The sequence below is a fragment of the Mustela nivalis genome (assembly GCF_964662115.1).
Source record: "Mustela nivalis genome assembly, chromosome: 18".
In the NCBI taxonomy this organism is placed as follows: Eukaryota; Metazoa; Chordata; class Mammalia; order Carnivora; family Mustelidae; genus Mustela; species Mustela nivalis.
Window position 1 is genome coordinate 46,413,641 of NC_139037.1, and position 277,651 is coordinate 46,691,291.

At 50.4% G+C, this 277,651-nt stretch overlaps 16 protein-coding genes and 5 long non-coding RNA genes across 82 annotated transcripts in view; 11 read left to right on the forward strand and 10 right to left on the reverse strand.

Moving 5' to 3' along the window:
• Window positions 1–3,738: 3,738 nt before the first annotated feature.
• UBE2M (ubiquitin conjugating enzyme E2 M) lies at window positions 3,739–7,027 on the forward strand. The gene is made up of 6 exons (XM_082709397.1): window positions 3,739–4,470; window positions 5,621–5,715; window positions 5,852–5,890; window positions 5,999–6,102; window positions 6,365–6,428; window positions 6,514–7,027. The coding sequence occupies exons 1-6, from the start codon at window positions 4,362–4,364 to the stop codon at window positions 6,652–6,654; spliced, it is 552 nt and encodes a 183-aa protein (XP_082565523.1). The 5' UTR covers window positions 3,739–4,361; the 3' UTR covers window positions 6,655–7,027.
• On the forward strand, window positions 7,027–10,884 carry CHMP2A (charged multivesicular body protein 2A). 9 transcript variants are annotated; one of them, XM_082709394.1, is made up of 6 exons: window positions 7,027–7,787; window positions 8,894–9,103; window positions 9,986–10,165; window positions 10,238–10,368; window positions 10,461–10,522; window positions 10,641–10,852. In XM_082709394.1, exons 2-6 carry the CDS (start codon window positions 8,936–8,938, stop codon window positions 10,766–10,768), a joined length of 669 nt encoding a protein of 222 aa, XP_082565520.1. In that variant the 5' UTR covers window positions 7,027–7,787; window positions 8,894–8,935; the 3' UTR covers window positions 10,769–10,852. The 9 variants fall into 9 exon arrangements, with proteins under 9 accessions (XP_082565520.1, XP_082565514.1, XP_082565517.1 ...); XM_082709388.1 differs by having other exon boundaries at window positions 7,150–7,787; window positions 10,595–10,884; XM_082709391.1 differs by having other exon boundaries at window positions 7,150–7,787; window positions 10,613–10,884.
• A 580-nt stretch (window positions 10,885–11,464) lies between these two features.
• TRIM28 (tripartite motif containing 28) lies at window positions 11,465–17,976 on the reverse strand. Its single transcript, XM_082709330.1, has 17 exons — window positions 17,323–17,976; window positions 16,862–16,974; window positions 16,529–16,661; window positions 14,831–14,966; window positions 14,637–14,753; window positions 14,441–14,555; window positions 13,908–14,054; window positions 13,693–13,807; window positions 13,502–13,608; window positions 13,368–13,404; window positions 13,245–13,290; window positions 12,913–13,165; window positions 12,509–12,828; window positions 12,305–12,428; window positions 12,135–12,221; window positions 11,919–12,056; window positions 11,465–11,826 (listed from the first exon to the last, which is right to left on the reverse strand). Exons 1-17 carry the CDS (start codon window positions 17,666–17,668, stop codon window positions 11,650–11,652), a joined length of 2,511 nt encoding a protein of 836 aa, XP_082565456.1. The 5' UTR covers window positions 17,669–17,976; the 3' UTR covers window positions 11,465–11,649.
• A 444-nt stretch (window positions 17,977–18,420) lies between these two features.
• Window positions 18,421–35,718, reverse strand: LOC309852649. Its single transcript, XR_014305299.1, has 2 exons — window positions 35,634–35,718; window positions 18,421–19,119 (listed from the first exon to the last, which is right to left on the reverse strand). It is a non-coding gene; the product is annotated as an uncharacterized lncRNA (long non-coding RNA).
• A 52-nt stretch (window positions 35,719–35,770) lies between these two features.
• ZBTB45 (zinc finger and BTB domain containing 45) lies at window positions 35,771–41,907 on the forward strand. 3 transcript variants are annotated; one of them, XM_082709604.1, is made up of 3 exons: window positions 35,771–36,035; window positions 38,119–39,400; window positions 41,125–41,907. In XM_082709604.1, the coding sequence occupies exons 2-3, from the start codon at window positions 38,119–38,121 to the stop codon at window positions 41,379–41,381; spliced, it is 1,539 nt and encodes a 512-aa protein (XP_082565730.1). In that variant the 5' UTR covers window positions 35,771–36,035; the 3' UTR covers window positions 41,382–41,907. The 3 variants fall into 3 exon arrangements, with proteins under 3 accessions (XP_082565730.1, XP_082565729.1, XP_082565731.1); XM_082709603.1 differs by lacking the exon at window positions 35,771–36,035 and adding an exon at window positions 36,134–36,519; XM_082709605.1 differs by lacking the exon at window positions 35,771–36,035 and adding an exon at window positions 36,544–37,659.
• Window positions 41,908–42,927: 1,020 nt separating this feature from the next.
• Window positions 42,928–50,531, forward strand: SLC27A5 (solute carrier family 27 member 5). The gene is made up of 10 exons (XM_082709523.1): window positions 42,928–43,667; window positions 44,436–44,645; window positions 45,030–45,188; window positions 47,045–47,169; window positions 47,965–48,159; window positions 48,244–48,334; window positions 48,865–49,063; window positions 49,379–49,476; window positions 49,661–49,791; window positions 49,874–50,531. Exons 1-10 carry the CDS (start codon window positions 42,989–42,991, stop codon window positions 50,048–50,050), a joined length of 2,064 nt encoding a protein of 687 aa, XP_082565649.1. The 5' UTR covers window positions 42,928–42,988; the 3' UTR covers window positions 50,051–50,531.
• Window positions 50,532–53,492: 2,961 nt separating this feature from the next.
• Window positions 53,493–101,236, reverse strand: LOC309852596 (zinc finger protein 446-like). 13 transcript variants are annotated; one of them, XM_082709564.1, is made up of 10 exons: window positions 68,463–68,899; window positions 66,844–66,970; window positions 66,404–66,520; window positions 65,788–65,901; window positions 58,674–59,054; window positions 58,395–58,596; window positions 58,035–58,129; window positions 55,871–55,955; window positions 55,558–55,647; window positions 53,493–55,417 (listed from the first exon to the last, which is right to left on the reverse strand). In XM_082709564.1, exons 3-10 carry the CDS (start codon window positions 66,425–66,427, stop codon window positions 54,897–54,899), a joined length of 1,512 nt encoding a protein of 503 aa, XP_082565690.1. In that variant the 5' UTR covers window positions 66,428–66,520; window positions 66,844–66,970; window positions 68,463–68,899; the 3' UTR covers window positions 53,493–54,896. The 13 variants fall into 13 exon arrangements, with proteins under 13 accessions (XP_082565690.1, XP_082565689.1, XP_082565687.1 ...); XM_082709563.1 differs by having other exon boundaries at window positions 55,558–55,650; window positions 68,463–68,898; XM_082709561.1 differs by lacking the exons at window positions 65,788–65,901; window positions 66,404–66,520; window positions 66,844–66,970; window positions 68,463–68,899 and adding an exon at window positions 60,352–60,551.
• Window positions 60,240–61,019, forward strand: LOC309852670. The gene is made up of 2 exons (XR_014305333.1): window positions 60,240–60,369; window positions 60,547–61,019. It is a non-coding gene; the product is annotated as an uncharacterized lncRNA (long non-coding RNA).
• LOC309852653 lies at window positions 84,901–91,191 on the forward strand. The gene is made up of 3 exons (XR_014305306.1): window positions 84,901–86,577; window positions 88,140–88,266; window positions 89,468–91,191. It is a non-coding gene; the product is annotated as an uncharacterized lncRNA (long non-coding RNA).
• A 97-nt stretch (window positions 101,237–101,333) lies between the features above and the next one.
• LOC309852657 lies at window positions 101,334–104,816 on the forward strand. Its single transcript, XR_014305312.1, has 3 exons — window positions 101,334–101,568; window positions 101,668–101,962; window positions 104,501–104,816. It is a non-coding gene; the product is annotated as an uncharacterized lncRNA (long non-coding RNA).
• On the reverse strand, window positions 102,816–123,281 carry LOC309852617 (uncharacterized protein). Of its 4 annotated transcripts, XR_014305283.1 has the most exons (5): window positions 122,800–123,279; window positions 121,758–121,884; window positions 115,525–115,647; window positions 112,949–114,484; window positions 102,816–104,890 (listed from the first exon to the last, which is right to left on the reverse strand). XR_014305283.1 is itself a non-coding variant. In XM_082709656.1 (4 exons), the coding sequence occupies exons 1-4, from the start codon at window positions 122,836–122,838 to the stop codon at window positions 113,478–113,480; spliced, it is 1,296 nt and encodes a 431-aa protein (XP_082565782.1). In that variant the 5' UTR covers window positions 122,839–123,279; the 3' UTR covers window positions 112,555–113,477. The 4 variants fall into 4 exon arrangements, 2 of the variants coding, with proteins under 2 accessions (XP_082565782.1, XP_082565783.1); XR_014305282.1 differs by lacking the exon at window positions 121,758–121,884 and having other exon boundaries at window positions 122,800–123,281; XM_082709656.1 differs by lacking the exon at window positions 102,816–104,890 and having other exon boundaries at window positions 112,555–114,484.
• Window positions 105,332–108,631, forward strand: LOC309853280 (uncharacterized protein; the record flags this gene model as incomplete). The annotated part of the gene is made up of 3 exons (XM_082711119.1): window positions 105,332–105,350; window positions 106,138–107,232; window positions 107,451–108,631. The coding sequence occupies 3 exons, from the start codon at window positions 105,332–105,334 to the stop codon at window positions 107,477–107,479; spliced, it is 1,143 nt and encodes a 380-aa protein (XP_082567245.1). The 3' UTR covers window positions 107,480–108,631.
• A 15,928-nt stretch (window positions 123,282–139,209) lies between the features above and the next one.
• Window positions 139,210–142,145, reverse strand: RNF225 (ring finger protein 225). The gene has a single exon (XM_082709686.1). The coding sequence runs from the start codon at window positions 142,121–142,123 to the stop codon at window positions 141,131–141,133; it is 993 nt and encodes a 330-aa protein (XP_082565812.1). The 5' UTR covers window positions 142,124–142,145; the 3' UTR covers window positions 139,210–141,130.
• A 1,692-nt stretch (window positions 142,146–143,837) lies between these two features.
• Window positions 143,838–149,305, reverse strand: RPS5 (ribosomal protein S5). The gene is made up of 6 exons (XM_082709704.1): window positions 149,179–149,305; window positions 148,096–148,204; window positions 145,056–145,265; window positions 144,772–144,900; window positions 144,038–144,136; window positions 143,838–143,957 (listed from the first exon to the last, which is right to left on the reverse strand). The coding sequence occupies exons 2-6, from the start codon at window positions 148,201–148,203 to the stop codon at window positions 143,889–143,891; spliced, it is 615 nt and encodes a 204-aa protein (XP_082565830.1). The 5' UTR covers window position 148,204; window positions 149,179–149,305; the 3' UTR covers window positions 143,838–143,888.
• Window positions 149,306–153,986: 4,681 nt separating this feature from the next.
• On the forward strand, window positions 153,987–173,529 carry A1BG (alpha-1-B glycoprotein). Of its 5 annotated transcripts, none has more exons than XM_082709610.1 (9): window positions 153,987–155,000; window positions 169,071–169,231; window positions 169,317–169,352; window positions 169,445–169,723; window positions 170,344–170,616; window positions 170,954–171,247; window positions 171,937–172,230; window positions 172,719–173,006; window positions 173,363–173,529. In XM_082709610.1, exons 2-9 carry the CDS (start codon window positions 169,198–169,200, stop codon window positions 173,368–173,370), a joined length of 1,506 nt encoding a protein of 501 aa, XP_082565736.1. In that variant the 5' UTR covers window positions 153,987–155,000; window positions 169,071–169,197; the 3' UTR covers window positions 173,371–173,529. The 5 variants fall into 5 exon arrangements, with proteins under 5 accessions (XP_082565736.1, XP_082565735.1, XP_082565738.1 ...); XM_082709609.1 differs by lacking the exon at window positions 153,987–155,000 and adding an exon at window positions 165,160–165,293; XM_082709612.1 differs by lacking the exon at window positions 153,987–155,000 and adding an exon at window positions 165,160–165,293 and having other exon boundaries at window positions 171,137–171,247.
• ZSCAN22 (zinc finger and SCAN domain containing 22) lies at window positions 156,018–197,099 on the reverse strand. 20 transcript variants are annotated; one of them, XR_014305290.1, is made up of 12 exons: window positions 196,824–197,099; window positions 189,671–189,781; window positions 170,371–170,447; window positions 169,598–169,734; window positions 167,706–167,761; window positions 167,453–167,563; window positions 164,214–164,276; window positions 163,122–163,241; window positions 161,503–161,650; window positions 159,651–159,868; window positions 159,217–159,436; window positions 156,018–158,082 (listed from the first exon to the last, which is right to left on the reverse strand). XR_014305290.1 is itself a non-coding variant. In XM_082709690.1 (4 exons), the coding sequence occupies exon 4, from the start codon at window positions 182,730–182,732 to the stop codon at window positions 181,842–181,844; it is 891 nt and encodes a 296-aa protein (XP_082565816.1). In that variant the 5' UTR covers window positions 182,733–182,917; window positions 185,855–186,277; window positions 189,671–189,781; window positions 196,824–197,099; the 3' UTR covers window positions 180,143–181,841. The 20 variants fall into 19 exon arrangements, 6 of the variants coding, with proteins under 6 accessions (XP_082565816.1, XP_082565820.1, XP_082565817.1 ...); XR_014305289.1 differs by lacking the exon at window positions 161,503–161,650; XR_014305291.1 differs by having other exon boundaries at window positions 159,217–159,324; window positions 161,503–163,241.
• Window positions 161,392–162,813, forward strand: ZNF837 (zinc finger protein 837; the record flags this gene model as incomplete). Its single annotated transcript, XM_082709655.1, has 2 exons — window positions 161,392–161,451; window positions 161,553–162,813. The coding sequence occupies exons 1-2, from the start codon at window positions 161,414–161,416 to the stop codon at window positions 162,811–162,813; spliced, it is 1,299 nt and encodes a 432-aa protein (XP_082565781.1). The 5' UTR covers window positions 161,392–161,413.
• Window positions 197,100–197,113: 14 nt separating the features above from the next.
• LOC309852664 lies at window positions 197,114–207,350 on the forward strand. The gene is made up of 3 exons (XR_014305326.1): window positions 197,114–197,222; window positions 199,851–199,988; window positions 206,801–207,350. It is a non-coding gene; the product is annotated as an uncharacterized lncRNA (long non-coding RNA).
• Window positions 207,351–219,371: 12,021 nt separating this feature from the next.
• ZNF8 (zinc finger protein 8) lies at window positions 219,372–230,504 on the reverse strand. Of its 5 annotated transcripts, none has more exons than XR_014305270.1 (5): window positions 230,267–230,502; window positions 226,341–226,467; window positions 225,951–226,046; window positions 221,470–224,395; window positions 219,372–220,053 (listed from the first exon to the last, which is right to left on the reverse strand). XR_014305270.1 is itself a non-coding variant. In XM_082709574.1 (4 exons), the coding sequence occupies exons 2-4, from the start codon at window positions 226,372–226,374 to the stop codon at window positions 222,996–222,998; spliced, it is 1,530 nt and encodes a 509-aa protein (XP_082565700.1). In that variant the 5' UTR covers window positions 226,375–226,467; window positions 230,218–230,504; the 3' UTR covers window positions 219,372–222,995. The 5 variants fall into 5 exon arrangements, 3 of the variants coding, with proteins under 3 accessions (XP_082565700.1, XP_082565698.1, XP_082565699.1); XR_014305271.1 differs by having other exon boundaries at window positions 220,544–224,395; XM_082709574.1 differs by having other exon boundaries at window positions 219,372–224,395; window positions 230,218–230,504.
• Window positions 230,505–244,569: 14,065 nt separating this feature from the next.
• Window positions 244,570–255,517, reverse strand: LOC309852643 (uncharacterized protein). Its single transcript, XM_082709714.1, has 5 exons — window positions 255,396–255,517; window positions 254,941–255,065; window positions 250,861–250,913; window positions 250,175–250,368; window positions 244,570–245,052 (listed from the first exon to the last, which is right to left on the reverse strand). Exons 2-4 carry the CDS (start codon window positions 255,039–255,041, stop codon window positions 250,208–250,210), a joined length of 315 nt encoding a protein of 104 aa, XP_082565840.1. The 5' UTR covers window positions 255,042–255,065; window positions 255,396–255,517; the 3' UTR covers window positions 244,570–245,052; window positions 250,175–250,207.
• Window positions 255,518–273,625: 18,108 nt separating this feature from the next.
• ZNF274 (zinc finger protein 274) overlaps window positions 273,626–277,651 on the reverse strand; it is a 24,810-nt gene continuing 20,784 nt past the window's right edge. For all 10 annotated transcript variants that reach the window (XM_082709525.1, XM_082709527.1, XM_082709528.1 and 7 more), the window contains 3 exons: window positions 276,683–276,783; window positions 275,392–275,518; window positions 273,626–274,926 (listed from right to left, as the gene is read on the reverse strand). In XM_082709525.1, coding sequence (XP_082565651.1) covers window positions 274,013–274,926; window positions 275,392–275,518; window positions 276,683–276,783 — 1,142 coding nt within the window. In that variant the 3' untranslated portion in view covers window positions 273,626–274,012. The remainder of the gene's footprint in view (window positions 274,927–275,391; window positions 275,519–276,682; window positions 276,784–277,651) is intronic.

Below are 277,651 nucleotides of genomic sequence, written 5' to 3' on the forward strand. Positions count from 1 at the left end.
TGCCAGCCAAGATCATCAAGAGCAGTACAAGTAGCAAACTGGTGCCCAGAAGGCCAGAGCTGGGGATCTGTCTATAAAACTTTAACCTTAGGAAGCTATTTCTTAGGCATAAAAGCTAGAAGGTTTTATCTGGAAATCTAGATTCTTTCATGCATGTTAACTACTATGCTGAGGTTAGGTTCCCCTTAGGATACCCCAGCCTGTCCAGAAATCAAAGTCCACTGGAGGTCCCAGGCCAGTTCTCTATCCCCCTAGTGATCATTCACATTCTGTGGGCCACAGCTGCCCCCAACCCTGGCCAGGTATGCAACCCCCAAGGGCTCCCCAACACTGGGTGGTGGTCCCTATGAAGAATGTGTTCAGCAGCAAGTCACAGGAAGCACAGCTGTCAGCAGCTTACATAAAAGTGTGGATGCTGCCAGTGCAGGTTCGGTGGCTTGCACACTGGGCTGGCATCTCTGGAACCTTCTGGACTTTTCACACGCCATTGCTTCTTGCCCTAATTGTCTTTCCCTTCCATCCAAATTGTGCAGACTCTTGACCTAGTGCACCCCCCACAAAACCCCAACCAGTTATGTCCCATGCATCGGGATCTGGCTTGGGACATAAACCCTACTCTGGGCAGGTGTCAGCCTGCCCTTGGAGGGGTTCTAAGAACAACCTTTTGAGGCTCATGTGTCTAAGCTTCTTCCAGGGATACAGCTGGACTTTGCTACAAGACTGGGGTCCTGAAATCAGGGAAAGAAGCCAGCCTCAGTCAGAAGCTTCTAGTAGCTATCCCAAAGAAGGTGTGTTCCCTACCTCTTTTCCTCCCCCACTCCACCCCTCTCTCTACCACCCCCCTGACCAACCCCCAGCCAGGACCAGGGCCACTCTGGCATCTACATCTGGCAAAGTCAACAACTCCCCATGTGGCACCGTTGGGAGGTGGGGGGAGTTGTTGACTTTGCGAGATGCCGCCTGGGCCCTAGGCCAATACTTCTGTCCTCTTAACCACAAACAGAACTCTTAAGGACCATGATCTGGGATATACTAATCAGAGGGGTAGAAAGCAGTCACTGGGTTCCTAGGTGGAGGCTAGGAGTCAGATTAAGGAAGGCGCACAAATACTGAGGTAGCTAGTGTTGTGAGGTTGAGTATTGCCGAACTTTATAAATCCTGTAACATGGATTTTTTTTTCAAGTCCTGTGTGAATTTTATAATCAGAAACAAAGAGGACAAGAAAGCTCACTCTCGTGTTTTGATCATCTTGGTGTTTGAAGAACATGAAGAAAATCTGCACACATGACTACTTAAGAACCTGAAATTACACACAAGAAAAATTATAACACACTTGAAAGGCATAGCGACAACAGGCCAGGGCCCAGTGCCCAAAGTCATAAGTCCACAGACACGCCTGCTGAGCCAGTCCTCTAAGAAAGAAACATGAAGTGATGGGAGAGTCCCCCATGAAGGGTCATTTCTGCAGTTGGCTGTGGACAGCCCTGCAAGTCAGGCTGGGGGTTGTGAACCCAAGTGCTACCATACTATCAGCAGGGCTGAGGGCTTGGACAGAATGACCAGTTGGCCTCACTCGGCCAGAACCACAGGAGGAAGGCAGGAGAGGAACCCCTAAGACAACGGGTCACCTGGGGAAGCTACAACAGTGCCCAACCAGCCTGTCCCTGGATCATCTGTACCTGAGCCCATACAATTTGCTCCCAAGCACACCCTCCCCATGCCACATCCATCCAGTTATTCTTACCCCCAACCCCAAGCTTCCCAAATCTGTCCAATTCTCTCCAACCCCCAGCACTGCTCTGATCTCAGCCACCCATCTCCAGCCTGGAGGCCCACAGCACTCAGCCTCCCTTCCCTGCCCACTCCTGCCACTCATTTCCAAAACAGACCCTTGCTTCTCAGTGACCGTTTCCAGAGGCTATGTTGACGCACCAGGTGCACTCGCACCCTCACTCTTCACCTGTCATATGCTGCCCAATTCCTCCAGGTGCCGTCCCAGCTTCCCTCTGGAACTTTGATATTCGGAGCCCTATGCTGTGTCCCAAGAGGATGCAGGCCCAAGGGGTACGGCACTCTCACCGCTCGACACCTGTACCATGAGAGTAACAAGGAAAACAAGGGTGCACCACTTCCAACCCAAAACCCTGTCTCAGCTCAGCCATCCCCTCCTCCCTGGCCCAGGCCCCATGGCTCTGCATTTTCTTGCATGGCTAAGTCTTCCCCCACTGATGGTGGGAAAGCCATGAGGTCAGAGACCACAAGAGTCTAGCTTTAACTAGTGGAGCAAGCACACCTCTCCAAGAAACCAATACCCTATCCTCAGATGGGCCTTCAACTGATGGCCTCAGAAACAGACCTGAGGATGGACACATGGTTTAGGCTGACCCACAGGCAACACCCTTGAGACTTTGGCTGCAAACTGAATGGTCATCAACCCTCACCTGGCGATGGTCCGTACAAGGGCAGGAAAACCAGAATGGCTGAGAAGAACAGGAAGGGATAGTGGAAGAGGAAGATGGGAGTCCGGAGGGGCCCCCCGAGTCCCATGACCAGCCATGTCTGGAGCCTAAGAACGCTGGGATGATTGCAACGTCAGCCCCAAACTTGGGCTGTTGGCTAAGCGTCCTTGTCCTTGTCCTGGCACCTCACCAGCAACTCGGCGCTCGAGCCAAGAAAGGATGCTGGGAATGTGAGGCTGGGATAACGGAACAACCAGAGGCACAAAGGGGTGTCTGGAATGGTGGTACTGAGAAGCGAAGGGCCTAAAGAGGGAGCAGTCCGAGGAGCCCAGGGACGTCCACGGTACCCGAAAACCCACAAGGCGGGAACTCTAAGGAAGGAGGCTGGGGCCAGCCCAAGACCCGAAAGGTGGAGGTGATGATAGGGGCCGAGATGGACACCAGGTCGGGTCTGAGGAGGCGCTGGGGGTGAGCGGGCATCAGGGCGACTCCCCTGAGGCGAAGCCGAGAGGAGCCCGGGAGGACCCCTGCTTGACGGGACCGCCAAGACTACTTCCCCAGGGCTCTGGGCGATGACGGCAGGTCGCCTCCGAGACCAAAGGGGACGCGCAGAGCGGACCGCACGCGGCGCAGCTCCGACCCAGAGTTCCCACCCACCCGGCCCCCAGCCGCGCAGCTCACCCACCCGACGGCTTCCGCGGCGACCGCCGGAAGTCCCCGCGCCGGCCCGCTCCGCTTCCTCCCGCCCTCCGAAGCCCGCTACGCGGGGTGTGATTGGAGCGGAGGCGGGCCGCACGGGCGGCGGAAGGTCGCAGGACGTCCCCGCGGGAACTCGGGCCCGGCTCCGAGAGGGCCCCCGCCCCACGTCCTAGCCAGTATCCACGCGTGTCAACCCCCGAAGTGCTTACCACTCTCTAGCACGATACACGTTTTATTTGCTAGTTTACCTTAGCCAGAATCTCCGCGCGTGCGTGGCGTTTGCGATGAGGCACCGAGGGCACCCGACCCCGCCCTCTGTGGGCAAAGCCTATGGCCTCGACCGAGCTCCGGCCCGCCGTGATCACCCTGCCACTGTGACCTCCTGGGGCAAGGCCTCGTAAGACCCACCTACGCTGCAGTCTGCACAAGCGGACTGCGAACCGAGGGACCTGCACTTGCCCTACTTAAAGATGGCGGCGGCACCGCCCATGCGTGGACCCGCGAGCGTCCCCGGAAATTACCGCGGGACGCCCTGCACGAACGGAAATACCCGAGCCCAGCCGAACAAGTCCGAATATCAAGACCTATCGCGGAGCAACGCTGGGCGGCGGTGGCGGCAGCGGTGGCAGCGGCGACGGCTGCGCAGGCGCACAGCGCAGGCCGGGCGAGAAGAGCCGAAGTGGGCAAGCGGCGGAAATATCCGAAGCGGTGGGGCGCCCGAGGCCGTTGCGGACCTCCGCGCCGAACCTGCTGCTGCCGCGGAAGCCGAGCCTCTTCCAGTACACGGCAGCCGCCACCGCGGCCGCCACCTCCTCCTTCCCCTCGAGCCGCACCCCCTCGCGGTGGGAGCGAGTAAACAGACAGGCGGCGCGGCCACAGCTGAGCCTCAGGGGACCTAAGCGGGCTACAGGGAGGAGGGAGCGGCCGGGTGGGGGCGGGGCCGAGGAAGCCCGAGAACAGCCGAGTCGGCCCGAGCGCCGCCGAGCGAGCCCGAGGCGCCGGGCCAGGCCGGAGCCGGACTACGGGAGCCGACGCGGGCCGCGCGGTGGGCGCGGAGCGGCGCGGCAGGCCGGGCGGGCGGCAGCAGCAGCGGAGGAGGCCGCGAAGGCGGGTTCGAGTGGCGGAGGCGGCGCGGGCGGCGGCAGGGGGCCGGGTGGCCGGGGTCCCGGGCCCCGCAGCGGCGGCAGCGGCGGCGGCGGCAGGATGATCAAGCTGTTCTCGCTGAAGCAGCAGAAGAAGGAGGAGGAGTCGGCGGGCGGCACCAAGGGCAGCAGCAAGAAGGCGTCGGCTGCGCAGCTGCGGATCCAGAAGGGTAGGGGGTCGGAGGATGGGGGTGGGGGTCGGAGGTCAGCGCCTGGGGTGAGGTGATGTAGGAGTCAGGAGTGGGTTAATGCAGTCACCGGGGGTCGGAGGTTAGGGTGGGTGTCGGTGTGATGGAAAATCAGGAGTAATGAAGTCACGGGGGAGGGGGATCAAAGATAGGGGCCGAATGTGGGGCACCCTGGGATACCTAGAAAGCCAGACGCCTTTCATTAGTTACCGAGAATCGGAGAGTTAGGCAGTGGAGAGCGTGCAGGAAGCTGGAGACTCCACAGAGTCTGGGGGTCAGACAGGAACATGGGTGATAGAGGAGATTGTATGGGAGACTGACGACTGGGGATAGGAATCGGAGAGGATTTAGTGAGGTATGTTGGGGTCTTGGGGACTCTGAAAGTGAGATGGAGTGTAATCAGTTTTGGGCACTGCGATTTGTGGGTCTTGGGGGGTCACATGGCAAGTTGGGGTTTGGAGTGACACGTGGAGGAAGGAAGAACAGTGTGTGCCAGGGATTGGAGATGGGAGTAGGATTGCATTTAGAGTATTATGCTGGAGGTGCTGGCAATCTTAGAGGCTGCTTAGAGGGGTACAGGAATGGGAACTCATGTGTCTGGGGGTCGGATGGGTCCCTGAATTTAGGGTGACAACCAGAGAAGAGGAGGATCAGTGGGGACAGGATTGGTGAGGAGATGATGGGGGGCAGGGTCCTTGAGTTTGAGTGGACAGGAGGGGACCAGCATTGTCCATTAGAAAATGGAGGTATGGCTGAAGATCTTGGTGTTTAGGGTAGTTGGAGGCTCTTGGGGGCCACACAGGGATGGGGGGCATTTGGAGCTGGGTACCCAGACGTTGGTGCTGAGACTTGAGACTATGGATTCAAAAGAGTTGGAACTTACTCTGGACCAAGAGATACAGCATAGCCACAGTTGAAAATGCATGTTTGAGGCGTGCTGTGGACCTAGAAGAGTCTGCCTGGAGACTAGGAAGCAGAAAGAGCAGGGAGAGGATTGGGGCTGTGGGGCACAGCCAGGACAGATCCTTGAAGATCCTAGAGGAGGCCTGGGTGCTATGCCGGCACCTGCACCTGCTCTGAGTGCTCTCCTCTCTCCCTCTCCTTGTTCTGCTTCTCTGCTTTGCAAACACAGACATAAACGAGCTGAACCTGCCCAAGACGTGTGACATCAGCTTCTCAGATCCAGACGATCTCCTCAACTTCAAGCTGGTTATCTGTCCTGATGAGGTAAGGCCACACTTAGCTAGACTCCTAGGCATGGGCCAGGGGCCTGGGCAGGGGAACACCTGGAATTAGGAGATCTGGTTTATGTGCCAGGCCCTGCAGGATGTTGTCCTAAGACTTTTTCTCTTTCCCCTCACAGGGCTTCTACAAGAGTGGGAAGTTTGTGTTCAGTTTTAAGGTGAGTCCCAGGTGTGCAGGGATAGAGGGATAGAGGCAACAGCTGAGGCTTGCCCCAGCCAGGCACTGCTAGGGCACCTCTCTATCTTGTCTCTCTTCTTGGAGCCAGGTGGGCCAGGGTTACCCACATGATCCCCCCAAGGTGAAGTGTGAAACAATGGTCTATCATCCCAACATTGACCTCGAGGGCAACGTCTGCCTCAACATCCTCAGGTGAGAGCCCTGACTTGAGACTGCACGGGTCTCTGTCCCTTCCCTCCCTCTTGTGGTTTGTGGTTTTCTATCTTTTCATCTCCACATTTTCTTCCTTAAGTCTCGACCTTAGCCTTCTCCCTGGCCTATCCTGCTCTGTGCTCTCCTCCTAGCTTCTCACATCTGCACCATCCTGTCCCCTGGGCCTGACCGGTTCAGTCCCAGCAGGCTCTGTGGTTGGCAATCCACTCACCAGCCCCTGACCCTGATTCTCTGTCCACAGAGAGGACTGGAAGCCAGTCCTTACGATAAACTCCATAATTTATGGCCTGCAGTATCTCTTCTTGGTGAGTAAGGGTGGGTGGGTGAGGCTGGGGAAGGTTGGCCCTCTCTGCTCTAGGGCCTGTTGACCCCCACCCATACCGGCCACAGGAGCCCAACCCTGAAGACCCACTGAACAAGGAGGCCGCTGAGGTCCTGCAGAACAACCGGCGGCTGTTTGAGCAGAACGTGCAGCGCTCCATGCGAGGTGGCTATATCGGCTCCACCTACTTCGAGCGCTGCCTGAAATAGGGTTGGCGCACACCCACCCCTGCCAGGGCCACCAGCCCCGGCGTCCCCTGCAAATATTTATTGGGGGCCACAGGTGGGGGGCATGGGGTGGCCGGTGGGGGAATCCCATGCCCTGGCCTTGCCTCCCCTCCCTGCCACCCGCTCCTAGTTATTATTTTTTAACCACCATGTGATTAAGGTCGGCGCTGCCTCCCCCGACCCGCTCAGCGATGGGAAATGAATTGGCTTGTCTAGCCCCCAGCTGGGTGCTGTCCAGCCCCCCACTCTGGGCTCTGGGGTGGGTGGCTAAGGGGACTGGGTGGCTGGGGCTCGGGCACTCCACCCCTCCACCACTGGAGGTCCCACCAGGCTATTAAAGGGGAATGTTACTGCATGGCCTCTGCCTCTTCCTTCTGTGGGGGTGGGAGGGGCAGGTGATGTCCACCAGAGCTCTTGCAGCAAGAGTGGTGGGAGATGTGTGGTTACAAGTGGTACTGGTGCACCCCTCAGCAAGCTCCCCAGTGCCTGAAACAGCCTGGGAGTAATGGGGGACAACATCCCAAGCCTCAGGCTGCGTGGGATGAATCCCAGTGTGTGACCAGCGAGTGGCAGAACCAGTAACCACTCACTTCGTGTTGGGTAAGGCAGTGTAGAAGAAAGTCCGTGCCATCTCCAGCTCTCCCCCTCCTGCCCTGAGTGGGCCCACCAAGAACCCTCCCTGGTGCTACCAGGTGCCTGAGACCCAGAAACATTAGGGAAACGGTGTCTGTCGGATGAGCTGGGCCCTCTAGTGGGTGCGGTGGTGGGATGTGGGACCTCTGGGGTGGCCGGACGGAAGGCGCCCAAAGATGCATCAACCCAGCGGGACTGGGGTTCCAGTACTGGGTCGGCTGGAACCTGTGGAACACCCTCAGGCGGGCCCGAGAGAAACGGAAGGTGGTGCGCATGCGCCTGGACGACGGCCTGCTTGCGCACGCGCGCTCTTATCCCCGCCCATCGTTCCGGGTGCCGGTGGAGCCTGTGACGTCAGACCGTTTCTTCCGGAAACGGCGGCGACGGCAGAAAGAACCGAGGGGGCTATCGTTGGTGGGTGCGCCTGAAAGCAGAGAGAGGAGCGTAACCCGGAAGCGGAAGCGGATTCCGTCCCGGCTCCGGTGAGTGGCCCCTGCCGGGCCGCGGGTCCCGGGTGGGTGCGTGGGCGACGGCATACGAGGGCCTAGACGCCGAGGTGTCGACTGCCTCGCCCATCCACGGGACCCTAGCCTCATCATCGAGGCACCTTGCTCTCGGTGTGCGGGCCTCCCAACGCCCCCCAGGTTCTATTCTGGATGAACAAGACGCCCCATCGCCCATTATCCCGTTCCAGGTGTACAGGGGTCCCTGAGGACCCGATTCTTCCAGATCCTTAGAGCTCCCCAGCATCCATCGTGTCCTTAGTGTACCGGGTGCTCCACTGCCCCACAACCATATTATTCGCACCCAGGTTGCCTCCCCACAATCCGAATGCTAATTCATACGTTGTCAGCTTCAGAACCCCTATATCCACTTTGTTCTTGGCACTCAGACCCTCCACCTACCTTGCCATCCCGTCGGCCCCTACATTTGCCCTATCCTTGCCATTCAGGTTCCACATGCCCCCAGTGCACCCTCACACAACCATTTCCATTCTTAGTCCATCAGACTCCAGGGCCTTACTATAGTCTAGAGAGGCTGAAGCCTTGAACCTCCTTTGGGACACTATGATGAAGGGCTGGGGTGGTGGATGACTTTCAAATTTTGCTGGCAGTGTTTGTTTGTTTGTTTGTTTTTCTTAAAGATTTTATTTATTTGACAGAGATCACCAGTAGGCAGAGAGGCAGGCAGAGAGAAAGAGAAGCAAGGTCCCTGTTTTGCAGAGAGCCCGATGTGGGGCTTCATCCCAGGACCCCAGGATCATGACTGGAGCCAAAGGCAGAGGCTTTAACCCACCGAGCCACCCAGGCGCCCCCACCCTTTTTTTAAAAGATTTTATTTACTTGACAGACAGAAATCACAAGTAGGCAGAGAGACAGGCAGAGAGAGAGGAAGGGGTGCTGGCCCCACTTTTACTTGTGGGGCTACTTTGTATTCCAGGCTAGGTTTGGGCTTACCATTAATCTTTCCTTTCTCTGCTTACCCCTTCGCATTTTGCAAGTTCCCCCTACTAACCCCTTAAATACACATTGTGATCTTGGCTCTGCTTCTTGCCCTTTTTGTGGGCCCCACACCACTTTGCACCTAGGCTTCACACTTGTCACAGGTCCACTGGTGGGCTCCTGCTACCATGGATTTGTTATTTGGGCGCCGGAAGACACCAGAGGAGTTGCTGAGGCAGAATCAGCGAGCCCTGAACCGTGCCATGCGAGAGCTGGACCGTGAGCGACAGAAGCTAGAGACCCAGGAGAAGAAAATCATCGCAGACATCAAGAAGATGGCCAAGCAGGGCCAGATGGTGAGCTCAGTTGGGCACAGGCTGGGACACAGGGTTAGGTGCTGTGTTTTGTCAGGTACCAGTATAACAATGGAACATGACCAGACACCAACAGGTGCTTTGAGAGAAATTAAGGGTGAACCGGTATTTTGGGTATCCAGAAAGGCTGCCTTCTAGGTGATATTAAGAGAATGGAGCCTGTGAAGATCTAAGCAACCAAAATGTCAAACAGATGAGGCAGCAAATGTTCCATAAGGGAGTGATAGTTGAGTTCAGACTACACAGTAGACCAGACCATTTGAAATCACAGGCTACAATGGGAGCTAAGTCAAAGGGTTTAATGCAAGAGAGATGTGGCCTGGAACTCACTGTGACATGGAAGTTAGTAAAAGAAATAGAGACAGCCTGAATCAGTAAGGAGCAGAGCCTGTGACAGGTGACAAGAGTTTGAATCTAAGGAGGTGGGTTGAAGAGGTTCCATTTCCCAGGATAGGCATGGCAAGAAGGAAGACATTTGGGTTCGTCAAAAGTTAAGCTGTGAATACATTTCTATTTGGAAAAAAGTGCTTGCAGTATGAGCCTGTTGAGGTAGAGGGAGAGACAAACTCTTCAGCCAGGATAGAAATTCAGGAATAGGTTCTGTAAGTCAAGGGAATCTAGATATATGGAAGGAAAAAGGTCCCTATATATAGTGAGTCCAGTGTTCCTTCAAGAGTCTGGGTGGTCCGAGAGGTAGTGTACAAAGGGCCCTGTGGAGTGATGACCCAAGAAGCATAAGTATGAGGTTGGGAGGAGGGAGGGGCCAGGGATCATATGTAAATGTCTGAGAGCATCAGCTGGAATGGTGCATTAGGAGCAAGCATCTTCCCTTGGCTCACTCCATCATCTTTGTCCACTCCTCAGGATGCTGTGCGTATCATGGCAAAAGACCTGGTGCGCACTCGGCGTTACGTGCGTAAATTTGTGTTGATGCGGGCCAACATCCAGGCTGTGTCCCTGAAGATCCAGACACTGAAGTCTAACAACTCAATGGCGCAAGCTATGAAGGGGGTCACCAAAGCCATGGGCACCATGAACAGACAGGTGCGCCTCTCCTAATCCCCCCTCTCCCCCACAACTAACACCCAACTAACCCTCCCCACACCCTACTTCCAGTTGAAGTTGCCTCAGATCCAAAAGATCATGATGGAATTTGAGCGACAGGCTGAAATCATGGACATGAAGGAGGAGATGATGAATGATGCCATTGATGATGCCATGGGTGATGAGGAAGATGAAGAAGAAAGGTTAGGGGGGACACCAGGTATGGGGAGAATGGGGACAGATGTCTGGTCTTCGCACATGCCTGGCCCTCATAAAGTTCTTCTCTCTTCCCAAGTGACGCTGTTGTGTCCCAGGTCCTGGACGAGTTGGGATTGAGCCTGACAGATGAGCTGTCAAGTGAGTGCACCAAACTTTGGGCCCCATCCCACCCAACAGTCCAGACACAACCCCTGACCCCCCTGCTCCCAGCATTATTCCTTTCTACAGGAGCTCTCCTAACCTCCACTCTCTGTAGACCTCCCCTCCACCGGAGGCTCACTCAGTGTGGCTGCCAGTGGGAAGAAAGCAGAGGCCGCAGCCTCAGCCCTAGTAGATGCCGATGCAGACCTGGAGGAGCGGCTCAAGAACCTGCGGAGGGACTGACCTATACCATCCTGGGTGGGAGGTGGGCAGTGGATGCCCAACAGTTTCATTGTATTTCTTCTGTAATAAAAGATTGGACACTAATTCCTAGGCCTGTGTGACTGGCCTGATTTGGGCCAGGCTGGGGTTCCCTTGGCACAGAGCTCACATACAGGGTTTGGTAAAAAGGCAATTGACAAGCATGGCAAAAGCCCAAATGCCAGATGCATTAGGGTGTATGATAAGGAATGCTGGATTGTTTCCCAGTTTGTGGCATTTAACAGGTCAAGTCTCTCTAATCCGGATGTTCAGGGTTTAGGAGCTTCATGGCCTCTAGAGCCTAACACCTCCAAGACACTGGGCTTCCCAAATATCCTGAAGTCTGGGCTTTTCTGCCAGGGATCCTCAGCCCACCCAGCTCTGTGGCGCGGATTGTGAGAAATGGTTACACCCTAGTCCAGGAAGCACTTAGGTAGACTGGCCACCACACAGCACATATCTGGGGCTACACCCTGCCTGCCCAGAGCAGCCTAAGCATTAACACCTACAGGGGCTCCCCAAACCCTCCAGCATGTGCCCCATGCAACCCCCTCACCCACCTGAGGCACACTCCACATTGGAAGGGCAAGGAGAGGCTCTCCCCTACTCCCTGGACACCAAAAAACGGCTGAAGAGGACTGCCCCAGGACCACTGCCCCCACCAACATAAGCGTGAGGAACTGGTGAAGTTTTTATTAAATCCACATAAGTAAAAACCATATCGTGAAGGGCTGAGGGATGGGGCCACCAAGAAGTAGGAGCCAGGCCACCAGAGGGGAAGGCTGGGGGCAGGGAGAGGGAGGTGCAGATTGGACAGGACAGAGGAACAGAGTCAGGCCGGGTTGGCCTGAGCAGCCACAGGTTCAGGGGCCATCACCAGGACCACTGGATAGCTCCTGGGCACTCAGGCCAGCACCAGGCAGGCTCAGCGGCGGGGGCTCCACCAGCACAGCTGAGAACTTGGTGTCACCAAAGGCCTCGTTCATGCGAGTTTCAAAGAAGCGCTGCAGGCCGATGATGGACTGCACGTCTGCCTTGTCCTAAACCGAGGCAGATTGCACGGGATGGGTCCAGCTCCCCCTCCTCCCACCTCCCCCCACCTTACCCCCAACCCCATTCTCCCCAAGCTCACCTCTGTCAGCTTATTGAATTGCTTAAACATGCGGCCCACATCCTGGGCAAATTCCTGGGGGGAACTATAGGGGGGTGACAACTTCTCCTGGAGACGGGCACGGATCAGGGTTAGGTCCAGGGTGCCACCAGGCTGATCCTGTAGACAAAAGCCACAAGCTAAAGGTGAGACCACAGTTACCCACCCCCGTACCCTCCCTTAAGTCCCAAGACTCACCAGGGAGAAAGTGGAGTCAGTAGCCAGCTGGTGCAGGGGCCGGCAGGGCTCATGACAGAACAGAGCCAGCAAGACACGCTCACACTTCTGTGGACAGGACAAGAGACATCAGAGCCACAGGCGGGTAGGGTTACTGAACAACTCCCAAGAGAGTAGGCCCCCACCCTCACCTGCTGGTTGGCTGGCGAAAGCTTGGCCACCACACCGGTGCTATCACCACCATCCAGGCTCAGGCTGCCATCTTCCTCTTTCAGATCGGGCAGCACATGGCACAGAGAGCAACTCCACTCCTCCCTGGATGGAAGGAGAATGAGGAGCTGCAAAGAACCTGGCCCAGCCCTCCACCCTGCACAGGCCCCACACCAGCCTCGCACCCTGGCACATCCTGCAGGGCAGGCAGGTGGCAGTCCAGGTGGAAGCAGAACTCGCACTGGTTGCACATGACCAGATCGCCTGGCTTCTGGCAGACACGGCAGATGGTGGCACTGTCGTCCAGGGCACCTGGGCCACCTGCTGGGGCTGAAGTGCCCTCTGGAGCCACCACTTCTAGACCTGAACTGGTGCTGCCACTGGGTGAGGCCAGGCGGGGGCCCTCAGCGCCGGGGCCCTCCGCCAGGGCCATCAGCACAGGCTTGGTCTCAGGGCCCTCAGTGGCAGTAGGCGGGGCTCCAATGGCAGCCTCTGTCTCTTCCTCCTGCAAGGAGGTAGTAAGAGGTGTTCGGCAGGGTGCAGACCTAGGTGTTCATCTCCCAGTCACAATCACTTGAGGCAGGCTCACCTTGACTATGGCCATGCCAGGTAGTGGCGGGGCTCCAGGGGCCCCAGGTGGAGCAGTCCCAGGCTGTCCAGCAGCAGCAGCTGCCGCTCCACGCTCAATAACAATGAGATTGTAATCCTCAGTGGTGCTGCCTGGGAAGACCTTGAAAACTGGTGGCTGACTATCAGCTGTGAGATCCAGGTCCAAGCGCTCGAGGCTTACCCGTGGCACCTTGCGCATGAGGCCACTCACCTCACCCTCACTTGAGCGGGACCTGTGGGTGCAGGTGCAGCACAGTGTTAGCACACCCATCCCTATGCCCACCTGGCTAAACCAAAGGACAGCCAACTCACCGCTTCACACCTGACACATGCGGCTCTGCACTTGAGTAAGGATCGTCTGCTCAGAAAAGAAAGATAGAGCAGATTAGGGACAGACCTAAAGCAATGAAGCTCTCCCACCTACAAGGTACTCACCTGAGCCAAAGCCATAGCCTTCCTGCACCTCCATGGGCTGTGGGCAAAGTAGGTAGACCTCAGTGGGCAGGTGTCCCATATGACCCCATGCCGCTCCCTCCCCTACCAGGATCCCCCACCCAACCCCAACTCACCTGGCTACTGCCAGAGCCCTGTTTGCTCAAGGGCCCTGGAGCCCTAGGGGGGGCCATGGATGTAGGGCCTGTTGAGTTGGTGCCAGGACGCTCAGCCACAATCTTCCCTGCAAAAATGAAATAAAATCAGCGTCAGAACACCCACCTTCTGGAATGGCACCAATATGCAAGAAGTTAACAAAAGAACACACCAAAAGCCTCTGCACTCTTGGTCCAGGCATTAAGGTCCCACTGGAACTTCATCTCGCCATGTGGCTCCACAGGGTCCACAATCATCTTGAGGGCCCGATGCAGCTGGAAGTAGATCTGCAGATGGGGCAGTGCATGAACACACAGCAAACACAGCTTCAGGGTGCTGGGTGGCACCTGCCTGGAACCCACCACCTGAGTGCCCACCAGCACACACCAGCTTCTTGGAGAGCAGCAAGGCCGTGTTGTTGTCACTCTCCAGAGCCCAGGAGGCAAAGCGCAGGATGTGTTCCTGGTGCTTCTGGATCTTGGTCATGGTCCAGTGTTGTCGCTCCAGGCGCTCCTGCTGCCCTTCAGTCACCTTCTGCAGGTAGAGAAGAGAAGCAGTGAAAAAGAGAAGACATCAAAAATGGCATTAACACGGGCACCTGGGGTGGCTCAGTGGTTTAGGCTGCTGCCTTTGGCTCGGGTCATGATCTCAGGGTCCTGGGATCGAGCCCCACATCGGGCTCCCTGCTCCGCAGGAAGCCTGCTTCCCTCTCTCTCTCTCTCTCTCTCTCTCTCTGCCTGCCTCTCTGCCTACTTGTGATCTATGTCTGTCAAATAAATAAATAAAATCTTTAAAAAAAAAAAAAAAATGGCATTAACAGCCAACGGAGATGACAGTCCCCAAGGCCCTCCCATCACAGATGCAGTCGGCAGCCAGCAGATGGGACCCAAAATCCCCTCCCCTGCTCAGACAGGGTGTACCTGGGCATCATTGACCAGCACACGGCCCCGCTTGTTCAGTTCCTTCATGATCTGCAAGATGGCCATCTTAACGTCCACCTGCACACGCTTCTGTACGTCAGACACTTGGCGGATCCTGGAGGGGGCAGGGTGAACCAGTTCAGGAAGATGCTCCCCCAGGCCTGCCCCCAACTGTGGTCCTGGCTTCCACACTTACGAGCTGCGAACCTCCTTGGTATTCTTCTGCAGCGTTGCATGCTTGTCCCCAAGGCGCTTCACCAGCGAGGCCAGGAGCTTGCGCTGGTTCCTCACTGCATCTTCCAGGAACTGGTATCTGAGAGCAGACAAAAGAGAGCCTGGGTGCTGAACATAAAAGAACAAGCAGCACCCACCAGCATTCCCAGTACTCACTGGTGGTCCTTATGGGCATTGAGCTGGCAGTCCCGGCAAGTGAGGGTGTCACAGCTCTCACAGAACAACACAAGGGGCTCGTGCTTGTGCACGTTGCAATATACTGTGCGCTCACCGTCCCGTGACTTGGCTGGCCCTGGGGAATAGAAACCATGACGCTGAACCTCATCCTCAGCTATTGCCATCTTAAACAGTAAACAAAACTTAAGGCCTCACTTCCTGCCTGTCCTGCAACCCTGGGCTGCCTTTGGGAAAACTCAAGGGCCCTGTAGCAGTGGCCAGAGAAAAGCACAGGCCTATAGGCCCAAATCCTTCCTCTCAAAGCACTCTGCCCCAAGTCTGACCTGGAGAACAACTCCCTCCTCCCAGCTTCTGACCTGGACATCAAAGTCTGAAGACTGGCAGGGACCTCCCACTCGCTATTCTGGCTACTAGAACCTTCCCCAAGTGGACACACTAGAGAGCTCCTCCACCTTGAAAATCCCCACTGGGCTCAATTCCTCCCCCACCTGCAGCACGTTCTGTCTGGCAGAAAAGGGAATTCTGGCTATAAGCACAGGAGACAATGTTTGCTTGATGGCACAGACAGAAAGCAAATCAGGCACTAGAAACACAGTTCAAGTACAGCTCCCTTAAAAACTATGCTTTGGTGACTTCCCCTCTAAGTCCACAGACCTCTTATAACCCAAAGGTCTACAAAGGATCCAGGGCTTGCAAAGCCTTCTCAGGACAGGAGAGCTGAAATGTCAGACCAAAATCCTCACAAAGGCATCGGGTCCCCTCTGCGGGGAGAGTCCTGGTACACACCACCCCACCCCCCAACCTGTCACCATTACAAAGCTGCTTGAGAGCATCTATCCCTCTTTCCTACTCAATCCCAATTACACCCTGGCTATACCATCCCTGCCCAAGATATATGACTGAGACACAAATCAGCCAGACCATGGGTCCTTCAACAATGCCACTTCCTGTACTCTGTCCTTTGCCTGAATCCAGGACCTCCTACAAATTCCTGCCCTTCGTTCCTGATTCCTCACACCCCCACAGCTACCCTCTCCATCCTTACCATCCAGCCTATGCTATCCTCTAGAACTGGGAAGCAAAAACCTAACTACCAAAAAGCTACTCACAGAAAGTTCTGGAACTAAGAGTAGGATAAACTCAGAAAACTCCTAAGCCCTTTTCTGTCCCAACCCCAGCACTTAGAGGAAACTGCGCAAATACGTTCCTCAGCTAAACTTTTAGACCTGTGGGACCCAAAATTAAAACACTTCTCAGACTCACTCTCCGTGATGGTCTTGAGGGCCCTTGCAACCAGAGGCTTCGTTTCCCCTGGAGTCTGAACGGAAGTTGCCAGGGAGGCCAGGCCCACCCCTCCACTACATACATACACATACAGGAGCTCCTTCACATACAGGGGCCTTATCCTCTGTAAGTCTGCAGGCGGGGAGGTGTCCATGATGAGCTTGCCTGAACCCTCAGTGCACCCCTGCCCTGCGGCCTTTTCCCTTCCCCTTGCACCCAGAGACAGTGCACACCTGAGCCCCAGACTCCCCATTTCTGAGTTCTGCCCTCAGACCCTTCAAGTGGTACCCTCCAAAAAACCTCCCCAAGACCCATCCATCCTTGATAACCAGCACCATAAACAGCTGAGAACAAACGTAAGATAACCAAGGCTTTCCCCTCTGCCTTGCATACCAGTGGAGCGCACGGTATGGTCCTTGGTGTACTTCACCCGCTGGTGTGCCTCCACACACGTCTCACACAGCGGCTCAGAGCACTCCACACAGTAGCTGGTGGCAGGAGCATTATCCTCACAGCTAGTGCAGCACTGATGGGCAAAGGCAAAACAAGAGACAAAACCTCCGAACATATCCACAACTGCACCCCAAATAACACAACCTTAAAGCAAAGTGCAGCCTTTACCTAGCCTACACGAGTCTGCCCAAAGCCTTGTAGCAAGAGAATACAGTCTGGAATGTACTGGTACCATGTCCCGAGGCCTCTTTAGGGTTTCTGGGCAGGACATACCTGATTTGCGTCCTGCGAGTCTGCGGCAGCCTTACTGCCACTATCACGCATAAAGTAGTTCTCCACAATGTCTTTGGAGAAGCACTGCTGCTTGCAAACAGGACAGTCCACCACTGCCAAAAACAAACAAAGAGAGACTGTTCCAAGTTCACCCACAAGCTATAACACATCCCCTAACTGGGCCCAACCTGCATCCCAAAGAGGACCAGATCCTCTCCTTGGGAAGTAGGAACCCAACCACTTCTTCCATCGCACTTGAAGCAGACACCCCATCCCTGCGCCCAACCCAGAACCCACTGCCCGTACCCGATCCGGCCACGCACTATCCGGGTCCCTATCCCTCTCGCTCAGTTGATCCCCCGCCATCGCCATGCTGCGAACGGACCCCCAGTGCCCACGCCGAGTCAGGATCAAAGCCTGCGGGGTGGGGGGATGGGCCGCCGCGGCCCGACCGTACTCACCGGCGCCGTCGCCCGCCGCACCGCCATCCCCGGAGCTGTTTGCGGCAGCGGGCGCCGGGGGCCCGAGGCAGGCACTGCAAGCCGAGTGCAGGCAGGGCAACAAGCGAGGCTCCCTCTCCGGGCGCAGGCGCTCCCGGCACACACCGCAGTGCTCCAGCAGCTCCAGAGCCTCGCCGCCGCCCCCCGCGGGTGACGACGCCGAGGCCGAGGCCGAGGCCGCGGCCGCAGACGTGGCCGACGAGGCGGCGGCGCGCTTTTCGCCGCCAGCCGAGCCCTCGCCTGGGCCTGGGCTGCCGGAGGCGGCCGCCGCCGCCGCCGCCGAGGCCGCCGCCGCCGAGGCCGCCATTCACACGCCGCCGGGGGCGCCCAGGGGGGAAGAGGGGCGCGGAGCTCGCCGCGCAGGCGCAGACGCGCTGGCCGCCAACGGATGGGCCGCCGCCGCCGCGAGGCCGAGCGCCGCCACGCGCCGCCTGGGCTACCGCCCGCCGCGCGCGGGGCGCTCTGGAAGCCCCGCGGGCCGCCGCCTGCTACCCTCCCGCCGCCGACGACCGCGCTTCTCCTCAAAGGCCGCCCAGACACAGCGCCACGCGCCACACGTACAACCGCTCGCCCGCGCGCCCGCTCGCAGAAAGAGCCGCGGCCGGGGGGCGGGACAGAAATAACTGGCGCCGACGCCGCCGCGCAGGCGCGCTGGGCGTCTTGCGCCCAGGGGCGGGGCCCAGGCCGGCTGCCCCGGGCGAGACCGCGAGTACGCACGCGCCTGAGCCGGGTCTTCCTACCTCCGCCCACGCTGCCCAGCACCGCCTGTGCGGCAGGGGTGGGGCTAGTGACGCCACTGCCGCAACCTCGTACACGGGCGGGGCGCGCGCACCTTTACGCGCTCTGGCGCCCCCTCCAGCCCTAGCCCCTGGCCGCGGTACTGCGCATGCGATTTGGCCGTCTCCGCCGCCACCTCAGTTCCCGCCCCTTAGGCCAAGGCCGGAGAAGTCTCCTGTCTCCGCGCCCAGCCATGCTGGGGAGAGAGACGGGGTTGAGAGCGAAGGGGGCGGCGGGGTCCCCGTCCCAGGAGAAAGTCCCCTTCTGAGCCAAGTGGATGACTTTTGGGTTTTAACCATTTTATTGTTTAACATGGCAAGCACTGAAACCTGCCCAAAGCGGAGATTCCAAGGGGTCCAGAGCAGCGAATCCCGCGGCTCCACAAACGACCCCTTCCCATCTTTTAGGTAGCCGCTTTTCCAGGAGGACGAACAGAATGAACCCCCCACAGCGGGGCGATTCTACGGCACGAAGCGGGATCAGGGCGAGGGGTGCGGAGCGGGACGAGGAATCCCGCAGGAGGGGAAAGCAGAGTCTGGGTGGGGAGGGTCCTATCCGAGGGAGGAGTCGGGCCTCCCCCGGACACAGGATCGGGACAGGGGCGGAGAGGTTCAGGCTGAATGTCGCGGGAGAATTCCGTCCGACGCGGAGAGCGAGGCCTGTGAGCTGTGGACTGTAATCCTGTCAGATAAACAGCCTCGTCGCGGGAATCCCGAGGAGGACGCAGAGTCTGGGGCGAGCATAACGGGGGCCAGGCAGGGGCGACGAGAGATGTACGGTCTGAGCCGGTAGGCGCGGCCTACGGTGCAGGCGGAGAGCTCCTGTTCGATCCTGTCTGAGGCGGGAGCAGAGTCAGGGCGGGGAGCTTGTCTAACGACGCCGGGCCCGAAGGAGGCTCGAGGGGTGCGTGCGTCGGAACCGGTCCAGCGGTGGGCCTAGGCCCCCTATGCGGGGCTCCTCGATGCAGAGTTTAGGATGAGGCTAAAGGAGACGATGGGGAGGAAGGGGGAGGTCAGCTTTTGAGAGGATGCTTAAAGCATGCTGGCCGGCCCCAAGTCTGGCCCCAAGTCCTCCTCCTTGTCTCTGGGTTCAAACGTAAAACCTGTGGGCCGAGCTGCGCGCCCACGCGTGCTGGCGGGGGAGGGATGTCTGGCCCGGCTGGGCGGGGTGTGGCCTTTGTTCCTAAAGGGGGCTGGGTGTCGGTGGGGCTTTGTCTCTGCGCCTGCCTTTGTTCCCGTCCCAACGCAACCCCCAAATCCGGGGCCCGCCCCGCCCCTGAGCTGAGTGGTAGCGGGCCTCTCTCCCACCCGGTCCGCGGGGCCACGCCCCACCATGGAGTGGCCCGCCCCCTCCGTGCTGCTCCCCCAAGGCCCTGGCCTCAGATCCTTGCTTCCCTTCTCTGATAAGTGGGAAGGAAAGTTGGCTAGTGTGTGGGGAGAGGTGTGGCAAATAGTAGCGATACTTGCTAAGCATTTTCCACGACCCCACCCCTCCCTGCGCCCCAAGATCACCGATAAGGGGGCATAGGAACTACCCATACAGACCCAAACTTCTGGGGCAGGAACCAAGGTGTCAGGGCCAGTCAAAAATAAGAAGTGGTGGTAGGGCACCTGGGTGGCTCAGTGAGTTAAGCCTCTGCCTTTGGCTCAGGTCATGATCTCAGGGTTGTGCGATCAATCAAGCCCCACATCAGGCTCTCTGCTCAGCAGGGAGCCTGCTTCCTCCTCTCTCTGCCTGCCTCTCTGCCTACTTGTGATATCTCTCTCTCTCTCTCTCTCTCTCTCTCTGTGTCAAATAAATAAAAAATAATAAGAAGAAGAAGTGGTGGTAAAGACTGTAGGAGTGGACTCTCCTAGGGGACTACCTCCAAACACCTGTGGGAAGGACGGGTTCCCCAAGGGAAACAACTGTGGGGGTCCTGACAAGGCACTGAGAGAGCAGTGAAGGAGTGGTCAGAGACAGTTGGAGGGAGCCTAGAGGTTGGCTGAACTGGGGGGGGGGGGGTCCTCTCAATTGCTCCTAGTATGGGCCCCGCCATAAACTATAGCAACAGGCCCTGCGGTTTCAGTAGCTCATGCTTTTCTCTCTAAACAGGACCTCCTTCCTCCTGGGCCCAGTACTTTCCTTCCCAGTACATGGCAGTCACACAATCAGGGTATAATCAGGTGCCAGCAGCAAGCAGGCCTTGAAGATTCCCTCTATGGTCTTATCAGGTACCAGGCCACTACAGCTCCATTCACCACATGCACAAACCAAGTCTTCTGAAGTGCCAGGACAATCCTGGGGGAGGGGGAATCAACTGGGAACCAGGCTCAGGCAGAGTAAGAGAAGCACAAGGGGGCACCCCAGGGTAGGTGGAGGCAGAGGAGGCATACAGGTGGGCAAGACCAAGGCAGAGGTCCAGATGTATATGGCAGGAAATGGGTACATCTTTGCCCTGTACCCTTAGTAGGCCAGACCAAGTAGTCAGTGGTACCTTATACTCTCATTCTCTGTGCTCATTGCTCACCCTTTCCGCATCTCACCCTTCCCAGTCCTGGAATACTGGAAACTGTCTACAGACAGTCTGTAGACAGTTTCCTGCAGACAGAAATCAAGGGATAAAACAAAGTGTAAGAGTCACCCAGATTGGGTGCCTGGGTGGCTCAGTGGGTTAAGCCTCTGCCTTCTGCTCAGGTCATGATCCCCTGGTCCTGGGATCGAGACCCGCATCGGGCTCTCTGCGCAGCGGGGAGCCTGCTTCCTCTCTCTCTCTCTCTGCCTGCCTCTCTGCCTACTTGTGATCTCTCTCTGTCAAATAAATAAATAAATAAAATTTATTAAAAAAAAAAAAAAAAAAGAGTCACCCAGATTGCATCCAGACCAACCACTGCTTCTTTTGAGCACCTAGCTGCAGGCAGCCCTCTCTCTTCCCCCCAGACTCCATACCTGCACCTGGCTCTCCCTGTAAACTTCAGGTGTCACCGCCAAAGCCACTTCCTGGGGAGGTCTGGTAGCTGCATCACTTTAGTCTCTCTCCATCTTCACAGATTTCATTTGGGACTACACAGCCATGAAACTTGCACAACATCAGGAATGTACTTAATGCCACTGAATTATATTTTTGTTCTCTTTTTTTGGGTTGTTTTTGTTTCTTGTTTGTTTGCTTGCTTGTTTTAGAGAGAAAGAGCTTAGGCGGAGAGGGGCAGAGGGAAAAGAAGAGAGAAATCCTAAGCAGGCTTCACGCTCAGCACGGAGCCTGATTCAGGGCCTATACCACAACCCTGAGACCATGACCCAAGCCAGAATCAAGAGTCAGATGCTCACTCAGTCAGATGCTTAACCGGCTGACCACCCAGGAGCCGCTGACCCTTGGGGCACCTGTCTGGCTCAGTTGGTAGAGCATGCTACTCATACCCCCGGGTTGTGAGTTGGAGCCCCAAGCTGGGTATAGAGAATATTTAAAATCTTTATAGGGGCGCTGTGTGGTTCAGTGAGTTAAGTGTCTGCCGTCTACTCAGTTCATGATCCCAGAGTTCTTGGATGGAGCCCCGCCTTAGGCTCCCTGCTCAGCAGGGAGTCAGCTTCTCCCTCTCCTTCTGCCCCTCCCACCAGCTCTTGCGCACGCATGCGCTCTCTCACTCTCTCAAAAGTAAATCAATCTTTTAAAAAAGAGGTCTTGGGGCACCTGAGTGGCTCAGTGGGTTAAGGCTCTGCTTTCGGCTCAGGTCATGATCTCAGGGTACTGGATTCGAGCCCCACATAGGGCTCTCTGCTCAACAGGGAGCCTGCTTCCCCGCATCCCTCTGCCTGCTGTTCTGCCTACTTGTGATCTGTCAAATGAATAAATAAAATATTAAAAAAAAAAAAAAGAGGGCTTATTAAAAAAATAATAAATCTTCAAAAAAATAAAGAAAAATAAGAAAGGACAAATGAATGCATGGAAATGATGACTATCTCGACCCTGCCGGTTTTGTGAGCTACAAGATGAGATTAGGGTTATCTTATTTATTATTTTAAGAAGGCTCCCTGCCGAACATGGGGCTTGACCTCATGACCCCAAGATCAAGAGTCACATGCTCCTTTTTTTTTTTTTTTTTTTTTTTATTTGACAGAGAGACAGCGAGAGAGGGAATACAATGCAAGGGGAGTCGGAGAGGGAGAAGCAGGCCTCTCACTGAGCAGGGACATGGATGCAGGGCTCGATCCCATGACCCACCTAAGCCGAAGGCAGATGCCTTAGGACCAAGCCATCCAGGTGCCCAAGAGTCACATGTTCTGATTGAATCAGCCATGCACCCCTGAGTTATCTTACTTTTTATTTTTATTTTTATTTATTTATTTTTTAAGATTTTATTTATTTATTTGACAGAGAGAGAGATCACAAATAGGTAGAGAGACAGACAGAGAGAGAGATGAGGAGAAGCAGGCTCCCTGCTGAGCAGAGAGCCCAATGTGGGGCTCGATCCCATGACGCTGGGATCATGACCTGAGCTGAAGGCAGAGGCTTTAACCGACTGAGCCACCCAGGCACCCCATCTTACTTTTTAAAATCTTTTTAAAAACTGAGTTAAAATCCGTGTAACATCAAATTTATTATTTTTAGCTATATTAATGTATACATTCATGGTGCACCTGGGTGGCTCAGTTGGTCAAGTGTATGACTTGATTTCAGCTCAGGTCATGATCTCATGGGTGGTGAGGTTAAGCCCAGTATTGGGCTTCTTGCTCAGCAGGGAGTCTGCCTAAATATTCTCGCCCTCAGCCCCTCCCTACACTGGTGCGCATAGACACGGAGGTGCTCTCTCTTTCTCTCTCAAATAAATAAATCTCTCTCGTTTTTTTTTTAAGATTTTATTTATTTATTTGACGGAGGAAGAGCACAAGTAGGGGGAACACCAGGCAGAGGGAGAAGCAGACTCCGTGCTGAGCGGGTAGCCAAACGCAGGACCGATCCCAGGACTCCAGGATTGTGACCTGAGCCAAAGGCAGACCCTTAACCGACTGAGCCACTAGGCATCCCGAAATAAATAGATCTTTAAAAATAAAGTGCACAGGGGTGCCTGGGTGGCTCAGTAGGTTAAAGCCTCTGCCTTCTGCTCAGGTCATGATCCCAGCATCCTGGGATGGAGCCCCTCATCAGGCTCTCTGCTCAGCAGGGAGCCTGCTTCCTCCTCTCTCTCTGCCTACTTGTGATCTCTGTCAAATAAATATTCTTAAAAAATAAAAAAATAAAGTGCACAGGGGCGCCTGAGTGGCTCAGTCAGTTAAGTGTCTACCTTTGGCTCAGGTCATGATCCAGGGTCCTGGGGTGGAGTCCACATTGGGCTCCCTGACCCTCTCCCTACTCGAACTCATTTGCTTTCTCTTGCAAAAATGAATAAATAAAACCTTAAAAAAAAAAAGTACATTCAGTGGCATTTGATACATTCACAATATTGTACAACCATCACCTCTATCTAGTCCTAGAACATGTTTATCACCTGAAAATGAAACCTGGGTGGGGCCACCTGGGCTGCTCAGTTGGTTAAGCGTTTGCGCCACATCGGGCTCTCTGATTAGCAGGGAGCCTTGCTTCTCCTTTTTCCTCTGCCTGTGCAATACCTGCCCCCCCACCCCTGCCCCCGTGAAATAAATAAATAAATAATCCTTTAAAAAAAAAAAAAGGAAACCCAGAATCTATTAGCACTCACTCCCCATTCACTCTCCCACCAGCTTCTGGCAACCACTAATCCACTTTCTGTTTCTATGAACTGTTTAACCTTTTGATGAAGGCTTGTAATTAGAGAGAAAAGCATACACATCATACCTCCAGTGAGCACCATGAGTCTCATAGCAAAAACTGGAATGTGTCGGGCTCCCAGAAGTCCTCTGTGTCTCCCAAGCAGCCACTGCCATCTTGACTGCCACCACAGATGAGTTTTGGTGGTTGTATGTAGAACCACACAGGGTTTGCATGTCAGTGTCTTGCTTCTTTTTCTGAGTGCACATCTGTGTGGTTCTATATGGCCTTGGTTCCTTGCATGCCCTTGTTGTGTAGGGCCTTACTACACAAATACCGTACAGTCTGTTTACACATTCTCTTTTTGACTACACTTCGGTCTCCCTCCTGTTTGTGCTGTCATAAACACAGACGTTGCCCCATACATGTTTTGTGACCACACGATGATTTTGCAGCCTCCCACAAATCAAGAGAAAAGGCCTAAGAATGACACCTACTTTGCCAGCACCTTTATCTTGGACTTAGCCTCCATAGCTGTGAGAAGCCAATTTTGGGTGTTTAAGCCACCTAACAACAGTACTTTGTAATGGCAGCTTGAGCCAACTAAGTGTCAGGTTTCCCTCTGCCTCACCCTCATAAGGGTTCACGTGACTTTATAATTGGAGCCCACCCCAATAATTCAGGATAATTTCCCCATTTCAAGATCTTTAATTACAACTGGAAAGATCCTTTTTCTTTTTCTTTAAAGATTTTATTTATTTATTTGACAGAGAGACACAGCGAGAGAGGGAACACAAGCGGGGGAGTAGGAGAGAGAGAAGTAGGCTTCCTGCTGAGCAGGGAGCCTGATGTGGGCTCAATCCCAGGACCCTGGGATCAGGACCTGAGCCCAAGGCAGATGCTTAACTACCCCTGATCCTTTTTCTTAATAAGGTAACATGTCAAGGAGCCAGGGATTAGGATGTATACATCTTTGCGAGTCATATTTCAGCCTACTGAAGTCTACATTTCACAGATGGGAAAATCAGTCAACAGAGAACAGAAGTTGTCCACAGCCCCACAGTCTGTAGGAGTCCAACCCAGTCCTGTGCTCAGGGGGTGCCCTCACCCTTTCCATCTGCTTTCTTCCCAAGGGAATCTGCAGCTCCCAGGGAGGGCAAGGAGGGAAAGGACAGGAGACCCACAGCCCAGAATTTCATCCCTTTTTCTTCAGAGAGGAACCAGGGCTCCTGGGAGAAAAGACTGATTCCAAGGCTAAACAGGGAGGGTCCCGTGAGCCTGAAACATCTTGTTATGCCACAAAATAAGTGCCCAAAAAATGACAGGAACATGTTAAAAGTACACAGAAACTAAACCTGATGATACAATTCAAGCATCAGAAAAAATTGCAACTGTCAATTGTTCTCAAAAAGGAGAGACAGGAAAATAAGCCCATCTGTCACCATTTGATGTCACTTTTAAGCTGACCCCTCATTCTGGGAATTCAGCACTGATCCTGCCTTCCCAAAGGGAACACATGGCCCCAGTGCTTGCTTAGATCATTAAATTCTAGAATTCAGAAAATATCATTTCCCAACCCATAATGAGATTCCTGAGGTCAGGATTATCAGTTGTATACACTCCGAGGGTACTAGCGGGTGAAGTGTGAATATGATCATTTAGGAGGGGGCACGTGAGTGGGGAGCAGCCAGTCAGCCTGTCATTGCCCCCACATTAGAGTCAGCAACACAGAGACTCTTCAGGAGACAAAACAGGACCCATCCACCACTCTGTGAGAGGTTCCAACCAGTGTTTGGCCAGAAACCCAACAAGCCTTTAGAGCTCATTTCTCATCCACAGGAGCTAAAGGAAATACTAGAGGGAGGGAAAGAAGTAGCCAGTGGGCCCATCCAGAAGTGGGGGATGTCCCACCAGAAACTAAGGTCTACTGTCCTTCAACTGTCTTCACAGAAGGGGCTGTATATTTATAGCCAGACACGAGATCAGTGACTCCTAGGGTAAGGCAGGGATGGATACAAACTGTGCAAAGGAAATTTTAAGGGGAAGGATAATGTTCTAAAACTGGATTGTGGTGGGGTGCCTGAATTCCTGGGTACAGCATGCCACTCTTGACTTCGGGGTTGTGAGTTCGAGCCCCATGTTGGGTGTACATTAATTAAAAATAAAAATTAAAAACCTTCTAATAAAAATAAATTTTAAAAAATTAATTAGTTAGGGGCGTCTGGGTGGCTCAGTGGGTTAAGCCTCTGCCTTCATGATCTTGGGGTCCTGGTATCCAACTCCATGTCGGGCTCTTTGCTCAGCAGGGAGCCTGCTCCCCACCCCCCGCCTCTCTGCCTACTTGAGATCTCTGTCAAATAAAAAAACAAAAATTTAAAAAATTAATTAAACTGGATTGTGGTGATAGCTGCACAATGATGAATATGAATTTGCTAAGAATCCTTGAAGGCTACCTGCAAGGGGTGTATTTTGTGGCATATACACTAACCCTTAATAATTTGATTTTAGGGTTTGTATTTTTAGATTTTATTTTTTTAACATTGTATTTATTTATTTGAGAGCAAGCAAGCAAGCACAGAAAAGCAGAATCCCCACTGAGCAGGGAGCCTGTTGCAGGGCTCAGTCCCAGGACCCTGGGATCATGACCTGAGCCGAAGGCAAATACTTAACTGATTGAGCCACCCAGGCACCCATTAATACAACTTTTATACAATATGGCCCGGATAATAAGACCATAAAGAGACATTCCACTTCATTAGTCATGAGGGAACTGCACATCAAACCACTACCTACCAATTCACACCCACTCAGGGGTGCCTGGTTGGCTCAGTCAGTAGTGTGTGCAACTCTTGATCTCAGGGTTGTGAGCTCAAGCCCCATGTCCGATTCCGAGCATGGAGAGTCTGCTCTCCCTCTCAAAAATTTCAAAAAAAATTACTTAATTAATAATCTTTATTTTTTAATAGCTTTGGTTTTTTGTTTGTAATTTTTTAAACCCAGATATTAGGAAGGTTTAAATTCCTTGATGTTGTTCACATATTTCCATTGGACAGCACTGTTTTTGTTGTTGTTGTTTTTTAAAGATTAAATTTATTTATTTGACAGAGAGAGTGGGGGGGAACACGACCAGGGAGAGTAGGAAGGGGAGAAGCAGGCTTCCCCTGAGCAGGGAGTCTGATATGGGACTCGATCCTAGAACCTGAGATCATGACCTGAGCCGAAGGCAGACGCTTAACGACTGACCCACCCAGGCGTCCCAACTTTGTTTGTTTGTTTTTGTTTTTTTTAAGATTTTTGTATATTTGACAGACCACAAGTAGGCAGAGAGAGAGAGGAGGAAGCAGGCTTCCCACTGAGCAGAGAGCCCGATGTGGGGCTCGATCCCAGGACCCTGAGATCATGACCTGAGCCAAAGGCAGAGGCTTTAACCCACTGAGCCACCCAGGTGCCCCTAATAATTTTTTAAGAAAAGGACAATAGCAAATGTTGGTAGGAGTGTGGAGAAATTGGAACCTTCCTTCATTGCTGGTGAGAATGTAAAATAATGCAGCCACTGATTAAAAAACAGTTTGGCTATTCCTCAAACAGCTACACATAGATTTACCATATGACCCAGCAGTTAACTTATAGGTATGTACTGGGTGCCTGGGTAACTCAGCTAAGTGTAGGACTCTTGGTTTTGTTTTGTTTTGTTTGTTTGTTTGTTTGCTTTTTAAACATTTTATTTATTTATTTGAGAGAGAGAGACAGTGGGAGAGAGTATGAACGAGGAGAAGGTCAGAGGGAGAAGCAGACTCCCTGTGGAGCTGGGAGCCCGATGTGGGACTCGATCCTGAGACTCCAAGATCATGACCTGAGCTGAAAGCAGTCGCCCAACCAACTGAGTCACCCAGGTGCCCCTTGTTTTGTTTTTTTAAATATTTTATTTATTTATTTGACAGAGAGAGAGAGATCACATGCAGGTAGAGAGACAGAGAGAAGGGGAAGCAGGGTCCCCGATGAGCAGAGTCCGATGTGGGGCTTGATCCCAGGACCCTGAGATCATGACCTGAGCCAAAGGCAGAGGCTTTAACCCACTGAGCCACCCAGGCACCCCTGACTCTTGGTTTTGACTCAGGTCATGATTTCCAAGTTATGGGATCGAGCCATGTTTCAGGCTCTGTGCTCAGCATGGAGTCTTCTTGAGATTCTCTCCCTCTCCTTCTGCCCCTCCCCCATTCTCTCTCTCAAGTAAAAGAAATAAAATCCTTTTTAAAAATAAGGAGTGCCGGGGTGGCTCAGTGGGTTAAGCCTCTGCCTTCGGCTCAGGTCATAATCTCAGGGTCCTGGGATCGAGCCCTGCATAGGGCTCTCTGCTCAGCGGGAGGCCTGCCCCTCTGCCTACTAGTGATCTCGCTCTCTGTCAAATAAATAAATAAAACCTTAAAAAAAAAAATAAAAAGTGTAGGTATATATCCTATTGAAAATAAGTATTCAAACAAATCCTTGTACAGGAACTTATAGCAATACTATTCACAGTAGCCAAAGGTGGAAACAACCCAAAGTCCATTAATTGATGACTAGATAAATAAATGTGGTATTTCCATACAATGGAGTCTTATTCAGCCATAAAAAGAAATGAACTGATACATAGTACAACATAGATGAACCCTGAAAATATTACACCAGCTGAAAGAAATCAGACACAAAAGACCGTATATGGTATGATTCCATTTATATGAAATATCCAAAACATGCAAACTCATAGAGACAGAAAGTAGATTAGTGGTTGCCAGGGGCTGGGGGAAGAAGGAAATGAGGAATTACTGCCAACGGGTACACACTGTTTTTTGTTTTAAGATTTTATTTATTTGACAGAGAGAGCACAAGCAAGTGGAGTGGCAAGAAGGAGGAAAGGGAGGGGGAGAAGCAGGCTCCATTAAGCTCCCCTGCTAAGCAGGGCTCAATCTCAGGACCCTAGGATCATGACCCAAGCCGAAGGCAGATGCTTAACTAAGCCACCCAGGCGTCTCCAAGTTTTTATTTTGGATTAAGCAAAATGTTTCTGGATTTGATTGAGTTGGTGGTTACACAACATGGGATCATACTAAAATCCACTGACTTGTTCACTTTACTTTTTAAAAGATTTTATTTATTTATCTATTTTTTTGAGAGAGGGAGGGAGGGGGAGAGGGAGAGGGAAAGAGAATCACAAGCAGAGGGATTGAGAGCAGAGCCTGATTCGGGGCTTGATCCCACAATGCTGAGATCATTACTTGAACTGAAATCAGGAGCTGGATGCCCAACTGGAGAAGCCACCCAGGTGTGCCTGAATTTAAAATGGTGAATTCTGTTTTATCTGACTTTTACCTTAATTTAAAAAGGGTGAGTGCTACTTCTGGATCAACAGGGAGCGAGGAACCTGGGCAGCTCTGAAAGGGTTCCTGGCAGAGACAAATCAGCAGTCAGGGCCCACTTGTGGATAGCTGGTGACCTGGGAACGGGGACCGGTTATGCTAAGGAGGAGCTTCCGAAGACAGGTAACTAGGAAATCATCCTTGGTTTTTTGGGTTTTTGTCTTGGGTGTGGAGCCCAACATGGGGTTCAAACCCACAACCCTGAGATCGAGGCCTGAGCTGAGATCAAGAGTTGGATGCTTAAGTGACTGAGCCACCCACCCAGGTGCCCCATCCTTATTGTTTTCAAAGATCTCTTTATTTGTTTTACAGAGAGCACACAAGCAGGGGGAGGGGCAGAGGAAGAGGGAATCTCAAGCAGACTCCCCACTGAGCACAAGAGCCCAACATGGGGCTCCATCACAACCCTGAGACCATGACCTGAGCAGAAATCAAGAGTCAGACCTCAACCGACTGAGCCACCCAGGCACCCCCATCCTTGCTTTTATTTATTTTTTAAGATTTTATTTATTTAACGGAGAGAGAAATCACAAATAGGCAGAGAGAAAGGAGGAAGCAGGCTCCCTGATGAGCAGAGTCAGATGCAGGGCTCGATCCCAGGACCCTGAGATCATGAACTGAGCCGAAGGCAGAGGCTTTAACCCACTGAGCCATCCAGGTGCCCACCATCCTTGCTTTTAAAAGATGCATTCTGGTGTTAAAAGAGGAGAGCTGAACAGTGTATCAAGCACAAAGAGGGCAGGGTAGAGAACAGACCATGTCATGAAGGAGGGCCGGAGTCCAGCAGGACAGCTGGTAAAGGCAGGATTGGAGAGGCTTCTGCCTCAGTTGCCCACAATGGCAAGGAAATACTTTTTGGAACAGAAGCCATGGGCATAGCACCTGAAGAGAAAACAATGAACAATGTAAACGAATTTAACATCTGGGGCGGTGGCACAGAAGCCTAAGCCAAAGTGACCCAGACCTCATATTGTGTGACTCAATTCAGGTGAAATGTCCAGAAAAGGCTAATCTATAGTGACATTAGATTAGTGGTCTCTGGGGCGCCTGGGTGGCTCAGTGGGTTAAGCATCTGCCTTTGGCTCAGGTCATGATCTCAGGGTCCTGGAATCCAGCCCTACCTGCATGGGGCTCTCTGCTCTTCAGGGAGCCTGCTTCCGCCCTCCCCCACCCACCTCTGCCTGCCTCTCTGCCTACTTGTCATCTCTCTTTCTTTTTTTTTTTTTAAGATTTTATTTATTATTTATTTGAGAGAGAGACAGTGAGAGAGAGCATGAGCAAGGAGAAAGTCAGAGGGAGAAGCAGACTCCCCGTGGAGCTGGGAGCCCGATGCGGGACTCGATCCCGGAACTCCAGGATCATGACCTGAGCCGAAGGCAGTCGTCCAACCAACTGAGCCACCCAGGAATCCCTTACTTGTCATCTCTTGTCTGTCAAATAAGTAAATAAAATCTTTCAAAAAATAAAAAATAAATAAAACAGAGAGGCATCTGGGTGGCTCAGCCGGTTAAGCATCTGACTCTTGACACTTGATTTTGGCTCAGGTCATGTTATCAGCTTAGGTCATGATCTCAAGGTTGTGAGACTGAACTCCATGTTGCCTCTGCACTCAGTGGGGAAGTCTGCTTAAGATTCTCCCTCGCCCTCTGACCCTCCCCCATCCCCTCTCTCCCTAATAAAAAATTTGAAAAATAAAAAACTTTAAATACAAACATATGGCGCAGCTGGCTGGCTCCGTCAGAGGAACATAGGACTCTTCCTCTCAGGGTGGTGAGTTCGAGCCTCAGGATGGGTGTAGAAATTATTTTAAAAAATTAGTAAACTTTAGGGGTGCCTGGGTGGCTCAGTGGGTTAAGCCGCTGCCTTCGGCTCAGGTCATGATCTCAGGGTCCTGGGATTGAGTCCCACATCGGGCTCTCTGCTCAGCGGGGAGCCTGCTTCCCTCTCTCCCTCTTTCCATCTACTTGTGATTTCTCTCTGTCAAATAAATAAATAAAATCTTTAAAAAAAAATTAGTAAACCTTAAATTTAAAAAAATTATTATATGTGAAAAAAAAAAAAAAGACAAAACCAGAAACATACATCTGGCTTTAGAAGAACTGTTAAACCAGGGTAGGACCAAGAAGCCTTGAAGGTACAGAAGTACGCAGGTGTGCCACCTCCCTCCCGGGGCTTTCTCTTTCGCCTACAAGCTTTGCTTAAAAAAAATTAAAAAATAATAACTTTGTGTGTGTGTGTGTGTGTGTGTACTAAAAGCAGGACAAAGAAAAAAAGGACAGGGAGGCTGGAAGGATCTGTGGGTTAAACCTCTGCCTTTGGCTCAGGTCATGGTCTCAGGGTGCTGGGATCCAGCCCCACATCAGGCTCTCTGCTTGGAAGGGAGCCTGCTTCCCCCACACCCCCTGTCTGTCTGCCTACTTGTGATCTCTGTCAAATAAATAAATAAAATCTCTAAAAAAAAATAAGTGTCTGACTCGACATGAGATTGAGCCCCACGTCTGGCTCCACACTCACTGAGAAGTCCACTGGACATTCACTCCATCTACTCCTATCCTGGTTTGTGCACTCACTATCGCAAATAAATAAATCTTTCAAGGGGAAAAAAAATGGACAAAAGAAGAACATTTGGTAATTTGGGGATGTGAGCACTCCAGTGTGTGCTATATTGCACTTCGTGTTTCTTGGGGGTTTTTTCACTTTTCAAAATTAAATCATGAGCCCCATGTAGGACCTGGTGCAGGGACCCAGGAGAAGTGACCATGGTAGTTGTGTTATGGTTATTTCAGTTTAGGTCTCTTACTTCCCTGATGTCCCCACCTCTCTGTCCACAGACTAGCAGATGCTCTTGTCTTTTACATATGAAAGCAAATTAAACCTTTTCTCTCTATGTTGCAAATACTCCTCACCCATTTCCACCCCCATCCCAACAGTCCCTGAGGTTTCTGTTTTGCTAAGTCCCGTAGGTACCTTGCTTTATCTGACCCACTACTCCTACCACCTTTATGCACTCCCCCTGGGGCTGGGCCTGGGTTCCCTCCAGCCCTTGCCCCAGCTTCCTAACCCTCATCGATACAGAAATGGAACCTATTACTGCCCTTCCCCCACCCCAAAGGGATCCTCATTGCTTCTGTCTTCTCGGGAGAACCAAACTTTCCACTGCCATAGCTGCCTTGGCTGGGACCTCCCTCAGTCCCTCCCCTATCTGCCTTGTATCGGGAAGCACTCTTCCAGAGAGGTGCTTTGTACCTAACCCCTGGGCCAAGGGGAAGCTCCTGGCTGCCTGAGGTGAGTACTTGAATCTTGGAACCTGTACCCTACACTTGGCACTATCCAGCCCCAGGAAGGTAGCGCTAGGCTGGGAGACAGTGGGACCTGATCGATACTTTATCCGTGGGCAGTGGCAGCCACAGGAGACCCTGTTTGAGAAGCTGGCTAGAGAGGGAGGTTAGGAACAGACTGGGCGGGAAGCAGGACTGAGTCTTCTGACCTAAGCTGTGCCTCTGGTTGTGAGGGGTGTGGGGGTGTCGGGTACAGTGCTGAGGTCCTGTCGGGTCCTACTGCTGAGGAGGCCCAGTCAATGAGTAGTTTAATTTCTTCTCCTTTCACGTGTCTGTGACCATTGCAACCTCACAGGTTCTTCCCTGGATGGTCCGTCAGCTGGTGCCATCTGCCTCTTACCACCCTGCCTCTAAGACTCTAGGACCTGGCCCAGAAGGTCTGGTATTTGCAGGCCACATTGACCCCCTCCTTGGCTTATTAAACCTGTATCCTTGGATATACTATTTATTCCTCAAAATGCACAACCCACAACCCCTGTGATAAGGTCTTTAGAAGGGAAAGTAAAATCCATGTCTCCTCCAGGCTTGTGACACGGGAGGCTGCAGCTCCCACTGCCACTGCTGCTGAACTGCACCTCTCCCTCCTGCCTCCCACTGGGTCAGGTCCTCCACCTCATCCTCATCCATGAAGACCTTCTCTTAAGCCACCCACGTCCTCCCCTTCCTGTTGAGGTATGAGCTGCCGTTGCTGCCTTTTAGGCCCCCTGTGTTTGCTGCCCCACAAGACCCACCACCCATGGGTCCTTAAAACATGCAGTTGGGACTGTGGTCCTCCCCCTCTCCTCCCACAGCTCCACAATCCCCATAGCAGCTCAGCCCACAATTCACTCACTTTCCTCACTTTAGGGAGGGCCACCCGCCCTCCTCAAAGCCCTCATGCATGCCTTTCCACCTGCCTGATGTTACAGCCATGTGTCTGGATCATTCCCTCTCTTTCTCACTCCCGAGTCCCTCCGCTTATAGCACAGTGTAATGAGACCACCAACGTCACTGATAAAGCCTTGTAAAGCAGAAACAAAGCAGCACTCAGCAAGGGAGAGGCAAGGAGAAGGAATCTGTCAGATGGGAAACAGCAGCGTTTAGCAGAAACGCACTGCGTGCAGGCCCTGACCCTCTGGCAGCTAGATTCGTTCCCTGTTGTTACTTAACAAAGTACCACAAACTCAGTAGCTTAACACAACACTATCTATTAGCTCCCTGTTTTACCTGTCAGAAACCCAGGCATCGTCCTCTGCTCCAGGTCTCACGAAGGCTGCAATCAAGTTCTGGGCAGGGCTTGGGGCTCTTCTGGGAAGCTCTGCGGGAACATCTGCTTCCCAGCCCCTTCAGGTCATCAGCAGATTCCAGTTCCATGTGTTTGTAGACTGAAGGCCCTATTTCCTCGCTGGATGTCATGTGGGCCTCGTAGACTCTTGACTCCCCCCTGTATTTCTTATCACATGGGCTCTTCCAGCTTCAAAGCCGGTGGAATCCCTCTACTTCTACTTCTCTCTGCTTTCCTCCTCTGTTTTTGTTTTTTTTTTTTTAAGATTTTATTTATTTATTTGACAGACAGAGATCACAAGTAGGCAGAGAGGCAGGCAGAGAGAGGGGGGCAATAGGCTCCCCGCCGAGCATAGAGCCCAATGTGGGGCTCAATCCCAGGACCCTGAGACCATGACCCAAGCCCAAGGCAGAGGCTTAACCCACTGAGTCCCCCCGCACCCCTCCTCGTCTGCTTTTAAACAACCTATGATGACCTCTGGCCGAGCCAAGCAATCAAGGATCATCTCATCTCCAGGCCAGCGGGCTGTCAACCTTAATTATATCTGCCAGGTACTGTAACTATACGTAAGTCCTGCACGCAGAATCTTGGAGGGGGGCATTTTTAGAATTCTGCCTCCCTCCAGGAGATGACTTACAATGTCTCAGAATCCTGTGGAATCAGGCCCCCAACAGGATGACGCTGCTGTTAGCTTCTCTCTTTCTGCTGAGGTAGTAGCAGTTGTCTGTCAAGGTGAGGGACACAGACGACCCCCACCTCTACAGGTCCTGGGACGGAAGACAGGGAGGCCCTGAAGTCAGGGAGAGTCCCTAGAGGCATGGACAGGGCCAATCCATGTGAGCAAGTGCTACAAAAAGAGGGAACAGCACAGGTCACCCTCAAGGTAGGCAGAACCACAGACCTGAGGAATGAGGAGTGATAGGACCGGAGAGCGGCCACTGAGGTTGACTGGAGAAGACCCACGGGGCAGGGCAGGCCATTCTGAGGGGCCCAGATTCTGAAGAAGGGCACTGAGGTCATTAGACTTGGGGTTTAACAAGGTTCCTCGGGGCATGGGCCACAGGATTGGCTGCCAGTGGGGACAGTGGTTCCCCTCCTGACCTTCAACGCGTCTACAGCACAGGTGATCAAGGCGGGAGGCTGGTACACGGATCTTGCCCTCATCCCGGAGGCTGAGTCCGCAACCCTAGCCCCATGCTGGATTCCACACGCGCTGCAGGAGGCACGGGGTCCACCGAGGTCTCCGGGAATCTTCCGACCCTTCTGTCCTCCCGACTGCCTCTAGCCCCCACGAGCAAAGTATAAAGCGAGGCCAGCCCACCACTCCAGCCCCCGGCCTGGCTCACTGTGTCCTGGATAGCCAGCCCCATCTCAAGGTCCTCGAAAACCATGGCTGTTTCCTCCGCCCGCAGACTGTCTCCGAAAGAGACTGCTAGAGCCCCCCGTCCTGGCAGACGCACCACCCATCTCTCCCCTGCCCTCCCCTTACTCTGACGCGTGTCCCAAGTGCTGCGTGCCGAAGGGAACCTTCGTTCACCGCTCGCCCTGGGGCGGATGCGCCCAGTGTGTGTGGGACGGGGCAGGGGCACAGAGACCGGCCGCCTCCACCGTCCACCAGTGACCCAGGCTCGGGGGCGGACGATGGGAGCCGGAGCCTGGGGGTGGTGTCTGCCCCTAGCTCCGCTGCTCTCCCCGCAGGGCTGGAGTCCGGGGTACCTACGGCTGGTTCCACTCTTGCTACGGGCAGAAGGCCGTCCCCTGGGGTCGCAGTGCAGTCGAAGCCGGCTGAGACCTACCTGGGGCTCCGGGCCGCCTTCCCGACCTCCGCGGCCGCACCCCAGTGCCAGCCCCGCGGGGAGCTCGCGGGAGCGCGGCCCAGAGATTGACAGCGCAGGCCCCGCCTCATCCCCGCACCTCGGGCCACGCCGGAAGCGTGCTCGGGCTCCGACCTCCCTCACTGCCCCGCCGCCCGAGCCTAGGCGACTTTAGTTCCCCCTCCGGCTAGAGCCGGAAGAGCGGCCTGGCCGCGGCGGCCGATCGCCATAGAAACACCGGAAACGTGCTCTGACCGAGCGCTCCCCGGCCCCACGGCGGCCGCAGACTTGAGTTCCGTCGGCGTCGCACCCCGAAAGTGCGGCCTTGTCGGTGCTGAGCGGGAGAAAGCCACGTCCAGGCCGAGCGCCGCGGAGGAGCCGAAGGTGCGGGGTGGCGGGCATCCGCCGCCGCAGGGCCGGCGGGCGGGCCGGGGGAGGGGCGACGGCGCTGGGCGTGGCGCGCAAGCGGCGGCCGTGAGGGGGCGCTGCTGATGGGGGCCTGGCTCCGGCGATCGTGCGGAGGCGGGAAATCCGGGCTGGCCGGGGTCCGCCACTGGCGCCGCCGGGGCGTGTGCGAGGGGACCCCCCCGCGTTCGGGCTGGGGCGCGGGCAGCCGAGCCGAGCATGGGGGAAGGTGCTCCGAGCGCGGCGCACGGCAAGGGCTGCGGCGCGGCAGCCCCCACGCGGCGCCACACCCGGGAGGGCGGGCCTTTGTTCTGCGGCACGGAGAAGGCCCTGCTGCGCCAGGGCTGAGCCGAGGCCGGGAGCCGGGCGGCGGAGGGCCGGAGGCGGCCGGCGGCGCGGGTGCGGGCGCGGGTCGGTGCGCAGGCCCCCGCCGCCCGCGCGCGGATCTGAAGGTCTCTGGACGGTGCGTGAATAGAGACGGGAAAGGGGCTGGGGCACAGGTAACGCACGCGCACACACCGGGCGCGTTTGAAGAAGCGCCAGGAATTTTGTTGTGGCCGTGGAGGGCGCGGAGTCCGGGAGGGTCCCTAGCTGTCGGGTCTGCTCAGGCTCCCTCTGCCTGTGGCGCGGGGAATAGGTTGGGAGGCGGGGAACCCAAGGGGAAGACTCCATCGGCCTGGGGAGTGCAGGTGTGCGAAGTGGTCCGTGATGGAGTGAGATGTGGAGCTTGCAAGGGGCGAAGGGCTGACCCGCAAAGAGGAAAGGGGACCTGGGGGTGAGGAACCGGAGGGGGGTGAGTCCGAGACCCCGTTAGACCCGGAAGGTTAAGAGAGGCTGCACTCCAGGGCTATGGGACCCGGACTGCGCCGGACTGATGGAGAGGGGGTGAGTGTCAGGGTGCGTCCTGTGTCCCAGCCGTTCTCTGATGGGGTGCGCGGGGCTGGGTGCAAGATGAGCCAGGTATCCCATCTTTGTTTGATAGACGGAAGACTGAGCCCTACTCAGCATGGGACCTGCTTGACCCGTGAAGTAGCAGAGCTTCTCAGATTTCTGGGGTTTCCTGGGGAATAGTGTCCCTTCCCCCTTCCAGTGTCTGACGGTGGGCAAATCAGGTAGAATTAGGAGGCCACAGTTTTGACAAGAATTATCCTGATCTGGAGGCCGCTGCTGCACCACCTTTGCCCTCCCAACCACACACCCTGCACAGTCCACACAAGCCCCTGCTCTATGCCACCCCCACACCTGTGCCCTGCAAGCCATATCAAGAGTCCAAGAACCAGGCCGCAAGAGGTTCCTCCCTACCTGCTGTGGGGGTTGGCAGAGACCATGTATTTTTCTCTTATACGGCACTTGTCAGGCTGATGCCCAACTTACTCTCAATCCTCTGTGACTCTGCATACCCTCAATTGCTTAGCCCAGGACCCAGGTCATGCCACCCCACCCGTGAGAAGACCTCTGTATACCCTAGTTAATATAACCTAATTCCAAGCCAACAGACTTGGGTCTCCACAGGGCCTTGGATGCTCCAAGGAGGGGGGATGTGGCAAAGGAAGATCAAAAAGCTGCTTGGGGAGGAATCACAGCCGGCCAGGAAGGGGAGTGGGTAAGGTGTGGCAGCCAGTTCTGTGTAGGGGCCCCTGTGGTCTCCTCCACAGAGCTGTGCCATTGGAGGGGGACTTTGGGAAGGTTTATGGATTTGGAGTTAGGGGAAGGGTGGGTGGACCAATATAGGGGAATTTGAGCTCTTGGACCCTTCTCTGAGAAGCAAGCAAGACTGGGAGGGAGGCAGATCTGGGGTATTCCCAGCCTTCCTGCAGGGGATGTGCTGGGTGCTTCCAAGGAAGAGCTGCGGAGGCCATAGACTGCGGGGTGGGGTTAGGTGAGGCCGGTGTGGTGTCTGTGGGACAGAACTGTCATGCCTTTTTGGGAGGGCTGAGGTTCACAAAGCCTGGGGTTGTGGTGTGCCTGTGGGCCTTGTCCTGCAATAAGAGCTTGAGGGACAGGGACAGTTGGGGGGGTGTCCCCCACTGACCTCTCTCCCCCATCCCCTCATGCGGTGCAGATGGCGGCGGCAGAGGCAGTGCACCACATACACCTGCAGAACTTCTCCCGCTCGCTACTTGAGACACTCAATGGGCAGCGGCTGGGCGGTCACTTCTGTGACGTAACCGTGAGGATCCGCGAGGCTTCGCTGCGTGCACACCGCTGTGTCTTGGCTGCTGGCTCGCCCTTCTTCCAGGACAAGCTGCTTCTCGGCCACTCCGAGATCCGCGTGCCACCGGTGGTGCCGGCGCAGACTGTGCGCCAGCTCGTCGAGTTCCTCTACAGCGGCTCGCTCGTGGTGGCACAGGGCGAAGCCCTGCAGGTGCTCACGGCGGCGTCGGTGCTGCGCATCCAGACGGTCATAGACGAATGCACGCAGATCATTGCCCGCGCCCGCGCCCCGGTCCCAGGTGCACCCGCGCCCCTCCCCACACCCGTGCCCCCACCTCTTGCACCTGCGCAGCTACGCCACCGTCTGCGCCACTTGCTTGCGGCGCGCCCTCCGGGCCACCCAGGCGCGGCACATAGCCGCAAGCAGCGCCAGCCAGCGCGCCTGCAGCTGCCCGCGCCCACTGTGCCCACCAAGGCCGAGGGGTCAGAGGACCCCGCCCTGCCAGCGGCCCCAGAAGACGGCGGCGGCGACTGCGACGAGGAGACCGACGATGAAACTGACGGTGAGGACGGTGAAGGCGGCGGCCCGGGAGAGGGCCAGGCGCCCCCTTCCTTCCCTGACTGCGCCGCCGGCTTCCTCACCGCTGCCCCTGACAGCGCGTGCGAGGAGCCGCCCGCACCCGCCGGCCTCTCGGACTACAGCGGCGCCGGGAGGGACTTCCTTAGGGGGGCCTCGGCGGCCGAGGACGTGTTCCCGGAGAGTTACGTGTCCGCTTGGCAAGATGAGGATGGCACTGCCGCGGAAGCCTGCCCCCCGGATACCCCGGCTCCGCCTGACTGCGTCCTGTCCGGATCCCGCGTCCCCAGCGTGAAGACCCCGGGCCCCCCAGTCTCGATTTTCCCTTTTCATCTGGGCGCTCCTGGGCCGCCTGCGCAGCCTTCTCCCGCACCCTCCGGGCCGGCTCCTGCACTCTCCTCCGCCTTCTACCCAGCGCTCCAGCCAGATGTGGCCCCAAGTGCGCCTCCGGGGGAGGCACCGGCCCCACCGCCTGCTGCTCCTGCTGCGGCCCCCTCGGGCACCCCTGCCCGAGCCCCAGGTGCTGCCGAGTCACCTGCCTATGAATGCAGTCACTGCCGCAAGACGTTCAGCTCACGGAAAAACTACACCAAGCACATGTTCATCCACTCCGGTGAGCCAGGATGGATCTCTGAGCCCCTTGGTCATTAGAGATTCAAGCCTGAGAGAGGATTGGGCACTGGGCAAGCGGGTGGAGGCACTCATGCTGTTTTGATGCTCTTTCGTGACCCCAGGGGAGCCTGGAAATTGAGCCCCAAGTGTGACATGTAGGGGGGAGGGGAAGCCCCTCCACTGGAGAAGGAGGAGCTCCTGCAAGTCCCCTACCTCGACTTATTGGTGCAGGAGGAATCCTAAGGCTGGGTAAAGGAGCAAGAACTTGCCCAGAGCTTTTGGAAAGCTGGCAGTGAAGCCTTTACTCACCGTGATCTGGGCTGATCTGGAGGAACAGAACCTTGGCAGGGATAAATAACCAGGCTGGGAAGCAGTGCTGCAGGGAGCCTCCTGGGTCTTCTGGCTGTCCCTGGGTTCATTGACAGACTGGATGGAGAGAGGATGAGTTCGCTGGCCTAGGGAAAGCATGCAGAGTAGGCAGAGAGGTGCCCTGATCAAGGCTGGGGGTGGCAGATGGGGCTGCATTGTGGGGACGCTACAGCTGCAGAGGGAGGAAAGGGAAGCTCCTTGAAGACCATGGGGCGGTCCCCTAAAACCTCAGCTCATCTGGGAGGTGCTCTGCAGTGGCTGGGGGAGAGACAGGGAGTATGCTAGGGTGAGCAAGTGGAGACTGTGGCACTAGAGGCTGAGGTGGTGGCTGGCAAGTCCTGGGTGTGTCCCCCCCCCCCCAAGGGGGGATTCTCTAGGGGCTCAGGTGGAGGACAGGGGTATGGAGAGTCAAAGACTGCCTGCGGGGCTGAACTGGATGTTAGGAAAAGCAAAGATTTGGCTGGGAGTCCTGTGGGAGTGGAGTGGGGAGTTCTGCAGGGCCGGGAATTTGGGATTTCACTGTGAATGGATGGGAGGGCATCAGTGTTCTGAGGTAAGTAGTGACTGAGATGTGGTTTACACCATCATCCCCACCTGGCTGTCTTGAGATGAAGGGGAGAGGATACAGATATAGGTATTCAGCCTGTGGAGAGCTGCCAGGGGCCCCAAGGTAGTGCCAGCCAAGATTTGGAGCTTTGTGTCGCCTTAGCCAGGTGCCAGGCCTGGTTTGTCTGGGGGAACCCCCTACCCAGGCACTGCCCTGCAGTCCCTCTGCCACTGAGATGGGTTTTTTATTAATACCTGATGATTTAAGAGCTAACACCGTCTGCGCCACCCCAGGAACATTATAGCTGCCAGCAGACAAAGGTTCTGGGCAACAGGGGCTTCCAGTAGGGGTGGGGGGCAGGTATGCCTGCGTCTCTCCCAGTGTAAGCCTACTGGGCCTTGCAAGACTGTCCTCAGAATGGTGGCCAGCAAGCAGAGTACAGAATGCTCCATGGGCATAGCAGGAGTGGGGGGAGGGGAAGTCCCTAGAGGTGGGGGACTAGTGATCAGTCACGAGGGGCAGCGTTATCTCAGACCAGCAGGAGTCCCTGTTTGGAGGGTACCTGTTAGAGTTGGGGGCCCCTGACAGTGGTATCCCGGTATGATGGTAAGGGTCTGGGAAAGAGGTGTCCCCGCTGAGTGGGGAGACATACTGGGTCATGTTGGGGGAGGGTCCCTGTTGAGCTGGAAGGTCCGGGGGATGAGGGGGGTGAGGGGTGGTCCCGGGAGGGAGTTTCCCTAACGGGAGAGGGGGATTCTGGGAGGAAAGGGGAGAGCCCCTTCCCAGCTGACATACCCTGTCGCCCATAGGGGAGAAGCCCCACCAGTGCGCCGTGTGCTGGCGATCTTTCTCGCTGCGCGACTACCTGCTGAAGCACATGGTCACGCACACAGGCGTGCGTGCCTTCCAGTGCGCGGTCTGCGCCAAGCGCTTCACGCAGAAGAGCTCGCTCAACGTGCACATGCGCACGCACCGGCCGGAGCGCGCGCCCTGCCCCGCCTGTGGCAAGGTCTTCTCCCACCGCGCACTGCTCGAGCGCCACCTGGCCGCGCACCCGGCGCCCTGATCCGGTTCCAGGCCGCCCTTGGCCGGGATGGGGACCTCCGTTGGAACTAGGCCACAGCCGCTGCGGGACCGGTTCATACCTGCCTAGATGCCTGGACCACGCTCCCACCGTCAAACCGCACTTTCCCCAGAGCACAGGCCTTCCCTCTCCTTCCACCCTTCTCCCCAGACCTGACGGGGGTCCAGCCTGCCTGGGGAGGAGAGGTCCTCCCTCCTCCTTAGACCCTTCTGATCGTGGCGGGCTGGGATTGGTCAGGGACCGGCCATCCCTGAGAACTAAATCACCTCTGGCCTAAACTCGAACTGGCTGCCCAGACCCTTGGGCCAGGCCCAAGGTTTGTGGCTTGATTGGGGTGGATTCTGGAGTTGCTCCTCTGTCCCAGTGTAAAGCTGGGCATGATCCTGAACTACCCCTCCCTCAGTATAGCGTCTAGGGGGCTCAGGTGGACCCATTGTGGACTGGGACAGGGCCTCAGGACCCCCGCTCTCTAATAAAGTACTGTGGGCCATGGGTTCCAAACTCGGAAGCTGTGAACTCCCAGACCCGTGCATTTCTCACCATCACAGACTGGTTGTGGGCGTCGGGGCTCAGTGCCCCTGTCCCTGGGCAGCTGACCCTAATCTCCCAGGCTCCTTGGGCGGAGACAGGACCGCACGCTTGGCCACTCATGCTTCTGTTCTCCGGGTGGGAATGGGATGCTTATATGACTGGCACTTGGCTCTTATAGAGCCAGCCCTGAGGTGCACTTCGAAGGGGGAAGCCATATGTGGAAAAGACGCAGATTTTGAGGCCTTTCCCACCAGAACTTTAAAGCCCTTTGGACTTTAGGCTCCCCTCCCCCATTCTCTTGGGCACAATGGTTGAGCACCTTCCTTGCGGGGGGGGGGGGGGGCAGGGGAACACGCATCCAGGGAGTCTTTGAGGCCAGGCAGCCAGGTGGGCATCTGAGCCCCAGGATGCCTACCCTGACCCGTAGGTTCTGAAATGCAGGGGAAGGGGGGCTGAAGGGGAGGGGCAGCCAGAACCCTGGGCTGCTAACCTGGTGACCAAAGATACTGATCCCTAGTATCAAACCAGTGTCATGAGACCCTGTATCACATCGGCTGTCCGCCCAGAAAGTAGCTTCAGAACATGGGGGCGCCTGACCCTGGGCATCCTGTCTTAAGACTTGTGGAGCAGGTGGAGAGGGATTTGAACTAAAGATGTGCAGGCTCCCAGTTCAATGACAGCACCTCTCTGAGCTCCCCCTCTGTGATTGCCTCCAAGAGATGAAGGGCTAAGGGCTTCTGGGGAAGTTTAGCCTCCTGAACCTCAAGGATAGTCCCCATGGATGCCTGGGGGTGGGGATATAAGAACGGGGTTTGAATTTAGGCACTGAATTTCAGTGCCAGTCACATACCTGGCTAGAGGCAGGCACAGTGAGAGTCTGGTTTAAAAAAAAAAAAAAAAAAAAAAAGGCTGGTGGGTGGAGCCCTGAGGCCAGAAGCATTGCTGTCAACACCTCTGGGGTCGGGGGTGGGACTAAGGGGTCAGAGATCTAGGCCAGGCAACCCCTGGCAAATTTTCTAGGATTCTGTGGACACTTCTCTGAGAAGGGAGCAGGTGCAATGAGCATCTGGCTGCGACTCACTTTTTTACTGTTGCTGCCGCAAGCCTTGGGGCAGCCCTCATGGCCTGCTGCAGCAGCCCTGGCCCTGCGCTGGCTCCTGGGAGACTGGATCTTCTGTGTGCTGCTTGGCCTGGCCATGCTGGCACAGCCCTGGCTCTACATCTGGGTGCCCCACTGGCTGAGTCTGGCAGCTGCGGCGCTCACGCTGGCTCTGCTGCCTCCACAGCCACCCCCAGGGCTGCGCTGGCTGCCTGCGGATATGGCCTATATCCTCAAGATCCTTCACCTGGGCCTGGTGGTCAGATCGCGCATGAGACGCCACCCGCCTGACACCTTTGTGGATACCTTCGAGCGACGAGCACGAGCACAGCCGGGCCACACACCCTTGGTGTGGAAGGGGCCAGGGGGCCGCTCAGTCACCTTCAGGGAGCTGGACGAGAGGGCATGCCAGGCAGTGTGGGCCCTGAAGGCCGAGCTGGGCGGCCTCACAGACTTGCTTGGCGGGGAGTCGGCTGCCCTCCTGGTGCTGGAGTCCCAGACCATTCCAGCCTTGGGTTTGTGGCTGGGGCTGGCCAAGCTGGGCTGCCCAGTTGCTTGGATCAATCCGCATGGCCGGGGAGCACCCCTGTTGCACTCCGTGCTGAGCTCTGGGGCTCGGCTGCTGGTGGTGGACCCAGGTGAGGACCCCAGAGGCTAGCAGAGGACGGAGGGTAAGGTAGCAGGGGACATACATGGAGGACTGCTGTTCAGAGGGTCCTGATGAGGGAGCTGGGCAAGGAGCTCCTTGCTTCCTACCTACCCTCACAGGCAATTAGAGTCAAAACTTAATTGCTAAAAAGTAATTTTGGGGTTACCAGAGGTTATTTTTTAAAAGATTTATTTATGTTTGTTTGTTTATTTATTTTAGGGGTGCCATGGTGGCTCAGTTGGTTAAGCCTCTGCCTTCGGCTCAGGTCATGATCCCAGAGTCCTGGGACTGAGCCCCGCATTGGGCTCTCTGCTCAGAGAGCCTGTTTCACCCTCTGCCCCTCCCCTGCCTCCCCCTGCCTGTGCTCTGCCAAATAAATCTTTTTTAAAAAAGATTTATTTATTTTAGAAAGAGTGAATGGGGGAGGGGCAGAGGAAGACGGAGAGAGAATCCTTGAGCTGACTCCCTGCTGAGCGCAGAGCCCCATGCAGTGCTGTCATGTTCCAATCCAAGGACACTGAGACCATGACCTGAGCTGGCTCAGTATAACCGCCTGAGACCCCCGGGTGCCGTGTTTTTGCCAACAAATACTAATTATGGGGCTCTTTACAGAAGAATGTCTAAGTTTTTCTCTGCCAGCTGCTTCCCGTTTTGCTTGCAGTAGGCTCTTCTCCCCTATACTTGGGTCTCAGGTCTCACCCCTCCTGACCTCATCTATGGGCTTTTCCCCAATTTCTCTTCTGACCCATCCCTGCAGAACTCCGGGAGAACCTGGAAGAGGTCCTTCCCAAGCTGCAGGCAGAGAACATCCGATGCTTCTACCTCAGCCAGTCCTCCCCAACACCAGGAGTGGGGGCCCTGGGGGCTGCTCTCGATGTTGCACCCACCGACCCGGTGCCCACTGACCTACGTGCTTGGATCACACCACAAAGTCCTGCCCTGTTTATCTACACCTCTGGGACCACTGGTGAGGGTGCCCAGCAACCCTAGCCCTGACCTCTGAACCCTAACACTGCCCTAACCCCAAGCTGGACATGTGCCTCAAACTTGACCTCTGAAACCCATCCTACCCTTTGATTGTGACACCTGGCCTGAACTCTGATCCCCAATGTGTTTTGACTGGTCAGTGCCAGAATCCTGCCTCTGCCCAGTAAACAGCCACTGAAACCCTAACCAAGCTTTGGAATTTACCCTCTGAGCCCCAAATCCAATTTTTTTTCCCCTGAGCCCACCCAGAAATTCCCATACTTGACCACTAAGAGCCTCAAGCCCCTCACTGCAGACCTGACCACGGTGACCCACTTCTACCGGCTGTCCTCTCACCACCCACCCTGCCCACTCCATTCCCAAGGGCTCCCAAAGCCGGCCATTGTCACACATGCGCGACTGCTGCAGATGTGCAAGATGCTGTCTCTGGCTGGGATCACAGCTGATGACGTGGTCTACACCGTCTTGCCTCTGTACCACGTGATGGGGTTTATCCTTGGGGTCCTCGGCTGCCTGGAGCTCGGTAAGCCCTTTTCTGAAGACCCCTCCAATCCATGGGACCTCCAGACTCAATGTCAGGGTGGTACTTTCAGGGTAACAAGGCCCTACACGTTACCCAGCACCGAAGTTTTACTCTTGACAAGGGACACACAGCAGCAGGCCCCAAGGCTACTTGAGCAGAGACTTGGTCACTTAGACAGTCCCTAATGGTTTTGCTGTTGTCAGAAGGAGACAGGCTGGTATGAGTGTTGAGATCGTCAGTGACGGTTAGGTGTGCACCAAGCATTCCACTGGGCTTTCTTCCTGGACACCTGACAAGCAATTCTGACTGGGAACTCTCCAGTGTTTTCTTTCTGAGTTTTTATTTAAAAAAGTTTTGAAACACGTACAAATTTCTAAATATTTCTACGTAAATCCTCATGTGCCCACCACCCAGCTTCAGCTACCACCAGTACTTTGCTTTCAAACATACACAGTAAAAGTAGAGAAGAGTTTGATGTCTCACATATCTTCACCCACCCTTGACAATTGTTAACATGTTGCCAATTTTTCTTCATGTTTTCCTCTATTTCTCAATTATTTTATAACAAATCCTAGACACTGTATCTTTTTGTTTGTAAGTTTTCAGTATGTATCTCTAACATATAAGGACTTAAGAACTGTCACCATAGTGATATCACACCTGACAAAATTAACAGTAACTCTAATATCATCTGATGCACAGCACAGGTCACGTTCAGATTCCCCCAATGACACGTCTGTGTTACAGCTGAAGTCCCCTCACTGCAGCTGTTTGTTTGGCTTTGCTCCTCTTTCTCCTGCATTTCTGGTCAGACTGGAAACTTCCTCTAGAGATGTTAGATTGAAGTCAGTTATTGATGGCAAGAACCTTGGTGGAATCCCCTGTACTTCCTAAATCATTACACTGAAGGCAGCTCGTAACTGTTACCCTACCTTAGAGAGGCTGAGATGAACTGGGGAGCTGTTACGGGTGTTATCTGTGTATGTATGTATGTATAGCTGACACAGTTACATTAGCTTCAGGTGCACAATGTAGCAATTAGAGAAATCTATACTGCGGGGGAGGGCTTTAATTGGAAAACTCCCCATCAACCTTCCCCCTGTGGTTTTTCCAGCTCTTGAAGACCTTTCCTGAATCAGGCATTTCATTACAGGTTGCAGAGTTGTCACTTTCAAGACCAGCATCCATTTTCACACAGAAGGCACTATATTTTACCTCCCTGCCAAAAATACAGCCACACTTGCTACCTTCCCAGGCACACGAGCAGTTGTCCCTTTGGGTGCCAGGATGATAACATTTAGCTCGCAGGGTTTTGTTGAGGATTAGGGTTGAGGTAGGGAGTGCCTTCCACAAAGCCAGCTGCAGAGGAGGTGAGCAGCTAAGAAAGGATCACCTTCCTGGAGTGATAAGTAGTGGCCTGTAAAATTTATTAATCCATGTGTCCATCCTCCGAAACATCCTTCCACCATCTACTAACGCATCCATCTAACGTACCTCCTCACCCAACACCCATCCATCTGTGCCACCACCTATCCATCTGCCCACCCATCCCCCCACCTATCTGTCTGCCCAGCTAGACATTCATAAAACATTTATCATAATCAATGATTAACATTCATAGCCCTTATTTTGCAGTGCTCACTTTGTACCAAGTATTGAGCTTAGTATGCATCCTGAAGACAGAATTCAAACCCATGTCCACCTACGCTCTTCTCATGTAGGCAGTCCTTGCTGGGTCAGGGACACACAGTTGAGCTCCAAATCCTGTGCTTCAGAGGGCCACAGTTAGGTAACCAAAGCAGCTTATCACAGTGGCATGGAAGCATGACCTAAAACCCTTTCCTCTCCCTGCTCAGGAGCAACCTGTGTCCTGGCCCCCAAGTTCTCTGCTTCCCGCTTCTGGGATGACTGTTGCCAGCACAGTGTGACTGTGATCCTGTATGTTGGCGAGGTCCTGCGGTACCTGTGTAACACTCCACAGGTGAGGGGCTGAGATTAGGGCTCCATGGCGAACACCTCAGGTGTGATCCTAGATGTCATCTCAGGTTTCAGAGAGATTCAGGTACAGGACTCAAGCAAGATCCCTTAGGTAAAACACCTCAGGCAACAGCCACAGATAATGCAGCCCACACCATCATAGCTCCTGTGATGGTCAGCAGTGCTGCTTTGGGCAGGTGACTTCACCTCTCTCAGCCTCAGTGTCCTCATTTGGAAATCGAGGATAGTAACTCAAAGGGGGTATTTGTGAGAATAAAACACATATAAAGTGCCTAGAACAAAGGATGGCTCGGGGTAAACTCACTAGATGTAAACTTACACAGCAATAAAATATGGATCCCAGGTAAAATGCTTCAGATAACTACCTCCAGGTAAGGCCCCCAGGTGTCTCCCTGCAAGTCACTCCCTGATTTACCTCCAGGTAAGGGCTCCTAAGTAAACCCTCCAGGTAACCTCTCTCCAGGTAAAAGTTCCAGGTACTACCCCTATATAAGATCCCAGATATTTCCCCTAGGTAAGCCCTGGATAAGCCTTCCAGTCACCCCTAGGTAAGCCTTTTAGGTAACTTCCCCCCCAAGGGAACCTCTGCAGATAACCCTCCAAGTACAGACTCCACATAACTACTCTCAAGTAAGAACCTTTGGTAGACTACTAGGTATAGATGCCCCTGCCCCCATCACCTCCCAGGTAAGTCCTCAGGTAAGGACCAAGAGATAGCCTTCATAGGTAAGGGTCCTAGGGCACACTCCTCTTCACCCTTCTTGGGATGTCCCCACAGCGACCAGAAGACCGGACACATACAGTCCGCTTGGCAATGGGCAATGGACTCCGGGCAGATGTGTGGAGGTCCTTCCAGCAGCGCTTTGGCCCCATTCGGATCTTGGAAAGCTATGGCTCCACGGAAGGCAACATTGGCTTCGTCAACTATCCAGGGCGCTGTGGGGCCCTGGGCAAGATGAGCTGCTTGCTTCGAGTGAGTGGGTTGGGTGGGACAGGGGCCCTGATGGAGGCTGAGCCCACAGGACCTCTACTGACACTTCCCCACCCCCCGACTCAGATGCTGTCCCCCTTTGAGCTTGTACAGTTCGACACCGAGGCCGAAGAGCCTGTCAGGGACAATCGGGGATTCTGTGTCCCTGTGAGGCCAGGTACGTTCCCTGGGTGTGGGAAGGGCGGGGGCCATCTGCTCCTTGGCTGGAACAAGCTTTGAGGTCAGTGCCCAGTGGTGGTGTCTGCTGCCCTCACCTGTGTGACCACTGCTTGGGCCCTCTGCCTCTCAGCTACTCAGCTCTGCCTGACTCCTCTGCCTCAATCCCTTGCTCTGCTGGGTCTCTGAGGGTTCATCTGTGGAAGTCATGTCCTCCCAGGCATCAGTCTCTGGTCCAGTACCTTCTCCTAGGGTCTTCTCTCCTGGTGCCATGCGTGGTCTTGGCCATATCTTTCTTACTACCGCCGTCTGTCTCTGTCCCTTGTCCTTCCCTTGTTATCCTATTTCTAGTGAGCTCCCCAATATCTCCTGTCTCCCCCCCAACTTTCTCTCCAGGTCTCCCTCTGTCTCCTCTTTGGCAGGCTCTCGGGGATGAAGAGTCTACCACAGCTGGGAACCTCCGGCCGGGGGCTGGTGGGCTGTGCGGTTCCTGGCCAGGGATAAGGCCCTAATTCCAACTCCTACCCCCAGGGGAAGCGGGGCTTCTGCTGACCCAGGTCTCGGGCCACCAACCTTTCGTGGGCTACCGCGGGGCGCGAGAGCTGTCGGAACGCAAGCTGGTGCGGGATGTGCGACGCAGGGGCGACGTCTACTTCAACACCGGTGACGTGCTGGCCATGGACGAAGAAGGCTTCCTTTACTTTCGCGACCGCCTTGGAGACACTTTCCGGTCAGGGTCTCGGACGGGACTGTGAGGGCGGGTGGCCAGGACTTCCGGGTCCTTTGGAAGAGCCAGGCTGAGAGGGCGGGACTTCCGGGCCCGAGGGGCGTGGCTCCCGATCCCCCCGAGGGGCGTGACTCCCGACCCCCCTCTCCTTGAGGGGCGTGTCTCCCCGATTCTCGAGGGGCGTGTCTCCCCGATCCCGAGGGGCGCGGAGCTGGGCAGAACCAGCTCCCGGATGCCGCAGGAGGAGGGGCTTGGTGGGCAAGAGGGCGCCTCGGCTTTGCCAGGGCTGCTGTCTCTAGCACTGGTCCAACCCCACAGATGGAAAGGGGAGAACGTGTCCACGCGGGAGGTGGAGAGCGTTCTGTCACTCGTGGACTTCCTGCAGGAGGTGAACGTCTACGGCGTGTCGGTGCCAGGTGCGGAGGGCTTGTCTCCTTTTAAACCGCCAACAGCTTTGTGGGCGGAGGGGTGTTATCCAGAGTTCACGGGGTGAGGGGGAGCTGCTGGAGCAGAGCCAGTGAGCAGAGAAGGGCCACGTGAGATGGTCAGCCATGGGCGCAATGAGGTGGGTGACCCCGGAATGACTGGTGTGTTCCCCAGGTTGTGAGGGCAAGGTGGGCATGGCTGCTGTGCGGCTGGTTCCCGGCCAGACCTTCGATGGTGAGAGGATGTACCAGCATGTCCACACTTGGCTCCCTGCCTATGCTGCACCCCATTTCATCCGTATCCAGGTGAGCTCTGGGTGGCAGAAGCAGGTGGAGGGGAGGTCTCCGCCGGGCGCTCACAGTCGGGTTATGCTTACTGCCCCTGCAGGACACCCTGGCGATCACAAGCACATTCAAACTGGTGAAAACCCGTTTGGCACGCGAGGGCTTCAATGTAGGCATCATTGCTGACCCCTTGTTCGTGTTGGACAACCAGGCCAAGGCCTTCCGGCCCCTGACGCCAGACATGTACCAGGCTGTGTGCAATGGAACCTGGAGACTCTGATCATTTAGCCAATCCAGAGGACCTCTGAAGTGGTAGTGCCCAGTGCTGACTACCACTCCCATTTGCAGGGTCACCTCCCCCCACCCAAACCTGCTGAGGGTCATCATGAATCCTAGCCTGGCCAGAGAGTGAGATGATGCTAGGCCCAGTAGCAGAGTGAGAATGAACTTGGATGTGTACACAGATGTCTACTACAGATGTAGGGGCCAAGGGCAGGTGGGCCACGTCGGCAAAAAGGTTATTTTGTGTTAAAAGCAATAAAAAACTAGGAGATTCAGGGGTGCCTGGGTGCAGTGGGTTAAAGCCTCTGCCTTCATCTCAGGTCATGGTCCTGGGGTCCTGGGATCGAGCCCCTCATCCGGCTCTCTGCTCAGCAGCTAGCCTGCTTTCCGCACCGCCTCCCACACCGCCTGCCTCTCTGCCTACTTGTGATCTCTGTCAAGTAAATAAATAAAATCTTGAAAAACAACAACAAAAAAAACCCTAACAGATTCAGAAGCTCTTTATCTCCCCCACAAATAACTACATTGTGACAGGGAACCTAGCAAGGCCTCTTTGATCAAATTCCTGTGTCCTCTTGTTCCTGAATGGTCCAAAGACCACTTGTTTACCAAGTATTTACTCTTTCGTCTTCCTTTAAGTTACATTCTTCCCTACTGAATTCCCGGACCTCTATACCTTTCTCAGTTCAGTATGACATGTATACCTCATTTTGCCTGTCTTTGGAATTTTATGGCTGTATGTATTCCACATACGTACCAATTTAATTTGATTTATTCCTGTTAACATGTCTCATGTCCATCTGATTCTTAGTCAAGCCAGAAAGTCCTGGAACGACAGAAGAAATTCTTCCTCTCCAACAGTGGATGGAGATACAGGCAAGGACTTCAGGGCCTAGTGTACTCCAGAGATCTTACTTCAGGGTTCCCCCCACCTACCATCACCCTGCCATGGACCTTGGCAAGTCTCAGGGAAAACCTCTCTCTAGACAATGCCACCAATGTGGGAGGAGCCAGCAGCCTCAGAGTCATTCCAGGGTTAAGACATAAGACTCACTCTAACTGTAGATCTTTTTGTGGCCTCTGATGGGCTGACTCCAGGCTGGCAGATGTGGTATGGTCTGGAGGGTTTAAGAAGTGCTATCATGGTGATACGACAATGACATCGGGCCAAGCCCAGAAGGATGAGCAACAAGTAACTGGGGAAAGAGTGTCCTTGGCAGAGTGCACCTGCAAAAGCCCTGACGCAAGTCCTGCGGGGAGGGGTGTGGAGCAGATCAAGCCCTCTAGAAGATGAAATCAATGTCCTAGGGTCCAAAAGAGCCTGCTGGGCACTGTGTGTACTGTAGGCAGGATCATGTTTTTGCTGGTTTCAGAAAAGTGTAGTACACACTATCTCAGGGGCTTTAAATGTTAGTTGATCATTACCTAACTACATAGTCTGTGGGCCAAGGAAAAGTGAGTGCCAAAGCCTTGGGAAGTATAGTCCTCAATGTCTCAAGAACCAAAAATGCTTCCTTGGGAATTAGGATAAATACAGATAGGAATTTCAGGGCACTGAACCCCTGGGAAGTAAAATCCACCCCATGTCAAGGGCTTTAGGTGCTGCCTAAATGTGGATATGGGAGGAGGGGAGATCTGCAGGGTGTGTTTAGTGCTGGGGAAGGGGACAGGCATAGCTGACGACACTGCACGGCGGGACAAGATGGGTGTGGCCTTCACTGCGTGGGAAGCAGGATGGAGCACATACACATGGCCAGACACTTGTTCAGATAGTGTTGATATTGCCGAGACCCTGGAAAACATAGGTCTCCTGTGAAAGTGCACTGCCTCCTTGAGCACCCATGTGCCATTAGGAAAGGGTTCTACCCTTAGGCATCTGCCATTGTGGGAGGAGGCTGTGGCCTGTGCGGACCCCAGAAAAGCCCCTGCTTCCCCAAAAGATGATGCCAAGCTCTGTCCCTCCCTTCCATTTGTGTCTGAGTCAGCAGCATTGGCGTAGCGGTCACCTGTTTGTGAGCATCGCTGTGGGCACAGTACTTCACCACATGCACAGCTGGTGTAAGTGTCCACACTGCTGCCGGTGGGTGTACCAGCGAGTGCCCAGGCAGGAGGCAGAAGCCGTACAGTAATTTGAACAGGGTAGATTTGATACATAAAGCTATTAATTACAGGGGCACGTGCGTGGCTCAGACTGTTGATATTAGCTCAGGTCATGGTCTTAGGGCTGTGTGATAGAGCCCCACATCTGACTTTGTGCTCAGCCAAAAAGATTTAGAAATAGTTTTTTTTTAATTAACTATAAGGATGCCTGGGTGGCTCAGTGAGTTAAGCATCTGCCTTTGGCTCTGGTCATGATCCCAGGGTCCTGGGATCGAGTTCCACATCAGGCTCCCTGCTCAGCGGGGAGCCTGCTTCTCCCTCTGCCTGCTGCTCCCCCTGCTTGTGTGCTCTCTAACAAATAAAATCTTAAAAATAAGTTATACAGTTATTAACTATAACAGAGAACTAACTTAAAATTCTTCAGCTGAGAGAATGCCCAATGTAAGAATAAATTTTCGAGTGGGAGCCCTCTCCTCAAGGTTGGAGTTCAGACGTTGTTGGGGAAGATGTGTTTGCAACACACCAGGAGGCAGAGAGATTCTCTGGGTTGCCCAAGCCAAGCCAAAAACACCTTGATATGGTGGTGGGCCAAAGCGATAAGCAGGCATGCAGATGACTTAAGGTGCCACTGCAGGTACAAGGCCTACAGCATGAGGTATCTGCTGGGAGAGGCACCGGGAAGCCGCTTGCTAGCAGGGTACCTTGGGGTGCATGATATCCATATCAGAAGGGCTGTGGTGAGGTGGCGACTGGGCCAGGCCAAGGCTCTGAGCTTGCCAAAAGAAGGCCTGCTTTGGGCAGAGTCTCCACATGTACCACTGCTGTGGTGGCAGGAAGAAGAGAAATAACTTGTGGTTCTCTCCAGTGCCCTCTACGACTGACCAAGCTCAACAACGTGCTGACTGTGGAGGAGAACGGGCTGCAGGGCCCAGCCCACCAGAGCGGACAGGCACCAGTATGAAGCAGAGAGGCGATACGCTGGTAACTGCAGTGGGCTTGGGCTGTTTTCTGATCTTTTTGCTTTCACAGATAGTTGCTCTGTTTCTGTACCTGTCTTTTGGTGCTCATAAGCATTCATATATTTTTTTTAAAGATTGTATTTATTTGTGTGAGAGACAAAGAGATGGGGTGAGCGGGAGGAGGAGCAGAGGGAGAAGGACAAGCAGACTCTGTGCTGGGCAAGGAGCCAGACTCGGGGCTCGACCTCACAACCCTGAGATCATGACCTGAGCCAAAACAAGAATTCATTTGTGGGGTGCATAGCCAGGAGTGGAATTGCTGAGTAAGAGTATACATAGGTTCAGCTGTAATACATACAGGCAAGTTTTCCAAAGTCATTATTTGTTTTTTTTCAATTCTTATTAATACTTTTATTGAAAAATACAATCACCATTTTATTTCATACCCCATTCATCCCTGGATGCAGGCCAGTTTTGTATTTTTGGCCACAAGGAGCACTAAACCCGTTAACAATACGTGGTTGCATTACATTTTCTGTGTGCTACTTTAAAAACTGCCACAAATTTAGTGGCTTAAAACAACATCCATTGATTAGCTCACCGTTCTGCAGCTCAGAAGTCTGGGAGGCACTGGCGGGGTTGTCTGCTCAGAGTATCACAAAGCTGAAATACAACAGCTGGGGAGGCTCTTATCTGAAGACCTTGGAGTTATCTACTTCCACACCCATTCAAGTTGTTGGCAGACTGCAAAGCCTTGTGGTGGTAGAACTGAGGTCTCTATTTCTTTGTCAACTGTCAGCAAGGGTTTGTTCTGACCTTCCAGAGGTCACAGTGGGACTCCCTCTATCTTACAAGCCAGCAGTGGTGAGTCAAATCCTTCTCAGGCTTCCGATTTTTTTTTTTTTTAAGATTTTATGTCATTTATTTGAGATGGTGGTGAGGGGGGCAAGGTGGAGAGTGGCAGAGGGAGAAGCAGACTCCACTGAGCAGAGAGGCCAATGCAGGACTCCATCCCAGGACCCTGGGATCATGACCAGAGCCAAACGCAGATGTTTAACTAATTGAGCCACCCAGGTACCTCATGCTTCGAGTCCTTTGGACTTCCTTTTCTGTCACCAGCCAGAGAAAACTCCATGCTTTAAAAGGGTTCACGTGGGGTAACTAAGCCTGGGTGGCTTAGTCGTTCAGTGGCACTGCCAATATTCTGACCCGTGGAAAGCAGAGATCAGGATTCTTACACAGAAACTTTCCATTATGAAAGTGAAATTTCTAAAAAATCTCAAACGTGGATGGGCACTAGTTTTCTATCTGCCTGCAAACAGAGGCAAGGAATATTCTCCTGGGCTGTCTGCACCTTCCACACCAAGACATGGGGCCCGGAAGCTTCAGGAAGGGTGGAAAGGGGCAGTTTCTGAGTAGCCACCTGGGGCCACTGAGGTCCCAGGGGTAGGGGGAGTCCTTGGCCTGTCAGCCTGCATTGGGTCACAGCTGGGGTCTCAGAGCCGGGAAGTCACCAGGCTTAGGCAGCAGATTCTAACTCGGGCCTCACGGGGTGGTGGAAGGAGGAGCAGCTTCTTTCTACTTACGCCCAGGTGGCTGTTTGGGGGAGACTGAACTGGGACAGGGGAACCTCCTGGGAACTCTGATTCACCAGTGTCCTCTGCTGCCCCCAAGAATCATAGAGGCTGAGCAGCCCCGGGGAAGGCTGGAACCAGAGTGCCGGGAACTGTGTCCAGGCCCTGGAAGCTCCCAAGCCCGCAGGATGAGGACACCTTCTCGGGCCCTTCATGGGGCTTCGGGTCGGTGGCTCTTCCTATGGATGACCAGTTGGGACTTCCAATCAAAGCCACGGCCGCAATCCCCACAGAGGTGGCGCCGCTGGCCCACGTGGCCCTTGCGGTGGATGACCAGCTGTGACTTCCAGCTGAAGCTGCGCCCACAGTCCTCACACACATAGCTCCGAGGGCCTGGGAGCATGCGCCGGGGGGGCCGGGGTGTGCCCAGCTCCCGGGAACCCAGAGGCAGTTTCTGAGCACCCCCGATGCCCAGGGCCTGTGGACCCTGCCCTTCCGCATGGGTCCGGTGGTGGATGACGAAGACTGATTTCCAGTCAAAGCCTCGGCCACACAGCTCACAGGTATAAGGCTTCCTTCGCAGGGCACCGGCCTCCAGCCCTGTTCCCAGCATTGCCCTGGCAGACACAGAGGCCCCAGACGGGCCCTCCCAGGTGACAGATCCTGGGCCCTGGGGTGGCTGGGCCTCTGGGCACTGGGGTGGACCCTCGCAGTGGCTCTCACTTTCATCTCCTGGGGGAAGGAGAGGTGGCAGTCCCAGTAGCCCAGTACCCTTGACATTGGCCCACCCTCTCCCATCAGGTGTGTGGGGGTGGACAAGCTCCCACCCCAGCAGAGAACAGATGGTTCGGGTCACATGGAGAAGAACTCACCCGGGTGGAGGCTTCTTCGACCCTCTGTCCCGGTACGCAGTGCCCCAGGCTCCAACTCCACCCGTGCCTCCGGCTGGGGGGCTGGTATTCCTGCTGGGGTGAGGGACAGTCAGGTAGCAGTCATGGCCTAGGGGTGGGTGAGGGCTCTTACATATTGGCGGGGGTGGGGGCCCTGGTGGGTGACAAGGTGCCCTCAGGTAATGAGCAGGAACTCAGGTAAGCGCTGGGAGATGTACACAGGACAGGGCTGGGCAGAGTGCCCTATGGTTAGGGCTATGCAGATACTGAAGGAGGGGTGATGGCTGCTCCTCACCCAGGGAGACCACCGTGCCATACTTCTCCAGCATTGCGTCCCAGTACAGTTCCTTCTGTGACGGGTCCAGTAGCCCCCACTCCTCCTGTGGGGATACGGCCCATTACCCTTGGTACCTGTCCACCCCCCAACCTCTGCCTCGCCTGCAGTGCACTCTGCCCATGTCCCCTGGTCATGACCTTACTCATTACCTGAAGTAGCGGGCAGGCTACCTAAGGCTCTTTTGCTCGCTAAGGGTGAAGCTGAAAAGGGTGTGTGAAGGTTGGGAAATAGGGCAGAGAGGAGCTGTCCTTCAGCTCACTGGGGGGATGCTGCTAGCACCTGTTCCCCTCAGAAGCCCCATTCCATACTCTAGCCAAAGAGAGTAAAGCTGAGAACCCCTTAATGGGTTCTGGAAGAAGCTGAGGTGGGCACAGATATGACTGTCCCCACCTCCGTGCCTTGAACAGTGTGCTGCATTGAGAACAAAAGGCCTGGGGACCCAAGGGAATCCAGCCACCTCTCCCCAAGCCTCTGATTACAAAAGTAACATAGATCCTCTTTGGGGGAGCTGCTGAGGGCCGTCAGCATTCCTAGATGTGGGTGCCTAGCTTTGGGGAGGTTTAGAGCGGAGAACTCACATTAGGAAGTGCAGCCAAGCATCTCCGTGCTCAGAGTGGAGTGTGGGTGGGGTGGTGGGCTGTGTCTGGCCTGCTGCCAAAGGGTGAACTCTGGTGGTTGGAGCACAACCGTGTGGTGGACCCTTGTGGACTATACCAGGGCATGCACTCTCTGCCCCTGCTTCTGCTCTCCTTGCCTCCCCAAATCCCCATCTTTGCTGGGGTGGGAAAAGTAATCCTGCCAGGCAAACGCCTGCAGGTCCAGGGACAGGGAGGAGACAGCCCCACGAAGCCACAGCCAGAATGCGGCTGGCTGGAGCTAAGCGGCTTTGGAGGGTGTGGCCTGCCCACCCAGCTTTCGGGCACTGTGCCATCAGACTGTGGAGAGAGCCTGGAGGAACTTTTCAGCCTCCAAGCACATCCCAACCAGCTCTTCCACTGGGAACGCTCCCCAGTGGAGTGGCTTAGGAGCAAAGCTGCTGGGAAAGGACAGGACCCCTGCTGTTTACACTCAGGAACCAAGCAACCAAACTCTCCAGGTAGCAAGGGCCTCCGTGGGACTTCCACGCCTAGCTGGCCGCAGCCCAGGGCTGGCTGGCCAGCCTTCAAAGAAAGCCTCAAGAAAGAGGTGGCTGCAGGTTATTTCCTAGAGGAAAGCCACCTGTTGTGTGGAGGGGGAGGGGAAACCAAAAGGGAAGGCCAAACTGCTGTGTGGTGCTCAGGCTTTCTTGTCAAAGTTCACCATCTTGACCCACGTGCCCATGAGGGTTCAGGCCCCCGAGTACCAGTTTAAGACTGCTAGGTGCTGGGGTGCCTAGGTGGCTCGGTCGTTAAGTGTCTGCCTTCAGCTCAAGTCAAGATCCCAGAGTCATGGGATCGAGACCTGCATTGGGTGAGCTCCCCACTCAGCGGGAAGCTAAGCCTGCTTCTCCCTCTCCCACTCCTCCTGTTCCTGTTCCCTTTCTCACTGTCTCTCTCTCTCTGTCAAATAAATAAATAAAAACCTAAAACGAAAACAAAACAACAAAAAATTTACTTAAAAAAAAAAAGACTGGGGCACCTGGGTGGCTCAGTGGGTTAAAGCCTCTGCCTTCGGCTCGGGTCATGATCCCAGGGTCCTGAGATCGAGCCCCGCATCGGGCTGTCTGCTCCGCAGAGAGCCTGCTTCCTCCTCTCTCTCTGTCTGCCCGCCTCTCTGCCTACTTGTGATCTCTGTCTGTCAAATAAATAAATAAAATCTTTAAAAAAAAACAAAAAAAGACTGCTAAGTGCTTCAAAATCCCTGATTTCTCTGTAAATGAAGAAACCAACCCTTTCAAGTGTCAGTCGCTCTAAACCAGATTCTGTGGCCTAAGGCCCAAATTCTTCCCAATTTTAGAGAGACCACCAGCCTGCCCCTGTCCCTGAGGATCTGCAGAAGGGACCCTGATACCAACTCCATTTCTGGGCAGCAAAGAGCACAAAAGCTGCTAGCCAAGAAGCCTGAAAAACTGGCAAGGCAGAGTGGCCACCAAGGACACGCTCCTCCTTCTGGGTGCCTGTACCTTCCACCTGGGGCTGCTTACCTGAATCCTGGGGGGGTGGAAGGACGCGGAAGCTGGTTCCTGGTGTCCAGGGTGCCCCTCGTGGCACTGGGCTGGAACTGGGGGACTGGAAGATGCTAGGAAATGAGGCAGATGAGGGTCAGGGGCTGGTCATGTGAGCCATAGCAGGTGACCTGGTGTTGGTGCTGCAGCCTTGGCCTTCCTCTGCTAGGAGCCAGGAGGCTACTATGTGTGCCATTCACATGGCAGGCAGCCTGCCAGTCCTTTCCTCCTGCCTCCTGGGGAACCAGCTCTGCAGTCCTTCTGGAGTCCTCATCCCATCTGGGGACATTCACCTTCCTTTCAGGAGCCCCCCAGACCTCGCGCAGCTCCCACTCTCACCCATCTCCTGCCCATCAGCATCTGGCTCCTCCTTCACACGGCAGCTAAGCTGGGCAGACCTCTCCATCTGGGTGTCCTGGGATCCCTCCCGAGAGGTGGCCCCGAGAAGTTCCACTGTCCCTGAAGGGTGGGATCTCCCCAGGGACTCCTCTGTCTTCTGTGCTGCTGGGAACACCACTTGCTTCAGGACACGGGCTGTGATCTGAGGGGGAAGAGGAAAGTCACAAGGGCTCTCATGTGGCTCTGTCCCTCAGAGAAGCCAACGATGGCCACACTCACCCAGCCCAGTAGCTGCCCAGGGTTATGCTGCAGGCCCTCCACCAGGGCTACAGCCTCCTCAGGGCTGCCTGGTCGCTGGCCCCGCACCCAGGCCTGGATCTCGGGGGGCAGTGTGCTCAGAAACTGCTCCAGCACCAGCAGCTCCAGCATCTGCTCCTTGGAGCATGCCTCCGGCCGCAGCCACTGGCGGCACAGCTCTCGAAGCCGGGCCAGGGCCTCACGGGGACCTGCCACCTCCTGGTAGCAGAATCCTCGGAAGCGCAGGCGTGCTGCCTCAGGCTCCTCCAGGATGGCCACAGCGTCCACAGAGGGCAGGCGTGGGGGACCCAGTGGGGATAGCATTGTTGTACTGGGTGTCTTCTTGTAGCCAACAAGAGGGACCTGCAGGAAAGGAGGGGTCAGGGTGCGGGCTAAGAGGCCATGGCAAGGGTAGGGCGGACAGGCCCAGTTCAGGCGGCTGAGGCTGGTTGAGGAAGGGCTCTGGCCCAGGGATGCATGAGGCTGGGAACGCTCGGTGGAGGGAGGGATCACAGAAGCTGGCTGCCGACGGAACTGAAGGCAGAAGGAAGCCTTTCGGCTGGACGCTCTGGAGGCAAGCTGTCCAATGGAGCTTCCAGGAAACTGCAGGAGACGATGAAGAGGAGGCGAAAGGAGTCAACACGATCTCCACGGTCTCACTCAGAAGCTGAGTAAAGTGACAGGCAGGAGGAGGAGGGGCAGGCAGCCAGGGACTGGGTGAGGGAGAGCAGTGACGGTGGAAAGAGGCCGCAGCAGGACACAGGGCCGTGCTGGGCTGTGGCGGAGTGTGTGTCCCCACGATCTCCAGATCTCTGGGACATGGGGACATGCTGACGAAAGTGGGCCCCCCTGCGGGGCCGGCTAGGAGGAGGAGGGACGTCTGCGTCACGGGGCGAGCCAGAGGCTGTGTGGACTCCAACACACCGCGCTGGCTGACCCCAGGGGACTGGGAACGGCTCGCGTCGCCCGAAGCAAGCGTGTGACAATCACAACAAAGCAAAGCTACGAGGAGCGTGGGGTCCTCAGTGGACACTGTGTCCCGGCCGTCAAGAGGGTCTGGGATGAACTAAAGCCACTTGGGGGGCCCGTCAGACCAGCTAGACCAGGTCTGACCCCCCCCGGAGAACGGCCCCCAAAAGGGAGGGGTAAGAAAAGGTCCTGCCGGAGGAGGGGGAACGCCGTTCCGGGTGGGAGGAAGGGCCCGGGCCGAGGTGGGAGATGGGGCGCGCGGGGCGCGTCGGGAGGTAAGCGGGCGCTCCGAAGTGCGGGCACCGCGGCACCGCCGCGTCTCCCCGGGATGCAAAGAGCCGCGGCCCTCCAGGCCCCGTCGGCGCTCACCTCCGCCGCGGCGCCGGCGCCAGAAAGCCGCCTCTGAGAGGCTCCGCCCACCGCCCCCGCGCGTTGCCATGGCGACCCCGCCCTGGCCAACCACGCGCCTGCTCGGCAGGTCTTGCCCTCCCCCCCTTCGGACTACGTTTCCCGTGAGACTCAGCAAGCGAGAACGGGCGCGGCCTCCGCCAGCGGATGCTCATTGCCAAAGGCCTCTCACAACTGAGAAGAGCTCTCTTCCTCTCAGAGAAATGCGAAGAGTCGCAGACTGTGGGGGCCCCCTTCCCGCTCTGGCGGCCGCTCTTCCTTTGCGTCCGCGCCCTGGACTCACCAACTGCCGCGACGGACCGTACGATAGACTTCTGCGCGTGCGCACAGTAGCTCCGGCGCCTATTGGCAAGCGAGGGGGGGTGGGAGGAGCGTGGCCTCACGGCGGTCCTGAACTAGCGCCCCACCTAGGCCGCGTTCTAGTCGCGAAGCAGTCCTCTTGGTGACCGCTAGAGGACACCCCCTCCCTGTTTCCAAGGCAACGGCCAGAGCGTCGCTGGGTCCTCCCCGGAGGCCGGAAGTGACTGCGGGAACAGTGCAGTTCGGCCGAGACTCGCCTCCAGGTGGTCCCCGGAGGAAGCAGAGGCCGGCCCTATCTGTGGACTTTCTCCGCCAACCCCGGGAAGGACTCCAGCGGGGATGGTGCTGGGGTCCTTATTCGACCTCTGCTGGGTGCCCTGCGGACATCGAGAACAAGAACCAGGGTGGACACATATTTACAGAAAATACTGTTCCATGATTTATACTCTCAGGGTCTCAGACACGTTTTCAGATGTCAGTACTGCAAAGTGAGGGACGAAGGTTTTTGCCCAGCTTATGGGACGCCGCTAACCTTTTACATGGGGTACCAGAACGAGTAAAAGTACCTTCAGTTGATCTCAGTAGCCAAGAACCACACTGTGGAAAGGGGTGCTCTGCTTTCAGAAACCAAGTATTCCGTACTAAATTGCATATGCCTGTTTTGATTTCTTGGGATACTTAGTAATCCCTAGCTGCTAGCACTCAGTGAAGAGCAGTGGTCATACACACTGGATGCTCTGAGCATCTGCATGGGTGGGGCCTGTCAACTCTTCCACGCATCATCGGACTGAGCTGTTTTGGGTGGGGATGGGGGACTTAGATTGTTTCTCTGGAACTGTATGGATTCCCCAGAAATGTCTTTTCCACCATGGTGAGAGCTAGTGCTCTAATAGCTACTAAGCTGTCCCCAGTCACCTTTGCTTTAGGTCCCTTCTCCCAGGGGGCTGCTGCTTTACCGGCTTTCTGGAGTTATGCACTATAAGCCTGGTGGAACTTCTGCCCACTTCCCCCAGGGCCAAATCAATATTTCGCTTTCTCTAAATCAGAGATAGATTCCACATCTGCTTCTAGTTCCAGAATGCCATTGCTTCTAGTTTCACCATCCTCGTTCTTGTGGGTTCATATTTTTAAATACTCTCATCTCTGTAGCTCCAGTGGGTTTCTGAACCAAGTGAAATGCATGTGTTCACACCCCTATCTTGCCTCAGAGAGCTCAAGGGCACTGTTACCCTCAGCCTATTCAGGATTAAGGACTAGCCAAGAAAAGAGAAAAAAAGAAAAGGAAAGGAAAGGCGGGGATGGGGGTGGGGAAGGAAGGAAGGAGGAGAGAGAGAGAGAAAGAAAAAGACTAGCCTGGGCGCCTGGGTGGCTCAGTTGGTTAAGCAACTGCTTTCGGCTGGAGTCCCAGGATCGAGTCCCGCATCGGGCTCCCAGCTCCATGGGGAGTCTGCTTCTCCCTCTGACCTTCTTGCCTCTCATGCTCTCTCTCACTGTCTCTCTCTCAAATAAATAAATAAAATCTTTAAAAAAAAAAAAGAAAAAAAAAAAAAAAAAAGAAAAAGACTAGCCTGACAGGACAAGGCTCAGCATGACCACAGAAGTTTAGTGAAGGGCAGTGTAAGGCTCAAGATATGGGGGAAGGCAGATAATCATGGTCACTATTCCCCTAAGGCCCCAGTGTGGGCCACTGACCATTCCTACGCACTGGGAGGGGCGAGTTTGAGAAGGGTAGAGGAAGTGAGGCATAGCAGGGGCCAAGCACACAAGTGGGAAGGACCTCAATAAGTGGGGAGGAGATTGGTGAGGAGATGGCTCAGGACATCAGACCCAGCTCAAGGGGTCATGAGAGCTCCAGTCCAAGATGAAGAAAAGGTTGCATATGACTTGAGCCACGTGCTGCTTGACATCTGCCTTTGCCTCTGAATCCCATGGGCTCCCAAGAGCTATCAAAGTGGGGGGTTGTCAGCATTTCACAGCTGTGCAGACTGAGAATGGCACCCTCATGATGCCATTCTAAAGGAAGATGGGGGTGAGGCCAGAGTGTATACCAGATCAGAGGAGAAAGGATGAGTCCAGGAGGGGTGAACAGTGGCTCAGAGACCTGTGGGGTACCCAGGAGGTGCCACAGAGGACCTGAATCTAAGGGTCTTTGGGAGTGGGTTCAGCAAGAATCCTCTCTCTGCAGGAGTTTCGAGGTTCTAGAATAAAAGGTCTGGCAATGCTGGGAGGAGACAAGTGAGTATGAGAGAACAATTTGTGTGGTCATAGTATATGACACATAGCTGCCAAGTCTTGGGAGATGGTGGGACTAGACAATCCACCAAACTGGAGTCAGTGTTTCTGGCCACTCTTGGTGACCCCAGCCTAGATTCCCTGGCCTGGATCCACAAAGACTCATATCGAGATAGAAGTCCTGTTTGGGGCCACCCCATGCTATCCTCTCTACTAGATCTGGGCTGACCCCACACTTCTGGCTACCAAGGGAGTAACAGATATCACAGATACCCAGTGGACCTCAGGCTACATACCTACCCTTACACTCTCAGAATGACATGGTCAAAGCCAAGTGTCTGCAGCTCTGTCACAACACAGTGATGGCATGTATGCAGTCTGCTAAGATGAAACAGGCATCAGACTGTTACCGTGCACACATTTGACAAACTTTTATCAGGAAGCCTCTCGGGACTGTGATGTTAAACCCTCTGACCCAGGACCTGGAGGCTGGGTGGGGAGGCTGAGGCTGTAGACTTCCACAGTGCCCTGCAAGGATTTACACAATGTGCGTCCATTCAACTTCCAATTTTGGGTCTTCTTTTGTTCCCAAGTAAAGAGACCACTACCACCCTTGGGTTTGAGGACTGAGGTGAGGATGGGCCCTGGTCTGCTGAGGGCCACAGGGAGAAACCTGGGCCCCACCCCACCCATCCAACTCAGTGTCCCAGGATGGGAGGGTGCACACACACATGGCCTTAGGTGACAGCAAATCCTCTTTCAAACTCAGGGAAGTGAACAGGTGGGCACTTGCCCACCAGACCCTGCAGAAACAAGTAGTCCCATCTGGTCTCTTCCAAACCTGTTGTTGTAATCACCTCTTTTCAGGGCAATGGGGACACACAGGGTCCTGTAGCGGTGCCTTTGGTGACAACGGGACATGGCCATTGCTGAGGCTGCCATGAGAAACTGAATAAAAGAACATGGCTCAAGAGCCACCACCTTGATGTCTGTCTTCCTCTGCCCACCCAGGGGACTGCCACCTCTACTTGCCCCACCCACTGGGAGACTGCCATGTGCATGCAACCAGGCCTGACATCACCCAGCTCTCACACCAACAGACCAGAGCACGGGTGCCAGAGCATGGGGACAGAGTGGTGAGATGTGTGGATACTGGGCCTGTGGCCCGGATTCAAGTGCTGGCTGTGCTGTGTACAACTCATCCCCTCTCTCTGCCTCAATTTCCTCATCTGTAAGGTGGGGATACCAGCCACAATAGCCTGGCAGGTACTACTCAGTGTAGTACAGGTACTGTGAGTGTAGCCTCACAGGCCTGGCAACTGGCACGCGTTGGCACTAATCAAGATCCTGCCTTCAGGATGCTGCAAATAGCTTCTGTAGGCCTGACTCTCTCTCTCACCTCTTTGTCCCAGAGGTGGAAAATAGGACCTAGACCCAAGGTCAACCCCAGACCCCCACATGAGCTCCTGTCCACTGAGTCTACTTCCAGGAGATCTGGAGGAAGGAGACCTTGGAGGACTATCCTGAGGGTTGGCCTGGTGGCCAGTTTGTGCATGGGCAGGGGAAATGTCGAGGGCTGCTTCCCCAGCATTCCAGCTCTCCCCCGCCTCACCTGAGCACCCACAGTCATAATGGGCATGAAACAGCACTGACTCCCAAGTCTCTGCACTACTGAAGTCCCAGCATCCGAATGGGGGAACGATCCCCCAGATATTTCTGCAGCTGGAGTGAGCCGTGGCTGAAATGGCAAACATCATCACACGTGCAGACGGAACCACAGTGCACATACGGGTCTCCTCCAAAATGTGGATACGGAGGGAACACAGCTGTGTTACGACAAGCCAGGGAAGGCTGGAGCTGTGAACTCAGGCTTCAGCAGGCTTTGAGACTGCGGCTAGACGGGAGGCAGGAGTAGGCCCCGCTTCCCTCCCCAGTGAGCCCTCTGATGAGGCCACCGAAGAAGGCCTGGCCTGAGGGCAGAGGCCTGCCCCATGCCGGGGTCTTCGCACAGGTTTCTCTCCTGTGTGGATCCTCTGGTGGTGGAAGAGGGCCGGGCGTTCGCGGAAGGCGCGGCCACAGTGCGAGCACACAAAGGGCTTCTCGCCTGTGTGGATGCGTCGGTGGCTGAGCAACACTGCGCCCTTGGCGAAAGCCTTCCCGCAGTCCCCGCAGCGGAAGGGCCGCTCGCCCGTGTGCAGCAGCTGATGCTGCGTGAGGTTAGAGCTATGACTGAAGGCGCGGCCGCACTGTGCACAGGCGAAGGGCTTCTCGCCCGTGTGCACACGCTGGTGCTTGAAGAGAGAAGAACCCTGGCTGAAGGCGGCCCCACAAAGGGCACAGGTGTAAGGCTTCTCCCCCGTGTGCGTGCGCTCATGCTGAATCAGGTGTGAGTTGCGGCAGAAACGGCGGCCACACTGGGTGCATGCGTACGGCCGCCCACCTGCGTGGATCTTGCGGTGCTGGCTGAGGTTGGAGCCATGGCTGAAGGCCTTGCCACACTCGCCGCAGCGGAAAGACTTCTCGGCGGTGTGTATGCGCTGGTGCCTCACCAGCGAGGAGCTGTGCCGGAAGGCCTTGCCGCAGGCCGGGCACGCATATGGCGTCTCCCCACTGTGGATGCGCTGGTGCTGCGTCAGGTGTGAGGTCTGGCTGAAGGCCTTGCCGCACTGTGCACACTCGTAGGGCCGCTCACCGGTGTGCGTGCGCAGGTGCTTGAGCAGGTCGGAGCTCTTCACGAACACCTTGTTGCACGCCCTGCATTCGAAAGGCTTCTCCCCAGGGAGGAGGCCAGGGCCCATGTGGAGGGCCTTGCCCAGCTGATCCCAGGCTGGGGGCTCCTGGGCAGCAGGGTGTCCATGAGACTTGTGGCCAGTGGGACTCTTTCCTCCTTCCCCAGAGGTGAGACCAGCCTCAAATTCTGGAATTTTGGAGAAACCTCTCCGAGATGCCTCCCGCTCACATGCCCTTAGCTGCTTGCCTGGCATGGGGCGGGTCACAAGGGCCTTCTCCTTAGGTGGGCAGTCCTCAGCTGGCCTCAGTGGGGAGGTCAGGCGCAGACTGACACTGGCCTCCCCACTGCCAGGACCTAGCAGGAGCTGTTCCCAATAGATTACAGACACCCCTGTGGGTTTTTTCTCCTGAGAGGGGGAAGTGCCCTGCCAGCCCTCCAGGCTCTTCCCCTGCTCACAGATGCCAGTGAAGGGGAGGACCCTTGTAGATGCTGAAGGGGAGCCATCATGGAAGGACCCTGGCAGCTCTGCTTCTGCTGGAACAACCCTGTCGTATGCCAGATGACGGGAACCTAAAGGCACAGAAATGGCAGATCCTGGGTCACCCTGGCCAAGAGGGGATTACTGGGCCAGGCCTAGTGTTCAGGCAAAGGGGATGCCAAGGATGGGGAGAGGAGCAGTAGCCAGACACAAGTGTATGTCATTCCCTCTGGCCCCGGGAACTCCTCAAACTTGCTTTTCCTCCTTACACTAATGGCTACCTGATGCTACAGGCTTTACTCACAAACTCATTTCCCCAGGCCTCTCCCCTGGCATGGTCAACTCCATGAGAGCAGGACCAGGAACATCCTGGGAAAGGGTGCGCCCAGTGCCTGGAGTGGGCTGCTCTGGGAGCTCCCCTTTAATGGGCAAGCCAAGACCAGAGCCTCCAAGAGGGGGTGATGATAGAAGGAGAACGGGAGGGAGTCAGGTGGGAGGCAGGAGATGATTAGAGTGTCCAGGAGGGCAGGGAAAGGGAGACAGAAGCCTGGCCATTGGTGGGCCCAAGTTCACACTCTCCGAGTCCCCACTCACCAGGGCTGGGCTTCCTAGGAGCATTCCTGACTGGTGTCACAACTGTCCCACTGAGAACCCAGGGCTCCTCGCCACGCTCAAGCTGAATGACCACCCGTGGTCGTGAGGCAGAGAGTCCTGTGAGAAAAGACAAGCAAATGAAGGGCCAAGCCCAGCACAATGGGTAATAGGAGGCAGGACTTTATGGGACACAGATGGTGTCATCTGGGCAACAAAGAAAACCACACCACAGGGCAGGACTCACAGGAAAAGAGCAATGGGTCCTGTGAGGAGAACTGGGTTGGCAGTAGCAGATGAAAGGGGTCGAGCCTGGACACAGAGGTGCCACACTGGGACAGGGACACTCGGCCAGCTGGTGTGAGGCTGCTCGTAAGCCAACGGGAGATGCGGGGTTAGTGCTGGCAACAGCTGAGCTTCCCATGGAAAACCCAGGGCCTTACCCAGTGAGGCCACAAGTGCGAAGTTCTCTAGCATCACGTGGCAGTACAAGGCCTTCTGGGCTGCATCCAGGAGCTCCCACTCCTCCTGGGAGAAGTACACGGCCACATCCTCAAAGGCCATCAGGCCCTACAACAGTGGGAAGGGGAAGATGGACACAATCTAAGCTATGGCTCTATGATCCAGGACCCACCTCCCTGGCCAAATGGCTACCTTTCCCATGTCCCTCAGAGGCTTACCTTCCTCACCCTGACCCCCTCCTCCCCCGGGCTCTGCAACTGTGCCGATTAAACTTCCCTCCTCTCCCCTAAACCCCACCTGTCTAGGGCATAGATGCTTTCTTGGCCTCCACACCGGTCACTTACACAAGGCAGCCAGAGCAAACTCACGGCATTCAGATGGCTGCCACCCCAAAGGCAGGCCCAGGTGCCCCTTGTGCTCCAGCCTTTGCACAAACTGACCCTCCCGGACATGCCCTTAGCTCTTCTTTAAGTAGCGATTATACAAGTCCCAACTATGGACCTGCTGGGACAAGCCCATGCCTGGAGGGATGCCGTCTTCTGTAGAACACGCCTGACATCCCAGGGCTGCTCCTCCAGCTTGAGGACTGACTGGCTGATCCCCTCCAGTCACTACAGGAGGGGCCCAGGGATCCGGTGGCCACACAGGAAGCCCGTTTCCTCCCTCTATTACTAAGCACACCTTACCCCTCCATTTCCTTGGCCAAAAACCCTGCCTTCAGCCACTTGCCAGAATTCCTCCCAGAGCCCCACCCAGGGTCTACCGACCTGTCTTCATCTCCCTGGAGAGCTACCCATCCCTGGCTGAGTCCATGAGATTCCTTCCTCCTAAATGGGATTCCCAAGCCCTGCCTTGGCTCAGAATATCAGGACCGTGTCCTTGGACATCTGCAGTTTCGGGTCCACGTGATACCTCTGCTCTGGGACATACTCTTAAACCTGCTTTCTCCTCAGATTACTGTTTCTGATACAGCAGTTCTGTTCTTCCGGGTGTTCAGCCAAAAACCCTGGGACTGTGCTCCGCTGGGGCCACTCGCTCCCCCGCCGCACCTGAGACGTCGATCTATCCCGAACCCACCACGTTTCCTATCTCCATGGGCCCAGTGCGCCGCAGGCGGCGACTCCGGCCACCTACTGTGGCACTGCCTGCCCCCTGCGGTCCGCCACCCCGGTCTGCGTCTTTTCTCCGCCAAGCACACGCGGCGACACTTTAAAAGCCCTAACTTGAAGCATGTCCGGTCTCCGTCGAACCCTCCACGGTCCCCGACGCCAGCTCCTCAGCCTGCCATTTCTGTCCGGGGCTCACGTCAGAAGCCCAGCTCCGGGAGCACCCGGGCTCAGTCTTCCCTCCCGGCTTTTGCACGTGCGGCGCCCTCCGCCTGCAACTTCCTTCCACCCTCACCCCCTTGGCCGCCAGGACCGGGGATCTCACACGTGCACGCCCCCCCATGGCCTGAACGCCGGGGCCTGGGACGAACCGAGACGGGAGACAAAACGTCCCGATGGGGCCCCTCCCTGAGTCGGGACTCGGGTCCCTCCAGGAGCGACCTAGGCGGGTGGCTGGGGGGCGGGGGAGGGAGTCCGACGCTTCCTCGACTCACCTGCGCCGGGTCTGTCAGCGCCGCGGTCGCCATCAGAGCCTGCACTTGGGGACGCGCAGAAAGCGACGGACAACGCGAACGTCCCGGTTCCGGGCCTCAGTCTCCCCCGTCCGTCCAGGGCACAGACGCCCCGGAGCCCAGGACGCCGCCTCCCCTGCCGCCCCGGGGTCGGAGAACACGTGACGCGGGCCACCGCCCCACAGCCCCGCGGGGCGGCCCAGGCTATACCCGGAGAAACCGAGGTTCGGGGGGCGCGACGGCCGCCCGCGCCCACGCCGTGCGCCCAGGGCCTCTCCGCTCGTGCCCTCGTCGCAGCCCTTACCTCGGGTCTCCACCCCTCCTGGAACCCCGCCCGGGCCCGCCGCGCTCGGGTCCCCAACACCGGTGTGGCCCCGCGCCCCGCTGCAAAGTGACAGACCCCGGACGCCGGAAGTCCAGCCCCCGCAAACCCTCATTGGCCCAATGCGCGCTGCGAATGCACGTGCGCCGCCTTCTGGGAAGCGTAGTTCCCGTCCACTCTGCGGCCGGGCGGGCGTCGCCCTTCCGGATCTCCGCGCAGCACGCTGGGAAATGGAGTCCCGCAGGCGTGCCCCCGCTTCGGCTGGCCCGCGCGTGTTCGGTGGGTAGTCGGCGTCCTGGGACCCGACCCGGCACCCGAGCTTCCCCGAGGCTAAGCCCTGCACGCGCGGAAGCGGGAACCGCTGAGGTGCCAGGAGGCGACCCCAGCCCGGGGCTTTAAGGACAAAGCCCAGTGGGAGGGGCGGGCCAGAAGGGGTGGCGCTGGGGCAGCGAGCCCGGGAATGCGACCCCAGGTTCACCTCCGGAGGCTTGTGCTTCATTTGGCCTCTCTGTGGCCTGTGAAGGGTTAACACCAGTTTTGCAGCCCCTGCACCAAAGGGTGCAAGCCCCAGCCTCAATTACTTCCATACATACATGCACGCATGTATGTATACAGACAGACAGACAGACAGACGTGGTACAGTAACGTTACCCAGCGCCTGGTAACTGGGTAACTGCCCACTTTTGTAAGGAGATACGGAATTCATCTTCGTCAAGCTCATTCATTCTTTCTGCCTTCCTTACTCTCTTTCTCCCTCCTTATATATGCATCTGTCTCAGCCATAACTGTTTTTCGAATGTAAATCCTCGAAATGCAAGAGATCCCATCAATTTTGGAATATTCGTTTGTTAAGTATTGTTCACTTTGAAAGAATTTAAGGAAATCTAACATCTTAAACTCATGATTTAATCAAAAGCTTTGAGGCATTAACATTTCAAGCACTGTTTGAATGTTTGGAGACATTTAATTTCTTAAAACCTTATTTTAAAATTATCCCTGTAGGGGCACCTGGGTGGCTAAGTGGGTTAAAGCCTCTGCTTTCGGCTCAGGTCATGATCCCAGGGTCTTGGGATCGAGCCCCGCATGGGGCTCTCTGCTCGGTGGGGAGCCTGCTTCTTCCTCTCTCTCTGCCTGCCTCTCTGCCTACTTGTGATCTCTGTCTGTCAAATAAATAAATAAAATCTTTAAAAAAAAAATTATCCCTGTAATGTTGTAATTACTTAGACTAGAGGAATCCTGATTGCCTAATGTTTAAAGATATGCTTATTGTTTGATAAATTCATAATTTAATGAATTGGAAATGAAATAAAAATGGCAACATCCTCTGTACACAAAATAGTTCCATATCCTTGGCTCAGATCTCCCCTGAACAAGATTGTACTGCTGGGTGGGGATTGGGGCTGTTATCTGGTGCCGGTGGTTGGACCCCAAACAACCTGGTGGGACCTCTGTGAATCCCTGTGTATACCTGTAAAACAGATAATAGTAGACACTTGCATTCTGCGGAATTGTGCTGAGCACCAGTTCTTTCCTTTGCTGGGCTGAGCCTACTGATAAGCCCACTGAAGGCACTCTTCATTTCTACTGGTGTTGTTTCCTTCAAGCCTTCACTTTTGACCTTTCCATAGTTTCCATCTCTCCACTTACATTATCCATCTATTCCTGCATTTTGTCTTTTTCCACTAGAGCCCTTAACATCTTTCTTAATTATTGTTATTTTACATCCTGATAGTTCCAACCTCAGTGTCCTATGTGATTGTCATTGTGATAATTGCTTTGTGTGTCCTCAGATTTTCTTTTTTTCATGCCTTGTCAGTTGCTGCTGAAAGCCAGACATATGTTTGGTAACAGGAAGTAAGGTAAACAGGAGGTTCCTGTGAGGATTTATGGTAGGAGTAGGGCTGAACTTGCTTGCTGTAGTTATGGACGCCAGAGACTTCAGATTCCTCCCGTGCACTAGTTTTCGTCTCTTCTCCAAACTTTGTGCTCTGGTGAGTATTCTTCACAGAGAGTCTCTGTCTTGCATCTCCGTTAGCTGTAACCCAGTGTTGTTACACTGCAGCTCCATTGATGCCATGTCAGGTGTGCGAGGGCAGGAGCATACTATATCTTCCAGTGAAATCTCAGTCTTCGGTGGGACTGAGTCTCAGGAGCACATCTCTACCGCTGTAGTTTCTTTTACTTCCTGACCCCAACTGCCTTCCCTGGCTACAGCATTCTCAGTGTATTTCCCTGAAACCCTAGCACCTGTTGACTATGACCTCTCACTTAGGTGAGAGAAAAAGGCTAGAGCGACCTGGAATGGGAGCAGTGTCCTTCACCCAGCTGGAAAGAGCTCTAGCAGCTTTACTCCTGGTAGTATATGTCTTTGTAGGGAAAAGGCTCTGTGTATATTTCATAATGGTTATGTTTCTGGTCGTATGACAGCTCCTCTTCCTCTGCTCCATGCTAACAACCGAAAAACAGAGAAATGCCAGTTAACTGAGTGCATGTTGGACACAACCAGGATGGAGTCCATGGAGTCAGGGCCAAGGGGACAGGAATTAGGTTGACTGCGCGCCTCCACATCCTAGACTGGGGGACCCCGTGCAGGTGTGAGTACAGACTGACATGGTAGGCCTCTTGCTCACTTATCTGTTTGGGGGATTTGGTACAGTCTTAGCCTCTGCTGACAAGGGAGCACCATGTTGGGGAGCAGGTCTAGGCGGTGAGTATACCTGGACTGCAACCCCTTGGAGGGAACACATTGCTGTCATCAAATAGCACATTAACAAGACATTTCAAAGACATGTGGCCAAGTCAGGACACATTAAGGAGAGTCTGGTGTTAAAGGACCTAGGAGAAAGAGATGAAGGCTGAGGGGAAAGGATGAGACATGAGGCCACGGAAGTTGGGCACAGCAAGGGGCTGGGTATTAGGAGAGAAAAGGAGAGTGGAAGGACATTCCGGAGTGTCTACTGTTTGAAAAGACACAACAACAAGCCCAAATGGAGTAATTTGTACCCATCAAGATGGCAAACTAAGACAATTGAACCAATGTGCCAAAGTAAGAGAATATGAATAAGTTCCTTAATATATATGCAAGCTCCCTGTCCCCACACCCCAATACACTAAATAAAAGTTTTCTAGGGGGCGCCTGGGTGGCTCAGTGGGTTAAGCCGCTGCCTTCGGCTCAGGTCTTGATCTCAGGGTCCTGGGATCGAGTCCCGCATCGGGCTCTCTGCTCAGAAGAGGGCCTGCTTCCTCCTCTCTCTCTCTGCCTGCCTCTCTGCCTACTTGTAATCTCTCTCTGTCAAATAAATAAATGAATCTTAAAAAAAAAAAAAGTTTTCTAGGGAGCCTGGAGAAGCTCTGTCCGTTAAACACCTTACTCTTAATCTCGGCTCAAGTCATGATCTCAGTGTCCTGGGATCGAGCCCCACATTGGGCTACCTTTCCCACTCTTCCGCCCTCTCTCCCTTTCTCTCCCAAATAAATACATAAAATCCACCCCCCCCCCAAAAAAACGCAACATGGAAGAATAGGAGTCTGAGCTTAGGCCCAAGCTAGGTCAGGCTGACCTGAGTTTGCAGGTCGGTTCCTCTGACTATAACCTGCATGACCTTGGGCCCTGATGTCCCATGATTTCGGTTTCTTCACATCTCAAGTACTGGACTGAGATTGCACAGCTTGTGGTTTTGGAGAGTATCAGCATTCAGCCCCTGGCCCAGGCAGCTTTGCATTAATGTTGGGCACCTCCATGACTTATGGAAAACACTGCACCTGTCTTGGGCCACACCATTAACAGTGTTATAGCCCTACACACGTGGGAGCCAGAAAGTGCCTCTAGCCACCAGCGTCCTCTCCCACTCCATCCCAGTTCAGAGGGTTCCATTCTTTTTTTTTTTTTTTTTTTTTTTTTTTTATTTGACAGATGGAGATCACAAGTAGGCAGAGAGGCAGGCAGAGAGAGAGAGAGAGAGAGAGAGGAAAGGAAGCAGGCTCCCCACTGAGCAGAGAGCCCAATGGTGGCTCGATCCCAGGACCCTGGGATCATGACCTGAGCTGAAGGCAGAGGCTTTAACCCACTGAGCCACCCAGGCACCCAGAGGGTTCCATTCTTGACTGCTGCAGGAACCAGAATGTCACCTCCTCCTGCCCTACCTTTCATCTCTCAGGGCAGCTGGCTGCTAGTGTGCACGGTGATGAGGAAGCTGGTACCTCGGGCAATACCTCAGGTGGCCAGCCTCGGCATGTAGGATAGGGAGAGGGAGTGGCCCAAGTGCCCAGAGCAAATCACCTGGCACCTGGGACCTCCTGGTTTAACCACATGGCAATGGAATGGTGACATTTACATGGAACTGTCTAATAACAAAACCAAAGCAACTTAATGAGTTCGATGTGTCTTGTTCAAGGGAAAACCATCCGTGGATTCTGCGTGTCTAGCATCTCAGAGTACTGGAGCATTCTTTTATAGATTTTATTTATTTATTTGACAGACAGAGATCGTAAGTAGGCAGAGAGGCAGGCAGAGAGAGAGAGGAGGAAGCAGGCTCCCTGCTGAGCAAAGAGCCCAATGCGGGGCTCGATCCCAGGACCCTGGGATCATGACCTGAGCCGAAGGCAGCGGCTTAACCACTGAGCCACCCAGGCACCCCTTGGAGCATTCTTTTAAAGGGATTGGGGACCCCAATGAATGAATGAACTTTATCATGGCCTACCTTGTTTGAGCTACTGTTTTTAGCTTTTCGCATATGTTCACTCATTTACAGCTCATGACCCCTGTGAGGCGGGTGCTGTTGCTGCTGTGTTTGTACCTGTCCCAGGACAGCATAGGAGGAATAGTGTGGCTGGACACCAGCTTGCTCTGCAGTTCTTATACTTCACTGGTGCCCTCTCCCACTTACTCTCCATGATGATAAAATCATCATAATAAAGCCACTGACCAGGTTGGGTGGATTTGAGGGTCTTTGGAAGGAGAGGAAATATCCTTAGGTGGTGGCAGTGGAAGGAACTTAAGCACGTGACCAGAGTTTCTGGTGCCCAAGCCAGCCTCCCCATTGACACCAAATCACTATAGCCCTGCTGCTGAACCCCAGTCTGCAGGTGCCTGCTCTGAAGCAGGAACAAAGGGAGGCAACCTTGTCACGGTGACCGCCTAATCGGGTGCCAGGGCTTTAGGGACCAGGAGTGTTATGGAGAGTGAGATGGAAAACATAAGAAGCCTTGGTTATTTTCAGCAGCATACTGAAAGTACAGCAGAGCAAAGTGTTATTAAAGTACATTCCAAGGGAGAAGCAGGCCAGTCAAGGGAGACAATGGCCCCAAAAACTCCAGGGTGTGGGCTTTATAGCAATTTTTTAAAAAGATCTGATTTTATTTATTTAATTATTTATTTATTTTAAAGATTTTATTTATTTATCAGAGAGGGGGCGGAGAGAGAGCACAGGCAGACAGAATGGCAGGCAGAGGCAGAGGGAGAAGCAGGCTCCCTGCCGAGCAAGGAGCCCAACGTGGGACTCGATCCCAGGATGCTGGGATCATGACCCGAGCCGAAGGCAGCTGCTTAACCAACTGAGCCACCCAGGCGTCCCTTATTTATTTATTTGATACAGAGAGAGAGAGGTCACAACTAGGCAGAGAAGCAGGCAGAGAGAGAAAGAGGAAGTAGGCTCCCTGCTGAGCAGAGAGCCCGATGTGGGGCTCCATACCAGGACCCTGCGATCATGACCTGAGCTGAAGGCAGAGGCTTAGCCCACTGAGCCACCCAGGTGCCCGTACAACAATTTTTTTTGTGGTGGATCCTAGGGTCGTCTCATTTGAGTGACAGGCCTGGATTATATAATAACCAGCCAACTAAGCCTGTCCTTTCCTGCATTCAAAATGCCTACATGGGGGTGCCTAGGTAGCTCTTTTCTCTAAATAAATAAATGAATAAAATCTTAACAACAACGCCCTCAAGCCTACAAATGCGTGCACCCTAGGAGATCTCAACAGGATTTCTGTTCTAGAGACACAGGTCACATAAGGACAAGCAGCTGCTTTTGCACAAGGGCAATCAGCACACCACACTTAACTCTTCCTCTTCTGGGTTGTAACCACAGACAAACTGCTGGATAGGTGGGAGGGGGCGGGCCCTGGGCAGGCCTGGGTTGCAGTGAGGTACCTGGTCAGGACACCTAAGGTCCATCCTCCCATTGCTCATGCCTAACCTCTAGCAGGAGCTGTGGATTTCCTGGCTTGAGACCATCAGGCAGTATTGAAGTTTTCCTTCTGGTCCCTGAGGAGGCCACATTTGAACTCAGAGTCAGGTATAACCCCCCGGCACGGTGCTAGGCCCTGCTGAGTACACCGAGGGACCTGAAGGCGTTTTCCTTGCCAGGCAGGAATTTATTTATTTATTTATTTTTAAAAATATTTATTTATTTGACAGACAGAGATCACAAGTAGGCAGAGAGAGAGAGGAGGAAGCAGGCTCCCTGTGGAGCAGAGAGCCCAATGGGGGCTTAATTCCAGGACCCTGGGATCATAACCTGAGCTAAAGGCAGAAGCTTTAACCCACTGAGTCACCCAGGCGCTCCCTGGCAGGAATTTAAAATCACATTACTTCATCTTACAACACAGGATAATTAGAAGCGCTTGCCTTCACTAAATATTGAATTCTGTAGTTCTACATGGACTGGTGCAGCCGGCCCTTGAGCTGTGGCAGACCCTCACTGCCCTGTGACGGTCAACAGACACCTACCCTACAGCTCAGCTATTCTTTGAGGGATTTAGCCACGGAAATGAAAGCCCATGACCACAAAATCCTAGTACATGAGGGGCACCTCTGTAGAGCGTGTGAATCTTGAACTTGGGGTCAGGAATTTAAGCCTACATTGTGTATAGAGATTGTTTAAATAAAGAATCTTTTTAAAAATTTCTTTTAAAAATCCTGGTACATAAATATTCATAGCACCTTTATCACAGCTAAAAGTTGGAGACAGCTCTGATGGATAACAACTGGTGAGTGGAATAAACACGTAGTAGTACAGTAGTATCTCCTACAATGAGGTACAACTCAGTAAGGGATGACACAATGGTATGTTACCACACGGACCCATCTCCCAAAATTCTGGTGAGTGAAAGAACACACAAAACAGTCCATACAGTACAGATTATCCCCTTCATATGACGTGCTAGAAAAGACAACCCTAACCGATAGTGGCAGAAAGCAAGTCCTCAGTAGTGGCCTGACACATGGGTTGGAGGAGATGGAGTTGGAAGTTAACGAAAAGTAAACTTTAGATGTGATGAGAACATTCAGTATTTTAAGTGTGGCCATTTCATATGTATATGCATTTATAAAACTCACCTATACATTTAAAAGAGCATTTTGGGGCATCAGGCTGGCTTAGACAGTAGAGCATCTGAATCTTGATCTCCAGGTTGTGAATTTGAGCCCCACGCTGGGTGTAGAGATTACTTTTAAGAATTAGGAGCGGGCGCCTGGGTGGCTCAGTGGGTTAAGCCGCGGCCTTCGGCTTGGGTCATGATCTCAGGGTCCTGGGATCGAGTCCCGCATCGGGCTCTCTGCTCAGCAGGGAGCCTGCTTCCTCCTCTCTCTCTCTCTGCCTGCCTCTCTGCCTACTTGTGATCTCTGTCTGTCAAATAAATAAATAAATAATTAAAAAAAAAAAAAAAGAATTAGGAGCATTTGGGGCACCTGGGTGGCTCAGTGGGTTAAAGCCTCTGCCTTCACTCAGGTCATGGTCTCAGGGTCCTGGGATCGAGCCCCGCATCAGGCTCTTTGCTCGGCAGGGAGCCTGCTTCCCTTCCTCCTCTCTCTCTCTCTCTGCCTGTCTGCCTGCTTGTGATCTCTGTCAAATAAATAAATAAAAATTAAAAAAAAAAAAGAATTAGGAGCATTTGAGGCGCCTGGGTGGCTCCGTCCATTAAGCATCCAACTCTTTTTTTTTTTAAAGATTTTATTGGGTCGCCTGGGTGGCTCAGTGGTTTGGGCTGCTGCCTTCGGCTCGGGTCATGATCTCAGGGTCCTGGAATCGAGCCCCGCATCGGGCTCTCTGCTCCGCAGGAAGCCTGCTTCCCCCCCCCCTCTCTCTCTGCCTGCCTCTCTGCCTACTTGTGATCTCTGTCTGTCAAATAAATAAATAAAATCTTTAAAAAAATAAATAAAAATTAAAAAAAAAAGATTTTATTTATTTATTTGACAGAGAGAAGTAGATGGAGAGGCAGGAAGAGAGAGAGAGAGAGAGGGAAGCAGGCTCCCTGCTGAGCAGAGAGCCTGATGTGGGACTCGATCCCAGGACCCTGAGATCATGACCTGAGCCGAAGGCAGCGGCTTAACCCACTGAGCCACCCAGGCGCCCCTAAGCATCCAACTCTTGAGATCAGCTCTGGCCACAATCTCAAGGTGACCAACAAGCACTGATTTCTCCTTGCAGACACTTCTATTTGTTGGGCATTTGTGTAGTCTCCCTTCAGGGTGAGTCAGGTGGTTAAGGAGGGTGGCACTCTTTAGGAAGGCTGACCCCCAGCTGCTGCATTTGAAGGGCTTCTCTGCAGTGTGGGCATTGGGAACTGCCCAATATTGGGGCTGGGGAGGAAGGCCTTCCTGAACTTGGTGTTCCTTCACGGCTGCCTATCACGGTAGGTGGCTGGGTGTTAGGTCATGGCTGTCTAGGACATCCTTACGTGTGCATAGCTTTCCTGTAGTATGTGCTCATCACAGGTGAGAGGTCTCTCTCCATATCGAAGTCAACTGTCTCAGATGAAGGTTTCAGTGGAACCAGAATTCTCTCCTCATGTGCAGTTTCTGCACAGGGTCTGTCTCCATGCTTCTCCAGGGATAAAGTCTCTGAAGACTTAACCACCTGTGTTACAGGGGTGGACTGTCCGGCTAGAAGGACCAGCATTGGGAGTTCAGACCTGTGATACGATTTTTCTAAAAACATCTTATTCCAACAGTACCTCATCTTCTCTTCCACATGAATCACCTGAAAATCGGGAAATGCCCTTTCCATAGGCCGTGGTAGGTGGGTGAGGATGGATCCATCATTACATGGTGTCTAATAAGCTAAGAGCTGATTCCCTGTGTTTATAAGAAACTAAGGGGGCTGGGATCAGGGGCAAAGAGCAGATCCTGTCGCTCCGGGCCAGACCAGTGCGAAGTATCTCAACAGAGTCAAAGATTCAATGTAGCTGGCAGGATCTGCTGCTCGGCCTCCGTGAACACAGCTCAGTAGGAATGCTGGGACAGGCAGACACTGCGCAGAAAATGCCCAGACACGATGTAACATCCTCCACCTCTTAGGATCAGGCTTCTGAAGATTCTTTACCAGTGCATGAACACACCCGAACAGCTAAACAGAAGCTGGTGCTAGAGGAGCCGGGATAGGGAGAGCAGTTATAAGATGGAACTGGAGGTCGGAGAGGTAGGAACCAGACATCAGAAGGACGAGGCAGGAGGACAGAATGTTCAGAAAGGTGTAAAAAGTTGGACTGAGGTTGGCACGATGACTTTGGCAACAGGACAGTGATGTGGTACAGGACCATGGACAGGTATAATTCAACCTAAACCAGGCCTCAGCCCAGTCCCAAATTTCACTCAGCAAGGCCCACCTCTCCTGGGACACTCTTGTAATGGCTAGAATTGCAACTTCCCGTCTAGATAACTAGTACTCATTGCCATGCTCTGGCAAAATGACTTTGTGGGATGGAGTGGCCACAAGTCCTGTGGAGGACAGGGCAGGTAAGGGGCCTGCCCTGACTGTGTGACCTTTCTGCAGAAGTCAAGAAGCTTGCTTCATCTTTACCATTAGTGAGGAAGAAGGAGGAAGGATGTTACAAAATGAAACATTGAGAGGGGTTTTTCAGGAATAGCCAGGGGGTGCCCCTGGCCTTTTGTTCAATCTGTCCCTTGTAAGCAATGACAATAGGATCCCCAGAGACTGGCATTGGAAGTTTTAAGGAAGTATCTGCTGGAGAAAGAAAGCAGAATCCATGGCACAGAGAGACCCTGTTATAGAGGCAAACCCAAAAAGGTTGTTGGAAAGAGGGAGAGAACCTTGACCCTTCTCCCCAGGCCCCAAGCCTAGGGCAGCAAAGATGGAGTGGCTCAGGAAGAGCCTAAGGGAGTACCCATCGCCCAACCTGAATGCCAACAACTCTGAAAAGGAACACATAAAAAAGAGACGCAGGAGATCCCTCAGGAAGGCGGTGAACATGAAGTCATCCAACATCCCGACCTGGCACAGAATCCTCTGAACCAGTGAAGAATCTCCATCCTCCTAAGAGAGGTCCACGGCCACGTCCTTGAAGGTCACCAGGCCCTGCAGTGAGGAAGATGGCTGACGATCCTGCAGCGCACATGAGTGGGTATCTTCGAGCCCCAGGCCTAGAACCCAGGGCACCTCACTCTCTCTCCTCTAACACCTCCCAGACACACTAACTCCTCCAGCTTACCCTCTTCTTCAGGCCTCTACTTCACAGGGGATGCTAGTCTACCAACATCAGGGCCTTCTCCTTCTCCCAAGACCCACTGGCCACTGCATTGCAGCCACTGTGTCATAAAGTAGGAGGGGAAGTGGATATCATCCAGTCTGTGTATGCCCTACTTCCAAGTGGTTCCCTGGACACTCCCCACAATGTGACCCCAGGTTCAAACTTTCCCCTAGGGCCCCAGCACCAAGCCCTTGTACCCCCTGTCCTGCCTGACTCATGACAGATTCATCCATTTGCGACAGCTCCTTTCCCCCACCTCTAGGTCCTCTTCTTTCTGCTGTCCTTGGATGAGCCCTCTCAACTCTCCCCAGGCCGCTCCGCACATGGCAGCCAGTGAGCCTGGAAATGATAACCAGGATCCAATTCCCAGCTGGTCTTGCAACAAAACCTCCAATGTCACTCAGGGCTAAGGAATGCCCCTGGTCCTTTGTTCAAGCCTTCCCCACCTGTCACTGTCCTCTGCTCCATCTCCCAGCTACAAACACATGGATTCCCAAATACCTCTGGCTCTCTTACACCTCTGCCTTTGCTTTTATTAACCTCTTACCAGGCTTGTCCTACCTGTTCCACCGCAGGACAATCCTTCCAGTCCCAGTAGCTCCACTATCATGGTGGATAGTACATCCTGACCCCGCACTTGCAGGAGACTGAACCATCATCTATACCAGCATGCCTACAAGGACTGCAGTCCCAGTGTGGAGCCTTGTAGTGTGCAGAACCTTCCGGGACCCCTCCCTGTAACATGCTCTCACCATCTGTCCTCCTTGGGACCACCATCTCCTAAGTCTGATCCAGGGCTACTTCACCAGTCTAGGGCATTATTACAAGCCTGGACTATTGCTGAATGAGGCTGGTGCTTAACTAGTGCCTCTAAGTCCAGTGGCTGTATCTCATTCCTACTGTCCTCTAGACCCAAACTTCCTCTCATGTGACTCCTGGGCCTTGGTTGTCTCCCAGCCTCCTCCAGCTGAGCCTCCACATCTGACCCCTTCTTTCCCACTGTTGCTTTCAGATCCTTCAATTCAGCTTCTCCATCCTGGTCAGCATCATCTTGCCCCCTAACTTCCCAAGATGTTCACACCTTAATCCCTGAACCTGTGAGTATGTTACTTTATGTGGAAAGAGATATGTCACAGAAAAAAAAAAAAAAAAAGACGTCGCAGTTATGATTAGGTTAAAGATCTTGGAATGGAGAGATTATCCTGGACTATTCAGGTGGGCCCTAAATGGAATCACGAGCATTCTCATAAGGGAGAAACAAGAAGGTCAAAGGAAATCAAACACCTTTTCATGACAAAAACTCTCAAGAGAACTAGCAATATAAGGAAATTTCTTCAACATGATAAAGGGCACTTGTGAAAAATCTCCAGCTAACATAAAGGTGGAAGACAGAAAGCTTGCACACTGAGATCAGGAATAAGACAACGATGCTCACTTGCATCACTGCCACTTGATGTTGCCAATTGATCTTGCCAGAGAAATTAAGTAAGAAACAGAATAAAGGCATCCTGATTGGAAAGGAGGAAGCAAAAATATCTCTATACATAGATGATATGAAAATTCCAAAGAATCCATAGGAAAGCTACTGGAGCTAATAAACAAATTTAGCAAAGTTGCAGGGTACAGAATTAACACATAAAAATCCAAGTGCTCCTATATGCCAGCAATATACAATCTAAAAAGGAAATTAAGGAAGCTATATTTACAATAGGATCTAAAAGGATACAGTAACTATAATAATACACTGAGGCATGGGTTAAAGCCTCTGCCTTCAGCTCAGGTCATAATCTCAGGGTCCTGGGATCGAGCCCCGCATCGGGCTCTCTGTTCAGCAGGGAGCCTGCTTCCCTTCCTCTCTCGCTGCCTGCCTCTCTGCCTACTTGTGATCTCTGTCTGTCAAATGAATAAAAAAAAATTTTAATCTTTAAAAAAATACACTGAGGTGAAACACTGTGCACTGAAATCTAGAAAACATCATTGAAGGAAATTAAAAATATCTAAATAAATGGAAAGTCATCCCATATTAGTGGACAGGAAGACTTAACGTTGTTAAAATGTCAATGCTACCCAAAACTACAGATTCAATGCAATTCCCTTCAAAATTCCAACATCCCTCTTATGTAGAAATGAAAAAGCTGATCCTCAAATTCATATGAAACTACAAAGGACCCCAAACAGCTGAAACAAACCTGAAAAAGAACAAAGTTGGAGTGCTCACACTTTCTGATTTTAAAACTTACTACAAAGCTGTAATAATCAAAACAGTGTGATAGTGGCATATACACTAGTGGACAGACACATACACCAATAGAAGAGACTTGAAAGTCCAGAAATAGGCCTATATAACTATGGTTAATTGATATTTTACAAGGGTGTCAATTCCATTCGATTGGTATTGAATCTTCAAAAGATGGTGCTGAGACGACTGGGTATCCTCATACAAAAGAATGAAGGTATACCCCTAAACTCATACCATACACAAAAAATTAACTCAAAATGAATCAACAGCATGAATATAAGAGCTAAAAACCATAAAATTCTTAGAAGACAACATAAGGATGAATCTCAATGACCTTTGATAATGGCCTTTAATTTTTTTTTAAGATTTTATTTATTTATTTGACAGGCAGAGATCACAAGTAGGCAGAGAGGCAAGCAGAGAGAGGAGGAAGCAGGCTCACTGCCGAGCAGAGAGCCCCATGAGGGGCTCGATCCCAGGACCCTGAGATCATGACCTGAGCCGAAGGCAGAGGCTCAACTGACTGAGCCACCCAGGTGTCCCCACTTCCTCGCTTAAAAAAATTAAAATAAATTTTAAAAAAGATAAACTGGACTTCATCAAAATTTAAAATGTTTGTACATCAAAAGGTATTCATTACAAGCAGAGTAAAAAACCTACCCAAGAATGGGAGAAAATACTTGCAAATCACTTATTTGATGAAGTTTAATATCCAGAATACATAAAGAATTTAAATACAAAAGAACCCAATTAAAAAATGGACAAAAGACTTGAACTGATATTTCTCTGAACAAGATATTCACATGGCCAATAAGCACATGAAAAGATGCTCATTAGTCTTTAGAGGAATGCAAATCAAAAGACACCATTTCAAACCTACTAGGATTGCTATCATGAAAAAAAAAAAAAAAAAGAAAAAGAATGGTTCAGATGTGGAAAAATGGACCCTCATATGTTGCTGGATAGACTGTAAAGCAGTGTAGCCATTATGGAGAATAGTTCAGCAGTTTCTCAGAAAGTTAAAGATAGAATTACCGTATCACCCAGCAGTTTCACTCCTAGGTATATACCCAAAGATTTGAAAACAGGGACTCAAACAGATACTTTTATGCCAGTGTTCATTGCTCATTAATCATAATGGGTAAAAAGGTGGAAACAACCCAAGAGTCCCTGAGCAGATGAAAGGACAAAATGTGTCTTGTCATACAATGAGATATTGTTCACCTATCAAAAAGAATGATGTACTGGTAAGTGTTACAACATGGATAAACCTTGAAAACAGCTGCTAAGTGAAATCATCCAGACACAAAAGGACAAGAGTAGTTAAAGGAAATCACTAGAATAGGCAAATTCGTAGGGGTAGAAAGTAGATTAGTAGTTAACAGGGTGGGGGCACCTGGGTGACTCAGTGGGTTAAGCTGCTGCCTTCGGCTAGGGTCATGGTTTCAGTGTCCTGGGATTGGGCCCCGCATCGGGCTCTTTGCTCAGTGGGGAGCCTGCTTCTCTCTCTGCCTCTGCCTGTCTCTCTGCCTGCTTGTGCTCTCTGTCAAGTAAATAAATAAATACAATCTTAAAAAAAAAAATAAGTTAACAGGGTGCATGGAGTACTGGGTGTAGTACATAAACAATGAATTTTGGAACACTGAAAAGAAATTTAAAAATAAATAAATAAATTTTTAAAAGATTCAAAAAAAATTAAAAATAAAGAAGAAGTGGACAGGGGCCAGGGAAAGGAGGAATGGGGAGTTATTGTTTAATGGGCAAAGTTGCTGCTTGGGTGATGGAAAAATTTTGGAAATAGGTAGTGGTGATGGTTTTACAATATTATGAATACAATTAATGTCATGGGACTGTACATTAAAAATGGTTAAAATGAAAACTACTGTGTTTTAACTACTGTGTTTTAAATATACTACTTCGGGGGCGCCTGGGTGGCTCAGTGGGTTGAGCCGCTGCCTTCGGCTCAGGTCGTGATCTCGGGGTCCTGGGATCGAGTCCTGCATCGGGCTCTCTGCTCAGCAGGGAGCCTGCTTCCCCTCTATCTCTGCCTGCCTTTCTGCCTGCTTGTGATCTCTGTCTGTCAAATAAATAAATAAAGTCTTTTTTAAATAAATAAATAAATAAATATACTACTTCGTATTTAACCACAATTTTTAGTGTAGTAGTAATTATAATCTGAAATTACTTCCCCCCCCAAAAAAAACCTGTTTTAGATTCCTCTGCTATCCGAAAATTGTCAGTGAAAAAACACATTTTTGTGGAAAAAGAAAGTCAAAAGAGGAGGTAGGAGATGCAGCAACAGAAGTAAGAAGTTGGAGGGATGTGAGGAAAGAAAGTCAAGCGCCAAGGAATGAAGGCTCCCTCAACAAGCTGAAAAAGGTAATGAACAGATTTTCTCCTAGAGCCTCAAAAGAAACTAGCTATGGTAACACCTTGATTTTTGCCCATCTAAATTAATTTCATCTGGCCTCCAGAATTGGAAGAGGAAAGAAAGAATGAAAGAAAGAATGAATTGGAAGAGTAAACTTGTGTCGTTTTAAGCCAGTCGGTTGGTTAATGGTAATTTATTACAGCAGCAATAAGGAACTAGCACAATCCCTGCATAGTTCACATATCCTAAAATGCAGGATTTTAGAGGTGGGCAGGCACTTGTCCCCTCTGGGGATTTGGAGCCCTAGTGTTACCAGCTTTCCACCCTGTTTGGTACTCCTGTCACTAGCACTGAGGCCCGAGGGAATCCCATTTGCAGACAGGTTAGTGGACATCTTTGGAGTCATTAGATTCTGCCTACCACAGTACAAGAATATACTTTTTAAAAAATTTTCAACACTGGGGCGCCTGGGTGGCTCAGTGGGTTAAGCCGCTGCTTAGGCTCGGGTCGTGATCTCGGGGTCCTAGGATCGAGTCCCACATCAGGCTCTCTGCTCGGCGGGGAGCCTGCTTCCCTTCCTCTCTGTCTACTTGTGATCTCTCTGTCAAATAAATAAATAAAAATCTTAAAAAAAAAAATTTCGGGCGCCTGGGTGGCTCAGTTGGTTGAGCAACTGCCTTCAGCTCAGGTCACCGTCCTGGAGTCCCAGGATGGAGTCCTGCATTGGGCTCCCAGCTCCATGGGGGAGTCTGCTTCTCCCTCTGACCTTCTCACCTCTCATGTTCTCTCTGTCTCTCTCTCAAATAAATAAATAAAATCTTTTTAAAAAGCCATATACACTGCGTATATGGCTACTTGCAAAGTCAGGATGAGGACATTTTATTCTTTGATAGATGTCAACAATGATTCTCGAAAGACGCGTTTCCAACTTGCCCTCCCCTGGCAGTGCTATGAGAGCCTTGGGATGATGATGATGATGATGATAAGGATAACAACAGCTGTCTTGTTTATTTTTTTTTTAATTTTTAATTTTTTATAAACATATATTTTTATCCCCAGTGTCTTATTTAGTAGTGTTAGCCTTACCAATAGAAGTTACTTTACCAGCAAAAATGGGATTATTTGGGAATAGGAGAGAATTACAATTCTGGACATGCAAGATACAGCAAAACTATAGGCAAATGTAACAAAGGAGAAGAACGTTATTGTACAGAGAGGACGAAGGGGGTTAGGAGGGGCTGTTCTGAAGGAAAGTCCAGCGGAGAAGGTCCAGGGTGATGATGGGCTCTCGCCGGCTGAGGCACAGGGCCCACTCATTGCTGTAGGAGATGCAGTGCGCGTCTTTTCGTCGGGGCCTGTAGCTGAGGATTCTTGGCTGCTGAAGCTGCTTCTGTCGGTAATTCTTGACTCGCAGCCGTACCAAGCGAGAGCTCGCCCTTTCACACTTTAGTAGGACTCCCTTTCCTGGGTTTCACAGCACTACGTGCCTGGCCTGTGCTAAATACTTCTCCTGTCACTTCTCGAGAGGAGAGGTGCAGCAGTGACCAAATCTAGTCACCGGATTTCGAGTTAGAGCTGCTTCTGGGAGCGCGTCCGAATCCCCGAGGGACTGCCCAGCACGGAATGTTCAGGCTCATCCCAGAAGGTTCTGACAGGGGAAATGAAGAAGTGAAGCTGCGCCCCAGAGGCCCCCTCCGGGCTGGTCCTCCCTCCAGAGCGCGGGCCCTGCATCTCTGCGGGAGGAACCCGGGGTAGCCCCGTCAGAGAAAGCGTAAACACAACACTGCCCCTCAGCACCGCGGGCTCCCCGTCCCAGCAGCCCTTGCGGAGCCAATCGGACGTTGCCAAGCGGAACGCGCGGACGCCTTACGCGAGGCCTGTGCGCGGCAGAAACTACAACGACCAGAAGGCCACGGGGACGGCGGCGACCCGCCACCAATCCCAGCACCGAAGAGGGCTATATCCCGCGGCTCCCCAGGCTTCCGGCGTCTCCGTAGAGCACGTTCGTCGTGCCCTTGCCCCGCCCTCGGGGAGCTGAGCTCCGGCAGGCACCTCCTTGGGACCCAGCCGGGGGGCGGGAAGGCTGGGATGAGCTGCCCGGCTCCGTCCTAGCCGTGATCTCTGGTAACGGGGCTGTCCTCTTCCCTCCGCATTCGCCCGCCGTCCCCTCTGAGGCCCCGATTGCGACGGGCGGCGGGCGCCTGCCCGGCGGAGGTGTGGGCATCGGCTGCGCACTCAGGGCCTGCCCGGGTCCCATGGCGGCGGTGGCGCTGGTGGATCTGGCGCGGTTGAGTGGGGTCCACAGTAGAAGGGAGTGGGGAGTCGCTGGACCCCTCCTCCGCCTTCACTTCTTTTGCTGCTGCGACCCTCAGATCACCCCAAGCCTGAGGTCCTGAGTCCCGGCCGTAGTTTCTGTGGGAATTTTCACGATTCTGGAATCCAGTGGGACAAGATGTGGAAAGCTCTTTCAGGCACAGGGACCGGGATGTGCAAATGCTCAGAGAAGAGACTGAGCTGGGAGTATTCGGGGAACCACAGGCCTCCCGTTATTTATGTCCGGTGGGCCGGAGTCAGGCCGGGACATGGCAGCCTGGGGAGCTTGGCCTGAAGATGGTGGGAGCCACGGAAGGTTTGGAGTAGAGATGTTCACAGGCTCCCTTTGGCTGCAGAGCGGAAAACAGAGGTAGGGTGGGGTAGGAGGTGAAGTTGAGGGGGCAGAAAGGGAGGCTCATAAGGATGCTCTTTTACTACCTTAGGTGGGTGATGGTGTCATGGCCTGGATTTGGGAGAAATGGTTGGATTTTGGATCTTTCAAGTCAGCCAGATTTTGTGATGTGCAGAGAAGTGGAGGAGCCTGGCCTTGGTTACTAGGTGGAACTGAAGGGCATCGAGTGAGATGGAGAGGTTGCTGGGTGGAGCAGGCTTCAGGGAGGATCAGGAGGCAGATTTTGACCCTGTCCAGGCTGAGATGTCCTAAAGACTTCCTAAGGGGCAGCTGGACATGGCAGGTCTAAGTTATGCTGAGGAATTCAGCTTGGAGACCTCCAGTCAGCAGCAGTCAGACAGTGAGCTGCAGTGGAGCTCTGGCTCACATTTGAGAGAGGTCATCTTTAGCTTATGGTGAAGATGTCCTACAGTGGCATCTGAGGATTGGGTGGCTGGCCTGGGTACTGGACGGGGTCGATGGGTGTCACAAAGTCAGATGAAGGGAGAAGGAGCCACAAGAGAATGTGTGTGTGAGAAGGGGTCCAGAAAGTGACCAAGATCCCTGGGACAGAGGCTAAGGCATATTGGAGACACAAGTAACATGACAGTGGAACTGGGACTCGTGTTTAGTCACCTCTCTGTGGGCTCACAGGCATTTCTTGGCCACCCTCTGTGGGGTCTGAGTGTTTCAGTCAGGATGACAAGTTAGCTCAGTGGCAGTAGGCTGAGTGTCCTAGGCTTGGGGTGGGGGTGGGGGCGTTGCATCAGAAGGAAAGAGGAATACTGAGGCTGGTGAGGGGACAGCATGAATAAAGGCAGAGAGATTTGGAGGTCCCAGAAGTCTTTGTGGCCTAGTCTGGATGGCTAAGTGTTAAAGGTAGGAATAGGACCAGTTAGAGAAACTGAAGGAAAGCTGGGTGCCACCTCTGGAAATGGGGACTTTTGGAAGTCTGGGTCAGGATGGGATCCTGGTTGACCTCACCAAGTTAGCCACATTTTGGACACCATTTGCAGAGTGATCTGTAGGCTTGCTGGGAGGAAGAATGGGCCATGGGATAGTGGTGGGATCTGGAGATGTGTGGTACAAAGATGGATATGCACATGCAGGGGCGTATGAATTGATGGACTGGAGTCCTGGTACTGGGGGCCTACACGAGATGAGCCCCAGTTTTGTTGTTCTGGGAGGCAGGATCTGGGGAGCCAGGAGAATCATCTGGTAGGAGGCAGTGAGGCCCCACGACCAGGCCCAGACCTTGTGGCAACTATCTGCCCACCTCCCTGCTGTGTGAAGGAGGACACAGTGATCAGTGGGACATGAAAAGACAATGGTGGCCCCCATGGCTTTAGAGCTCAGGGAGAAGGGTGACCTAGGAGTTTGTTGGCAGGGTTAATTTGAGAGTCAGAGACTACCTACTAGAAAGATGGCAGCACGTAGGGTCACAGGCCCAGGTCTGGATGGGTTCATCTGTGGGGTTTTTTTGTAGTTTTCTTGCTGCCCTGTCCTCACCATGGCTGACTTAGCTGTCTTCACCATGACAGGACTGGGGGACCGTTGAGGACGTGGCCATATACTTCTTCCAGGAGGAGTGGGAGCTCCTTGATGAAACTCAGAGGTGCCTGTACCACAATGTGATGCTGGAGACCCTGGCGCTTGTGGCATCAATGGGTAAGGCCCTCCCACCCCAGCTTGCTGTTCTGGTCTCTGTCCTTCCTCTTCTCCCGGGAACAGCTCTGTGTGCAGAGCTGGGGCAAAGGCACAGCCTGCTCCTTCCCCTGAGGAGCCCTAATATCTGCTTCCCTTCCTGTAGAAGGGTTCAGGACCGAGGGGCTCAGTCGGTTGCCTGAGTTTGTCTAGATAAGTGGGACCTCTGTGCCCAGGTTCTTCCCTCCCACTTTTTTATATCAGACATTTCCAGGAGCTGGGCTACGTCATGGACTGTAGACATGGACATCATCACTACCTGCGGCTGGGCTCTTCTAGGAGATGCTCCTCACAGGCTTATTTTGTAACACTGGGTTTTCTCCCTAGTTGCGGAGATGATGAGAGCTCCCTCTCGTCTATCACAGGGTAGGTTGCCCTTGGCTGAGCCAGCCACTCACCCACTCTGTCTTTTTCCCAGGACTTAGAACTTTCAGGTCCTGCATGGTTGCTCACCTGGAACAGGACAGAGAAGGCTGGGAGCCTGACAGGGTGCACATAGCTCCATATACCACAGAAGAGGCTGGGAGGGGGTCTGCCTCTGATGAGTGGGAACTGGTGCAGACGTGACGCTGGGGCTGGGTTCACACTGTACTACCTGCCCTGTATCCACTGGCCTTTGCTGCTGGGGCCAGTACCCATACCTTACTCCATTTTCCTTCCTTGTTTTAGACAACACATTCTTGCCATTTCCACTTTGTCTGTGTACAGTGCTCTGATCTGTGTCTTCCTTATTCCCCTCCATTCCTCCTTTTACAGGGATGTCCCACCTTAGCCCACAGCCAGTGTATTATGAGATGTGCATATATCCTCATAGAGGCTTTAAGCACCAGATGCCTGGTTACAGCTGGATTTCCTGCGCTCATGGAGACTCTTGTGACCCTTGTTCCTGTCTGAGATCTGGGGCCTGCCTGTATTGGGTCCTGCTGAGAGCTGAGAGGTTGCAGTTCCTGCCTCTCCTCCTAGCCAGAACCCTCACGTGTGTTCTCACGTCCTGGATCTTCACCTTCACTGGCTTTCCTAGGCCCTGTCCTGCACCACAAGCTCTACCTCCCCCTGACTTGATCCTGCAGACTCACTCCTAAATTTGTCAGATCCACATGTGGGAGGGGACTGCCCCCTCCCAACAAAGCCCATATATACTTTGCTGGTATTTCTCTGCTTTCAGGTTGCTGGTGTGGAGTGGAGGAAGCCCCTCTTGAACAGGGTGTTTCTGTAGAAGGAGCGTACCATTTCAGGACCCCTAAGGCATATCCTTCCACCCTGAAGGACAACATCTGTGACATGTGTGGCTTGGTCTCAAAGACATTACACTTGGCTAATCACCACGCTAATTACAGGGAAATCACCCTACGCAGAAACCAGACAAGTGTGAGGCATGTGGGAGAGGCTTCTGGCTCGAATAAGCTCTCACCAGTGCCAGCAGGAGCCCAGTAGAGAAAAACGCTTCACAGGCAGCAAACGTGCTAAGGATGTCCTGGACGGCCTCGACCTCCTGCAGCACCGGGCCACCCACAGTATGGGGAAGCCACACGGGCACCAGGCATCAGCAGCAGCAGAGAGGCCACACCACACAGAAGTCCCTTCAAGTGCAGCAGCTGTGGGAACAGCTTTCTGAAGGCTCTCATGCTCCTAGACCACCTGCTCACTCATTCCAGAGAGACCCTGCAGATGCCCAGCACGGAGAAATGCCCCTAAAGAGCATGCCACCACTGTTCGTTACCCGAAAACGCCACTGGAGAGACACCCTGTGTGTGTAAGGAATGTGGGAAGGCCTTCAGCCACCTTTTGAAACTGAGGACACATGAGAAAGTTCCTACTGGAAAAGTGTATCACGGTTGCAGTGAGTGTGGGATAGCCTTCACCCAGAAGTACACACTCACTCAGCAGTGGAGAGTCCACTGAAGAATGGCCTTATGCCTGTGGCCACTGTGGGAAAACCTTCACTTGCAGCTTCAGTGTCGCTCACCATCAGGAAGTTACAACAAAGAAAGGCCTTGTAAGTGCAGACCGTGCCAGAGAGTCTACAGCTGCATCGCCAGTTTTGTGGAGCACCAGAAAATACATACTGGGGCAAGACTTTGTACGTGCAGTGAATGCGGGAAAGCCTTCATTAGCAGTTCTCATCTTCATTGGCATCAGAAAGTTCACAACAGGGGCGTCTGGGTGGCTCAGTGGGTTAAAGCTCTGCCTTCAACTCGAGTCATGATCCCAGGGTCCTGGGATCCAGCCTCACATCAGGCTCTCCACTCAGCAGGGAGCCTGCTTCCCCCTTTCTCTGCCTGCCTCTCTGCCTACTTGTGATCTCTGTCAAACAGTGTGGGAAAGCCTTCAGCTGGCCCTCTAATCTTGTTGCACACCAGCGAATCCATACTGGAGAAAAGCCTTATGAGTGTGAAAAAGCCTTCAGCTATAGCTCCAACCTTGTTACATACCAGATAGTTCACACTGGAAAGAGGCCTTACAAGTGCAGCCAACGTGGGAGAGCCTTCAGTACAAGATCCAACCTCAGTCGGCACCAGAGAGTTCACATTGAAGAAAAGTCTTATGCGTGTACTGAGTGTGGAAAAGCTTTCTGCTATAAGTCAGACCTCTCTCAGCACCAGAAAGGTCACCGGAAAAGAGCCATCTGAGTGCAGTGGACATAGGAATGCCTTCAGCCAGAGCCCCAGCCTCACTCAGCACCACAAAGTTTATACCAAAGAAAAGTCTAAGGAGTGTATCAAATGTGGAAAACCACTAACTAACTGGGGCATTTTCTTTGTTCACCTTAAGAGCCCACATCAGGTTCTCTGCTCAGTGGGGAACCTGCTTCCCCCCCTCTTTCTGCCTGCCTCTCTGCCTACTTGTGATCTCCATCTGTCAAATAAATAAAATCCTTTTTTAAAAAAAGAGTTCACTCCTGAGAAAACTTATGTGAAAGGAGCCTTTGTGAAGAAACCATAGGCCAAATATTGAAAAATATCCTAACACCCCTCCAAGGAGATCGCCAGATACCTGGGAAGTTTTCAGGAACGACATCACACTTTCTAATCTGTCCAGGTGCTTTGCCAGATTATGCCATTGCTAGATGGCATCTCACTTCTACAGGCTGGCGGGGCCCCCCACAGCCTGTCATCTCAGCATATTCAGGGAAGGCTGATTTTGTCCTCACTCATTCCCAGGAGGGAGACATGTGTGATGGGAGCTCTTTGGGGTGGCCTCATTTTCCATCTCTGCCCTGTCCCCAGTGGTTCAGGCATGGACCTGACTGACCTCTTCTCTCCAGGACTTTCCAGAAATAGCTTCCCTCTTTTGTGGGTAATTAAAAAAAAAAAAAAGATTTATTTATTTATTTGAAAGAGAGCAACCACAAATAGGGGGAGTAGCAGGGAGAGGGAAAGGAAGAATCGGGGCTTGATTCCAGGACCCTGGGATCATGACCTGAGCTGAAGACAGACGCTTAAATGACTGAGCCCCCCAGGCACCCTTTTGGTATTGTCTACAGATGATGCCTGTGATGGATCTGTCTAGTCTCCAAATCACCCAACCCTGAAACTGCCTGTCTCACTGTTGAAGCTGTCTTTAATTTCTACCCATTGTGTGTGTGGTTGGGGGTGGGTGAGATGGAGAACAGAATAGGGCTCTAACAGGATAAAGAGGGAGAAAGGTCTTAGTGGGAGACCTCACCTTCAACAGCAGGATGGCACAGAACACCTTGCAGTCTAGACCCAGGGCCTCCTGGGACAGGCTGAAAGTCTCTGGGTTAAATCTTGGTCCTGGATGCCAGGACAGCCTGACAGGCCCAGAGCTTTGGACACTGGGTATTCCATATGGCAATCTCTAGTTCTTCCTGGGCAGCAGGGGTTGGGTTCTTTGTTCCTGGGAATGTCCACATTCCCCAGCAGAGTTGAGGGGCCGCTGTCTCCTGGGACCTGCCCATGAGTAAGGCCCCTGATGTCCAAAATCTATAGACAGGTTGGTTACATCACTGGATGTAAGATCTCCAAGGGCCAGGCAGAACCGTAAGCGGGTACAAGAGATCAGCATCTCCTTTCTACATCACTGTCAGGCTTTTAGACCACTTCTCCCTTCACCAGGTGAGCTCTTGGTATCTGACTTAAAAGACTGAGAGCCTAGAATCTTTCAGCCTTTCCCAGGAGGGCACAGGATAGAAATGCAAATTAGGATATACACTGGAAAGGAACAAGTTAAAGTGTCTTTTTTTTTTTTAAGATTTTATTTGTCAGAGAGCAAGAGCACAAGCAGGGGGACCGACAGGCAGAGGGAGAAGCAGGCTCCCCGCTGAATAGGGAGCCTGATGCAGGACGCAATCCCAGGACCTGGGATCATGACCTAAGCCCACGGCAGATGCTTAACTGACTGAGCCACCTAGGTGTCCCCAAAGTTAAAAGTGTCTTTATTTGTAGATGACATGATCTGGGTGTAGAAAATCCCAAGGAATCCATTAAAAACTATATTAAAAATAGGTATGAGGGGTACCTGGGTGGCTTAGTTGGTTAAGTGTCTGACTCTTGGTTTTGGCTCAGGGCTCAGCACTCAGTGTAGAGTACTCGTGAGAGTCTCTGTCCCCCTCTCCTGCCCCTGGGTCCCTCCCCCACATCTATTCCTCTCTCCTGCTCTAAAAAGACATATATGTATATATGCAAATATATGCCATATATATATATATATATATATATATATATATATATATATATGCAAAAACAAGGACAAAGCAGAGCTGCAAAGTTACCCATACAAATGATCAAATATGATTAATGAAGCAATTCCATTCATAGCAGCCTGAGAAAGAATGAAATGAATAGGTCTAACAAAACAAGTGCCATACTCTGAAAACACTCTGAAAGCTATAAAACAGTGCTAAGAGAAACTGGTGAGAAACAGTCCATGCTCATGGATTAGCTGATTCAATGTTTTAAGATGACAGTGTTCTCCAAGTTGAAATACAGACTCCATGCAATCCCTATCAAAACCACAGCTGACATCTTCAGTAGAAACTAACAAGCTGATCCTAAATTCACAAAAGAATTAAAAGAGCCAAAATGATTTTGACCAGGAACAAAGCCGGTTTTACTTTACCTAATTTAAAAAATTTCTATAAAGCTATAGTAATCAAAACAGTGTGGCACTGGCATAAAGACAGACACACAGATCTGTAGAACAGACTTAAGAGTACCAAAATAACTTTACTCAAGTGATCTTCTTTCCTTTTCTTTTTTTTTTTTTAAGATTTTATTTATTTATTTGACACACAGAGAAAGATCACAAGTAGGCAGAACAGCAGGCAGAGAGAGAGGGGGAAGCAGGCTTCCCGCTGAGCAGAGAGCCCGATGTGGGGCTCGATCCCAGGACCCTGGGATCATGACCTGAGCCGAAGGCAGAGGCTTAACCCACTGAGCCACCCAGGCACCCCTTGTTTTAATTTTCTTAATAACATCTTTTGAAGAGGGATATTTTATTTTTTCTTTAATGTAAGCTCTGAGGCCAACATGGGGCTTGAACTCAGAACCCTGAGATCCAAGAGTCACTTGCTGTACCAACTGAGTCAGTCAGGTGTCCCTTGAAGAGCAGTATTTTACATTTTGATGAAGTCTCTATGTAGAGGCTGCTTTTAGGCAAACAGGCCTAAGTGATGGGATGTAGTGACGCCCTGGCTGAACACAGGATCACTGGGTGACCCACCTCACAATATCCATAGACCAGGGAGGCCTGGGTCACTTAGTCGGGTGAGCATCCCACTCTTGATTGCAGCTCAGATCATGATCTCAGGGTCATGGTATTGAGCCCGACGTGGAGACTTTGCGCTCAGGGGGAGTCTGCTCAGGATTCTCCTTTTCCCTCACCCTTCGCCCCTCCCCGCTGGGGACTCACGTGTGCATGTGTGTTTTCTCTCAGATAAATAAATCAATCTTGAAAAAAAGAGAAAAGTATATACGTAGGGTCTAACTGATCAATGGACTACTTTCAAGTAGGCAGTTACCAAAAAGGAGAATTCCACATGTCACCAACCTCCTCATCTCCCCACACTGAAAATAGCCCCTGCCCACTGCGTCACTGCGGAGAGCCTCTCCTCTGCTAACCTGTCCACCATTTAAACTTCCGTCACAAGGCACAGACCAAGAGGAAATAAATACGGAGTCTTAACACAGAATATATAAAGAATTTGTGCAACTCAATGATAAGAAGACAACCCAAGTAAAAATGAACAGAAGATCTGAATGGACATTTTATCAAAATGTTAAAAAGCACATGGAAAGATGCCTGACATCATTATTCATTAGGAAAACTTAAGTTAAAAACCCCTTGAGGGGCGCCTGGGTGGCTCAGTGGGTGAAAGCCTCTGCTTTCAGCTCAGGTCATGATCCCAGGCTCCTGGGATCGAGCCCCACATCGGGCTCTCTGCTCAGTGGGGAGCCTGCTTCCCCCCCTCCTCTGCCCGCCTCTCTGCCTACTTGTGATCTCTGTCTGTCAAATAAATGAATAAAATATTTAAAAAAATAAAATAATAAAATAAAAACCCCTTGATATTGTTTGATGGGTACAGAGTTTTAGTTTTGGAACACGAAAAAGCTAGAGAGAGGTATTGGGGAATAGCTGTACAACTGTGTGAATTTAGTTAATGTCATTGAACTGTACACTTAAAAATAGAAGTTTTATGTGTATTTTACCACAATTTTAAAAAATTCATTGAGGGGCCCCTGGGTGGCTCAGTGGATTAAAGCCTCTGCCTTCAGCTCAGGTCATGATCCCAGGGTCCTGGGATAGAGCCCCGCATCGGGCTCTCTGCTCAGCGGGGAGCCTGCTTTCTCCTCTCTCTCTCTCTCTGCTTGCCTCTCTGCCTAATTGTGATCTCTGTCTGTCAAATAAATAAATAAATCTTTTTTAAAAATATAAAAATAAAAATAAAAAAAATAAAAAATCCATTGAGATACCATTTCACCCTCACCAGGATGCAACACCAAGTGTTGGCGGGAAGACAGAGAAAACAAACAGTCCTACAGTGCTGGTGGGAATATAAAACGGTAGAGACACTTTGGAAAACAGTTTGGCAGTGAAGAGAGAAACATGAACTTAACACAGGACTTAGAAGTTCCACTCCTAGGAACTGTCAGGCAGGAAGACTTTACTCCGCCCTATGGTCCTTCTAACTGGACTTAGAATCAAACTGACATGATACAGATTATCAAGAGAAAATCAAATTTAATGGGCATACATACAGGGAATCAACAGACAGGAAATTCTGAAGACAGTGAGGCAACATGAAGCTTAGGTGAGCTGAGGGCAGAGGTCTAAGGATACGAAGCAGAGAAAGCCCTTCAGCAAGAAGTTGAAAGGAGAGATTTGGAAACACAAGGTTGCTCTATTACGCAGATAAATTCCTTAAATAAAGGGGAGTGTCTGTTCATAACTCTCTTCCTATTACAGGCTCTCCTTCCCCATTTAAATTAGGCAGTTGTGGGAAAGGCAGAGAGCTTTTCCCGCATCTGCTGGTTTTGTTTTTTGTTTTTTAAGATTTTATTTATTTATTTGAAAGTAGGAGCAGGGAGGAGAGAGAGAAAGAGGCTCCCCGCTGAGCAGGGAGCCTGATACAGGGCTTGATCCCAGGGTCGCGTGCCATGACCTGAGCGGAAAGCAGACGCTCAACCCAACTGGGCCACTCAGAGTTCTGTTTATTCCTTTTTTTCTTTTAAGTAGGCTCTATATCCAGTGCAGAGGCCAACTGCCTCACAATCAGAGATCAAGACCTGAGCTGAGATCAAGAGTCACACACTGAGCCACCCAGGGGCCCCTTGATTACCTTTAAGTCAAAAGAATCTTTATGCCTAAGTGGCCCATCTTGGGGAAGCCTGTCCTTGACTCCTAAGAATCCACCCAAGCAAAATGAAAACATATGTCTCCACAAAGATTTGTAAGCAAAATGTGCCTACTAGCATCATTTATAATAGCCAAGAACTTGAAACAATTCAAAATCTGTCAGTTAATGATGGATAAATAAACCGTGGTGTATCCATACAAAGGAATATTATTCAGCAATAAAATGGAAGAAAATTCTGATATTTATGAATAACATGCATAACCTCAAGAACATTATGCTCAGTGACAGAAACGAGACATGAAGAACTACATATTACATGACTCCACTGATATGAAATATCCAGAAAAGGCAAAAGTATAGAAACATACGTAGATTAGTGGTTGCTAGGGGCTGGGGATGGGAGTGGATTTTAGCTATAAAAGTGTCCAAAGGAACCTTCTGAGGCAATGGGAATGGGTAAGATAATAATGTCTGTACAATTCTATACATTTACAAAAAGTCATTAATAGTGCACTTATAGGGGCGCCTGGGTGGCTCAGTGGGTTAAGCTGCTGCCTTCAGCTCAGGTCATGATCTCAGCGTCCTGGGATCGAGCCCCACATCGGGCTCTCTGCTCTACAGGGAGCCTGCTTCCCTTTCTCTCTCTCTCTGCCTGCCTCTCTGCCTACTTGTGATCTCTGTCTGTCAAATAAATAAATAAAATCTTTAAAAAAAAAAAAATAGTGCACTTATAACGGGTGTGTTTTACACTATGTAAACTAACTCTTGATAAAGCCACTTAGCAATCAGGACTATTCATTCTCACAGTCCTGGAGTTCCTGACCGCATGGTGATAACCAGAGTATCTAGCCCACTAGAAGATGACAGGAAAGCATGAAACACTGGTTAGGCATACAGCTCTGGGAGCTACACAGATCCTTTTTTTTTTTTTTTTAAAGATTTTATTTATTTATTTGACAGACAGAGATCATAAGTAGGCAGAGAGGCAAGCAGAGAGAGAAGAAGGGAAGCAGGCTCCCCGCCGAGCAAAGAGCCCAATATGGGGCTCGATCCCAGGACTCTGGGATCACGACCTGAGCTGAAGGCAGAGGCTTTAACCCACTGAGCCACCCAGGTGCCCCAGCTACACAGATCCTTAAGACACCCTGTAAACCTTCATCTTGCAAGGACCCACTCATGAAAATGGTGTGCCAGGCTCCTCCATGTCCTATCTGTCACAATCAGTGTTCTTTACCCATTAATGGTACTCATTTCCTTCTCACACAAACACAAGTGGGTGATATATTGCTAGGATGTGGCCTGCAGGGGGCCTCCTTTCAACACTGCTGAGATGGGAAGGACAGTCCCTGAAACACAGACCATCAGACCAACCACTGCCTTTTCTAGGCGAACTCCAGGTCCAAAGCTTCAGAACGTACAAGCTTCATTCTTTGCCAGGGAACACGGGGTACAAAGGCCAACTGGTCACATCTGGACCGAGATGAGCCATGCCTTGCTGCTGTGCCCTCTATGAGGTGCTACAGGGGCCCTCACGACCAACCTATGAACACCTCTGTCACATTCTCTATGCACTCCTGCTAAACAGGAGTCTAACATCAGAGGTGAATTAACGAGTGATAAATGCATTATCAAATGGCCCAGAGCAGTGTGAGGTCCTGGTACCAGAGCTGGATGATGACAGCAATGCATAAGAACTGTTAGCAGGACCTGAAGCAGCTTGATGAAGGCATCAGGGATGTCAAAGGCAGACTTCACAAGGTCCATAAATAATGGGAAATTTACCCAGAAGCCCTCCAAAAGCTATCCCATCAGGCCCTTTGCTTAGAGCAGGAGTCCATGCCAAATTCAGTCACAGGTGAGTACCGTAATACAACTTCAGTGGATGCCGGGCCACCGCCATCTCTCCAGGGGAAGGCAAGCAGGGAACAGGGACTGCTTCTGCTGAGCAACAGGAGGGGACCATCAAACACAGAAGGGCTTTTCCCACAGCACCCAGCAGTGAAACAAGTGGTCTCAAAGTCCAGTGTGGCCCCTACAGGCTTCCCCACACACAGGCCAGTTACAGAGTGTCTCTTCAGGTAATGTTCTTCTATACAAGGTCCAACTTGTGGCTGAAGGTTCTACGTAGGATCTTTCTCAGGTATCAATTCTTTTGTATTGAACAAAGTTTGTAAAATAGGTTATTTAAAATAAAATGTTAAAAAAAAAAAAGAAAAGGGCAGTGGAAGACTACATTCACTGCTTTCAAATGGCATTTTTCTACTGAAGTTGTTGGTGTTGACAGGGCAGGAGCTGTGGCCAACAGCTCTCCCGTGCTGGTTGTACACAGAGGAGCTTTCTCCAGTTAATATTTCTATGCAGAACACGACAGGAGCTGCAGCTTTTTGCTCTCCTATTCCCTATACTCACTCACAATGCAGTAATTTGCTGCAATACTGGATTCAATCTTGTGAGAGGCAGCTTTCCAACATCAGCTGTACTCATTATGCCTTTCTCCAATAAGGATCATGGGAGACAGGTTCAATATTTTCTTGAAAGTGACTGCATTTGTACAACTGTTCTCTGACATGAATCTCTTGGTGCTAACAAGAATGGAGCTCTGGACGTAGATACCCACATTCTCTGCATGTGGGTCCTTTAGTGCAAGGGGGAAATGGAAAATTTCGCTCAAGCCTGGGCCATACTCACTGTCTTTATAAAGGCTTTCTCAAGGAGAACATTCTGGTGGTCCAAAGGAATAGAGTTCTGGCTGGAGGTTTTCTCATATTACCACACTCACAACATTTGAAGATATGAATGTACTCCTGCTTTCTCAGGATGGAGGCAAAGGTGATAACCTTCCCACCTTCCCAACGTACTTGGGATTTTTTTCCCCATTCTGAAACATTTTTGGTGACTGATAGTTTACTTCAGTGTTAATTCTCTGTGGGTCAACAAAATGTCGAGCTGGAAGGGCCTGGCGATAGGCAGGGGCTGTGCGGTAAGGGTGGTCCAGCCACAGCCACTGTATCTACCTTCCTTTGAGGGAACAAACTGCACTTGGGGTCAGAATGATAGAAAAGAGGCATGGCTACTCACTTTGGGACCAGGGGAACAGAGGGCATAGGTCAAGTACCAGATGAGAGATGAGCCCACTGCTACAGTCCCTCCCACAACAGTTTTGTGCTGACCAGTACTGGTCCTCCATGGGCCTCTCTGGTCAAGAAATGATTCAAGCTGCCCTGTCCAGGTCTCCTTGCCAAGTTCAACTTGGGTGACCACATTTAGGGTAGTGCAGTCATTCTTAGGTGGGATCAAGTGATCCCACTGTGAGAGGTCAGCCCCATGTCAGGGGATTTACCCATAACAGAGCAAGAGGGGTGAGGATCGCTATGCATCTGGAGAATGGAACCTCATGAAACGAAGAACCAGAAAATATCTCAGCAGAAAAGCTCATTGTCCCCATAATCAATGACCATGTCAATGCTCACGTGTCATCACAAGGACTGACAAGGGACAGCTGGCAGAAAACTTGCTGGAGGGTTTTTTTCCCTGACAGAGGGGACAGAAAAGCAACAGGCCCTGATGGGGTCTCTTGGCCAGATAATAACCAAGCTTGATGTGATCTCCTATGTGGGTTGTGATATTTTTGACCCTTAACCATGATAAAAAGGTCCCAAGACAAAGAGTTCAGGTTGCTTATGCAGCAGTCTGGGAGAAGAGGTATCAAACACGGGCCAGCATCAGGACCAGCAGCACAACCCACGGGGAACGCACTGGCCTAACCTGGCGAGGACAGGGCCATGCCATGGTAGTAGCCCCACTGTGCCTTCTGAAGGAGCCCCACTTTTTCTAAAAGAGATATGTAGCCTTCTCCTTAAAGGTCAACAGGCTCTGCAATACCAGGCCAGGGAGCAGATGGCTGTGAGCCCTGGGCATGGGACCTGGGGCCCCAGTCTGTCCTGCCAGCCACCTCCCCTTACGTCTCCCAAACCTTGTTCCCTGACATGCCTGCTCACCCTCTGAGGGTTGGCCGTCCTCCTGGATGCGCACTCTCCCCAGATCCACTGGTCTTTGGACAGCACTTCTCTTTTTTGGCACCCATGTCCTCCACCTAGCCACTGGTCCTTCGTCTGGATACCCCACATTCACCTCAGAGCCATTCATCTGTAACCACAACTCAAGACTCTCCTTCCAAAATGCCATTCTCAGGCCCTTCCTTGGACCACAGCCTGGAATGGGAGTCCAAACCAGAACTCCCTGTGTGTTCACAGTACATATGTCACCCCCACTCAGAGGTCTCCAGACAATTCGGACTCTACGTCTACAAAATCTAACTGCTAATCTTCCCCAAAACATCCTCCTCCTTTGGGACCATCTCAACGAGCAGTAGTACCTCATTCCTTCTAAACCCTTGGGATGGTCCTTTATCTGCCACTTACATTCACTCCTCACATCCACCCCGAAAACCCATCAACTCCGTCTTGAAAATCTAACCGAAATATGATCGCTTCTTTCCCCTCTCCTACTTCTGCCCCGGACAGGCCACCACCGTAACGGTCCCGACGAATCCTGCGGCAGCATCCTCATAAATCTTCCTGTTTTCAGCCTGGCCACAACCCGTCTCCCACCAGCGCGCTCACTTAGTATGTCTACTGGGTATTCATTGGGATACTCTCAAAATCCTACATCAGCTCATGGACATCCCTCTTCTACTAAAAAATTTCCATGACTCCTAGCACTCCTCTCAGGCTTTTGGCTCCTTGCAGTGGAAGACGGAGCTTTCCTGAATGTCCTCGGGTCGGTCTTACCTCTGAGTCGTTGCACATGCAGATCCCTCTGCCTGCGTCCTCTGTATCTCACGACACTAGGTTCTGGGCTGAAGACCCGGCCCCTGCGAACGCTCCATCGTCCTGAACGTCGAGGCCTGGAGTTCAGTCGGGGACTAGGACACTGGGACTGAGTCTAGCCGGGTGGGGGCCAGGACACGATTCTTCAGCCGTGACTTCTCGATACGCTCACTCATCACGCCCGCAGGACCGTGGAGCCTCCCGGATACAGGCCACAACCTGGCAGCAAGGTCCCTCAGCCACACCAGACAAAACCGCAAGCGGCCAAAGAAATGCCCGGATCCCGGAAGTGGTGACCGGAAGACCTCTGCCGTGCCGGAAACGCCCCTGGCCCATCATTGGCCAGAGTTCAGACGGCGCGCGCACAGGGATACACTGAGGGAACGCTTGGTGAGGGGCTTTCTGGGTAATGTAGTTCGCGTCGCGGAAGCAGGGACAAGCCAGGCGTGGTCCGGATCACCTCGGCAACGACGCAGCGGCGCGGTGACTGGCTCCGGGACCTAGAGTCGTAGCGGGCTGCGGACCTGGAGCCCCTGCTTGCTCAGGGTCTGGGCTTTTCTGCGTGAGCAGCTGAGGATGGGGCGGGACTTCCATTGTCGCCACTGCATTCCTCAATTCGCGGTAGGTGGGGTGCTTGTCAGGTGGCCCCAGGGACCAGAGATGAGGGTAGGGAAGTGCAGGGACTGTAACTACTCCACTGCACGCACTTTTCCCCCTCAGCTAACGGCTCCTCCTTCCTAAGCCTTGGTTTCCCCGGATGCAGAACGGAGGTAACGACTCCCCCGCTTCGCCTTCGTCCCAAGGTCCCGGGATGCAGTTCCCAGGTCCCTGGGTGCATGCTATGCTGGGGAAGACTAAGGCCCTTAGTGCGACCATCAGCCCGCGGTCACCCCGGACAGTGGGGGTTTGAAGCTTTGGATTAGCCCTCATTGCTTGTCTCTGTCGCCGCCTCGCACCGTCCCGCCCAAACCACAGACTGACCAGGACAGCAGCGTCCCAGATGTACCCGAGTCAGGTGAGTGGAGGGTGTCCCAGCCCCTCACCCGCTGGGATCCCAGTCCTGATCCTGTAGCGCCTGTACGGGGAAGAGTGGTGTCCTGGACTCTTCACCTACGCTTGAGTCTGGAGGCCAGAGTCACTTCTCCTAGCATCCGAAATCCAGGCCGGAAGTTATATGGAGGGGTTCACTGATAGTTGGCAACCTCCTCCAGAGCTTCCCTGCTGTAATCTGACAGCGAGCCTGAAGTTGGAGGGCAGGGAGAAAGTGAAGAAAGAGGCAGGTCACTCCAGATTGGTAGGTTGCAGATTAAATAAGCAAGGGCAGGTACACAGCAAGCTTGCCTTGGACAGCCACAAGAAGAGTAGACCTCCACATCAGCCCACTGAATCATAAGTTTATACAGAGACCTTAACTTAGTTCAGTCATGGATACCACCTAGATGGTTTCAGCACCACATCGCAATCTCAAGGCTTTGTCCCTGAGGGAATTTCTGGGAGGGGGTAAGAATACACATTCCAAGGGCCAGAGGTGATGACAAACCTCCACTGCCCAGGTCCAGCTCATGCATGGGTCAACTGGCCGTCACATTTTCTTGATGACCTCCCCTGACATTCACATTTCTGGAGTTCTATGGGAGAAGGTCTGGAAGGGTGTCCCAGGCACAGGGACCAGGATGTGCAAATTTCTTGGAGGTGAGTGTAGGATGAAAATGTTCAGAGAACTACAGGTCTGTATTTTGTTTGGTGGACATAGATAGCAGGAGGACAGGTATTGGCCTGGAATGGCAAGCTGAGGAGCTAAGTCTCTATTTATAGAGTGTGGTGGGAGTGTGGAAAGTTTAGAGCAGAGAAGGGAGGTGTTCTGACTCAGGTCTTTTTTTTTTTTTTTTTTTTTTTAGATTTTATTTATTTGACAGAGAGACCGTGGGAGAGGGAACACAGCAGGGAGAGTGGGAGAGGCAGGCTTCCTGCCAAACAGGGAGCCCGACAAGGGGCCTGATCCCAAGACCCTGGGATCATGACCTGAGCCAAAGGCAGACACTCAACCACTGAGCCACCCAGATCCCCTGACTCAGGTTTTAATAAGCTACCTCTGGATGCTGAATGGAGAACAGATTTCGTCAGGGGGCAGTGGAGGTTGGGTTGGAGGTAGGATGACCACTGAGTCTTCCACTGAGTGACTGCAATAGTTCAGGTGTATGTGCTTTTAGGCCAAAGGTAGAAGTAGGAGAAATTGTTGGCTCTTGAACTTTTTAAGTAGGGTGGACTAGATTTCCTGATGTGACACAGTGAGATAAGAGGGTTGACCCAGATAGACAGATGTGGAAGTTAGAGTGAGTAGATATCAGAGGGAAGATAAAGAGTTGGGTTTGGGCCATATTGTATTTGAGGTATCTGACACACTTCCAAATTAAGGTATCATGTATGCTTTATATCAAGTCCAGGCTGGAGACATCCAATGGATGAATACTTGTGTGTGGACATGATGTGTGGCTGTGGGTTGACCAGAATGGTGACCAGGCCTCTGATGACAGACTAGACATGAAGCATAAAAGTAACAGAGGTAGGATGACAGTGGGACCTGAGGTAGGACTGGTTTACCGCTCTACAGCTCATCAGGTTTTTGTGGCCACCCTCCTTGGGGTCTGAGGGTGGGGGAGGGGGTGTCTGGCTGGAGAATAATCAGGAGCAGAAAAGGTCAGTGTAGCCTAAGAGTCCCTAAGCCAGGGATAGGGGACAGTAGGTCTGGGATTTTTCTACTAGGAAGAGTGAGAACAGCTTTGACATGTGAAGGGACAGCATGAGGGGACAAGGATAGAGGTGGAAGAGAGCAGGGGTGTTTAAGATCTACTCATGGTTCTGGGGAACTGAAGGCTGAAGTAACACAGCTAGGAGGGGAGGCATTAACGAGAAGTGATGGCTGTTTCTGGAAGTCCTGTTTTTTTGGAGATCCAGGCAGGCCAGGTTCAGTGTTGGATCTTGGTTGCCTTTGTTGGATGTGCTGTGCGCAGAGTGGGATATAGGGATTTAGGGAGATGCCTGTGGTGTGGACGGGGAGAGGGGGGTTAGAAATGATGATGGTGTAGTCCAAAGAATGACATGTACAAGGTAAGGGAATGTGAACCAGTGTGCCCAGGGCCTTGGTACTAGAGGCTTAAGGGAGAAAAGAGAGTCTGAATTTTTTTATACTTGTGAAATGTGATCTGGAGAGACAAGAGACACAACACAAGAGTTTGTTTACCGTGGGGAGGGGTTCCTGGCCAGTCCAGCACTCAGACAGCAACTGTCTGCCCATCTGGCTTGTGTTCCTCTGGATTGGGTTGGCCTGGATACAATGACCAGTGGGACTACAAAGAGAGAGGGACACCAGTGGTGTCAGGGCCTCTCATCTCCTCCGAGGTGGGGGACTGAGGAGGAGGAAGAGCTGCAGGTGAGTGAGGAGAAGAGGACCAAGGGGGTCACAAGAAGAGGACGTGCCAGTAGTAGGTGTGGTAGCACTCTGAGTCATAGGTCAAGGGCCTACATCCATTTAAATATTTTGTTTGTTTTTCAGCCCATCCATTGGTGCCTTGGCTTAGGTGTCCCGTCATTGCAGAGCCCAGTGACCTTTGAAGATGTGGCCGTGTACTTCTCCAGGGAGGAGTGGGGGATTCTTAATGTAAGCCAGAGGCACCTGTACCACAGTGTGATGCTGGAGAACTTTGAGCTCATGACCTCACTTGGTAAGGCCTTTCTGCCTGGCCCAGCATGGTGACCAGCTTCTGCCCTTTTGCCTTCTTCTCACAGAAAGATTTCTGTTCGCCCCATAGCTAGACCCAAGGCACTGGTTCTTTGCAGGTTTCCTATTACAGATCTTGTGGGTGCTGGGACTGGGCTGTGTGCATTCTCCACGTCTCTTCTCAACAGCCTCATGAATAGTCCCAATAGCTCTTGCCCAGGGACCCTGTGGGAACAAAAGTTGGGGATCAGGCACGTGTCGTCTGCCTGATGGATCCAACTAAGCTTGACCAATCCTGGCTAAACTAATTTTAGAACATTTTTATCACCTAAAGAGAAAATGTGCCCATTAACATTCCTTCCGCATCCTCCTTCAGCCATTCTCTCTCAGCCTTAGGCAACTGCTTACATACTTTATGACTGTGTACATTTGCTTACTTAGACATTTCATACAAACGGAGTCACACAGTATGTTTTTCCGTGAATGGCGTTCATTTAGCATAATATATTTGAGGTCATCCATGCTGTAAAACATGTCAGGACTGCATTCCATCTTATGGCCAAATAACATTCTGCTGTGGAGCTGTACCATGGTTTGTTTATTCGCTTCTCAGTTGCTTGGCATTTATTTTGTTTCCACTTTTCAGGTGTTAAGAAAAATGTTGCTATGAACATTCAAGTACAAGGTTTCGCATAAGGATGTTTTCATTTCTTTTGGGTAGATAAATAGAAATGGGATTGCCAAACTGTTTTCCAAATTGGCAGCACCATTGTATAGCTCCACAGCAGTATATGAGCATTCCAACTTTTCTACTTCCTTATCAACACTTGTTGTCTGTTTTCCCATAGATAGCCTAGGGGGTGTGAAGTGGTTTTGATATGCATTTCTTTAATGACCAGTGGTGTTGAGCAACTTTTCATGCACTTACTGGCACGCGCACACTCACACACACATCATTTGTCCTTCTCTTTGTCCTTGACTTTAGTAAGGCCTCCTTTATTCTGTGGCTTGGTTAGGTCCTGTCTTGCACAGTAGGCTCTTCACTCTTATTCTGGGCCCTTGGCCTGTCAACATCCCTTGGACCCATTCCTGTATATCTCAGCCACATAGTTCTAATGAAGTTACCCTTTCCACCAAGTGGAACACTCAGTTTCCCAGAAAATTCTCTGCTTTCAGGTTGTTGGCATGGAGTGGAAGATGAAGGGGCCCATTCCAAGCAGAATACATCTATAGAAGGGATGTCACAGGTCAGGATCCCCAGTGCAAATCCTTCTATCCAGAAGGCTGACACCTGTGATATGTGTGGCCCATTCTTGAAAGACATTTTGCACCTGGATGAACATCAAAGAACATATCCTGAGGAGACCCTCTATACATGTGGAACATGTGGAAGAGAATTTTCGTTCAGTGCAAACCTTCACCAGCACCAGGAGCTCAGTGGAGAAAAGCCCTTCAGATGGGACAAGGATAAGGACTCACATGTGGAGAATTTACAGTTCACCTGTCTTCACTTGTGGGGAAGCCCTTCACTTGTGGAAAAGGTGGTAAGGATGACTTGGAGAGCCATGACCTCTTCCAGCACTCAACCACTAACAGCAGCAGGAAGCCAAAAAGGAGCACAGAGTACAGGGAGACCTTTTCACACAACTCTAATCTTGAGCAGCTCACAGAAGTCCATATCACACAGAAGCTCTTTAAGTGCAGCAACTGTGGAAAAGCCTTTCAGAAGACCTCCACTCTCCTCAACCACCTGAGAACTCACTCTAAAGAGACACCATTTAGATGCCCAACAGTTGGAAATTCCTTAGAGAAATCAACCCTTAGAGGAAAATTAACCCTTGTTAATCACCAAAAATGTTATGATCAGGAAACATGTCATGTGTGTAAACCATGTGGGAAGACCTTCAGTCACCTTTCTAAATTGAGGAAACACCAGAAATTTCACACTGGAGTAAAATATGATGAGTGTGGTGATTCTGGGAAAACCTTCCACCACAAACTCACACTTGTTCATCACCAGAGAATTCACACAGGAGAAAGGCCTTATGAGTGCAGTGAATGTGGGAAAGCCTTTAATAACAGGTCACACCTCACTCGGCATGAGAAAGTTCACACTGGAGAAAGGCCTTTTGAGTGCAGCAAATGTGGAAGAACCTTCAGCCAAAGCTCCAATTTCCTTCGGCACCAGAAAGTTCACACTCAAGTGAGACCTTATGAGTGCAATCAATGTGGTAAAGCCTTCAGCCGCAGCTCTGCCCTCATTCAGCACTGGAGAGTTCACACTGGAGAAAGGCCTTATGAATGCAGTGAGTGTGGAAGAGCTTTTAACAATAACTCCAACCTTGCGCAGCACCAGAAGGTTCACACTGGAGAACGGCCTTTTGAGTGCAGTGAATGTGGTAGAGACTTTAACCAAAGCTCCCACCTCCTTCGACATCAGAAAGTTCACACTGGAGAACGGTCTTTTGAGTGCACCGAATGTGGGAAAACCTTCAGCAATAGTTCCACCCTCATTCAGCACCAGAAAGTACATACTGGGCAAAGGCCTTATGAATGCAGTGAATGGGGTGCCTGGGTGGCTCAGTGGGTTAAGCCGCTGCTTTCGGCTCAGGTCATGATCTCAGGGTCCTGGGATCGAGTCCCGCATCGGGCTCTCTGCTCAGCAGGGAGCCTGCTTCCTCTCTCTCTCTCTCTGCCTGCCTCTCTGCCTACTTGTGATCTCTCTCTGTCAAATAAATAAATAAATAAAATCTTAAAAAAAAAAAAATGAATGCAGTGAATGTAGAAAGGCCTTCAGCCGCAGCTCCAGCCTGATTCAGCACTGGAGAATTCACACTGGGGAAAGGCCTTATGAGTGCAGTGAATGTGGGAAAGCCTTTGCTCACAGTTCTAGTCTCATTGAGCACTGGAGAGTTCACACAAGAGAAAGGCCTTACGAGTGCAGTGAATGTGGGAAAGCCTTTGCTCACAGTTCTAGTCTCATTGAACACTGGAGAGTTCACACAAGAGAAAGGCCTTATGAGTGCAGTGAATGCGTGAAATTCTTTAGCCAGAACTCCATTCTCATTAAACATCAGAAAATTCACACTGGAGAAAGGCCTTATGAGTGCAGTGAATGTGGGAAATTCTTTAGCCGAAAGTCCAGCCTCATTTATCACTGGAGAGTTCACACTGGAGAAAGGCCTTATGAATGCAGTGAATGTGGGAGAGCCTTCAGCAATAACTCTCACCTGGTTCGTCACCACAGAGTTCACACACAAGAAAGGCCCTATGAGTGCAGCCAATGTCGGAAAGCCTTTAGTGAAAGATCTACACTTGTTCAACACCAGACAGTTCACACCAGAGAAAGGACTTATGAATGTGGCTACTGTGGGAAAATCTTCAGCCGCCTCTGCAATCTTGCTCAGCATAAAAGGATTCATACCTGAAAGGAACCTTATGGAGATGATCCTTCTGAGACGATCTTCAGCCAAGTCATATTTCGTGCAGCAGAATACCCACAGAGAAGTTACCTGGATGTACCACTAGTGTGGAAAAGGCTTCAGAAGGTACTCTGCCCTTTCTGAGAAGCCCAGGACTGAGCTTCTAACCCTCTGGAGCATAAACCCCTTTCCAGCCTGCCTGGATCCAAATATTTGCAGCAGTCATCTACATATGCAGGAAGAAAAGCTCCCTGTGCTTCCCTTCCCCTTTTGTGGAAGGAAACAGGATTGTCTTGGGCCTACTGGAATGGATTCATTCCCATTGCCTCTGAAATGGTTAGGAAGTGAACTAACCCCATGTTGGTCAAGGGCCTCGAGGGATGTCCAGTTTGGACTTCTCAGAAAAATGCACATTCCTCATGGATATTGTCATGTCTGCATGTAACCCCAATTATGTATCCAATGAGCCCACACATCACCCTCCCCTGGAACCGCTTATCTTGGTCTTCTCTATTCTGCATGATAATAAAGACCAAGTAACCAAGTCTTTTTTTTTTTTTTTTTTTTTTTTTGAGAGGGATGGAAGGGGCAGAGGGAGAGAGAGAATCCGAAGCAGGCTCCATGCCCAGCGTAGAGCCCGACTCAGGGTCAAAATCACAACCCTGAGATCATGAACTGAGCTGAAATCAAGAGTCCCTAACTATATGAGCTATCCAAATGCCCTGATCAAGTCACCTTTATTTATTTTAGATTTTATTTATTTATTTGACAGAGCACAAGCAGGGGGTGTGGCAGACAGAGGGAGAGGGAGAAACAGGCTCCCCAATGAACAGAGAGCCTAAAGTAGGGCTGGATCCCAGGACCCTAGGATTATGACCTGAGTGGAAGGCAGATGCTTAACCAACTGAGCCATCCAGGTATGTCTCACATCATCTTTATTCTTGGGGGGCTTGATGGAGTAGGCTGAAAAAGGTGGGTAGAGTGAGGGATGGCTAAGGCAGGGCACGCAACACCATCTGCCTCATGGTGTAGAAGGAACATAGGGAGTTGTTCTACATTCTGTTCTGGCCTACTTTGCAGTGCATGTGAAGGACAAGGGAAAAAACTGAAGGTTTCATAAAGTGAACATAGTGGCCCATGTTTCAGAGTTACCAGAAGGCCCAGAGCTCACCCTGAAAGAGGATACTAGTCTGCACTGTTGGATTAGGAGGCAGATGGTTCCTAGAGAGATGTCTGGGTTTTCCCATCTAAGGAGAAGCTGTCTTCTGGTTCCATAAAGGAGATATGACCCTGGGAGGCCGGTAGAGGCCCAGTGGATTCTGTATGTGAACAGAGAAACAATCGGTGTGAGGTAATAGGGAGTTGGGGAGACTAGTAAATTACAGCACTGCCACTGGGTACAAAGGAGCACCACAGTTCTCCATCAGCTGTGGCTCTGCAGGGTGAGACAAGTATAACTTAATCTGAGATCTACAGAGACGATTTGGCCATCAGCTGTGGCTCTGCAGGGTGAGACAAGTATAACTTAATCTGAGATCTACAGAGACCATTTGGGAGCCATTGTTAGTAGGAAACACTGGGTTTGGAGCAGACTGGTAAACTAAAGGGAACTTGACTGTTCTAAAGGTATATCAAAAACTTCCAGATTGGGGTGCCTGGCTGGCTCAGTTGGTAGAACATGCAACTCTTGATCTTGAGGTTGTGAGTTTGAGCCCCATGTTGGATGTACAAATTACTTAAAAATAAAATATTTAAAAAAGAAAGAAAAACTTTCCAGATGACTATGGCCAAGTGAGGTAAGAGTGAAGAAATTCTCAAGACCTGCAGACCTGTGTATTACCGATAATGGAAATCCAAACAAATGTAAGAATTCCTTATTTTCCTTGAGCTGTTCACCTTGTGGCTGTCACCACACAGGAACCTCATATCAAGAGGATAGAGCTCATGGTCTGGAGAATGGTTTATGTGAGTAGCCAGAGTTTTTAGAGAATCGCCTAGCCATGGCATTCATTATTTCACCTCTGGTAGCTACCAAGGAAGTTTATCCTTTTTAAGGGGTGGGGAGACAACATGGTGGAGTTAATATGGGTCTCCCACATCTCTTACCTTTCTGGGAAGAGCCAGATATTCATATTTTTATGTGGCTTTTGATTTTATGTTAGAAGCTATTTCAAAAAGCTTTTTGGGGGTGCCTGGGTGGCTCAGTGGGTTAAAGCCTCTGCCTTTGGCTCAGGTCATGATCCCACAGTCTTGGGCCCCGCATCAGGCTTTCTGCTCAGTGGGGAGCCTGCTTCCTCCTCTCTCTTTGCCTGCCTCTCTGCCTACTTGTGATCTCTGTCTGTCAAATAAATAAATAAAATCTTAAAAAACACACACACACACACACACACACACACAAACATTTTGTACAATACAAAAGCAGTTTACCAAAGCCTGTGGGTGGGCTATATACATTCCCCTAGGCAGACTTTGGGTAAGAAAGACAGAGTTTTCTCACATGAGAGGCTTCAGGGTGCACTCTCTATCCATATTGCATGGTACGTGGGAAGGCAGTGCTACTGACACCTCTTCTCAGGGTGACTTTCCCAAAAGCCCAGAGGGGATGAGAAGTGATAGCCACATTAGAGGCGGAACCCAAGACAGGCTTGCAGTCATCAAAAATTACAGTAGGGCTGCTCAAGTACTCCCTAGCACAATGAGATATTTGGGGGAAATCCCCCACCCTGCTCAGGCCTGCCTTTCTGGATGTAATAATTGTCTTTTACCAACATGAAGGACTCATGTGGGATCAAAGTTAAAGGCCAAGTGAGCCATGTGAGGATCAAGTCTTCTAAGCAAATGGGGTAGGACAGACACTGGTCATCACAGCTTAAGCCTTTGTATATTGTGTGGATGGCTGGTTAGATCGCATTAAATGGCCCCCAGCTCATGGGTAAAGAATTTTCTGTGTTTTCCTGGAACAGGCCTGGTCTCCCACTGGGGCTCAGTACAGCAACCAGTCTGTTGGGGAAGAAAGATGTTTGCCAGAGATGCCGGAATACTGCAGGCAAAGGTCTCATGACTCTGACCTTTGAGCTGTTCCAGATACCAGCCTTTGTGGGGCTCAGTAGTTCCAGCACTTTCAGCTCACTCAATCAGCAGGGATGCAGTCTGTATACTGATACTGTGCATTCTGACCTCCAACTCACTGATAGTTCTCTGAGCTCCATCCAATAGTAGTTCCCTGCACTTGGACCTTTGCCTGTGACCTTCCCCATGAGGGACACTCTCCACTGTCTGCTCAGCCTTTCCCCACTTTGCCACTCCTCCAGTTCTGCTACATTTTCTCTCAAAGTTGGTGTCAGTTTCTCTCTTCTCTTTGATGCCTGAACCTTTGGCCTGATGCCAGGCCTCTGCTACACACACACACACACACACACACACAAACTGCAAGTAAGCACATGAAAAGTTGCCCAACACCACTGGTCATTAAAGAAATGCAAATCAAAACCACTTCACACCCCCTAGGCTATCTATCGGAAAACAGACAACAAGTATTGATAAGGAAGTAGAAAAGCTGGAATGCTCATACACTGCTGTGGAGCTATACAGTTGCTGCCAATTTGGAAAACAGTTTGGCAATCCCATTTCTATTTATCTACCCAAAAGAAATGAAAACATACTTATGCAAAACCTTGTATTTAAATGTTCATCGCAACATTTTTCGTAACACCTGAAAAGTGGAAACAAAACAAGACAAACAGGGGCGCCTGGGTGGCTCAGTGGGTTAAAGCCTCTACCTTCCGCTCAGGTCATGATCCCAGGGTCCTCGGATCAAGCCCCACATTGGGCTTGTACTGAGCAGGCTCACTGCCTCCTCCTCTCTCTCTGCCTGCCTCTCTGCCTACTTGTGATCTCTGTCTGTCAAATAAATAAATAAAATCTTTAAAAAAAAAAACAAAACAAGACAAACAAGGCCCAATCAACCGACGAACGAATAAACAAACCATGGTAAATATTATTTGGCCATAAGATGGAATGAAGTCCAGTCATGTTTTACAGCATGGATGAACCTCAAATATATTATGCCAAGAGAACGCCATTCATAGGAAAACATACTGTGTGACTCCATTTGTATGAAATGTCTAAATAAGCAAATGTACACAGTCAGACACTTAACTGGCTGAGCCACCCAGGTGCTCCAAGTTCCCGGACTTTTCAATCCTGACCGTTTCTACCCTGCGTGGTCATCCCCTCTCCCATCAGTGGTGAGAGTGGGGGATCAGGGAGAAGAATCACCCCAGTTACAGAAAGCAGCAGTGGTTTCCAACCCCAACACATGGTACTGGCTGAGCACTGTGGCTCAAAGCCCGTCAAGTGTAGGGTCATAGTTCTCTCACTAAACATGCCTCCAAGTTAACATTCTCTTCTTCACAGGAAGCCTAATTTTTGGACCAGCGACACATCTAGAAATCTACAACACACAAGTTTTGCTGAACTGACATTTTATTGACCTTTTGGGAAATTTGTTTCCCAAAATTTTAAAATCAAAAGACCCCACAAAACAGAGGATATCACTTCTCTCCCTTGGCTGCAAAAACAATGAAGGCCATGGTATGCAAAGACTCCAGGAGCACTGGCCACATCCCAAGACTGCATGGTCTTCATTTTAGGACCAGGGTATGGCCATGAGGTGAACATCCTGCTATCCCCAGTAAGGCAACAAAAGTCAGGGACCTCTCCCCACAGATGCCAGTCCCTCTCTTCATAAGCCACTCCATACACAGTGATTAGAACCCCCAATATTAAATATGTTTTGTTGTGTTTTGTTTTTCAGAACCCCCAATATTAAACATGGCGTAAACAGTAAAGCTTTCATTACCTAATACATTCCAGGGAGCGTGAGACAGTCAGGTCCAGGGGTGGATGAATCCATGACAGGAACCACGTAGAGTGACCACTGTGTCCATGGAAATGATTAATCTTCTCTGGAAGCCCCCAGTAGCACAGCTCAGCTACTCTTGACCAGTTTCTGGTCACAGCGAAGTCCATTGTGGGGTCCACCACTCATGATTCTTTCCTCCACAGAGTGGGGACTAAGGAGATCTGCTGTTCAGAGCATGTTGACATGACTGATGCATACCTTGGGCTCCTGCCCGGTGGTGGAGGTGGGATGGCTTCCATCACAGAAACCAGCGGTGACTTCGCACTGCCAACAGCCTCGGCAGGTCGGAGTGCAACTTAGCTTCTGAAAGCTTCCTACACACCTGCCATGCCACAGCACATGTTGGGGTATGCTAGGTTTAGCTTTCAAATGGCTACTCTCCTCAATCTCCTTTCTGGAGGGAGGACTTTCATGTTGAACAAGGTGCCCAGCCCCACCTACAGGCTTTCCAATATGCCCTGTCTTCTTATGGCCTTTCTCCAGTGTGGACTTTCTTGTGCTGAAGGAGGGTAGAACTATGTTTGAAGGCTTTCCCACATTCTGTACATTCATAGGATCTCTCTTCAGTGTGGAACTGCTGGTGCCGATTGCGGTAGGACCTCGTGGTGAAGGTCTTCCCACAGAGGCTGCACTCATAGGGCCGTTCTCCAGTGTGAACTTTCCAGTGCTGATATAGTCCAGAGCGGGTCACGTAAGTTTTCCCACATTGCTTACACTCATAAGGCCTTTCTCCAGTATGAACTCTCTGATGAAGAATGAAGCTATGGTTGTATTTAAAGAACTTCCCACATTCCCTGCACTCATAGGGCCTTTCTCCAATGTGAACTTTCCGGTGCCGAATGAGAGTAGACAGAACGCTGAAGGTTTTCCCACATTCGCTGCACTCATAAGGCCTTTCTCCAGTGTGAATTCTCTGGTGCAGAACAAGTGCATCTTTGCGATTGAAAGTTTTGCCACACTCCTCACACTTGAAAGGTTTTATGCCTGTGTGAACCTTCTGGTGCTTCCTCAGTTTAGATGGATAACTGAAAACCTTTCCACACTCATTACACATATGGGATGTTTCTGCAGTGTGAATTTTTTGGTATTTAACATGGGTAGATTTCTCCTTGGGGGCATTTCCACCTTTCAGGCATCTAAAGGGTCTCTCTTTGGGGTGAGTTATCAGGTGGTCGAGGAGTGCAAATGCCTTTAGGAAGGCTTTCCCACAGACACTGCACTTGAAGGCCTTCTGTGTGGTATGGAGTCCTTGCTGCTTCTGGCAACTGAAGCTGACGTGGAAGGCCTCCCCAGGCTTGGTGCTCTTGTGTAGCTTCTCCTTGCTGTGGGCAGCCTGGTGCTGGAAGAGGCCCACGGTGGCTGGGACATCGTTTCCAGACTCCTCACACAGAAAGGGCCTCTCCAACAGGCGGACTCCATAGTTCTTCATCTGCTCTGGAGAGGCTTCCTCGTCCTCCAGTCTACATGGACGACCTAAAACAGAGAAAAGCCAGTTACTGAGCACTGGATCAGAGGGAGGAGGCACCTTCATCAAAAACGCATGCCATGGGGCACCCGGGTGGCTCAGGGGGTTAAAGCCTCTGCTTTCGGCTCAGGTCATGATCCCAGGATTCTGGGATTGAGCCCTGCATCAGGCTCCCTACTCGGCAGGGAGCCTGCTTCCCTCCCCCATCTCTGCCTGCCTCTCTGCCTACTTGTGATCTCTGTCAAATAAATAAACAAAATCTTTAAAAACAAAACAAAACAAGGGGCGCCTGGGTGGCTCAGTGGGTTGGGCCACTGCCTTTGGCTCAGGTCACCATCTCAGGGTCCTGGGATCGAGTCCCACGTCAGGCTCTTTGCTCAGCGGGGAGCCTGCTTCCTCCTCTCTCTCTCTCTCTCTGCCTACTTGTGATCTCTCTGTCAAATAAATAAATAAAATCTTTAAAAAACAAAACAAAACAAAACAAAACAAAAAACTCGTGTCAGACACACGGAAAAGGAGTCCAGAGAGTTGCCAGGACGTTGCTAGGAAGAGTCTGGGTAAGAAAGGGCTGCCCCAGCAGAACAGGGCACCACCAGATCACCGAATAGGAAAGAGCTCAGCAGGGATGAGGACACAAGATGGGAGCAGTGCAGGGAGAAGAGGTGAGATCCCCAAGTCACTCTTTTCAATGGTTTCAAGTAGGGCCTCAGCCACTGGTGACAGGGAGCACTGTGAAGGGGATGTGATTGCTCCAATGAAAAGGCAATGGTAACAGAGTAGCTGGTATTCAAGTATTATTTAAGGGTATGTACAAATCTCAAGTCACCAGTGGACAGCTCTAAACTGGCACAAAGGTCAGGGAGGTGGGTCATCTAGGTCCTGAGAGTCATGGTAGGGATAGCAAGACCACACAGCATGTCCAGAAGGGAGAGGAAAGGTGGAAATAGTGTGTGGTCACTGGCCTCAGCACCAAAACGCTGGTGCACAATGATACCCAGCATGCTGTGAGCCCATCGCTGAAACCAAGGCATCACACAGCCCTACTCACCAGGAACAGGACCCCTCCTGGACTCTGTTCTGCTGCCTAGAGTCAAGTCCACCATGTTGGGCACCCAGAGCTCTTCTTCACTTTCCAGTTGGGCAACCACATGGGACCTTGAAGGTGCAAATCCTATGAGGGAAAAAGGTAGTAAGAGGCCAGTCCAAGCCAAGGAGCATCGCTCCAACCCCATAGGAAGCTCATGTCATCATGCCAACCATGAAGGAAATGGAGTATTAGAAAACAAACCTCCTTGGCACACTAGAAAATTTGCTAAGCAGGTAGACTCCATGTTGTGTTTTACCACAATTTATTGTGAAAGAACCTTACACTGAAGGTAAAATGACATAACTGAAGTAAAAAAATAAATAATAATAGTTGAAGATTTCAACTTCTAACTTTCAATAATGGACAGAACCACTAGGCAGAAAATAAGCAAATAGCACTTGAATAACACCAGAAATCAGCTAAACTTAACAGACATCTATAGAGCCTACCACATAACAAAAGCAGAATATGTATTCTCATGTTCTCACACAGACATGGAACATTCTCCAGAACACACCATTTGCTAGGACATAAAACAGGTCTCAACAGATTTCAAAGGACTGAAATCACACAAAGTATGTTCTCTGACCACAAAGGAATTAAAATAGAAATTAACAGAAAGAATTTGGGAAACTCACAAATTTATGGAATTTAAATAAAACACTCCTAAATAACCACAAAGAAAGCTACAAAGCACTTTGAGATGAATGAAAATGAAAACACAACATACCAAAAGTAATGGGGCATAGTAGTTCAGAGCTATAAACACCTCCATGGTGTTTTACTCATAGCACTTCTTCTTCTTCTTCTTCTTCTTTTTTTAAGATTTTGTTTATTTATTTGAGAGAGAGAGAGCAAAAGCAGGGGGAAAGGGAGAGGGAGAGGGAGAAGCAGACTCCATGCTGATCAGAGAGCCTGATGTGGGGCTCAATCCCAGGACCCCAGGATCATGACCTGAGCCAAAGGCAGACGCTTAAGTGACTAAGCCACCCAGCCACCCCTACTCATAACACCTCTGACACCAAATGTGAGTAAGATGTAGGGTGGGTGTTCCACGCCACATCTCTAACCTCAGACACCAACGTTGTGTCCAAGTATTCAATTAAATTCTGATACTAACTACCTGGAATCAGTGTCAGATCCCACAGGTTAAGGGCTCAGTCTCCCAAGACTGCCCACACTTCAGACAACAGTTGGAAGTCCAAGACTCCCATTTTTTCTGACTAACTGGCTATAAATCAGGGATTCCCACAAATATATTTAACCCTTCTCAAGTTCAATAATTTGCTATAATGGCTCATAGAACTCAAGAAAAGAGTTTACTTAGTATCACCAGATTATTACTATAAAGTACACAACTCAGGAACAGCTCAATGGAAGAAATTCAAAGGGCAAAGTATGCCAGGGGTGGAGATGGGAGTGAGGGGTGAGGAAGCAGAGGGTAAGGGGCATCCATGCCCTCAAGTGGCACCGTTTTCCCAGGACCCAGAAGCTCCCTGAACTCTGTTATTTAGTAGTTTCTATAGAGATTTCATGATGATGTATAATTAGTTAAATCATTGGCCACTGGTGATTGGTTCAGTCTCCAGCCCCTCTACTCTCTGCAGAGGCCAGAGGTGGAGGACTAGAAGGATGGGGTAGGAGGGTAGCTCAAAATCCAACCTTACTATCATGCCCTCATCATTTGGATGGCCACCTCCTATCCTGAAGCTATCTAGGAACTCCCAGCCACCAGTCATTCCATAAGCACACAAAAGACACTCTTATCACTTCAAAGATTCCAAGTTTTTTAGGAGCTATGCTAGAAATTGGAGACTAAGACAAAAGTATATTTCTTACTATTTCACAGCACCCATATTTAAAAAGATCTCAAACCAACAGCCTAACTTTAGCCCTCAAGAAACAGGAAAAAGAAAAATGACTAAACTCAAAGCTACCAGAAGGAAGGAAATGATAATGAGCAGAGATAAACGAAATAGAGATTAGAAAAAGAGAATCAATAAGACCAAAGCTAGGATCTTTGAAAAGAGCAATGAAATTGAAAAACTGCTACCTAGACTGACAAGAAAACATAGAAGACTCAATTTATTAAAAACAGGAATGGAAAAGGAGACATCACTAACAACATTACAAAATAGAAACAATTGTAAGGAAATACTATGAACAACTGTATTATATGACAACAAATTAGGTAACTTAGATAAAATGGACAAATTCCTAAAAAAGACACAAACTGCCAAGACTGACTCGAGAAGAAATAGAAAGTCTAGTTAGAGTTAAACAAACAAACAAAAAATTCCCCCACAGGGGTGAAAAAATAAAGGTTAGGCCCAGAGGGCTTCACTGATTAATATTTACACTGAAATAAGAATTAGCACAGGGGCGCCTGGGTGGCTCAGTGGGTTAAGCCTCTGCCTTTGGCCCAGGTCATGATATCAGGGTCCTGGGATCAAGCCCCACGTCAGGCTCTCTGCTCAGCAAGGAGCCTGCTTCCCCCTCTTTCTCTGCCTGCCTCTCTGCCTACTAAATAAAATCTTAAAAAAGAAAAAAAAAAAAAGAATTAGCACAAATATTTCACACACTCACTTCCAGAAAACAGAAGAAAAGGTAACGTTCCCAACTCATTCATTGAGGCCAAAATTACCCTCATGCTCAATCCAAACAAAGACATTATGAGAAAACTATGCACTCATGACTCTTATGAATATAGATGCAGAAGTCAACAAAATACTAGTAAACAAAATCCATAAATACATAAAAGGGTTATAAACTATGACAGAGTCGAATTTATCCTTGTAATACAAGATTGAACACATGAAAACCAAATGCTGGGGGTGCCTGGGTGGCTCGGTGGGTTGAGCCTCTGCCTTCAGCTCAGGTCATGATCCTAGAGTCCTGGGGTCAAGCCCCACATAGGGCTCTCTGCTCAGTGGGGGGGCCTGCTCCCCTCCTCTCTCTCTGCCTGCCTCTCTGCCTACTTGTGATTTCTGTCTGTCAAATAAACAAATAAAATCTTTAAAAAAAAAAAAAAAAAGAAAACCAAATGCTGTAATATACCATGTTAACAAAATAGAGGAGGAAAAATCACATGACCATTTCAAAAGATATGGGAAAGCACTAGACAAAATCTAAATATCTTTCATGATTAATGCACTCAACAAACTAAGGAAAGAAGGGAACTTCCTCACCCGTCAAGGGCAGCTACAAAAACAACAGCTAACATCATACTTACTAGTAAAAGACTAAATGTTCTTCTCGTCAGGTTGGGAAGAAGACAAGGATGTTTACTCTCACCGGTTCTATTTAGTAAGTACTGGAGATTCCAACCAGGTCAGTTAAGGAAAGGAAGAAGTAAAAATATCTGCATTTGCGGATGACATAATGTCATATATATGGAAAATATCATGGAATCCACAAAACAAAACAACACTATTAGAACTATCCATACCAAAGCTACAGAATACACATTCTAATCTAGTGCACATGGAACATTCTTTTTCTTAAAAAAAAAAAAAAAAAAAAAGATTTTTTAAAATTTATTTGACACAGAGAGATCAAAAATAGGTAGAGAGGCAGGCAGAGAGAGAGAGAGGGAAGCAGGCTCCCTGCTGAGCATAGAGCCTGATGTGGGGCTCAATCTCAGGATGCTGAGATCATGATCTGAACCGAAGGCAGAGGCTTAACCCACTGAGCTACCCAGGTACCCCCACATGGAACATTCTTGAGAATAGATCACACCCTGGGTCACAAACCAGGTCTCAACTGGTACCAAAAGACTGGGATCATTCACTGCATATTTTTGGACTACAATGCTTTGAAACTCAAGCTCAATCACAAGAGGAAAATTGAAAAGAACTCAAATACATGGAGGCTAAAAAGCATCCTATTAAGGAATGAATGGGTCAGTCAATTCAGGAAGAATTTTTTTTTCAAGATTTTATTTATTTATTCAATAGACAGAGATCACAAGTAGGCAGAGAGAGAGAGAGAGAGAGAGAGAGAGGGAAGCAGGCTCCCTGCTGAGCAGAGGGCCTGATGCAGGGCTCAATCCCAGGACCCTGGGATCATGACCTGAGCCAAAGGCAGAGGCTTTAACCCCCTGAGCCACCCAGGTGCCCCAAATCAGAAAGAATTTTAAAAATTCATAGAGACAAATGAAAATGAAAACATAGCTGTTCGAAATCTTTGGGATGCAGCAAAGGCAGTCCTAAGAGGGAAGTATATAGCGATAGAAGCCTTTCTCTGGAAAAAAGAAAAGGTCTCAAATACACAACCTAACCCTATTCCTAAAGGAGCTAGAGAAAGAGCAGCAAATAAAGCCTAAACACAGCAGAAGAGAAATAATGAAGATCAGAGCAGAAAGCAGAGAAATAGAAACCAAAAGAACAGAACAGATCAACGAAACCAGGAGCTGATTCTTTGAAAGAATTAATAAGATTGATAACCCCCTGGCCAAATTTATCTAAAAGAAAAGAGAAAGGAACCAAATAAACAAAATCATGAATGAAAGAGGAGAGATCACAACTAACACCAAAGAAATACAAACAACCATAAGAAGATATTATGAGCAACTATACGCCAACAAATCAGATAATCTGGAAGAAATGGATACATTCCTAGAGACGTATGAACTACCAAAACTGAACTAGGAAGAAACCGAAAACCTGAACAGACCCATAACCAACAAGGAAATTGAAGCAATAATCAAAAAGTTCCCAACAAACAAGAGCCCAGGGCAAATGGGCTTCCCAGGGGAATTCTACCAAACATTTAAAGAAGAATTAGGGGCGCCTGGGTGGCTCAGTGGGTTAAGCCTCTGCCTTCGGCTCAGGTCATGATCTCGGGGTCCTGGGATCGATCCCCGCATCAGGCTTTCTGCTCAGCAGGGAACCTGCTTCTCCCTCTATCTCTGCCTACTTCTGATCTCTCTCTCTGTGTCAAATAAATAAATAAAATCTTCAAAAAAGAAAGAAAGAAAGAAAGAAAGAAAGAAAGTCCAATGGAAAAAAGACGGTCTCTTCAACAAATGGTGTTGGGAAAACTGGACAACCACATGCAGAAGAATGAAACTGGACCATATCCTTATACCATAACAAAAACAGACTCGAAATGAATGAAAGACCTAAATGTAAGACAGGAATCCATTAAAATCCTTGAGGAAAACATAGGCAGCAACCTCTTTGACCTCGGCCGCAAAAATTTCTTTCTAGATACATCGCCGAAGGCAAGGGAAGCAAGGGCAAAAAGGAACTATTGGGACTTAGGGGAAGAGAGGAAAAAATGAAACAAAAGAAACCAGAGAGGGAGAGAAACCATAAGAGACTCTTAATCTCAGGAAACAAACTGAGGGTTGCTGGAGTGGAGGGGGGTGGGAGGAATGGAGTGGCTGGGTGATTGACACTGGGGAGGGTTTGTATTGCAGTGAGCACTGTGTATTGTGTAAGAATGATGAATCACAGACCTATACCCCTGAACAAATAATACATTATATGTAAGTAATAATTTTAAAAATGAAATATGATTTTAAAAACTATTAGAACTAATAAATGAGTTTAGTAAGGCCACAAGACACAAAATCAGTATATAAAAATCTGTATTTCTATATTCTAGCACTGAACAACCTAAAATGAAATTAAGAAAACAGTTCCACCTAAAATTACATCAAAAGGAATAAAATACCTAGGAATAAAGTTAGGCTTATATGCTGAAAACTATACAACACTGTTGAAAAAAGTTAAAGACTGAATAAATGGAAAGAGATGTCATGTTCATGAATTGAAAGATATTAAGAGGGTAATACTCCCCAAATTGATCTACTCATTCGAATTCATGGCTGAAGTTTGGCCCAGGCAGGGCCCTATAAAAAAATCTCCTCTGAAGGAAATCAACACCCAGAGCACAGAGGGGCCATAACTTCAGCAGAGCCAGAGAGAGAGGCAGGGTTGAGTGGAGCTGGTTGGGCAAACTGTAAATACCTGCACCCAAGCCCTACTCCAGGAGACCAACAGCCCTTGGGGCTGCTAACAAAGTGCTGAGGAGGCGGAGGAAGAATATACACCCCAATGCCAGTACTGACAGCACCAACCACAGGGAACCTGGGAAGCAAACGGCCTCTGTGGTGGGCTTTACGATGAACACACCTTCCTACAGGGAAAAGGTGGTCAGTCTGCCAGGGAAGAGTGTGAGAGACTTACCCAGCGAGCCAATAAGTGCAAAGTTCTCTAGCATCACATCACGGTACAGGCTCCTCTGAGTCAGATTAAGGAGACCCCACTCCTCCCTGGAGAAATAGACAGCCACATCCTCAAAGGTCACCAAGCCCTGTAATGATTGATTCAGCTGAGCCTTAGGAGTCAACAGTGGGCAGAAAAGCCAAGCAAAACATGGACAGAGGAACACATCCAGGTTGGATGTGTTGCAGGACCCTGCCACAAGTGTTGCAGGACCCTGCCACAAGTCTCACTGGCATACATCATCTTTCCCTTTGAGCCCTAAACCCCCACTCCCACGAAAACATACCCTCTCTACCTCCCTCCTCCTAAGACCCTGACCTCAGAGGACTGCCAGGGCCCCCAGTTCCATTGTTGCTTCTCCTCAGTTGGATTCTGCATCCTGCCCACAGCAACAACAGGCTGGTGACCAGAGAGATGCCATCTATGCCATCTACAGGTCCCACCCTACCTCCTGTCAGCCAATTCCCTCTATGTCCCAGAGATCACCTCCCAGAGGCAACCAAACCTACGCTCATCCTTCCCTCTCCGGTCCCAGACCTTCCAGTTTGCCCTCCTGCCTGACATGTACATAAGTCTTTGTACCACTGCATGTTACAGCTCCACACCCCCAGCACAATCTCACCCGCTCACCCACTGGCAACTCAAGGGAATACCCCACATGCTCCTTCTGCACATGGCATCTCCAGAGTGACTCCACTGAGAACAACCACCATCCCATCCTGCCCCAGTAGAACCCCATTCCTTCAAGGTTCATTGCTAAGGGCATCCCCCCTCCCCGCGCTCTGCACTGAAGACCTCCCCATGCAGACCTGTTCTTAGCTTCAACCCTCCCCCGACCACACTGCACATGGACCTCGAGACCCCGGCCCTCTTCCACCTGTGCCTTTGCCTAGGCTGTCCCTTCAACCGCCACAGTCTCCCCCGCTCCTCCTGAGCTCATTCGGAACCCGGACCAACTGGGTGGGGATCGGAGTTGTCAAAGTCTGGGGCACCTTCCACTCACCCGCGCCTCCACGGCCGTCGGAATCTGGGGGCGGAGCATGGCCGCGGCGGAAGCTGAATTTCGGCCTGTTCAGGCCGTACCTGCCACCCCGGTGGGCGCAGGAACCTCCCGCCGACCGTGGGACCTCAGAAGCTGGGTCTAAAACGTGCGCAGGGACCAGGCAGCCGCCTGTGGGAGGCCCAGACCCTCCGGCCCCGCTCCGCAGGGGGCGACAGCGAGTCTCAGGAAGAGGGGGTCATTCCTGGGAGTCAGGGCGCGAACAGGGGCGCGACGGGGGTCCCTGCCGCTGTCCTCCGCGGTGCAGCGTCTCAGGGAAGTCGGCCCGCCGCGCAGCTCTCGGGATACTCGTCGCGATCCACAGCGGCTAGCGGAGAAGCTCAAGGACAACGCCGGAAGTCCCGCCGCCTCAGCGAGCGCCATGAGCTTAGTCCCCGCGTCACTCAAGGACCTCACTTCCCAGCTCCCCTCGCGGGGCCGCTTGCTCGTTGCCAAGGCGACAGGGGAGGCCACTGCTGGGCGCTCGCGCGGATGTAGACCAGGACGGCCCGGGATAGGAGCGTTCCGAGGAGCCACGCCGGAGGAGGCAGGACTTCCGGCGCCGGTCTCCTCCCTCGGAGCCACACCCGCGGGACCAGGAGAGCGGCTGGGCAGAGGTCTGAGTGTGAGAGGGTGTTCCGGGCGGAGGAGAGGTGGGTAGGGACGGGCTGAGAGTGAGCGCCGCGGGTGTCCCGAGCCCTTGTGTCCCGGGCCGCAGAGAAGTGACACCTTTGGGCCTCACCTCCGTCAAAGCCCGTGGTGCTCGGGACCGCCGGGGAGTCCTCGCTTGCTGCTGTGTCTGCTTCACAGAGCAGGAGACAGAGCTCAGAAAAGACTCCAGGGGCGCCTGGGTGGCTCTGTCGGTGCAGCGTCTGCTCTCGGTGGGGTCGTGATCGCGAGGTCCTGGGATGGAGCCCTACATCGGGCTTCCTGCTCGTTGGGGAACCTGCTTCTCCCTCCCTATACCATCCTCCACCATCACCCCCAACCCCGTCCCCAGCTTGTGGTCTCTGGCTCTCTCTGTCAAATAAAATCTTAAAAATAAAAAGAAAGAGAAATAAAGGGGAAGGTGAAAGGAAAAAAAAGACTCCAGCCAGAGTTCAGTGAGCACCTGGGGACCAGCAGCTGGGGGGGACCTTGGTGGGAAGGGGCGGTCGTGGAAGATCAGCAGTTGGATTTTACAAGTTTTGAGTCTATGGTGCCAGGTCCACTGGGCTCAGGCAGGTCTGGGGTGCTGGGAATGGGTCTGGCATATGTTCAGAGGACAGTCTGCCCCGTGTCAAGCCGTGGTGCCAACTCGGGGGCCTTGTGGAGGAGAATGTTGGGGGAAAGATCCTGGGCACATGGGGAGAGGAGGCTGGCAGGAGGAGAACCCAGCTCCTGGATGTCTTGTACTCAATTCAGATGCACTTAACCTGGAGGATGTGTTACTGAGTCTCCTACGAAAAACAGAACACTTAGACGAGTACCAGAGAAGCCTACCCCAGGGTGATTTTTTTGTAGGCTCCATGCCCAGGCTGGGACCTAAACTCACAACACTGAGATCAAGACCTGAGCTGAGATCAAGTCAGATACCCAAGCAACCGAACCCCCAAGCACTACTGAAGTTGCCTCTTGTAACTACACACCTTTCTTGGGCTTGCAGTCACAGCTTGTGTTTTTTATTAATTAATTTTTTATTTTAAGTTTTTTATTAGTTAATTCCTGAGGTTGCCTTCTTGAACCTCAGTAGTTTTACTTTTCAGATTTTGGGTTTGGTGCTTCTTCAGAGACTATAAGAACAGGTAATGAGACAATGGAGTCTTACTGGGGAGGTGGCAGGGTGACCCTAAACTGCAGGACATCTACCTATGGCTGGCTGCCTGAAGGATGGCAAGAGGGGGCCGATTGGGTGGCCACAGCAGGCAGAAACCTAAAATTGCCCAGGTCACAGTGCAGCATGGGGGGCTGTTGGCAGGTGGGAGACACTTCCTGCCAACCAGTTGTGAAGGGCTGTGGAGGTGACTGGAGGTGACCACACAGCCATACAGGGCCTGAATGTGGATTCTGAGCTTTCACTGCCGTCAGATGTTGATTTTCCCACTCACCACAGCCTGAGATTACGAATTCCACATTTTATGGAGAAGGAAATGGACATACAGAGGAGAGGCATTGTACCCACATTCTCATGGGAGCCCAGGAAGAAACTCAGCTCAGCCTGACTCCCTAAGCTATGACCACCCCCACCTCTGTGTACAATTTTGCTTCAAGCAGGACATAGTGGTTAAATTTGATGCAAGTTTGAAGTGTGTGGATTTGAAAGTACAAGATGCAGAATTACTAGCATCACATTTCATGCAGTGAATTTGAAACAGTATAGACCCTTCTCTGTGTAGTCCAAACAAAATTATTCTTGCCTCTCTCCAGTTGTGAATGGTGTGGCGTATAAGAATACCACCCTTGGGGGCACCTGGGTGGCTCAGTGGGTTAAACCTCTGCCTTCAGCTCAGGTCATGATCCCAGGACCCTGTCATCAAGCCCTGAATTGGGCTTTCTGCTCCGTGGGGAGACTGCTTTCTCCTCTCTCTGCCTACTTGTGATCTCTGCCTGTCAAATAAATAAATAAAATCTTTTTTAAAAAAAAGAAAAGAAAAAAAAGAATACATCCCTTGGGCAAGAGTCCTGCCTGTATTTTACGACGTGCTCCCTTATCAAAGTACACTTTCTAGGGTGGCAGAGGAGACCAGTGACCCTGCAGAGAGGTGGCTCTGACCTCCTACCCCACCCCTCCCTCATAAGCCCAGAAGTGTCTGTGAGGGTCTTATGGAAGTAGTGATGCCAGTGAGGGTCCTTGTGTACCCTGCAGGAACCGTGTGCCTATCCCTTTTGTAGCAGGGTAGTATGTAATTGTTTACCTAAGCGAGCCATTCTAATAAATGTGCCCTCTTATTTCACAGTGCCTTGATTTGTGTTTCCCCTTTCAACTGGACATATATAGTCAAGAAATTTACAAAATACTTTTATTTAGCTTTAAATATTCTATTCATTTCTTTGAGAAAGAGCATGAACAAGAGGCTGTGGGGGAAGAGGAAGAGGGAAAAGCAGGCTCCCCACTGAGCATGGGGCTTGATCCCAGGACTCTGGGATCATGACCTGAGCCAAAGGCAGACACTTAATCAACTGAGCCACCCAGGAACCCCTAAAATATTTTTTATTTTGAAGTAGTTTGAAAGAAGTTGCAAAAGAGTTCCTATGTATCCCTCATCCAGCTTCTGTCAATGATAATATTCTACATAACCACAGTACCTTGTCAAAACCAGGAAAATAGTACTAACACAATACTTCTAACTCAACTACAGACCTTAGTCAGATAACACCAGTTTTCACATATACTTGTTATGGAGTTCTGTGAAATTTTATCACATGTGTGGCTTCATGTCACCATCACCACAGTCCAATACAGAACTGTTTCATTTCACAAAGGAACTTCTAACTAACCCTTAGGTCATACCCTCTCCTAATCCTGATCATCACTGGTCTGTCCTCTATCAGTGTAATTGGGCCACTTCACAAATGTCACGTACAGGAAATCCTAGAGCGTGGATGCGCCGTACTGTGGGCTTTTCTCACTCAGCATAACGTATTTGAGATCCATGAAAGGGGGGTCTATCAGTACCTCGTTCCTCTTTATGACTGAGCAGTATTGCATTATCTGAACTTACCACAGATTGTTTATCCGTTCACCTGCTGAAGGACATTTGGGGTGTCCATATCATCATCGTCATCATCATCGTCATTAGCTATGACAAACCACCCTGCCATGAACATTTGTATTCGGTTTTCTATGGACATGTTTTCATTTTCGTGTGGACATGCGTTTTCATTGCTGTGTGTGTCAGGGAAGTGAGAAATGCCCATGAACGCAACTGTAGAGTGCTACAGTTATTGTATGCTGAACTGCCAAATTGTTCCCAGAGTCGCTGCACCGTTTTACATTCCCACCAGCAACAGCTGTTGAACAGCCTTCCTTTCATATATTTGCTATCCATGTATCTGCTTTAGTGAAGTATCTGCTCAAGTTTTTGCCCATTTTCTTTCTTTTTTCTTAAAACTTACTTATTTTAGGGGCACCTGGGTGGCCACTCATTTAGGCGTCTGCCTTCGGCTCAGGCCATGATCTCGGGGTCCTGGGATAGAGCCCTTCATCAGGCTTCCTGCTCAGCAGAGCGTCTGCTTCTCCCTCTGCCCCTCCCCCTACTTGTGCACACGTGCTCTCTCTCACTTGTGCTCTCTCTCACGCTCTCTCTCTCAAATAAATCAATACAATCTTTTTTTTTTTTTTAAGATTCTATTTATTTGTTAGAGAGAAAGAGAGACAGAGTGCAAGCACAGGCAGACAGAGTGGCAGGCTAGAGGCAGAGGGAGAGGCAGGCTCCCTGCCTAGCAAGGAGCCGGATGTGGAACTCGATCCCAAGATGCTGGGATCATGACCTGAGCCGAAGCTTAACCAACTTAGCTTAACCAACTGAGCCACCCAGGCGTCCCAATCAATAAAATCTTTAAAAAGAAAAAAGATTTAGGGGCGCCTGAGTGCTTCAGTTGGTTAAGCATCTGCCTCCAGCTCAGGTCGTGATCCCAGAATCCTGGGATCAAGCCCTGCATCTGCCTCCCTGCTCAGTGGGGAGTCCGCTTCTCCCTCTCCTGCCCGCCCCCCTGCCTGTGCTCTCTCTCTCTCTGTATCAAATAAATAAAATTTTTTAAAAGATTTATTTGAAAAATAAAAAATAAAAAAAAGAAAAGAAAAATAAAAGATTTGTTTTAGAGGGACAGAGAGTGAGTGAGCAAGGGGTGGGTCAAGATGGGGTAGGAGAGAGAATCCCAAGCAGGCTCTGCCCTGGGCGTGGAGCCCAATGTGGGGCTCCATCCCACCACCCCAAGATCAGGACCCAAGCCAAAGCCAAGAGTCCAATGTTCAACTAAGCCACCCAGATGCCCCAAATTTTTGCCCTTTTTCTAAAGAATTTTTTAAGTCAACTTTATTAATGTATAACTTACATATAACAAAATGTATGTACGTATACACACAAAATGTATGTATAACAAAAAACATTCATTTCAAGTGCAAAATTAGATGAGGTTGGACAAACAGATATACCCATGTATGGAACTTGAGATACTCTCTGTAGTCCATTTCCTTAAGCCAGTATTGCTATGTCCACCCACCTCCACTGTGCTGCTAATGGCAAATACATTTCTATTTGTCATAGACCAAGCAATACAATTATGTATATGGTTTTATATTGTTGCTTTTACAGTAAGTTAAAAAAAGAAACAAGTTATTTATACTTTGTTATACATAATTACTGGTGCTTTTGTTTTCTCCTGTACATTCACAGCATTATCTGGGATCACATACTTAAAGCGTTTCATTCTTCTTGGGTTGGGTGACATTGGGAAAGGAGACAATGCAAGTTCCTGCTCATCGGGAACAAGTGTCGCTCTCGGCCCGCAAGAACGACACGGAGACACGCGTGGAGGCAAACTTCTTTAATGGCTTCTTTTTATCTTCTTCCCCCTCTGGCGCAGCACAGCACGCAGCTCCCGCCGCCCCGCTCGGGCCTGCCGCCGTGGCCATGGTCCTGGCTGCGGCCCCCTCCCGCTGGCGCGGCGCGGCCTGGCTCCGGCGGGCCCGCCCCTTCTACAAGTACGTTCAAGCATGTATACACCGGCAGCTTAGCCCGCCTAGCCAATCACCGCAGTGCTCATGCACCTCCCGCGTGAGTGGACCTAAATGAACAGCCAATCATATTCAGTCCCTTACAGCTCTTATAGTAGGCCTCCTGTACTGGCTCCCGACAAACAAGGAAGAGAGAATGGGAACATCCAAGTTGCTGAGATGCAAGCCTCAGCTGGGACACTGGCCATTTGTTAACAAGCACATGATGTTTTCTGCTTATCAGAGAAGGTTTATTAGTATATGTGCTGATTATAAATGTAATCATTTTCAGAGCCAACATCTTTTAATGGAGATACCCCAATTATTTCCAGTAGTGCCCTATTGTTAGACACTTCTCCCTCTAAACAGTTCAGCTCTTAAATTCACTATATAACTCTCCTTGAGCCTGTCACATTTTAAATTTGTATAGACACTGCCTAAAACCGCCCGACTGTACTCCAAGTAGTCCAGTATTAACTACACGTGAAAATCACATGATTTTCCCAATGACTGTCTCTAGTCTGGCTCATTTTTAAAATTTCTGACATTTAGGATGCCTGGGTGACTCAGTCAATTGAGCAGCTGCCTTTGGCTCATGTCATGATCCCAGGGTCCAGGGATCAAGTCCTGCACTGGGCTCCCTGCTCAGCAGAGAGCCTGCTTCTCCCTCTCCATTAGCCTGCCTCTCTGCCTACTTGTGCTCGCTCTCTCTAATAAATAAAACCTTTTTTTAAATTTTCTGACATTTATTTATCAATACTACTCTAGTTTTTATTAATATACATTATTTTTAGAGCACTAAGTTTTAGGTTTATGGAAAATTGAGCTGATAGTATAGAATTTCCATATTCCTGGTCTCACCTTATATTTTTCCCTACTGTTATCTTTAGCATGGTATATTTGTTATAACTGTGAACCCATATTGATAACATTATTATTAACTAAAATCTATGGTTTACATTAGAGTTGTACATAATAGGTACATAATACGGGTTTTGACATATATATAATATCACATATGTCAGTCATTACAGTATCATACAGAATAGTTTTGTGGCATGAAAAAACCCCATGTGCTATTCCTTCCTCCCTCCCTTCCCCTAGTCCTCACCATCCAAATTTTACTGTCTCTAAGCTTTGCCCTTCTCAGAAAGCGATAAAGTTGGAATTAAACAGCGGGTGCCTTTTTCAGACTGACTTTGGCACTTAGCAGTATGCATTTAAGATTCCTCCATACCCTTTTGTGGCTTGACAACTCAGTTCTTTTTACAGCTGAATAATATCCTGTTGTGTGTATGTGCCTCAGTGTCTTTAACCACTTACCTATTGAAGAACATCTGAGTTGATTCCTGTTCTGAGCAATTACAACCATTTGTGTGCCTTGCTGGCTGATATGGTAGGACTGTATTTAACTTTGCAAGAGACTATCAGATTCTTCCGAAGTGGTTGTACCATTTTGTATTCTCCTCAGCAATGAATGAGAATCCTGGTTCCTCCTGTTGGATTTTAGATTTTAGCCATTCTAATACCTATGTAATGATATTCTTTTAACTTGCAATTCCCTTATAGCATACAATCTCGAGCATATTTTCTTATGCTTATTTGCTACCTGTGTATCTTGTTCCTGAGGTGTCCAAATTTTTTGCCCTTTCAAAAGCATGGTGGGCAGGGGCGTCTGGGTGGCTCAAACAGTTAACATCTGACTTCAGCTTGGATCATGATCTCTGGGTCCTGGGACTGAGCCCCACATCGGGCTCCAGATCAGCGGGGAGTCTGCTTCTCCCTCTGCATCTTTCCCCGCTCATGTTCACACTCTCTGTCTCTCTTTTAAATGAATACATAAAATCTTTTAAAAACAAACAAACAAAAACATAGTAGGCAGAATTCTAAAATGACCTCAAGATTTTTTCATCACAGGGCAACCCTTTGGGGTCCCCTCCGATCTTAAAAAAAAGAATAATTTGGGGCACCTGGGTGGCTCAGTGGGTTAAAGCCTCTGCCTTCAGCTCAGGTCATGATCCCAGGGTACTGGGATCAAGCCCCGCATCCGGCTCTTTGCTCAGCAAGGAGCCTGCTTCCCTCTCTCTCTGCCTGCCTCTCTGCCTACTTGTGATCTCTGTCTGTCAAATAAATAAATAAAATCTTTAAAATAAGGGGGAGAGTGCCTGGGTGGCTCATTGGGTTAAAGCCTCTACCTTCAGCTCCAATCCTGGGATCGAGCCCCACATTGGTCTCCCTGCTTCATGGAAAGCCTTCTTCTCCCTCTCCCATTCTCCATTATTGTATTCCCTCTCTTGCTGCCTTTCTTGCTATATAATAATAAGCTGTATAATAATAATAAATAGGGGCGCCTGGGTGGCTCAGTGGGTTGAAGCCTCTGCCTTCGGCTTAGGTCATGATCCCAGAGTCCTGGGATCGAGCCCCGCATTGGGCTCTCTGCTCAGCGGGGAGCCTGCTTCCTCCTCTCTCTCTGCCTGCCTCTCTGCCTGCTTGTGATCTCTGTCTGTCAAATAAATACATAAAATCTTTAAAAATAATAATAATAATAAATATTTATTTTTAAAATAAATAATAAATAATAAAATAAATAAGATCTTTGGGGGAAAAAGATGTGATATATATACATATATATGTATGTATATACATACATATGTATGTATACATACACATATACACATATATACATATCACACACACATACACACAACACACACACAGAGTGGAATACTATACAGCCATCAAAAAACCTGGAAATCTGGGGCGTCTGGGTGGCTCAGCCGTTAAGCGTCTGCCTTTGGCTCGGGTCATGGTCCCAGAGTCCTGGGATCAAGCCCCACATCAGGCTTCCTGCTCAGCGGGAAGCCTGCTTCTCCTTTTTCCACTCCCCCTGCTTGTGTTCCCTCTCTCGCTGTGTCTCTGTCAAATAAATAAATAAATAAAATCTTAAAAAAAAAAACCAAAACTTGAAATCTTGCCATTTGCAACGACATATGCTAAGTGAAATAAGTCAATCAGAGAAAGAAAATTATCATATGATGTCTCTGATATGAGAAATTTGAGAGGCAGGGCAGGTGGTTCATGGGGGTAAGTGAGGGAAAAAATGGAAGAAGATGGGATGGGGCGGGAGACAAAATTTAAGAGACTCTTAATCTCAGGAAACAAACTGAGGATTGGTGGCGGGGAGGGGGAGGGATATGGTGGTTGGGTTATGGACATTGGGGAGGGTGTGTCCTATGGTGAGTGCTGTGAATTGTGTAAGACTCATGATTCACAGACCTGTACCCCTGAAGCAAATAATACATTTATGTTAATTTAAAAAAATGTCATTGCAGCACAGTAGCTGGTTCAAGTGTGACACAGAAAGATAGTTGCATGACTCACGTCATGTATAGAATAGGTCAGCGTGGGACAGCTCTGCATAGGTTACCGTCCTGGTTTTCACCTGTTTCTCAGCTCCAAATTCACCCATCTGCCTGCTCTTTGCAAACGGATTTTTTTTTCAAGATTTTATTTATTTATTTGACAAACAGAGATCACAAGTTGGCAGAGAGGCAGGCAGTGTTGGGGGGGGACAGGCTCCCCGCTGAGCAGAGAGCCCCATTTGGGGCTCAATCCCAGAACCCTGGGATCATGACCTGAGCTGACGGCAGAGGCTTTAACCCACTGAGCCATCCAGGTGCCCCGCAAATAGATTTTTAAAATATTTTTCTTTGGAAGCCTGCATATAAAAATAAAATGCCAATAAAAAAATATTTTATTTATTTATTTGACAAAGAGAGAGACAGTGAAAGAGGGAACACAACAAGCTCGGGGAGTGGGAGAAGCAGGCTCCCCGCTGAGCAAGGAGCGGGATGCAGGGCTTGATCCCAGGACCCTGGGATCATGACAGCTAAAGGCAGACACTCAACAACTAAGCCACCCAGACACCCCTGATGTTAACCTTTTTTTAAAAAAATTTTTTTTATTTATTTGACAGAGAGAGAGAGCACAAGCAGGGGGAGCAGCAGAGGGAGAGGGAAAAGCGAACTCCCTGCTTGTGCTGGTAACTTTGTAGTAATCTTTTATAGTAGCAATAAAAATTACACACCAGGGGCCTCTGCATGGTTCAGTGGGTTAAAGCCTCTGCCTTCAGCTCAGGTCTTGATCCCAGGGTCCTGGGATCGAGCCCCACATCAGGCTCTCTGCTCCTTGGAATGCCTACTTCCTCCCCTCTCTCTGCCTGCCTCTCTGCCTACGTGTAATCTCAGTCTGTCAAATAAATAAAATCTTAAAAAAGAAAAATTACACACCATCTCCAAACTATGTTCCACAAAAAGACACAGAAGATATTCCCTTCACTAAAATAATTGAGAAATATATTAGTGAGATGACTGAAAATCTCCATGGTTACTCTCTTTTGGAAGCCAGTTATGACTGTAGGAGATGCTGCCACTGAGTTGGGATGATCCCATGAGTAGCAGAGACCAAGGGGCAGCACTTAATTACCAAATACAAGGTGGGCACACCTGCCACAACAGGCAGCGGTGTCGTCCAGGCAACCAGAATGCCTGGACCCAAAGAGGTCTTTGGCAGTGAGGAACTGGGTACAGCGTTCCTCGGAAGGAAGTTCTTGGGGTATTGGTCATTATGCTAAGAAGAGCTAAGAAGAGCTAAATGAAAGCCCTGGAAGCTTCCACTCCCTGCCAAGACAGACAGCCGAAAACAGTACTGCCCTCTGGAGGAACTGCAAGGACTAATGCCACCAACAGCCACATGAAGGTAACGGAGCCACTGGCACCCATCACATCCCGTGCAACTCACAAGTGTGGCCTGAGCACAATCCAGATGGATCTTGGAGGATGACCAATTTAATGTGGTCCCTCCGACTGTGGCTGCTCTTCCAGAGGCAGACCCGGGCACTGGGCCTGCAGCCAGTGAACTGGCCGGTGCCTTCTCTTCCATACAACTTACTAGCAGCCCCACCAACCATTTCCTTTCATCTGCTCACACCAAACCACAGTGTATGTTCTGCTCCATCTTTTTTTTTTTTTAAAGATTTTATTTATTAATTTGACAGAGAGAAATCACAAGTAGATGGAGAGGCAGCCTGAGAGAGAGAGAGAGAGAGATAGGGAAGCAGGCTCCCCGCCAAGCAGAGAGCCCGATGCGGGACTCGATCCCAGGACCCTGAGATCGTGACCCTAGCCGAAGGCAGCGGCTTAACCCACTGAGCCACCCAGGCGCCCCTGTTCTGCTCCATCTTGATCTTGCATAAACATCACGTGGGTTCCCTTGATTATGACATGCTGTGTGGCTCTGATGAGCAAGAAGCAGCAACTACTTCGGATACCTCCATTAGAAATATGCAGACAAGGGGCGCCTGGGTGGCTCAGTGGGTTAAAGCCTCTGCCTTCGGCTCAGGTCACGATCCCAGGATCCTGGGATCGAGCCCCGCATAGGGCTCTCTGCTCAGCAGGAAGCCTGCTTCCTCCTCTCTCTCTCTCTCTGCCTGCTTCTCTGCCTACCTGTGATCTCTGTCTGTCAAATAAATAAATAAAATCTTAGAAAAAAAAAAAAAGAAAAGAAATATGCAGACAAAAGGGTGAGAAACAAAACCTCCAAAAATTCAGGGGCCTGTGACCTCAGCAAAGCTCTCAGGGGTTCAGTCGCCCAAGTAGGTTGAAACATCCCATCTAATTGTTGCAACTCACACCATCAACTGAATCTACTGCTTTGAACCATCCACCAGGTCAGCCATCAGGCTTCCTGTTTTAAGTGGAACCAGAAAGAGCCCGGGTGATACGGGGCGGGCGAAGGAGGAAAAGCCTCAGGCTACCAACATCCCGGATACGGGGCTCTGAGTGAGTGGGGCCGAGGGAGCGCCCTGGACTCACCCGCGACCCACCTGCGCGGGGTCTGTGGTCCCCGCGGCCGCCGGCGGCCGTGGCGGCGGAGCTGAGTGCTGAAAGGCAGCCAGCGGAAGGATGACCTCAGGCTGACCGTCGCAGTCGGGGTCTCGGTCCCCAACCACTCCTGCACGAGAAGCCTACCGGGCGCCGGGTGCCCCTTGCCGGGGCGGCGGGCACCGAGGGCCGGTGAGGAGGCTCGGGAGAGCGCGCCGCGCGGACCGATACCTCTGTGAGAGGCAGGGGCAGCCCGCCCCACGCTGAGGACGATTCTCAGAGAGACGGAGCCAGGACTGGGAGCTCCCGGCTCGGCGAAGATGCGACGACGGACCCCGCCCTCACGGAGCGTGGGCAGTAGCATCCGGAGGACTCGGTGCCGCGGGCGCACTGGACCCCGCGATCGCACGGGACCCCGCGATCGCACGGAGCCCCGCGGCGGGAACTACACTACCCAGAAGACACTGCGACGACGCCTCGGCGCTGACCAATGAGGACCCAGGATGGGGCGCCTCCGGGACGCCTGCTGGGGCGGGACTTCCGCCGTCCGGCTTGAGGGTTGCTCGTAGTCCCGATTTTATCCGCCCCTCGCTTGGGTACCGCGTCTCGGGCCCGGAGGGCGTCCGTAAGGGTCCCCGCATCGGCGGAATCGGGAGTGACGGACGGCACCAGAGTCGAGGGGGGCAGGGTCCCGCCACGCCCTGTATGCGCCTTTAGCGCGGAGAATGACCCGCCTCCTGGGCCCCTGGCGTCCCCAGCCTAAGGGGGACCGACCTGGGCTGTGCGGCGGAGTAGCGCGGGGACGGCCTCCGCGGAAACCGGCTCGTCCCCCTGGCGTTGACCCGCTGCGGACTCAGGGCCCGGGGACCTAGGCAGGAGGAAGACGGGGTGCGGGGAGGAAAATCGGCGGTCGGTGTGGGCAGAGGGGTGGGTAGCCGGGCCCGCGGCTCGGTGTGTGCTGTCTCTGGCCTCTGAGGCCGGGACGACCCGCTCTGCAGAACGTCCCGAGAGCGGACATCCTGAGAACATCCACGGTGATGCAAAGGGCAGGACCGGTTCTTTGCGGCTGACGTGGTCCAGTGTCCGTGCTCCGCGCCTTCTTTATCCGGCATCTATGGGTGGACACGTGGGCTGCGTCCGCAGCTCGGCTGTTGGAAGTAGCGCTGCAGTGAGCAGAGGGGTGCTTGTATGTTCTCAGTAGTTCGTTCTCCTCCGCAAATTACGGCACTGTGTGGGGTTTCTATCTTTAAGGTTGTGGGGAGCCTCGCTACTGTCTTCCACGGCGGTTGTCCAGCTCACATTCCCACCGGCAGTGCCCAGCTGTTCTTTTCTCCATGTCCTTGCCAGTACGTTGTTGTAATGGCCCTTATTTGCAGTTTATTACATTGAAAAGATATAATTTAAAATCTGGGAAAGTGGGGACACGCGAGTGGCTCATTCGTTAAGCGTCTGCCTTCAGCTGGGGTCATGATCCCAGGGTCCTGGGATCGAGTCCATGTAGGGCTCCTTGCTTGGTGGGAAGTCAGTTTCTCCCTCTCCCTCTGCCTGCTGCTCCCCCTGCTTGTACTCTCTCTGGGTCAAATTAAAAAAAAAAAAATCTTTAAAAAATAAATAAAACAAAATCTGGCAGAAGAAAGAGGTATGTAAACAGGAATTCAGAAAGATCAGGCACAAGCTTCCTGCTGTCCTCTCCCAGTGGGGTCACACGCCGCACTCACTTCTCCCAAACAATATACATGACAACACATACTGAGTGTTGCCACCAAGTGTCCTCACCTAAGTCTTGGTGTCCAGGGTTTTCATTGGGAAAACAGTAACAAAGGTGTGCAGCACCCATGTAACTGACCTTAGTTACCCAGTCTCTGTCCCCTGTCCCCCGCCCCCCAAGGACAAACTGATGCAGCGTGACTCACAGCCCCTACCACAAATCACACTGTTGGCACAGACGATCTGGTGTGGATTAGGGCTCCAGGTACACAATGACACTAATATCAGGAGAGCTATTTCTGCCCAGTGGTACAGTGGACAGGGCTGACTGCAGTAGCTCACCAAGGCTGTGGGACAGAGTAGATCCTGGAATGAGTCATGCTTCCTCTCTGAAACGATTAAGTTGCCTTGGCGTCTCACTAGCCTCTGGGTCCGTGCCAGCTGGCTCTTCCAGACAGCACAGAATAAGGGCAGCAGAGCCAGCTTCCTGCAGAGAGCTCCAATCTCAGATACATTCTGCAACAGGCCAGCTGGTCCCTAGCACTCGTGCCACCTGCTTCCCCACTGTGCGCCCTCTCCCAATGGTGATGTGGAAACACTACAGACGGCTGCAGGAAGGTGCCTAGCCCAGGTCTGAGCCACCACAATGCTTCTTCACTCCTGTTCCTCCAACACAGGAGGGTAAGGGGCCTAGAAAAGAGTCAGGTGTTTTAATGCCACCCCCCTCGACCCTCCAACTCCCGTCAACACCCACAGCTCCATGTCTCCTCCCTCCCTTAAGATCTGGGGGCCTGGAGACAGGTGAGAATGAAGCCAGTCACTCTTCCCTTTCTGTCCTTGGTTCTGACCCAGGCCCTACTTGGTGCTACTGTGGCCGGCACTGGCTTCTCCTGGGCCTCCCCCAAACTCACAGAAAGGGTGACATGGTCATCACCCTGGGGATTCAGCCTGAACCAAAGGCCTGGGACTCTCTCGGAGAGAGAGGGCCCAAGAGTGTGGCACAGGCCCACTTGACTAAAGAGGACAAAGGACTGTGCTGGTGATTTCACTTTAGGTAGAGGGCTGACCTCCCAAATGGCCACCATGAGTCCCCTTGTCCATGTTCACACACTCCCTTAGGTCCCTTCCATAGTGAATAGGGTGCCCACTAGCACATGGGGGAGATGATAGAATGACTAATGTGGCCGGGTCATAAAAGGCATTGTGGCTTCTTTGGCTTTGTTCCCTCTTGGCTCACTTGCTCAGAGAGAAGCCACTTGCCATGTTGTGACAACACTCAAGCAGCCCCCAGCCAGGACTGCAAGAAGTTCCCCCAAGCCCCACCCTGGTTTGCGTGTGGGTGTTAGTGAGAAGGGGAAGCCTCCCAAGTGTGGAGAGAGAACTCCAATTGCAGGACCGGGGGAGGAGGGGAAAAAACCAAGTTTACCCTACCAGGCTGTGGAGTTGAGGGGAGAAGGTGTTTTGCAGGAAGCTCTCTGGTCCTCGTTCGAATCCATACCCTGCCGAGTCCAACAGCCTCGAATCCATACCCTGCCGGCTCTCAGGGTCCATTGAGGCCCTCGGTGGTCCTTGTTACCTTGGCCTCAACACAAGAAGATGCCCCGATGGGCAGGGATAGGTGCAGTGCGGGCAGAGGCGTCTTTGATTCTCATGAAGAGAGACTGGCCAGATCCCTATAGAACGGAGCACCTTGCATCCCTCCGGGGGCAAAGAAGGCAGAGCTGGGGGGAGAACATGGGGAATCTTTGGGGAACTGGGGACTCCATGAACTTGGAAGGCAGTGTGGCCAAGATGATGGTTGCTCTGCTCAGCATTCTGGATGTCATCTGCCATGTGAGGGCCTTCCTTGTTGCTGTGATGTCCCCAGTGCACACCCTTGGTATACAGCAGGTGCACAATAAATACTTGTAGGTTAACTAATTTTCCCTGCAAGTAAAGTGTTTATTGTCACCCATTTTACAGAAGAGAGAACCAAAGTCTGGCATCTCTGGCACCATGCCAGGCAATGAGATTGACTCCCCTCTCTGGGTATTCACAAGCCTGCGACAGATGAGGGGTGGTTATGCAGCAGGGCTGAAGTGGGCAGAGGGAGGGTGGGGAGGGCATGGCTCTAGGTGGCCACAGAGGCTGGTGGAAAGGTTGGGGCAGAGGATCCATGATACCGGCCCCAGGGTGGTTTTGGACGGCCTCTTTGTTCATGGGCAGTGGACGGGTAGTCATCGAGGTAGTAATTAGCAGACAGGAATGTTCAGGACCCCTGGGATCTGTCATCAGGCTTATTGTAAGGAAGGAGAGACTGAAGTTTCAGTCTCCCAGTTGGGAGAGTGGAGAAGCCGAACCTTCCCTAACCCCTGGGAGGAAGCTAGCTAGGACTGGGGTGTGGGATGGTCAGCCCTGCCAGTGCCCTCAGTCACCCGCTTACTGCCCCAGCTCCTTCTGCCTTAATACCAGCTGTTTCGAAGTTGCGGGTCTTCTTCCAGGCAGCCTTTCTTGAACACCCTCAGGCAGAGACCATTTTCTCTCCCCTCTCTGGGCACCACCAGCTAAGGGCCCCTTTCTTACTCTCCTGGCTGGGCCCAACTTTTGCCACCCCCCAATCTCCCAATCTTGGGTGGAGGAGGGAAGGGATGAGAAGAAGGATACCTGAGACACTATGGTGAGGTGAATAATGGTCCCCATAGATAGCCAGGTCCTAACACCCAGCATCTGTCAATCTGCTACTTAGATAGCAAAATGGACTTTGCAGATGTGATTAAATTAAGATGCTGATCTGAGGAAATTATCCCAGATTATCAGGGTGGGCTCAAGTTCTCACAATACCCTTACAAGTGAAAGCAGGAGGTAGGACAGTCAGAGCTTTGTAGCCACGAGGCTGCTGCCTTTGAAGACAGAGGAAGACAGAGCACCTGGTCGGCTCCGTCAGTAGAGCATGGGACTCCTGATCTTGGGATTGTGAGTCTGAGTCCCACATGGGGTGTAGAGGTTACTTAAAAAAATAAAAATAAAATATGAAGATAGAGGAAGAAGCCAAGATGAAAAGCGAAGGAAATTCTCTCCTGGAGCCTCCGGAGAAGCTAGCCCCAAGGACACTTGATTTTAGCCAGGTAAACATGATTTCAAGACCCCTGGCCTGCAGAACTGTGAAGAATTAGTCTGAGTTCTCTGTTGCAGCAGTTAGCAGACACTAACCTAGACCACCAACACTGCTCCAGCCTGACCAAGTCCCCTCCCTGTGTGGGCGGGGCTAGGGCTGCCCAGTGACCCAGCACCTTGCTCTCAGTCACTGTGGGTGACATTGGCACCTGGGTGTGGGACAAGAACTGGTCTGGAAACACACTCCCTTGGATGTCCTGATGATCCCCCTCTGGCTTTCCAACTGGAAGCAGCAGCTCCCATCGAAAGGAACTCGGCTGACATGCCTCGACCAGGGTGGCTCCAAGCTAGTTGAGCCCAGAGTGACCACAGGCATTCCTAGCGTGCCTCTTGGTCACCCGCAATGCTGTCACTCCCCAGAAAACTATTTGGCACCCCCCATGTGCCAGGCACTGAGAACACACATGTAAACAGATCAAATGAGAACCCCCAGTCCCATAGAAGTTACATTTCTCTCTGGAAAATGTCAGATTCCCAGCCACAGAACATGGAACCTCAAATCTGGGCCAAGTGAGGAAGGATGTGGGCTCCAGAGCCTTGGGGGAAACAGAAGACCTGTGTTCAGTCTGTGTAGAGGGTGGCAGCCATCCTACCCTGTGATGACTGACCCAGGAAGGCTTCTGAGAGGAGGAGGACAGGAACCCAAGATCTGCCCTCCCTGTAGGCTGCTGCCCAAGGCTGAGGCTTCACCTCAGGGCACAACAGGGATGCCAAAAAAAGTTGATGGAGCTCTGGAGGAGACGTGCAATAATTGGTCTCGAGAAATTAATGAGTGGAAATAGGGGTTATGGAGGTTCTAGCACCCAGGGAGAGAGGCCAGGATGTCTCCAAGTGGGCCAGCGAGATCCAGGAGCACCCACCCCCCAAATCATGTGGCCCTGACCTAGAGGGCAACCTTGTATGAGCCTTGGTGACCACAGCTGCCCCACAGCATATCAGGACCCCAGAAGCCACGACCCAAACAGTAGTCGAGGCTCCTGCTTGCAGATTGATGCTCAGAACTAAGTGGGAGCTAATCGTGGAGGCTCAGGCCCTATATGTTCCTCCTCAACCCTGGCCTGGCCACCCCTCCCCCTTCAAGCCCAAGCCCCAGCCATGAGTGCAGACAACCCAGGACCAGCTTGGAAATAGCTGGATCCCATCCACACCCAACCTGCAGGCAGCAGACTGGAAAATAAACTCCACAGCCCCGGTGGGGGTGGGGGCGGGGGTGGGGAGGACTGCGATGGGCCCCACAGAGGGGCATGGCCAGAGGCCAACAGCAGTAGCAGCTTCACCATCAGAGATTGGGGGCCCAGCCACCTGCAGTGAGCCCACAGGATGACTAAATCAGAGGCTTCCCCCCAGCTGCCAGCTGAGGGTTCTCCCCCCGGGGGTCTGATGATGACTGGGGGTGCGCTCAGTGGGATCCTCTGGAGGGGCTAATGGGCTCCCGTGCCGGGTACCTACCCAATGTTGGTCCGAGGGGCTCCCCAGCTGGACTCTTGGGGGGATGAGGATCAAGGGTCCTCCCAACCGGGCCCTCATGGAGATCAGGTTTAGGAGTGCCTCCCAGAAGGACCTTCGCAAAGAGGGGCTCAGGACAGCCTCAGCTTGATGCCTACAGTTGCTCGGGGTTATGGGTGCTCCCAGAGGGCCCTTGTGGGAATGAAGGCAGAGGTTGCTCCTTGAGAGGAGCCCTGCTCCTTAGTGATGACGCTTGGAACGATCTCACTAGGCCTCCCTCGGAGAAATGGGTGCTTTCCAAGCACCTTGGTAAGGCCTCCCTGAGGACCAGGGCAAGCGATCCTGGCAGGGCCCCACCAGGAGGACACGGAGGACCCCAGCCCTGGAGACAAGACCTGCAACACGGATGCATTTACCGCGGTACCCACACCTTCCTCCTGCCCCGTCCCTGCGGGGCCCAGCCCCGGCCGGCTTCTGCTCCCCACACGCGTTCCGGGGACCGGTCTAACGTCCCCTCGGCCTCCGCCTTATCCTCGGAGCCCGCCTCGTGCTCCAGCACGTCCTCCGTAGCCCCTGGCAGGGCGGTGTCCAGGTCAGGACCCACGGGGCGCGGCGTCCAGGGTGTCCCCGGCGGGGGCCGCGGCGGGAACCAGGAGAACCCGGGCGCCGGGGCGAGCGCCACGAGCTGGGGCCGCACGGGGCCAGAGGAGGCGCTGTGGGGGATGAGGAAGAAGATGTAGACACCCGAGACGACGAGGCCGGCGGCCACCAGCACCGCCAGCGCCACCGCGGCGTTGAAGGCCCAGGCTGGGCTGGTCAGGGAGAGGCGGCGAGACAGCGGGCGGCCGAGGCGCAGCGGCGGCGGCGGTGGCGGCGGGCGCACGGCTCGGGACTTGCGTGGCCCAGGCGGCGGCGGCGGCGGAGGGCGCAGGTACAGCAGACCGCGGCGACGGTCGAAGCGCACAGAGCCCTGGCGCGGCAGGGGCGCACGCGTGTCGCGGGGCAGCAGGCCCGGTTGTGTGGGCAGCGCTGGCAGCCCTCGGCGCGGGGCCAGGCGCGTGGGCGCGCGGCACACCGGACAGGCCACCGCGTCGCCGCCCCCCGCCGTGGCAAGGGACAGACGAGCCAGGCACTCGAGGCAGAAGACGTGGCCACAGTCCAGGCGCTTGGGCAGCTTGAAGACACAGTCGAAGGGTGACACGCAAATGAGACACTCCACGGGGGATGCGGCAGTCAGGATGGGGCCCGAGCCGGGGCTGCCGTCCCCTTCCTCCTCCTCGCTGTCATCGTCTTGGCCCTCCTCCCTGCCGGGTGAGCGGGGCACAGAGAGTGAGCTCGGGGAGCTGGGGCCTGAGCCCTGAGGGGCCCGGGGACGGCGGAGCCAGGGCGGCCGAGGGCAGGGCATCCGGACGGGACCTGAGGGGAGAGGCCCTGTCAGCCAGGGAAGCGGGCGGTGGAAGAACGGAGGAGGGTCTACGGGGGAGGGGGGGGGTGTGGGAGTGTCAGGGGCTACACTCTGGAGGGCACAGAACAGAAGCAAAAGAAAGGGGTGTAGAGCCAAGGAGCAGAGGCTAGAATGGTAGGCGACTCACAGGGTAGAAGCAAAGGAAAAGGGTGTCCAGGTAGGGAGTTAAAGAAGCATCAAAACTGGAGAAGGGAGGGAGAAGAGATTGGAGGAAAGAATTGGGGGGACAGGGACAGACCCAGGGGTCATGGTAGGTCCTAAGCTTGACTTGGGTGGAGAAGGGGCAGAGATGACAGCTGAGGACTCATCACCAGGCAGGACCCCAGACAAGCAATGGGGAGGCTCCAACATGGAGAGGAACGAAAGATGGGGACCTCTAAGAACTAGTTCGATTCTGGGGGGGTCCATACCAGATCCCAGGAGGGGCAGATGAGGAAGAGAGGACATGCAAGCCTCAGGACTGGAGCCCAGCAACACAGAGAAAGGACAGAAGTCCAGAGCAGGTGCCAGAGATTCCCGAAAGACCCCAGTGGGCCTTGGGCTCTTCCTACCTGTTGCTGCCACCTCCCTCTGCCTGACACGTCCCTGCCAGTTCTGACCCCAGTACTCTGCCTACCAGCAGCTGCATACTAGGTGCCCCTCCCTGCAGGAAGGTGCTGCCTCGGTACCACTCCCTCCAGATCCCAGGTTCCCAAGGTACCTGTCAGACTTGTCTGACTGCCTGGCCCGCCCCCAAGACAGGTCCCTCCAGGATGAACACCAAGCCTGACGTTGGCTGGATGTCGGGGGTGGCAGGAAGGTGATAGATGGCACAGGGGACAGGCCAGTGAGTCTGGCCCCATGGGTGGGCAAGAACAACCCACCACCCAAGTCTTCCATCACCTCACAAATCCACTTTCAAGCTACTGGTGGAATCAGATGAACCTGATATAGCAGGAACTCTGTGGGTACTCAGGGTAGCTGCAGTCCTGACTAGTACACAAAATGCAGAGGCAGGGGTGCCTGGGTGGCTCAGTGGCCTTTGGCTCAGGTCATGATTTCAGGGTCCTGGGATTGAGCCCCACACTGGGCTCTCTGTTAAGCCTGCTTCCCCCTCTCTCCGACTACCTCTCTGAGCACTTATGATCGGTCAAATAAATAATGTTAAAAACAAAAAAAGGAAAAAAATAAAAGAGTGCACAGGCAGCATGGGGTTCAGGGGGAAGCTGGCCAGAGCAAAGAGGAGCCTCTGGGGTGGAAGGTGGGCAGACCCCACAGTGTACTGGATAGGGCTGGCCCCTGGCAAACCAGCAGGCGGGAAGCTGGAAACAGTGACTGAGATCATTGGCCTTAGATACCCCTCCCTGGCACTGCTCACAGAAAACATGCCTCTCAGTGTGGTGGGCTATCACCCAGATCTAGATAAACACCACGCCCTTCCCCAGACTAGAGTGACATCTGTGCCAGGATAACCCACCCCTCTCATTTCCAACACAATGTGGGCAGCCAGGCCTGCTCTCCATGGTTCTAAGTCAGTGGCACTTCCTGACCATAGTATCTCCCTGGTGAACCCCAGTCCCCACAGGCCAAAAGACAGGTCAGAAATGTGGCCAGCAACTCGGGACCCTGAGGCCATCCACTCCAGCGCCCCCCAGGACACACACTGGCACAGGTGGGTGAGGCTGCCCCAAGGACAGACAGATTTATTGAAGACACAGCCAGGTGATCAACGGTTGGACTTGGCCACACGTTCCAGCTCGTCCTTCTTCTTGATAGCATACGAATTGGAAGAGCCCTGCAAGGAGACAGATGGTCAGTTCTGAAGGTTGGAGCAGCTTCCCCTTGAACTGGCCCCACCCCTGTGTCCTCACTCACCTTGGCTGCATTGATGAGCTCATCTGCTAGGCACTCAGCAATGGTCTTGATGTTCCGGAAGGCAGCCTCACGTGCACCTGTGCACAGCAGCCAGATGGCCTAGGGAGCACAGGGGCCAGCTAAGCAGATAGGGCCACTGTCTTCCGTAGCCTAGGCAACCCAACAAATGTTGGCTACCATACTGCCTGGCATCCACTGGCCCCCTGCGATGGAGACGACACAGTAGGAGCCCAAAGGCAGCCCCAGGTGAAATGCTGCCAGATCTGAGATCAGACGGGGGGCCACAGAAACAAGTGTGGACACAAAGGCTGACGCTGGGTGCTTGGTTACAGGAGATCCGAAACCTGGACTGCAGGGAAGCGTGATGCGGTGTGCGCTCCTGACCTGGACCCTGACTGACAACAGATAGCTACGAAGGATACACTGGGGGCAGCTGCAGGCATAGAATGTGAGACAATTCTATCTCTGTTAAGGGGGCAGTGGTGATAATGCCCCCAGCTGATGATCAAATGGTCTGTGGAAAAAAACACACACACCCACACACAGTATGTAACAACACACGCTCAAATGAAACCATGAAACCTGAGGAAACGTTGCTCAGGACGGGGCCAGAACCAGTATCTGCCCTGAATGTGATGGTAATGCAGGAAGGCTTCCTGGAGCAAAGGACACTCCAGGTAAAGCACTCAGGCAGAAGAAACCTTCCTACTTGCCCATTTCTGCCCCAAGCCCACCTGATTCACACGGCGCAGGGGGGACACATCGACAGCCTGACGCCTCACTGTTCCGGCTCGCCCGATGCGGGTTGAGTCCTCCCGGGGACCGCTGTTAATAATTGCGTTCACCAGGACCTGCAGCGGGTTCTAGGAGAAGGCAGCCACGAACGTGACATCAGTCCACATCCCTCCCCCCTCCTCCCCCCTAAACCCTAATGGACCCTGACACACACGCCACGGGGCAGCTGTTGGCTTCAGGCTGTACTACGGGCACTCTGCCTCATCAGGCCTCACAGTCCTACCTCACCAGTGAGCAGATGGATGATCTCAAAGGCATGCTTGACAATGCGCACAGTCATGAGCTTCTTGCCATTGTTGCGGCCATGCATCATCATTGAGTTGGTGAGACGCTCCACAATGGGGCACTGCGCCTTGCGGAAGCGCTTGGCGGCATAGCGCCCCGCACTGTGGGGCAGGTATTTGGCATACTTCTCCTTCACCGCAATGTAGTCCTGGGGCAGCAGGGAGAGGGGATGGGAGGACCATCGTTAGTAGTAAAATGGCCAAGAACCAGAGGGACTGAGCATCCACTGGGGGTAGCCCCCACCCATCTGTGGTGGCTTGACTGTGAAGGCCCTGCCTGCCACAAAACAAGTAACCTTAACAAGTGTCTTCATCAAAGTCACTAAGAGCACTTCCTTGAGGCACCTGGGTGACCCAGTCGGTTAAGCGTCTGCCTTCCACTCAGGTCATGATCTCAGGGTCCTGGGATGGAGCCCCGCATTAGGCTGCCCCGCCAGTGGGGTGGGGAGTCTGCTTCTCCCTCTGTCTGTGCTTTCTCTCTCTCAAATAAATAAAGTCTTAAACCAAAAAAGCACACCTCCTTTGTAATGGGAAGAAGGAAGGGGGATAAAGAACCAAGAAGATCACACCTTATGATCTGTTTTTTTTTTTTAAATATTTGAGAGAAAGAGAACATGAACAGGTGAGAGGGAGGGAGTAGCAGACTTCCCGTTGCACAGCAGGGAGCCTGATAATGAGACTCCTTCCCAGGATCCTGGGATCACCACCTGAGCTGAAGGCAGACACCTAACTAACTAGGGTACCCAAGCTTAGTCAGCTACCCCATGTTTTTTATTTATTTATTTATTTATTTATTTGACAGAGAGATAGAGAAAGAGCACAAGTAGGCAGAGCGGCATACAGAAGGAGAGGGAGAAGAAGATTCTCTGTCGATCAAGGAGCCCAATGCACGGTTCAATCCCAGGACCCTGGAGTCATGACCTGAGCCAAAGGGAGACGCCTACCAACAGAGCCACCAGGCACCCCCAACGATTTGTTTTGTTTTTTGTTTTTTTTCTCCACGATTTCAGTTTTAAGCGCTCCTCAAACTCTGCCACAGACATTTTCAATGAAGGAACTCCTGTTGCAGGGGCCATCCTGTGCACCACAGAATGTTTAGCAGCATCCAGTACGGTGGTAGCACCCCTCTGGGTTTTAGCAAACCAAAATGTATCCACACATTGCCAAGTGTCACCTAAAAGGGGTGGGGGAAGATCACGCCGGAGAACCACTGTTTTAGCAGAATTATCTAACAAGCTTCCTATACACAGAGGCATCATTTCCCAAGAAAATGTCTGTAAAACACCAAAATGTTAGGGGGGTGTTCAAATCAGAGGAACTACATGTATGTCAACAGTACTACTGTCAACTGTTTCACTGTGAAATACACCCAAACGTCACTCTATCACTTATACACGAGAAGCCCCACCACATCCTATTTCTATAAACACCAGGAATAAATGAAGGAGAAGAGAAAATTCTGATACCAAAATGACAGTCTGCAGAGAACCACCTATGCAAACAGGCAAGCAGCTAGGTCTCCATGAAGGGCTCCACACTGGGCAGGATAATTCACAAACAACAAATGCCCTGGAAGGGATTAGATATAACATCCAGCTCTATGGCAGAGCCCTGCACATCTTTCAAAACCAAATTCTGGCATGAAACTGACTTCAACTTCCCCAGCCCCTAAGGAAGCACTAGGGAAAAGTGAAAAATTGTCTTTTAAGAAAGTATTTACTTGGAGCACCTGGGTGGCTCAGTGGGTTAAGACTGCCTTCGGCTCAGGTCATGGTCTCAGGGTCCTGGGATCGAGCCCCACATCGGGCCCTCTGCTCAGCAGGGAGCCTGCTTCCCTTCCTCTCTCTGCCTGCCTCTCTGCCTACTTGTGATCTCTCTCTCTTTCAAATAAATAAATAAAATCTTAAAAAAAGAAAAGAAGGGCGCCTGGGTGGCTCAGTGGGTTAAGCCGCTGCCTTCGGCTCAGGTCATGATCTCAGGGTCCTGGGATTGAGTCCAGCATCGGGCTCTCTGCCTGCTTGTGATCTCTCTCTGTCAAATAAATAAATAAAATCTAAAAAGAAAAGAAAATGTACTTTCTTAAAAAAAAAAAAAAAAAAAAAAAAAAGCAAGTATGTACTTGGGGCACCTGGGGTGGCTCAGTGGGTTAAAACCTCTGTCTTCAGCTCAGGTCATGATCTCAAGGTCCTGGGATCGAGCTCCGCATCAGGCTCTCTGCATAGCAAGGCGCCCACTTCCCCCCCTCTCTCTGCCTACTTGTGTCTCACTCTGTCAAATAAATAAATAAAAATCTTAAAAAAAAAAAAAAAGAAAGAAAGAAAAGTAAGTATTTACTTGTCAGAGCGAGCATACACAGGGAGAACGGTGGGCAGAGGAAAAAGCAGGCTTTCCCCTGAGCAAGGAATCAGAGGAGGCTCCACCCCAGGACCCTGAGATCATGACCTGAGCCAAGGCAGACACAACAATGGAGCCATGCAGGCACTCCTCATATCAATCTTTTTTTTTTTTTAAGATTTTATTTATTTATTTGACAGAGAGAGAGCACAAGTAGGCAGAGAGGCAGGCAGAGAGAGAGAGAGAGAGAGAGAGAGGAGGAAGCAGGCTCTCTGCTCAGCAGGGATGCAGGACTAGATCCTAGGACCCTGAAATCATGACCTGAGCCACGAAGGCAGCAGCTTAACCCACTGAGCCACCCAGGCGCCCCTCAATAAATAAATCTTAACAAAAACAACAAAAAAAGAAAAACAGAACCAAAACATGGACACAAAACCCCCGTGGGAACCATCGTGTGTAGCAACCGGGTTAACAAAATACGAAGGAAAAACAGACACTGTGGATGTGGTGATCCAGGAGGCCCCCCCTTTACCTGTCACATCTTCAAGTCTACAGCAGAGTTTCAAGTCACCCCTTCTGGAAAATTCCACGTATGCCCCCAACCCCCTAGCTGGAGAGAGCGCAACCACCACACGCCCCTCTCACCTGCAAGGAGATGTCATTGATCTGAACATCATCGGTGCTCCACTTCCCAAAAAGCTTGATGTCAGGGGTCTCCGCCACCGCAGGTGCAGCCGTCTCCCACTCCGTCATCCTAGGAACACAAACTGTCAAAGCCCAGACACACCCACCACGGCGAGGCTGGCCCACACGGGGCCACCTAGGAATTTATGTGGAACCCAGGAAGACGGTGACGTCTGGGCCCACCTTTCTGGGTCCTAGAAAAACCACTTATCTGTAATGTGAGCAAGAAGCATCTCTCGGGGCGCCTGGGTGGCTCAGTGGTTTGGGCTGCTGCCTTCGGCTCGGGTCATGATCTCAGGATCCTGGGATAGAGGCCCGCATCGGGCTCCCTGCTCCGCAAGAAGCCTGCTTCCCCGCACCCTCTCTCTGTCTGCCTGCCTCTCTGCCTACTTGTGATCTCTGTCTGTCAAGTAAATAAATAAAATCTTAAAAAAAAAAAAGAAGCATCTCTCTCTCTCACCAAGGACCCCGGGAACCAGGCGCTGGCAGGCCCCGGCCAACAACGGCTGCGCGGACTGTGTCTGCAAGGGAGATACCCGGTACCCCGACACCGCATCCGCTGGAATTCGAATCCCAGCCAGGTCATTAACGAACTCTGCCACGGGGGAGAGTCAGGCTGCTTCCGCTCTGCTTCTCTGGAGTCAAATGGAAACCCGGGTCTGCCACCGAGGGCCACCACACGAATTCCGCACATAATCAAAGCAAATGCCACAGCGCGTGTCCGACACCAAAGACATACAAGGAGCTACTAGAGGAAAAACCGTGCACTGGCCGCGGATTGGACCGTGTGCTAAGAACGGAAACCTCCTATCTCAACTCACGACTGCACGGTCCCCGAACTCCGCTCCCGGGCAAAGGTACAGAGACAGCGGGACACCGAGAAATTGTAACTTTCCTATGCCTCCACGTTCCTCAGCACGTTTTCCGGAGAAAAACGGGAAACTCCCCTGGAAGAAGCCCCGAGCCTCAGGGATCGCTCATCGCGTCCCGGAAAATCCTGAATCGTTCCTCGTACCCCCCACCCCGACACCGCGGCGGCCTCACCTGAGGGCGCAGCCGGGGCGTCACAATCGACCACCGCGCACCACGCGCCGTCCTGGCACAGACAGGAAGAGACCGCGAATCGCGGGCCCAAGCTTTTAAAGGGGGTGAAAACTTCCGGGTCAGCGGGGACAACGCGTATGCAAAAAAGTCACGTAATACCGAAGGACCAATCCGGAACAAAAATGTGAAGGCGCCCCGTGGCAAACGAAATACATAAATACCCTGCGCACGCGCGCTTGGAAAAAGTGACCCCACGAGCCAGCCTGGCGGATGTTCTGATAGCCAGTACTTGCCCGGTCTAAGCGGCCCTTGCACAAGTGCAGAGATCTCTCTGAGGCCAAGGCCGCCATGTCTAATGAGGACAGAAGTCAGGCTCGCGCTATTCGCGCTCCTGGGCCGCTTACTTGACGGTGCACCTAACGCGGGTTTCGAGTGCGGTAGCGGGTTCGTTCTTCGTCCAGGTCCTGGCCGCCTCACAGACAAGCGCAGCTGCAGGCTCGGAGAGGAGGAGTGGGCCTGGAGGTCACGACTGCCCTCCACTGGCCCTGGCCCCCACGTGCATGCGCTAGCACCTCTCGCGGGTCGGCCTACCGCACACTCGCAAGCTCGCACGCTCGGGTTGCTGAGCCTCTTAGAAGGCGGGACCCTGGGGCGCCTGGGTGGCTCAGTGGGTTAAGCCGCTGCCTTCGGCTCAGGTCATGATCTCAGGGTCCTGGAATCGAGTCCCGCATCGGGCTCCCTGCTGAGCAGGGAGCCTGCTTCCTTCTCTCTCTCTCTGCCTGCCTCTCAGTGTACTTGTGGTTTCTCTCTGTCAGATAAATAAATAAAATCTTTAAAAAAAAAAAAAAAAAGAAGGCAGGACCCTTTCCGGCTTGAGCTTTCTTCATCCCATGCCAGGGTACCCCTGTCGTCTCTCTAGGACTACTGCACTTCCTGCTGCCCCTTATCGTGTGCGGGCGGATGTTGGGAAGGAGCCCTGGATATGGGGCCAGGGACTGTGCCCAGCAGGTGGACTGGAGGCGGGGGCAGCCTCCAGTCTATTTGATGCACCTGGGTCCTTTGTTGATGCTGACGTCACTGGACGGTGCAGGGGGTCAGCCCTGGTGGCCGTGCCGCGGCCACGCTGTGGCCTCACCCATTGACCCGGTGGCTCTCCTGAAGAGCTTGTGCCCACAACTTCACACACCCCGATTGTTTGGCGACTCCTAAACCTACTCCCTGGAGTCGAGCTGGGACGTGGATAAGTCTTGGTGGGCTCCCCAGAGGCAGCGACAGTGCGGTTGCTCACCCACGCTGGCTGGCAGGATAATGCGGCAGCCTCTAGTGGAGTATCTCTCCAGGACTGCATGGGGCTCCTTACCTCCTGGTGCCTATCTCTCCCTCCAAGGGGATGCTCCCCCAAGCCAGACCCCAAGGGGCCCAGCCACTTGACTTAAGTGGTCCTCTGTAGATCCCCAGTGACCCCATTTGCCCACTCTCTGAGCATGTTCATAGCAGGTCCTCAGCATCCGCCTTAGGTGTGTACTGCTTGACTGATTTTAAGGACTAGCCCCTGTCCCTATCCCATTTCAGGAGTGTTTCAGACCAGAGACTCTGTGCCCCCTTGGACTGTTTTTTTGTTTGGTTTTTAGTTGGGTTTTGGATTTTTTTGGTTTTTGTTTTGATTTGGTACAAAATGGTCGTTTTTATTAAACACGGGGACAGGAACCTTGGGTAGAAAGAGCTGCTGCTCCCCGCTTTGGACTCAGAAGGATATACCCTGAAGCTGGCCTGAGCATGGGGTTAGATCCTGGGCTGCCATTGGGGGCACAGGAACTGCATCTAGACACCAAGGCCCCCAGCCCCTACAACCTGTGGCCCTTATCCCTGAACTCTGCCCTGTTAGGTGCAAACAGCAGCCTTGGACCTACCACTGGGGTTTGTGGGGGGATGGGGAGGGGATAAATGGGCTCTTCCCTGGTCCGGCAGACCTTCTCTGACCCTTGGGGGCCCTCCCTTGTCCTGGGGGAGGTCCTTGGGAAGGTGCTTATGTGGGGCGGAGCAGGAAAGCTGAGAGTAGCAGAGGTAACAGTGCCCCCACACTCAGCAGGATCCAAGGGGAGGCTCCCAACCCTGCCTCTTTCTCCTCAAAAGCTGAGAGGGCCCCACCCCCTTGAACCTCAGTTTCCCCCTTCAGCATAGACATAAGAACAGAATCAGGGGTGCTGGCTGATTCAGTTGGTAGAGCATGTAGCTTTAGATTTATAGGGTCACGAGTTTGAGCCCTGAGTCGAGCATGGAACCTACTAAACAAAACAAAACTGGGGGGGTTGGAGAATGAGACAAGGCCAGTTTGGATCCTGTGCCCTGGGCTACTGAGTGGGCTACTGGCCTACTGTCATTTGATAATAGACATCTTTTTTATTTCTTTTAGAGAAAAAGCATGAGCAAGTGGGGGGAGGGGCAGAGGGAGAGAAAGACTCCTCAAGCCAACTCCCCACTAAGGGGTAAGCCTGATACACGACTTGAACCCAGGACCCTGAGATCATGACCTGAGCCAAAATCAAAATCGCCCACTTAACCGACTGAGCCACCCAGGTGCCCCAAATAGACTCCTTTATAGACCCTGAAACAGTGACTTGCTGAGCACTGGAGAGCAAGAGGGAGTTCCTGCCATAAAACCCCATAATGTGAAAAGGGTTGGGGAGGGGGAGAGTGTCATCTTGCATAGCGAAGATTCACATATCTCTTGCCAGGCATGGGGTGGTCCAGCCTCCCCACCTCCATGGCACAGTGGAGGAGACCTGAAGGCTGACCCCATGGGTCTATGGATGTTGGCACTGTGTTCTTCAGGCTGAAAGGTGGAAAGTCTCTTTAGAGGCCACCTTCACTTCCTGGTGCATCATTTCCACTCTGGGCCCACCAGCCCTGACCATCTCTTCTGCCCTATTTGTCTAATTGTTCTATGAAGGTAGACTGTGTGGCTTATTCGCTGCTGTATCCCCAGCTGCAAGCACGGAGCCTGCCACACAGGATCTGCCCATGAGTAACCTGAATAAATGATGGGTGGATAGGCCAGTCTTCCCTAGTCCCTCATATACTCGCTGCTCCCACTCTGGGTTCCAGGCAGACCTGGAGTGGCTGGTCCTCCCTCCACAGACACCAGTTCCACACCCAGGACTTTTAGGCATATTCATAAGACTTGTTCAGAAGACCTCCTTACCTTGCTCTGCCCCTCTTCCTGGCCACTCCATAGTTGAGGTCACTCCAGGGAAGCCCCTGCCTGACCCCAGGCTCCCAGGTGGACATTAGAAGTCTAGGAATCCAGGAATCTGATCTTACTCTTCAGAGCAATTGTTTGAAGTGGGTTCCCCCATTTTATAGATAGTCGTGGAGGCCCAGAGAGGTTCAACAAGCATATTTATTGCTTCTCCAACTCTTACGGTGCTGTTTCCTTCTCCCACACTTCTTGGCAAACAAGAAGTTGATCTTTCTGACTGCCCAGGGCTCCCTACGTCCTGGCCACCAACCAGCATGTGTAAAGCTGGCTGGGATGCTTGTTACAAGAGTGGGAATTCTAGACTTTAAGACAGTGGTAGGTGCTTGGGCCAGTCCACTTGGCCAGATGCTGGGTCAGCAAACCTAAGCCCCCTCCCTAGTTTTAGTCTGCACAGTTGTAAATTAGAGCCACATATTCAGGATGACTCTGGAATTGTGGGTGGGGTTGGGGCAACAGGGCTGGGATGGCGATACTTGATCAGATCCAGACCTGTCTCCTTATTTGGGGCACTTGGGAGTAAGGATAGGGGAGATGAGTTTCTGGGTTGGATTTGAGAACCTTGGAACAGTCTTTTTTTTTTTTTTTTCTTTGAAGATTTATTTATTTGGGGCTCCTGGGTGGCTCAGTGGGTTAAGCCTCTGCCTTCAGCTCAGGTCATGATCTCAGCGTCCTGGGGTCGAGCCCCGCATTAGGCTCTCTGCTCGGTGGGGAGCCTGCCTCTCTGCCTACTTGTCATCTCTCTGTCAAATAAATAAATAAAATCTTTTATAAAATTTATTTATTTGACAGAGAGAGGTCACAATCCTCTTCTAGCAGGCTGCAATACTTCCAGAGACTCCAGGGGAGAATCTAGGTTCTCCGTTCCCAGGTCCTAAAGGTTGCTCATATTTACTGTATTGTGACTACAGCACGCTGACCTCTGCTTCTATCATCACATCTCCTTCCCAACTCTCTCAGCAACCCTCTTGTAAGGACTACTGTGATTATATTGGATCCCTGAAAAATCTAGGATAATGTCCCTATCTCATGATTTTTAATCACATCTGCAAAGTCTCTTTTGCCATATGAGGTAACATATTCACCAGGAGTGGGGATTAGAACGTGGACATCTTTGGGGGTCCATTATTCTATCTACCACACACATGCGTGGGACTCTAAACCCAGGTCAGCAACAGTTCCCATCATGAGCCTGACACAGCCATCCAACAGCTAGCATTGGGTGTGGCTTGTCACGTGGGCAGTCTGGAGTATGTACAGGGCAGCTGATAATGAGGATAGGTCAGAGAGAGGCAGAAATCAGCAGGAGGCCCGTGGTCTGACAGGAGAGAGCAGACAGTCTAACGGAGCCTAGAGAGAAAGAGGTGACCCCCTATTACCACACCCACTGAGCTGGCTGCCTTCAGTTTCTGACGAAATGCCGCCTTCTTCTTCTTCTTCTTCTTCTTCTTTTTAAAAAGATTTTATTTATTTATTTGACAGAGACCACAAGGAGGCAAAGAGCCAGGCAGAGAGAGAGAGGAGGAAGCAGGCTCCCCGCTGAGCAGAGAGCCCGATGCTGGGCTGGATCCCAATACCCAGGGATCATGACCTGATCCGAAGGCAGAGGCTTTAACCCACTGAGCCACCCAGGCGCCCCCGAAATGCCTTCTTTATGTCTCCCACCTTTTAACAGCTTTCTGGACTAGCAAATCTGTTCAAGCCATCTAAGACCCCCCTCATCTGCTGGGGTTTGCTTCCTTTGCACCCTTTTCCCCTCCTGGGAATTGCTAGCCTCTCCATTTCTCTTTGGCGCTCCCAGATCTTGCTGTTAGGATTCTGAATTGAAGGCCAGCCCCAGAATGGAGGCTCCGGCCCAGGGTGTTGCACAGTGAAGACGCCCTGAGGCTGATTCCCAGTCCCCAGTGCCTTGGGACTTCAGGAGAAACCTGTCGTGAAGCCAAGCTCCCGGCGGAGCACCGTGTTGGGATACTGCCCTCGGCAGAGGGACTTGCGTGAAGAGGTGGCAGGTGGCGCGACAGTTTTCTGGGGCACAGGCTCCCAGGGCTCTGGCTTCGGCATGAGGCCAGTCCAGAGACCTGACAAGCCGAGAGAGTTGGATTCCTGGTGTGGCACCCCACTTTCTCTCCAGTGCCCTGGGGACCCGGGTTCTCACTCCTGAAGCACCCCCGTAGGTGACCAGCGTGTGCGGGGAGGACTCTTCTAGTGCTGCCTCCAGCATCAGCCCCACTCTTCCTCTCTACGGAGACGGAAGGCGGAGCATTTCTGTGACAGGTGGAAGCGCCCCAGTCAGTCCAGGCTGCTGTCTCCTCGCCGACGACGCAAAAGCCCTACCTCGCTGACTGGGCGGAGAGGGCCGCGGTTGCCATGACAACCGGAGTCCAGGGGTCGGACCACGGGAGCGCGCCGGGACTACGTTTCCCGGCAGGCCCCGCGAGGGCTCCGGCTCTCTCCCGCAGGGGCTCTAATCCCTCGGTGCCGTGGTGGCCCGAAGGCTGAGGGTGTCAGGCTCTGCGCCGCCTGCGGGGAGGGGACCAGGGGACCCGTGCGGGCCGCCCTCGAGCGAGTAAGTGGCATTCGGCGCGTACCCGCGACTCCAGCCCGCTAGGCCTGGACCTCCGGGCACTCAGCGCGCCTCCACCCACCCTCCCCGGCCTCCTGCCCCCTCCTTCTGCGGGCGGGCGCCTGCCTCGCGCGTTTCCGGTCCGCTCGCCCAGGGGTCCGGCTGGCCACCGCAGGTCGGGCCTTCAGTTCCGGACGGGTCTGTCGGCTCCACTTTCGGCTGCCGCGCGCGCCGGCCGGAGCGTGGACACTGAGCCCCACGTGCGGAGGCAGCAGGCCCGGGCCCCACCGTCGCGGCTCTCAGAATCAGGCTCCGAGCCTCTTGCTGAGGACACTGGCCTCCCGGAGCCCCCGACCCGCCCGTCGGCCTCGGCTTGCGTGCAGGCGCCGGCTCCTCGTCAGGCCCGGTCCCGCCGCTCCGGTCGCCGGGAGGCCAGAGAGCCGCTCCTCCCCCGCTGTCACGCCGCCTCGCGTGCGTCTCTTGTCCCCGCGCTAACCCTGCTTTCCTCCTCGTGCGTTCTGGCCCGCGCCCTGGAACGGCCCCGACCCCGACCCCAGGCGGCCCGAGGGTGGGCGCATCACGGCAGGACAGGCGCAGCGCGGAGGCGTACCCGCCCTCGGAGTGCGTCCGCGCACCGCCCCGTGGAGCAAGCAGACGGTCCTCGGCCTCAGTGGGGTGTGTCCCGACGCGGAGGACGGTCGCCCTGCCAGCCTTTCCCCACGTGCTGTCGTCGTGCGGTTCTGCCGGGCTGGTCCGGGCTATGTCCCTTGCTCAGCCTCCTGCTTACCCGGCGGTGGCCGCTGTGTGTCCTGTCCCGTCCACCGGCAGCCCGGAGAGCGTTAGAGAGGCTGGGGGAGCGCTCAGGCTGCGGGGCAAGCTCACCCGGGGCAGATGGGGAGGCACTGACAGAACAGTTGGGACAGCCGCTGTGCAGCGGGGAGACCCGCTCCCGGGAGCCCTTGCTGAGCTCAGCCTCCGGTCCCAGGTCCATGACTGAAGGCCCTCCGGGTACAGGTAGGATAGTTTGGAGGTGCAGGCCGGGAGGCAGGGAGCCTCGGCCGTGGGCGGCAGCTTCCACTTGCTATGTCCGACGTCGGGAGGCAGGTTTCTGTCACGGTAGCCACCTATGGGAGCGGGTGTCTGGGGACAGTCGGGAGATGCCCTGTGAACATGGCTAATGGGTGACCCTTGGTCCCTACGTTCTGTGAGTTCAGGGTTTCTTCCTGCTAGGTGGGAGCTGCTGCTTTTTCCTGGGACCACCCAGTCTTACCTGACCCTCTGCACAGAGCAGACATCGGACTGGACGTCACCAGAGATCAGGACGGCCCCCACACCTAAACCCACTCATCCTATGAGGGGTGCTGGATCAGTCTCTATTGATTTTCTGTGGCTGTTATAACAGATTACAACCATCTGGGTGGCTTGAAACAGTAGAAAGATATTCTCAGTTCTGGAGGCCAGGAAGTCTGAAATAAGACATCATCAGGGCTCCAGGCCCTGAAAGCTCTGAGGCAGAGACCATCCCATGCAATTGTCGTGGCACCTGATGGTTTCAGAGGTCACTTGGGCTGTGGCTGCATCACTCGAGTGTTGGCTTCCACCTCTTTTCTCGCACTCTTTCTTTCTCTTACAAGGATTCTTGTTACTGCATTTAGGCCCCACCCAGGGAATGCGTGATGATCTCATTGCAATATCCTTTCCCAACTAAGGTCAGTCACCTTCACAGGTTCTGGGGGTTAGGGTGTATAGGTAGCTTTTGGGATGGGGCACCATTCAGTCCACTACACCTTCCTTTGGTGGAACCTACCCAGTCCTGGGTTGACATCACACTGCAGGCCACCCATCCTCTGCCCTGTCCACTGATTCCATGGTGATTGGCTGTCCTGGGTTGGTCAGGCTGTCCCAGATGTGTTCTCCCATTCTGGTGGGTCCTTGGCCTCTGGATTCCTGAGGTTCCAAGAGCTCATTCTGAGTTCCACAAAGTCCTGTTCCAGCTGCCAGGTTCTTGTGCAAACCAGGATATGAGGCCAGCAACCATGACCCTGCAGGGACAGCATTTACTGGAAGCCCTGGGGCAGAGGTCTTGCTGTCCCTCACATCTGGGGCATTGCAACTTGGTATCATGCCAGATCCTGGCTGTGGGGCTTCCAGAAAGTACGATTATAGAAGTCCTGGTTCCTCCTCGGAAACAGAAATCTGGGTACCTGCCTTCCTGCTGCTCAACACTCACTGTGAGGGCCCCCTCTTCTCTGTGAGCAGCCAGAGTTCACCCTGGAGTTACAGTTGTATGAGGAGGAAAGAAAGGATCGTCCCCATATTAGTGCTTATGGCTTCTCCAATAGCTCTGTGCCTGGCCACTGCAAGGAGTCAGCCTGGCTTTGGGGAGGCAGACCAAGGAACCCTGCAGAACCTGCATGCCTAGAGGCAGAGGCTGGGGGTGGGGATGCAAGGGAGGCTTGTGAGAGGCAAAAGGTGATTTCTATGGGTGGTGGTGGAGAGCCAGTGGCTAGCTTGGTATGGAGGATGGCTCCATGGTCAGACAGAATGGGGTGCGAGCTCCTTCGCCAACTCTCAGCCTTTGTTCCCATCTGTAAATCAGTGATGACAGTGCCCTGGGCCTCAAGACACCATGAAGCATTTCCCTGGGCCCCAGCTTGATGCCCATTGGTACAGCAGGTGTGTCTAGCTTCCTACCAAGAGTTTTCTCCTTGAGATGAGTGGATTAAGAGACACTTGGTTGAAGAGAAGTCTGGGTCCAGGGGAGAATGCTGTTAACACAGAGGTTAAGCCGCTGATGTGGAAACTGCTTGGTGTACAATCCACTTGGGCATGTGGGGGAAGTTCATATTTTATTTTTACCTAGCAGTTTTGAAGACCTTGTTTTTCTCATTATGAAAGTATTGTTAAACACACACACACACACACCCCTCCGTCCCATGCATCCCTGTCCCTATGGCCGGCCGGGGCTCAGATGATGTCCAGGTTGTTGCCAGGCAGGCTCACCCCTGGGGCTCTGCCGCACACCGGAGGCAGGAATGCTTTGTGCTGCAGGTGCTTTCCTTTGTTGTTTTTTGAGATACAGTTCCTGTAACATAAATGAACCATTTTGAAGTGTACAGTTGAGGTTGGTTATTAACATATTTTAGTTTTTACTATATTTATTGTGTTGTGCAACCATTGTCTAATTCCAAAACATTTCCAGCACCTCAAAATGAAATTGCATACTCATGAAACCATTATTCTCCATTCCCATTTTTCCTTTTCTCAGCCCCTGGCAATCACCAGTCTACCCTTTGTGTCTGTGGATTTGCCTCTTCTGGGTTTTCACATAAATGGAATTATACATTGTGGTCTTCTTGTGTCTGGCTTCTTTCACTGAGCATGATGTTTTCTGAGGCCCATCCGTGTATTCGTATTTCATCCTATTTTGTTGCTGAGTAATATTACCTGGTGTGGACACGCCACATTTCGTTCATCCATTCATCAGTTTTTGGACATTTGGGTTATTTCTACCTTTTGGCTGTTATGAAAAATGCTATAATGAACATCCATGTGCAAGTTTTTGCTTGACAGCCTGTTTTCATTTCTCCTGGAGAGATACTTAGGAGTGGAACTGCCATGTCATGTGGTGACACTGTTTCACCTTTTGGGGAACTGCCAGGCCATTTTTCACAGAAGCTGTTTGCATCACTTTCCACTCCCACTAGCTTCGTGGGAATGCGTTGTGCAATTGCTTTTTGCCAGGTCTTCCTGCCCAAATGTCCTCATTCGGACAAAGTCTGAGTGTGGAGCCTTAGCTGGAAGAGGCTGGTCAGTCTACCCACAGTGGGTCCAACGTACAAAGTACAACGGTTTTGCCAATGCCAGTGTACAAGGGACACCTTCTGAAACTTGGACCCCCAGCTTGTCTGTTGTATTTGCACAGCAAGCTGCATATTCCAGAGAAAGCTCGTCCCTTGATCTTCCCTAGGTGGGTCCAATGAGGACTCTGCAGCAGTCACGGTCCTTCAACCCTGGGCACAGTGTCCGTTGCGGGTTAGATTCCTGCCCACCTACTGTTAGGGTAGTCAGCACAGGTGGGCACGTGGAGCCCACAGCTGCTTGCTCCCTAGTTAGCCCATGTCATTCCCCACGCCTGTTTTTGGAGAGCTGCATAGTCCAGTCTCAGGGCAGACAGGCAGAAACATAGTATTGGGGTAGGATAGTAACCATTTCTTACCTGGGGAGAATATCCTGGGGCTCAGATCCACAAGTGTCTGGGAAAGAGACGTGCCCCTCACATCCTCCTGCTGCCTCCCTCTATAAGGGCACCATGGACATTCTGGCACTGGGGTACAAAATGCCCATGTTCAGTGTCCCCCAGATGTCCTCCTGCTTGCTTGAAGTCTCTTACTCTGGGGGCTCTGAGCGCCTCTGCTTGGGTTTCAAGCTCTAGGTGGCTAAATTGTCTGGTGGAGAAACAAAGGCACATAGTGGTAGTTGCCACAGTGGGGAAGATGTTGGATTCCCTAGCCCCCATCGGTGCCACCCATGGGAGAGAGAGCCAGCAAGGATTGATCTCCTTTTGGGTCTGAATGTGGCCCTGTGAAGTCTTAGTCCACCCAGACACTAAGTGGCTTTGAGGTGCAGCTGGAGAAAGGTGGCCTCACCTACCTTGGGTTGAAGGCCAGACTCACACAGGCCTGAAAGTCACAGGAGGGTTGGTAGTACCACATGTGACTGGAGTGAGGACTGTCTGAGTAACGTCAGGTCACAGTGTGTGGTCCTGTCCATATTGCCACCTTCGTTTCTTCGGAGCATGCCCCCGACGGCTTACTTGCTGAGTATGTGACCAGACAAACGACCCTTAATGCGGGCCCTTCAGCGTCCCACTGTTAATGAAAGTTTTCTTTTTTTTAACATTTTATTTGTTTATTTGACAGAGAGAGAGAGATCACAAGTAGGTAGAGAGGGAGGCAGAGAGAGAAGGGGAAGCAGGCTCCCCACTGACCAGAGAGCCTGATGAGGGGCTCGATCCCAGGACCCCAGGATCATGACCCGAGCCAAAGGCAAAGGCTTTAACCCACTGAGCCACCCAGGTGCCCCTGAAAGATTATAAGAAAGAGAGAACAAGAAGGGGGAGAAACAGGCTCCTTGCCAGGCAGGGAGCCCGACACAGGACTCAATCCCAGAGTCCTGGGATCGTGACCTGAGCCGAAGGCAGACATTTCACCATTTGAGCCACCCAGGTGCCCCTTGTCCTTTTCCTTTCTATATTCCAACCCCCCAGGTGGGCCTTCTCAGCCTGACCTCTCCCTGTACGTTTGCTGCACATAAGAATCACCCATCCCACTCTACATGTTTTCACTGTCTCCTGCCAAGCAAGCCCCCACCCAGATGGGACTGCTCTGAGCTGCTCGTGTGTCCTTCGTGACTGTGGACCAAACATTCAGTTTTGTTTCACCTAAGTGGCATCTCGATTCATACTGTGTTTTCCCAGTAAAGCATACAAAGAGCTCAGAAAAAGCCACTGTGGTAGGCAGAACACCCCCCACCTTCCCCCAAAGTCCCTAGAACCTGTGACTGTTAATCACACAGCAAAAGGGACTAGGAGGTATGATAATGGATCCTGATGCAGGAGATTATCCTGGATTATTTATGGTGGGCCCAGTGTGATCAGTGTCTTTGTATAGAAGAGGCAGGAGGGGCAGTCTGATGTTTCACTGCTGGCTCTGAAGATGGAAGATGGGGACATGAGACAAGGAAAGTAGGTGGCATTAGAAGCTGGAAAAGACAAGCAAACAGATCCAGGCTTTGAGCCTCCAGAAGGTCCAGACCTGTGAGCTAATAAATTCGCATTGCTTTAAGCCACTAAATTTGTGGCAATTTGTTACAGCAGCAATAGAAAATTAACAGCCACAGTGGAACTTGGAAATAGTCACAGGAGACATTGGGCCTTCTTGGTGTTGGTCGCTGCTGGAATGATCAGGGCCCCCAAGATGGGCTGTTCACTTTACATTTATCGTGCCTGTTTCTCAGCCTGCCAGACCTGAGAGAACCAACGTTGCCTGGTAGAAGTAGGGAGAGGCACAGCTGGTGTCCAGCCCTGTTGTCGGATGAGCCCTACCTCGCACCTCCCAGAAGAACTGGCTGATGGCAGGTGAAGAGGGTTGGGCCAGGTCAAGGCAGGGAGTCAGTAGGGTGTGCTGCCAGGAAGCTGGTGGTTGGGATTGGACCGTGATTCTGGGGAGTGGGCAGCTGAGTAATTGGGGTATGTCTTGCTAAAGGGAGGGGCTGCTGAGGTCCCAAGTCAAGGATGATGGTGCTCCAGCAACTGGTGAAGAGTAGGGATGGTGCTTTCTGGGGCCTCTCTGACATCCTAGACTGTGGCAGATGTCAGGAGTCAGGGCAGGAGGTTCCAGTGTTCTCACATCCTGATGTCATTTCTCTTCTTTCTTCCCTGGGCTACGAAAAGGTGGGAGCAACCCCATCAGTCCTGGGGTCATCATTCTTTGGCAGTTCTCACCTCTCCCCTCCCGGGAACTGCCAACCTCCATTTCTCCTCTGCTCTTCCAGATCCTACACAGGACACTGTTGGGGGCTGGCCCCAGGATGGAGGCTTGGGCCCAGAACTCCAGGCAGGGAGGCATCCCCAAGGCAGATTTCCAGGGAGCCTACAGGGGCCAGGAGGAGAGGCCCAAGATGGAGTGGAGGCCTCTGGCAAGAGGACCCAGCCAAGAGACACCCCTCTCAGGAGGGAGACCTACATGGAGGGACAGCAGGTGGCAAGACGGCTCCCCAAGGCAGGGACTCCTGGAGCTGGGGCCTTGGTGTGAGCCCCAGTCCAGGGACCTGCCAGAGTGCAGGAGCAGGACCCCTGGTAAAAGAACCATGTGGCCCCACCTCCTCTCAGAACCCCGACCTAATCATTCCCCAGGGGCCACATGCTGGGGAGGGCCCCTCTTGGTGCCCAGTCAACACTAGGGCCTCCAGCTGTAACTGCTGCCTGGCACAGCATCACAGAACACCTCCGGAGGAGAAGCCCCTGGTGTGTGATCACTGTGGAGGCCAGCTGCTGTGCTGGTGCTGCCCCAGGACCCAGCTGTGCCAGGTCCACACAGAGGATGGGTCACAGGAACAGCGCACAGGCACCCAGGCCTTCCCAAAGACGCTGCAAGTGACCCTCTTTCAGCAGAAGCCCCTGAAGGAGCTGCCCCAGGCCTGCCGTTGCCACGAGGGCTTGACCCAGACGCCCTGCCAGCTGCACAGGAAACGGTGTGGATGGCCACCCCTCCTTTGTGCCTGGTGTGGCGAGCGCCTTGGCTCCGACAAGCAGCCGCAGATGGCCAAGGGCCCCTTAATGTGTCCTCAGTGTGGTCAGGTCTCGGGTCCCGGCTGCGGTGCTCCTGACCCCCCGGCGCTGCGGCTCTACGTCTGCGACCAGTGCAGCAAGGCCTTTCCACGCACCTCGAGCCTGCTGCAGCACGAGCGCATCCACACCGGCGAGCGACCCTATGAGTGCACCCTGTGTGGCAAGGCCTTCGTGAGCTGCTCCGGCCTCCACCGCCACCAGAAGATGCACTCGGCCGAGCACCACCGCCACAGCCGGGCCCTGGCCCAGAGGTCCTGCCTCTTAGGGTACCTGCCCTGTGGGGACTGTGCGAGGGGACCCAGGGGCCTCCACAGGTGCCCGTTGCCGGGCAGAAGCCATACGAGTGCACAAAGTGCGCCAAGGCCTTTGCCCTGTTGTTTCACCTTGTGGAGCACCGGCTCTTGCACACGGGCGAGAAGCCATACGCGTGCCCAGAGTGCGACAAGGCCTTCAACCAGCGCTTGAACCTGAGTCACTGTCGGCACACGCACAGCAGCGCCAGGCCCTCACCTGCCCGCTGTGCGACAAAGCCTTCAAGGGTCGCTCGGGCCTGCTGTAGCACCGGCGTGCGCACACCGGCGAGCGGCCCTACAGCTGCCCCGAGTGTGGCAAGACCTTCCGCGGCTGCTCCGAGCTGCACCAGCACGAGCGCCTGCACTCAGGCGAGAAGCCCTACATCTGCTGAGACTGCGGCAAGGGGGCTATCTTAACATGTTCTGGATCCCTGGGCACTCGACAGAGGAGTTTAAGACCCTGGCATGTGTTTAACTCACATAATGGTCTAATGGACCTGCTACATCATGCTTCTTAGGTCCAGTCAGCCAATGTCATCCGGGTAGTAGCAATGACACATGGGTGTGATGTCCTATCAGAAGTCAGGCTGATCAGGATCTCTACAGAGATTACAACAGATAAAAAGAAAGTTGAGTTGATAGCCTTGAGGCAAGCCATTAAAGTGTGCTGTTGTTCCTGCCACATGAAAATGAGGTGATTGTGGCGGTCCTTGCATACCAGGAGAGAAAAAGCACTAGCAAGAACAATATCCCTGAAGATGAGACTCTTTAAGTCCCCGAAGTCATCCTAAACCTCTTCCTACAGAAGCAGCCCCTCTGAGGGTTCAAACATCCTGATCACCACCTCATTGCTGCCACCGGTGATGGCTAGTGTGCACATCTCTGCCGGGCTCTGTCACTTGAGCTCTGTTAAGCTGGCCTTTGATCTCTGAAATCAGTCCTGATGGCAACATCTCCCAAGGCCAAACTGGCCTGGAGCGCACTGGCACTTTTCAGGAATGCAGGTCCCCTCCCAACTAACCTGTTTTGCAATGTCATTAAAACAAGGCCATCCTCCTCTTTACTATGAGTTTGTATGATCACACATAACAAATCTACGCCAACGTTCCTATGCCCCTATGCCCTTGGATTCTTTCTTCCATGTTGTACCGGGAAAGTTCTGGCGATTCGGCCTCATCCAATTTAGGGCACTGTGAGTCCAGGTCAACCTACCAAACAAAAATCTCCCTCAAGCTACCCAATCTAACACCTTAAACCCAGTCTTTGCAAGTTGGCCCATATGGGTAGTTACATTTGATCCAGCCCAGTGTTGTATCCCATCCTTCTTGGTCAGATAGTCTAAGATGCTCTCCCAGGTTTCCTGGATGCCTGGGGGGCACGTACACCAGATCTTCACCCTCCATAAAAGCCCCCAGGCCCCAAACAAAGACACTCCTCATGCTCTTTTCCTTTCTGAGTCTCCCAGACACTCTGTCTGCATCTGCTATCTCTTTATCTTCAGTAAATTCTGCTCTCACCTCTTGCCAGGTTGGGCTTAATTTTGAGCCTACATGAAGTCAAGGACCCTCTTACCTGGTCCTGGGGGACCCCCTCTGGGTCCCTGGACGTGGCCTGCTGGCATCACTTGGGGGGAACCTATTGTAACATAAATGGTGAGAAGATTAAAAGTGATAAATGTTCTCTATTAAAGTCCAATTGATGAGCAGACATAGTACGTGTGCCTGCCTTAGATCTTCTGGTTTTGCAGATTTATAACAAAGATCCAGGGATGGTAAAAGAATTCCAGTAAGTACAGTTTGAAGGAACAAATGCAACCTTGGAATAGACTTGAACAGACAGGAAGGAAAAATCCAAACAATCCTTGAAATAGATCTTGATAAAAGGGTAAGGAAATGTAGGATTATTTATGAGGAAAGATGGTGCACGTGTATTGAGCAAACATAGATGTAATGTACATGCTCTGTACAGATGGATGTTTTTGCGATTTGCCCCACATAGCCAGCCACCTGGACTGTGTATGTACCAGGTATGCTTATGTGTCTGTACACAGGCAGGCTAAAGAATGTTGTTTGTGATGGGATGCCTGGGTGGCTCAGTGGGTTGAAGCCTCTGCCTTCGGCTCGGGTCATGATCCTAGGGTCCTGGGATCGAGCCCCTGCTTCCACCTCTCTCTCTCTGCCTGCCTCTCTGCCTACTTGTGATAAAATCTTAAAAAAAAAAAAAAGTTGTTTGTGAGCTTGTGCTGTGTGCATAACCCTGGGAGCCTGCTGGTTTGAAGTATATTATATTGCCTCCAGGTCAGAACTGGCCCTTCTGGTTTGGGGGCCAAGAGCTACAAATCTTGTCTCCTGCTTCCTTCTGCTCCAGGCTGGGCTGGCCCCCCAGATTGGAATCCGGGAGGGGAGGCAGACAGCCAGGCTCCTTGAAAATACAGGAACATGATAACATGGAAATGCAGCTTGCTCCAAACTGCACGTAGGCAAACACACATTTAATTTCAAACCCTCTTATCTGCCCTATAAATAGGGCCTTATGGGGACGGTCAGTTTGAGAAGTCTCACCTGAGGGGAGGACACTCTGCTCAGGCCTCTCGATCAGGATTCCAGCCTGGCTGTCTCCACAGGCCTTCCTCAGCTAACCAGGTTGGATGTTGTAAGTACTCAATTTTAAGGATGCCATTTATTTATCTGAGAGAGCGAGTGAGCAGGAATGGGGGAGCAGCAGAGGGACAGGGATAAGAAGGCTCCCCGATCAGCAGGAAGCCGAAGATCCCAGGATACCAGGATCATGACCTAAGCCAAAGGCAGACTCTTAACTGACTGAGCCACCCAGGTGTCCCAAGCAATTCTTGATCTCAGGTTTCTGAGTTGAAGCCCCATGTTGGGTATACAGATTACTTAAAAGGAAAATCCTAAAAAAATTTCTGTGTCTCCTGTCTTTTCCTCTGGGTATTTTGTAGCCCTCTGAAAGGAGAGCAGGCAGTGGGTTGGACATTGGTTCTGGTGCTTGTGCTTGGAGGGGGGGGTGCGAATTTAGGATTTCTAAGATGTCTGCCTATCTTCCTCCTCCTTTCCCTCATTATTCTGACCATCGGGAAGGGGGTCAGATGTCTTAATTTTTGTTCCTCTGGTTCCTTCCTATGATGCATTTTTATTATGGAGTAACATACAAGTTTGGATGTACGTAATTTTATCCCAGATCACGTGAACTTGAAAACACTAGGGTTGGGGCACCTGGTTGGCTCAGTGGGTTGCGCTTCTGCCTTGGGCTCAGGTCATGATCTCAGGGTCCTGGGATGGAGCCCCGTGTTGGGCTCTCTAGCCTGCTTCCTCTTCTCTCTCTGCTTGCCTCTCGGCCTACTTCTGATCTCTCTGTCAAATAAGTAAATAAAATCTTAAAAAAAAAAAAAAAGAAAACACTAGGGTTACTTTTTAACCTTTTGAGTTTTAGCATGCCCAGTTTGTACAAGGACTTGCCTTTAAAGCAATGAAATAGAGTCCCTCTACAAATTAGTTTTAGCTATACCATCCAGAGATAGAGGAAATACCTCCCATTTATAACACACACATAGATACATGTATACAAACAAGATGCGAATAAAACTTAGCCTTTGTTTCACTCTTATTTGTGCACAGGACCTTAAAGACCCAATTTCCAAATATCCCCCTTTTATAAAATCAAATCTTTTTAAAAAAGATTTTATTTATTTATTTGACAGATAGAGAGAGATTATAAGTAGGTAGAGAGGCAGGCAGAGGTGGGGTGGAAGCAGGGTCCCCGCCGAGCTGAGAGCCCGATATGGGGCTCAATCCCAGGACCCTGAGATCATGTCCTGAGCCGATGGGATAGGCCTAACACACTGAGCCACGCAGGCACCCCTATTAAATCAAATCTAATTGTAAGATAGCATTATAATTTATGGATCCATTTATTAGTTATTTTCCATTTCCAGTTAGAACATGGCCGGTCGTATGCAAAGATACCAAAAACTGTAGCAACAGACAAACCAAATGAAGCCCAGAGTACCTCTGGGATTGCTGGTTCTTCCCCACAAGTTGGGGACTTCACTGACTCAACCAAATGGCTTCCTAGTTTCTGGTTACTTAGTCTTACAGTTGGCTTTCTTTAATTGCGCACATAAATAAACTAGTTCAGACATGTCAAAAGAACCCCACTCAGGTTATGCTTACCTGTCCCAATGAAGTCAGCACCTGCAAGTGTAGGCTCTGTGCATATGCACAGGTAGCCTGCCTGGGTTTCCCATGGGTGGTCTTTCGTTTTCTGGGTGTTGGTCTGGCTTTTGAAGCACAGTTCCCTACTCCTTTTAGTTTGGGTTTTATTTTTAGGATAAGGCTTGACTAAGATCTAAGGATATTAAAAGTGGTGGATCGAGAGGGTGCCGATTGTGAGTGTTACTTTTGAATGGCCGTGGTACACTCTCTGTGTATCCATTTCTCCTTGGAAGGTCTAGGACCATAGAGGGTTTTGGAGCAATGCATGACTAATCCTTATGTGGGCACCCTTGCATGAGCCAATCATCACTTACCTTATGAGATGGGAAATTCCTGTGTCCCTTCTCTTTGGAGCTGAGTTATTTAGTCTCTTATATTTCTAGTGAGAAAATTTACTTAAGCCTTATATATTAATAACATCCATTAGTATAATGCCAAATTAAAATAACCAACCAATCGACTTCCCCCCCTCCCAGGTTATTCCCACCTAGAGGAAATCACTGGTAACCCTGAACAGTTAAAATAAAAGTCATGACTGTCAACCCAAATTGAAGAAGTCCAGATATCAGGACATCTCACCAGAAACACCTGTGAGGTGCAAAGGAGCCAGAGGGGCACAGAGGGCCTGTGCTCGCACCAAGCGCTGAGTTCTAGATGATTCCGTGTTCTCAGGCGAGTTGCTCTGACATCCTGTTGAGTATGCCAAGAAATGTTGATGCAAAATGAACAAACCCTTTAAAAATGTTTAAAGAGAAGGAAGAGTTTTATTTCAGCCCAAGTTAGGGCAGGTGCCCAGGATACAGTCTGCACAAAGAAGAGATGGCTCAAATACCTGGGTGGCTCCATCAGTTAAGTGTCTGCCTTCGGCCCAGGTCTGATCCCAGGGTCCTGCAATAATCCCAGGGGTACTCAATGGGGAGTCTGCTCCTCCTTTTGTATTCCCCCCACTGATGCGTGCTCTCTCTCTTAAATAAATAAATAAAATAAAATCTTTTTTAAAAAATGAGTTAAAGGGCTCCTGGGTGGCTCAGTGGGTTAAGCCTCTGCCTTTGGCTCAGGTCATGATATCAGGGTCCTGGGATTGAGCCCCGCATCGGGCTCTCTGCACAGCAGGGAGCCTGCTTCCTCCTCTCTCTCTGCCTGACTCTCTGCCTGCTTGTGATCGCTGCCTGTTGAATAAATAAAAATCTTAAAAAAAAAAAAAAAGAGTTACAAATCATCATGTTGAAGGACATTCCAGAAAGTTTCAGACTTTTTCTTGTGTTTTTAGTATGTGCAAGCCTGTACGACTTTCATCTTTTGGGACCCAGGGTGGTTTTTTGTTTTTCTTATCTTTTAAGTTTGGAATGCTCCTTTTTGTTTTGTTTTTGTTGTTTTAATGAAGTAGACATACAATGTGTGCTCTAGGCAGACATAGAGCCTGTGCTCTGAGGTTTTGTGCAGTCATTTTGATCTTAGTAAATGTTAAAGTATAGCTTCCCTGGGAGCCCTGGGGCAGGGCCCACAAACACTAGAAACTGAAAATGTCCTTGGGGCGCCTGGGTGGCTCAGTGGGTTAAGCCGCTGCCTTCGGCTCGGGTCATGATCTCAGGATCCTGGGATCGAGTCCCATATCGGGCTCTCTGCTCGGCGGGGAGCCTGCTTCCCTCTCTCTCTGCCTGCCTCTCCATCTACTTGTGATTTCTCTCTGTCAAATAAATAAATAAAATCTTAAAAAAAAAAAAAAAAGAAAATGTCCTTGATCAATTAGTAATTACTACATTATTTTAATTTTTGTTTTAAAATTGTATTTCTCGGGGCGCCTGGGTGGCTCAGTGGGTTAAGCCGCTGCCTTCGGCTCAGGTCATGATCTCAGGGTCCTGGGATCGAGTCCCGCGTCGGGCTCTCTGCTCAGCAGGGAGCCTGCTTCCTTCTCTCTCTCTCTCTGCCTGCCTCTCAGTGTACTTGTAATTTCTCTCTGTCAAATAAATAAATAAAATCTTTAAAAAAAATAATAAATAAAATTGTATTTCTCATTTTTAAGTCATTTTAATTGCTAATGTATTATTTGCTGTAGTTTGCTATTTTATTATATTATTTTAAAAATCATTTTTATTATTGATTGCTTAGTTTATAATTATACATAATTATTGATTATAGTTATTGATGAGGCTCCCAAAGACCTTGGAGTTTTGCCCTTTGTCCCCACGCCCTGCAGGCCCCCGCTTCTGGAAGGACAAATGATAGGGAAGAGGTCAATGACCCTTGCTGCCCCCTTGCTGCCCTCCGCCTCGCGTGAGCTTTATCATCCCCGATAGTCCCTGGCTGGAGGGAGACTGGCCATCATGTCCACACTTGGGGCCTTCCTGATGCTCTGGGGTGAGGTTGATGGGGCTGCGTTCCCTTGGGGCAGGAGGGAGGAGAAGGGACAGGAATGGGGGCCTCACAGGTGCCCTCTCTACAGGTCTCTCACTGGGCCCAGCGACTGAGGCGGCAGTAGGTGAGGCCGGGTCGGGTCTTGGGGGGAAGTGGGCACCTGCAGAGGGGAGCCCCTGTCCTGGAGCCCCACACTGACCACCACTGGCCACGCAGTATTTGATCCCACGCCAGACCTGTGGGCAGAGGCTGAATCGCTGCTGAAGCCCTGGGCCGGCTTGACGCTGGTGTGCCAGGCCGGCCTGAAGACCCTGGATTTTGAGCTGCTCAAAGATGGGGTAACCCAGGAACTTGTGCACCTCGACTTACCCGCCATGGAGCACCGGTTCCCACTAGGAGCAGTGACGAGTGACACCCGGGGCCTCTACCGCTGCCGTTCTGGCTTGGGGAGCGGATGGACCCGGTTGAGCAACCTCCTGGAGGTGACCGGAGCAGGTGTGCGGAGGCTTTAATGGAGGCGTGAGACAGTGGGGAAAGGGCTGCGTGTGGGGCAGGCCTCCCTTCCTCCTTTCCTCCACTCCTCACTCTCCTGGTCCTACTTTTCTGACATGGGGGTGGGGGTGGGGAGGGGTGTCCCTGAGCAGCTAGGTGGCCTTTGGCGAGTCATCTGACATCTCTGATCCTGTTTCCTCATCTGTAAAATGAGGGTGATGTTTGCACTGATCCCGGAAGGTTGTGAGGAATAAATAACTGAATCCCCAGAAATCGCTTGGGAAAAGCCCAGCACATTTCCTCTTTCTCTCCTTTCATTTTCTTCCTACCTTCCTTCCTTCCCTCCCTCTCTCTCTTTCTCTTTCAGATTTATTTATTTTGGAGAGAGAGCATGTGCATGGTGGGGAGGAGCAGAGTGAGAGGGAGAGAGAATCCTTAAACAAACTCCCCACTGAGCACGGAGCTCCCCCCCCACCCCCAATGACCTGAGCCAGACCAGGAGTCCAAGGCCCAACTGACTGAGCCCCCAGGTGCCCCTCCCACCCGTTTCCAAGAGTGTGGAGATCCCAGTCTGTTTGGGCCAAGTCATTCAGACCCTTCCACCCACCCTGCTCCACACGCAGAGTCCCTATCCCCACCTTTGCTCTCACCTGAGCCGGTGTCCTGGATCACACGGGGTCTGAAGACAAAACTGGTGTGCCGTGGGGGATTTCGTGGTGTGACCTTCCTGCTGAGGCGGGAAGGCGATGATCAGTTTTTGGAAGTGGCTGAGGCCCCGAAAGACATAGAGACCACCTTCACAGTCCTGCACCCAGGCAACTACAGCTGCAGCTACAGGACCCACGAAGCAGGCACACCCTCTGAGCCCAGTGCCACTGTGACAGTTGAGGAGCTGGGTGAGTGTGCAGACCATCCCAGAGGGTTCCTGGGGTGGGAGGTTCCTGGAGGATAGAGCTGCATTTACCTTGATTTCAACTCTGAATACCCTTGCCCAGGACTAGGTCTGGGAAACAGTGGTCACACAGTTGGGTGGATCACACCTGACCTGAACACTGACACTGTGGCGCCATGGGTGGCCTGGGGATGGGCCACAAAGAAAGGTGTTCCTGGGACTGCCACAGCAGGGCAGAGGTCTGGAGGTCTGGCTGAGCGAATATTTCTCAGGAACAGTCCCAAGGTGGGAGGGGATAGCTATTGGGGACTCGAGCCCCAGGGATGTTCCCTGCCTTGCAGAAGCACCATTGCCACCCACGCTGAGTTTCCAGGGACAGTCTGCAGCTGTCCTGCACAGGGGAGCCAGCGTGACCCTCCTCTGCGTGGCTCCCCTGAGCGGCGTGGAATTCCAGCTGCAGCAGGGCGAGAAGGAGCTGCTGGTACCCAGGGGCTCCACCAGCCCAGACCGCGTCTTCTTTCAAGTGAACCCGGTGGCTCTCGGGAATGGAGGTCTCTACACCTGCCGCTATAGGCTGCGTGGCGAGCAAATCTGGTCCCCGGACAGTGCGCCCGTGGAGCTGCTGCTGAGCGACGGTAAGCCTGGCAGCCATGAGGCCATGGGGCTGGCAGGGCCAGAGCCACTCCGCTGCAGGGGTGGGGAGCAGCAGCAAGAATGCAGGGAAGGGGTCCCCCAGAAGTGCAGGGCTCTAGCTGGGGCCCAATCCCAGCTTGTCTGCCTGACCTCAGTTTCCCCAACTGAGAATAGGACAATTAGCTCAGCAATTCCAAGGCTCCAACAAGAAAAACTGGGTCAACACACAAGTCTGGCACCGGCAGGTGCTGCCACCTGCCCCGGGTCTCCTCTTGTCTCCCGGGTGTGAGTGGGCGCCCGAGGCCTGTTTGTTGAAGGGAGCCAGTCTGGGGCTGCAGGACCTGCCAAGGACAGGGAGCCGCAACCCCAAGAGAGGATCCCGAATTGTCGGGAAGCATGCGTGCTCTTGCAACGGCATGTTGTGGGCTTGATGACAAAAGTCAACTCCTTCCCCACGTGTTTTTTTTTTTTTTTAATGGACAAATTAATAAAGAATAGTGTAGGACTGTGTGAGGGATCCGGCGAGGCCTGGGGGGCTGTGCGGTTTTAAGCGGAGAAGGGCCAGCGGGCCTCGTGGGAGGGAGCAGAGCGGGCTGCGCGGACTCTTGCGGGCAGAAGGCGCGAGGCTGGATCGCCTGAGAGGCCCAAGCTTTCCTCTCCGCGCTCAGATCAGCCCGTGTCCTCCCCGCAGAGACGCTCCCAGCGCCGGAGCTCTCGGCCGAGCCCGCGATGCTGCACCCCGCGCCCGGCGCCCTCGTGCAGCTGCGGTGCCGGGCGCCCCGGGCTGGCCTGCGCTTCGCCCTGATGCGCGAGGATGCCCAGCGCCGAGTGTACCGTATTCTGAGCCCCGCGGGGACAGAGGCCACCTTCGAGCTGCGGGACGTCTCGGTGGTGGACTCTGCCAACTACAGCTGCGTCTACGTGGACACGGCTCCACCCTTCGAGGGCTCAGCGCCCAGCGCGCACCTGGAGCTGCGTGTAGCCGGTGAGCAGTGGGCGGGAACCGGGAGCAAATAAGGGTGCTGAAGAGAAGTGCACCGGGCCTTGGTTCCACCCCCACATCAGACCCTTCCGACCAACGGAACTTCGGCTGGGGTACACACCTCGCATCTGGCTTATTTCCTGTGCTCTCTGCCAGGAACACCATTTCCCTTGGCCATTTCTTCCTTTGGGGACACTGTCCTGAGGCCCTGACTGCCAAATGCTAGGGGTCCCAGGAAGACTCAGAGCAAGTCCGAGTCTAGGGAACTTGCAAGGTCTTGGGGAAGAGGGTGACTGGGAGGACAAGAGGAGGAGCTGCGTCTGTTCAGAACCAGTAAAAGGAGAGGTGTGTGAGGACAAAGGGTAGCATCCTGGAGGGATGGAGCCGCCAGCAGGCCTGGGTTTAGTGGGAGGAAGGAAGGCATTGAGGGGCTGGGGCAGCTGCTACCTGAGGGGACGACCTCATTGGGCTGACCCAGCTGTTCTGGCCAGGAACCCCTCCCAGACCACAGCTCCGGCCCCTGTGGAGTGGGGCAGTGGTTCCAGGCCGCGATGCCATCCTGCGCTGCGAGGGCCAGTTGCCTGAGGTCACCTTCGAGCTGCTTCGGGCAGGCGAAGAGGAGCCTATAGCCAGACTCTGGTCCAGCCACCCTTCAGCAGACCTTGTAGTGACCTATGTGGGGCCGAAGCACGCGGCCAACTACAGCTGCCGCTACCGGTGGTGGTCGCCCAAACCCTTTGTGTCTAAGCTCAGTGACCCAGTGGAGCTCCAGGTGGCAGGTGAACTTTTCCTCTGGTTCTGTGAGCTGGGTTCCTCCTTCCTGCCTTTGCCCAGATTGTGCCCTCTGCCAGGAGGGCCCCTTCCCTTGCACCTCCTCCCAACACACTGGTTAGTGTGGCTAGTCTGCTGGGGTTACGAGGGAAACTGAAAGCAGGGAAAGGCCCTGGAGCAGAGATTGGTTTGGTCAGCTAGAGCACCTGGAGGGAGGCCCACCTGTGGGAGGGGTCTTGGCTGGCAGCTGACCAAGCTAATTACTTCCTGAGGGGTCTCAGTGAGGTCGGTCTGCCCTGATTTCACCAGGGAGGACACCTGATGCCTCCCTCCTCTACCACTTCTGTTTTGTCAAATTGTCTAGGAAGTTGATCCAGCTGCAGACTCATGCTGCTAATGGTATCTTTGGCAAGTAGTTTCTCCAGTCTGGAATTGATGCCTCACACCGCAGATAGAGGCTGGACTCACCTGGAAGTGGTGGACTGCCCCTCATTCCTCCTGGAAATCAATAAAAATGTGGAGAGTTTAAAAGGTGTCCTTGGCTATGGCAGCCCTGGTGCAAGGGACCATACTTCCAGGGATGAGGGAAGTGGTCTGGGATCTTGTGTCCTAAAGGTAGATGGGCTTTGGGTTGGATCCTGAGGATATAGGGGCCATGGACTGGCTACTTGGGGCCACATTTGTCAAGATTACCTTTTGCTTTCTTCAAGCGGCCTCCTACTCCGCAGGCACATCGGCCTGGTCCCTAGCAGGTCTGGGTAGGGAGCTCCCCAGAAAAACCCAACCCTACCTTGACCAAATTGGTCCCCACACTGGGAGGGACTTCAGAAAGGCTACATTTTGTAGTTCTCTTTTTTGGACTGAGTGGCCACCAGCTGATGGTGCTGGAGTATGTGCCCAAAGGCTAGGTCTCTCACACTGAGATTGAAACCGTTGTAGGGCTGCGACTCCTCTTTATTCTTTCCATGTCCCCTCAGATCTATCTAAGGTCCTTTGCCTGACCCAGTACCCCTCTGGACATTTAATTGCCCAGTCCACTTAGAGCTTGGCCCTCAAGGTACAGGCATACCAGAAGCTTTGTATCAGCATTCTCAACTAATACTTGGTAAGTTTTGTTTAAAGAACTTGCCTATTTCAGCTGAGTGGTCTGATTTCCTGGTATAGAGTTAGTCACAAAATTCCTGTATTAGTTTAATACCTACAGAGTCTGTAATGATGTCACCTCTTTTATGTTTGATATTGTGTCCCTTCTTACACCCCCCAATATCTCCCTCTGTCAGTCTAGCTAGGGATTTATCAATTGTATTAATCTTTTCAAAGAACTAATTAATTTTTGGATTTGTTCATTTTTTTTCTTTTATTTTTTAAAGATTTTTATTTATTTGACAGAAGAGAGAGATCACAAGTAGGCAGAGAGACAGGCAGAGGTGGGAGGAGGAAGCAGACTCCCCGCTGAGCAGAGAGCCTGATGCAGGGCTCGATCCTATGACCTTGAGATCAAGACCTGAGCCAAAGGCAGAGGCTTAATCCACTGAGACACCCAGATGCCCGTGTTCATTTTTTCTATGGTCTCTTTTCTACTTTGTGGATCTCTACCTGTATCATTATTATTCTCTTCCTTCTATTTCTGAATTAATTTGTTCTTTTTCACTTTCTTCAGGAAACACAGATCATTGATTTCTTGGGAGTAGACATCAGTAATAGCTCATTATTAGGCTTAAAAACCAGTCTGTATTAGTTTAAATAATAGGAAATTACTTCTATGTGAATAAAAAATAACTGCCCTGCCAATTTTATTTATTTATTTATTTACTTATTTGAGAGAACACAAGCAGGGAAAGTGGCAGAGGCAGGGGGAGAAGCAGGCTCCCCACTCAGCAGGGAGCACACTGTGGGGCTCAATCCCAGGACCCTGGGTTCATAAGTTGAGCTGAAGGCAGACGCTTAACCAACTAAGCCACTCAGGTGCCCATAGAGCTTCATTGTAATTCATTTATTGGGCTTATTTCTTTGCATAGGTGTGTGTGTCTGTCTGTCTCTGACGTTTCTCTAGGGATTACAACATGTGTACCTCATTCTTCAGTCTACATAGAATTAATATTATACCATTTACAGTGAAATATAGAAATCACTACATAGGTCTCTTTGCCCTCCCCTCTAATTTTTTAAAAAAATTTTGTACACTAATGGTTCTTTGAGATATAATATAAGCATAAAAATATACAAATCTCAAATATATCACTGAATGATTTTGATTTTTTTTTTAAATTTTATCTGACAGGGGCGCCTGGGTGGCTCAGTGGGTTAAGCCTCTGCTTTCGGCTCAGGTCATGATCTCAGGGTCCTGGGATTGAGCTCCGCATCGGGCTCTCTGCTCAGCAGTGAGCCTGCTTCCCCCTCTCTCTGCCTGCTTCCCTGACTACTTGTGATCTCTCTCTCTCTCTGTCAAATGAATGAATAAAAATGTAAAAAAAAAAAAGATTTTATCTGATAGAGAGAACACAAGTAGAGGGAGTGGCAGGCAGAGGGAGAAGACTCTTCACTGAGCAAGGAGCCCAATGTGGGGCTCGATCCCAGGACCCCGGACCCTGGGATCATGAGCTGAACTAAAGGCAGCCACCTAGGCACCCCCAATGAATGAATTTTTATATTCTCCCCTCTTTATGTTGTAGTCATACATACTACATCAACATACATTGAACACTACCAAAGTTTTGTTTTCAACAGTTATGTCTTTTTTTTTAAAGATTTTTATTTATTTATTTGACAGAGATAGATCACAAGTAGGCAGAGAGGCAGGCAGAGAGAGAGAGAGGAGGAAGCAGGCTCCCTGCTGAGCAGAGAGCCCGATGCGGGACTCGATCCCAGGACCCTGAGATCATGACCTGACCAGGCAGCAGCTTAACCTACTGAGCCACCCAGGCGCCCCTATGTCTATCTTTTTTAAAAAACATTCATGTATTTCCTAAAGAACAAAAATTTGCAGTGCATTACTTTCTTGATTACCAAAGTTCCGATTTTCTTTCTGTTGTCACTTCCCTTCTACCAAAATCACTGTTTAGCCTGCTGGCAAGATTGTTAGTTTTGCCTAATGTTTTTATTTTACTCCCCTTCTTTTTTTTTTTAAAAAGATTTTATTTATTTTATTTGACAGATAGAGATTACAAGTAGGCAGAGAGGCAGGCGGAGAGAGAGAGGAGGAAGCAGGCTCCCTGCTGAGCAGAGAGCCTGATGTGGGACTCGATCCCAGGACCCTGAGATCATGACCTGAGCCGAAGGCAGCGGCTTAACCCACTGAGCCACCCAGGCGCCCTTTACTCCCCTTCTTGATGTGTATTTTCATTGGATATAGTATTTTGGATTGCCAGGGTTTTTTCCCCCAGCACTTTAAACATGTTGTTTCTCTGCCTTCTGGTTTTCACTGTTTCTGACAGGAAACCCATAATCTTTTGCACTGATCTTTACAGGATGCATAGTTTTTCACAGACTGTTTTCTTTTTTACTTTCTTTCTTTTTTTTTTTTTTTTTAACGATTTTATTTATTTGTCAGAGACAGAGGGAGAGCGAGCGAGCGAGCACAGGCAGACAGAGAGGCAGGCAGAGGCAGAGGGAGAAGCAGGCTCCCTGCCAAGCAAGGAGCCCGATATGGGACTCGATCCCAGGACCCTGGGATCATGACCTGAGCCGAAGGCAGCTGCTTAACCAACTGAGCCACCCAGGCGTCCCTCACAGACTGTTTTCAAAATTTTAAAATTTGTTTTCAGTTCAATTATGATGTGTCTAGGCATGGTTTTCTTCGAGATAACACTGTTTTTCACTGAGCTTTCTGAACCTGTACACTGAGACCTTTTCCAAATTTGAAAAGTTTCCAGTAATTACTTCTTCAAATATTCTCTCTGCTATTATCACAAAGAATGTGGCAGCATTTTCAACTACATGTATGGTCTTATCAGTTATCATGATTCTGTTCCCTAAAACGGATGTCATGAGCTGTCTGGTTCCAAACTATCCCATCTTCCTAATGCATGTTCTATTTATTACAAGAAACGCCACAAAAAAAAAAACAAACAAATAGCCCCCCAACAAAATAACATAGCAATCCTATGACTCTAATGATGCTTTCGTGTCAACATCTATTTTGTTGAAATTAATATAGCTCTGTTGTCTTTCTTCAGATTCACATCTGCCTTGTATATCCTTTTCTATTCTTTTATCCTCAACCTGCCCATTTTAAATGTGTTTCTTCTAAAGAACATATGTCTGGATTTGAAGGAAATTCAATGTTAGTATTTGTCTTACTTGGTTTGTTGAACTTAGTGGTGCTTCTTAAAATTGCTGACATATTTGGATAGACTTTCAAATCTTAGTGCTTCCAGTCTCTGGCAGTAAAAACTTGGCCACGTCCCTTCCTCTGTAAAACAGGGATGGTCATCCTGCCCTGAGTGTTGTGAGATGATGTACATAAGTTATTTGGCAGAGTGAATAACACATGTGGATCCTTAATGAAGATTCCTTTTTCCCAATTTCCTCCCCCTTTAGAAAAACATGGGAAGACACATATGTCATGACAAAGTGGGCGGTGGAGATGCTTAGAGAACCAGGGAGTGGAGTTTCAGCTCTTCTGTGCCAAAGACAAGGAAAAAGGAAAATGGGGGCAGAAAGAGGTGGAGATGGACACTGCAAGCTGGTCGCCAGGCCCTGGATTGGGTCCTACACAAGGCAGGTCATCTTATTCCTGCTTTATAGATGAGCAGTTCACTGAGGTCCCAAAAGCAGACCTGGGGAGTAGGGCTCGGCAGCCTGACTTTAGGCCCATATCTTTCCATTGCCTGAAGACTTATTGGAGGCCTGTGTGATCATTTCACTAGTAATGTGTATCTCTCATCTCTGAGCTTTTCCCTATGTCTGTCAACTTTGAGTCTCTCAGCCTTGGTCTCACTATGAGTGGCGGTCTGCCTGTGTGCAGGTGTATCTGGGACTTTCTCAGAGATACTGATACAAGATCTGTTTTCCTGGGTCTCAACTTTCCTGTTCTGAACCTCACTCCTTGGTTGGTCTGTGTGACTCTGCTTACTTGTGACACAGAGAGAATGAGTTCAAGACACAGGGAGAAACACTGGGAGAGATGGTACAGTACAAAACAGTATGGCAGGTCAAATGGCTAACATGTGAATGTGATAGGGTCATTAGAGTGAGGAAGACTGACACCCTAAAAGTTAAGAACAGAAGCAGTGACATCCAGTTACAGACATGGACCCTGAAAGAGGGGCAGGGATACAGAACTGTGAGAGGAGGCCAAAGAGCACTGACAGCATGCTGGCAACCGCTGAGTCCAGGGAATTCTGGGGCGATATAAAGGGCAGACTCAATATGGTAACATTTTATTGAGGCCACTGTATGCCAGGCTTGTCTGAGTGCTGGGGCTCTAGGAAAATAAGATTCTTCTTGCCCTGCACGGTGTCAGGGAGACAGCAAACCTTTCTCAGGTCGCAGGGTGGAGCATGGCAACTGCCTCCAGGAAGGCACCAGTCACGGTATAATCATTCAACAGACACTGGTCAGAGCTTACTGCATCCTATGATGCAGATACTGAGATTAAGACATGGTCCTTGCTCTTGGATACTCACAGTGTCTTTGGGAAACACAGACTGTAAGCTCTGGAAGCAGTAAATACAACATGGTAGGAAGTTAAAGAGAAGTTAAGGAGGTGCTCTGGAAGCAAAGAAGGCAAGCTGAAGTCAGCTCAAGGAAGTAGGGAGGGCTTTGTTAGAGAGGGATATGTGAAACATCTGGGAGGAAAGGAGAGGAGGTTTGCAGGCAAAGGTACAGAGGCACGTAGGTGGGGGGAAATATGGCTTCTTTAGGAACCACAAGTAGTTCCACATGGCTAGTGTATGGAAGGTGGGGCTACCACAGGAGGAGATGAACGGAGGGGCAGGTCACAAATGATCATGAATGGCAGGTGAAGGAGTTTGACATATATCCCTAAGGGCAGTTCTCTGAAACCATTTTCACATCACTGCACACAGAAAAATGACAGTTTTCACATACACATAAAAGGGTACCTGGAGAGGTTGTTTGGGGCCAAGACTTATGTCTTGGCATACTTGTAACCCATTCAGGAAGCTTTGCCAAAGAAGGGGGTGCACTTTCTTTTTTCTTTCTGCTTAACACCTGGCACTTGCTCTTTGATTTTTTTAAAATTAATTTATTTTCAGCATAACAGTATTATTTTTTCACCACACCCAGTGCTCCATGCAATCCATGCCCTCTATAATACCCACCACCTGGTACCCCAACCTCCCACCCCCCGCCACTTCAAACCCTTCAGATTGTTTTTCAGAGTCCATAGTCTCTCATGATTCACCTCCCCTTCCAATTTCCCCCAACTCCCTTCTCCTCTCTAACTCCCCATGTCCTCCATGCTATTTGTTATGCTCCACAAATAAATGAAACCATATGATAATTGACTCTCTCTGCTTGACTTATTTCACTCAGCATAATCTCTTCCAGTCCCATCCATATTGCTACAAAAGTTGGGTATTCATCCTTTCTGATGGAGGCATCATACTCCATAGTGTATATGGACCACATTTTCCTTATCCATTCGTCCCGTTGAAGGGCATCTTGGTTCTTTCCACAGTTTGGCGGCTGTGGCCACTGCTGCTATAAACATTGGGGTACAGATGGCTCTTCTTTTCACGACATCTGTATCTTTGGGGTAAATACCCAGGAGTGCAATTGCAGGGTCATAGGGAAGTTCTATTTTTAATTTCTTGAGGAATCTCCACACTGTTCTCCAAAGAGGCTGCACCAACTTGCATTCCCACCAACAGTGGAAGAGGGTTCTCCTTTCTCCACATCCCTTCCAACACATGGTGTTTCCTGTCTGGTTAATTTTGGCCATTCTAACTGGTGTAAGGTGATATCTCAATGTGGTTTTAATTTGAATCTCCCTGAGGGCTAGTGATGATGAACATTTTTTCAGGTGTCTGATAGCCACTTGTATGTCTTCACTGGAGAAGTGTCTGTTCATATCTTCTGCCCATTTTTTGATATAATCCAAAAATTTGTATGGAATCAGAAGAGATCCCGAATCGCTAAGGAAATGTTGAAAAACAAAAATAAAACTGGGGGCATCACGTTACCTGATTTCAAGCTTTATTACAAAGCTGTGATCACCAAGACAGCATGGTACTGGCATAAAAACAGACACATAGACCAGTAGAACAGAGTAGAGAGCTCAGATATGGATCCTCAACTCTATAGTCAATTAATCTTCGACAAAACAGGAAAAAATATACAGTGGAAAAAAGACAATCTCTTCAATAAATGGTCCTGGGAAAACTGGACAGCTATATGTAGAAGAATGAAACTCGACCATTCTCTTACACCATACACAAAGATAAACTCAAAATAGATAAAGAGCTCAACGCGACACAGGAATCCATCAGAATCCTAGAGGAGAACATAGGCAGTAATCTCTTTGATATCAGCCACAGAAACTTCTTTCAAGGTATGTCTCCAAAGGCAAAGGAAACAAAAGCAAAACTAAACTTTTGGGACTTCATCAAAATCAAAAGCTTCTGCACAGCAAAGGAAACAGTAAAAAAAAACAAAGAGGCAACCCACGGAATGGGAGAAGATATTTGCAAATGACAGTACAGACAAAAGGTTGATATTCAGGATCTATAATGAACTCCTCAAACACAACTGGAGAGCTTTCTACTACGGAGTGACACAATCAGGTCTGGCTTGCAGAAAGAGCCCCCTGGAGGCTGGTGTGGAGAATGAAATATCAGGGGAAGTCAGAGGAGAGAATGAAGGTAGGAGACCCCAGGTGCGATCCAGATGAGGTGATGAGGGCTCCCAGAAGGTGACAATGGTGAAGGTGGATTAGAGGTGAGTTTTTGGTAAAGCCAACAGGGCTGATGACTGATGGGATATAGAAGAAGAGGGCAAGGAGAAACAGATGCTGTGCAAGCATCATGTCACACCTTTGATTAGGGAGAATGTGAGAGAGACTGGGGGCCAGGAGAAGGCCTCACAGAAAAGGCAGCCCCACAGGTTGGCCTTGGAGTTAGACATGAACAGGTGGAGCAAAAGAGTAGGTGTGAAGGCACAGAGGTGGGCACAGGCTGGCATCCTTCCTGGGCTAAGCGGGAGAGGAAAAGCTAAGAGGTAAGTTCAGCTTACCAGGTAAGTTAAGAAGTAAGAAAAGGTTAAGAGCAGCTACATTGGAACATGAAGCTGGAGCCTTTCTGCCCAGAGCATCTTGGGACCACTGAGTCCCGAAAGAAACTTCACTCCAATTGTCACGGCTCTGAAGACCAATCCAGGTCCTCAGCTCAGCTGTCCTTCTCTGAGATGGGCCTGAGTGGGGGATGGAGAGAGGCAGGATCCTTCTGGAAGATTCTCCTGCTGGCCTGAATAGCTCTGTGTTCATCAGGTGCCTCCATCTGGGTCTCCAAACCCAGAGTTGTTCCCAGACAGCCCCAGAATCTGCCCTGAAGCACCTTATCATTTTAGGGTACTATCAATCACCCACCCTGTTCTCTGTTCCTTTGGAACTTAGGGTTTATTTTATTTTATTTTTTAAAAATATTTTATTTATTTGACAGAGATCACAAGTAGGCAGAGAGGCAGGCAGAGAGAGAGAGAGGAGGAAGCAGGCTCCCCACGGAGCAGAGTCCGATGTGGGGCTCGATCCCAGGACCCTGGGATCATGACCTGAGCCAAAGGCAGAGGCTTTAACCCACTGAGCCACCCAGGCGCCCCAGGGTTTCTTTTAGATGTTGATCCTCTGAGAGGAAGTTGTTCTGTGTCCCAAGGGCTTTCTTTGGTTACTGCAGGATTGTAATGTGGATTCTCAGGTGAACCATGAGGGCTGAGCTTCGGCTAAAGGCCTTCCCACAGTCACTGCCCTTGTACGGCTTCTCTCCCGTGTGGATCCTCGGGTGCCCAATGAGGGAGGAGCTCTGTGCAAAGGCCTTCGGACAAAACTTACACTGATATGGCTTCTCTCCGGAGTGGATTCTCAGGTGGCAGATCAGAGCTGAGCAGTCACTAAAGGCTCTCCCACAAGCGTCACACTTGTAGGGCTTCTCCCCAGTGTGGATGCGCTGGTGCTGAGTCAGATGGGTGCTCTGGCTGAAGGCCTTCCCACACTCATCACACTCATAGGGCCTCTCCCCTGTGTGCACCCACTGGTGCTGAGTGAGATGGCTACTGCGGCTGAAGGTTTTGCCACATTCCCCACACTTGTAGGGTTTTTCTCCAGTGTGGATCCTCTGGTGCCGAGTTAGCTGGGTGACCCCGCTGAAGGCCTTCCCACACTCTTTACACTCATGGGGCTTTGCCCCGGTGTGGATGACTTGATGCCGGGCCAAGTGAGCGCTCCGGCTGAAAGCTTTCCCACAGTCACTACAGGTGTAGGGTTTCTTCCGAGAATGGCTCTTCTGATGTGTCTCGAGGGCTGAGGGGCTCTGGAATGTTTTTCCATATTCACCACACTTGGAAGACCTCCTCCCTGAATATATGCGTGGAGGCTCTGTCCTATCACCATCTACTGGATCAAATTTCTCTTCTGGTGTCTTCTCTTTTGAGGTGAAATTTAGCCACATATTGGGACTATTCCCCACGGCACCAGATTCACAGCTGTGCTGGTCAATGGGAACATCCTTGTGAGGCTCTGAAGTTTCCCTCAAAGCCATCTTGTGGGGGACAGACTTCATCCAGGTTTCCCCCGAGGGTCCTGCCTACCTCTCTGAGCTGCCCTCAGGTTCACAAGCATCACCAAAGGTGGGTCCCAGAGAAATACCTCCTATAAGGGTTTCAGTGGCCCTGTCTAATGTCTCTGACTCTTCCAAATTATTCTGTTTGCAGTTTGCCTCTGAGAGCTTGGCTTTTGGGTCCCATCCTGAAACAATCCAAACCACAGTGTCACCACTCTTTCCATACAGGGCTCCCCAACTCGGCCTGGTCTGACTCTGTAAAGGGAGACATAGCCACTCCTGACATTTGGCCCCATTTCCAAAGGAAAGTTTCTCATTTGGTGTCCTGGATGACAAAAGGGCATAGGGCTGTCCTCCCACACCATCAAAAACTGAATCACAGGTTTCAATCCCCCCTCCCCACAAGTCTCATTCTTCAAGGCTGCTGATTTTTGCTCAAGTGTCAGAAGGAAGACTCTGATGTTGAACTGAACTGAAAGAGTGAGAGCAAGTAAGCACACACAAGGGTTCTTTTTCGCCAAGTGCCTGCATACTTGCTCCCCCTGGGCAGGCCCCAGCTCTTGGTGCCTTCCCCGTGGACCTAGACACCTACTGAGCATTTTCTGTAGGTGCTCAGTAAATACTGGCTGAATGAGGGAATTAATTCCAGATGCTCACAACTGTGCAGTTTCCTATAGCAGACTCTACCTCGAGCCCTAAGTAGACAAGTGCTGCTGAGGGTGAGTGGTGACACACCCGCCTGGCTTCCTTAAGACCCCAGGAGGACTGAGGCCCATTCTTTCTAAATGGCTGTGGAGGCAGAGTATGGTTAAAAGGAAGCTGGAGACTGCGTTGTGTATGAGTCAGTGGCATGTCTGAACTGACCTTTGAGCTGAACTGATCCTTGAGGGGTGCACAGGGCACCTGGGGACAGTGAATAGCATCGTGCACTGGACAGACCCCAGGAAGAGATGGAAGAAGGCATATAGCTGCTGCTTGAGTCCACAGTGGGGCCCCAGCTCTGCTGCTGGCCAGCTCCAGGGTCTTGCGCAGTCTTGCTTTTGTCTGGCCCTGCTTCCCCACCTGTGTCAGAGGGACCCACCGCTGCCGCTCGCCTCCTAGGGGTGCTGGTCATTCTTGGACTCTTGTTATGTGCTAGTCTCCAAGTGGGTCATTTCCATTGCCTTGTTTCAGCTTCAGTCTGCTTTCACAAGGATATACTGCAACGACAGCACTTCAACAAGGAAACAGGCCCAGTTGAAGGAAGTCCTTGAGTAACTAACTGGTACAAGATGACACAGTTAGCTAGCAGCCAAGTTGAGATTTCAACTGTAGATCTCAGCTTTCCTCTTCTAAGCCTACAGATGTCCTCCTAACTCCCCAGCCTCTCCAGCCACATGCTTGGTCCCACATCTCCCTTTCTTCCTCTATTCTAGAAATATCACACAACCTCCCTTTCCAGAATTCACTGGTCCTTATTGTACCACTGGCCCTTCACCTCCCACCATTCCCTCTGCCTGGACTGCCAGGTCCTTCTTGTCTCAGTGCCATACTGCCTTTTCTCTGAAAACCTCAACCCTGCAGGAAGATGGGGTCATTACCCTTGTCCCCATGACCTCTGCCTAGGCACAGCTGATGGGGCCAAGGGAAAGCCCATGACTACCCTCTCCAGAAAAGTCTGCTTCTTAAGGAGCTAAAAAATAAATCATCCTAACAGCCCCAGTTTCCATTGTGTTTAATCTGTGCCAGGCATTGACACTGAGGTAGGTATTATGACTACAATTCCCATTTTATTGACAGGGAAACAGAGGCACAAGAGAGTCACATGACCAGAAGGAAAAGGAGCAGTGGTTGGATCTACCAACCCTTGATCATACTTTTGTTCCTCCTACTCACAGCATGCCTCCTCCCAGGTCCCAGCATACACATGCTATATGCTACCATCAGGCCTGGCCACACTGGGCCAGGCCCTTCTGGGAGGAGCCTTCACTCCCTGCTCTCGATTGTCCTGCCATCCTCTTTGCATGCTACAGGCCCTCCCTGGGCTGGGCTATTGGTGTGGGTCCCCCAAAGCAACAGTGCCCACTCTAGTTAAGGGCAAGACTGACTCAGCCAGATCCTAGAAGGCCAGCAGAGGGAGGAATCAGAGAAGACACAAGGAGACACTGGGTATTTCTGTCACTCCCGCCCCCACCCTCACAGGCTTCCAGCCCCCAGCAGCCTGGTTTTCCTTGCTCATGTTAGTCCCTGGGATCTGGTCATCCAAAAAACAAGCACAAGACCCTAACCAGTTCAGCTGGCCTCAGCCCAGGAATCTTTTACTGTTCTTCCTGGGGATTTCTACACTGGTAAGACATAAGTCTGGGTTGCTGAGCCAATTTTATCTCCAATGAGGATAGAAGCTGCTTACGAGTAAAGCTAGGGGCACCTGGGTGGCTCAGTTGATTAGGTGTCTGCCTTTGGCTTGGGTCATGATCTCCAGGCCCTAGGATTGAGCTCCCCCTCTCAGGCTACCTGCTCAGTGGTGAGTCTGCTTCTCCCTCTTCCTCTGCCTCTCCTGTGCACTCTCTCTCAAAAAAAAGAAAAAAGGAAAAGGAAAAGAAAAAGAGAGAGAGAAACTAATATAAGAAAACCCAACTGAGGGCGCCTGGGTGGCTCAGTGGATTAAGCCGCTGCCTTCGGCTCAGGTCATGATCTCAGGGTCCTGGGATCGAGTCCCGCATCAGGCTCTCTGCTCAGCAGGGCGTCTGCTTCTCTCTCTCTCTGCCTGCCTCTCTGACTACTTGCGATCTCTCTCTGTCAAATAAATAAAATCTTAAAAAAAAAAAAAAGAAAACCCAACTGAGAAGCAGAATGAGAAAGAGTCCTGATACCATCAACAGAGCTCCTGAATATAGCCACAAAGCCTCCCTACTTTGCCTATCAGTTTGGGCTGGGCTTTTGGTCATTAGCAATCAAAACAGATCTGCTTAGCACAGTGTGTGAGAGTCTGGGTGAGGTACAAAGGTGACAAGTGCATGTGTGAACGACCCCAAGCCCAAACCCTGCACTCCCACATTCCAGTCCAGGCTCTGCCCTCAGTGTGCTATGAACAGTTACCAGCTGCCCCCCCTCATCTCTCTTGTCGAATGCCAGAGTCATACCTTCCACCAGTACGGCAGCCTCCTCACCACTCTTGGGGAACTGGGCACCCACCCAGGACTGCATCTTGGGGGGCAGCACCCCAGGAACTGCTCCCACCAGCAGCTCCAGCATCTGCTCCTTGGAGTGCGCCTCGGGCTGCAGCCACTGGTGGCACAGCTCACGCAGCCGGGCCAGGGCCTCATGTGGGTTGGATGCTTCCTCATAGCAGAAGCGCCGGAAGCGAAGACGAGCAGCCTCAGGGTGGGCGGTGTGGCCAGGGCTAGATTCCTGGATCTCAGAGAGGGTGGCCTCCTCATCCTCCACCTTCACACGGAGGAAGCCTTCCTGTTCCCAGGGCACTGGGCTCAGAGGACTCTTGGGGATGGCCATCAAGCAGCAGCACAAAAGGGAGGCACAGGAGGGCTGGAGTGTTGGAACTGGGTCTGCAGGAATGCCAGAACTTTGTCATCGTGTGGAACTTGGGGCTCTGCTCGTACCTGTAGAGCAGGGCAGATGCAGACTGGGGGCCTGTGAGATGTGAATCATTCTCAGAGCGAAACAGATGCTCAAAATAATCAGGTGCTAAGCACCATTCTAAATGTTTGTATACAATAACTCATTTAAAACTCACAACAATGGGGCGCCTGGGTGGCTCAGTGGTTTGGGCTGCTGCCTTTGGCTCGGGTCATGATCTCAGGGTCCTGGGATCGAGCCCTGCATCGGGCTCCTTGCTCCGCAGGAAGCCTGCTTCCCTCTCTCTCTCTCTCTGCCTGCCTCTCTGCCTACTTGTGATCTCCGTCTTTCAAATAAATAAATAAAATTTAAAAAAAAATAAATAAAAATAAAACTCACAACAAAGTCAGGAGGTGGGAACTTCCTTTCCATTGTATCGATATGAAAACAGATAGAAAGGAGAGGAGTTGCCCAAAGAGTCCCAGATACTGAAGGGATGGGGAGTTGCTGAGCTGTAAACCAAGGCAGCCTAAGCCCATGGCTGGTCTGCTTACAGTGCTCTTCCTACACAGAACCAGATCTCCCTCCCCTCACACATACTCCCCAGGTAGCTACACACAGTCATTCACTCACTTTATTTGCTAATTATTTTGTAGCTTCTGAGATGGATACTTATATAATTGACGTTCAGCCTTTCTTCCTTTCCTCTTTTCTAATACATTTACTTAAGGTTATAAATTTCCTTCTAAACAAAGCTTTAACTGCACACCCATAAGTTCGATGTTGCATTTTCGTTATCATTTAATGAGTTCAGAATATTTTCTCATTTTCATTGTAGTTTCTTCCTGACCCAGGGGTTATTAGAAATCCACTCTTTCATTTCCAAACAATTGGGGTTTTCTAGTTATCTTCTTATTGCTGATTACCAGATTGACTGTTGTGCTCAGAAAATGTGCTTTAGTTATTTTTAATCCTTTGAAATTTGCTAAGACTTGGTTTGTAACCCAATGTATAGTTAACTTTGGTCAGTGTTCTGCATAAACTTAAAAAATAATGCAAAAAATTAAAAACAGAACTACCCACACAATCCAGCAATTCTATTTCTGGGCATTTATCTGAAGAAAATGAAAACACTAACTCGAAAAGATATATTCACCCTTATATTTATTGCAGCTTTATTTATAATAGCCAAAATATGGAAGCAACCTAAATGTCCAACAACAGATGAATAGTTAAAGAAGATGTGGCATATATATATCATATATATCAATATACATATGATATGATACCTATACATGATACATATGATATACATGATACATATGATACACATACGATGCCATACATATACGTAACATATGTAGACAGACAGATATAGATATATATATCAGCCATAAAGAAGAATAAAATCTTGCCGTTTATGACAACATGGATGGACCCTGAGGTATTATGGTAAGTGAAATAAATCAGAGAAAGACAGATACCATTTGATTTCACTTACATGTGGAATCTAAAAAACAAACAAGTGGACATACAAAAGAAAACTAGATTCAGTGATGCCTGTGTGGCTCATTTGCTTGAGTGGCTGCCTTCCGCTCAGGTCATGATCCCAGGGTCCTGGGATCAAGTCCTGCATCGGTCTCCTTGCTCAACAGGGAGCCTGCTTCTCTCTCTGCCTCTGCCTGCTTGTGTGCTCGTTCTCTCTCTCTCTGACAAATAAATAAAATCTTAAAAACAACAACAACAACAACAACAACAACAACAACAACTAGATTCATAGATACAGAGAACAGACTGAGGGCTGCCAGAGGAGAAGGGGGTTTGGGACTGGGTGAAAGGGGTCAAGAGATACAAACTTGCACTTATAAAATAAATAGGTTATGGGGATGTAATGTATAACACACAGAATATAGATCATGATACTGTATTAACTTTGTATGGTAAGAAATGGTAACTAGACTTATTGTAGAGCATTTTACACTGTGTATGAATTCTGAATCACGGTTGAACATCTGAAACCAATAAAATGTTGTACATTAACTATACTTCAATTGAAAAAATGCAAAGCCTTCCCAGATAAGATAAACAAATGATGACAGATAAACAACTTCATCAACATTAAAAACTTTCATGATTTGAAGGACACCAACAAGAAAGCAAAAAGGCAACCCATAAAATGACAGGAAACATTTACAAAATATATCTGATAAGGAACCTGTATCTAAACAATTCCATAATAAAAAGACAAATAATCCAGTTAAAGAATAGGCAAAGGTTTTGACTAGACATTTCTTCAAAGAAGATATACAAATGACTAAGAGGCAACATGAAAAGATCCTCAACCACAGAAATCCAAATCAAACGCCCAATGAGATACCACTTTACACCTGCTAAGATGGCTAAAATCAAAAAGAAATAACAGGGGTGCCTGGGTGGCTCAGTTGGTTAAGCCACTGCTTTTGGCTAAGGTCATGATCCTGAAATCCTGGGATCGAGTCCCACATCAGGCTGCCTGTTCAGCAGGGAGTCTGCTTCTCCCTCTGACCCTTCCCCTTCTCATCTCTCCCTCTCTCATTCTCTCTCAAATAAATAAAGAAAATCTTAAAAAAAAAAAAAAAAGAGGTAACAAATGTTGGTTGGCATTTGAGCCATGGCCTTGGGCACAGGGAGAAACAAACCTTAGTAAAGTAAGTCCCCAATCCTGAAACCTTTCTGTGGCAGCTGGCAACTTCTGGCAAAACTGTGTTCGAGCCCCTAGAAACTCATTTGGACCTCTTGTCACCTTGTCCTTGCCATCATCCCCAACCCCCATCTTTACAGCCTTCCTCCCTGTTATTCTCATGTTCTACGATCTCTCTCTGCACCTAAATTCTCCTACTCCTTCAGACCATGCTTTGCCTGCCTTGTCTCCAAGAGCTGTCCAAGTGCTTGGAACAAGCTAAGTGAGTGCCCTGGGTCTCTCTTTCCTATAGCTCTGGCTGTAACCACGTTACCCCAGAAAGACCCAGCAAGCGGGAGCAACAGCGCCCAGGGCACAGCCTACGTCAAGTGCATAGTAAACAGGTGCTGAGCAAATGGGGACTGGGAAAGGCTGAGCACGGTCACCCACAGACGTGGGGAGTCACTGTACAGGGAGGGGAGGGGAAGCAGGAACGGAAAGGACGGCAGTAAGTGCACCAAGATTCCAAGCTCCCTTCTGGATACCGGGAGCTTCTATTCTGGAAAATTCCTGATGACAGTCACTGAGACACATGGACATGGACCTGACTCAGCCCATCCCTCTCCGCACTGACCGCACATCAGGTCAAGGTCCCCGATCCGTGAGTGTTCAGCCAACCGAAGACAGTGGTTCTTACTTGTAGCTGTCCTGACAACTGACCTACCTCAGAGGGCTGCTGTGAGGTCACCCAAGGCGCTCCATGATGAACATGCAGCAGCGGGCCGGCACTCGGCGAACACGTGGTGGATACCCAGTTGGCTGACTCCACAGCCTCCTGCCGGGTTAAGCACACAGAAGCTGCTGGGGACACATCCACAATGTCGGGTGGGGGGCCACCGTCCAACAGCTGCAGCTGCGGACGTGGCGAAGCACAGACTCGGTAAACTCTGCGAAGTACCCCCGGTCCAGCGGGCCCTGAAACATCTTAGCCACACGGTCGCATGCACACAGCCTACCTCAGGTGCGGCATCTGCCACACCCCCGAAACCACGCCAGCACTCCTGTGACATCTCTGTGTCACTCCTGTTGAGCTGGCATTTGGTACCGAAACCTGGGAAGGAGATTGAGCCCCCACCTCAGTGGGGAGGCTCTCTCCTTTCCCTAGCCGGACTGGACCTCCCTTTCCGAACGCCACTTCCAAAGCCGTGGTGAGTTTCCCCCGATTCCGTGCCTCCTTCCAGAAAGCCTTGTCCTACTCACGGCCCCCTCAGGGCAGATCCCGCCGGTCACCTGGTGACTTTTGTGACTCCCAGAGGCCAGGAGACGTCCTAACCTCTACGGCAGTCGACACAGTTTTTCCGCAACCCAGTGGTGGACGAGGGGACACCTTTCTCCAGCCCTTGGGTGCCCGGCAACGAATCATGGGGACCTCCCAATCCAAATTCGACCCTAAAACATCCTGGGGGTGTTTTAAGCCTGTTGGCCAATCTTAAAACCCTGGAACTGGACCAGGACCTGCGAAAACGATGTTACTGTACTGTCGCTTGGCCACAATACCAATTAGACAATCGGTCCTGGTGGCCTCCGGAAGGCACATTTGACTATCCGATTCTCATGGACCTAGGCAATTTCTGCAGACACCAAGGCAGATGGGCCAAGGTCCCTTATGTCCAGGCTTTCTGGACTCTGCGCTCTCGCCCCTCCCTCTGCTCTCACTGCTCCACCTCACAGGTCCTCTTGGCCCGCTCCCCTCCCCCTACCCTGCCACCCACTGCTCCCAAAGACTCGGACCTCTCCTCCCTGTCTCCCTTCTCTGAACCCCCGGAGAGCTTCACCCACCCACCGACAAGAGGGCCCCTGGCTCCTCCTCCTCCTCCTTACCGAGATCCCTTACCCCTAGGTCCCTTAAGTTCAGGATTTCTTTTTCTTTCTTTTTTTTTTTTAAGATTTTATTTACTTATTTGACAGAGATCACAAGTAGGCAGAGAGGCAGGCAGAGAGAAAGGGGGAAACAGGCTCCACGCTGAGCAGGGAGTCCGATGTGGGGCTCGATCCCAGGATCCCGAGACCATGACCCGAGCCGAAGGCAGAGGCTCAACCCACTGAGCCACCCAGGTGCCCCAAGTTCAGGATTTCTAAACCCTCGCCCTCGTCTACCCCTCCCCCACTCCCTCCCCACTCCTATCCAAACTCCTGACAAATTTATCCGCAGTAAACAGGAAACTCCAATCAAAGTTTACCGAAGGTCAAATAAGCTCTTGTTATTTGTTAAAATCTGCTAGCAAAGAGATGACTAGAACTGATGGTTACTTGTGTCTCTCAGAGGTTTTTTTCTTTTTTTTAAAAGATTTTATTTATTTATTTGACAGACAGAGATCACAAGTAGGCAGAGAGGCAGGCAGAGAGAGAGAGAGAGAGAGAGGGAAGCAGGCTTCCTGCGGGGCTCGATCCCAGGACCCTGAGATCATGACCCTAGCCAAAGGCAGCAGCCCAAACCATTGAGCCACCCAGGCGCCCCGTCTCTCAGAGTTTTAATGGGTAATTCTTAAGGTAGCTTTCAAAGTCTTTAACCAAATGGGATAGAATACTAGAGCGCTGGTCGCTGGAACTAGGTTTACGATTTTGAAATCTGTTGATAAACATCTTTTGTGCTTAATTGAATTCTGTTTTAACAGCCCCAGGGCTACTGCTTGAGCTAGATCCTTTCATAAAGAATGGAAGGGGAGAGTGATCACCTCCCATTAGCCAGGGATACCCAAAGGGGAGGGTGTCCAATCTATTTGAATCTGAAGAGTGCCTGACTGTGTGAATGTGTCTGCATGGCTCCACCCACACTAGGGCTCAAAAACCCTCCCCTGATTTAGTCTGCCCCCCTAAGGGAGGTTGCTGGAGTTGAGGGAGTTGTTAGAGTTCATGAGCCCTTCTCTCTACAAGACCTTTCCAAAATTGAGAAACGTTTGGGCTCTTTTTCTGCCAATCCTGATAACTATATCAAAGAATTCCAATATTTGGCCCAAGCCTATGACCTCACCTGGCATGATTTACATGTGGTCCAGACCACCACCCTCACCACAGAGAGGGAACGCATCCAGGCTGCTTCCCGGGGAGCACACAGATCAGGTCCATCTCACTGATGCTGCCATGCCAATTGGAGCCCAGGTAGTCCCAGCTGTAGAACCAGGTTGGGATTATCAGGATGGCCAAGATGGCCACTGGTGCCGCGACCACATGGTCCAATGTGTCATAGCCGGCATGCGGGCAGCCTCTAATAAGGCCGTTAATTACGACAAGATTAGGGAGATTGTCCAGGCCCCTGAAAAAACCCCCGCCTCATTTCTTAACCGATTGACCGAGGCCTTAACCCAGTACACTTGATTGGACCCCGCCTCTCCTGCAGGGGCCACAGTACTGGCTACTCATTTTATCTCAATCGGCACCGGATATACCGAGAAAGTTAAAGAAGGCTGAGAAGGGCTCTCAGACCCCCATTTCTGACTTGGTGAAAATGGCATTTAAGGTCTTTAATTCCCGTGAGGAGGCGGCTGAGCTTAAATGACAAGCCAGACTCCAGCAAAACCAGACTCTTGGTTGCAGACCCAAGCCTTGGTAGCAGCCCTGCAGCTGGCCGGCTCTGGGAGCCAACAGAGAGGGGCAACGAATCGCACCCCTCTGGGAGCCTGTTTCAAATGAGGGGCTGAGGGTCATTGGGCTCGCCAGTGCCCCAATCCAAAGCCGCCAACTCAGCCTTGCCCTCAATGCCATTTGATGGACCACTGGAAATCCGACTGCCCTAACCTCGGGGTATTTTCAGCACCTCAACGTGGGGGACCCCCCCCCCGCCCCGGGACAGGAAGTCTGGCCTTTCAACTGCTTGGATTGTAGGACGACTGACAAAGCCCAGACTCGGCTGCCCCTCTCACCCAGGCCGAGCCCAGGGTTACGCTCCAGGTAGTGGGTAAGTCCATCTCTTTTTTGCTGGACACGGAGGCTACCTACTCTGTTCTGCCTTCCTACTCGGGACTTACTCGAACCTCACCAATTACTGTTATGGGGATCGATGGGACCTCCTCCAATCCTAGGGTGACCCTTCCCCTCACCTGTAGTCTAGATGGGTTCCCCTTCTCCCACTCGTTCCTAGTGATTCCTTCCTGCTCGGTCCCTCTACTGAGGAGGGACATTCTCCAGAAAACTGAGGGCAACTATCTGCCTCTTCCCTTCCTCCCCTTCCTCCACCTGTCTTGTGTTCCCCCAAACACCTCTCACTTTACAGTACTGGACCTAAAGGACGCCTTTTTCACCGTCCCCTTGCACCGATTCCTATTTTCTTTTTGCCTTCACCTGGGAGGATCCCGACACGCACGCTTCTGGACAACTAACTTGGACTGTCCTACCCCAGGGGTTCAGGGACAGCCCTCACATTTTCAGCCAGGCCTTGACTCCAGACTTACAGTAGTGTGTTCTTAAGGCCAGTACTCTACTACAATATGTGGATGACCTCCTCCTTTGTAGTCCCTCCCTCTCGGTCTCCCAGGACAACACCTCCGCCCTACTTAACTTCCTGGGGGCCAAGGGATATCGAGTCACCCCCTCTAAGGCCCAATTGTGTGCCCCTTCAGTTACCTATCTGGGCATACTTCTAACTCCCACTTCTAAGTCCCTTACTGGGGACTGCTTACTACTCCTCCAAGAACTCCAACCTCCCAAAACGGCGGATGAAATACTATCTTTTCTTGGGTTGGTTGCGTTCTTCAGACATTGGATTCCAAATTTCTCTATCCTGGCCCATCCTCTGTACCAGGCGGCTAAAGAGACCCCCCAAGGGTCCGCTAACTGATCCCACTTCGATCCGCCACTGATTCTCTAAACTAGGGGACCGCCTTACCACCGGGCCAGTTTTAGCCCTACCCGATCTCTCTAAACCAATCCATCTCTACACTGATGAGCGCTCCGGCTTGGCCACCGGCCTCCTAACACAACTGGTGGGGCCTAAGCATAGGGCTATAGCCTACCTGTCCAAGCAACTGGATGTCACTGCCCAGGGATGGCAGCCCTGCTTCAGGGCCCTAGCGGCAGCTGCTTCTCTTATGAAGAAGGCCCTCAAATTTACCTTAGGGCAGCCCATCACAGTCTACTCTCCCCACGGACTCACAGACCTCCTTAGCCCCCGATCCCTGGCCCATCTGACTTCTTATCTCCAGCTATTCCATCAGCTATTCCTAGAAAACCCGAATATCTCTCTCTCTACCTCCCCCCTCACCCCCCCCCCCTTATTCCTGCCTACTCTACAAAGGAAACACAAGCCCTCCAGGCATGGGGAGGAAAGATTGGAGATAAAGGGGTGGAACTACCTTCGGGACAGGATTGCCCTGCCAGGCAATCTGGCCCACACCTTGATTACTGACATCCCCCCATCCCTCCATATTGGCCCAAAGGCTCTCCACCAATTTCTTCAGCCACAGTTCTATCATCCTTCCTTATCTAAGGTAATTGAAGTTGTCCACAAGGCTTGCAAAACCTGTTCCTCCGTGTGAATTCACAAGGAGGAATCCGCAGACCAGGGCCTAACCATCAGCTCCGAGATCATCAGTAGGGGGAAGACTGGCAACTGGACTTCACTCACATGCCTCGCCACAAAACCTTTCACTACCTATTAACCTTGGTTGATACATTCACAGGCTGGATCGAGGCTTACCCCACGGCTCGGGAAACAGTGGACGTGATGGCTACACTACTCATCGAGCACATCATCCCGAGGTTCGGACTGCCCCGGACCCTCCAGTCAGACAACGGACCCACCTTCATCTCCAGTGTAACCCAACAAGTAGCTGAGAGCCTCAACATAACCTGGAAACTTCACATCCCATACCACCCTCAGTCATCAGGTAAGGTAGAAAAGGCCAATGGGCTGCTCAAAGCCCAACTCACCAAACTTGCCCTAGAGACCAGTCTTTCCTGGCCCACACCAGACTCTGGGCTATGCTGCGCGGGCCTTTGGGCTTAAGCCCATTCGAATTACTATATGGCTGGCCCTTTCTTATAAATCATAGCCTTCCAGCCATTTCCCCGCCTCTTTTATCCTATCTACCTCACCTCACTCTCCTCTGAGCTCTCTCAAGGGCCCACACCAACACTGTCCTCCCTGGTGCAATCCATCCTATTCCCCCAACACCGTGGAGGAAGGGCTGCCTTCCTCCCATTCATAACAGGGGCAGGAGTAGCCACAGGGGTGGCAACTGGAACAGCGGGGATAGGAACTTCCATAGACTTTTTTTTTTTTTTTAAAGATTTTATTTATGTATTTGACAGAGAGAAATCACAAGTAGATGGAGAGGCAGGCAGAGAGAGAGAGGGAAGCAGGCTCCCTGCCAAGCAGAGAGCCCGATGTGGGACTCGATCCCAGGACCCCGAGATCATGACCTGAGCCGAAGGCAGCGGCTTAACCCACTGAGCCACCCAGGCGCCCCCTTCCATAGACTTTTATTACAAACTCTCCCAAGCCCTGAATGATGACATGGAACGAATTGCTGACTCCCTCACAGCCCTACAGACGCAAGTCACCAGCCTGGCAGCCTTAGCTCTACAGAACCAATGGGCCTTAGACCTCCTGACCGTTGAAAAAGGGGGAATCTGCCTATACTTAAATGAAGAATGTTGTTACTTTGTTAAACAATCAGGTATAGTTACCTCCAGGACCAAAGAACTCAGGGATCGGAGCACGGAGGCCAGACACGTCTTCCTGGGGCCTGGATCCCTAACACCTAGGTAACCTGGCTGCTCCCTTTGGCAGGACTTGTATGCATAATCCTCCTTCTAGTCTCAGTTGCTCCCTGTCTTTTCCGATACTTGCAGGATCGCCTACAAGAACTTGTCCGAGTGTCCGTCACTCAACTCCTCCAGCCCTACTCTCGCCTGCCCACTTCCAACTACCCCTATGACGATGCCCCCCTTAGCAGGAAGTAGCCAGAACTGAGTCAACGCCCCTGACACCATTATATTAAGCAAAAAGTCGGAATGTTAGGCTGGCAGAAAGGGCTGCTTCAGATGGTGAAAGTTCCCGCCACAAAACCTGAACTCGGACAGGAGAACAAAGGCCCAAGCAGGAATCTGAGACCCCCAACCCGGGCTCCAGTGGACCAATGGGACCCCGACGAGCAGGCGAAATATCCAAATTAGGGAAACTTGCCAAAAGACCCCTGAGTTCCCCTCGAGACCCCTTAAAAGCCCCCTCCTCTCCGCCTTGAGCGCGACTTCCGCCACTCTGCTTTTCTGAGTCGCGGAACCTCCCTGAGGGTGCCCACCTCCTCCGGCGCAACTTTCCTGGCTCCCCTTCTCCCTGAGCCCTGAAACTTCCCCGGGGAGTGTTTTTAATAAATCTTGCCTTGCACCCACTATGCCTGGTGTTGTGTTTATCTCGCCAGAAAAACTTTACAAATCCCAGTCAGGGCAGGAGCCGCATGTCCTCACAGCGGCGCGAACGCCCCCGCGAACCCCGTCATTACCCGGCTCCGCGTCGCCAGCCCCGCAGCCACACCCCCACGCTCCCACGCCTGACAGCACACAACACCCCCCGGGAACGCAAGCCCCTAGCCCCGTCGGCCACACACCACAGCTAGCGGCCAGTCAGAAACGCGCGCCCGCGGCGTGGCGCCGCTGCAGCCCACTCTCAGGCTGCATCCCCGTCCGCTGGCGCCACGCTCGGGCAGGGAGTTCTACACTCGGCTGGGGCGGCCGTCACGCGGCCCTCCAGTCGCGCCGCTTGTGGTCAGCGCTCGGGTCGGTCCCGCACGCCTCGCCCAGGCCGCCGCAGGAGCTGGCGGCTTCGGGGCCTGGAGGGTTCCTCTCCCGCCGCGACCCCAGCGGACTGCCCCAAGGCTCACCTCACCCGTGCGGCGGGAGCCACTTCCCGGAGTTCACCGGGAGGCGCCCACTCGTGGGGACCACGACTCCCAGAATGCGCCGCGCTGTCCAGCAGCCCGCCCGCCCTCCGGGACCACAATTCCCAGAATGCGCTTCGCCGTCCCGCGGGCGCGCTGGCTGGGCGGAACCACAATGCTCAGGGGTCTAGCGTTTCAAGCTCCGCAGCCCGTTAGCCGCCCTCCGGTCCTCCTGGATAACAAGCCCCAGAAAGCCCCGCGTCCCCTCCTGCGCACCCTGGGGATACGACGGTAGTTGCAGTGCGGGCGGGTAGTGGGCAGAAGGTTGGCCCACTGTGGGATTGTGGCGGACGTGAGTGGAGAGTTGGGCCAGGGGCTGTGCGGTAGGTGGAAGCGTGCACGGTGCGTGGGGGTGAGGGGTGACGGTGTCGGTGTGAGGGGTGTCTGCGTGTGTAGCATGTGTTGCTTTTTGTGACCATATACAGGTGATCGCACGTATTTGTCCTTTGGGGCTGTAGGTGCCCCACAGTCTAGGGTGAATGTGTCATTTGCTGTGACCACGTGTGTGGGTGGTTCTGGTGTGTGTAACTTGTGCTTGTGCTCTCTGTGTTAGTCACCATATGTGACAATCCTGCAGCACGCTGTGGCTGTTACATTGAGAGAGGGTGTCTGGTGGTGGTACCCAGGAGGGCCCGATACAGCAGGAGGGTCCCAGACTGTAGAATTGCTCTGTGATGGTGCAGGGACTGTGACTGTGATCGCGGATGTGACTGTGTGATAGCGTGGATGCCTGAATGTGTGACTGTATGTGAGAACATGTCCTCTGTGGAGAGTCTGAGCAGGAGATTCCGGCTGGTGGCAGAGGACAGGGTGGGTAGGGGCCTAGCCTGTGTGGTGAGGCTTTGAGGTTGGCCTGGCCCATGCTTACTGACCCCAGCCTGTGATCATGGCCCCTTCTGCTTGTCAGAACTTTGCCTGCAGCCAGAATGAGCACCTTGTGTCTTCCACAGATGTGCACTGAGCAGTAAGGGCCAGTGCCATCCCAGATGGGACCTGAAGATGACAGGCACCACCTGCCTCTATGGAGTGGACGTTGTTGGGAAGGCAGACAGTAATCAAAGATGCAAAAACTGCTTCTGAGGAGGTGGCATCCTAGCTGAGTCCTGAATAGAGGGAAGAGGCAGAGTGTTTCAGTAGATGGAATGCTAATCCCAAGAGCCCGAGGTGGGTACAGGCAAGGAGGCCCAGCTGGAGTGGATTGAGGGAAAGACATAGCAAAGAATAGGGATGGAATCGGGAGGCCTGTGGGGGCAGATGGTGCAGAGCTCATGGGCCATGTGTGGACTTGGATGTCTACCCTGAGAGAGGTGGGAGCCATGGGAAGCCTTTGGCCAGAGAACTGTGCTTTGATTTAGCTCTTTGTAGGAGTCCTCTGGCTGTTATAGGGGAAGTCTCCTGGGGTGAAGGTAGAGGCAGGGAGACCTAGGAGGTGAGTGCTGCTGGAATCCCGGGGAGCAGGGTAGGTTGGATCAGGATGGTAGAGGTAGAAGTATTGCTAAGTGGTCAGATACAGGTTTGTTTTGAAGACAGAACAGACAGGCTGCATCCAAGGGGAGAGCAAAGCTGGCCCAGGAGCCTGAGAGTGTTTTAGTTAGCTACAGCTGCCATAACTAAATACCACAGACTGGGTGGCCTACACAATAGACACTTATTTTCTCACAGTTCTAGAAGCTGGAAGTTCAGGATCAAAGTGTTGGCAGCGTTGGTTTCTCCTGAGGCTTCTCTCCTTGGCCACATTCTTGCTCTGTCATCATGTGGCCTTTCCTCTTGAGCACACCCCTGGTGTCTCTCCCAGTCACTGCATTAGGGCCCACCCATATGACTTCGTTTAATGTTTGCGCTCTCTTTAAAGGTCTCCAAATACAGTCACATTCTGGGATATACCAGGCGTTAGGTTTAGGGTGTTAATGTGTGAATTTGGGTGGGACACAGTTCAGCATGTAATGGGATGAAGGGGCATTGGTATGAGTGTGGGGATACTTGCTGGGAGGCTTCTGAGGGTAGGGGAGAGAGGGCAACAGCCAGAGGAGACCCAGGTCCCAGGGAGTAACGAGCCTGGATTGACAGTAGGTGTGGGGTGACCTGGAAAGTCGACAGGAGCTTTCCTCAGGGCCTTCCTCTCTGTCCAGATTAGGAGTCTGTGCTGTTAGAGCAGAGAGGAGTCTTACCCTTTCTATGACCTGAGGCCGGGGCATCCTTGGTGCTTAGCACAGGTCAGAGCCCCAAGAAGAGTTGTGAAGAATGAATGGCAGAGTGACGGTATTCCATTCTTGAAGCTGCTTATCTGGATTCTGTCTTACTTTCCATCCTCACCGTGGCCCTTCCACTCCACATCCCAGACTTTGGAAGACACCTTTACGCTTATTCTCGGATTACTGGACCAGTGCTCTGGACCTCTGGGTTTTCCTGAATAGACACTCCTCTCCCTCTCTCTCTTTCTCATTTTCTCCCCAGAATTCAAACCCCATCTTTTATTCCTCTTAATTTGGCAGTTATGTCAGTCAGCTATTGCTCTGTAATGAACTGCTACAACAGTTCCCTGACCGACAGCAGTAAGCACTTTTTTCTCTCATGAGTCTAAGAATTGGCTAATCTGGGCTGGGCTGGGTTCCAGGCTATAGGTTGGGTCCATCTCTGCTGTATTTGTCTTGTATGGCTCATAGGGCAAGTTTATCTCATGGTGATGGCAGAGATGCCTGCAGGCTTGAGGCCCAGGCTCAGAACTAACATACTAGCAACTCCACTCAGATTCTGTTGGCCAAAGCAAGTCACATGGCCACACCCAAAGTCAAGGAAGAGGCATCCATGCTGCCTTTAGTGAGAAGAACCACAAATATGGCCAAGGGTATATACACAAGAAGGGGTAGAGAACTGAACCGTTAATTCTGTCTACTTCATCAATACTTTTGTTTTTTTTTTTCAGCTTAGAAAGTCAACGGAGTTGACATTTGTGATCTTGGTTTCTTTCAGATCAAGGACGGTGACCACAGAGCATATTCAAAGAGCTGCTGCAGTTCATCATGGCGGTAACAAGGAAGGTCATCAGAAAAGAGAGCTCACGGGGCTCTGCCTTCAAAGACGCTGATGCTACTGAGGAGACTTTTCTAGGTAAAAAAAATTTTAAGAAAAGGTCATTCCCTAATAGACTTTTGGGGAATAGTCAATAGACTAGAATTTCCTAGTATGGGGAGAGGTTATAGGCAATAAAGTTGTGAGAAGGGGGGGATGTCTAGGTGGCTCAGTCACTTAAGTGTCTGCCTTTGGCTCAGGTCATGATCCCAGGGTCTGGGATCAAGTCTCGCATGGGGCTCCTTGCTCAGCGGGGAACCTGCTTCTCTCTCTGCCTGCTGATCCTCCTGCTTGTATTCTCTCTCTCTCTGACAAATAAATGAATAAAATCTTTTTTTAAACAGTTGTGAGGAGTGTCAGGATACCTTCCAGCTCTATAAAAAAATAGAGCATTGCTGTGGAAAAGAAACCACACATGTTAGGTGCACATGGAAGAAACTTTGAGCACATGCCAGAGGCAGTTGTGTCCTAGGCTGCCTGTGTGGACAGGAGTCCCTGCAGGTTCAGCTTGTATTGGAAGAGTTTCAGGCAGCACTTGGCCCTCCCTGTGCACAAGAGGACTCATCCTGGGAAAAAGCCCTATCCATGTAGCACCTGTCCATGTAGCACCCGTGGGAAAGTCTTTCAGTGCTGGTCTAACCTCATTGATCACCAGAGGATCCATACTGAAGTGAAACCCTATGAATGCCACGAGTGTAGAAAAGTCTTCCTTTCCTGGTATATAGTGTACTAAAAAGTACACCAGAGGACCCACCCCAGAGGGAAGTGGTTCGAATGCAAGTAGTGTGTCAAAGCCCTTCCGGGGAGCTTGGACCTGCAAAAGAGCCCTGGTGGCTGTGCTGTCTCCATGCCCCACGTTATCTCCCATCGTCCAGAAGGCCTAAGGCATGTCCTCTCTCTCATCTTACACCTACATTCTCATTGCTTCCCTCCCCGTTGCCAGTTTGCCCTTTTACCTGGTTCTCTTTTCATATTCTTTTCCCTTTAAAAATTAACTCCCTTCTTTTTAAACTATAGCTCACATACCTCAAGTTCATCCTTCTAAAGTGTGCAGTTCACTTTTTTTTTTTTAAAGATTTTATTTATTTATTTGACAGAGAGAGATCACAAGTAGGCAGAGAGGCAGGCAGAGAGAGAGAGGAGGAAGCAGGCTCCCTGCTGAGCAGGGAGCCCAATGTAGGGCTCAATCCCAGGACCCTGGGATCATGACCCAAGCCGAAGGCAGAGACTTTAACCCACTGAGCCACCCAGGCGCCCCTGCAGTTCACTTTTTATTTTTTTTAATTTTAATTTTAATTTTTTTTAAAAGATTTTATTTATTTATTTGACAGACAGAGATCACAAGCAGGCAGAGAGGCAGGCAGAGAGAGAGAGGAGGAAGCAGGCTCCCTGCCGAGCAGAGAGCCCGATGCAGGACTCGATCTCAGGACCCCGAGATCATGACCTGAGCCGAAGGCAGCGGCTTAACCCACTGAGCCACCCAGGCGCCCCAATTTTAATTTTTTTCAAAGATTTTATTTATTTATTTGACAGAGAGATCACAAGTAGGCAGAGCAGCTGGCAGAGAGAGAGAGAGAGGGAAACAGGATCTCCGCCGAGCAGAGAGCCTGATGCGGGGCTCAATCCCAGGACCCTGGGATCATGACTTGAGCTGAAGGCAGAGGCTTAACCCACTGAGCCACCCAAGCGCCCCTATTTTTATTATTTTTTAAGGATTCTATTTATTTATTTGACAGAGAGAGAGATCACAAGTAGGTAGAGAGGCAGGCGGGGGAGGGGGAAGCAGGCTCCTTGCTGAGCAGAGAGCCCAATGTGGGCTCAATCCCAGGACCCTGAGACCATGACCTGAGCTGAAGGCAGATGCTTAACCCCACTGAGCTACCCAGGCGCCCCATGCAGTTCACTTTTTAATATATTCACAAGGTTGTGCAAATACCACCCCTGTCTAATTCCAGAAGGCTTTCCTCACCCCAAAAACAAACCCCATATCAATTAGCAGTTACTCCCTATTCTCTCATCCCCAGCCTCTGACAGCCATTAATCTGCTTTCTGCCTCCATAGATTTGCCTACACTGGTATTTTGTGCACATGGCCCCTTCTCGTTTTCTCACCACTGGTAGACACACCACAGGGGTCCTAATCCAAGAAATCCTGTGATTTGAACTGAACTGGGATTTGGCCTGTGGATGGCACTGGTTGCCCTCATCTCCTTGGGTCTTCTTGGCCTCCCCTGTGCTTTTTTTTTTTTTCTGCCTTTTGTTGTCAAAGGAACAGCCCCAGGATGCTCAGCCCCAGTAATCATAACAAGAGACCACATTTTTATTGGGCCCCTTTTGTGCACCAGGCACTCTCTGGGTGGTTCTGGTTAATCCAGTTTCCCGGCTCTGCTGTGGCCATCCCTTTCTGCACCACCGAAGGCTTTACCTCTGGCAGCTGCTGCTTTTTTTTTTTTTTTTTTTTTTTTAAGATTTTATTTATTTATTTGAGAGAGAGACAGAACAGGAGAAGGGAGAAGGTCAGAGGGAGAAGCAGACTCCCCATCGAGCTGGGAGCCCAATGTAGGACTTGATCCTGGATCATGACCTGAGCCGAAGGCAGTCACTCAACCAACTGAGCCACCCAGGTGCCCTACCTCTGGCAGCTTCTGCTTTCCAGCTCTCAGCCCTGCCTTCTCTCCAGCCCAGCTTCACATCACTGGTGCCTCCCTGCCTCCAAACAGAACTTGCCTTTCCACCCACCTACCAGGGAAAAGAGCCCCACATTTTTCCCGATTTCTCTTTTATCACTTCCATAAACCATTGTTCCTGTTTTCCCCCGGGTACAGCTGGTTGTGCTCCACTGGTCTGGTTTGTGTCTAGAGAGGCTGTGTTGGTTTCCTATTGCTCTAACGAATTACCACAAATGTAGTGGTTTATAACAACAAAGATCTTTCTGGAAGTCAGAAGTCCATAATGGGTCTCAAGGGGCTAAAATCGCCCTAGTGGCAGGGGCAGTTCTTTCTTGAGACTCCAGGGGAAAACTATTTCCTGGTCTCTTCTACATTCCTTGTTTCTTATCTGCATCGATGTCATCTCATTTCCTTCTCTGACTCTGGCCCTCTTTGCCTTTCTCTTTCACTTAAAAGGATCTTTGTGATGACACTGGATCCACCTGGTGACCCAGAATTCTCCCCACCCCCCGACCCCCTGTCTGCAAATTCTCTTTTGCCGTGTAAAGTATCATATTCATAGGTTCTGGGGATTACGATGTGGGCATCTTTAAGCAGGGAGAGGAGGCATTATTCTGCCTACCACAGATCCAGATCGCACTGGTTTGGGGTTTGGTTTGGTCACCCAGATTTTTATCCAGGCAATTCTCACGTGTAAGTGAGGCTGGGAACCACTGGCTAAGGAGCGGGGGGATGCAATAGGAAGTAGAGGCTATCAGGAGGGGCCCAGTGGATCTCAGTTCCAAATTGTGCTTCTTACTCTCTCCTGCTCAGGCAGATGATTCTACTTCTCTGGGTCTCAACTTTCTCCATAGCATGGAGATAATAAACCTGACTCTATAACATGGAGAACTAGAGATTAGAAACTCTCACGTCAGGGCACATGGGTGGCTCAGTCACTAAGTGTCTGCCTTTGGCTCAGGTCATGATCTCAGGGTCCTGGGATCGAGCCCCGCATCTGGCTCTCTGCTCTGCTCTGCTCGGCGGGGAGGCTGCTTCCTCCTCTCTCTGCCTGCCTCTCTGCCTACTTGTGATCTCTGTCTGTCAAATAAATAAATAAAATCTTAAAAAAAAAAAAAAAAGAAGAGAGAGAGCGTCTTCTGTCGGTGTGTGAGCGTGCGATGTTTTGTGAGGCTGTATTTAAGTGCAGGTGCACACCACCCAAGGAGTGAAGTGACAACCTCGAGGCCCCATGGACTCCCCCTTGCCTCCTGCCCCAGGACAGTCCAGCTGGGCCTGGAGGCCCAGTCTCTGCCTCCCGAAGCTAGTGCCCGCAGCTCCCCTGCCCTCTGCACAGTGTCTGAACAGCTCTCTGCAGACAGACGTTCGATATGAGACACACACAGGTGCACCATCAATAGGAATGGGCAGAGAACTTGAAGACTGGCCTTCTGGAGAAAGTGAATCGCCCAGGGCCATTCTGTGGGTACCATTCTGCTTCTGTGTGGTGCTGTGCCAGCCTCTGCCCTGACTGTCAGATCCCATAAGAGCTGGGTGTTTCCCACCTGGCGCCCTCTCCCCCGGCAGGGCTGTTCATGCCAGCTGTTTGTGGAACTTCTTTCTCATCACCCAACCTCAGCCACTCTGTAACCGTCACTGACCTGCCTCAGGTGGAAGGTGCTTCCTGGTGGAACGACACTCACACTGCACATAACTTTCTCTCCAAGTTAACATGTTCATGATGGGAGGCGTTTGCCATCCCCATTTCGCAGACAAGAACGTGAGGCAGGGAGTAAAGACCCAGAGTGCCTTGGGGTCATGCTGGACTTCAAACCCATGGAGCTGGATTTAGCTGGTTCTTAGGCCCGACCTCCCTGCAGGAAGGAAGCAGCCTTTGCTGAGAGCTGGCCCATCCCTCCTTGTCCCTCCACCTTGCTGCCAGGACACAGTCCCTGTTTTTACAGGAGCTGAGTGGGGGGTCTGTGGCAAGCCCGCCCCATCTCCCTGGTTCACTTACTCATTCTGTCCCAATTTTGTCCCAGACACGTGCCAGGGGATGGGTCTATGGAGGCACCTCAGACAGGTGTGTGCTGAAGGGGCTCTGGGTCCAGAGTGGGCTCTGAACAAGGACATGGACAATGACAACACAATGTTCATACTGCCACGTGGGACATGAGGGGAAGACAGGTTGCTTCTGATTCAGCCAGTGAGGAGGGGCCCTGGAGCTGATGCTGAGGACAGGAGACCAAACCAAGCTGGGTTTGGACAACACAGGGATGACTGGAAATGAACTCAGAAATATGAGGTATGGTTGGTGAGTGCAGGGGCTTCAAGGCCAGATCACATCCTGATGGCCACAGAGAACCCCTGAGTGAAGCTGTGTGGGAAAGTGAAAGGCTCACACCTGTGATGGGATGAAGGAATGGCTCCAGCAGGCACGTAACCAACATCTAGACTGAGCAGTGGCTTGCCAGCTCCTACTTTCTGCCTTTACCTAAGTCAGCTGATGGTTCAACCTGCTTCTTCAGGTGGGACCCAATCACCCCACCATTTCTCAGTCTCAAGAGAACGGCAAATTCTAGAGCTGCCTCCTTATAGTAAATACCCCTTGCATATGCTGAAAGGGATGGAGGGACTGTTCCCTCTCTGTCCCCATCTGCTAACTCATATATTTTTATCCTGAAAAGTGAGTGGCTTCTAGCCGGGGTCCTCTGGCAATGGTTTAACCTCTCAAAATCTCAGCTCCTTGGGGCGCCTGGTGGCTCAGTCAGTTAAGCGTCTGACTCTTGGTTTCAGCTCAAGTCATGGTCTCGGGGTCATGATTGGGCCTTGTGTCAGTCTCCATGATCAGCACAGTCTGCTTGGGATTGTCTCCTCTACCCCTACCCTCCTCAAATAAGTAGGTCTTAAAACAACAACAGTAACAAGAACAACAACTCAGCAACTTGTCGCTAAAGTGGGGATAAAAATATCTGCATCCCAGGGGTGCTGAGAGGATGAATGGAACAATGGGTGTAAGTGCTTACAAGTGCTAAGGTCTTACGTGAATGTCACCGGCTCAAATGATTTTAATGAAATCCTTGTGTTGAAACTGATGAATGACACACAATGTCTTTTTTAAAGACTGCAACTTTTGGCACCTGGGTGGATCAGTCATTAAGCATCTGCCTTCAGCTCAGGTCATGATCCCAGGGTCCTGGGACTGAGTCTCACGTTGGGCTCCCTACAGGGAGCCTGCTCTTCCCCCTCCTGCTCCCCTTGCTTGTGCTCTGCTAAATAAATAAATTAAAATAAAATAAAATACCAGGACTGTGACACACCACATTTCAGCATTACAAACCTTACTTTCTGGCCGAAGGAAAAAACAAAACCATATGGCCAGAGTTAATACAAGGCACCAACAACTGAAAAAGCATCTTCCTTTTTTTTTATTTTTATTTTTTATTTTTTAAAGATTTATTGGGGCACCTGGGTGGCTCAGTGGGTTAAGCCTCTCTCTGCCTTTGGCTCAGGTCATGATCTCAGGGTCCTGGGATCGAGCCCCGCATCAGGCTCTCTGTTTGGCAGGGAGCCTGCTTCCCCCTCTCTCTCTGCTTGCCTCACTGCCTACTTGTGATCTCCCTCTCTGTTAAATAAATAAAATCTTAAAAAATAAATAAAAGCAAGGATGGGGGCTTCTGAGTGGCTGTTTTTTGCCAGATGTTTTGTGCACTTCTGTGATTTGTGACGTTTGTGTATGTGTGTGTCCGTATCCTGTCTTAGTTCATGCCCAGTCTTCTCTCTCATGGAAATGTTCTCACACTCTAAAATAAATGCATCTTAAAAAAGTAATATTATGGGGTTCCCGGATGGCTCAGTGTGGTTAAGCCTCTGCCTTCAGCTCGGGTCATGATCTCAGGGTCCTGGGATCGAGTCCCAAATCAGGTTCTCTGCTCAACAGGGAACCTGCTTCTTCCTCTCTCTCTGTCTGCCTCTGCCTACTTGTGATCTCTCTCTCTTTGTGTCAAATAAATAAAATCTTAAAAAAAAAGATTTATTCACTCACTTTAGGGAGAGAGGATGTGCACTCTTTAAAGTGGATAAAAGCTCAACTGACTGAGCTAACCAGGTGCCCTGAAAAAGCATTTTTTTAAGTTTCATGTTTTTTGGTTTTTGTTTTTAATTTCATTTTTTGCCTTGGCAAAACCTGAAACGACTGTTCCAGACCTGCTGGGACCGTAGTCTCCCCGACCACCTGGTGGACATCTGTGGGAATCTGCATGATCGAGCATGGGAGGGGCTGTTGCTCCCCTTGAAGGCTACTCTGGCTTTCTCACCTAACCGGCTGACCCTGCAGCAAGACGTGTATGATGGCAAGGGGCTGCTCTGCACCGGCCTGGGGTTGTTGATCCTCCCGGCGCCCTCTGCAGAGGAGAAACACCACACCAAAGACGACGGGTCGCCGCCATGTTTGGTGCGCGCCCAGGTCACTGAGGGATAAGCACGGGAAGAGCTGCCCCTGCACTCTGATACCCGCTGCACTCACGTGGGGTCCCCTCGGAAAGGATTTTCCGGTGCCAGGCTAGAGATCTGCCTGGGCTGAAGACTTTCTCACATTTGTGACACTTAAAGGGCTTCCGTCCAGCGTGAACCCTCCGAGGGGGAAGGAGGGCCGCAGGCTTGCGGACCGTCTTCCAGCTCAGGCAGCGCATGCAGGGCCCGGCGCCCGCATGGACGCACGGGCGCTGCATGAGGTGTGTGCTGCGGCTGAAGGCTTTGCTGCACACACTGCACATGTAGGGCTACTCCCACGTGTGCACCTGGTAGTGCTCGGTGAGGTGCGACTGAAGGACCCCAGGTCAGAACTATAGTATAGCCTATAAGTTTTAACATTCTTTTTATAACCAGCTTATGCTAACTAAGAAACTGTGGCCAGCTGACCATAGATAAGGGAGTCAGCAAGCAGCATAACAGGATAACGAATAGCAAAAATCTGTGTTTAACCCAGCTGTTTCTGGTTTCTGTATAATAATGCTTCTAATGCTTTGCTAAGAAATGAAAAATTGCTTAAACCCTCGTTCGCTGTGTAATCAAATAAAGTTATACCCTTCCCCTGTTAAGAATTTCCCCTACTACTAAGTAAAATTGATAAGGGTTGCCTCCCGTACCAAGGCCGGAGACGTACGGTTCAGCACGTACGCTAGCTGGAAACGTGCGGTTCAGCACGTATACAGATAAAGGTTAAAAACGTGCAATTCAACACGTACCCTCTACTGTACACTACCTGAACGGTGACTGGCCAGAATGTATGGTTGGTTTTAAAGGATTGGCTACCTATGTGTAGGCCTTACTGTAATGCTTTGAAATTACTGGCTAGAAAAGTGAGGGCTCTGATGTAATGGACTGTAAAATTCTATATTAAGGGACTCCCGAAACAGATCAGGGCTCTCAGACACTGATCCATCCCTCGCGGATTTCGTGGTCAAGTGTCCCTGGGAGTCCGAGCATGCCCAAATAAAATCCTCTTGCTTATTGCATCCAGTGGTCTGTGAGTGCGTCCTTGGGTGCGGGTCCTCTAGGGTCTTTCACGACATCTGGATGTAGGCCTTGCTGCGCTTGTCGCACTTGTGGGGCTCCTCCCCGGTGTGCGTCCCAGGTGGAGGGGAAGGCGGCGCTCTGCACGAAGGCCCATCCGCGGTCCCCACACACAGAGGGCTTCTCCCCAGTGTGGATCCCTTCGTGCCGGGTGAAGAGCGTGCTCTGGCTGAAGGTCCTCAGGATTCTCCACACGCGTAGGGCCGCTTGCCCGTTCCCACATTCCCAGCGCATGCGGCGGTGCTCGAGCTCGGCCAGCGAGGAGCGGAGGCCTGCAATGTCGCTCTCGGCCCGCAAGAACGACCCGCAGACGTGATGAGTGGCAAACTTCTTTATTAGTTTTCTCCTACTACAGCAAGTTCTGGCAATATATTTATGTAAGCAGTCCAGCCCGACTATCCAATCACTGCCCCGTGCACGCGGTCTCCTCATGGACCCTTATGTAACCACATAGGGCTCTATTGTTCTCAAGCAGTAATAATGTTTCTTTCTTGGCCCCTGGTGCTGTTCATGTATCAGCCACGAGCGCACCCATACCCTATCTAGCCAATCATTCTCACTTCCACAATCTTCAGGCATTTTCGTCTATGTGACTCCTTGCATCTGCTGGATGGCTCTCCACACTGCAGCACATGCGGCACTCACAAGGCTTCTCCCCGCGTGGGTCCTATGGGGGACCAGGAGGCCTGAAGACTCGGCAAAGGCTCTGCCGCACTCACAGCGGGTGAACAGCCTCTCCCTGGTGCGGACTCGCTGGGACTGCGCGAGGTGCGAGCTCTGGCTGAAGGCGCACCCGCACTCCCCACAGCTGAAGGGCTTCTAGCCCGTTGCACCCGCTGGTGCTTAACAAGCAACGAGTTCTTGCTGGAAGGCCGGCCACACTCCCCCCACAGTATGGCTTCTTGCCGGTGTGCGTTGTCTGGTGTTGAACGAGATGTATGCTCTGTCCGAAGACCTTCTCACTCTCCTCGCACATGTAGGCCTTCCATTTACTGGGAATCTGTGGAGAGCCCATTTACTGGGAATCTGTGTATTCTTGCCAAAGCCATTTCCCACTCCCCACACACCAGCGTGTCCCCCACAGTGTGATCTCCCTGTGGGTGACTGGGTCTGGAAAAGAGCGGGGGCTTCCAGACATACACTCTCTTCTTGGCAGGGTGCCCCTGATCTAGGACTGAAAGGCAGGTGAGGCCCTTTTTGCCAACGTGGCTTGTGGGAGCTTGAGCCCTGAGAAGACTGATGCTCAGTGAGGGATGGGTGCCAGGAGAAAGTCCCTGCAAGGCTCCACTCTGGACTCCTCTTCCCCTGGCTGAGTATCATTGCTTGGCATTGTCTCTCCACCACCTGGCCTTCCTGCTCTGTGGCTTCTTTCTGGATGGTGTGCCAGAAATCCTGCCCTGTAAGTCCCACTGTCCTTGGCCCCTGAAGCAAAGTACCTTTCTCTAAAGGCAGCCGTGCAGCTTGGGGCCCAGGCTCTGTGTCTGAAAAATAAGCAAAGAAACATGCTCAAGCCCTAACCCGTCTGAAGGGGATGGACAGAACCTCAGTCAGACTGGGACACACAGACCTGTGCCTTTCAGTGGCATTCCTGCAGCTGAGGACAGAAGATTGAAGAGATCAAGGTCCAGAAGACCACCACAGGCTTGGTGATTCCCTAGGACTTACAGGACTTGAAAAAGAACCACACTGTGGCTGTGACTGATTAGAGCAAAAGGACACTAGGCAAAATCCGTGACTGGAAAAGGCACAGGGAGCAGAGCCCTCTTCCAGTGGAGCCACACAGCATGCACCAAACCCCTCCTACGCTGGACGTGAACATACAAAGTATAGTCTCCAGTTTGTTAGAGACTCTGTACCCAGGGTTTGACTGGGGGCTGGTCACATAAATGCACCCACTGTGTAGCACCTACCAAAATCCCACACTCTCAGAAGCAAAATAGGCATTCAGTATAAACGACACTGTCTGGACAGTCTGGGCGCAGTGAGACACTCTTACCATTTAAGACATGGTGGGAATCCTCCCACAATCCATGTTCCCAGACCAGTTAAAGGCCAACCCTGCACCAGGCCTTTCCAAGAATGGTGACCACAGGTCTGCTGTCAAGCCTCTTCTGCATGGTAAGGAAGGAAAATGGCAGAATGGAACACAGAAAGGCTAGGGGCCAAGGCCACCAAGAGCCACCCCACCTGTCAGCTGCCACTGGGGGTGTTTTACAACCACACCCTTACCACAACAGGGCCTGGTCAACAGAATGGAAAACAGTCAAACAAAAACCTGGACATGAGCGTTCATAGACCACTATTGCCAGAGGTTAGAAGCCAGACACAAAAAGACCACACACAGTATGACCTATATCTATAGGAAAAACAAATGAATTTATACAAATACATTTATATAAACTTCATTTATATGAAATGTCAGAACAGGCAAATCACAGAGACAGGAGGCGGATTAGTGGCTGTCGGGTCTCTGGAAGTGATATCTAAGTGACTGTCGGTTTTGTTTTCAGGCTTCTGCCTACTGGCTCTTTTCTGGTCGATGTACACTGCACCTCCTTGCCCCAGGAGGAGAAATAAAATGATCTGAACTATAGTATTGTAACTATGGTGACCACAGGTTCCAAAACTGTATTGTGTACCTCACATTTCCTAAAGGAGTTCATTGTAATCTTTCTCACCACAGAAAAAGTATCACAGCTATGTGAGGTGATGGATATATCAATTAGTTTGATGGTGGTGATCATTTCACAATGTATATGTATTTCAAAACAAAATGTTGTACAGCTTAAATATATACACTTTTTGTCTGTTATTATACCTCAAAAAAAAAACTGGGGGGAGAGATTAATTTTAAAAAACACTTGATCTGATAGATGCTAACTTCACTCATCTGGACCTCTTGGGACACCTCTCTCCATAGTCCGGGGATCTTCCCACTGCTCATGCTTGGAGATCACATGTGGTTTGCAATCAGGAAGTCCTGGCATCATTAGAAAGTAGGAGGGAAATATTGATGCTGTTGCCACAAGCCAGCCAGACCCCAACAGACCCAACAGACCCAACAGGGCAGCGTGTGTGCCCCAGGCACAGGAGGTCTCTGGTGATATGGGGTAGGGCGTCCACTCTGCACAGACGGGAACCAACTGGGGAACACAGGTCAGAGCAAGGACATACCTGGGTGTGGGTTACTGGGGACAAGGCAGGGGATAAATACGCACATGTATGTGTGAACACACATGGTAATGCACACACGGGACATGGATGAAGAAGTGACAGAAAGGCCTCCCTAGGGACACTAAGTTGCCGTAGTTCCTCAGCATCACGTCATGGTACAGGATCCTCTGTGTGGGGCCCAGCAGCCCCCACTCCTCCCATGTGAAATCTATGGCCACGTCCTTAAATGTCACTGGTTTCTGAAACATCCCACATGCGTTGGCTCAGCCATGGACCCTATCTGAGCAGGGCCAGCCCCATGGGGAACAGTAGGATGTGAATATTCTGGGAAACACCCTCTTGTCATGGGGGAGGGGCGTAGCTCATGCTGTGAGTGGCGCTGTTAACACCTTGACACTGGGTACTGCGGTCTCACCTGAATAATTGTGTCACCTCCAAACTCCTTTTACAGCTTTACTCCTCAGCAAGAAGATAATGAGAAATGCAGCCTTTGGCGGGAGAATTAGGTTTAGATGGAGTCATGAGGACGGGGCCCCACAATGGGACTAGTGCCCTCATAAGAAGAGGGAGAGACCAAAGCATGTGTGCTCTCGTCTCCCTCGCTCCCTCAGTGTGTGAGGACACAGAGAGAAGCTAGCTCATCAGGAAGCCAGGAAGAGAGGGCTCACTGGAACCAGCCCTTTGGGCACCCTCATCTTGCACTTCCAGTCTCCAAAACTGTGAGGGATAAATTTGTTGATTAAGCCACACATTTCACAGTATTTTGCTATAGGAACCTAAGCAGATTAAGATGCAGTGATGCCTCATCCCTTCCCAAAGCACTCAGGTTTGTGGCCTTAGAGTGACAGCTGGATGGCCCCTGTCAGCCCCCAACAAAGCCATCTGTCATACCTGTGTGGTCTACATCCACTTTAGGGCTGGGCAGCAGAGGCTTGGAGGATGTGATGGCATCCAAGACCAGCCACATGTGCTCTGGGACCAGTAAGTGTCCCCAGCCTGGACTTTTTGCCCCACGGCAGCACCCTGAGACCATAGAAACAATCCCTCTGCCTTTGTGTGGCTGTCTCCCTGGGGAATAAAGGGCCTGTCAGCAGACACCACCAATTTCAGAGGAACTACTCACCATCAATACTCAAAGCCCCGAACCACCTTTCTAAATGCTGTTCAGTGCCCCCATTCACTCATTTACCCATTAACATCTTCCAGGTGTCAGCATACGCTAGTCCCTGCTCTGTCCTTTTCCTGGAAGTTGGCTGGTAAACAGGGTGACCATAAAGAGCCTGTGTCCCAGATTGGTCCAGGCATGGATTTCCTGCAAGGTGCCCTAGACTGACAGGCTCACTCAGCCCCATCCTGGAGTGAAGGGAGAAGGAGAGGAAGAGGAGGAAGAGAGCCCTGGTCACTGATGAAGGGGCCCTGCCCCAGGACTCATGCTCCTTGGGAGCTGTGGCTCCATTCCAGTGGCGAGTGGTTGAGCACCAGAGAAACAAGAATAGAAAGGAGGATGCCTGCTGAGACGAGTGACATTTCTGGAAACTCACGTGGAAGGCATCTGCTGGCAATGCAGTATCTTGGGCCTTGGGCTTGTCTTCCTTGATGCTCCCCTGAGAAGGAAGAGCTGGGGGAGAGGAGCAGATGTGAGGGAGGCCAGATCTGCCCTCAGGCCCCAGAGACTCAAGCCCCAAAGTCCCCTCACCTCATATCCCTCCCCTTGCCAGCCCCTAGACTCTTTCCCAGGGCGCTCTGGCCCTCCTGGTCCAGACCCTCCCACAGGTGTTTCCTTTTGCACTGCTCGCCCTGGGTCTGTTCCCTCCTGCTTATCCTCCAGGACTTGGCTGAACCATAGCCCTCAACATTAACTACATGCCAGTAGTTAATGGCAATTATGATGTGTGCACCTTTCATAGGCTTGCTTGATTCTCATTCTGTCCCTATGAGGGATAGTTAGAACCGACACTACCTGACCCATTTTATAGGAAGGAAACTGAGGCATCGAGGGGTAAGATGTTTGCTGCAGTTGAACTTTTCCATGGAGGCACCCCCACTCTTGTCCCCATCCATGACCAGCCAAGATAGTGAGTCCTGTGTCCACACAGACAGATGGGGTGACCCACACACCCCAAAATTAGTCTGGGGATGTGACAGCCTACCTGGACTCTTGTAAAGGGATCTACACAGCCACCATGGGTCCACAGTGACCTAGAAGATGATAAATACTTGGAGTACGAAGCCCTGGACCCACAGCTCCACTGTGAGCCACTAACAGGCCATATCCCTGCTCTGGGCCAATTTCTTCCTGGGTACAAAAAGCACAGGCTCCAGGGAGGATGGATGGCATTATGTCTTAGACAGTCTCTGTGAAATAAAACATAACATAGGACCACCGCATGGTGTCCTTGCTGCCAGAAGCCACACCACCTTTACATCCTTCATCTTGTCCTGGCTCCTACGCTGGGCCAGGGGTCACTGAGGTCAGGGCCCCAAAGAAAGCAGCCCTCTGATATGATCCTTGGAGGCTGGGCCTCAGACCCCTCCCTCGAAAACGGGGGACTATCTCTGAGCCAAGATCAAGTTCCTGAGAGCAGCCACCTGTGTTGCAGCTCCATGCCATCCCCAAGGCGCTAACTTCTCAAGGGTTGGCTGTGCAATTCTGGCCAAGTGCCCTAACACAAGGAAAAAGAGGTACTATCATCACTGTTTTACAGGAAGGGACGGGAGGCCAGAGAGAGGTTAAATCAAGGATACAAAGCAAGTGATGGGTGAGGATCTGAACCCACACAGTGATACTTGAGTCTGTGGTTTCAAAAAGATATATTTTTAGTAGATGCATAAATGCTCAGTTGAATGAGGGTTTTTTTTTTAAGATTTTATTTATTTATTTGACAGAGAGAGAGGTAGGCAGAGAGGCAGGCAGAGAGTGGGGGGAGGAGGCCCCCCGCCGAGCAGAGAACCCAATGCAGGACTCGATCCCAAGACCCTGAGATCATGACCTGAGTCAAAGGCAGAGGCTTAACCCACTGAGCCGCCCAGGAGCCCCATAGTTAAATAGGTTTTGACCAATCAACACACCTGTATAGCCACTGTCCAGAACTTTTTGTGAGGATGAAAATGTTCTGGAGCTATACTGTCCAATTGATCCGCCATCAGCTCCAAGTGGCTCCCGAATGGTAGAAACACAGTTGGTGTGACTGAGAAACTGGATGTGTAATTTTTTTTTTAAAGATTTTATTTATTTATTTGACAGAGAGATCACAAGTAGGCAGAGAGGCAGGGGGAGAGAGAGGAGGAAGCAGGCTCCCCTCCAAGCAGAAAGCCCAATGCGGGGCTCGATCCCAGGACCCTGAGATCATGACCTGAGCCAAAGGCAGAGGTGTAACCCACTGAGCCACCCAGGCGCCCCCTGGATGTGTAATTTGAAGTTTAACTGATTTACATTTTTAAAAATATTTATTTATTTGACAGAGATCACAAGTAGGCAGAGAGAGAGGAGGATGAAGGCTCCCTGCTGAACAGAGAGTCCGATGTGGGACTCAACCCCAGGAACCTGGGACCATGACCTGAGCAGAAGGCAGAAGCTTTAACCCACTGAGCCACCTGATTTACATTTTATTTTTTTATTTTTTAAATATTTATTTATTTGACAGACAGAGATCACAAGCAGGCAGAGAGAGAGGAGGAAGCAGGCTCCCTGCTGAGCAGAGAGCCCGATGCGGGGCTCGATCCCAGGACCCTGGAATCACGACCTGAGCTGCAGGCAGAGGCTTCAACCCACTGAGCCACCCAGGCGCCCCCTGATTTACATTTTAATATCTCCATGGAGCTCTTAGCTACCATTCGGACAGCTCACACTAGGACTTTCAGCACCGTGGACAGCTCCTGCCGGGCATCTGCCCCAGCGTGACTGCTACCGGGATTTCTGGCAACACACAATTTGTGCCTATTCTTGAACTTCATTCACACAAAGTAAATTATATGCTGTGTAATAGTTTGTAGTCTCTGCCCTATGCTTTCAGGTATACGGACAGCACTGGCAGCAGACTCCTGTCAGGATGCCTCTACAGGGACTGTCTGGGGACAAAGTGAGATACAGATAGGAAAGTACTCTGAGGGAAAAGCAATAGTCCCAGCCGTCCTGAATTCAAGTCCTATGAGACTCCAAGGAGTGAAGGGCTCATGGGAGGCCCTGATGTACCAGGTGCCCACCCCTTCCTCCCAGTGTCATTCCTAGACTGGAAAGAGTGAACATGAGGGGTAAGTGGAATCTGTCAGACCTAAGATCGAATCCATCTCACCACTCTCTGCTGGGTGATCTTGGGTTGCTCAGTTCACCTAAGGCCTAGGTTTTCTATCTGTAAAACTGAGTAATCGTATCTTTTGCAGAAAGGTGACTGTTCACTCATTCATTTAACAAATATGCCATGGGGGCGCCTGGGTGGCTCAGTGGGTTAAAGGCTCTGTCTTCAGCTCAGGTCATGATCTCAGGGTCCTGGGATCGAACCCCGCATCAGGCTCTCTGCTTGGAGGGGAGCCTGCTTCCTCCTCTCTCTCTGCCTGCCTCTCTGCCTACTTGTGATTTCTCTCTGTCAAATAAATAAAGTATTTTTAAAAAATTAAAAACAAACAAACAAACAAATATGCCATGGACGGTGCACCACACCATGAAATTTATAGTCTGTGATGAATGGGAATGCTAAACAAAACAAAACAACATAATGTAGATGTGTGTGGCACCTGTTTTGAATTAAGTGACCAGGGAGGGCCTCTGAGGTAGTATCTAAGCTTAAATGCTATTCAGTGCCCAGAGGCTGGGCAAAGGGTGAGCCCTGGAAACAGGCAGGAGTCAGGTTATGCAGGGCCCAGAAAGCATGGGAAGAAGTGTGGCTTTGGTCACATCAGGGTTTAGCAAGTCAGTCCCACAGCCCATTTCTGTAGAGACTGTGAGCTAAGAAGAGTTTTTCCATTTTTAAGTGGTTGGGAGGGAAAAATCATCAGAAGATTAATGTTACATGAAATTCAGATTTCAGTATTTGATAAAGTTCTGGATTTCATCAGGGGAAAAAAACACGTGGGTATGTGTTTTCTCTCTTGTTAGATTAAGTACCTACCTGACATCTTGGGTTTTGCCTCTTGGCCTACGAAGTTGAAATGTTAGCTACCTAGTATTTACAGGGTGAGTTTGCCAATGCTGCTGTGACAACCAGGGCAGGGATAGAAGGCTTAAGGGAGAGGTGGCCTCACCATTCAGGGTTTAAAAACCTCTCTGGTGTGGTGCGGAGAGCAACAGAGGCAGGAAGGGGAGGCAGGAGACCTGTGAAGAGGGGGTCCTCTGGACTAGGCTGAGGATGGCAGGGCAGTAGAATGAGGGCAGCAGGGCATATTCTGAGGGAAAATCTGGTTTCTGAAAATGTCCAGCCCTGTGACTACCACCCTGACATGTGCCTCACCTGGCTCCTCAGGCTACATTGCCTGGCCCTCTGCTCTGTCTCTTGGCTGCTTGACCTCAGCAGCTACAGGATAGGGACCATGTGGTCTTAGTCCCAGACAGAGATCCCAGGTTGTGGGTGAGTCTTGCAGAGATGGATTCCAGTTCCCAGAGCTACTGCCTCCTCCCATCTACTCCCATACATCGGTCAGACTTCTGGCTTTCACTTCAGGACTCAGGGCTGGGATTCTGGAAAATGAAATACTGCTGGATGAGCGAAGGCACCAGGGAGCACATGTGGCCATACACATGAGCTTTCCTGGGAAAGACCCAACTGCCTCCTTCCTCCAAATGGAAAACATATGTCCACACAAAAATCTGTATGTTCACAGTACCATTATTTGGGTAAACAAACTGTGGTATAGCCACACAATGGATTATTATTCAGCTATTAAAAATTTTTAAAATTTAATGAAATACTGATATATGGCACAACATGTATTTTAAAAATATTTTGCTCAGTGAAAGAAGCCAGACACAAAAAAGCCACATACTGTTATGATCCCATTTATATCTCATGTCCAGAACAGAGGCAGATTAACAGAAAGTAGATTAATGGTTGTCAGGGGCTGGAGAAAAGGGGAATGGGAGTGATGGCTAAGGGGTACAGGCCACAGGCACACACCTGAGGTCACACCTGTAGACACAAAGTGGGTGTCATACATACAAAGCATCCCTTCCCCACAAACATGCATGGTGACACACCTGACCACCCACACATACCTGAGGTCTCATCTGCACATACAAGTGGTGTCACACATGCAATACATTCTTCCCTTTTGACATGCACAAGCGGTAACACATCCAGTCAAATGCACATACCTGAGATCACATCTGCACACCCAGACACTGACACACTGGGCTCTCCCACACACACCTGCGGTCTCATCTGCACATACAAGTGGTGTCTCGCCAGCAAGACACCCTTCCCCTCTGAAACGCACACGCGGTGACACACTTGGCCACACGCACACACCTAGGGTTACACCTGCACACATAAAACACTGACGCCCTGGGTTCCCACACATACCAAACACCCCTCCTCTCTGACACGCATACGTGCAGTGCCACATTCGGCCATACACAACTGAGGTCTCACGGGCACGCGCAAGGTTCTCCTTCGCAGCCTTCCGCATGCGCTCGCGCCCACGGCACCTCCTTTCTCCCCCGTCCCTCAAGGCGTCCCCGCGACCCATCTCCGGGTCGCGTTGCCCTTCGGGACCCGCTCAGCTACTCAGTCACTACCACCGCGTGCACAGACGGGCCTCGTCACCCCTCACACTCACAAAAGCCCTCAGGCCGAAACCGTGGACTCACCAGCACCGCCCCCCACAGAGCTTCGTGGCACCGCCAGCCGCCGAAGTGCGCACACTCGCCAAAGCCACTTCCGGTCCGCTTTTCCGCGGGTGGCCCGAACTCTGAGTTCGGGACTTTATCTCCCAGAGGGCCCTGCCAGCGGCGTGCCCGGAACTGGCCATGGGCAGGATGAATGGCCTTCTGGGAAATGAAGTCCAAAGGTCGACGGCGCCGGGGAGGGATCGTGGGAACGTGATTGTTCTGCGCCACTGGTGTGTGGGACCCGACGGACGCCCACACGCGTAGGCTATTTGTTTTTTCATATACGGCGTCCTTTGTTTTCTCAAACGCACGTACATCCATACATGTCTACACAGTTTGAGGAATTTTCTCCAGTGAACACGGCTTCACTGGGAAGTTTCAGCAGATATCCGCCAAGAACTGGAGCATTGTTCAGCCTACCCGTGGTCTGTATGCTAATTTCTCCCAGTGACGTCCTACCTACCTTTTTGTTTTCCTCTTTTATCCAAGCCCGGACAAAAAACCACACACTGCTACTCTGCTGACCCCTGATGTGCTTGCAGTCTGGCCTTCTCTATCCTTCTCACTAATCAGTTGATCACAAGAGATTTAAAAATATCCCGTCAGCCACTTACCTTCGAACAGCATTATGCAAAACAACTTTCTAGAGATGAGGGAGATGTTCTGTTTGTAACTAGCGAGCAGTTGAAATGTGTGGTTGATGTGATTGAGGAACTCAATTTTAATTTTGGGTGAATTTAAAATTACATTTAAATAGCTACATGTGGCTTGTGATTACCACGTTGAACAACTTAGAACATCTGAAAGATGTTCACTTTGGCTCTCCTTACAAGAGACCTATGGGAGACTGTTTTTCAGACAGGACGCAGATTCCTTCCCAGTTACCTTTTGCACAAACAACTTGAATATTGCTGAAGATGTACAAGAGATCCTGAAAATGGGCAACTTGGCTCGTTCATGAGTGGGCTCTCAAATTTTGGGCTGATACAGGGAATTTAATAACTCGAAAATTTGTGTGCTACTAAAATTTAGGTGCGAGTTTATAGCTTGCAAGAAAATTCATGGAGTCAAAGCTATTTACACTTAACTGGTTCCATTATCTCAATGCTCAGACATGTGTGCATTGAGTTAGTGTGTAGCTTAGTGTGGCTAAGAATTTTGTGTGTGTGTAGGTGCAACAGAAAATGAAGCCAATGATCAAACTTACTTTAATTTGCAAGAGTTGAGATTTTTAAATTTATTTTATGAACTGGTAATACTTTTACATGTTTCAAAATTCCAAAAGTATCAAAAGATATAGAGTGAAAATTATTCCTCATCCCTTTCCCCCCAGTTCTCCTCCCCAAGAGCAACTAGTATGACTGGTTACTTTGTACCTTTAGGGGTGTGTGTGTATAAGCAATGTTTTTTTACACAAATAGAAACATACTTTGGACTCCTTATTATAACTTTTCATTTAACAATGTATCTTGGAGCTCTTTCCCGTAAGATTACATAAAGACAGTCCCCAATTTTAAAGCTGTGTAGTTCTCCATTCCAGCATAAAACACTAACGCAGTTCCCCATGGTGGACGCTGAGGTTGTTTACAAATTTTCACTTCTGAAATCAATACCACAGTGAGACCATGTTCAAGCAGTCTACAACATACAAATAAACCTATTGGATTAACTCCTAGCAACAGGTTTATGGAGACAAAGAGTTGTGTGTTTATAATCTTGGATAGCAAGTAATAAATAGTACTTCACAGAGCTGTATCAATTTATACCCTCCCTAGAAATGTGTAGGAACCCCCCTCCTTTTGGATAAAAGTCAAGGCTTATAAAATGCTGGGTGGTCACACTGCTACAGTCCTCCTGAAAGGTAATTTAAAAGCTACATGAAGGGGTGCCTGGGTGGCTCAGTGGGTTAAGGCCTCTGCCTTTGGTTCAGGTCATGATCTCAGGGTCCTGGGATTGAACCCCGCATTGGGCTCTCTGCTCTGCAAGGGGCCTGCTTCACCCACCTGACTCTGCCTGCCTCTCTGCCTACTTGTGATCTGTCAAATAAATAAATAAAATCTTTTAAAAATTTTTATTTATTTATTTTTTAAAAGATTTTATTTATTTATTTGACAGACAGAGATCCCAAGTAGGCAGAGAGGCAGGCAGAGAGAGGAGGAAGCAGGCTCCCTGCCTAGCAGAGAGACCGATGCAGGGCTCAATTCCAGGACCTTGGGATCATGACCTGAGCTGAATGCAGAGGCTTTAACCCACTGAGCCACCCAGGTGCCCCTCAATTTTTTTTTAAATGAAAGCTACATGAAATTGTCGGAGGAAAATGCTCAAAATATAGTTGAGAAGCATGTGTTACAAGAGAACTAGAAAGGATTCCAGGGGCGCCTGGGTGGCTCAGTAGGTTAAAGCCTCTGCTTTCGGCTCAGGTCATGATTCCAGGGTCCTGGAATCGAGCCCCGCATTGGGCTCTCTGCTCGGCAGGGAGCCTGCTTCCTCCTCTCTCTCTGCCTGCCTCTCTGCCTACTTGTGATCTGTCAAATAAATAAATAAAATCTTTAAAAAAAAAAAAAAAAGGATTCCAATTTTCTAAACACAACAATACTATAAATATATTTTTTGTGTGTATAAGATCTAGTGTACACTACATGTATATGTGTGTATTTTTAAGAAAAAGTTACAGGAAAATTAACAAAATCTTAATGGTAGTGACCATCTCTGGGTAGAAGTATGAGGAATTAAATTTTACTTTTGTGCATTTTCCACATTTGCAGTGAAGAACTTACATCACTTTTACAAACTGATAAAACCTGGTATTCTGTAGTTTACAGTAACCTCCCCTGACGAGTTTACTTGACTGTTTCAAGATATCTATATGGAAATGAGTAGGAATATGATGCCTAGAAAATGTAACCTGAAATGAGAAATAAAAAATTTGTAAAGGTCTCTGTTGTCTGGAGAGGAAGGCAAGTGACAAACTTGTTTCCACCTTATCCACTGAGGCCACTGTAACCTCAGCTCACCCAGCAAATACTGAGGCTGTGAAAACATGACCCTTCAGGAGCTGCCATTTTGGGGACCAAGGTGGAAGGAAAGGGGCAACTGCAAGCCTGGCTTCTAGAGCTGTCTAGAGCCGTGAAGTTACTGCTGGGTGTCCACTCGCCAGAGGGCAATGATAGGTGGAACACTCCCAAATCTGTACCCCACACGGCAGGCAAGAGGAATGGTCAAAAGTGGGGCTTATCCATGTTTTACAATATCCATGGTAAAATGCTAAAATTTAGATTATTCAGAAAAGGAGATTCTCGGGGAGCCTGGGTGGCTCAGTGGGTTGAGCCTCTGCCTTCAGCTCAGGTCATGATCTTAGGGTCCTGGGATGGAGGCCCCGCATCGGGCTCTCTGCTCAGCGGGAAGCCTGCTCCCACCAACCTGCCTGCCTCCCTGCCTACTTATGATCTCTCTCTGTCCAATAAATAAAATCTTAAAAAAAAAAAGGTCAGGGACGCCTGGGTGGCTCAGTTGGTTAAGCAGCTGCCTTCGGCTCAGGTCATGATCCCAGCGTCCTGGGATGGAGTCCCACATCTGGCTCCTTGCTCTGCAGGGAGCCTGCTTCTCCCTCTGACTCTGCCTTCCACTCTGTCTGCCTATGCTCGCTCTCTCTCTGACAAATAAATAAATAAAATCTTAAAAAAAAAAAAACCCAAAAGGTCAAAAAAATTACTTGGAAACATTTGTGTATAAATCAATAATATCACTTGTTAAAATCGAAGACATGGAATTGTTAGTAGAGCCTTCATCAATTTAGTATCTGGAAAAAGTTGGTTGTAGTGCTGGGTATGGTTTCTCCACCTTGGCATATCTGTGGCTAGATAATTCTTTGTTGGGGGCCTGTCCTGGGCAATATAGGATGTTGAGCAGCATTCTCTACCCACTAGCTGCTAAGTGGCACCCCTCTGTTCTGCCAGTTAGGATAACGAAAAAGTCTTTAGACATCACCAAATGTCTCCTGGAGGACAAATCTACCCCGACCGTTTCAAGGCAATGGCTTTCAGTAGGAGCTGTGACACCCCCAGGGAATGTAGTAGAATTTCACGGGGGCTTTTCTGGTCATTGATCTGGCCATGAATGCAGCCGACATGTACATGGGGGCCACATGTGCACTAATGACTGTGACATGCAGAACAGGCCCTTGCAGACCCTGTATGTATATATGTGTGAAACAACGAGTTTGAAATGAGATCCTAAGTCAACTTCACATATTAACTCCTGCATGCTTAGAATTTTATACAGAATTTTCCAGAAATGCAGTGGCATTTTGTTTTTTTCGACTTTTTCAAGAGTTAGTCACCACTTAAGAAAATCACATCCCATACAGGAATGCCCATCACGGTATTTCTATGGCCAACATTATATCCCATATACCAGATGACAACAGCCAACACCCCAGCTGTATAGGCATAATGGCCCACATAGTCACATGGAAAGATACTGCACCCACTTAGTACATGTTGCTCTACCTTAATTACTTTTGTTTTAATTATGCTCTACAAAAAGGGACTGTAGATCGATTTTCTACAGTACACGTGTGTAGGTTACATTACCTGTGAATTCATTTTGGAGTAATAGAGGAACAGTAGAAAATATCTATGGTTAAAGGGGGCACTGGGCTTGACAGATTTGAGAACCATCAAACTCAGGTATTTGCAAAGCACCATTTTCTTAAGAAATCAGAGGTCACCTTAGACATTTCTACCCCCAGTCCCCCTTTCCATGAATGCACTGTGTGGACTTACGACAGTTTTGTACCTGTGGTTCAAAAGTCATCCGTAGAGCTCCTCTCCTATGAGGAGTCTCTAATGTCGAATAACACGGAAGCACCCATGGAAGACTCTTCAACCCCAATAACGTGAACTGGGTTTTTCTCTTGCATGATTTCATGGATGTCGAATAATGCAAGTGCCCGGCTCGCAGGCTGTCCTGCCTTTGTTCCGCCCCCAGGGTTCTCACTTGAGTGTGTGTGCTGATGGCGGCCAGGGTGAGAGCTCCGGCTGAAGGACTGCTCAAGCCGTCGCCGGTTCCGTCCCTGGGGCTCCTCTCTGGTATGAGTTATCTGGTGTCGGATGAGGTGCGAACTCTGAATAAAACATTTCCCACAATGATTACACTTGAAAGGCCTGTCGCTCCGGTGAGCTCTCTCCTCTGGATTCAAAGGTGGGTCACAGCTGAGGGCTTCTGTCCATTCGTGCTTTGTTAGACCTGGAGTCTGCTCAAAGATTAGCCGCTGGCGGCACTCGTAGGGCTTCTCCCCAGCATGCTTCCGCTGATGCTGGGCCAGAGAGGAGCTGTGTCTGAAGCCCTTCCCACAGTGGTTGCACTCATATGGCCTCTCCTCTGTGTGTGTCCTCAGATGCAGAAACAGGCAAGTGGTCCGTGAGAAGGATTTCCCACACACGCTACACGTGTATGGCTTCTCTCCAGTGTGTGTCCGCTTGTGCCGGCCCAGGGATGAATTCTGGTTGAAGGCCCGCCCACAGTCCTGACATTCATAAGGTTTCTCTCCGGTGTGAATTCTCCGGTGGACTGTAAGGTGTGTGCTATGGCAGAAAGACTTCCCACACTCAGCACACTTATAGGGCTTGTCTCCTGTATGGATTCGCTCATGCTGAACCAGGGAGGAGTTCTGGCTGAAGGCTTTCCCACATTCTTTGCACATATAAGGTCGTTCTCCCGTGTGAATCCTCTTATGCACTGTGAGATGTGCGTTGTGGTTAAATGACTTCCCGCAGTCTGTACATTTGTAGGGTTTATCCTGTACCTGGCTTCGTGTGAGTTCCGTAACTGGAATGGCTTGACCAGAAGTTTTGCTACAGTCACTGCTGTCACACGGCTCTTTTCCTGAGGACCCAGTCTGCTGACTGATTAAACTTGAGTTATGTTCCGAGTTTATAACCTGTGAGTCGTAAGCACAGAGATATTCTCGCCCAGAAACCTCTGGGGATGCATTTAGGTTTGAGTTCAGGACACCATTCTCCCCAAGTCTGAGACTTTCATAGCTTTTATCTTGAATTGGTGCTTCCTCGAGGCTAAATTCCAACTGGCTCAAATTATCCTGTTCTTTCTCAGGCAACTTCACCTGGCCCTCACATTTCCAGTCTTCCCTTTCGGTGACACAGGATGGCTCCATCTTAGGAAGGCCATGCTCCTTGGGTGGCATGTGGCTTTCAGGTCCAGACTCCCAGCCTAAAAGAATACCAAAGAGCTCTGAGGGAGTTGATGGAAAAAACACAGAGAGGGTGTCAGGCCCTCCTTTCTAACCTCCCTATTGCTGCCGAAGGGTAGATGAATGTGACACAGTCCCAACCAAGGAGACCCCAATGGATGAAATCTGGTATTCTGATAGAAGGGGACAATGTAACTGGCACTATTCTTCCTGCTTCTCTCTTCCTCTGCCTGAAGCATTGATGTGATGGCAGAGATGCTGCAGCCATGCCACAACCCAACAAAAAGCCAGAAGAATCAGAACCATCAGCCCTGGCACCACTGAAATGTTGAACCAGAGGCAGCAGCAGTCGCTCTGGAGAAAAAAAATGTTTCTGTTTTTGAGCTTCTCTAGCCCAGTTTTCAGAGATTTACAGAGGAGCACAATCCTTTTTGTTAAGAAAGCAGAAGGGTGGGGTGCCTTCTGTGGGTTAAAAGCTCTGCCTTCAGCTCAGGTCATGATCCCAGGGTCCTGGGATAGAGCCCCCCATCGGGCTCTCTGCTCAGCAGGGAGCCTGCTTCCCTTCCTCTCTCTGACTGCCTCTCTGCCTACATGTGATCTCTGTCTGTCAAATAAATAAATAAAATCTTTAAAAAGAAAAAAGAAGGGTGTGGAGAATAGGTTTATAGAATATGGACATGAAAGAATAAAACAGAGAAGATGGAGGGCAAGTTCACACATTAGAAATGATCTTGTGGCGGGGCGCCTGGCTGGCCCAGTCAATAGACCATGTAACTCTTGATCCTGGGGTTGTGAGCTCAAGCCCCATGATGGGTGTAGAGATTACTTTAAAATAACATCTTAAAGAAAGAAAAAAAGGAAAAGGAAAAAGAAACGATCCTATGGAAAGGGCATGCTCAGATGGCTGCTGAGAGGGAATATGAGAGAGAGGAAGGGGAGGGATTCTGCCCACTGGAGAAGAGGCAGATGGGGAACATAGGTGAGGAAAACAGAGAGTACAGGAGCAGCGTGCAGACCTTCTGTTCAGAAAAGAGCTAACTGAGCAGGCCTGAGGCTGCCATCCTTAGAAAGGCCAGCTTTTGAGATTGGCCCTGGGCTAGGTGTGGAAATTTGTATATCATTCTAACCGATAAGAGTAGTTCACTGTGCCCAAACTGTGCCAACAGTATGTTTTATGGTGAACAGCTGCTTTCTCCTAGAAGTCTAGCATCTTAGTCTGTGCCAGGCACAGGATGCCTATGGCCAGCCCCCAATGAAACCATCTGGCATTGAGTGTCTAACAAGCTTCCCTGGCAGCTAAGATTTCTCATGTGTTGTCCCAGCTCATGGCTGGGGAAGTTAAGCATGTCACATGTGCCTCCACTGGGAGAGAACTCTGGAGTCTTGGCTGCTTCTGGACTTCACCCCATCAGCCTTTTCTTCCCGCTAACTTTCCTCTAGGTTCTTTCACTGGATCTTTGGGTGGTGCTGGGCACCTTGACACACCACTCTTTCCAACCAGCACATCTGCCATCTCCTCCTGGGAGTCTCCCCCTGGACTGCTCCCCTTAGGGGTTGCCATTTGGCAGATCTCACCTGGATAGTAACCCTGGGCAATTCCAATCTCTGCTGCCCATAGCTCAGTGCCTTGCTCCAGCTGGGAGATGACTTCAGGTTTTGGAAGCTCAGGTCCTGGAAAAAGGGAAAGAAACAGAATATGTGAATCTGCTAAAAAGAGAGAAAGAACCAGCTCAGAATCCAGCCCTAGACTCCTGATAGGGCACGAGGACATCTCACAATAAGGTGAAAACGTTGCATTGGGACAGAACAGTGCAGAAATTCTTCTGCTCATTTGTTCTACAGGGAGTGAGAAGGCAAGATCCCTGATCCCCAGCCCAAGGTCAAGTCCTCATACTAGAAGCCCTGTGACCTACACTCCTTGAAGCATAAATCACTGCAGCAATCAGCTGGGGAACCAGGCCTTACCCACAGAGAGCAGATGCCCAAAGGTCTCCAGCATCACGTCACGGTACAGAGTCCTCTGGGCAGGCCCCAGCTGCCCCCATTCTTCCTGGGTGAAGTCCACCGCCACATCCCGAAAGGTCACCGGCTCCTGAAACATCACACACACTCCTGAACAGCTCAACTGTCTCCATCAGTGATCCCAGGAAGAGGAGGAGGAATGAGGATGCAGAGGACAGAGAGCCTGTATGTTCTGAGGAATGCAACTCAGGTCTCACTGGGGGCATGTGAAAGTATTCAAGCAAGATCAAAGCTAACCGGGCACTTGGGTGGCTCAGTGGATTAAGCCTCTGCCTTTGGCTCAGGTCATGGTCTCAGGGTCCTGGGATCAAGCCCCGCACCGGCTCTCTGCTCAGCAGGGAGCCTGCTTCCCGCTCTCTCTCTGCCTGCCTCTCTGCCTACTTGTGATCTCTCTCTGTGTCAAATAAATAAAATCTTTAAAATAAATAAATAGGGGCACCTGGGTGGCTCAGTGGGTTAAGCCTCTGCCTTTAGCTCAGGTCATGATCTCGGGGTCCTGGGATTGAGTCCCCCATCGGGCTCTCTCCTCGGTGGGAAGCCTGCTTCCTCCTCTCTCTCTCTCTCTGCGTGCCTCTCTGCCTACTTGTGATCTCTGTCTGTCAAATAAATAAATAAAATCTTTTAAAAATACATACATACATACATACATACATACATAACACATCCCACATATCAAACACTTCCATGGGCTGGGTGTGGCTGCTGTCAAAAGCTAGGTATTTCTGGATCTGAGTTTTGATTCTGCCACTTCCTCCTTAAGAAGTCTACGCAGGTTCACATTTCTACTTTGTTTCCCTGTCTACAAAGAATCATGCTTTGGGGGCTGTGATAGGGAACAAGCGCTGTAAAACACTTTCTACAGGACAACATGCAAAAGAATAAAGTTGGTCCTCTACCTCACACCATATAAAAAGTTAACTCAAAATGGATAAAAGATAAAACATAAGAGCTAAGACTATTAAACTCTTATAAGAAAACATAGTAATAAATCTTCAGGATTTGGGATTGGCAAAGGATTCCTAGATATGACAGCAAAAGCATAAGCAAAGAAAGAAAAAAATAAATAAGTTGGAATTCATTAAAATTAAAAACTTTTGTCCTCCAGGACACTATCAATAAAGTGGAAGAAAAAAAAAAGTGAAAAGACAACCGCATTTGCAACAGCAAATCATACACCTGGTAAATGACTTGTATCCAGAAAATATACCTCTTACAACTCAATAATAACAACAACCCAATTAAAATGGGCAAAGGATCTAAATAGGTATTTCTTCAGAGAAAATATAAAATATACAAACACCAAAGAAGCCCATGAAAAGATGCTCAGCATCATTAGCCACCAGGGAAACGCGAATCAAAATCAGTTATAAATACCTCAATTATAAAGGGGTAGTTTCTTTCTTTTTTTTTTTTAATAAAATTTTTTTAAAGATTTATTTACTTATTTATTTGACAGATCACAAGTAGGCAGAGAGAGTGGGAAGCAGGCTCCCCGCTGAGCAGAGAGCCCAATGCGGGGCTCAATCCCAGGACCCTGGGATCATGACCTCAGCCGAAGGTAGAGGCTTTAACCCACTGAGCCACCCAGGTGCCTCGGGGTAGTTTAAGAAAAACACAAGTATATTTTAAAATATTAAAGAAATTATAGTATAGATGGCATATGGCTGATTAAACATGTGCAGGAACTATGAAGAACCCTTTGGTTGGGAACAGAGGTCTCTGTTCATGTCCCTATGTTATCACCTCCCACTCAGAAGGTCCTCAAACCTTGATACACGCTCCCTGTGCCTCCTGTCTCCCCCTCTGCACGGGTTCTCAGTGACAGCCCAGGCACCAGGTCCACTGTATACTGACCTGTCCAGGCCATAAGACCTCTCAATAGCATCACATGAGTCCTTCATGCCAAACAGCTCCACAGAAAGACCCACATGAGAAGGAAATGCTAACTGTCATGTGAGTGAGGTGTCCTGGAGATGGATCCTCTAGTCCCAGTCAAGTTCCAGATGACAACAGTCCAGACTGACACCTTAATCATAACCTCATACACCCAGGCCAGAACCAGCAGCTAAATCATTTGAGGACGTTTATCATCAGAAACTGAAGTAATATTTAGTGTTGTTTTAGGCCACTAAGTTTTGGGGTTATTTGTTACACAGCAACAGATAACTTACACATGTTCTCTTGCTGCTGACAAAGACTCTTTCCTCCGAACCCTCTTCTCAACTATGCCCTGACCTCTGGGCTCTGTGTCCATTTTGCATCACCCAGATTCAGATAGAGTTGGTTTAGTCAGAATCCCCACCACCATATCTGATCGCTCTCCATGTCTTTTCCAAGTCCTCATCCCCCAAAATCCTCCAGGCAGTATCTGATCAACTGGCCTCCTTCTACAAGAATCCTCTTAGGTCATGGGCACTTCGGTGGCTCAGTCAGTTAAGCATCTTACCGTTGGTTTCAGCTCAGGTCATGATCTCAGGGTCATGAGACAAAGCCCTACATTGGGCTCTGTGCTCAGTGCGGAGTCTGCTGGAGATTCTCTCCCCAACCCCTGACCTGCTCATGCTCTCTCTAAAATAAACAAAATCTTGGGACACCTGGATGGCTCAGCTTGGGGCATGACCCCAGCATCCTGGGATTGAGCCCCATGTGGGGCTTCTCCCTCTCCAGATTCCCCTGCTTGTGCTCCCTCTCTATCTCTCTGTCATAAATAAAATCTTTAAAATAAAATAAATAAAATCTTAATAATAATAATAATAATAATAATAATAATAATAAAGGATCCTGTTAGGTCAGTTTAGCAAGAACTACACCCATCCCTGAACCCAGGTATAAATTGCCACTTCCACTCGTTGTATTCGGAATTTGAGCCCAGTTCTAAACTGAAGTCTCTTTCCCGCATTCCAACAGTTTCTGAATAAAATCTCTTTTTACTGCTTTAAGTACTATCCAGCTGTTTTACTCTGACACTGCTCATTCCCTGTCCACCCCATCCAGAGCAAATGCAAACTGAAGCGTGGGTACACCTCCTGGCGATCTGCAAGAACACCCATCGGAAAACACGCAAAGCCAAGGTTAGCAATAGTCTGGCTTGGCCTACTAAATCCGAAATCAAGCAAATCCTCGTCAGCAGCAACGAGAGGCAGACAGTAAGTGCAGGACGTCAAAGATGTGGCGCTTCACATCTTTGGAGGCACACATCTTTGTGGAGCTATGAATTATCTTCGGTTTCTGCCGCGTGAAGACAGCACTTTATGGAGAACACAGGCAGCGGCCACTTTGTCTAGAAATGCTGGAGCTCTCAACTAGGCAGCTTCCCCGACGGCCTTGCAAGCGCGGACCACCCAGCGCAGCGGTTCCCCCACAGCCCCCGCGAGGACGTCGCTCCCGCCAATCCACTGCGTGGGGACCGTCCTTCCCCTCAGGCTGGGCCCGGGCCTCGCGAACAGGACTCCCGGTGCGTGTTCTGGAATTGGAGCATCCCGACGCGTCTCATGCCTGCCGTCTGGCGCGCTGCACTGACACTAGGGACCGTCACCCTTCACGCAGCAGTCGCCCTCGGGCGCGGGGAAGGCCACCGGCGGGAGCCGGGCCAGTCCTGTCCTAGCGAACGAACCCAAGCGCAATCCCAGAACCGGGAAACCGGAGTAGCAGCGGAGCATGCGCAATCGGGGACCAAAGGGTCCGCGTTCGAATCCCAGCTCCACCCTTCCTAGCAGGGCCGGTGGGCGCGCCCCAGACTGCGCCTCAGTGTCTTCCTGTGTAGAGATGGGTAAGGACCGGGCCCTGCTCACCGTGCGCTGAGGGGTTAAAGGGTCGATACCTGCAGGAGACACTCGGCCCGCTGCCATCGTTGTTATTATAATTGTTACCTGAAGCCACTCCGCGGGCAGCCCCGTAGCCATCGCCAGTTCTGTCGCTTCCTCTTCGGGGTTCATTCTGGACCGACAGGTCGAGCACGGGAGCCTAAAGTGGCCGTAAACCCGGGAGCCGCCCCGGCCTCAAGGAGCACTCCACTCGCCGCCCACCGGACAATGGCGGCCGCACTGGTGACGCTAAGACTACAACTCCCAGAAGACAGTGCGGCGCGCCTCAGGGCCTGACCAATGAAAACCTTTGATCGTCGAGACTCCCACCAATGAGAGCCTTTTGGCTTCGGGCCAATGGGACAGTCCATCGGTTGGGCCTCCGGCCACTGGGGGCGCTCCTGCCACAGACCCCGGCGAGGCTGTGGGCTGCGGCGCGAGGCGGGGTGTTGGGCGACTGGGCGTCTCTCGTTCCCCGCGGAGGGGAGCGGAAGGGCTGCCGAAGGACCCGGGTCTTGGGGGGGGATCGTCCTCCCAACCTAGCCGCTGGGGACTCGCGTCTGCGCGCGCCCCGGCGCCTTGACGGCCTTCGGGCCGGCCGCGCTCCCAAGCTTTGCTGCGGAGGCCCCGCTTGAGGATGCCCGTCTGTCCTCACTGGTGGGGCTGCGCTGCGTTGAAACCGGGGCCCCAGCGTCCTGGCTGGCGGTGCTTTGCTCTTCCGAGCATATACCGCCGTTGTACCTAGAACCTCTGTCTGCGCACTGGAACCACAAGAACATTTAAGCGATTTGGTAATATCATGGGTGGAGGGGCGGTTTCTGAAAGCGGACCGCGTTCTCTGGATCGGGGCGTTCCCTCTGAGATGCGTCATTTCTGCGGGTCCTTAGAGCGCCCTGAATTTGTTACTAATAAAGAAGAGAGAAAAAAGCAGACGTTCACCAGGTTGCAGTCGAACCAGAGCAAACATTTGACCATTGTGTTCTAGGAACATTCTAGGAATGGAAAGGCCCAGTGGGGAGGGACAGACAACAAACCAGGAACAGGGTAAAAGGGCAAGCGACAGTGGTCACCGGCTGGGATGGAGCGACTGGCAAAGTTCACACTCTCTCCCATCTCTGTCCTCTCCTCCCCGCCTCTCTCTCCCCACTGCCCCCAACTCCTCCGCCCGAGAACAACGACCAGTCTGCTCTCTGCTGGACCTCTTCCCCTGCCGCTCCACCCCAGGACACATCGCTACAAGGGCAGCAGTACCAGGATGAGAATTTTACAGGCATCTTCAGCAGTGGCTGCTGTGGGAACCATGAATCGGGCAGGCTCCAGAGACTGAATTTGGCCGCTACTGGGTACCAACAAAATTTCTGAGCAGTATTCCTTTCTGGGGGACGGAGAAGGTCCCAGGAGGAACTGTTGCCTTCCCCTTAGTGTAACGGCCTATTTAGCCAGAGCAATTCCATCTGGTAAAACAGTGATTTTGTTGTTTATACAGTAAAACTTAAACTGACCCTGCCCCCCCCCCCCCAATTTACTTAGAAGCAAGTCCAGGAGACCAGTCCCAGGTAACAGAGCCCAAATACAAGGGCTCAGGCCAGGTGGAGATATCCAATCAGTGGAGCACCCATACTGTCTCCCTAGCTACCAAGGAGTGTGGGCCCTGCCTTTTGGGAGCCTTTTGGGGGCCAATTCTGACCAAGGTGATAGGCTAGTTCAAATATCTACTATAGGGTAAATTGTAATTCAATTAGCCCCCCGTGTGTGACCTAGCATGACTGTGCAGCTTTTTCTGTGTGTTACAATCTCACTGGCCACCTGTGTGTGGCCAGGCTCAACCACATGGTCTTTGTCCTTTGAAAGGTCTTCTGTAAGGCTGGAAGGGGTTGCTCTCTCTGTAAGAGGCGGCCTGGATCGGTCAGTTTGATTATCGATGCTTGGCACAAAATAAAGCTTTGCTTGACCTTCGCTTTGTATCAGTCTCGCTCCTTTGATTATGGGTCCATCATTAGCCCCAGACCCCCAAAGGATGGGAAAGGTGGGGGCCATTGGGTCTATTATCTTCTTGGGAGCAGCACCATGTATTTGTGTGGACTCAGCTTTCCTTCTGGTTCTAATGGTGCTGAATCTTCAATGCATGATGTTTCCCTGTCATTTTAATTTTGAATTTTCTACTACTTGTAGTTTTTTTTTTTCTCCTTGATTATATGATAGGGGGTTTGTGTATTGCAGTCATTCTCAAAGCATGGGCCAGGGACACCTGGAGTTTCCTGAGACCCTTCCTCTAAGTTCGTGAGCTCAAAACTAAGTGCATAGGGGCACCTGGGTGGCTCAGTGGGTTAAGCCTCTGCCTTCAGCCCAGGTCATGATCTCTGGGTCCTGGGATCAAGCCCCACATCGGGCTCTCTGCTCAGCAGGGAGCCTGCTTCTACTTCTCTCTCTGCCTGCCTCTCTGCCTACTTGTGATCTCTCTCTCTGTGTCAAATGAATAAATAAAATCTTTAATAAAAAAAAACTAAGTGCACAATAATAGCTTTTTGCTCCCACTTCCATTCTCTCACAAATATACAGTAGCAGTTTGGACTGAGTTCTGCCATTCTCAAGGGCACAGACAGCTTTGGAAACCAGCTGCTTTCCATCAAGCCAGACATTAAAGAGATTTGCAAAATATAATGCAATGCTACTCTTTTCACTAATATTTATTTGTTTTGGAAAATGTAGTAATTTTCTATAAAGTAGGATTTTGTGGGGTTTTTTGTTTAAATGAAACAAAATGTAGTATTCATTTGTTTGGGCTGCCATAACAAAGAACCACAGGGGTGCGTGGCTGACTCAGTCTTTAAGTGCCTACCTTCTGCTCAGGTCCTGTGCTGGGATCAAGCCTTGTTGGGCTCCTTGCTCAGCAGGAAGCCTGCTTCTCCCTCTCTCACTCCCCCTGCTTGTATTCCCTCTTTGACTGCCTCTGTTAAATAAATAAAATCTTTAAAAAAAAATTTAAAAAGTACCACAAACAGGGTGACTTAAAGAACAAAAATTTATTGTCTCAGTTATGGAGGCTAGAAGTCCAAGATCAAGATTTTTATATGGTTTGGTTGTTCAGAGGGCCTGAGAGAGAGACTGCCCTGTTCCTGTTTTCTCAGCTTCTGGGGTTTCCTGGCAGTCTTTGGCATCCCTTGGCCTGTAGATGCTGCCTTTCATCTTCATGTGGATGTCTCCCTGTGTGCATGTCTGTCTCCAATTTTCCTCTTTTTATAAAGAAACCAGTCATTTTGGAGCCGGGTTCACCATAGTGACCTCAGTCTGACTTAAGTACCTCTGTAGAGACCCCATGTCAAAAAAAGGTCACAGTTTGAGGTATGGGATTAGGATTAAATATATTAATTTCCAGGGGACACAATTCAGCCTATCACATGTGTTAACATATAATGGATTCATTTTTAAAAATTTTTTTTTAAGATTTTATTTATTTATTTGACAGACAGATCACAAGTAGGCAGAGAGGCGGGCAGAGAGAGAGAGGAGGAAGCAGGCTCCCCGCTGAGCAGAGAGCCCGATGCGGGACTCGATCCCAGGACCCTGAGATCATGACCTGAGCCGAAGGCAGCGGCCTAACCCACTGAGCCACCCAGGCGCCCTTTAAATTTATTTTTATTGGGCGCCTGGGTGGCTCGGTGGGTTGGGCCGCTGCCTTCGGCTCGGGTCATGATCTCAGGGTCCTGGGATCGAGTCCCACATTGGGCTCTCTGCTCATCAGGGAGCCTGCTTCCCTCTCTCTCTCTCTGCCTGCCTCTCCATCTACTTGTGATTTCTCTCTGTCAAATAAATAAATAAAATCTTTAAAAAATTTTATTTTTATTTTTTAAATGGATTTTTAAGAATTAAAGTATAATCTTTTGGTTTTAATTCTTAATATGACAAATATTGATAGATAGAACCTCCACAAACAAAAAAAACTGTTTGAGGTCCTCAGTGATTTTTAAGATATGAAGGGTTCTTGGGGTGCCTGGGTTGTTCTGTCAACTGCCTTCGGCTCAGGTCATGATCCCAGGGTCCTAGGATTGAGTCCCACATCCGGCTCCTTGCTCAGTGGGGCGCCTGCTTCTCCCTCTGCCTGCCACTCACCCTGCTTGTACTTTCCCTCTCTCTTTCTATGACAAAAAAATAAACTCTTGGAATAAAAATCAAAATAACACCCCTTTAGAGCATTCTCATACCATTCCCCCATGTGTTTGAAAATCCATTCCCTACAGAGGAAAAATCCACAAGTGGGAGGAGTCCTAAAGGAGATCAGGGCAGGAGCCATGGGGATATTTAGGTGGAAAGTGTCCCAGGCAGAGATCACAGAAAATGTGAGACTCTAGATGTTCAAAGAACACACTTTCATAGCTCCCTCGTAAACTTTAAACAAATACAGGTACATATGATGTTTTTTCCTTACCTTCGCTAACATTTTGAACTGGGCAGCTCCAGCTTGATGTCCTTGGGCACCTTAATCTAACCTGTCCAAAGGCCACCTACTCTTCCTGTGCTCCAGCCTTACTCCTCCATGTCACCCCAGCCTACCTCGGTTGTCCGTATCATAATCTGATACTAGATGAAGATTCTTTGAGAAAGATTCCTTTCTCTCTCTTACTCCTCCTTGAGTCACTGAGACTCCATGGTGGATTAAAGATGGCCCCAAAGTCTTTGTCTCTTCCCACCCGGAGGTGGAATTTATTTCCCCTTCCCCTGTCTCTGGGCTTATCTGATGGACCAGGCACTCTAATGTAGCAGAAGTGATGATGTGTGACTTCTGAGGCCAAATCATAAGAAGTTTTTGTGGATTCTGCCTAGTTCTCCTGAAGGGTTTGTTCTTGGGACTTCCCACCTTGGAACCCAGCTACTGTGCTGAGAAGAGCCTAAGCCATGTGAAGGGGCCTAATGTGAAAGTTCCGGTCAAGAACCCCAGCTAAGCTCATGTCTGGCAGCCAGCAGCAACCACTGGTTCACCAGTGCACCTCCATTCTGAGCCTTCACGTGAGTCCAGCTCCCACTGTATCTACCTGACACTGCACAAGAGACCAGTAAGTGAGAAGAAGTCTGTTGATCCATAATAGGACGGTGAGAAAGAAATAAATTGTTTTTATTTATTTATTTATTTATTTATTTATTTATTTACTTTATTTTAGAGCAAGAGAGCATGAGCAGGGGGAGCAGCAGAGGGAGAGAGAGAAGCAGACTCCCCACTGAACAGGGAGCCCAAAGTGGGGCTCCATTGCAGGACCTTGGCCTCATGACCTGAGCTGAAGGCAGACATGTTAAGACTGAGTCACCCAGGTGCCCCCAAATCATTGTTTTAAACCACTATGTTTAGGATGTACATAGTATTAGAAAAGTGAATCTTGGAGGCACCTGGGTGGCTGAGTGGGTTAAAGCCTCTGCCTTCAGCTCAGGTCATGATCCCAGGATCCTGGGATCAAGCCCCGCATCTGGCCTTCTGCTCAGTAGGGACCCTGATTCCCTTGCTCTATCTCTGCCTGCCTCTCTGTCTACTTGTGATCTCTGCCAAATAAGTAAATAAAACCTTAAAAAAAAAAAAAGAAATGTGAATCTGTGGCTTATGGATTTTTCTCTTCTAAAAACTCTCCTGCTCCTTCCTTTCTATCTCCACCACAAGGGCTTTAGTTCAGGCCCTCACTGATCTTAAAAATGTAAAAAATAGGGGTGCCTGGGTTGCTCAGTGGGTTAAGCCGCTGCCTTCGGCTCAGGTCATGATCTCAGGGTCCTGGGATCAAGCCCTGCATTGGGCTCTCTGCTCGGTGGGGAGTCTGCTTCTCCCTCTGCTCCTTCCCTCCTTCACTTGTGCACTCTGTCATCTAAATAAGATAATAGCCTGGGTAGACAGATGCAGAAGACCTCATGGATGAATAATGGGGACTCCAGGTGGAGAAAGAGGGACAGAGAGAGAAGCTAATGATCAAGGCACCCACTGAGGGAAGTTTTCTGATGTGAAGAAACTCCTTGTCAGGACACAGAAAGCCCACCAAGTTCTTGGCAGGAATAATGTATTCAACTGTTTGAAAACCTAGTGAGTCACTAACATGTGTGTGTGTGTGTGTGTGTGTGTGTGTGTGTGTGTGTGTGTGTGTGTCTTAAGAGAGTGTGACTATATCTATTGTGACTATTATGTCAGGCTTGTTAATCATCATTTCACAGTGAATCACTTATCTACTTAAACACCCAGCTTTTTTTTCTGAGTGATATAGTTTCCCAAATAACTGTAGATTTATCCATTTTCCTGGAATTTCTACCATTTTTTTTCAGTTGGACTATTTCTAAAATCTTTGTAGATTTTAATTTTTCCTAACACATGTTCCCCTGCAGAATGAGTTATTGAATCAAGTGGTTTGAAACTCTGTAAAGCTCTTCATACCCCAGTGTCTTTCCAGAAACTATACCCCTCAACACTTCTCCATCAGTGCCTCTCAGTGGGCTTTACAATTTTAAAAGAATCCTTGCAAAGCCAGTGGGCATGGAACAGTGACTAGCCTTTTAAATTTGCGTTTCCCTAGGCTAGATCCATGTACCTACTACTAGGCCATGTTGGAATCCTTTCTTCTAAGCATTTCGGATTGTCTTAGCTTAACTTTTACCATTAATTTCAGACCATTTGCTTACCTTACCATGTGATCCTTCTATGTTAGTTCATCCAGTGTTTATTGGGTGCCCTTTCTGTTCTGGACTCTCTGCCTGGCAGCTGGGAACAGCCCCCTTGTCCTCACATTTCATGGGAGAAAGAGGCTGGGTTTCTATGAGCATCTTCCTAGGGAGCTTAGCACAGCTGTGGCCAAACAACAGGAAGATTGCTAGGGAAGGCAACCCCATTGGTGCAGAGCATTTCCAAGGCCATGATACAGGGTGACTGGAATCTCTGGACCTATGAGGGAAAAGGTCCTGTTGTGAAGCAGCCAGGGTTGAAGTAGAACCCTCAAATTTGGACTGATTCACAAGCTGTTTTCTACCCACGATGGCTAGATGTGTGGCCTCAATGTGCAGTAGGCAAAGGGTGATCCCTTGCCACTCTCTGAGTGCAGCAATGTGGAAAGGGTTTCTATGTGTGCAGGACACACAGAATTCACCATCAAGCTATTACCTCTTCTCTAACTGAAAGGCTTCTTTCCACGTGCTCCATGCCCCATCCCGGGTCTGGGAACACAGTTGGGCATGGCTCTACGCTTTGAAGTGATGCTTCGTTTTCCCCTCCAGAGATCCTAGTTCCAGCCTAGACTTGACCAGTAACGCACAGTGTGTCCCTGAAAACCCCTTCAGAGGATAATGATTGCTTGATCTACATCGCCTGAGAGAGTAAGATTAACATCTCATGTGTCAACCTCTTCTCTGGTAATCAGGAGCTTGGTCCCAGCCTGTGCAGTAAGAGATGGAACCTGGAGAACATCCTTCATCTGAGGGGAGGGGACTGAGGGACAAAGAGGTGGGCATAAATCCCCCCCCATCACACAGCATATTCAATAAGGAAAACTCACTGAATATGACTAATGAGTCTTTAGTCTTGTCTAATTCCTCCCCAGATCTGCCCTTCTCTATTGCCTCCATTGTTCCTCCAGTGCTCAAGTAAAAATAAAATAATATAAAATAAAACTATTCTCCAACATTTCTTCATCAAACAAAGAATGGCTGTTACGGCCAGGAACTGTTTGGCAACAAAGAAAATAAAAGCTCTACCCCCATGAGCTGATATTTTTGTGTGTGTGAGAGGTGGTGTGGGTGGGTTAGAATTATTTTTTTAAACTACCTAATTTTTATGTTAGGTGGTATCAGGATGGGCTAGGTTCTGTTGGAGTAACAACCTCCCTGTGCCCTGGGGTTGGCAGCTGGGTGGGTGGGGTAGGGGTGTTTCCAGCTCATCATAACCATAGTGGGTGTTTCTGGTTACCCAAGTCTCCTTGTCTTGACTCTCTCTACCCCCTGTAACAACAATCATTGTATGGGGCTGAGTTGCTCTCTGTGAGATTTGCGACCACCCACTTCAGTGGTGGGGGAGCAGGTGACAAATGCAGGTGCTGAGATGATGATGATCTCCATGGCAGTTTGTTTCCTGAGATTTCCACACTGAGCATTTGTAGACTAAAAAGGAGCATTGTGAGCTAGGGTGGTGAGGAGGAAACAGCGCTGATACTTACGTGGAGGGCAGGCAGGTGTACTGGGCCAAGAGGACAGATTATGAAAACAGAATATACAACCTGAAAGTGGAACAAGGGGACACGTGGGTGGCTCCGTTGGTTAGTCACCTGCCTTTGGCTCGGGTCATGGTCCCAGGATCCTGAAATTGAATCCCACATTGAGCTCCTTGCTCAGCGGGGACCCTGCTTCTCCCTCTGCCTGTTCTGCCTGCAGCTCCCCCTGCTTGTGCACTGACAAATAAATAAAATCTTAAAGAAAAAAAAAAAGGTGGAACAAGGACCTAAATATTTAGAAACTCCTCCGTCACATTTCTTACACTAACGAATATGAACAGTATAAATAATTATTGGTAATGTCATATACACAGAGCACATCGTTTGACAGCCACTTGGCAAAATTCATACAGCCTTAGTATCATAGCATTAAGAGCTAAGATGCTAACAGCCAATGATATTGAAAGAAAACCAGAAGCTTCCACAGCCCCCAGAAAGACAAAAGTACAATTAGTTAGTGGATCTCAGAGTCATCTTAGGTCAATACTATTCTGCTCATGCTGTCTTCATTAACTACCATGATGCAACATGTCTCCATAGTAAATAAAAGTTCCAGCTAGTAAACTTGACCCGAACATTACTAAGAATGTTTTTTTTAAAAGATTTATTTATTTGATAGGCAGAGAGAGATCACAAGTAGGCAGAGAGGCAAAGGTGTGATTCTGAAAACCAGTCTCAAGAAGGAATTATATGAACCAAGTGCTTCACCCACTTGGACAGCCAGAGCCACCGTCCAAACAGTTTAATGGAACAGGTACTGTTAAAACTGCTAAATATATTCATGTTTGATGAGGCATGAAAGCTTACACAATAAGGGTTAACACAGCAGGTCTGAGGCTTCAGCTGTTCCAAGGTACTGTTTGCAAGGCTGGCCTCTGGCAACTTGGCATTTAGAGTGTGGTCTGTAACCCAACTAATAAGGACGTCTCAGTGTGCCTAGACTATGCAAACAATGTGATCTGCACTGAGCACCTGTTTTCCTCTGGTAGTCTGGAATTTGGTACATGCCAGACAGAAATACCTACTTCCGTAATCCTCAGTGAGCTTTGTATGACCCTCTCAGGGCAGGGACAGCATTGGAAGCCAACATGTAGATTCCCCCAGACATCACCTGGCTTTCCCATCCTTGCTACATCACTCTAATAAATCTTAGCTGTGAGTACAATATGCTAAGTCTCAGGAATTCATTTAGAAATCTCTGGATGTGGGGGTGGCCTTGTGGGCCCCCAACAATTCCACTGCTATTTGTTCAAAATTATGTGGATTATTTTGTTATCTGTACTCTGAAAAGGGGGAGGAAGGATGGATTTCTATTTATTAAAAGGAGGTTCTGGGTCACATGTAATAGATGAGGTATCATTTAGGGTTTACAAAAAAAAAAAAAGTCACAAATTTAAACAAAACCAACAAAGAGAAAACATACGCACTTTGCGGGATCTGTTGGGCAGGTTCTTTCTCCCAGGCTTTGGTGTCTCTTGAGAGCTATATGGTAACACTGGTGCAGGCAACACAAGCAACTATCCAACCAGGAAGCAAAGTCCCCATCTGTTACGTGTGGGTTGCCCTAGACAAGACGTGTTTCACCTCAACCTCAGGGTCTCATGAACCATGAGAGCTATATTACTTAAAGGGTTTTATGACAGATACCAGGTAATTGCCAGAGTGATCCTGGGGGAAGTACATTCAGTACTTGGCTATGCAAATTCACATTCCATTCCATTCCATTCCAGGATACCAGCACCTCTCCAGGTCCCATCTCAGGGGACTTCTGACTTCCTGGTAGTAAGGCCTCTGGAAAATCAAGTCTTAAAAGACTAAGCACCCACCTTTAATATCAGGGACTTCTAAAAAGTCAAGGAGCATTCCTACCCTTCTGAATAAAGTCTAATTGGCCAGATAGAAAAGTCTGACATCTTTTTTTTTTTTTTTTTTTTTGGTCTGCTTTTTACATTGTCAATCTACTATTATAACAACACTGAATTAAAAAAAAGAAAATTGTATATAATCCCACAAATCAACCGCAGATGTCCTCATGTACTGTTGTTTTGCTCACTTAACACTGGAAATAATTTGTTACCAAAATAAGTAGTGAACTACCAGGGAAAGAGTTACTACCGAAGGTAAAAAATGAAAACCAGTGATCTCCTTGCCCAACCTATGGAACAGTCACACATCTCATCAATAACTTAACCATTTCTATTCCGGTTCTTCCTGAAGCCATGTCTGTAATTCTGATCTTCTATGGTCTGTAGAATTACTGACTTCCTGCTCTGATGTGGAATGTAGATTTGGCTCAACTCTTGCTCCTCTATTAGCTTCTAATTTCTGTCATGGTCATTCTGACCATTCTATGCTCCAATTTTGGTCTCCTAAAATAACCTATGTATCGTATTATATTTAAGAGGTGGCTTCCTAAGATGAGGATACTGAAATACTCTTTTCCCCACTCTCTCTTTCTTCTTCTACTTTACAACAGCTAGAGACTATACCATTACTGTTGGTGAAAGTGCTGGGAATCTCATGCTCTTGCCATTACGAAATACTCATGTCACAGCTCTGGTTTTCTTCCTTAGGAAAAGCAAAGAACAAAAACAAAAACTCAGGGGCACCTGGGTGGCTCAGTGGGTTAAGCCGCTGCCTTCGGCTCAGGTCATGATCTCAGGGTCCTGGGATCGAGTCCCACATCAGGCTCTCTGCTCAGCAGGGAGCCTGCTTCCCTTCCTCTCTGCCTACTTGTGATCTTTCTCTCTCTCTCTGTCAAACAAACAAACAAACAAACAAATAAATAAATAAATCTTAAAAAAGAAAACCTCAGTACCTACTGTATATATTGTATCTATGCAAATACTGTTATGAAGGGCCAATCAGAACAATCTGATTGTATATCCCCCCTCTTTTATTCCAATTTCATGAGTCCTCTGCCTCTTCTAAGAAGTAGTATTATCATCAGGGTCAAATACATGGCTCTTGGTAGCTCAGTCAGTTAAGCGTCTGACTTGTGGTTTTGGCTCAAGTTGTGATCTCAGGGTCATGAGATCCAGCCTGGCATTGGGCTCTGAGTTCAACATGGAGTCTGCTTGAAATTTTCTGTCCTCTCCCCCCTTGTTCCCCTCCCCCCTTATTCTCTCTAAAAAACCCCAATCTTAAAAAAAAAAAAAAAAAGCATCTTGGATTTATTTTTTCACCTGCAATTACTTTTTGACTCACTCTTAGAATAAAACTTTAACTACTTGGTTCCGCAAATATCTTTTCTCTTTGGGGCTTCTGTTTTATCTTACATACATTTTTTTCTTTCAAGTTGAAGGCTTTCTTCATCTTTCACACCTTGGTTCCCATCCATATTGAAGAGGCTATCAAAGATGGGAAGTTCAAAGAGGTAGGTGAGACCAGTTTAATGGCATGCTTTGCTAGAGGGTGAAAAGTGCAAGAACCAGCTGTTTGGGTGAAGGTTCTCACGATGCCCAAACAATGCAGCACTTGTTTTGGAACATAATCCACCAAATTTCCTAGTTCCCCAGACCATTTTTAGTATATAACTTCTTTCCTGCTTTATTTTCTGCTTACCCACAGCCAGACAGTCACTGTGAGACAAGAAAAGTAGGGGAGAAAGGAGAGAAAATGTGGAGTTTCACAGATCTTCACATAACCCTGTTTTTCTCCCCCCTCTTGGTGTACAGCTCTGCTTGGGGGCTGTGGCCTGTACTGCTGCAGCCCCTCTCCTCACATGATCCTGGCTTCAGCGTTTCCACTCTGCATCTCCAGGTGATGCTCTCACACCGGCTGTCACCTTGCTCAAATCTGCAGTTACGGCTTCTCCCTTTCTTCACTGTTGTTGATTCAGCCTTTGTTTTGAATGTGCTGCTGAACTGACCTTCTTTACCATCCGCATGCATGTTTTCATGTGGTTGTAATATTTTGAGTATATACAACTTTGGGTCCTGTTTTCACTTCACCTGATAAATATTTTCTATATTGCTATACAGTGAGCTCTGATTATAGTCAACCTGAACAACAAAGTTAAAATTAGAGCACAATGGAGTTCTTGATATAGAGTCTACTTTCAAATCCAATAAAAACCATTTCAGAAGACTTTCCAACCTCAATCCTCGTTTGTTGCGTTAACTGCTGGTTTACATTGGCCAGCGTCATATTTCATCACTCAATGCCAACTTCGTCATGCAAAGATTTCTTCTTAGATTGTTTGGGGCTTTGCATTAAGAGTATCTTCCAGTCCAAAAAAAATAATAAAATAAAAAAGAGAATATCTTCCAGTCCATTGTCTCTAGGAATGTGTCACAGGGACAATGTCTGATTAAGTTTGGGTGGTTGCTTACACTGAAAAGAGTATTTGATGGGTACAGCTACATACTGAATTCCCTAACTCCTGCTAAGAGCTCTGACAAAAGTTTCAAATCAGTGTTATGTTCACAGCTTCTCATCTAAATGCAGACGTAAATGCAAGTTAGTGTACATACAAATTACTTGTGCTGCTTTTAGGAATTGCAGGCTCCTGGGTTTTACCACGAGATTCTGATTTAATAGATCAAGGTAAGCTTGGAAATGTGTGGTTTCAATGAACACTCCAAGGAAATCCATGGTCATTAGACCACACTGAGTGTCACACCTTTGTTACTTAATGTCTAATAAAGGTTTGGCAGTGAGTGTCTCCATCTTGATTATTCAGCTTCTCTCCCATGAATTTTTTCATGTTGAATAAGGGATGTATTATAACTGAAAACCTTCCCACATTCATTACATTCATAGGGTTTTTCTCCAGTATGAATTCTCCGATGCCTAGTAAGTTGACATCGCTGACTAAAGGCCTTTTCACAATGATTACATGCATAAGGTTTCTCGCCAGTGTGTGTTCTTTCATGTTTCGGAAGTGTTGACCGATCATTAAAGGCTTTCCCACAGTCAATACATTCATAGGGTTTTTCTCCAGTATGTGTCCTCTCAGGTTCAATAAGGTGTGACCTTTGACTGAAGGCTTTAACACACATGTTACACCAATAGGGCTTGTCTCCAATGTGTGTTCTTTGATGCACAATGAGGGGAGACCTCTGGCTGAAAGCTTTTTCACAATGATTGCACTTGTAAGGTTTCTCTCCAGTATGGGTGCGCTGATGCACAAGTTGTGATCGCTGCCAAAAAGATTTCCCACAGTTATTACATTCATATGGTTTCTCTCCAGAATGAATTCTCTGTTGGGAAAGAAGGTGAGAGCTCCCAGTAAAGGCTTTCCCACACTGATTACATTCAAAAGGTTTTTCTCCAGTATGAGTTCTCTGATGCTCAATAAGGTGAGAGCTCCCACTGAAAGCTTTATCACACTGATTGCATTTATATGGCTTCCCTCCAGTGTGAATTCGCAGATGTCTAATAAGTTGAGTGCTTCAAATGAAGGACTTTCCACACTGGTTGCATTCATAGGGTTTCTCTCCAGTGTGAGTCCTTTTGTATGCAACAAAGTCCGACCTTTGACTGAAGGACTTTCCACAATGAGTACACTCATAAGGCTTCTCTCCAGTATGAATTCTTTGATGTACAATAAGGTTAGAGATCCACCTGAAAGATTTTCCACATTCGTGACATTTATATGGTTTTCTCCAGTGTGAGTTCGCTGATGCCTAGTAAGTTTGGAACTCGGGGTGAAGGATTTCCCACACTGGTTACACTCAAAGGGCTTTTCTCCAGTGTGTGTTCTCTGATGTACGACAAGGTCATAGCTCTGGCTGAAAGACTTGCCACACTGAGTACACTCATAGGGCTTTTCTCCAGTGTGTGTTCTCTGGTGTACAACAAACTTAGAACAACAGCTGAAAGATTTTCCACACTGACTGCATGCATGTGGCCTCTTTCCAGTCTGAATGATGTCACAGACAGTAAAAGAAGAGGCTACGTGGAAGGCATTATGTTCCTCCCCACACCTAAATGGTGCTTCTCTACAATCACTTATTCTGGTTTGTATGAGGCAGTCATCACACTCATATTGACATTCTCTAAGATGCATCGGCTTGTGTTCATTCCAAGTCTTGCTATGATTGATGATGTTTCCATAGTCTGGACAGTTATTGTTCTCTGCTGAGAAAAGTCTATTATGAAATTGCAGGGAGGTACCGTAGCTCAAAGAGTCACTAGTGACAGTATATTCACAAAGTTTTTTATTTCTCATTTCAACATTTCCAAGTTTATTCAAATAAATGCTCTGACAGAAGACTCCAGCACTTTGGTGATTTTCATAAGGCTTTCTATCAACCTGGCCTTTCTCATGATTCATGAAAACTGAATTCTGTTTCAACTTTTTAACCTGTGAGTCAAGGGTACGGAAATGTGTTCTTGTGAGTAATGTTGGAGGTAGAAGGCTTACACTCAGGTAATTTCCCCCAAGGTCATGCTCACAATGGTCCCCTTGAGCAAACAGTGTCTCTGTGGTAAGTACCATTTGACTCCAAGAGTCCTCCTGGTGCTCCCTTAGCTGGTTCTTCCAATCCTGCCTTTCTCCTAATGACACCAACCAGGGGACCTCCTCCTGTAGGCAGTGTTTCATTTCTATGTGGTGGAATGGTTCTTCCACAGCAAAATCTTCTTTGGAAGGTGACTCTTTCTTTTCAAATATATTCTTCCAATCTGAAAGAAATCCAAAATACCTGAATTACTGGAGATGCATTAGAGGGGAAGGATGGGATGGAGGAGACCACCAAGTATGAGAGGTATCTCTGGGTTTGTTTCTAATCCATGGACTGTAATTTCATACAGGATGTAAAAAAAAGGGATGGAACAGCAAACAGGGCAGTGGTGATAACATATAAAAAACAAACAGAGATAGTGAAGAGGCAACCCAGGAAGACTGGTCTGCAGAGGGAGAAGAGGAATAAGAACAAGCAGTGGAGGGTAAAGATTAAAGGAAAGATCCAGATAGAATTGGGCCTAAGGGTATACAGCCTTCATAGCCACAGAAGATACCTACAATATAATTGCCAGTAAAGCGAATGAATATGGTACCTGACTTGGAAAAAAGGTCTTTCCATAAATTAAGGAACTTGAGCTAGGGAGAGTATCTGTGTAGGCCCTAAGTAGAGGTATGATATACACAGAAGTGATGAACATGGAACAAAGAGATTTAGAGATGCTGGCCTTAAAGACTAAAGTGATATGGGCACAAACCAAGGAATGCTGCAGCCACCAAAAGGTGGTGAGTGAGACAAGGAACAGATTTCTTCCTGGACCCTTCCAATGGTGCATGACTCTACACCTTGATTTCAAACCAATGGTATTGATTTCAGGTTTCTGGCCTCCAGAATCATGGGAGAATCAATTTGTGTTGTTTTAAGCACCCAAACTGGTAATCTGTTACAGCAGCCGCAGGAAATTAATAAAGAGACTAACTGGTACCTCAACCTAGATTATTGACCCAGAATCTTAGTCTATCTCTTCTTTTTTTTAAGATTTTATCTCTTTATTTGATAGACAGAGAGGGAGATCACAAGTAGGCAGAGAGGCAGGCAGAGAGAAAGGGAAGCAGGCTCCCTGGTGAGCAGAGAGCCCGATGTGGGGCTCAATTCTAGGACCCTGAGATCATTACCTGAGCCGAAAGCAGAGGCTCAACTCACTGAGCCACCCAGGTGCACCCCCCTCCCCGCTTTTTTAGAAAAATTTATGTATTTATTTGACAGAGAGAGAGAGACAGCGAGAGAGGGAACACAAGCAGGGGAGGCAGGAGAGGGAAAAGCTGGCTTCCCACAGAGCACAGAGCCTGATGTGGGGCTCGATCCCAGGACCCTGGGATCATGACTTGAGCCGAAGGCAGACGCTTAATGACTGAAACACCCAGGCACCCAGTCTATTTTCTGATTCCGCATCTTGAAATGATCCCAAACACCAACACAGACTTAATAGTCTTTTTTTTTTTTTTAAAGATTTTATTTATTGGGCGCCTGGGTGGCTCAGTGGGTTAAGCCGCTGCCTTCGGCTCAGGTCATGATCCCAGGGTCCTGGGATCGAGTCCCGCATCGGGCTCTCTGCTCGGCGGGGAGCCTGCTTCCTCCTCTCTCTCTCTGCCTGCCTCTCTGCCTACTTGTGATCTCTCTCTGTCAAATAAATAAATAAAATCTTTAAAAAAAAAATTTTTATTTATTTATTTGACAGGCAGAGATCACAAGTAGGCGGAGAGGCAGGCAGAGAGAGAGGGGGAAGCAGGCTCCCCGCCGAGCAGAGAGCCCGATGCGGGGCTCGATCCCAGGACCCTGGGATCATGACCTGAGCCGAAGGCAGAGGCTTTAAACCACTGAGCCACCCAGGAGCCCCAGATTTAATATTCTTTTTTTATTAAGATTTTATTTATTTATCAGAGAGAGAGAGAGAGAGCGCGAGCACAGGCAGACAGAATGGCAAGCAGAGGCAGAGGGAGAAGCAGGCTCCCTGCCGAGCAAGGAGCCCGATGTGGGACTCGATTCCAGGACGCTGGGATCATGACCTGAGCCGAAGGCAGTTGCTTAACCGACTGAGCCACCCAGGCATCCCCAGATTTAATATTCTTAATGCACCATTTCTACTATTTCTTCAGGCTAGCCACAGAAGAAAAACTCTCTACCCACTTTGTAATCAATGCCACAGACTTCCCAGAAAAGCAGTGTAGTCCTTGAAGCAGTAGCTGGCTAGGCTGGGCTGCAACTGAGTTTCACTAACTAGCAACTTTTTTTTTTTTTTTTAATTTTATTTATTCATTTGACAGTGAGAGACACAGCAAGAGAGGGAACATAAGCAGGTGGAGTGGGAGAGGGAGAAACAGACTCCCCGCCAAGCAGGGAGCCCACACAGGGTTTGATCCCAGGACCCTGGAATCATGACCTGAGCTGACGACAGACGCTTAACCAACTGAGCCACCCAGACACCCCTAACTAGCAACTTCTAAAGCTCATTTTCCTTGACAGTAAGCCAGGAATAAAAACCCTTAGCTTACAAGGTTTACTTCGATCCACAAATGAACTGCTATATGAGTCCCACAAGGTGCCTGGCCTGTGGTGCACTGTTAGTACATGGTGCCATTGATATGGCCTCCCCTGTTACTGTCCTAATGGGGACTCCTCCCTCTGTTGAAATATTGGGTCTCTGATAAGTGGTGTAGGTTTCCAGCTTGGGACCTTGCCTGGATCCTCCAAAATTCCCCCTTTACTTGTCACTCTTCCCATTTCGTCATGTAGCCACCCACATCTAGTACTATCAAGGCCTCTGATCAAGTCCCCATGCTTCACTCTCCAGGAGTGCTAAGGAGACAAGTCTCCTCCATTTGGCAAAGTATTAACTACACTCTGTGGCCTTCCTTTGACTTCTGGGGGGCATTTCCCTCTTGGACAAAGTCCTTCTCTAAGCCTAACACCCTCCACAACCAACACTGTTCTCCTTCCCAAGACTCAGCTGTGTTCCTTTTTGGTGTTGTCTTGAAATCCCTGATGATGAGAACTTTTTCAAATGAAACAGTGGCCCACTGAAAGGGAGTGAAAGTGTATGTGGAGACAGGAAGAAGGAAATAAGTCTCAGGGTGGTTAAGATGTGTCTGAGTTGTGCCTGGTCATTGGAAACTGGGTAAAGGAGGCCAGACATTTTATACAGTGTCTCCATCAAGATTTCAAAATGAGGAAAACAGACTGTGTGGGTCAGCTAGAAAGTAGTATCTATAATAGATGAGAAGAAAGATGCTGTCCACATAATGAATTCAGAATGGCATCATTTTAAGGACCAAGGACAAGTAAAAGCGGGTGACACTTCAGAGGAAAAAGTAACAAAGGCTGTAGGTGAGAGTTACAAGGTAAGAAAGAGCAGGAAAATACAAGATAAACCCAACACCTCTGGCTAGGGGAACGTCTTGATGGTACTGTGAAGGTCCAAAGTGGTGTGAAGGACACACATGATGTTTACAGCTAACTGAAAGCAGCCAGTTAAGAAAGGCCACTTACTGGGGTGCCTGGGTGGCTCAGTGGGTTAAGCCTCTGCCTTTGGCTCAGGTCATGATCTCAGGGTCCTGGAATTGAGCCCACATCGGGCTCTCTGCTCAGCGGGGAGCCTGCCTCCTCCTCTCTCTCTGCCTGCTGCTCTGCCTACTTGTGATCTCTCTCTCTGAGTCAAACAAATAAATAAAATCTTTAGAAAAAAAAAAAGAAAGAAATGCCACTTACTGTGTGATTCCAACTACAGGAGATTCTGGAAAAGGTAAAACTATAAAGAGTAAAATAACCAGTGGTTTCTAGGAGCTAGGGTTGAGGGAGGGAAAAACAGGTGGAGCACAGAGAATACTTAGGGCAGTGGAACTACTTTGCTTGATAAAGATGGAGATGTGGCATTATACATTTACCCAAACCCGCAGAATGTCCAACACCAAGAGTGAACCTAATGTAAACTGATCTCTACTGGTAATGTGTGAATACAGCTGCACCCATTGTAACGAATGTACCACAGAAAACAGGATATTAATAATAGAGGAAACTGTGTGTGTGTGTGTCTGTATGTGGTGAGGAAGGGTGATAAATGGGAACTCTGTACTTTCTGCTCAACTTTCTGTAAACATAAAACTCTAATAAATAGAACCTATTAATTAAAGCAAAACAAAAACAAATATCAGAAGCAGCCCCATTAGTTGGGGGTAATGAACATGTTCTAAAATTGATTATAGTGATAGACACAGATGCTGTGAATATACTATAATCCTTTCTATACTTCAAATGAATGAATCATATGGCATGTGAATTATATCTTGGTACCACTATTAAAGAAAAAAAGGGGGGCGCCTGGGTAGCTCAGTCGGTTAGGCCACTGCCTTTGGGTCGGGTCATGATTCCAGGGTCCTGGGATCGAGTCCCACATCAGGCTCCTTGCTCAGCGGGGAGCCTGCTTCTCTTTCTGCCTCGGCCTGCCCTCTGCCTGCTTGTACTCCTCTCTCTTTCTCTCTCTCTGATGAATAAATAAATACTTCCACATCTAACCCCAGGGACTGAGGGTTGGGCCAGAGGACATGGTTCTCCTACTCTCTGAGCAGAGCACAAAGTCCTGTATTTTTTCCCCATTGACCAGGGCTTCTGCTTTCCACACCGGATGTGATCAGCTGGCTGGAGCAAGGAAAAGACCCATGGAGGGCAGGTGGACCGATGGTATGAGGAGAGGTGGGAAAACAAGTCCAGGAACTGATTTAGTAGGAATCCTGGAAGGAATAGGTTGTTGCCATTTCCTAGGATGCAGAAGTTCTCACCACATCTCTGGATCATCTACAAGTTGTAAGAATGTCCAACATGAGGAGGGATGGACACCCAACTACAGGGTAAAGACAAGGCATGACGGAGAGATCCATCTGCCCTGAGTAGAAGTGAGGATGGGAGACTCAAGGAAAAGAGGGGGCACAAGCACCTGGGAATAGATGAAGGATATGAGAGGTGAAGATCAAAGTGAAGATGGGAACAGAAATGAACCCACACATGAGAAATGTTGGGACAAGAATGACATGTGTTTTTCATGGATTGGGGACAGAGGGACAGCCCTACATGGGTCAGAATGTGGCTGCCTTGGATGCAAGGAAGCAACAGAGAACACCCAAGAAAGTTCCCTGTACCTCTTTCCCTCCTTGGACCCAGGCTCCTGTGGAGAGCAACTTCACCATGTTAACTCACCAGGTCACTGGACTGCTCTCACCTTTCTGTAAGAAGAGCCAGATCTTTGAGTCCCTGAAGCAGAAAACTGCTGTGATGGGCAGAGCTCGCCTTACCCAGAGAGACCAGGTGGCTGCAGGTCTCCAGAGTCACGGTGTGGTCTCCTCTGGGCCAGATCGTTGTCCCCACTCCTCCTGCGTGAAGGTCACAGCCACGTCCTTGAAGCTCACAGCTGGCTGAAATATCACCCATGTTACCATGGGGCTCTGCCTCCCCAGTGTGGAGGTTGGGTCAGGGGGATGGGGCAGCACTGGGAAGGAAAGAACATGTGTTCAAGATGATATCTATGAGCACTCCTGGGGTTCCCACCTTTGGGATCAGGCTCATGTTTTCACTTCTCTCCGAGGGGCTCATCTATCACTGGTCATACCAGTGCTTCTGATTTTTGGTCGCAGGAACAACAGGAACCCCACTCAGAGATCCCCAGGGTGGATGAATGGGTTAAGGAGGCTTAGTTCTGCCCATCCTCACGATCCTGCCATGCAGCTGTCACAGACAGAGTCTGAGCCAGAGGCCTGTCCCAGGCGACCAGGCGTGGGAGACTCATGTTCGATCTGGTCCTAGGAGGTCCTAGCTCATCCACACAGGGAAGGTACTTTATCTACAAAGACCCTTTGGCTTTCACATAAAGGCACAGGACACATTACATGTGTCAGACTGATAAGGAGGATGGTATTCCTAGACCTATTTTTACAGCTGACGAGACTGAGGCAAAGAGAGGAAAAAAAGGTCCCTAACTCACCAGGGATGGGACCGTATGAGTGTGCTTCCATCTCCTCCTCATACCTGAAGAAGCTGTGGTGAAGAAAGCAGAGGTCCTCAGAAGGCAGGGCTGGTGAAAAAGGGAACAATGAGGAATTCAGCCCCACCTCAGTAAGCCCATGAGACTGAGCCCACTCCCAACCCCAGACAAAGGAGAGGGCTGCCGGTGCCTTTTGAGGAACATTCCCTTAGGGTATGGGGAGTTGGGAGATAGGGCTCTGACCAACTACCTTAAAAAGTCCAAGACTCTGAGGTCCTCTGTGGCAACCAAGCCAGCTTTCCAGATGTGGAATGGGCCAGCCTGCCCAGATCTGAGCCTAGGGATGGAGCTGGGCTATCCCAGGCTCAAGGAAAATGCCCCGCCACATGCGGGTATATCTGAACGGTGACCCCACAGATACACACCCATCCTTCAACACCCAACGGCCAGTTTTCCCTGTCATTTCAAGAGACTAAATAAGGGGAGGTAGGAGCAGAGTGTTAAGACAACTGGACAATTTAAAAATATCCCAATGATGGGGCGCCTGGGTGGCTCAGTGGATTAAGCCTCTGCCTTTGGCTCAGGTCATGATTCCAGGGTCCTGGGATTGAGCCCCTGCATTGGGCTCTCTGCTCAGTAGGGAGCCTGCTTCCCCCTCTCTCTCTCTGCCTGCCTCTCTGCCTCCCTGTGATCTCTCTCATATAAATAAATAAAATCTTTAAAAAATTTTTTAAAATGTAAGAGACAAGGCAGGGACAAAAAGCAGCACTGATATTTCTATGAATGAATGGAAAGGAAAGAAAAGTGGTGGTGAATGTGGGGTCTGGTTTCTACAGCACCAGAGCATGAACTATGTTCTAGCCTGGGCTTTGCCAGAGCGAAGGCCGTAATCTTAAACCAGAGCCACAGTCCCCTTTCCACCACTTGCTGACAAATCTGCTGAAGAACCCTTCTACGGATGAGCAAGCTGCTTGCCTGCTACACCGCCTCCTGAGGGTGCCGGAACTGCTACAGGTAGCTTGGCACCTTACAGCAGCAGAAATTTGGTCTCCTACAGCTCTGGAGGCTACAAGCTTTTCTGCTGCTACCTTTCTCATTTATTGCTTTGATCTCTGTGCTTTGTTCTGAGAAATATGTAAGCTGAGCCTTTAGAACCTCTAGTAGGGCCTTCTTAACTCATTATTTTCTTTTCTTTTTTTTTTTTTTAAGATTTTATTTATTTATTTGACAGACAAAGATCATGAGTAGGCAGAGAGGCAGGCGGAGAGAGAGAGGGAAGCAGGCTCTCAGCTGAGCAGAGAGCCCGATGCAGGGCTCGATCCCAGGACCCTGAGATCATGACCTGAGCCGAAGGCAGAGGCTTTAACCCCACTGAGCCACCCAGGTGCCCTCATTATTTTCTTTTAAAAAGTCACCAACAGATAAATGCAAAGGGTCAGAATAGCAAAGGCACAAACAAGAGAACAAACAGTCAGGAAGCTGCCCTGCGTCACCAGAAGGGAAGACCAAAGTGTGGTGCCAAGAGCTACCACGGAGAAGGGAATTGTTAAATGCAAAGCAGTGTGGCAATGTCCAACGGCGGTCTGAATTATCAAGAGCATGAGTGCAGAAATCCCACCATCAAAAGACGGAACAAAGGGCGCCTGGGTGGCTCAGTGGGTTAAAGCCTCTGCCTTTGGCTCAGGTCATGGTCTCGGAGTTCTGGGATCCAGCGCGGCCTCAGGCTCTCTGCTCAGCGGGGAACCTGCTTCCTCCTCTCTATCTGCCTGCCTCTCTGACTACTTATAATCTCTATCAAAAAAAATAAATAAAATCTTAAAAAAAAAAAAAAGACGGAACAAGTTCTAAGTATGAAGATGGTGATAAAAGGATAGTTAAAAAAAAAAAAAGGATATGGCCTACACTTTAGTGCAAGATCACTAAGAGAACGACATTTTTTAGGGATAAAAGTTAGGCCGTAGGAAGACATAATAATCTTGACTATTTATTTGCTCAACAGCTACTATAGCAAAAACATAAAGCAAAAACTTGGTAACCTCAAAGAAATATGAGAAAACCACACAGGAAATGTCTACCTATGTTTAGAATGTGACTGATCAAAAAGAGTAGAATAGAAAATAAAATTTAGGGGCGCCTGGGTGGCTCAGTGGGTTAAGCCGCTGCCTTCGGCTCAGGTCGTGATCTCAGGGTCCTGGGATCGAGTCCCACATCGGGCTCTCTGCTCAGCAGGGAGCCTGCTTCCTTCTCTCTCTCCCTCTGCCTGCCTCTCAGTGTACTTGTAATTTCTCTCTGTCAAATAAACAAATAAAATCTTAAAAAAAAAAAAAAAGAAAAGAAAATAAAATTTATATAAATTTAAGTTATTCAAAATATGTCAAGCTGAATTGTATATACAGCCCTGCCCACCCGACTGCCCCCTTTCTTCTTTTTCTTTTTTAAGATTTTCTCTATTCATTTGACATAGAGAGAGATAGCAAGAGAGGGAACACAAGCAGGGGAAGTGGAAGAGGGAGAAGCAGGATTCCCACTGCGCAGGGAGCCCGATGTGGGATCATGACCTGAACCTAAGCAAGATGCTTAACAACTGAGCCACCCAGGGACTCCCCCCTACCCTCCTTCTTAGCATCCTTCATCAACGACCCACCTCTCAGCCTCTCTTACCTAGGAGCTCTGTGCAATCTGCCTTGGACTACTGGCCACCCTCTCTGCCTGCCCCTGATGGTTTTTGAGTCCTAGCTGGTATGAGACCGTCTCTATTGCTCCCACAGCTACTGGTCCATGCTCTCACTCACCCTTCCTGCTATTTCACTATTATCTGATCTGTGCAGATAAAACTGCCTCTTAATTCACTCCAATCAGTGACTCCACCACCTTCCTGGCACACACACCTCTCTAAGCCCACACCCTCCCAAATGGCTCTCTTCAACTTCTCAGGGGAGAGATTTTCTGTCTGGTCAAGTAAACTCCTGCATCCCAGTGCTCAGCCCTCCCTTCCAGTTACTTCCATGCTCCTGTTCCTCACAGGTAGGCCCTCAGAGTAGCCAGCACTCCGGTCTCCCCTACTTCACCCTGTCCATCCTCTCTCTGTCCTCTCACTCCTAAACACACACACTACAAATGTACTCCACACCCAAGAAAGCTGACCAAGGTTCTGCATCCATTTATATTGTTCTGGTACCACTGCCCACCCCTGGGCAGTCTCCTATTACCCGTGACCACTTCCACCCTCCCATCTTCTCCTTCCTTGCCTGGAGGCATCTGAGGGCAACGGCTGGAATGCCACTCTGCTCCACCACTTGCCTCTGTAGTTCCTAGCTCCTAAGCAGACCCCCTTACCCTCTCTAGGCCTCAGATTCTTCCTCTGTAGACATGTGGGAGAACAGCAGGCCTGGTGTCATGATGCTACTGTGAGGATTAATAAGTAGCATTTATAGAGCTTAATGTCATGCGGACACACAGGACACGGTAGATCTAGTCACATGGAAAATTCCTTTTCCATTCCTCATGCTGGACCTGAGAGAGGGCTGGTGTGGCAGGTTCTCTGGGGCTGCAGGTTTAGGGCAGTTTGCTCTTTCCCTGCCTGTCGGGTGGGGTCTCAAGTGTTGCCCCGGCTTCATGTTCTGCCCAGACCTCCCTGCCACTGCTGCCTCCTCCTTTATTTCCAGCCCTACATCTGTACTCATTCCTCAACTCGACACCTCTGGGTGACCAGGAATTTTCTTTATGGCTTCCATCGGGGTTCCGAACTAGAAATGGACACTCAGCGGCCTCCTCGGCTATTCCCACTTCGCATTCTCTCTTGCGCCGAGTTACTTCTACAGCCAGATGCTCCTACTCTGAGGCTCTCTGGCATCCACTTCGAAGCCATCACGCACAGGGCGGTTTCACGTCCCGGCTCTTTACACCTCCAAGCCCCGTCTCCCGCAGCCCCTAACACCGGGCATGAACAGACACAACCAACGCAGGCGCCCCAACACCACAGACCCAAAGGCTGCTGCTGCTCTTCCTGGACTGTCTCTCGTTTTTTGTTCACTGGGAAAACATGCACTCTGTGTTCAAGCTGAGTTCAAGAGCACGTACCCGTGGAAGAAAACGTGTCCAAGTTCTTGAGGCAGGAGCGGCCTCTGGGGGGAAAGCAAGCCTCGCTCGCCCAGGAGACTCTGGGCTACCACCTGCGGCATCGAGCGCCTCCGCGGAAGGCGGCCCTGTCGAACGCAGGGAGGGAAAAAGACGCGTCTGGGTGGACAGGCCCCAGATGCCCACACGCCGGCCCGAAACCCGCAACAGCCGGCCTCCTCTGCGGGGGGAGAGCTTCTGTCCCGGAGCAGCAGAACCTCAGACACGATCACACGCAGCCGCGCTCTGCTGCAGGAGGGCTCTCGCGGGACCAGCTGCAGAAAGCCGGAGGGGCTCGCATCGGACAGACCCCTGCGCAGCCCCTCAGAAGGACCCTCCACCCGCCCCGCTCCCTCCCCCCGCACCGCACAAGACGCGGCGGTCCGGCGCCGCCCTCCATCCCGCCCCGCCCAGCCCACAGCCCAGCCTCCGCGCCGATCCCGGATTTCAGGCTCCCCTGAGTTCGTGGAACAATGGCGGCGCTTCCGGCGGACGGCGGAAGTGCGCGCGCCGCAACTGCAAGTCCCAGAAGGCAGCGCGGCGGCGACCGTTGCTCCCTACCTGCGGCTGCGGGAACGTGTCTTGGCCGGGGCGGCGACCTGAGAGAGACACGAAAGCTACCTTCTCACTTCTGCAGCGGCTCGTGTTATGGTTTCGACACTTGTTTCCCTTGGGCGTGTTCTGTGGCGTGCCTCTGCCCGTAGCCCGGGCTCACAGACCCGACGCATTACCTGAGGCGGGCGACCGAGGCCGCGACGCCACAGTGGCGGACGTCTGCGACCTGCATCAACGCCTGGGCTGGCGTTCGAACTGTGCTCGGCCGCACCCTTTTCTCGCCGACCGACCCGCCGCGGAAGTGAACGAGGACGACTTGAAGGGAGAAAGGAACAGCCGTCGACCCGGAACCCACTAAAGCGAGGCAGTCCGTCCGCGCCCTGTTCGCGGAGGCTCCGAGGCAGGACGGGGGGGCGGCCTCGCTGCGCCTCGACGGTCTTGGTCGAGTGTGGAAGCCAGGGGCCGGCTAACTCTAGGCGGGCCTCCTAGGGTTAGGATTGCTTAGGGGAGCATATTTGGCTTTGACCGCAGAATGGTCGCCCCTGAGAGGGACGGGGCAAAAAGTAGGGAAGCTGGCAGTTCGTGAGCAAGTCCTGACTGGGCCCTGCGGCTGCAGAGGGTGCGGGGCCGTCGGTGGCTGTGTGTGCGGTCTCACCGCGTCGTGGGGTCGAGTCAGACCCGCCCCCGGCTGACAGATGCGGCTCTCACTCACCTTCCCCGGCCGGGCGACTGGCGTCCGCGACTCTAGCTCTGCTCCTGCATTGGTACTTCTCGTGACTGGGGTGCTCCTGTGACCAGCCTTCCTTGCTTGGACTCTTCCTGAGGCTGACCCAACGGCCATCATCTTCTCACTTGACTCCTTCATGCTCGTTAACACGACCCTGCGATTTGTAGATTCTTCCAGGAAGTCTGGAATCTGGCCTCCAAAGGGAGACTCTTGGTGGAGTGGGCTCGCGCCTCTTGCTTACTGAATCAGGCGAGGGCATTCTGGCCAAGAAGTGACATGGCTGACAGGGGCTTCTGGGGAAGTTCCTCTTTCAAAAACGGACGTAAGACGCTAGTGTGTCCCTGTCTCTGTAGTGTGTAGAATGGTAAGGCCATGCCAGCACCTTCGGGAAGCCAGCCCAAGAGGCCAACAAAGTGGACATGCTGAGAATGGCAGAACAGAAAGATGGAAAAAACCAGAGTCAGTAATGGCATCCTCCTTGCGTCATTGAATCAACTAATGTTGCCTGTGTCCCCCTGGAGACTTTTCCTTCTATCATACATGACCTTGTTTTTATTATGGAAAACTTTAAATGTAAAAAAGTGAATAGTGTGATGAAAACCCATGCTTCCCTCCATGCATTTATTCAACTTCATTTACTGTCCTCATTCGGCTTTTTATTTTTATTTTTAAAGATTTTATTTATTTGACAGATCAGCAGCAGGCAGAGACAGAGGGGAAGCAGGCTCCCCGCTGAGCAGAGAGCCCGAGGTGGGGCCCGATCCCAGGACCCTGAGATCATGACCTGAGCTGAAGGCAAAGGCCTTAACCCACTGAGCCAACCAGGTGCCCCCTCATTCAGCTTTTTTTTTTTTTTTAAGATTTTATCAAAGAGAGAGGGAGAGAGAGAGAGCGCGCGAGCACAGGCAGACAGAGGCAGAGGGAGAAGCAGGCTCCCTGCTGAGCAAGGAGAGCGATGTGGGACTCCATCCCAGGATGCTGGGATCATGACCTGAGCCGAAGGCAGCTGCTTAACCAACTGAGCCACCCAGGCGTCCCATCATTCAGCTTTTTAAGCTTAATCTTCTCCCCACTTGATCCCAGCCACTGCTGCATTATTTTGAAGCAAATCCCCTATTGTTTCACTCATAAATATCTAAGATTCTATCTATAAAAAATAATTTTTAACTTTTTAAAGATTTTATTCAATTGAGAGAGAAGGAGAACACAAGCAGGGGGAGAGGCAGAGAAAGAAGGATAAGGAGATGCCTCACTGAGCTGGGAGCCTGATGTGGGAGCCCGATCCCAGGACCTAGAAATGATAACCTGAGCCTAAGGCAGATGCTTAACCATCTGAGCCAACCAGGAGCCCAAGAATTATTTTTGGTAGAATACAAAAATCCATACAGAAAATAAATAGTGGTTGCCTAGCACTGGGGAAGTTTGAATAAAAACATGAGGGACTGCTACATGGGTATCAGTTTCTTTTGGGGTTGATGAAAATGTTACACAAAGTTGATTGTAATGATGGTAAAACATTAAAAACCATTGAATTATACAGTTTTAAGTGGGTATGTGTGACTTATGTCTCACTAAGGCTACTTAAAAATCAGTACATAATGGGGCGCCTGGGTGGCTCAGTGGGTTAAAGCCTCTGCCTTTGGCTCAGATCATGATCCCAGGGTCCTGTGATGAAGCTCTGCTCTTGGGGAGCCTGCTTCCTCCTCTCTCTGCCAGTCTGTCTGCCTACTTGTGATCTCTGTCAAATACATAAATAAAAATCTTTAAAAAAAATCAGTACATAAAGGGACATCTCGGTGGCTCAGCTGGTTAAAGCATCTGTCTTCTACTCTGGTCATGATCTCAGGACTCGGATTGAGTCCTGTGTGGAGCCCCATGTTGAGATTGCTGAGTTTGGTCCCCTACTCAGCAGGAGTCTGCTTCTCCCTCTGACACCTGCTCATGGTCTATCTCAAATGAATGAATAAAATCTTGAAGAAAAAAAAAACAACAGTACATAAGGGTGCCAGCATCTATTGGGGAAATAAAGATACAGTGGGGGAAAAGATGACTTTTCTTTTTAAAGATTTTTCATTTTTTTGACAGATCACAAGTAGGCAGAGAAGTGGGGGAAGCAGGCTCCCCACTGAGCAGAGAGCCCAATGCAGGGCTCAATCACAGGACCTTGAGATCATGACCTGAGCCGAAGGCAGAGGCTTTAACCCACTGAGCCACCCAGGTGCCCCAAAACAGGTGACCTTTAAGTACGTAACTACATTCATAAACACATCCAAAAGTATTAGCAATAATTCCTAAATACCAAATATCCAGTGTTTACTCTATGTGGGTCCATTTTTTTTTTTTTTACATTTTATTTAAATTAGGATCTGAACAAGGTTCACACTTTGCATTTGGTTAATGTGTGCTTAAGTCTTGTAATTTATGGGTTTCCCTGACATGCACTTTTCCCTTTTGTTTCTGTTGAAACCAGGTAAATTTTTCCCATAGGATTTACTACATTCTGGATTTTGGTGATGGTATCCTTATGATGTCATTTCTCATTCCCTTGTTTTTCCAGTAAACTGGTAGTTGGGTCTAGAGGCTTAATTAGATTCAAGTTTGTATATTTGACAGTCCTTCATAATGGTGCATGTGTGTTCTTTTGCATCATAGCTGAAAGTGCATAGGAGCACCTGGGTGGCTCATTCGGTTAAGCCTCTGCCTTCCAGCTCAGGTCATGATCCTGGGGTCCTAGAACTGAGCCCTGTGACAGGCTCCCTACTCGCAGGGGGCCTGCTTCTCCCTCTCCTCCCTGCTCATGCTTTGTCTCTCTCTCTCTCAAATGAAGAAATAAAATCTTTAAACAAAAAGAGAGAAAAAGAGAAAATGAAGAAAGCGAAAGTACATAATGTCTGGTGCACTTCTGTAATGTTTATTTTGAGGAAGTATTGACAGCCTGATTCATCTATCATAGATTTGTCCAACATTTTTTGCAGAACAGTTTTAGCCATCATTGCTTATACCCATTATTTCATTAGGAGTTATAAAATGGTAGTTTTCTAATTATATCATTTCTTTTGCATCTTTTTGCTGTTATTCTATCAAGGAAATCTTTCCCGTACTAAATTTTTGGTTACTTTGAGGAGGTAGAGTTCAGGAAATACATAAGCAGGATAAAAAAATAAAGGCATTCTTTGCCTTTCCTTTGAGAAATCAGATGTGCTAGCAATCTCCAAAGGTAGCCAGTGAGTATGTTTTATATACATGGATTTTTAACATATTCTGTGTGTTTTAATCAGTTGTAGTGAATAATGCTCTGGTTGTCCAAATGGTGGCCACAAGCATCTCTTTCAAGGTGTCTTCTGTGTACTTTTGACATGATCTGAGTAGGTTTTGATAACTTCTTTGCTTTCCAGTCAGTGAAGATGTTACAAGGCTCATTCTGTAAATCTCCTGCCTTGGCCCTGGAATTAGCTACATCCTTGAGGAACCCTTGTTATTTTTTAGCAGGAAATGTGTTTTAGAGATCAGGCACGTAGAGTACCGTTACTACTAGGGCAGTTTTTGTTACAAACCTCTTCACTGGACAAAATTAGGATATATATTTTTAAGAGAAAACAAATTTTGGATTAATCTTGATAGTATTCTCTTTCAAATTTAGGATTACAGGACTAATTATTATTGCTGAAATCTTGGTTCTTAATTACATCAATAGGATTACTTGGTTTATGTTTCAAATTATCTTCAATATTATTACTGAGAATTCAAGATTTCTCTGCAATTCTTTTTGCCCTTAGACTATATCTCCATAGTGAGATTACTACGCTCTAAAGTTACTGGAAATAATTATTATCAATGTGGTAACCTTTTCACTGAAGACTTTAAATTTTTAGAGATCACTTAGAAAAAACCTAATTTGGAGCACCTGGGTGGCTCAGTTGGTTACATGTCTTCCTTTGGCTCAGTCATGATCCCGGGGTCGTGGATCAAGCCCGACATCTCGATCCCTACCCCCTCTCCTGACTTGTGCTCTCTCCCTTTCTTTCTCTCTCAAAATCTTTTAAAAAATCAAAATTAAAAAAAAATTTTAAAACCTAATTTATATTAATACAGAACACTTTCATGGCTCCAAAGAAAAAACTACAAAAACAACTTACACTCAGAAGCCTAGACTCTATGCCTGTTCATCCCTCTATTCCTGCTCTCCTCCACTGGTAACAATTTATATAAGTTTTGGATTATCCTTCCATTTTATTTTTCTTCCCCATCCCGGCTCCCCACTCCTTCCATATGCAAATAACATTTTGCTTTTGTAGTACATCCCCTTCCTTAGGTAAAGGTCCTATGCCACGCATAGTCCTGTGATGTGCTTTGTTGTTCCCATCTAACCAACTGGCTGGGGAGACCATTGTCTGACAGTTGCCCTTAGCATTGTTGAGTGGCAGGATGGCGGTTCCTTCCATCAGTCCTCTATTGATGACATATAAGCTGTGTCCAGATTTTTGCTACTAAAAACAGTGATGCATGGGGCGACTGCTTGGCTCAGTTGCTTAAGCTAGACTCCTAGTTTTGGCTCACATCATGACTGAGCTCTGTGCTCAGGGAGAAGTCTGCTTGAGATTCTCTTCCCCTCCCTCTGACCCCCCCCCCTTTCTCTTTCTAAAATACAATAAATAGCTCTTTTAAAAAAAATAGTGCTGCAGTGGATACTCCCGTGTCTGGGTCATTTTGTATTTCTGCAACCGTATATTTGGAATAGAGTAGAAGTGGAGTTGGTTGGTCAAAGGTAAATGTATATGTAATTTTGCCCAATTTCTCTCCTTTGGGGTTGTGCCTTTTTGCATCCCACAAACAATGTATGGAAGTGCACACAGTCTCATCAGCTGGATATGGCATCAGACTTTTGACTCTTTGCAAATCTGATAGGTAAGAAACAGTATTTCAGTGTAGTTCTAGTTGGCATATTTTTATGAGTAAGAATTTCTCTAATTATGAGCATCTTCTAATATGTTTAAGAGCGATTTTATGTCTTGTTCATATTTTGCCCATTTTTCTGTAGGGTTGTTAGTCTTTTACTCTAGCTTTAGAAGTTCTTGATTGGCAATATTTTAAATGGTTTAAATTACAAATTGTAGTTTTTCAGTTTATAATCTTTTCTTTAGCTTGCTAATCATGTTGTGGGGTTTTTTTTTTTTTCCATGTAGAAGTTTATTTCCTTTATTGCCTCTGGATTTTGATTCACAGACAAGAAATATTCTCAAGTTATGGGGGAATTTACCCATGTATCTTCTAGAACTTGTGTAGTGCTAGATTGATAGTTAGTACTTCAACCTAGTGTATGGTGTGAGGAATGACTTTCATTTTATCTTTTGCTATATGGCTCCATAGTTATACCAGCTAAATAGTTTCCATTTCCTCACTGTTTTGGGGTTCCCCTTTTATCATGCACTAAATTTCCCTATGCATTTGAGTATTTTTGGATTTTGTGTTGAGCTGATCTATTCATGTGCCTATATTAACAATTTAAAAATTATAGATGCTTTATGTCTTACTATTTAGTGGAGCTCACCCTCTCTCATTGTCCTTTTTCAGGGTGATTCTGGCTCTTCTCACTTTTTTATTATTTTTAGGGCTTATAAATTGGAGGGTTGGAAAAGGAGCTAATAATAATTGTAATAACAATAGTAATAGATTAAGGACCTACTGTCAGCCTGTAAAGCACACGTATGTATTAACTCAGTACTTTTCTCAGCAATCCTGTAAGATAGACACTATTTTAAACTTCCCTGTGGAATAGCTAGGAAAGCTGAGGCACAGGAGAGGTTAAGTAACTAGCTCAAGGTGGCACAGCTGATAAGCAGAAAAGCTGAGATTAGAACTGAGACCATCTCACTCCAGAGCTTGGGTTTTTCCCCACTATATGTCAGTTTTAGACCACACTGACTTAGAAATCCTGGATTTCTCCCACTCCTGGTTTGGTCTCAGCCATGTCTCCTCTTCTCCTGGAACCTCAATTTCTCATTGCTGCCAGGGAGGGCTCCCTTAATTGGAGCCCTCAAAGTCAGGGTGTTCAGGCTGAGCATTGGTGCCCCTGTTAGGCACCACTCCTTCTCACACACAGGAGGGGAGATGACAGGCAGAAGCAGCCCAGAGCATCCCACCCTGGGACTGGATGGAGTGCTGCTGATCAGCTCTCCTTTGACCCAGCTGGGCCTCCTAGGTTTGGATGTGTTCCTAGCAACAAGAACAAAACACTCTGCCTGACATTAATTACCCCATTGGACAGCCCCTCACACAACTCCAGGGGGCATCACTCCCTTATAGGACATTGCTCACTCATCATTTTTCTTCCTGTTTTGTGAGTTTTTAGCTTCTTTTTAAAAAGTTTATTTAACAGAGAGATCACAAGTAGGCAGAGAGGTAGAGAGAGACGGGGAAGCAGGCTACCCGCTGAGCAGGGAGCCTGATACAGGGCTTGATCCCAGGACCCTGAGACCATGACCCGAGCTGAAGGCAGAGGCTCAACGAATTGAACCATCCCGGTGTCCTGAATTTTTAGCTGCTGCTTCTTCTTCTTTTTTTTAAGATCTTATTTATTTATTTGACAGACAGAGATCACAAGTAGGCAGAGAGAGAGAGGAGGAAGCAGGCTCCCTGCCGAGCAGAGACTCGATCCCAGGACCCTGAGATCATGACCTGAACCGGAGGCAGCGGCTTAACCCACTGAGCCACCCAGGTGCCTGAATTTTTAGCTTCTTAAACCTGCTTTCCTTTCTCTTGATGTTGTGAATGGAATTCCTACCATTGGCTCTTCTCAATGCAGGTAGAAAAGCCCCAGTGAGATGAGAGCAGGGATATCCCCTTTGCCACTAAAGCTGCAGAAAGGCTACTTTGTAGAGTAAGAAGACCTGTCAGCCAGCTGGACTTTAGATATTATTATGCCCTCTTTGAGAAAATGTTAACCTCTAAGTATAGTTTCCCAATTCTGATTATTTTATAACCGTTATATCCCTGATGATACATTTCTGTTAACATCTTGTTTCTTGTGAGAATGTTCACTTTATCCCAGCCTTTATTCCTGGAAAACAGCAGCAGCGAAGAAATCTCCCCAGCCTTATGTTCCTGGAAACGTCTTACTACAAAAAACAACCATTCCCCACTTGAATTAGCTAAGACCCCAGATAAAACCATTGTTTATCTAGGATAAGGCCAGACACTTTCCCATTCTTTGTCTCATACAAGATTAGCAGAATTATTTGTCCCTGTTGATCAGCTGGAACAAACTATTTCAGACCGTGGGATGCCTGTCTGGATCAGTCTGTAGAGTGTGCAACTCAAGCTTGGGGTTGTGAGTTAAAGCTCCATGTTGGATGTACAGTTTACTTTTAAAAAGGTTAGAAGGAGGGGCGCCTGGGTGGCTTAGTGGGTTAAAGCTTCTGCTTTCGGCTCAGGTCTTGATCCCAGGGTTCTCGGATCGAGCTCCACATAGGGCTCTCTGCTCAGCAGGGAGCCTGCTTCTCCCCACCTCTCTCTGCCTGCCTCTCTGCCTACTTGTGAGCTCTATCAAATAAATAAATAAAATCTTTTTTAAAATGTAAGAAGTATATATTTCTGACCTTGATATGACCAAACTTTAGTTAATCACTCCTCTCCACAGGCCTCTAAACGCTGAGGTGCCATCAGCTTGGGCCAGCATCAGGATGCAGAATAATAGCCCCATGACATCCCTTAGGAAAATCAGCTGCCAAAAAAGGAAAAGGATAGGGGAAAGAAGGAGTAGGGAGAAGGAGGTGAAGAAAGTGGAGAGGGTGAAGAGAAGACGTTCCTTGATCAACTGTCCAATGTTTGTTCTCTTTTTCTAATAACTCTATAAAAAGTAAAACCTTTTTCTGCCTAACCTTTGAGAGCAGATCTTGTGGTCAGAGCTTCCTCTCTGTTACAGTAGTTTTTTTTCCAATAAAGTCTTTTAAGTCCGGCTTTTTTTCATTTGACACTTGCAGAGTCTTGGGAGGGTTTTCACTGTTATGCCCCAAAAGACAGTTATTGCCATGTCTTCTTCCCCTGCTCTCCCAAACCCCTCCAGCACTGCACCTGAGATGGGATTCTAGGTTTCTGCTAGACTTAAACAGAGTTTGAGAGTCTGTGTCTCATTTAAGTTAATAACTAAGACGTGCCTGAGAGTGCAGGTGCAGAACCTAGCAGAGGGCTTCTTGTTGCTGAGGATTTGATTTTAGCTAGTAACTGGATCCTATTAGCTTAGCGTTAGGGAGAATCCTCTGGTGCTTTCTGGACCTGCTAATAAATTCCACATGGGACAGTAAATGCCTCTTCACATCTTCCAATTTAATCAGTTTGGTTGTCCTTGGTAGCAAACAATATAAACTGATGGTGGCTGATTTGAGGCAGAAAAGGACCCTGTTGGAAAGATTTCAAGCAAGGAAAAGCTGGAGAGGTAGGCATGGAAAAGGGCTGGAATTAAGGGAAGTGGCAGCAGATACCTTCTAGCCAGGATGCATTCCTTGACCATGCTGCCCCAGACGTACTTCCAGATGGAATGTGGTATCTCTGGAACTTTCTGTGATAGGCAGAATGATGTCCTCCACTCCCCTCCCTACTAAGATATACTTATCATAACCCCTGGAATTTGTAAATATGTTACCTTATATAGATGGCAAAAGGGCCTTGGCAGATATGATCAAGCTCTGTATTTTGAGATGGAGAAATCATCTTGGGTTATTCTGGTGGGCTCAATGCAATCACAGGGTCCTTAAAAATGAAAGGAAGAGACAGGAGAATGAGAGAGAAACAGATGTGATAACAGAAGCTGAGACTGGACTGATACAGTTACTGATGGGGGCCACAAGTCAAAGGATGGAGGCAGGCTCTAGAAGCTGAAAAGGCAAAATACCTTTCTCTACTCAAGCCTCCAGAAGGAATGCCATCCTGCTGACTGCTTCCTCTTAGCACAATGAGCCCCATTTTAGAATTTTGACCTCCAGAACTGAATGATAACAAATCTGTATTTCTTAAAAAGATTTTATTTATTTATTTGACAGAGTGAGCAAGCCAGACAGAGAGCAAGCACAAGCGGGGGAAACGGCAGGCAGGGGAGAAGGAGGCTCCCCGCTGAGCAAGGAGCCTGATATGGGGCTCAATCCTAGGATCCTAGGATCATGACCTGAGCTAATGGCAGCTGCTTATCTGACTGAGCCACCCAGGCACGCCAACAAATTTGTATTGCTTTAATCCACAAAGTTTGTGGTAAATTTGTAAATGTAATTTACAAATAATTTCAAATATATCCAACAATTTGGGGGCACCTGGGTGGCTCAGTGGGTTAAAGCCTCTGCCTTCGGCTCGGGTCATGGTCCCAGGGTTGTGGGATCGAGCCCCGCATCGGGCTATCTGCTTGGCGGGGAGCCTGCTTCCTCCTCTCTCTCTCTGCCTGCCTCTCTGCCTACTTGTAATCTCTGCCTGTCAAATAAATAAATAAAATCTTTTTTAAAAAATCCAACAATTTGTAAGCAATATGGGCTTTCTGGGCATGGGTCCCAGCATGAGTATTCTTCAAGTGCTCCAAGTGAGTCCAGTGTGCAGTCAGGGTTAAGCCCCTCTGCAGAAATCTGAGAGAACTGGGAAGTTAGTGCTGGCAGAGCTCTGCGTTCTTTTAAATACTAAATGCACACACTAAACAGTTTGATATCCACAATACTTTGTGAAGTAGCTTTTATTTTCTTCATTCTAAATGCAGAGAGACTGAATCTAGAGAGAGCAAGTTCACAATCAACCAATTAGGAAGTGTTGCTGACAGGATTTGAACTCAGGGCTTTTTGCCTTGCCGCACTGAGTCTCAACTCCATTGTGCTGCTGCCACTACTGCTGCTCCTCCTCCTCCTGTCAACCTGAGAGACTTTTTAAAAAAAGATTTTATTTATTTGACAGAGACAGTGAGAGAGTGAACACAAGCAGGGGAAGCTGGAGAGGGAGAAACAGGCTTCCTGCCGAGCAGGAAGCGAGACTCGATCCCAGGACTCTGGGATCATGACCTGAGCCAAAGGCAGATGCTTAACGACTGAGCCACCCAGGCGCCCTGAGAGACTGTATTTTTTAGAGCGATTTGTTATTGCTTGAGGAGCGGTTTTGGTTTCCACCATGGGATGCTATGCCCCTTGAGTCTTTTGCCTGAGTTCAGGGATAAGCTGGAAAGAAGAGCTAAAGGGAAAATGTGGGACAGAGGTCGGTACGTACAAGCAGGTAAGGAGTAAAGGTCAGATATTGGGGTCGGGAGGTGGTCTAGCAGGTGACAGTTTCACAACCTTCCCTGGACCCTTGGGCACCTGAAGCTTCACAGATCTCAGTTACATCTTGATTCCAACCCCTCCCAACTCCCCCTCTTCCTAACATAAAAATAAAAGAGGACTGGGGCCCCTGGGTGGCTCGTATGGCTAAGCATCTGCCTTCAGCTCAGGTCATAATCTCAGGGTCCTGGGATCGAGCCCTGCATCAGGCTCCCTGCTCAGCAGGGAAACTGCTTCTCCCTTTCCTACACACTTGTGGTCTTTTCTCTCCCTATTTCTGTATTGATATCTCAAATACATAAATAGAATCTATAAAAAAAAAGAGAGAGAGAGAGAGAGAGAGCTAGAGAAAGAAAAAGGACTTCAGGTCCCTCTGTTTTGACTTCCAATTTTCTAGTTGGGATTCTTTACAGCTTGTCTCTTGGCCCTGAGCCAGCAAGTCCCCAACTGTGATTGACTCTGAGACAGTGATTGATTTGACCCTCAGTGTTTACCTTCACATACCTACCCACCTTTGCTCCACATATTCCTTTTATAAATATGGAAGTATTTTCAGCACTTTGGAAATAGTCTTTGAGATATTAGTCCACTGTCTTCCTGGGGTTGGCCTCACTGAAATAAATTTCTTTCCTGTTTCACCACCACTTGTCTCTCTGCCTTTGGAATTTTTTAAAAAAGATTTTATTTATTTATTTGTCATAGAGAGAGAAGCAAGAGCAAGCACAGGCAGATAGAGTAGCAGGCAGAGGCAGAGGGAGAAGCAGGCTCCCTGCCAAGCAAGGATCCCGATGTGGGACTTGGTCCCAGGAAGCTGGATCATAACCTGAGCCAAACGCAGCCGCTTAACAAGCTGAGCCACCCAGGCGTCCCTGCCTTTGGATTTTGTTGGCATTGAGTGGCTGAACCTATTTTGGGCTACAAAAGCAGCTCAAACGTCATGCTAGGATGGTTCTTTAGGACATAGCTGCTATCTCCTCAGTCTTCTGGATTCCTGAATAGTCACTTTACTGACTTGGACTTGGTTACTTTACCTTTTTCCCTCCAGAGCTGGATGTGTTGTCTTAGGGGCTGACCCTTTCATCCCCAAGAACAACTTACTTTAACTTGGGCATTCTTCCCCAATCTTTCTACTCAGAAAGAGTTGAGATGGAAGGACATATGGAACCTTAGTCTCATACCATGGCCCTGTCACAGGTAGATAAAGTAATGAAGATAATGGAAATCATATTTAAAAAAACAACAACTCTGTGGGGCACCTTTGTGGCTCAGTTGGTTAAGCAGCTGCCTTTGGCTCGGGTCATGATCCCAATGTCCTGGGATCGAGCCCTATGTTGAGTTCCCTGCTCAGGAGAGGGTCTGCTTCTCCCTCTCCCTGCTCTTATGCTCTTGCTTGATCTCTTTCCCTCTCAAATAAAATCTTAAAAAAAAATCCTGTATAACATCAAATGGCTACTTTTTAATTTTGCTCCAGTATTACAACACTAGATTTATCCCATTCTGTGCACCCACTCCCTGGCCCTGGGGTTACGCTGTAACTGGGGAACATAGACTACAATATGAGTTCTTTGATGTTCAGTAAAGTTGGAATTCTAGTTGAAAGAGTTTTCACATTTGTGACACTCATGAGATTGCTCTCCAGTGTGATATCTCTATGCCTAATAAGTAAAGAACTCCGGCGGGAAGATTTTCTGCACTGAGGGTACACATGCCCTTTCTTTCTAGTATGAATTCTCTGAAGAAAAACAAAGTGAGAACTCCCACTGAAGTATTTCCCACACTGATCACAACCATAAGGTTTCTCTTCAATGTGAGTTCTCTGCTGTGAAATAAACCAGAGCTCTGAAAAAGATTTCCTATATTGACTACACTCATAAGGCTTCTCTCTGAGATGCTTTCTTTGATAAATACTAAAATCAAGGATGTGGGGGTGCTTGGGTGGCTCAGTGGGTTAAGCCTCTGCCTTCGCCCCAGGTCACGATCTCAGGGTCCTGTGATCCGGCCCAGCATGGGGCTCTCTGCTCAGTGGAGAGCCTGCTTCCTCCTCTCTCTCTACCTGTCTCTCTGCCTACTTGTGATCTCTGTCAAATAAATAAATCTTTTTTAAAATAGAAAAGATGTGACTGAAAGATTTCCCAAACTAATTACAACAGAATAATTTCCCTTCAGTGTGAGTTTTCTGATGTCTAATTAGTTGAGATGTCCTACCAAAAGCTCTGCCACATTCATGATATTCATGGGATCCCTCTCCAGTATGCATTATAGAATGTCTAAGAGGTAGGAAAGGTCAGCTAAAAGGCATCCCATGTTGATTATTCATAGTTTTTCTTGGGGATGAGTTCTTTAGACTGTTGAATAAACTTCATTGATAAATTTTCTGAAACTGAAGCATTCTTGTATTCTTGAAATAAATTGTCATAATGCTGTTCTTTAGACACACTGCTGGGTTTGATTAAATTCTTCTTTTCTCTCTTTTTAAGATACTTTATTTCCAACTTATGTATTTATATTCATAGATGAGTCTGAGTGGTAAATTTCTTTTTTATACCATCCTTATCAGATGTGGATATTATGTTATCTTCATTTAATATTTTGTGAAGCTGTCCATTTTTTTTAAGATTTTATTTTTATTTATTTGACAGAGAGAAATTACAAGTACACTGAGAGGCAGGCAGAGAGAGAGAGAGAAGGAAGCAGGCTCCCTGCTGAGCAGAGAGCCCGATGCGGGACTCGATCCCAGGACCCTGAGATCATGACCTGAGCCAAAGGCAGCGGCTTAACCCACTGAGCCACCCAGGCGCCCCTGTCCATTTTGTTTTGATGTGGAATTATTTAACAATTCGGAATAGTCTATTCAAGTCAGCTGTATAGTCTCCTGGGCTTTGTGCCCATATCACTTCCATGATAATTATTTCTGCTTCTTGGGTCACTTCTGGTTATTTGTATTGGGAAAATATTCATATAGTTCTGTGTAAGTTCTTATAATTCCTTTACTCTTTTCTCTATCTGGGTTACCTTTTTTTTTTTCATTTATACTACTTTTATTTTCTGTCAGGCTTGTGAGGGGTTTGTCTATCATCTTAACCTTTCCTTTCCCTTTGTTTTTCACTAACTTTGTCTTTAATCTCAATGAACTTGAACAATTTGGTTTATTGTATTGAAAAAACTTTATTATACTGTTTTCCCAATTCCTTAAAGCAAAATATTAATTCCTTTCTTTTTGATAATTCTACTTTAATAATACAATCAAGGCCCTAATTTTTCCTGTTATACAGCTTAGCTGTGCACCATTTATTTTGTGTTCTCATTTTGATTATTTTTTTAAAAGATTTATTTATTTGAGAGAGAGCGAGAGAGAGAGACAGTATGCACATGCCTGTGCGAGCATCAGGGACAAGGGCAAGGGGAGAGGAAGAGAGGGAATCTCAAGAATGCTGCATGCTGAACACAGAGCCTGACTTGGGGCTTAATCCCATGACCCTGAGATCATGACCTGAGCCAAAATCAAGAGTCAGATGCCCAAGTGATTAAGCCACTCAGGCACTCCATGTTTTCTTTTTTAAGAGAGTTGGGGGGAGGCAGAAGGAGAAGCAGGCTCCCCAGTGACCAGTGAGCTCATGCAGGGCTCCATCCCAGGGCCCTGTGGTCATGACCTGAGCCGAAGGCAGATACTTAACCAACTGAGCCCCCAAGGTGTCCCTCTTTTATGATCTTCCATTGGCCATATTTTTCTGAATATAACTGAAGTCCCTGGAGGCAGATGGATGATTCTCATGTGGCCTTTGAATTTTTTCCAGGCATGACTGCTTGTTGAGCAAGTGACCAACAGCATGTAGATCTCCCTGTCTGCCACTTCTACTTCTACCCTTTGAATAACTAGCTGAGTTTCCTTCTGTTCACCCACAATTCAGGAGGAATACTGCTGACCTGTCCAGGTTCTTTATTATTTTTTTTAATATTTTATTTGTTTATTTGACAGAGAGCTAACGAGAGAGCACAAGTAAGCAGAGCGGCAGGGAGAGGGGGAGAGAGAGAAGCAGGCTCTCCGCTGAGCAGGGAGCCCAATGCGGGGCTCGATCCAGGACCCTGGAATCATGACCGGAGCCGAAGGCTTAACCAACTGAGCCACCCGGGCGCCCCACCTGTCCAGGTTATTGTGGGCACGAAGAAGACACTAAAACCAAGCAGGGGTTCTGATGGTTGTCCAGATTGTTGGCTGTCACTAAATGCCAGCTCTGAAGAGTAATACGGTTGCTTCTATGTTGTGATCCAAGGCTCTGAGGAAAGCCAGGTCTCGGCTTGTGAACTGGACCATTTTCTCCAGCCTTCAAATGACTCATAATTCTACCTCATCCACTTCTGCAAGTGCAGCTGCCTCTCCCCCAGATGTTACATTTGTACCCTTTTCTCGCAGACAACAGTCCTTGTCCCAAGCTCACCAAAAAGTCTAAGCATCCCACTCATTCTGACTGTTAGACTTCCTCCCTAACCAATCTCTGCATTTCTGTGAGAACTAAGAGTCATTCCACTCGAACCAAAGCACTAGTTCCTTTCAGATTGTCAATCCAGGGCACAGTGTCTACCCCATTCCCTCCTGCAGATCCAGTGCTTTCCGTTGAGATATACCATTCCTTACGGTGCAGATCAGCACCCATATGTAGAAACTGGGAAATCATGTATACCCTGTGCTTTAGTTTGCTATCATTGCAGAAATAAAATACCACAAAATTAGTGGTTTGAACAATACAGATTTGTTATTTTACTATCCTGGAGGTCAGAAGTCTATCACTGGCCTGAAATCAAGGTATCTCCAAGACTGTGTTCATTCTGAAGGCTCTAGGAAATAAGTCCATTTCCTTGCCTTTATCGACCTCTAGAAGCCACTCATATTCCTTGGCTTATGGCCCTGCATCACTCCAACCAGTTTTCGTCATTGTATCTTCCTCTCTTACTTGGACACTCCTGTCTCCCTCTTGTACTGACCCTTGTGATGACACTAGGCCCATGGGATAATCCAGGATGATCTCCCTGTTTCCAAATCCTAACATAATCGATCACATCTGCAAAGTCCCTCTGGCCTTGTGAAGTACCATTTTCACAGGTTCTGGGGACTAGCAGTGGACATCTGTGGGGCCGTCTCTCTGCCTCCTGTGACCCCCCCCAGGAGATTCAGATACACTGAGCCCTGATGACAAACTTGTGAATGTAACAGTGGGTGCGGCTGCTATGAATTATGTGGGTGGGAAAAGATGGGGAACCACCACCTTAGTATATTCGAATCCTACACCAACTCGTCTTACTTTAAGGAAAGTGGGAATTCTCCCATTCACTTCAGAGAGGAATTTCTCTGGCCTTCTAAAGCAGCCAATGGGATTTCCAACTTGGTCACTTACAGTAAGTGACCCCAAACCTCAGAGGCCCTGGCTGAGCTTCTAGGCAAGCTCCCCCTCATCTGTTCACCCTGAGGGGATGATTTCTCCTCTCCTCATTTGCCACCCAACATCATGTAGCCTTGTTCCAGTTCCAGCAGACAACACCGCCTCTCCTTTCCCTGAGGAAACAGAAAACCCCAGCATCCTTAATGGCCTCATCTCATGGAATTTACACAGCGTGACTTCTGCCGACGCTATGAATGGAAGCAGTCACAAGCTCAACCAGATTCTAGGACTGGAGGAAAGGCAAAGCATTTGTAGCCATATCTTAAACCAGCACAGATGTGAAAGCAGTTAGCTCACCTCCTTCAGAGACCATCTTCTGGCAACAAATCAGTATATGACATTTCAAGATGAATTGACCTTGTTTGAGGATATGGTTATGGCCTTCACCAGTGGACACTAGGCATCACGGTGAGGCCAGTCCCAAGGTAAACAAACAGACATCTCTGCATCACTAGGACTTGGAAAAGGAACTGCTGATGTTCTCCATTGAAAAGTGTTCTCTCGGAGCACCTGGGTGGCTCAGTGGGTTGAGGCCTCTGCCTTCGGCTGGGATCATGATCCCAGGGTCCTGGGATCGAGCCCCGCACTGGGCTCCCTGCTCAGCGGGGGGCCTGCTTCCTCCTCTCTCTCTGCCTGCTTCTCTGCCTACTTGTGATCTCTGTCAAATAAATAAATAAAATCTTTAAAAAAAAAACAAAAAACCAAAGTGCTCTCCCCCTCCGGAAAGGTCTCCAGGGGAGGGCGGGCAGCAGGCCCTGGTAAATTCTCCAGCCCCCAGATAGTTCATCTCTCGAAGATGTGAACATGTGAATATGTTTAAATGTGATATAGCAGCCCTGAGCGCAGTGCCTGATGCATGAAGGGCAATAGGACAGGGGGCGTGCCATCACCAGTCTCCAGGCACCTGGCCTCCTGGCTCTTTCTGGTCTCTCTCCAGGGTCTGTTCATTCCTGTAGAGAAAGGAGTGAGGTACTCTCATTCCAGAAGGCATGACTGTGCCTCATCCTTGTTAGCATGGGCTGACATGCTCTCCAGAGGTGTGCCTATCAGCATTCAGCCAATGTCTGGTGAGCACAAGTTCAGTATCTGACCCAGAATTTTAAACATGTATTGAAATATTATGCACAACTCAAGAGAGCAGAGGTGGAGTTGTAGAGCAAGGAGTGGGATGGGCTGCAGGTTACAGGCTGTGTGACCTAGAGAAAGGCTTTTAATCTGTCCTTTCAGGTAAAACATGAAATGTGGGCATCAAACATGTGCCCTAATGCTGCCAGTTTCCTTAACTTGGTGATGAGCATCCAGTCAGGGTAACTCCTTCCCTTGAAGGAGTCCTGTGGGAAAAGTGGATGTGTGAAGTGAATGAACATTCCCAGGGAGTTCCCACACTGGCCTGGGGTTTCCTTCCCTCTAGGCCTCCAGTGGTTGTTCAAGGCTCCCATTCCCTTAACCTAACATTCCCTGCATGTTGATGATATTCTAAGGATCAGAATGATCCACTCATCTTACCTCATCTGGAATCTTGGGCCAGAGGCACTGCAGCCTTGCAGAGTCTTCTAGAACTGGTCTGACAATGTTTTGTTTTCGTGCTGCTTACTATAAATATGAAATTATTAATGAAAAGATATTTAATAGGTGAGGAAAACACACAGATTCTATCACAGAAATATACAGTTTATTTATCCTTGTTCTCTTTTAGGCCTTGTCCATATGGATAAATACTTTACCACAAATAAAGTATCAGTGCACAGACTTTTTGGTACCTGGCTTTTTAAACTTACATTATAAGCATTTTCGAGTTTTACTGTTATCATTTTTAATGACCAAATTGGACCAGCAAATCAAGTGAGTGAAAAATGTTTTCCCAACCTATATTCATTAGCAACAACTCCCCCAGCAGTTTTCTTTTTTACTCCTGTGCAGGGCGGTCTCCTTGGTTGTCCTTTGCTTTTGAGATCATCACTCAGTGCTGCTTTCATATTCGGTTCAGGCCCGTTTGTGTTACGTGGCAGGGTCAGGCTGAAGAGGCGACATCTTCGCCTGGCTCAGCTGGACGGCTGTGAGGCAGGCTGTTTCTTCTTGCATCTTACCCTACTGTGTGTCTTCTGATGCCCGATGAGGTGTGAGCTCTGGGTGAAAGCCTTTCCGCATTTGTTGCACGTGTAGGGGCGCTCCCCAGTGTGTGTCCTCTGGTGCCTGATGAGATGGGAGCTCTGGCGGAAGGCTTTACCACAGTCCTGACACTGGTAGGGCTTGGCTCCGGTGTGAGTCCGCAGGTGCTGGGAGATGGCCGAGCGGTCATTGAAGGTCCGCCCGCACTCTGGACATTCAAACGGCCTCTCTCCAGTGTGTATTCTCTGATGCTGTGTGAGGGAGGAGCTCTGAACAAATGCCTTCCCGCAGTCTTGACACACATACGGCTTCTCTCCTGTGTGGATTTTTTTATGTACAGAGAAATATCTTGGGTTCCGGAACGTTTTGCCACATTCGCTGCAACGGCAGACTTGGCTCCCTTTGTGGATTCTTGTGAATGTGATCTGCTGAGCGCTCCGGCTGAAGGCTCTCCCACAACCACTGTTTTCTCTGGCTTTTTCCCCTTTGCGGTCCTTCTGATGAATTTTTACACCTGGACTACGTGTCACCTTCTTAACCCGTGAGCCACGCTTACGCAAGCGTTTTCTAGGGAGAGTTTTCTGGAGTGAAATATGGCTTGTGCCAAGGCCAGTGTTCACCCGCAACGAGGAGCTTTTCTGAGGGAGAGTTTCTTCCCGAATTGGCCCTACCCGCTTCAGTGCTGCGTCTAAGACTTCCTGGGCCTCACCCTGTGAGACATCTCTTGACATAGGGGACCAGGTGTCATCCCTTGAGAATTCTTCCAGTTTCAGGTCATGGGCTGGTTCTTTCTCAGGAGTGTCAGACTTCGGAGTTAACTCTTTACTTTCCAGTGTAGTCTCCCACCCTAAAAGAACCCAAAAGGTATAGATACGGTAGAGAGAAAGTGCTAAATGGGCTAGGAGTTATGACATAGCTAAGTATTCAAAAGCTGCTTTTCCCCACCAAGAACAGTCCTACAGCCTGGGGGAACTCTGAAGAGCATGAAGGAGCAAAGGGAGGAACATGAGCTCGGCGGCTGGGGCCGGGGCCGGGGCTGGAACTGGGAACACTCTCCTGGCTCTCTGACTCTTCTTATGCCTTCAAGGTAGGCAGCAAGTCAGTCCTTCACTGGATCTGAGGCTGCTGCTGCCCACACAGTGTCCACCCCTCCAGGTCCACAGGGCCAGCTGAAGGCACAGATGGTGCACGGAACTCTCCGGGGCATACCCAGTTCTCACACTAGGTCCAGAGAAGGCAAGAGCCCCAGCCCAGGGCTTCTGGTGCTCCCAGTCCTGGAAGGCTGGAGTGGCCAGCACAGGCAGAACCTTACCCAAAGAGACCAGGTGTCCAAAGGTTTCCAACATCACATCATGGTACTCAGTCCTCTGTGTCGGGTCCAGCAGCCCCCACTCTTCCTTGCTGAAGTCCACAGCCACATCCAGGAAGGTCACTGGTTCCTGCAATGCCACATTCTGTGTCTGCTAAGCGGTAGGGTCATTGACAGGGACAGAAGGAAGGATGACTGGTGCCTCCCAACAGTCTGCTGAGTAGAGGGCACCCCTGTTTGCACAGAAATGCTGACTTGGGCCATAAGAGGCCCAGTAAGTCCCTTCTCACAAAATTCTCACAAAATCAGAGTGTGGGGCCCAGGCTGGAGGCAGAGTCCCTGCTTCGCTAAGAGCTACAGGTGCTATAAGCAAACTGCTTCCACTCTACCCACCCCTGGGTGCAGCTCACCATTTCCCAGCAACTCCCTACAGAAGGCTGCCCCTGAGACAAGCCCCCTGACTAGCCATACCCCCCACCCCCGACATGTGGAAGAACTGCCTTTGTGGACTAGGGCTGCTTGAGGGTGGGTAACCAGAGGCTACACTGAGGTCAGTCCTTCTGGGGAGCTGGTAAGAACTCCAGCAGGAAGAGGCCTCCCCATGGCACTGGGCCTATATGTGGGATGTCTTCTGCTCATGAGGGGCAGAGTCTGCTTGAGAAGGAATGGGAGAAAGCAGAACCATTAGATCAGGACTAGACAGACATACCCCTCTCTCAACACCAGGAAGCCCCTGGATACAGCCTTGCCTGAAGCCTACTCAAGACCACTCGTTATGTGAGAGCCAATAAGTTTACCTTACGCTTGAGCCAGCTGTGAGCCACCTGCATCAGAAAGAGTGCTGACCAATGTCACACACACACCATCATTCAGTCGTACTCTCTGAGCCTCAGTAGTTAGCAAGACAGGGACAATGCTGTTTCACCTATGTCCTGGCTCTGGGATATTTTTGAAGCAAATCCAAAACAATTTTTTCTGTCATAAACACCTAAATATGCATTTCTGAAGGACAAGAGCTCTCTTGTTCTCACCGAGATCCAGACATGGTCCACAAGCCCCTACCTGGAGCTCCTAAGTGTCTATAAATACTTGGCCCTTCCCTCTTGCCTCCAAATTTTTTGACTTCTAGTCACTGTGCCCTTTCTTGGTCTCCATGGTCGCAGCAAGGCAGTCCAGCCCTTCACAATCAGAAACTCTGAAAGGCCTGAATGGTGGGAGATGAGAGGTGGAAGGGGAGGTCATCTCACAGGGGATGTTCTGACCAGAGAAGGAAGGGGTGGCACTCCTCACTCACCTCAGGTGGTTCAATTGCTGGCCACGTAGTTACTTGCTCCTCCTCCTCTTCCTCAGGAGCCGTGGTCTGGAGAGAGCAGGTGGCGTCCTGGCCGGGTAATGCTGGGAGGAGACATCAGCACAGGTGATCAGCCAGGTGTGGTGCTACTTCCAGGACAGGACAGTGACAGCCATTTCTCTTTCTGGGACCCATGGGGCCAGCACACGTTGTGTATCTTGTTGCTGCTGCTGTCAGGGACATCTGTGCCCACGTTCTCCTCACCAGCTCAGGTCCCCATGCTGGCTCCTCTTCACAGCCCGTGCCCAAATCCCCACATCTGGATCGTTCAGGATGCATCACCCCATATGACTATAGAGCACTGGTGTCCCCACTGCTGAGACCCCTGATCTCACTCCTTCCCTCACCAGACACTGTTCTGGACCCAGTCCCAACTCCAAGGCAGCTGCCTCTTCTCTCCATTAGCCTCGGCAGCTGGCCTCACACCTGTCCTCAGAACAAAGACCCCATTTCTGGCCTCTGACTCCCAAGACTAGATTTATTCTCATAACACATACCCATCTTGATGAGAATTCTATCAAGTTTCCTCTACCTTAGAAAACAGCTCTAACTGGCCTTACGGCCCCCTTTCAACCACAGCTCCTTCATGCCTGACTCTTCATCTGTCCCCAGCTGGTCCATGGGCTTCTATAATGACCTCACCCCCCCATCAAGGGGAACACTTAAGTGACACAAGCTGGCACACCAGGCTGTTGCTTCCTTCTGGCCAAAGTGATTGGATCGTGGATGAATACAGGGCCCACAGCTAGACAATCAGAGCCAAAGAGGCTTTTGTTAACACTTAGGAAAGAGAAATTCTGTGTGGGGAGGTCCCACATGGAGATAGCTTGCCTGTGAGTGAAACTGACAGAGGCCAGGAGAAGTATGACAGAGGAGAGATGAGTCCTGAGGACACTACAGGAGGCCCTGGGT

Bases quoted from the DNA above. Each gene is read 5' to 3' on its own strand.
- RNF225 (XM_082709686.1), bottom strand. From the start codon at position 142,123: ATGCCCTGCCCTCGGCCGCCCTGGCTCCGCCGTCCCCGGGCCCCTCAG.
- LOC309852596 (XM_082709557.1), bottom strand. From the start codon at position 68,495: ATGGCGACCGCGGCGCTGACAGACCCGGCGCAG. The intron at 66,971-68,462 runs GTGAGTCGAGGA...CCACTGTTGTAG, and splicing joins CGCTGACAGACCCGGCGCAG to GGCCTGATGGCCTTTGAGGA. The intron at 66,521-66,843 runs GTAAGGCCCTGG...CTTTTCTCACAG, and splicing joins CGCACTTGTGGCCTCACTGG to GACTCTCTGCCTCACGACCA.
- UBE2M (XM_082709397.1), top strand. From the start codon at position 4,362: ATGATCAAGCTGTTCTCGCTGAAGCAGCAGAAGAAGGAGGAGGAGTCG. The intron at 4,471-5,620 runs GTAGGGGGTCGG...TTGCAAACACAG, and splicing joins GCAGCTGCGGATCCAGAAGG to ACATAAACGAGCTGAACCTG. The intron at 5,716-5,851 runs GTAAGGCCACAC...TTCCCCTCACAG, and splicing joins TGGTTATCTGTCCTGATGAG to GGCTTCTACAAGAGTGGGAA.
- ZSCAN22 (XM_082709692.1), bottom strand. From the start codon at position 182,732: ATGAAGTCTGTCCCCCACAAGATGGCTTTGAGGGAAACTTCAGAGCCT.
- CHMP2A (XM_082709388.1), top strand. From the start codon at position 8,936: ATGGATTTGTTATTTGGGCGCCGGAAGACACCAGAGGAGTTGCTGAGG. The intron at 9,104-9,985 runs GTGAGCTCAGTT...TCCACTCCTCAG, and splicing joins TGGCCAAGCAGGGCCAGATG to GATGCTGTGCGTATCATGGC. The intron at 10,166-10,237 runs GTGCGCCTCTCC...CCCTACTTCCAG, and splicing joins TGGGCACCATGAACAGACAG to TTGAAGTTGCCTCAGATCCA.
- LOC309852643 (XM_082709714.1), bottom strand. From the start codon at position 255,041: ATGCCGCAGGTGGTAGCCCAGAGTCTCCTGGGCGAGCGAGGCTTGCTT. The intron at 250,914-254,940 runs GTACGTGCTCTT...TCTTCACCACAG, and splicing joins GGACACGTTTTCTTCCACGG to CTTCTTCAGGTATGAGGAGG. The intron at 250,369-250,860 runs GTGAGTTAGGGA...TTTCCTTCCCAG, and splicing joins CTCATACGGTCCCATCCCTG to TGCTGCCCCATCCCCCTGAC.
- A1BG (XM_082709610.1), top strand. From the start codon at position 169,198: ATGTCCACACTTGGGGCCTTCCTGATGCTCTGGG. The intron at 169,353-169,444 runs GTGAGGCCGGGT...CTGGCCACGCAG, and splicing joins AGCGACTGAGGCGGCAGTAG to TATTTGATCCCACGCCAGAC. The intron at 171,248-171,936 runs GTAAGCCTGGCA...TCCTCCCCGCAG, and splicing joins GGAGCTGCTGCTGAGCGACG to AGACGCTCCCAGCGCCGGAG.
- SLC27A5 (XM_082709523.1), top strand. From the start codon at position 42,989: ATGAGCATCTGGCTGCGACTCACTTTTTTACTGTTGCTGCCGCAAGCC. The intron at 45,189-47,044 runs GTAAGCCCTTTT...CTCCCTGCTCAG, and splicing joins CCTCGGCTGCCTGGAGCTCG to GAGCAACCTGTGTCCTGGCC. The intron at 48,335-48,864 runs GTACGTTCCCTG...TCCTACCCCCAG, and splicing joins CTGTGTCCCTGTGAGGCCAG to GGGAAGCGGGGCTTCTGCTG.
- RPS5 (XM_082709704.1), bottom strand. From the start codon at position 148,203: ATGACGGAGTGGGAGACGGCTGCACCTGCGGTGGCGGAGACCCCTGAC. The intron at 145,266-148,095 runs GTGAGAGGGGCG...CTGCTGCCCCAG, and splicing joins TCAATGACATCTCCTTGCAG to GACTACATTGCGGTGAAGGA. The intron at 144,901-145,055 runs GTAGGACTGTGA...GCCTTCTCCTAG, and splicing joins TCCATCTGCTCACTGGTGAG to AACCCGCTGCAGGTCCTGGT.
- ZNF8 (XM_082709572.1), bottom strand. From the start codon at position 230,332: ATGAACCCCGAAGAGGAAGCGACAGAACTGGCGATGGCTACGGGGCTG. The intron at 226,468-230,266 runs GTAACAATTATA...GTGATGTTTCAG, and splicing joins TGCCCGCGGAGTGGCTTCAG to GAGCCGGTGACCTTTCGGGA. The intron at 224,396-225,950 runs GTGAGATCTGCC...GTATTCTTTTAG, and splicing joins TGCCCAGGGTTACTATCCAG to GCTGGGAGTCTGGACCTGAA.
- ZBTB45 (XM_082709604.1), top strand. From the start codon at position 38,119: ATGGCGGCGGCAGAGGCAGTGCACCACATACACCTGCAGAACTTCTCC. The intron at 39,401-41,124 runs GTGAGCCAGGAT...TGTCGCCCATAG, and splicing joins GCACATGTTCATCCACTCCG to GGGAGAAGCCCCACCAGTGC.
- LOC309852617 (XM_082709656.1), bottom strand. From the start codon at position 122,838: ATGCTCCGCCCCCAGATTCCGACGGCCGTGGAGGCGCGG. The intron at 121,885-122,799 runs GTGAGTGGAAGG...CAATCATTACAG, and splicing joins CGACGGCCGTGGAGGCGCGG to GGCTTGGTGACCTTTGAGGA. The intron at 114,485-115,524 runs GTGAGTAGGGCT...TCTCTGTTTTAG, and splicing joins CAGGAGGGGTCCTGTTCCTG to GTCGTCCATGTAGACTGGAG.
- TRIM28 (XM_082709330.1), bottom strand. From the start codon at position 17,668: ATGGCGGCCTCGGCGGCGGCGGCCTCGGCGGCGGCGGCGGCGGCCGCC. The intron at 13,808-13,907 runs GTGTGTGCTGGT...CCCCATCTGCAG, and splicing joins TGCTGCTCTCCAAGAAGCTG to ATCTACTTCCAGCTGCATCG. The intron at 12,829-12,912 runs GTGAGCCTGCCT...ACCTCCTTGCAG, and splicing joins CTGGCATGGCCATAGTCAAG to GAGGAAGAGACAGAGGCTGC.